The following is a 254,162-nucleotide window of genomic DNA, read 5'->3' on the forward strand; positions in this document are numbered from 1 at the left end:
TCGTATCGTGCTATTTTAAACTTGACTCCGTCACACACTGGTTTGAAGTAAACTTTTTTTACTTTTTGGGCAGTTGTTAGAACCCGGGTGCTAGAATATCCTGGAGCTTTTTAAAAATTTGCTAAGCTCAGTTGCAGTAGCGCACTAAAAAAAAGTATTCTTCGTCGCGGTGCCGTGTTTGGGGGCCGAGTCGATGGTCTTTTGCTTTATCATTCGGGTCTGTAAAATACTACAATGTAAAGAAAACAACATTCGAAATTGAAAATGGAAACACTTTTATTTATGCGATGTTTGCACTGCACCGCCTTTGCTCCTCAACAGACAGAAAACAAAACTTGGGACGTTTTATGAAAAGATATTAAATTATGACACTGTGTACACAAAAATAATGGAGTGTCTCTATTGTATGTTACTTTTATTTTAAAAATCACAGAGGGGGCTTCTTTCTCTGCAACTAGAATCTGATCTTTAGACATGCTCTCACTTTTTTCTGATCTCTAAAGTTTTGTTTACAAACATTTTTTAATTATAATATTGTCTTTACAAAAAATGTTATGTACAACAGCTCAGTTCAATCAGTATGTCCTATCTTGTTTTGTGTTTGTTTACAGACAATCTCTTTCCACTCTTTTAGAGGTTTTAAAGTATATATAAAATGGCAAAAGTAAGAAATAAGAACTTCCTGACAGAAGAAGAAAAAGATTTATTTGATGGATTGACTGCAGATGAAATTGCTGAGTTCAACCAAGATCTTGATGAAAAAGATGTAAGTTAATGACTTTCTTAAATCTTTATTTTATGTTTAGTTTTGTGTACAGTACCGTGAGTGGTCTAAACATATCAGTTCAGGAAATTGCTGAAAATGACAGTGCAGCAAGAATTCTGCAACTTTAGCGTTGTCATATTCTGCAATGTTGTCGAATATCGCAGCTTTTCTGCTGTGAAATTTGACAACGATTGTCCTTTGAAAACCAAGAGAACAGGGTTGCAGGAGGACCTTGTCGACGCACCAGACTGTCCGGTATATTTGTCCAGTGGCAAAAAGTATCCTTTCACTACACCGGACGCAATAAGTCCGGTGTCAGTCCGGTGTTGCATACAGGGAATTTTGGATGCCGGACATTTATGAAACAAAAAATTAAGAAACACCGGACGCACCGGACTGGTCATGTCCGGTGTTCTGATTGTCCGGTGGGAAAAAATATCCTTCTCTGACACCGGACATCCGACTTCCTTAAGTCCAGTGTAGAAATTGTCCGGTGGTAAAAAAGATTCTCATTTTACACCGGACTTTCGCGTGTCCGGTGTTCGTTAAGTCCGGTGCGTCCGTAGGGTCCTGTTGCAGAGTGACGAAAGGGGTCCCAAAATCATGTGCATTTTGTAGAACAATCTGAAAGTAAACTTTTCACTGCTCTAACTTGGGACGGCAATTCGGCCACCATTTCACCGAACCTCCAAAGTCATTTGATTTGAGTTAATGCAGGTTAATGAACTGCATATTTAAAAAAACACGATTTCTCTTTCGCACCGAGTAGACTTTTAAAATCGAAATATGAAAAAAAGATCTGTAGTGGCAGGTAGTGGAAAACACGCAAATGTCTGGAACAAAGAAGACCAAATTAGTGGCAAAACGATGGAGCATTTGACGTCACTCGCGCAGCAAGTTACACACTCGTTATTTGTTAATTCCATCGGGTGATAGACAGTTAGGCGGCAGTTGTTCTCTAATTCTCCAATCGGTGTCTGGTCATTTGGAATAAAAACAAAAAAGTTAAAAAGGGCGCACTATCAATGAAAGTTATTGTGGCATGTTATGACAGAAAGAATGATTGATAAACTTGGTGGAGTTATCAAAACAAACTTGTTGCCAAAGAGATTTAACAGTGAAAATACAGGCCAGATATCAACAGTCCCATGTTTCGACCAATCGTCCCAAGTTAGAGCAGTTGACGGTAAAGATTATTAAAATCATTAAGAGAGTTATTTATTATTGTTATTATTATTATTATTATTATTTTTATTTATTATTAGTTTATTTAGTAATGCAGGTTAAAAAAAGGCAGTACAAGACTGATGTGGACCTACTATCTTACTACTTGCTATTACCTACTGCTTAAAATTTTACTATACAAGAGAATACTAGGAGAACCCACTAAAATGCAAATCTTAAGATTAGTAGAGCTTAGTTAGGGCCTCAATCATCCTTCTGTTATGCTTTAAATCAATCAATTCAATTTTCCAATGATCATATTTTAGTAAAGTACATTTTAAAGAGTTCACTGCAAGAGACAAGACTGATTCCCCTACCCTACACACGTTTTTTAGCAAATGAGGCTCAACATTTTGTGAGAATTGAAAATGGTTGACCGAGGAATGTAAAATTTAGAACTTGTTGGAACACTCATTTTGTTTTGTTCACATTACTGCTTTGGATGGTCTGGGGCTAGATGATTGATACCATGCTTATGAAAGTAACCCCATTTAATGAAAATGGAAAAATAAATTCTTAAAAATAAGATGATTTAACTTGAAAATTTTTAGGAAGATTTATTGCCTGCAGGACTTCGTGGAGAGGACCAAACAACCAAAGATCCTACTGGACCGTTTGATCGTGAAAAATTGATGACATATTTGAAGGATGAGGCAGTATCGCAGCCTGATCTGCAAGATCCACATTATGTACCTTTTGAAAAGAAAACGAGAGGAAGAGTTTTCAAAAAGAAAGAAAAATCAAAGACTACAACCCCTTTATTGCCAGACGATCTAAGTGATGTTTTGGACGCAGCATCTGAGGATGATTTATTAGAATTAGCAGGTATGCTTTTAGTATTATTTAAATGCAACAGAAATTTTCTTCATACACAGCACCGATTCTAGGGTCAGATCTGGAAGTTATATTTTAAAACTCCACCTTGTTTGGTCAGGTTATGATTTATGCTTTCATGAATATGCTTGTCTTATCGAGTACGCAACAATAAATAATGCTCAGTATTGGAAATATTGTTACAATGGACAGAGAATCTTGAAAGAAGCCTTACTTCATTGACACAGATCATATAAGACTTATTTTTTGAGTTTTTTTTATGTAACAAAATATCAAGATTTATGTGGATATTTTTTTGGTTTTTGCAGATGACAATCTGTGGAAAGTTTTGTGGTTTCCCAACTGTTGATAAGAAGAGAAATTTTTCTCTTTCTTTAAGATGTTTTTATTGAATTTTTTATAAAGCTTTTTCCTTTTAAATCTATTCCAAAATGATTCATAATTTAAATCCTTTCTCATTTTCGTGTAGTTTCATAGGAACATTATAATCACACTTTTTTTCAATAATATGCACACTTAGTACATTATCCTCACACCTCAGCATTTTACACTAACTAGCAAACTAAGTTTGTAATAATAAAACTTTGATTCAATATAAATTCCTTTTTAACCAGTCCAGTTAGAACTTAAAAAATTCAGATATTAGTTTGGTAAATACAACTTTACTAATTATTTTTATTCCCCATGAAGTTTCTTTTTGTTAAAAGAATTTATTTTGTCTTTACTCACAAAATGGTACAATTAATTTTCAAGTTCAATGGAGTATATTTAAAAATCTTTGAAAGCAAAACTTCAAATTATACGATGACTCTCGTCCCTGATCTTTCAAATCAGTCACTTTGAATTACAATATCCATACATGTCTGAAGCCTTTTTTACAACGTTTTTGTTTTTGCTATCGATTTTGACCCCACAGGACTTTTATCGGGGGTATTTTGCATTAAAAAGCAACAATTTTCTACCTGCTTTATTCCAAATACAGATACTTAAATCCCCCTGTTGAAAATCATTAACACGTCACAAAATTAATTGCAAAATAGGGAAAAACAGCACTACTCCAAACAAATTTTCATCAGTCATTATGTAAATTCTACAATAAAATATAATCATGGTACGGTTTCACTTAGATTTTTAATATTTATCTCCATCATATTTTTAGCTGTTTTGGGTATTCATGGTATGCTGACACAAAAACAAAGTGAAACAGCTGATGAAGATAAAACATGGGACTCCTTAAAAGGATCTGGACTTAGGAAATACAAAGGCGGTAAGAACTTGGAACTTCTTCTCCATATTGTTATGTGTATTTACATATATTTTCGGCTATTCTAAGCACTATGTAATACAATAGACCTGGTCCTATTTTTAAGTTTGATTATAGTAAAAAAATTGCAAGCTGCATATTTCTGACCTTATTTTATTACTTACTACACTTATCACCCCACTGTAATTCATATCCCATTTGATTTATTCTACTTTTATACTAAAAGTCTATCCTAAAAATCTATCCTCAAGGTATCACCAAAGCCACCAAGGTCAAAGAATACACAGACAACGAGGCAGTCAATGAGTTGGACATGGAAGAAGCATTGGCTAAGCTGAAAGCCGGTGATGAAACACTGGAAGAGTTGAATCTGAACAATCACCAAGAGGTCACCGAAGATATTCTAATGGATATTGTAGAGCATCTGAAAAATAACACTTCTCTGAAGAAATTACATTTAGCAAACACACAAATGAAAGATCATATAGGCGAGGTAAGGAAAACATGACTATTTGATAATAATATCCAGGCATAGTCATACCCATACATCGTCACTTAGGCGAGGATCTAGATGCATTGAGAGCTGAAATTGAGTTAAACTGAGGAAAATTTTTTTTCAGGGTTGCTGCACTTGTTAATTAACCTTTTGCATTCACTATGTCTTTAAAACTCAAGTATTTTCCTAGAAAGTCTGCTGAATATTGACCTCTTTTAACTTTAAGCAAAAGTAGTTAAATAACTGTTTGTTGCATTATTTGCAAATTTTTTATAATGAATGAATGCTAAAAAATGCATAAAATGAGTTTTGAAAGCGACAATCAGTCTACTTTTGTCACTTGTTCGGTGGGTCACAAACTACCTTTTGATAACATTATTTGCCTGCGAAAGTTTCTCTCACACTCTATATGAAGCTTTTCTTATGAAGATATCAATCTAATGAGATCATTTCAAAATAAGGAAAAAAGATTAATTACATTCTAATGGGTGAGCAATTGAACTATCATTTAACATAGTTGCATAATTAATTACCACGCGTATTAAAAGTTTAATTGTGTTATCATACAATAGAATCTATTAATGACATCTTACACTGAAGAGTCATTTTACTGACCAGATTCCTGGCTCTTAATCTTTCTTTCTGTCTGACTCCAGAATTCGAGACGTCAATATTGAACGCTCTTCATAGGTATATCTGGTAGTTACAACCAAGGGCGAGAATTCAAGTAATTATTTAGATTCATAATAATGTTAACTGTATCTATTCATCTTTTGTGTTTTTTAGGAACTTGCAGAAGCTCTGAAATCAAACACCACTCTGGAGATTTTGAATTTAGAATCCAACTTTTTGAAAGCCGAATCCGTGATGGTGAGTCATGCTTGCAAGTTTTTGATAAATACATATTTTTTACAAGAACATCCAAAAAAATTCAGGTCTTCGGATGCTCCTTTTGAGTTTTGAGCCTAGAAATGTTCCTAAAATGAATTTAGTGAGTGTTTTTGTGCGAACTCCTAAGATATTTGAGTCTGTAAAAGTAAAAAAAAAATAGTTCTTAACTTTTACTTAATACTTTGACCCTCGAAGCCTTATGTTCTTATATATAGCTTGGTCTTATAAAAGACGTGTATTTCATTATGTTTTAAACATTTCCTTTATATCAAAACTTTCTTTTGTACGATCAAGTACTTCTATTATTCGAATCTTTCTGTAATTCGAACTAAAATATTGGTCCTCTCAGCTGAAAAGTGTTATAAAGTACTCTATAATTCGAAGAACATTTTTGGTCCCTTGAAGATCGAATTAGTGAGAGTCAACTGTATTTCAGTGTTGACAGAGTTTTACTTTAAATCTTTAAAACGTTAAGATGTAAAACATTTGATTAACAATGAGGATTCCGATTACGAAATATTTAAACCTTAAATTGGAAATGAAAACATGGTTAAACATAGCTGCTTGGACTTCAGTGGTTGTCACTGTCATGATTATTACTTCTCTCATTTGACCGAAATTAATCCGACAATCATTTTCGTATTAATTCAAAAGTCGTGAAAGTTAGTACTTTTTCTTTGTAATTGAGTGTAATTTGCGTGCAAGCATAATTAATGCAAAGGGTAATGGGATAGAATTTCGGTCAAGCAAAAAAATAATGTCAATTTTTAGATTCTTCATGGTATTCTATTTGGAAAAATCAATACAATATCTTTGACCTAAATACCACTTTTTAAAGGATGCACATTCTATCTATGCAAGGTAGATCCATCTAAGAAAATTCTTTTTGTTTGCAGGCTCTTCTTAAAGTGATAGAAGTAAACGAATCATTGAAAGAATTGAAACTAGCCAACCAGGTAAATTTACACTTTCTTTATTGTTACAGGGTTGCTACGCCTGCAAGAAATGTCCGGAATTAGTAAAAGTCTGGAAATGACTGGAAAAAGTCTGAAATTGGGATACCTGTCTAGAAAAGTCAGGAATTGGTATACCTGTCTGATAATAATAATCTGGACTTTGATGGAAAACTTTCTTAATGGATAAAATGTCTGGAAAATATCGGGTATTTTGCGAAAATGTCTGGAACATTTTTGGGACTTTCAGTTAAAAATCTTGAGAAAAGGTGGTTTGAGACTAAAAGTCTGGAATTCTCAATTTGGCAAACCTGTAGCAACCCTCTGTTAAGAACTTTAGTTAGTTCGTGCCCCTCTCACTACGTTCATGGCGATTGTCTTTTAGTAAATCCCTTTCTATTGCCCAAAGACCATCTAAAAAATGAGTTTGGTTAAAAGACTCAAATCCCTTTTTTAAAACGTTATATTTATGAAATTCAATGAAGAAGGTTACATAAATGATAAGTTCTCAATTTTAATTTTCATTTTTCAGTACAATAAAATTGGACACAAAGCAGAACAAGCAATGGCAAAATCGTTGGCTAAAAACACGACGATTCTGAGGTTCGGTTACAATTTCGATTCGAGGGGACCAAGACACACATGTAACAAATACGTCATGAGAAATAATGATATAGGTAAAAATTCTTCACTTTTGTTTCCACTTAGCATTTGTATATTGGGCTTTTCTAGGGAAAAAACCGCCGTATACCCCCTGTTAAGGAGGTCCATTTCTCTGTGGCTGGAAATGCTGTAACCCCCTGAAATTCCAGACCATTTCAGGTTTAAACCTCTCTGGAATTCTGAATTTTAGTAGGATTTAAAAAGCTTCCCCCATGGAATTCTAGTTATTTTAGACAGATTTTTATATCTCCCTATGGAATTCCGCCACATATCAAACCTTACCCCCTTGGAACGGAAATGGACCTCCTCAACAGGAGTATACGGTTTTTCTGGAAAAGCGCAATAATCTTTATTCCCCTGTCTTCCCCTGTCTTAGTTTGTAAGCTCTATCCTTCGGTCGATACAAATGCTAATTTTCTTGGTTTTGGTAAACGCAATCTTTAACTAAAATAGGGGTTTAATTTGAGCTGGTTATTGGTGGTAAGAAACAGTTCGGTAGATTTGTCATTTAGTATAAAACTTTTTCCATTCAGCAAAATAAATCTACGTATTCGCTATAAGTCGACTTTAGTTTATGTGAAAATTTGACATAGAAGTTTGGTCGTTCTGCGGTACTTCGCTTTTTTCATCATAAGTAAGGGATAACTCTCTGCTAAAGAGTAGATCCAAACAACTTAAGTTTTATTAAGATCCTTTGATGAGAGAGGTATTTCGACAAATCTCTTCAAGTGTGATTTTGGATTACTTCTAATAAAAATGTGTTTGTTTGGTAGCAGGGGGGTTGTTTGCTTTTTTACCGATGAGTCTCAAAAAGTTCTTTTTATAACTAATATGATAATTTTCTTGATTTTGCCTCTTATTCGAGCCCCCTTCTGAAGCTATTTTGCATATTTCAATGATATTATGTTTTTTTATAGGGATCTTTTCTTTCACCTCCAAATGAATGTGATGATTTTTTTTACACCTCCAATAGCTTATAAGAATGTTCCGATTTTCTCCTCTTTCTTTTCCTCAAAAAACACAGACCCGAAATATAATTTTTCTCACTTTTCGTTTATTTTACAGACCGACAGAAGAGGCAAGAGGCGAAAAGACAGAATGGAAACTGAGACGATTGAACTGGTATAAAGCTTTCAAGTTTTTGTTTTTGTTTGAAATGGAGATTTTTATTTCCCCTCAAAACATCGGTGGAAAAAAAGAAAAATAACTTTCAAGAACTGCTTTAAATTATTGAATGGATTATGTCCTACAGTGAAAAAAAGAAAAATATATCTAGCTAAGAGGTCTATAATTATGGAATTGAGAATTGGCGATCCCAGAGTATCTGCTCTTTCCTTTAAAAATCTGAAACACGACTTAATCAGGTTATACGAAACATCCCTTACCCATCGAAAACTGTAAAAATGAATTTATTTTTAAAACCGAGCGATTCAATTAATTGTTTTGGAATTGTTTATAGAAATTATTATTATTATTATTGTTGGAATTTAAAACACTTTGCTTGATTTTGATTGGATGAAAATTTGGACTGTGGTACGGAGCTATTTTACCCGGCTTGAAGTTTTAAAATTTCATTGAAAGTTAAAATCCTGATTTCTTTGTATATTTTTTAAGCTTTTAAAGCTGTGAAAATCAGTTCCTTCGAGTTTATTGTTTTCATCTTATCAGAATAAGCCCAAATTCTTATTTTTCATTTCTTAATGCGAATATTTAACAAGGAGATAAACGCTGAATGTCACATTTGATCTTCAAGAAAATTCGAAGTTTTTTTAAATGTTAAGCAATTCTCTTTGTTTTTGTACTGGAATTGATAAAGTAGAAATGGAATTTAGAATGATTTTAGGTTATTTTAGTTATTTTAGACAAATTGAAATTAAAATGCAATTGAACGTAGATTTTTTCTTTAATTTTCAGAGATAAAATATCAGTGTTACATTTATTTTGAGCAATTTTGATTTTTCCTCTTTATTATAAATTCATTTTAAAGCATCGTGATTTATTTCACTTGTATATTTCTTAGTTGTAGTGTAGAGGGTGCTTTAATTTTTTCAATTGTTTAGGCCTAGATTATATTGACCGATATTGATTTGCTATTACACCTTAGAATTTTTTAATTTTAGTATCTAATGACTTTGAAGGGATAAGTTGAAACAGGTTGAAAAAGTTCAAGTAGAATAATTCTATTTCGAAACAAATGGAATATTTCCTTATATTTCTTGTTTTTACCAACTAAATCTCAACTCTTCTATTCCTCTTAATTTCAAGAACCTAAATTATTGTTATAAACATATAATATACATTTGAAATTAAAACCATTTTTTAATTCATTTTCGGTTGTGAAACGAAAAATTCGTAACTTAATTTTAGATTGCGTCACAAGTTGTTTAGCGGTAAAAAATGAATTTTATTAGGAGAGATTTATTATTTATCAAAGAAAGTAAAAAATATAATTTTAATTTTTTTATCGTTTTTTTGTGTTTTTGTATGTACAAAACAAAATATAAAATATACCCACTTTATTTTTCGTTAAAAATTTCCATTGGATTTTGTGCGTGTTTGAGTAACCTCCGAAACTTATGACCCCCATTAATTAAATTGTTAAAAACATTTCAGCTGTCAAAAGAAGTTCCTTATTTTTATAGTATTGTATTCAGAGATTTCCATCCCCGGCAATTACCTTATTGGAACTAATTTTCGCGGGAACTAATTTTTGCGGTCGAAAAGAAATATCCAAAAAATTGCATTTCGCGGGTTTTAATTTTCGCGGTTTTTTTCATTCTTGAATTTTCACGGTTTTGCCCTTTTTTGGACAAATTTCTTTCATTTTCTTAGGGATTGTTCAAATTTTTCGATAAAATTGGATAAAATTGTATTTCGCGGGAATTAATTTTCGCGGTTTTTAACTCTCGAAATTTTTCGCGGGGTCAAATTTTCGCGATTTTGACAAAAAACCGCGAAAAACGCTAAAATTAATTCCCGCGAAAATTAGTTCATGTTTGTTCAAGTCTGAACAGGAATGTAGAGAGATGGAAAAACAGCTTTTCTGATTACTCAAATCAAATGATCACTTCTATTGAAAATTCTATTCTATTGTAAAACGTTGATTAGGTCATTAAATGAAAGTCCAGAAAAGACAGCTTGCGATATAACACGACGGTTTCGACATGATTTGACGATAAAAATAAAAATTTGTTTTTCCTTTTTCGACGATTACTAGTTTAATTTTTAAGAATAAGGAGCAATTTCTTTATCAATTATAGCAAAAGAAATTCTTAACGCAATGATAGTAAATTGATTCTTGTAAAACTGTCAGAAATCGAGTAAAATCAAGATGAATAAGTTATAATTTTCTCGAGTTCTAGCTTTCCATATAATGGTGCGGTTATATCAGTAGAATTACTAGGAGATTTTGAGCAAGAATAATTCGACATAAAACTCCCTCGAGGGCAAGAGACCTGGTATATGGCGAGCCGTCTTTCCATTGTTTTCCATTTCTCTACATTCCTCCAACGGATTAGAATAGGTGGATTAACTTCTCTCGTTGCTCCCAAGAGAGATCCATTGTCTTCTCATTGTTACAAGAAAAATCTGTAAATGACTCTGCGCACTCCTCGTTTAGTTTTTTCATTGTTTTTATAAGAACAATTTTCCAATTTATACAGTTTCGAAAACGAATTTGTCCTATGATTCGATCAATTTTGATGATTTTGCAAATATTTTAAATCCTGCACTTAAGTTTTAGCATCAACAAACGCTAGACCAGTTTTAATGTAAATTTTTAATCTTTTGTCAATGGCAATCTTCAGATAAGTGAAATTAACGTATGGTCTATAACTAAGAAACTTCGATGGGTCGAAGGGTTGCATACTGGTGAAAAGACTGTATTAGAATTAGGACAAATAAATTTTATTTGGCTAATTTCTGCATTGATAGAAAGGGCTAAAAAAATGCTATTTCTTATTTAAAATGTACCACGTGATACGTAATGACCAATGAAAATGTTGAAAGTAATGATTTTTTACAACTTTTTTACAACTTATCAAGTTTTAATTGCTAGCAAACTCGTAAAAAAGTTTGATAACCTAACGAGGAGTGTTTTCTATGAGTTCTTAATCCACCTATTCTAATCCGTTGATTCCTCTGATCTGAAATCCTTCAAAACCTATCGATCTATTTTTAAGCACCTAAACGTAATTGTAGACTGGATCCCTGCACTTCTTAAAAAGACAACACCGTACCATTGAAAAAGTAGCCCTTGAACTATTTTCGAACAATTTCCTAACGTGAGGGAATTAGACCCCAAAAAGTAACCTGAGATCAGATTGTGAATATTTTCTGAAAACATAACAATCTGACGAATATGCAATCTCGAAATCGCAAGGACCGCGTTCGTCTAAAAGGACTAAGAACGACAACGAAGTTGCGTGATTGTGTTTATGAATAGGGCGCCGTATCAGTTTTTAACTTTCCAGCGCACAACAAGATTCTTGTTGTAGAATTTTCCCCGGGAGGACTATTTTCCTCAGATGTATAATTTTCAAGCGCCTTCAGAGGTTTACCGTGCGCGTAAGAAAATTGGGACAAGCTGGAGTTTTTACAAGCTCTTATTTGATTTGGTTGGTCGTTAAGATGTAATAAAAGAATCTTATTACTTTTTCTAAAGAACGCGTCATCTCTATCACTTCAAATGACCAATTAGTGAAGTATTTTGTAAAAACTCCAGCTCATCCCGGGAAGAAAATTACGAACATCTGTTATCAGGTTACCAAAAAGTGAATAAAAACCCTCAGTAAGAAACGCGAGAGACGCACACTTAAAATTTTTGTTCTTTTTGAAGCCCTTACATAGACTTTAGAATTTGTTTAATTTTTTTTTCAAAAACCTGCTCTTGAGGTCCGCACATATTCATTTCTGCCTTTCTTTACCGTATTACGCACATTTACAATTCTTACTAATAAATGTTCATATTGTGAAGATTTTGATTATTGCGGCGTTTCACGTCATAGGATGCACTCTCGAATATGAACATCTTACAAAACCCAAAATAATTTTAATTTTCCTCTTAGCTTTCGAGTTATAAGTGAAGAAAATAATTACGTCTGAAATTCCGTTCAAAGTTATCACAAACGTGATTAACAGTCGCCAGAAGAATAATTCTTCGTCGTCTTTGATTTGCGTTTTGCTTTTTAAAGTTACTCCATATACATATAAAATCATTGTTCCTGGGAAAAACGTTGTAATATATGAGCCAGCAATCAACAGACACATTTTCAATGATTTCAACGATCGTTTTCTAGTATCGTTACGTTGTCGTATTTGTTGTTGTATATCTTCGGTTACGACGATAGTCGTTGCTATTCGTTCACATTGTCGTTTCACCGACCGGTAAAGATAAATATTTCCGATGACGGTTAGTACACCCCCGGTATTTGTGAGAATAACTGCCACAATATATACTATCTGCGAGAAATATTGTACCACTGGATAAATAAACGATGCCAATAGAGATATTACTAATCCAACTATCTTGTACCATTTCTTGATTGAGCTATTTAAGAAAGGCCACTTTACAGTTATAAACTTATCGACTGAAAACAAGATACTAAAATTTATCACCAATGCCGTAAAAATGGGTGATAGATTATCGAAGATTTTTTGATCAAGTCCGTGATACATCGACAGCGAACGTCCAATCTTGCAGATACTTGCAGAAACATGAGATATAAAAAGTAGCGCCAATACACAATAATTGAAGACCTTCCGAAGTGATTTTGAAGTTAAAATAATCAGGAAGGCGAACAATGATCCAATGATGATCAAAATTTGTTGGAAGCAAACCAAAATTAACATAATATTACTTGGATGACCCATCTTGCCAAAAACAAGAGAAACTTTTTCTCTTTTCTCAAGCGGTGACCTTCAAATAAAAGTTACTGCAACCTTGGGTGGCAGATAAAATGACTTTTGCAGAAATTCACTATCTAATAGGATTCAAAGCATTATCGATTTATTACGTTCGTGAGAATATCTCTTTAATTAATTAATAACTCTTTAAATACGAAGGTCATTGAACTAGGTCAAACCCGTGTTAAAAACAATGAATTTCATTTGAAATAAGAAATGATAATAATCAATAATAGGCCGATAAATCAAGAGAAATCAGGATGATCAAAAATCTGCCATTCACGTTAAACCACCCACGAATTCTAGTCTAGAATATTATAGTTGGCTTTCGACGCCAATCGGTGTTTTTTAGTTAAAAAGTTTCAGGCTCATCATGGATTTGATATTCCCATTTTACAAAGCCGAACAATACTGGTAGAGAGGTCAAATCCAAGTATTCCAGATGAGATGGAGTTTTTATAAGATATTTTAATAATTGGTCATTTGAAGTAATAAAAATGATGTGGTCTTTAGAAAAAGTAACAAAATTGTTTTATTACTGGTTAACGACCAGCCAAATCAAATAAGAGCTTGTAAAAACTCCATCTCGTCCCATAATATGACAGCTGATGCTGAAATCACAAATTTGATTTGTAACATTTAATTTGTGTTATTGTTGTTGGACACAGAACGCGTATTTTTGGGTTCTTTTTCTAATTTTTGGGGTAATTTATGGGTTATCATGAACATGTTTAAACAACCTTTTCATGATAAATTTTGTCATGGTACTTCACAAGTTTTCAAAGAGAGTGACTCTTCAATTGGCTTCGTCAAATTTTATCAATTTCTTTCAAGCCATTTTTATATATTATTTTACATTGTCTATATTAAAAAAAAAAAATTAGAAATTATTCATTAGTGAAATTAAGGATAATTTGAAATAGGATGATATATAAATTAATCTGGCCATAAAACTCTCAAAAACTTTCAATGAATTTTATTGTGAATTCAACTCGTTTTCTCACTTATTCAAAAATCAAAGAATCCATGATACACGTTTACTGTATAAACTGGTAAAGTTTCCCCATTCCTAGTGCAAACCCAACATTCCGATCGCCGGAATCTGAATTTGCCCCGGTTTAAAATCGAAAAGTAGATTTCTGAAGGCCTTTAGAAGCAATTTCCTTCTATTTCAATTAAGGGGAATGAAAGACTCGTGTAACTTAATGACATATCCTAAGATGCCATCGAAATTGGGAGCCTTATACATGATCCATTTTAGGATCAATATCTTGAAATCCACTGTTAATAAAATCAATTTTTTGACATTTTTTAAGGAATTAGGAAAATTATGGTTTGTGACGTCACGATTCGTGCTGTCATAGAATTTAAAATTTGTATATCTCAAAAGTAATGATCAAAACATACTGAAATGTTTCCAAAAAATATAATCCCATAAAAAGAAAGCAATTCTAAAAAATACCTTTTTTCAAAAATTCTGGCAGAGATATACAAGTCTAAATTTTATAGCGTCATCGATTATGTCATCAAAAAAAACCAATTTTATTAAAAATCTATGTGCTAGTATGCATCTTTCGACGAAAAAGTTATCATGCTTTAACCCTCAAGTTTCTTTGCATCACACACAAATATTTTCTACTTGTACAAAGTCATGTTTTGAAACAGAACCTTTCCCCTGTATAAGAAGTGTGATGCAAGTATGTACTTCTGGAAGTCCAAATCTTCATCAGCTTTACAGTACACGTTTTTTATAAGAACAAACTATATAAGAACATAAAGCTTCGATGGTCAAAATGTTAAGAACAAGGCTTTGTGGTCCCAAAAACTCCCTTTTTCTTAAGAAAATGGACAAAAAAACTCTCAAAATGGTCAAAATAAGAACATGCTACGAACATTTTAGGCTTGAAACTCAAAAAGTTAAGAACATCCGAAGGCTTCAAAAATTTTGGATGTTCTTATAAAAAAAACGTGTAGCTTGTGAATAATAATATTCGATATTTTATTATACAAATTTAAAATCCATATTAAAAAAATACTCAGATGAATTGAAGTGAAGTTTTCACGCATCCAAAAGAAGTGCCACTGCTTGATTTGAGCGAAATTTGAGCTCCAACTGACAATGGAAACTAAAAAAGAGACAGACATATAATTTACACCTTATATCACAAAAATGACCAACTGAAATATTGGTAATCAGAGGAGTCCCCCCCCAAAAAAAAAACAAAAAAACTCAGCCGCGTGTCGGGTGATAAAGAAAAACAGATTCTCTGGATTAGCAGTTAATGTTTCCAAAAATAGAACAAAGCCGATGGGTAGAAAGAAATATCAGAATTTGCAATTTTATTTTATTCAATTTAGTACATAATCACAAACGCCGGTTATGATTAATGATCTTGGCAAAAATACTTGTATTTGTAGTATACTTCCGACTGAAATTTTTTTCGAAAATCATATAAAAACGCCAAAAAATGTATTTTAACCCTATTCAACCTAGGCTTTTAGGGGCGGTTCAGAACTAGGGGGGGGGGCTTTTCCTGTACCACCCCTTAACTTTTGATCTAGTGGGTCTTTTTGGATGAAATTTGGCACACAAGATCCTTGTGACGTAAGTACTTTTGACCAAAAAATTTTTTGATGACGTCACTCATCATGCCCAAAGTGAGCAAAAACCGAAAATTTCCTTTGTTCTTATAAATAGCTATTGTATTCTAACAAAGGCTTTAGAAAAAAATTGCCTGAGTTTAAAATGCTTATTTTATCCTAAATATTCAATAAATTACGGTTTAAACGATATATTTGACAATGAAAATAAATTTGTATTGGAAAAGTGTCAATTTTGTGACACCTTACTGTCAGAAATGTCATCATGCTCAAGGTGTGAAAATATTTAGGTGTCAATTTTTTTTATTTGAGCTAATAAAAGTTGGAATTTACAGAAAATTTCAGGCAAAGCTCTATTCTTCAGGAGCTATTAGCAATAGTTTGACCTCCGAACAGAAAGAGCCCCCCCCCCCGGCCGAATAGGGTTAAGATCCCATCAAAATTTATGAAACTACAAAAACAGCATAAATTTACCTCCAAAATTTGAAAAAAAAAGGTTAATTGATCATGGTTTTCTGTTTGTTTTTCTGCAAAAAGAGACTGGATCTAGTGGTATGGATTAATCTGAATCGCACACCTCTACAAAATAGTCGAACGTGCGCAACGCACTGGGCTCAACTTCAGTGGCTTCAAATCATTCAAAGGCTCAATTGTAGACCCCCAGATATTCACCCAATGAACAAGTGTGCCAAATTTCAACCCAAATCGATCATTTTGGAGGCCCTGTGACTGCTCCAAAGTTGCCCGTTTTTGGCAAAAATCGTTCCCAGGCCCCAAAAATCAAAATTTTTGAAAAAAGCAAAAGCACCCCCAGATATTCCCCAAGGAACAAGTGTGAAAAATTCAGCCAAATCGAACAATTTTTGAAAGTCCAGGCTGTCCCAAAGTTTTAGCCTCGTTTTGGCGAAAAACTCGTGCTAGGCCCCAAAAATCAAAATTTTCAAAAAAAGAAAAAAGCACCCCAGATATTCACCCAAGGAACAAGTGTGCAAAATTTCAGCCAAATCCAAGCATTTTTGAAGTCTCCAGGCTGCCCTAAAGTTTTAGCCTCGTTTTGGCGAAAAACTCATCCCCAGGCCCCAAAAATCAAAACTTTCAAAAAAAAAAAAACACCCCAGATATTCCAGAGGAACAATGTGCAAAATTTTAGCCAAATCCAAGCATTTTGAAGCTCCAGGCACCCTAAGTTTTTAGCCTGTTTTGGCGAAAAAATCGTCCCTAGGCCCTAAAAATCAAAATTTTCAAAAAAAAAAAATACCCCCAGATATTCACCCAAGGAACAAGGTGCAATTTCAGCCAATCAAGCTTTTTGAGTCTCCAGGCTGCCCTAAAGTTTTAGCCTCGTTTTGGCGAAAAACTCGTCCCCAGGCCCCAAAAATCAAAATTTTCAAAAAAAGAAAAAAAATCCCCAGATATTCACCCAAGGAACAAGTGTGCAAAATTTCAGCCAAATCCAAGCATTTTTGAAGTCTACAGGCTGCCCTAAAGTTTTTGTGACAGACAGACAGACACACACACACACACACACACACACACAGACAGACATTCTCAACTGAAGTTGAGAACCACAGACAATATAAGGAGCACGAATCCGTTAGTGTATGCCAGCAGCCTAGGTATGGACTTGCTAGGTCTGGTTCAACTAAAATTCGTCTGCAGGGATATTTGTCCCTGTATATTCGAGTGCATCTGTTTGTTCGATTCCCGCCGAGTCACTGGGCAGAAATTTCACGGGGTTTTCGATATTTTTCTACGCGCGCGCATAATTCATGAAAAAAGTTTAACTTGCGAAAAAAGATAAATGAAAATGAAAACACAGGTTCATTTCTAAAACAAAATGGCCGCTGTAAAGGAGGTTTTATCGTAAGTTAATTATGTGTGTTTGCCTGAGTTTCCAAAGTTTTGCTATTCTATCAACAAGGGTTCACTCACAGGCAGTATCAAAAAAACCGTACCAGACTTTTTAGTTGCACCAGACAATTTTACAAACTTTGTATGTTGAGGTAAGGATATTTTTTCGAAATTTTGAGTCTAGATACCCAGGCTACACCACCTCTAGCAAAGCCAAAGAATGGAGCCTGTCAAATTACACCGTGCCACTTATCAGCGCTATCCAGTCCATCAAAAAGCTATAAGTGGCCCCGGGCTGAGAAGAGTGTATTGTCAGAGAAAGAAAAATACATACCCCAGGGATATCTTTATCGACGGATACAACGTATTCTTTGCCAGGTTTCAAAGGACATTCGATTTGTTTATCGCAAAGATTAGGTGTGGTTGAGCCGTCCTCCAAACATATGTTAAAAAACATGATACCACAAAAATGATAAGTGATATCCTTCACTCCACCTGACAAAAGATCAATGCAAAAAAATTGATACCCTTTTTTACACTAAATGTGATTTTAAACTAAGCTTGTATGTTAAGGGACCAAGTTTTGAATTTAAAAAGTAATTGAACTGAAATTGAAATTTGAATTAAATCTAAAATCTAAAATAATACGAAGTTTCTCGTGGGTCAACCTGAAGTGTGCTTGGATAAGTCATTTATCGAGGGGGGGGGGGGGGGGTATTGGCTTTGGTGGAGGCCGCAACTTGCCGTTGGAATTTGAAAAATGTTCCGCCAGCAACTATTTCTCACAAGAATTAACCCTGTTTGACGGAAGTTTGTCGATACATTGACATTAACTGACAAAAGTTGAGCCCTGTCGGACGAAATTTAGACATCTTCCGTCTCACGTCTCACGCAGTCATCTTAGGAGTATTCCGATAGAGACTGTCGAACATGAAATTTCTCCAGAAACTACACTGAAATAGTCCCGAAAAGTGGAAATGTTGTAGCATGAGAAACTAAAGTAAAATACATTCAAGGCGTTCAAATATTTTTCACATTCTTTCTAAACCTTACTCATTTCATCTGAAGCACGGAATTTGAAAGTGAGAGTGTGTCTTTTCCCTTTCTGCAGACGGCATGTTGATCTATCATATCCAGGGGCGCATGTCACTTGAATTTCATTTGTCGCTGATCCACTTGGCTTCTCAATAACACCTTTGGAAAAAATAAAAGTAACAAGTTACTTTTTTATAAGAATATTTGGGATGAGGGATAAGTATTCTTAAGAAATTGCCAAAATTGAGAGTGAAACATTGTTGGCGTATTCTTACTTTTTTAGACTTGCGAAAAATGATCAATTTGAGAGTTTGAGACTTTTGAGCGCACATTGGGAGCTAAAATCATATACAAATATGGCAGTTTTAGGCCCAAATTTGCCCAAAAAATGTTTTTCTCGAAAACCAGCCTCCGTCACATTTTGGGTATTGCCATTTTACATTTTACAAGGTAGGTTAAAAATTGCGCAATAGAGCAAGCAGTAAGATAGCCTTAGAAACTGGTCATAAACGCCTGTTTGCACAATTTTCAACCAATTCGACGCACCACTTTAATCTTCAAAACACATCCTATCGACGAAGACATCATCAGTAGTAACAAGGGCTTCATTTCTCTGGCGCAAACCGCAATATAACAGATAAGAATCATGCTAGAATTCGGATTGCGTCCAAAATTTATACAATAGCCTCTCACTCATACTTACTTGAAGAACTTAATTGAAAATGTAAAAATTGAGTGAGAAATTGAGTTTGAATAAACTTATAACCGAAATAATATAAATTTTTCAATGTTGATACGATTAAAGACAATAAAATGTTATTGTCCGAACAAGTCCCACCAATGCTACTTGTAGTCATTGAGTTTAAAGCCGGCTAAGCAAATTTTCCTTCACCCTTGTCTACGCTACTGTCTGATGTGAAGATGACGATACCACATCCCCTGGCTTAATTATAAGAAATATGACATAAGCCTTTCGGGATTACGTAACCTATTGAAGAGAGGAGACTAGGTCCAAGACTCATTGCATGCATAACATCCAAATAAGAACTCCAAAGAAGTTAGTCTTGGGATTGAGGATGAGAGGCTGTGACCTTTATACAAGAATTCCGAGTTTAAAATGTTTACCGTAAGAATTTCCCTTCGCCTTCGTCCTACTACCAGCAGTGCATTCCATTGCCCAAAATTTGTTGGTTGCTTTGTTGTATTGATCCACTCGCTTTTGCATTTCATCTTCTTTTGGTTTCTTTTCATCTTTCTTTGTTTTATCATCCTTCACTGTTTTGATTTTTTGAAAAACAAATTATGAAATATTGAATGAGAACCTGCAGATGTTTCGGTATCTCTAGATATTAGAATTGATGTTCCCTGAAATCTAGAAAACCCCTCCAAATCCGAGTTTGATTGCCCCCCCAGGCTTCAAAGTGGAAGTTTCTGAAATTGAAGAATATTACATATGCTGTACCTGTTTTCTTGGCATCACCATCATTTCCACCAGTACCGCCACCAGTAACTTTTGTTAAACCTGCAACAAGAAGAAACCGTTCATTATTGGAAAGAGTTGATACTGTTTTCAGGATGTACGTGAAAATCGATTTTTTTGAAAATATCATTGAAAAAACAAGGTACAATCATTTTCAAAAATTCATCAATAGTGCCAAGAAAAGCCTTTCTGACCCTTGGGAAATTCCCCAAATGAACCACAAGTGGTTATTTGGCAGAAGACATCTAAGCAGTCCTTGTGAATTTTAGACTTCCAAAGACTGAAAGTGACTGAAAATGGGTGAACTTCAGCCACACCAGGTGGTGGGTTCATCTCTGCTTTGAAAAGTTGTTTAGAATTGATTAAACAATCTCAAATATGTTCTAATAGATGTATTCTCGAAAAAGTTGAAGAGCAAAACTCATTAAATCTTCGATCTTCAATCTCAGACAAAATAGCCTGAAGACTTGGCAAAAATTCATTTCCTTTAAAATGTCTAGTGGCTTTGGTATCTGGAATTGTCACCTAAACTCTCCGAATCCAATAAAAACAACATTGTCCCTGGTAAAATTGGGTTTTCGGAGCTTATTTTGAAATTTTTCATGTATTTTTGAAAAGTGTACAACCTTTTCTCCGAGATTGTAAGTGCAAAATTTGAAAGTAATAATGGCCTCAAACGTTTATGAATTATTTATGCCATTTTAAGGTCGGTTTCAAATGAATTCAAACGTCTGAACTCATTTAGTCACTGGGCTCAGATACAAATACTGCTTGTGTCAACAAAAACAAGGTCATTTTTGGCATTTTGACAATAAAAATTACGATTTCTTCGAATCTATAAGTAGCTATAATTATGAAATGTTTACAATATTAGTATTTTTACTTAAATAGGTTTGCACGTTTTTTCAAAGCTTTGAAGGATATCGCAAGCTTGAACATAAATTTCCATTTTAGGCATATTTTTAATTGATACTACCGGTACCCATAGTAGCATAAACTTAATCTCCTTACTCTTGGGCACCTAATAGCCGGGGAATTTGGAATAAGGGGGGGGTTGGAATAAAAATGGCCTGGGTGGAAAACTTTCGAAAAGGAAGCTAATACAGCAGAATTAAGGCAAATGAGGGAACTTTCAAAAAAATGTTCCCAAAAGTCAATAAGCGGGGGGGGGGGGTTTGGAATAAGAGTGACCTGGGTGGAAAATTTTCGAAAAATTAATTAGCGCCCCCCGGCTATTAGGTACCCGAGAGTAAAGATTTGGATGGAATTGACAAATATCTTTAATGTGAATAAATAACACTCACCAGCTTTTTTGCCATCATCGTCTTTGCCACCATCGTTATCAGTGCCATCACCATCACCAGTCGTTAAACCTATAAAGAAGATTGCCCGTTGAAAGTACATCAAGTCAAATAGTTTTTTACCGTTGCTTGCTGTTTTAACATTTTTACGTGTTGTGACTATACGTACATCTTCACATGTAAACCACTTACCTTACGAGCAGATCCTGATTACTACACAACATTCACAAAAGGATCTAGCAAGATTGGTGGCCCGTTTTAAGTTTTTTCACAAAGATTTTGGATGTATATATACCTATGCATATATATGTATGCATTCACTTTCGCTGTCTGGAAAAAAGAACGTGGTTTGAGCAAATAGGTGTACAAGCATAACAAGGTGCTGATAGAAGGAATGATCTGTTTATGAGATTATTTTCTCTCAGTCTTATTCTAGACGTTAGGGTGATTATGAGTTTTGAGGATTATATTTTACATCTGCTCCATTTTTTTTCTGGATACACGCTGTAAAGAAAAAGTACAACGTACCGTCAATGGTTTTAGAAGTTACGTAAAACACCAACAATGAGACGACAAAAATTTTCAAAAGATACATTTTCAGATTCTTAATGTTGAAAGGCCAACAACACAACCCTGAACTAAGCATCAAAAATAATTTTTTTTGTTTTTGCTTGATATTTTAGCTAAAACATTGTTTCACATAAATCCCTTAAAATGTCAATGTCTCTGTATCCTTTGTTTGAAGCATAAATAATACGTCACTCAAAAGATAACATACTCCACCGCAGAGCTGTTTTGGCATATCAACTGTCAGAATACTCGGAGCCTAAAATCATAAAATCTTGGTCAAATCTTTTTCAAACGAAATGAGTCATTTCAATATTCTATTTTTCACTGATGTAAAACCATTCTAGATGTAAGTTTTATTCTTTGTCAATTTCCGTAAATCTTTTTTGAGGTTTTATGAGGTCTTATGAGGTATGCATCAGGGTGAGAACACGAAACAGTAACACGAGACTTTACAGTCTAACATAAAGGTTAAAGGCCGGTTTGATTGAAGTATTACAAATATCCCCTGTGGTCGAGGGATGCCTCAAGCTCTCGATATTGTAGAAATGGCAAGAAAACACTCCACCCTTGACGCTTAAAGCCTATAAAACTGGACACACACATACACACTTTTGCTTTAAGAACATCAAAGAATGTAAAAGGTCATTTAGTCATTTCCACTTGAGCCAAATAAAGAAAATCTTGATAGTTTTAAAAGTCAGTTGATATTTTGCGCCCTTCCAGATTGAAACAGTCGTCACGATTTTTTTCACTTTCTGGTAGATTGTATTTTGTTTCGTTGGCTTGATGGAGCCAATCATAAATTATACTTCTAACATACTTAAATTCTTAGAAAAAAACCATCAAACCTAAATTTTGCACAGGAAAGTAAATATAATTTCAAGGTTGCAATGCGGTGTAAGATTTCACGAAAATATTGACACCTGACAAAGAGAGGAATTGCACGTCATATGCTTATTGTGTCGATCTCTTGTTCGGAGAGATAATATGTCACACTGTAGATTCGCTATACATGATTTTTAGCCTTCGGATATTCTTAACTTTTTGAGTTTTAAGCCTAAAATGTTCTTAGCATGTTCTTATTTTCACCATTTGGTGAGCATTTTTGTCCATCTTCCTAAGAAAGTGGGTGTTTTAGAGTCCGAAAGACTCATAATGTTCTCAACTTGTTCTTAATATTTCGGCCAACGCAGCTTTATGTTCTCATATAGTTTGTTCTTATGAAAAACATGTACTTTCTCGAGTCAAATCAACCAAACAGGGCAGCTCTGTAAATAAATTACTAATTACACACATTAACCCAAAATGGAAGATATTCAAGTTAACTAGGGTCAATGGGGACAATATTTTGTATCTATTATGAAATCGTCAGTGTAATGACTTTAGGTTCGACCCTGAAAGAATCTAGCCCCATCTATTTTCAAGCAGCTGTTAGTACAAGGCTGGTGTAAAATTATTAAATCTACACGTTTTTAGGAACATCAAAAATTCTTGAAGCCTTTGGATGATCTTAACTTTTTGAGTTTTAAGCGTAAAAGTGTACTTAACATGTTCTTATTTTAGCCATTTTTTTTTCTTAGCATTTTTGTCTATTTTCTTAAAAAATTGGGTCTTTTTGAGTCCACGAAGCCTTTAAAATGTTCTGAGCTTGTTCTAAAGATTTTTGCCATCGATGCCTTATGTCATATATAGTTTGTTCTTATAAAAAAAACGTGTATGGCTTAAAAAAATTCTGAAAATAAAGGTCACAGAAAACTTCAGGTTGGCATGCGGTTTATTTACGAACGTAAAATAAGTAATGGGAATTCTAAATCAAACTTTACTGACTTCAAATCAACATACACGTTTTTTTATAAGAACATAAGGCTCCGATGGCCAAAATGTTAAGAAAAAGTTAAGAACATTTTAAGGCTTAGAGGAATCAAAAACATCGAAATTCTTGAGAAAATTGACAAAAATACTCATAAAATGAGGAAAATAAGAACATGTTAAGAACATTTTTAGGCTTAAAACTCAAAAAGTTAAGAAGGTGCGAAGGCTTCAAAAATTTTGGATGTTCTTTAAAAAAAAAACGTGTATGACCTTTAGTTATTGTCAGGCTGTCGATTCATCATTTTTGTCCTTCAAATGTCGAAATTCTAATTCCATAACAGTAACAGTTTATTTGGATATTTGATCGCTTGCATAACATAAATTCAAAATGTGATTTTTTTGTCATTCTTGGTCACGCATTATATGCTTTTTTGTAGAACATGAAATTAAACAAAAAAGAAAATAAGAATAAGGTAAGAATATCACCATAATAAAATTTGGCAACTGTCCAATTATCCCCTAGTCCCCTAAAATTTCTAAAAATACTTTTTTTTAAATAGATCATTCGGTGGTAAAACATTCTAAAAGGAATTAATTCTAACAAATTTGGCGAGTTTTGTAAAAATCCGCAAAAATCATTTCTAAAGGAATTGTTTTTTCAACAGAATTGATTTGAGGCTGAAAAAATAGGTCCGACCATCACTTTTACCGTATCTCTCTAGATAACAGAATAATCATTTTGTGCGAGTTGAATTTTTTTGTTTTGATGTTCAAGTTTATTTCGGCTTTGGTTACTGATAATCATTAGGTGTGGTTTGTAAGATCTAAAAACAATAACAGCTCCAAAAATAAGTTGTTATTACGTCATTTTAGCGCTTTTACTTAAAAAATGAAAATAAAAAGTTACATCATAGTCAAGTCTCTTTAATTCGAATTCTTGTAAATTTTTCCGTCTTTATTTATAATACGCTTGAATCGGAACTCTCCCATTCTCGAATGAAGCTTTTTCGCTAGCGAATTTTTAAATAAATAAATAATAATATTGTTTTACAAATTCGCAGGCCACCGTGCGGACACATGGGCCTCTATGAATCGCTCATACATTTTGGGTTAATTATTTACATTGTTAATATAGACAGGTTTGCAACAATAGTGACACTTTCAATCATATTCAAACTTTTTAGCTTTCCAGGCCACACTAAGGGTCTCTTTAAATTCTTCCACTGAGGATGAGTTGACTACTTTAGAAGGCAAACTATTCCACTGCTTAATACCCCGATAGTATAGGGAATTACTCTGCGGACCGCGAACACCATCGTTCCCAAAGATTACTACTAATTCAGAGTCGTGCGTTCTCATAGGTCTCCCTCGCTGGTTACATTTCTTAGGGATGCAAGATTTGTCATAGTAGTTTAGATGTTTAAAGATCTCAACCATGTCACTTACCTCGCGTCTGTATTTTAGACTAGTTATTCCGATTCTTTGCATTCGATTTTCATAGCTTAGCTGTCCACATGTCTCAACTGTTTTAGATGCGCGTCGCTGAACACCTTCTATCAATCTCGCGTGTTTTTTCAGTTTTGGTGACCAGATAACATGGGCGTATTCTAAGTGTGGTCTGACAAATGTTACGTACAGTTTTCGAAACAGTTCTGGAGTGAGGTACGTGAAGGTCCGCCTGATAAGACCAGCCATTGAATTAGCTTTTTTCACCTGATTTGATATGTGTTGGTCAAAGGAGAGATTCTTATCGATGATAACACCAAGATCTTTTTCGAATGACACACGTTCAAGAATTTTATCCCCTAGTGTGTATTCGTGTACATGTTTGATATTATTTGGCTTTCCTAGGGTTAGCACATGACATTTGTTAGGATGAAAAGTTAATAGCCATGTTTCGGACCACTTTTGTAGTTGGTTAATATCGTTTTGTATTACTAGTGCATCCTCAACTGATTCCACTTTATTGACGAGTTTGGTGTCGTCAGCAAAAAGGAATAGTTTTGACTTAACGGATTCTGGTAGATCGTTGATATAGAGAACGAAAAGGGTAGGCCCTAGGACACTACCTTGAGGTACTCCACTGAGCACTGCTTTTTGCACCGATTCAACTCCGTTTACTTTGACAACCTGGGATCGATCCTTCAGGAAGTCTTTGATCCATTCAAGCAACTTGTTTTTTATCCCATATGCTTCCAGTTTGATTAGGAGACGTTGATGAGGAACTGAGTCGAATGCTTTTGCAAAGTCAAAGTATATTGCGTCTACGGCTTTACCGTTTCCAATATCTTCGGTGCAAGCATCTAGGTAGTTTAGTAATTGTGTTACAGTTGACCGGCGGTTGATGAAGCCATGTTGTTTACTAGATAGTAATTTCTCTTGATCAAGATATGTCATAATATGGGTTTTGAGAATCTTTTCCATTATTCGGCAAACTATAGATGTTAAACTGATTGGACGATAATTTTCTGCTATGTTTTTGTTTCCTTTTTTATAGACAGGTGATACGTTTGCAAGTTTCCAGTCCTTCGGAAGACAACTCTCATTGAAAGATTTTGTCATTATCAGGAAAATCGGTTCTGCGATGTATTCGGCAAGCTCCTTGAGCATCCTTGGGTGAAGCTCATCTGGGCCGAGAGATTTATTTGGATTTAACTTTTTTAGTTCTTTCCTTATAGTTTCAGTGAGTATGTTGATCTCAACTTCTTTATCCGTCCTAGAATCAAATTCAGGGAGCTCCTCGAGTGGCTCACGTGTAAAAACACTACAGAATTGGTTCTGGAGGATGTCAGCTTTACTTTTATCGTCATACTTAATGGAGTTTTCGTCATTTGGATTCTCAAGCAGAGGGTGGATTCCAGATCTTGCCTTAAGGTTACTACGTATGTATTTCCAGAATCTTTTTGGGTTTGTTTTGGACTGTTCGCTGATCTTTTTCTCGAATTCTCTTTTGGATCGAGTCAGGGCTCTTTTGGCGATATTACGGCTTGTTACATACTCTCTTCTATATCTTTCAGTGTCTTCATCATGTAGAGAGTTGATCCATTTTCTATGTGCTTTTCGTTTCTCATTAATTAGGTAACAAGTGTTTGAATTTAATGGGCATTTGCCTTTTTTGATCTTATTTGGACAGGTCTTTGTTTTTATTGTTGGAAGTTGGCACATAAAGGTTTCGGAGCTCGATCATTTGCTTTAGGAACAGGTCCCAGCTCTCATTTACATTTAATTCTACTGACCGCTGGATGAAGTTGGTGGACCAGTTTATTTGGCTCAGATGGGTTCGCATTAGGTGGTAGTTAGCTTTGTGTATATTGATATCTATTTAGTTCATCCTTGAGAGTGAAGTAGCCATAGAATTTAAAAAAGAGGACACTATGATCACTGAGATGGAGTGGGGCAAGATATTTTATCTCAGAGACTTGGTTTTCTTCCCCTGTAAGGATGAGATCGAGTGTCGATGGCCTATCGGTTCCACGTCGGCGTGTTGGTTCGAGGACATGTTGGTATAAGAAAGAGTCTCTTAGAGCATCGAGAAATCTTTCCTCGTTGCTATCTTCTTCGCATGGGGAAGACCAATGTTTCCAATCGATCTTTCCGTAGTTAAAGTCTCCTACAAGACATAGGTGAGTGTATTTTGGGTTTAAGCAGAGATCTTTTATGAGCTTATTCATGTTCTTGTTATTTTCATCGTAGTCGTTTGTATAGGTTTTGGTCGGGCTTTTAAGCAGACGGCAATTCTTTTTCGCACCTTTTCTGTATAATAAATTGTATTAGTTGATTTTCCTTTAAAAATACAAGGATTTGCTTTAGTTCCTTGCCACCAAATACAAGAAATGTCTTTTATCTAATTTTCCTTGGAAAATACAACAAATCAAAATAGAAGACATTCTCTACAGAATTTTCCTTGGAAAATACAGGGAAATGTTTTAATCATGTTCCATTCCATATACAAGAAAATATTGTTGTTCATTTTCTTTTGAAATCATTTTCATATTGTTCATAAGTAAGATAAGAAATTCATTTGATTTCTCGATAATGCCAGCGAGCCCCACTTATCATGTTAAAGAGTTGTCTCGGACGACGCCGGGACGGCTAGTTTACTTTATTACACTTATATAACCAATCATGTATTTGAGGCAGAGGGAAAGGAGTGAAACAAAGGAAGGGTTTTCAGAATTTAGGCAGTAGAGCATCGAAATTTAAGGTTTTTCAAAGGAGCAATCTACGTTTGTAAAATATCTTTTGAAACTGCCTGAACGGAAAGTTGGAATCCAATCGGGAAGTCATACCGCACACTAAAATCAAGCTGCAACGAAATCTTATCGGGAAGATCTTACCATTCGGGAACCATAGACTGCCTGTTCGGGAAGTTCTTCCCAATTCGGAGGATTTATCTTGTTCGGGATCGTTTCGGGGAACGGACACCGAAATGTCTTTTTTAAGGAGGCTAATTAAAGCCAAAAAAGCAGTAAAAATAGGGGGTTATCGACTCTAACGAGCCTCAGATGCTAGGCAAGCAAAAAAAAAATAGTGGACGCATATTAACTTAAATTCTTTACACACGGCGATTTCGGCATTCCAGACAGAAATATTAGATTATTTGGGAGATCGCCCCGTTAACGCGAGTCTTTGCTCCAGTGCACTTGGCGATTTTCAAAATATATAGCTGCAAACAAGGTTGTCTGAATCATTACACTCAACTAAACTGCAGCACAAAACCTGTAGTAGATGCAATCAGCCTAACAATAAGACCATACTAAAGATTATCCGCAAAATCCGAATGTTTTTCTGATCAACCATGGATTTTTCCTTTGAAGACCGAATTAAAGGGTGTAAGTGATACTTTAAAAGCAACAACGGCATATGTATACTCGGCGTAACAAATGCAAACTTTAAACGCAAACATTAAATCCGTTAAGTGAAAGTTAAGTCAAATTTGTTGATGTGACATATACAGTAAGAAGTTAAGGAGAGCCAAAAGACCCACCACAGAGCTGCCAAAGGATTAATATTACACATTGATGTATTTTTTTTGAAATCAAATTTCTCTGGAACATTATCATTCAAGACTTTGAAACGATCTTGTCAAGGGGAAATGCACGAATAATAACTCGAAAGTTTTATTAACTTCTCTAGTCTATTTAGCAAGCAGACACTTGTGAACGTAGAATAGCCCAGCATGCTTGCTGATTAAATTAGTAAGATAAGTATACAATGAAAAAAAATCCAAAAAGAGTACATTAAGTAACGAATACTGTCCCATAGTAACAATTTTCATTGCGCTACCGACCGTCTTTTATTAGCCGTAATTATAAAAGTATGTTGGATAAAATATTAAAAATCATTACAAAAATACTGGTTATGATTTACAGCTATGAAAATATAAAAAAAGAAAAAATCAAACTGTAACAGACTCCTCCAAAGCCGAAACATTTTCCTCAAATAATGAAATTAATTCATCACCATCGTCAAGGGCGTTCGAATCAGCTAAAACGCCCATTCTTATACATTCATCATAGCTACAAAATGAAACACCCATAGCCTCGTTTCCAGTCGGGGGCGGCCAGAAATTGACACATTCGATTGGTAGATTACACAACGTGATTGAATACTGTGGACCAATCAGATTAGAGATACACAAAGTTGTTTTATTGACCATGTGGTGTACAAAGAATTTGAGCAGAGCGACCGGCAAAAGAAATGACATAAATCGCCAACCAAAATATAAACTAATCGGCGCTCCAACCTGTTTAATTTGGTCAAAACAGCGCTTCGATTTCGAAATGTAATCGTGGGTGCTTGCTCCTGAGTTTGGCAATGGAGCAATGACACCTGCTACGTGATTCCGAAATATCTTCGCCTGCTCGACGTTTGATCGTGTATCGACTGCAAATACGGCCGAAACAGTGTCTGTTTTCAGGTCATTTTGATCTCTATTCAGGTGATCGTTTAAAGCTTTAGCAAAACAACCGACAAGGATGTCATTTATAGTAGACTTTAAATCAGTTTTAACCGTTTTAAGAAGCTGTAAAGGTAATGGTTTGGTCCAATATACTTTTTTTTCGGTCGATAATTTAGATCGGTGAATCTGATTATTGTCGTTCGAATGAACAAATATTTTGATATATACCATAGGAAGGTACCACAGACCTTTCATGTAGAATAAAACCTTTTGCGTTTGTGTGAAAGTTTTCTTCACAATCACACCTTGGTTTGGTGGGCTGTCAGCCAGTACGTTTATCAAGAAATACGCTAATGACGAACCATCTGATATGGCGTGCGATAGTCGGAATAATAAAACCGTTTTCTGGTTTCCGAATTCATTGACATGCGGAATTAACATAAATTCCCAAGGCGATTTCTTTTTATTCGCGAAAGGTTTCGATACGTGTAAACCGATTATCTGACGTAAGTGATCGGAATTAGAAATCGGGTTACCTTCATATCGGGAAACATGTTCAGAAATATTGAATTCCAAATCGGGTTGCCAATAATAATCAAATAAACCCGGCTCGATATGCATTGAAACTTCAGGATAAATTTTATTTCTGCCTTTGGCATCTGTTTTATTAACAAGTCTCTCAAGTACCGTTTTACGGAAATCATCTAAAGGAAGGTATCCGTCAACTTCTAAAACACCGGAAATAATTTGTTGATTTTCAGTTGTCGGCATAAGCCATAAAACATCTTCCCGTCGAATAGGTAGTGCGCTCGATGTACGTGAGCGTGCAATCGCTTCTATCTTTCGGAGCAAATATAAAGCTATGATGACAGGTAATGAAGCGACAAGGATAGGGACGAGAATGGTCCATAAGATGAGTAAAAATACGAATTCCAACAAGACAAACATTTCAGAATTGAGCCGAAATCGATAGCGGCGTGGTGACGTGTTTTTTTCAAAGTTATATATTTAGAGTAATGCTGAATTATAATACACTAAAAACGAGAATCAAATTATCGTCGTTTCCGTTAAAAAGCAGAAAGTTTATATACAGGCTTTTCAAAACGTGACATATTACGGTTATCTAAACGTAACATTTAAAAAATGAACACCAAACTATAGAGCTTCACACCAACGTGATAGAAGATAAGAGTAGAAACTACAAGTAAATATTTTTGACTGCGTGGTACTATCAAATAAAACTTAACTAACGAAATAAAAATGGTATAAAAAGCAAAAGAATTTGGTAATATCAATCTATTGCTTTTGCCTCTAAATCAGGAAAACCGCTTAAAATATACTTTTATAACAAAATCTTTTAATACTATTGATGGCGTCAATAGTAATCCAACTAAAGCTGCCATTTTGATTGCTCTACTATTAGAAATACCATTCTAACCAAGGGATTTTCAAATAAAAAATTTCAGATAAATTTCTTGATCTTACCCTTCCCTTACTGAGGAAAAGATAGCCTACTGCAGCTGTTGTCGAGAACAGATACTTTGAATTCAGTTCGATTTGGAAGTTTAGGCTCACGTCTGACTTCAATACCCGTCAGGCTTTGAATAGACGAAACATAACCCAAAACTGAATAACAACACCAAAGCTAAAAGTATGCAGCAAAAATCAAGACAATTTATGAATCACAAGACAAATAGTTTGCATAAATCACAAGTTATATTTCAATCCAAATACACAGTGAGACTGAAACTTCTAACTCAAAGAAATGGCAAAAGAAAGTTTTACTTTGACTTTTCCACAAACAAGTTGTTAACAAATTCAGATAAAAGACAGTAGGCTATCAATGAAAATAACGAAAAAAATCCATTCACACGCAATTTAACTCTGTCTATTATAGTTTTAGAGCCCAATAAAAATTTCTCTAGCCACAACAGCAAAGCATCTTTTTCTAATAGAAAATTTTGCCTTGGTTTTCAGGGTTAACCACTGATTTCAAAAAGGAGTCCTTCTGTTCTGAGATCATAACTTAGAGGTCTAAAATTTAAAAAATTCTGAGACCATTTTTAAATCTTTGGCGAATTCCAAAACATGCAATTTCTTAGAAAAGAACAGTAAAATACTATGAATAGAACACTTTAAGAACAGTTTTAGGCTGAAAACCCCAACAAATTAAGAACATCTACATGGTTGGAAAAATTCGATGCTCTTATAAAAAAGTACATGTAGATGACCTAGATGCTAATAAAAGTCCACATTTTGATACAATACAAGTATTCTTTGAATCAGGTTTATAAGCTACTAGGTAACTAGAGGTAACATCAATTGAAAAAGAAAAACATACCTTTTCAAACCATTGCTTTCAAATTAAATGCATACCAATACCATTCATAAATTCCATTTTGTATTTTTGAACCAGTTTCAAAATTCGTCCATTCTTCGGCCACTCTTTATTCACTACTTTGTATTTAATGAACGGTTATTTTACTCAACTGCCATCTCAATATTCTTTTAAAGTATTTTGTTTAGTTTTCTATGGAAGAAATAAATGGGATAGTTTTTGTAAAATTTTGAAACATTTGTAAAGAGTACATGCTTTTTTATAAGAATCATTTTGTTTGAAAACGAGGCTAGGTTTTGACCAAAAAAAACCTGAGGTCAAATTAAGAATTATCTCCAATTCAATTCAATTCAATGTATATAAGATAAGAATATTTTAAGAACCTATGAAAATCAAGAAAATAAGAACATTCAATCAAGTGTCAGTCAAAATTTACTCTATAAAAAACATAAATAAATTTTAGATAATTCTTTTTATAAACAAACCGGGAACACTCCATAACTTTAAACGACATGTGCTGAGTAAAATTTGGCTTTTTCATAGAAATTGATTTTTTGGGAGATAAATAAATGCTGTATAGTATTTCAATTTAAGAAGCAAAATAATTGTGTCTAAATGAAATATTGGCAGAATCTAGGACTTTGATGAAAGCTTTCAACTTGATAAAAAGATAACGAAGTTGAAATATACTCCGTATAAAAAACCCCAGTACAGAAGCCTTTTGTTTCTTTCCATTGTTGAGAAATTAGTTTGCTCTTCTCACTTTTTGATCATGTAATTAAATCTTAAACCAATCCCTAGGGGAGTACTTGGTAACGTGATCAAAAACTGAGCAAATAGATTTCCATCTTTTGATAATAACGATCGAAAAAGCTAAAAAAAGTTAAAATAATAAGCTTGCAGACTATGGTCGAAACTAGAATACAATTTTAACCAGGGGGGCACGCAGTTACTACAAGACAGTATGACACTTACTACCGTGGTGGTACTGTATTCAGAAGTTATGAAAACAGTTACTACACAGTGTAGTAACTGCTGTTTTGGGGTGGTGCCAAAAACTAAAACTTGCACTTTTGGTGTAGTAAGTGCTTATATTTTAATTCTTTTTAAAGAACTTTCAAAATTTTTCACAAAAAATGAATTTTTTTGTGAAAAAATTCTTTGTTAAAAATAATATTTTTGTTATAAAAAATGGACGAAAAAAAATTTTTCTCAGACCAAACTTTGAAATTATGCTTTCCCTTATTATCATTAAAATGTTCTCAACAGCTGTTAACCAAACAAATTAAAAGAAAATCTAGCACAAAAATGGCTTTAGGTTGAAAAATAATCGCAATTCAGGGTAATTTCGAGCATGTTTTTGATGAAATCACTCAAAAACAAAACAGGGGTGGTACCTGGAAATCTTTTCTAAAAACAGTTACTACCAAGGTGTAGTAACTGTAAAGGGTGGTGGTCCTGAAAAAAAGTGTTGAAAAAGCACTTACTACACATCATGTCTTGTAGTAACTGCGTGCCCCCCCCCTGTTTTAACCAAGGGATTTTCAAATAAAAACTTTCATGTAAATTTCGTGATTTAACGTGAGCCAACGCGTGAAGTGTTGCCCTCTCTTCCCTTATTGAGGAAAAGACAGCCTTTTGGTTGCCCTCTTAGTTATAGTTAAATGAAGTAGACAAAGAACGATTTGGATAGCTACAATTTTAAATTTAATCTTTAAATATATTCCGGCAGGCATAAAATGTGACATCTAAGAAAACTATAAATAAAATCTCATTTGTTGTGATTAAAATAATAGAAATGCTAAAAATTGCTGCAACTATTCCTGAAAAATATCAAATACAGAAAAATCTAAATCTTTTGGAACTAAGTAGGAGAGAAAGCCTGCAAGCGTATGAAAATCTCTCATAAAAACCTATTTCTGAGATATTTGATAAAGCATTTACAGTTCCATAAACTACCTTTTTTAAATCAGGTGCTTTAAATTTGGGCTGTCGGAATTATTTATTGCTCTACGTCAGTATTTCCAGTGCTTAATTTTATACAGACTAGTCATCCTAAATTCAATGTAGAAATCTTAAAAAGTATATTACCAAATACACTAGAAAGAATTTCAATCTAAATATGTACAGCTAAATATGATCCCTTTTTAAATCCCCTTTTAAATCCCTAAAAAATGGAGAAAAAAAACTATTATTCAAACAGGAGTTCATCCAAAAATATTATCACTTTTTAAAAAATCAATTGGTTTAATTTCAGTACTTTTTGTCATCATTCTGACTTGTCGTTTAGCTGGTTTGGGTCCTTCCAAGTCCTGAAGAGGCCTGCAATGATTCATTATAGGTGGCTTCTCATCTGTGGGAACACTATTTTCTTTTTGTTCAATATTGTTGTTTGTTATGGAAATGTCTAGATAATCATTTGTTGTCGATTCTTGACTGGCTTGTTGTGAGTTTGATGGCTTCTCGTCATCAAAATTGATGAAAGGCGAGCAAGAAGGAACCACTTGTTCTTGAAATAAGAAAAGGAAAATTTCCATTAAAAACATGGGATGTTAGCCCCATATTATATTGTAGTTATCAAGGGTACAATACCTTACTTGTAGTTGTTTAGCCTTTTTGATTACTTTAATAGTACTTTGGCATGGCTGGAAAAAAAAAGAGATTTGAGGAATTAGAACTCCTCGAAGGGAACAGCAGCAACAGCAGTTCTTTTATTAAAAAAAGGGAAATTAAGCAAAATAGTTATAATTGCTGAAATAAAAAAAATCATTCATTCACATGTTACTAACCTAAGGAAATTTTCTTTTGTACTGATTTTTGTTTTTGATCAATGCAAGGTGTAGCTGGTATCTGCTGTGCATCATTTTGTGAGCTTTGTGAATATGGTTGAGAAAATCTCATCGGTGAAATTGTTCCACCTTGCGAATCTGAAATATAATCATTTGAGGTTCCAAGAGAAAAGTAAACACAAAAGCAAACATCGATAAATCTGTAAAACCACTGCAAATGAATCCAGTCTAATGTCCGAAACCATAGTCATTATAAAAAAACCCAGTCTGGAAGACTTTTTTTCTCTTTATTGTTAACAGTTAGAGCTTTCGTACGTAAATAGATTTGTTTTGCATAGTTTTTGATAGAGTGACTGGAAAATAAACCAATCCCAAGGAGTCGAAAATATGGTAACTTGGTCAAAAAGTTTGCAAATCGCAACTTGCCTATTATTTAAACAAAAATATTTATTTATTTAGAAAATTTGATAATAAAGCTAAAAAAATACATCACCAGACCATGGTTTTTTATAATGACTATAATGAAACTGTCTTATTAGAAGAGGAAATTTCGTAAACCTTGAGTTGTGGTATAAAGTCTTCGTGTAGCATTTCGATCAACATCAGGAACACAAGGTGCTGGTGAGGCTTCATAAGTTCTTAAGAAAGGAGAACATGGAACCATATGTGTTGATGGCGATAGTGCAACATATTCATCCCCATTCATTATTCTATATCATTCATTTTACTAGAAAGGAATTTACAAGTTAATAAGTTAATTGCATGATCAAGATTAAGCTTAACAAGCTAGATGCTGAATGGACCTACCTGATGATGAAAGTTAGATAGCAATGCGAGGAGAAAAAAATCAGTCAGAAAATATAGCGTTTAGGGAAAATGCATAACGCAATAAATTCATCATTGATTGTTGATGGGGGGAGAGGGAAGGGTTGTAGGGAAAAAATAAATATAAAGTTCTGGTTGCAAAAATCAGTTTTATTGACAATTGAATCATGCTTGATGGTGAGCATTGTTATCAATAATGTTTTTGTGTAAAAAACATAGAAATGAATATAAGGAAAAAATCCAATGAAAATCTGCAAACACGGCGATTTCCGGCATTTTCAACTGGAAAAATTTTTTTCTCAAAACTCGAACTCGGCCATGTTTTGGGCATTGTTAATACCCATCTTTAAGCAAAAAATCAGAAAAAACCAATGATAAAATCTTGAGAAAATGCCAAAAAACTAGTTTTTCCGGCATATTTCCGGCATTTTCGACCGGAAAAAAATGTTTTTTGAAAATCGGGCTTCGTCACATTTTAGGTATTGTCACTTTGCATCATTGTGCAAAAAATCAGAAAAAAATAATGAGTCAACATTGAGAAAAGCTATATTTTCTTATTTGGTTAAAGGGAAGTTCCCCAAAATACAAAAATCCGTTTTTTAAGGCGAATAAGAATTTTCCGGGAAAAACCACTTCAGCCATTCTTTAGAGAATCTTGCCCTCCATCTTTATACCAAAAATCAGAAAAAAGTAATGATAGGATTTTGCACAAAGTCCAAAAAACCCTATTTTTAGGCAGTTTTTGGCCCAAATTTGCCCAAATATATTTTTTTCGAAAATCGGGCTCCGTCACATTTTGGCCATTGCCATTTTGCATCTTTGTGTCAAAAATCAGGAAAAACTAATGAGCCAATCTCGAGAAAAGTTGGTAACGAACTAACGGACGAACTAACAGACGAACAAACGGACGAACAGGAGTTAATTTATAGGACCTCCACCGGGGTAGGTCCAAAAAGCAAAACATAAATTTTCCAATAAAAGGAGCGAGATAACATAGTTTAATATAGTAGTAATCTCAAAACTCATTTAAAAAAAAATTCTTGCCAAAAGTTGCAAACATAGCCCTGAATTTGACTAAAATCCCAAAGTGCTACCCTACCTGAAGAAGATACCCCTCTCCAGCAGCATTTCCTACCCACCTATGAAGAATGAGATGGGTAATTCACTATTATAATATATTTTGAATAGAAAAAGTAAGTAACGATAGAAAAAAAACATAAAGCTCCCAACAAAATCAATGTCTTGGAAATAAAATTCCTCAATTTAGAAGAAAATATACATAAAAAAGGTACAAAATCAATCCATTTAAGAAAAACAGCAATTGCAAGGTAATCACATAGAACTAGTAACTAGTAACTAATGATTTATACAGTTGTTATAGTACCATCTTGATTACCAAATATAGCACAGTGATGCATATTAATGAAAAGTCCAGTCTCAACAACCCCTGGAATATTTATGATTTTCTCATTCAATTCTTTCCAATTGCTTACCTCATCAAACCCAAAATCAATAATAAAGTTCCCATTATCAGTTACTAATGGTCCAGCTTTAGATTTTGCCATTCTTAAAACAGGCTTTAGGCCCATCTGCTCAAATTTCAACATGACAACTTTGTATGCCATTGGAATTACTTCTACGGGGACACCTTTTGTCCACTTCTCACCTAATTTTAAGGAATTCTTTGTTGAATCTGCAATGATGACAAATGTTTTTGCACAAGATGCCACGATTTTTTCTTGAGTCAAGCAACCACCTCCACCTTTGATGCAATTACCATTCACATCAACTTCATCTGCTCCATCAATAGCAATATCTAATTTTGGAGATTGTTCAAGATCACTCAAAAACAAATTGTTTTCGGTGATCAATTGTTTAGCTTGAAATGATGTTGGTATACATTTAACTTTCAGGTTTTCAGCTGCAACTCTCTCGGCCAATCTCTTGACAGCAAACACAATGGTAGATCCACTTCCTATCCCAATATTTTGATTGGTTGTCACAAATCTATTGACAGCCTCGATTGCTGCTGCATTCTTACCAGCATCCATTGACATTTTCACAGAATGACAAAATTTGAAGAAAAAGTCTTGAGAAGTAATTTTTTTGCAAATATTCCTCATCAAGCCATTAAATAGCTCTAAAATAAGGACAGCTTAATACTTGAAGTTCCCTGCTTCGATTTCTAATCAACTGATGAATGTGTAAACACGAAACTTCAAGTATTGAAAATAACTAAATAGTTTCTTTAATCTAATTTTGTGTAACAAGCTTTTTTACACCTAATTGGCCTTTAGCTTTAGGCAAACATGACGGTCTATTGAATAACAAATTACTTTAGCATACATTACTTGCCCTTAGCCAGTACAAATGTGATAAATTATTTTCTTTTTTAAGCAACATCTGTCTGTTGCTTATTTATTCATTTATTTATTTATCAATCATAAAAGGTGAAATCAAATCTACGGTTTTGAAAAAAATTAGCCCAAAATTAAAACCTAAGGGTCTAATCAAGGCATTTTGAGCATATTTCTAGTTACATCAGTGAAAATTTCAACCACTTCAGCCAAGATACTCAATTTTAAATTCATTTTTAATACTCAATATTTAAAAAAATTTATATTTGTTATCAAAATGCCAAGAGTATAATGTAAGAAATTGGGAAAAATCAAAATTTTCCTTACGTTATGATAAGCATTCCTTAAAAATAAACTTTCTATAGAATATCCTAGGGCTATTGTGATAAATTTCAATGCCTTCCATCGGTATTGATTGCTTTAATGTCAAATACCACCTGTTCAATAATAAAATCAACTTTTCTTTCCAGAACGGCGAAAACTTACTTTTCTGCTGATTCAACATTTCATCGTTAAAGAAATTGCCGTTTTTGGCAATAATTGCCTTTTTTATCTTAAACACCCAAATGAATGTGAAAAATGGCCAGTCACAAAGTCCTTGGAATTTTCCCTACTACATTTGACAGAACAGGTGTCTATATTCTAACCAAAAAAAAACAAAACAGTCCGATTGGTTTGATTAATTGTCTGGCTCCAAGCCACCTAGTTAAAATTTATAGTTCTATACCGCGTCGTCTTGTATAAGTTTCCCATTTTCGCACAAGACTAAGAAGATTCCTTTGCCACTTTTCTACCGAAAAAGGACTTCCGGGTGGTTGAAAAATAAGTCAGGCAGTTGCATCAGTAAACACAAGATTTTCCGTACCTTTAGAAACAAACCCTTTCCAATCTCCTGCCGGTTATCCCTGAAAATTAATGGAAAGATTTTGGGGAAAAGTGACAAGAATCTTATAAGTCAGTATTATAGACTTAAACTTGTATATCAAGATTACGGGATTTCATTTTCAATTGCAAGCCAACATCTTAGCAACGGGGTGCTCGCCCATAGTTACAGGGGCTTGTGCAAAAAACTAAACATAGAAAATTTTCCAAATCCCCCATTTTGATTAATGCAATGAAAAATGAAACTTTTCTAAGTTTCACTTTTTTGCACCTATTCTTCAAAATAAAAATATTTAAGATTTTAAGTTCTTCTTTTATTCAATGAATTTTTACGGCACTTTGTTGACAATCTAACCCGCTTTCTTCAGTAAATTGAAGATGCATTGTATTGTTGTAAAGGGAAAGATAAAAGAGGTAAGACTAGCCTAGTTTCTTATCCTGATATAGGAGTTTAAGTTTCTAGACTGTAAGTGCGGAAATAAAATGGGGAATCTTATACAAAACATGACGGTACCAGAAGAGTCCCTTGTTTGCAGGCTATGAAAGTAACCCCAATTGACCATGTCTATTGTGTGGCATAATATACTATACCCATTCTTTTCAACAACCCTCACTTTCGACTAATGCTTCAGATGCATCCGGCCGCGCGGGACGCGCATAGCGCGTAGCATAGGGTTAGGGATTTGCAACAGGGTGGCGAAGCCACCCTGGTGCACATTCCTAACCCCTCACCCGGCCGGCGGTGCACCCACCCGGCAGTGCACACGTGTGGTGGCTTCTTCGGAGTAATGGCGATCGTAACAGTTAGCCTAACTCGTCAGTCACACTTATTTATATATAGTACTAAGACCCTCATATAAGTAACCCTAAATATCGAACTTTCGGCAGCCGGTTTGGCCTAGTGGATAGGGCATTGGTTCCGGAACCTATATAGGTTCCCGGTTCGAGACCCCCTTTGGTCACTATTCAACTTGAAAAAAATTCTAATCTAAGTCCAGCCGGATGCATCTGAAGCTTTAGCCGAATGTCAGCCCTCTGCTTTGCGCCATCTTTTCCTTTTAAACCATTTTTGCCTTCTTCTTGCCCAATCTTTTTAGTAGTTAAACTTTCTCCTTTTTTGCAAGTACGTTTTGCTTGCACACACACAAACAAAACAACTTAAAGACTATACCTTTGATCGGTTATTATAAAGAAATTAAGTTGATAATTAACCCCCAATTAACCATTTGATAGCTGCATGTTGCTCAAGTTTGATTTTCCTGAATCTGGAATGAAGGGTGAACCCAGGGTCATGTTGACAAACTTTTCCCGCTAAAGTTCTTCCCGGTCAAAATATCCATCGAAAACGAGGCTTGAATAGCGTTATCCAATCAAATCGCAGCAAAGTAACAACAAATATGGTAGCCGAAAAGCACATTTTAATAACGTGCTTTTTTCCTGACCTGGTCAGGACAGTGTGTTGTTGTATCTTATCGTTGGAGCTTTCTGCCTGGTTGGAATCTGGTGACCTAATGATGGCTGAGCGAAAGGTATCTTGTAGCAGAAAAACATAACACTAAATCTTGTCGTGGGGGAAGTGGGGCTATGGAGTACTAAGATTTAGCTGTTTAGCCACCCAAAACTCGAAACTTTCAATGAAAATCCTATCCTCCTAATCCAATTTTTTGCTGTTATCAGGCCAGTTTGCACGTGAGTGGCACGTTTGCTCGAGATCATAAGAGAGTGCACAACTCAGAAAAGTCAAGTGCAGGTGCGAAATTCGAGGTTTTCAGGTGCAAGTTCAGACGGTTTTTTAGCTTCAAGTGCGGAGTTCAGCTATCTCTTCCTCAAGTGCAGCTAATTTTAGCAATTTTTTGCCTTTTAAGTGAATTTCAGAGGTATAGGTGCACCTTTTCTGGACCAAAATCTATCAGGTGCATTCTTCTAGTGCGGAACTAGTCAGTGTAGACCTTAAACCTCTAAAACAACATCTAATAACATGAAAACCAGAATATGATTCTTCAATGGGAATCAAAACTATAAAGTGCACTTACTAACATCAATTTGACAGATCTAACAAAATTAATAACCACACTGTCATATCATTGACAATAAAACAAACGATTTGCTGTCAAGAGCCTTGTAAACATTCCAACAACTTCCATCGAAATGATCTATCACAGCTCAGTCTACCATTTTTAGCGCGGTCCAAGGATTGAGCCGAGAACGCTCCGCGAACTCCTGCGCGGGTGAAAAACTTCAATCTGTCAATCATTTTCTCAAGCGAAGAGTACGCGAAGCGATTCTAGCTTTACGATAGTGCCGCAGGTTATCAATGGATAGTATTCAATTATCATCATCCCTTTATTTTCATTCCTAAGAACTTTTGCAAAAAAAAGGAAAAATAGAAAAGTTGTATTTTTTACTGCTCTATTCACATACTGAATTTGAAAGATCTTCTATGTGGCGTTTTTTTGCAAAATTCAAAAAACTGATTTTTGTCCCGCCTTTGCAGGACTTTGGCTTAAGTGCTTGAGTGCAGCATAGGGTACAAAGTCCAAACATGCGTTTCCCGTAATTTTTGTGTGAAGAGTTAGGTCTACACTGCTAGTGGTATTTCCAAGTTTTTCCTCTAGTGCAGCCTTGCCATATGCTCTGCAAACTGGTTGTCAGGAGTTGCTTTGCAATTTAAATTCAAAAAAATGGCTTTGTTTTAAATAGGGCTTTGCTGAAAAAACTTTCCCATTTTTTATCCAGAATCAGCTGAGTAGTGAGTCATCTTTTAAGCTCAATATCTTTGTTAAATAAAGATTTGCATCAAAAGAAAAGTCAAAAGTGAAAGATAAAAAAGAAATTACTGTCAGTTACACACTAGCCCCTGTCAAAATGTGTATCAAAGATTGATGCTGCGAAAGCGCTACCGTAGAGTCGTTTAATATCGACATACGTCTTGCAATCTCGACATAGCTGTAGGCTGGTCTTGGAAATAAAAAATCAAACATAAACAAATACATACCAAAGTTATCAATCAATCACTAAATTGTTCTCTCTCTCTATCCACGTCACAGATTGTTAATATAATATGAGAAATGTGAACTGTTATTACTTATATTTGAAAAGATCACTTTAACGATTTTTAGTAACCACTAAAAAACTAATACACCTTTCCCATAATTCGTAAAACTAATGCGCGCGCATTATTTTGATGCTCTCCACCGTTTGGTTTCTGGAGGTAAACAAACCCGTTTTTGCCTGCGTTCCCTTTGGGAAAGTTGGTTTTTTTAGCTTTTCTTAAGTTCTGTCGAACAAAATCCCCTCAAATTTTAGTATGTTCAACCTATTCATGATATTATACCACCCTGAAAATATTTTGCCAAAAGAAGGTCGCTGTCAAAAGTTAGAGGCTCAAATCCCAATTTCCCTAACCTCTCGCAGGCAAAAACGCGTTTTTTACCTCCCAAACAATTTTATACACAACGGTGGAGCGCACATTTTCCCGGGCCATTTCTGAGAAATTTGAATTACGGGAAAGGTTTCCTTATGAATTTGAAAAGGGACCGGGTGTTTAACGCAGCCTCCTAGCGCCTAGAGCGTGTGCTTGCAATAAATAATAAGGAAATGGAAACCAGGTCGACTAAGCGTGCAAATTATTTTTATCACGTGACTTGAAGCGTAATAAATTTGTAAAATTTTAATGATGGACACGAGAAAGTTACGAGGAAGTTTGCATGCGTTTCGTGTGTTGTCTAAAACTGCTTATAATTTGGCTGTTTTTTTAATTGAAAGGATTGCAATGTTTACTGAACTTCTAGTTTGATGGATGAACTTGTTCGATAAGAATGATACCAAGAATTTCATTCAAGGTTTGTTTTTATTATTTTACAGATCCGGTGTCGAGATTGCAAGACCTATGTCGAGATTAGACGATCCTACGGTATATGACTCTATACTGCACGCAAGCAAAAAAATGCGCCGCAAAACTTCTAAAGGGATTCATGAAAAAACAACCCAGCGCTTTTTAATGAAATTAACATTTTCAAAAATTATGAGAAATATCGCCTAAAATTTTTAAGCCATAGATGAAAAAATAATTGAGCCAAGCCAACCAGTATAGACCTAACTGTTCATACAAAAATTAGGGGAAACACATATTTTGACTTTGTACAGTTAGATGGATCCCTCAATTGCTGGATACTGCAATTGCGGTAGTTTTTATTCGTGGCTAACCTACAATGTACAAAGGCTTGTAACAGCTACATATAGTGCTGGTCAATAAGAAGGTACAAAAAATGGCTGTTTTTGCACCATCTTTACACCCCTGACTAGATTTGAAAATTACAGACTCATAAATGTCTACTAGGCCCTACATTGATACCCATGGTTAAGTTAAAAGGTCCGTCTTCAGGTCCATGCTGGTCCTGTAACTGTAAAAGGTATACTTATAGAGATATAAGCTTTTGAACTGCGGTCCTAAAAAGGACAATGAATTGTCCTAACTGAAAAGATAATGAGTTATCCAAGATCAATAAGTCTTGATAGGGTGCTCTGATCAAGTCAAAATTTGGTACACATGAAGAACATCATCCTACAACAAGATTCCAAATCTAAAATCTTGTAAAAAGTCCAGAAATGGACAATAAATTGTCCTAAATGTTGTAAAGTATGGGCAATTAATTGTCATGAAAATCAACTTTAAACAAAAATTCATTCAAGATCCTTACAGATCAGGCTTGAAATACCTCAAACATAAGATAATTCAAATTCAAATCGTTGAACAATCTTGTGGACAATCTGTTGTCCTAAATAGTAGGGGACCAATCCTTAGGATCCGTGACATCTTTTATGCGACCCAACCGCATGTCGTTAGTTTGAAAGTAGGAAGGTTTTTAAGACTTTTTTGAGAGGGGGCCCGCGGATTAGGCCCGGCAAAAGTTTTTATGACTAAAAGACTGACATTTACAGACAAAACTGTAAGGGTAAAAAATTGATTTTCAAAAGTCAAATCCGAAGGAAATGAATGGAACCATCGGAAAGAGCATGAAATTCTGAGCAAAAAAGTATACTACAACAAATCTCTTACTCGAACGCACGAAGAAATACGGCCATCTAAAGTTTGAAATTCTGTCAGATAGAGTACGATTGACGTCAAATTTTGTCTAAACCGTACGGAACTTTGAGTGGCCGTATTTCTTTGTGTGTTTGAGTAAGAGACTTGTTGTAGTATACTTTTTTGCTCAGAATCTCATGCTCTTTCCAATGGTCCCATTCATTTCTTTCGGATTTGACTTTTGAAAAACGTCAATTTTTTACTCATTTTTTCCCTTACAGTTTTGCCTGTAAACGTCAGTTTTTTAGTCATAAAAACTTTTGCCGGGCCTAATTCGCGGGCCCCCTCTCAAAAAAGTCTTAAAAACCTTCATACTTTCGAACTAACTACATGCGGTTGCGTTGCATAAAAGATGTCACAGATACTAAGGATTGGCCCCCTACTAAAAGGCAAATGTATTTTAATTAAACCACTTTTTGTGCTTTAACACTAGGGATTCAACCATTTTTATCTTTTCCAAAATAGTGCCAAAACTATTAGCTTATTTAAGCTAAAATTTTGGACAAAACTGTATGAATGGTTCACAATTAATTTTCAGGTAGCAAATTTTGGTTATTCGGTCTCTAAAAGGACAATAAATTGTCCTTTTTGTAAAACATCATGGTTAAAATTAAGGACAACTTTATTGTCCTATTTTGGGACCCAAGAACGTAAAAAGTGGGCCATTTTGCTATTAGGAGTTAAAACAACCATTCAGCTTTAGTTTAAACTAGGTTTGGTATAGACTAAGCTTAAATGGCCCTTTTTAGGACAATTTTTTTGTCTGGACAACAAATTAGCCATATTTGGGCCATTTCACCCCCTGGAGTGATTTTAACCATCACTTTCCCTTTCTAATGTTAATATTGAGGTTTTCTGAGAGTATCTCTAATTTTTTATTTAATTTGGGCAAGTTATTACTAAAACCTTATTTTAAGCCATTTTTGGCATGGTGCATGATTTGTACCTTCTTGTTGACAGTGTCGACTGTTGTAAGTTGGTCTAACTTCAACATCCCTCGTCTATTTCCAACACCCCTCTTTAGAGACAGGAATAATATGAAAACTTGAATCGCTGATTGAAAAAGGATTATTCCTCTCTGACCACTGAGCAAAGAAAATAGTTTTGACCTTTTCTATCAATTTCAGCTGATAAAGAGGGTGTCTGAATTAGATGAGGGATGTCGACATTAGACCAAGTTACGGTACCCTATACTGCACGCAAGCACTTAAGCTAAAGTCCCGCAGGACAAAAATCAGTTTTTTGAAGTTTGCAAAGCAACGCCACATAGAAGATCTTTCAAATTCAGTATATATGTGAATAGAGCAGTTAAGAATACTTTTCTATTTTTTTTTTTTTTTTTGAAAAAGTTATAGGAATGAAAATAATGGGATAATGATAATTGAATACTATCCACTGATGATCCGCGGCACTATCATAAAGCTAGAATCGCTTCGCTTACTCTTCGCTTGAGAAAATGATTGATAGATTAAAGTTTTTCACCCGCACGGGAGCTCATAGGCGTTCTACAAGCGTTCTCAGCTCAATCCTCAGACCGCGCTAAAAATGGTAGACTTAGCTGTGACAGATTATTTTGATGGAAGTTGTTGGAGTGTTAACAAGACTCTTGACAGAAAATCCTTTGTTTTATTGTCAATGATGACAGTGTTGTTATTAATTTTGTTAGATCTGACATATTGATGTTTGTAAGTACATTTTATAGTTTTGATTCCCATTGAAGAATCTTATTCTAGTTTTCATGTTATCAGATGCTATTTTAGAGCTTTAAAGCTAGCCTGCCAACCTTGAAAACTAATTTGAAGTTCAACTTAAGAAAAAGATCTACGGGGAAGATGGAACCCACCTAGATGCGCGCACTAGGTAGGCTAGGCTGCACACTTTTGTTGCAATCGGTCATTTTGTTTCATTTTAAGTTTTGATTATTGTCTTGGGAAATTGAACTTGATTCAGGTAACTCTCATCCTTGTTGTTGCAAATACATCCTGTAAATGAATGATGTTGTTTTTTCTGAAAGCTTGATCTCCTAGTAAGACTAGCTGACTGTACAAACTAAAAAACTTAAATTATTATATTATGCCTTTTCAGATATTTTTGATGAAAGAATTTATGATTTCAAAAACTACTAATTTAACTTTAAGCTTGTCGTGGCTTAAATGGAAGGGGCATTCAAAAATAAATGGAACTAATAGGTTGAATTTTAAAAAGTACATCATATACTTTTTAAGTATCATAACTTCAAGCATTTTATGGCATTTGCACAGAATAATCATGAAAACTTTTTCTAAATTTTGATGAAATTGATCCCAAAACTGCCACCAGAGGCACAGATATTAAAACTGCTTAAACTTTCAAAGGTCAAAACTGCAAATTTTGAACTTTATTATTATTTTTGTTCCATAGAGCTTTTACAGTTAGGCACACACTGGGCCTCTAACCCGCTCTTCTTATAATCATGTTGTTTCCGTCGTAAATTTCTTTAAATAGAGCTTAGTCCTAGGACTACTTCTCACTTTCCATATATGACTCTTGTCATTTTCTTTCAATGTTTTTTTTTTGCTTTATGATGCCATTGTTTTATTATCTCACGTTCTTTCCTTGAAAAATCGTCTGATACTCTGAAATCATCTTTATCTAGTTTATGGGCTGATGCAAGGATTCTAATCCTTTCCTCTTCACTCTGGAGAGTAACTTTTAATGGTCTCCATCGTTCATTTGTATACATTTCATCTTTACGAGCATCTATGCGTTCTACCTTGATTATCATCACATCCAGGCGGTGTCAATCGAACTTATCGAACTTAATCGAACCCTATCGAACGATAGCTGTTCGATTACCGAACCCAATCGAACACCTATCGAACCGGGATTTTTTCGTAAAGTTCGATGACTGTTCGATTATACTATTATAGTTCGATAAAGTTTGATTGATGTTCAATAGGGTTCGATTGATGTTCGATGAGTTCGATTAGTTCGATTTTGGTAGGACGGGGTGAATCGGATAATTTGTTTAATCGCTTCTCATACTTCACTGACGATGTCTTTTTCCATTCTGTTTTCAGTTCCCGTTCACTGATCGATCAAGCTATCGGAAAAATACGGTTTCGAAGATTTGGAACATGTTCTTCGGAAATTGAAGAAGAAAACCTTCTGATTTTCGGACCCTTTTTTGAGATGCCGAATAAGAAATAATGAAGCAACCGTGATTGGAGATTCCTTTGGCATTGTGTTCTACGAAAGCCAGTTGTACATAATCTTTGGTTCACTAAACGAAAAACAATGTCTATTCTTCGTGTTTTCATTCTAAAGTTAGGGCGGAAAATTGTTCGCGTTAAAACGCGAATCGCCTATTTGCGCCCCAAGTTGAAGTCGCTGTTAAGTGATACGGAACCGAGAAATGGAAAGGAGTTAATTATTGAATAATTAAAAAATATCAAATGCCGTCATCATGTCATTTTTAATTGCTGCCACACTATCCCAAGAGGCTTGTTAGTGTTCAGAGTAGCTAGGAATAAATGTTCAAATGTTATTAGTCACTCATTGTTCATCGTTGTTCATGTGAATACAATGTCTTTGTATATTTTGTATAGTGTTTAATTTAGAATTTAGGAGTTTATATGTTATGTATTATTTTCCAGAAGAAGATAGTGGGAAGGGTAAGGTTACAAACACTTTACAACAGGATAAGAACGTTTATTAAAGAAATGGAAGCCTCGATCTCTCGTCCTTCCTAGGAAATGTCTTTGACGAAAGGGATTATTTCTAAAGGCTTGATAATGAGACATGGTACAGTATGAAGCAAGACATAATTTCCCGTTCATTCATATGCTGTTCATTCTCTCGGAGGTCTCGCATCCCCTGGCTTAAATCATCTCTGACTCTGAGACAGGGGTGCAAATATTTCTGCAAGCGGAAATTGGAAAAAGGGGCAAAAAAGTATGACACGGTGGATCCCCTTCTAGTGGAACAATTGGCAATAAATAATCGGCCCGGGGAGAAAAAATATGCCCCAGACATTTAAGAACCCGAGAAATTTTTATTTTCTATATTCCTTACCGTTTTTTTATCCTTCATTTTCCCAAAGGGTTTAAAAGTTCTCACCGGGCACTGAGAGAGACGATGTTATAAAGTATTTTCTTTCGCTAAGAAAAGAATAAAAAGTACATATTTTCCAAATAAGATCTTAAAAAGTTTGCTGCCAACTACGAGTATACTATGCATCTGAGCATTGAATACCAAATAGAATTAATACTGTCTCCTGTTTTTGTGTTCATGGCGATTCCACGGCTGGTTCTGAATTCTTTAAGTGCCACCGTAATACCCCTGTCTCAGTAACTCAGTGAAAATTTGAAATCGACCATCGGAGAAGTTATTTTCTCTACTCTTTTTATCGGCTCAGCTATAATACACCCAGTATCGCTGCGAAACTGGAAAAAGTTAGCTTTTCATGGGACATTAGTAGAAGTCCAGTGGATACTTGAGACAAGGGTATTCTATGGACACTAAACGTCAAAACAATGTTCTTTTATAACGTCCGTAAAACAACGGGATATGTACACTGTTTTTTTTCGGGCGAATTTTCTATTAACCTAACCTAGCCTGTGAATGTGAAACAGAGTTGTGGGTATGCTAGACTCTTCTGGGATTAAAAGAAATACGCACCTGCTGGGTATGATATATTTCTGTAACCGCGGAATATAACGACCATATAACTAACGACCATGTGTTTGTTGACTCTATCGGTCGATGCTTCGATGAAAATTTGATATTTTCGTAAGTTTAGAATCGTGAAAATCTTCTTTATCTCTCTCGAACATTATTATTCTTACACCCACCCGACAGATAAAATGTCCTAGGATCCCGCTAGATAATTCAAGACGATCGTCTTCAAAATTTTCGACATTTTCGCGATTTCCACTTCTTTCTTGAATTATCGTCCACCACACGAGGATTTCCGTTTATATTGAGCGGATAGGATAGGATGTGCCGTATCTCCAAAATAACCAGAATAGGTTTTGAATTTGTACCACAATCACTGACAGCTTCTTGACTTTGACTTTGTGTCTACTCAATTCCTCCAGTCATATGGAGTTGGCCAGTGCAAAGATACATATATTTGCCATGCGAATTACATCACTGTCTGACTGGGAATCCTCATATTGAACGGCAAGATTTCCACTGCACAATTACGGCGCCGGCGTTTTGATTAAACAACCTCGTAATTTTCTGAAAGGTAAAAAAAAGTAGAATTAACCCGACACAATCATCGAACCACATCGAACTTAAGTCGAACTCATCGAACATCAATCGAACTCATCGAACATCAATCGAACCCTATCGAACATCAATCGAACTTCATCGAACAAAGAACAGTCATCGAACTAAATCGAACTTATCAAGAAATTTTCGTAAAGTTCGATAGCTGTTCGATCGGGTTCGGTAATCGAACAGCTATCGTTCGATTTTTTTCGATAAAGTTCGATGGTTCGATTACGAAAATCGGTTCGATAGGGTTCGGTTGACACCGCCTGGTCACATTGAAACCCATTTGTTTTTTCAGCATTCTTTCTATAAAATCTTTGTCACCAACACGTTGCTCTTCTTCGTCTTTGTGCTTGTTTTCACCTAAATCATGCACCATGATATTGCACTTGGTTGATTTGAGCCAACGCTCTTCTTCGTTCACTGATTTGATGAAACTTTTTATGGTCACTTCTTGTTTTTGTAGATCTTCTTTGGTGACTTCTGCATATGATTGTTTTTTTGTTTCTGTGTTTCAGATCGTTTGTTGTTCCGTTCTTTGTCGACGTCTTTTTTATTCATTAGCTTTTCGACTTTCCTTTCTAGAGAGGTTATTCTCTCGTTGAAACCTAATTTCAATCCCTGATGTTCATCTTTATCTGCTTCTATCGTTGTGCTGTTACTGTGAGCTTTTTGTCTGCTTGTTTTAATCCTCTCAAGTAAGAGCGGCGTTATTGTAACACAATTTCCACATTCAAAGCGCCAGCTTTTATATTGCAGACAAAGCTGAATCTGATAGGCCTGGAGCTCAGAGCAAGCATAATGGACAAGTCTATCACATCTTCTACATTGTAAGGTGTCGTTATCTGCTATGATGGTGTTTGTTAAACAGTTATTGGGTGTGCAATATCCATAATTTTGTTGAAACTTAACTTAACTCATCTTTAGTAAATACAATGGAATGACACTAATATTCACAATCCTGATAGTGACAAACTAAAATCTTTAGCTATAAAATTATATTTAGATAAATACAAGTCTTGAGGACAAATGATGATTGTGTGTGTGTTTTTTTGTTTAAAAATGTGTGCTTAATGCGCCTTCCCGAGGAGGGTGGGTCACTGAAAAAAATTTAAATTTTATACCTTTATCATTTATATAATTATCATTATTTATTTTTTTTGAACCATTTTTATTTTCCTTAAGTTTTTTAATGATTTTTCAATTTTTTTAAATGTTTTGTTTTTGAATAAGAGTTTGCTTACTCATCAATTTTAATTTACAAGCTTTTTGATATTGAATTGACACGGATGTGAAGCAAGATTGGTCAAAAGAGAAAAAGAAAAACATTTTTGTGCTTATATCAGCACAATATAACAATAGGCAGACAATGTCCTGATATGAAACATTATTATAGAGAATTACAGTTCAGGCACAAGGGCCTCTAAACTGTTCTTGTACAAAAAACATGTGTCTAATATGAATAACGGGAACACTTATGTAAAAATAAAACCTTTAAGCTTCCCCATTATATTAGAGTAATCTATTTTTTCAGGGCTTATCCTGCTGTCTTGTAATTCAATTGACCACCTGGTGGATTGAAGAGCCGGCCTAAGAATTTTTTACAATATTTTTGCTGATGCTATTCTCGACGTTTTTTGTACTATTTACAGTATTGACATTTTGGGATTAATACTCAAATCATACTCAAATCTATTTCATTTTTAGAATGCTCTAAATGAGACCTAAATTGTTAACAACCTATTCAAAAAGTAGTCGATACCAACGCAAAAAGAATGACACATTTGAAGAGACAATCCTGGAGACAAGCAGTGAAGATGTTTATCAGAAAAATAAAACATCCCCTGCATTGACAGGTAGCAAAGATAATACAACAATAGCAGGTATTGTTTGATAAAGATAATACAACAATAGCAGGTATTGTTTGATAAAGATAATACAACAATAGCAGGTATTGTTTGATAAAGATAATACAACAATAGCAGGTATTGTTTGATAAGATAATACAACAATATCAGGTATTGTTTGATAAAGATAATACAAACAATAGCAGGTATTGTTTGAAAGATAATACAACAATAGCAGGTATGTTTGATAAAGATAATACAACAATAGCAGGTATGTTTGATAAAGATAATACAACAATAGCAGGTATTGTTTGATAAAGATAATACAACAATAGCAGGTATTGTTTGATAAAGATAATACAACAATAGCAGGTATTGTTTGATAAAGATAATACAACAATAGCAGGTATTGTTTGATAAAGATAATACAACAATATCAGGTATTGTTTGATAAAGATAATACAACAATAGCAGGTATTGTTTGAAAGATAATACAACAATAGCAGGTATTGTTTGATAAAGATAATACAACAATAGCAGGTATTGTTTGATAAAGATAATACAACAATAGCCAGGTATTGTTTGATAAGATAATACAACAATAGCAGGTATTGTTTGATAAAGATAATACACAATAGCAGGTATTGTTTGATAAAGATAATACAACAATAGCAGGTATTGTTTGATAAAGATAATACAACAATAGCAGGTATTGTTTGATAAAGATAATACAACAATATCAGGTATTGTTTGATAAAGATAATACAACAATAATACAATAATGACCGGTTAGTGAGGGCTGTACTGAGAAATATTGCCCGAGGTCAAGTAACGACCGAGCTTGCGAGGTTGTTGCGTTGACCGAGGGCAATATTTTCAGTACAGACCGAAAAAAACCGGTCATTATTGTATTTGTTAACCGCTTCCTTCAGCTTCGATTGATTTTCAGCACTTTATCCAGAAAAAATAGCGAAATAAAGCGAAAAAAACAAGCGAAAAGAGATAAAAAAATTTTCTAATTTCTGACGTCAGAAATAAAAAATGAGAGAAATGATGTCAACGCATTGTTCATTTTCCTTTGAAAAAGTGACGTCACAATGAATTTTCCTAACGACGGGCAACTCTGGACAATGTAGGCCCGTCGTCATGCGAAAAGAACCAATTGCATTGCGCAAAAAGTCATGTAGCCCGCTTCGAAAAAGTAACCGGTTAACAATAGCAGGTATTGTTTGAAAGATAATACAACAATAGCAGGTATTGTTTGATAAAGATAATACAACAATAGCAGGTATTGTTTGATAAAGATAATACAACAATAGCAGGTATTGTTTGATAAAGATAATACAACAATAGCAGGTATTGTTGATAAAGATAATACAACAATAGCAGGTATTGTTTGATAAAGATAATACAACAATAGCAGGTATTGTTTGATAAAGATAATACAACAATATCAGGTATTGTTTGATAAAGATAATACAACAATAGCAGGTATTGTTTGAAAGATAATACAACAATAGCAGGTATTGTTTGATAAAGATAATACAACAATAGCAGGTATGTTTGATAAAGATAACACAATAGCAGGTATTGTTTGATAAAGATAATACAACAATAGCAGGTATTGTTTGATAAAGATAATACAACAATAGCAGGTATTGTTGTTTTTTTTTACTTTTTGATATTGCATTTTTTTATTTTTTGCACCGGTCTGTAAACTTTTTTCAATATCCTAAGTTATAAGGGTGGTGTTTACTAGAGTTCATTAGACTTTTAAATGTTTCTTTCCAAAGATCTCTTGGTTCAAGTTAAAAAAAAAAAGATTTCCTGTAGTTGATTTTTCTTTTCACGCCTTTCCATATTCAAAGATGGTTTCTATTTTATAGTTTTAACTTCTTTTGTTGTCACAAATCTGAAAACATAGATACAAAACAAAAGAAGAAGGTACAAATAGAAAATAGACAACCAACAAAGATACCAACAATCAAAAAAGAACAGCAAGATGAAGATAGAGCCTAGAGTCAGTAGGTGTGGCCTTGAATAAGCACTCTCTGCAATACTATAAACCTTTATCAAAATTTTAGCTTGTTTTCTTTTAATTACAGCATCCTATATTGATACAATTGAGCAATGCAAACGATCTTTTAACATGGGAAACAAAAATGACAGGTGAATTTTTATGGATCCTTTTGTTTTAAAATAGTTGTAACTCGTAACTGTTACTACCAAGTTTTAAAGATATTTAAAAAATGTAAATCTGTCTAATTTTCCTCTTTTTCATGCGGGTATCAGTAAAAGTCTTTGATATATTGGATATCACAAAAAGACGGGTACATTCTATTATCAATTTCAAAATTATTCGGACATATAAGGAATTCTCAAAATAGCACTTTTGACTTTAATGTTTTATGCAATTGATATGTTGGATTTTCTTGGGTATATTATGAACTATAAACTATTGGTTGTTAGCCTTAGAATTTTAATTTCATTGACTATTTCAGACTTCTTTTACCTTACTCTTAGTACAGTCACTTTGATTTTTCGCGCAAATATTTCTGGGGTATTTCGAGGTAAAAACATTCTCAAGTGACCAAACTCGATTTATTAAGTGACGCATATTTAGACTAAATAAAGAATTCTTTTATTAAATAAATCTAAAATAGTCACCAAATAGTATTTTAATCAACTACATTGTGTTCCTTGCACTTATAAGTCGTAATCAATTGAAAAGCCTCGTCAACCAAGAGTTTTTCATATCAAGTCACTGAAGAAGAGAGTCACTGAAAATGTATTCAATTAGTCTAAATATTACTTTTTTCTTGCACACTGTGATAAATTCATATAGGGATATTTTTATATCAATCAAAAGCTATGACTTTTGTAAACCAGCACCAGCGTAAGCCTAAAACTTTAAGTAAATCTATTGTTGTCAATAGATTTCTATACCGATCTTAATTTTTGTTTACAGAGAAAAGCTCATGTCTGTCAACGATGATAATTGGGAAACAGTTGATATCCTCACAAAATCACACATGTCAAGTAGTGAGCTACAATCAATCAATACACCTGGTTTAAAGAAATATCCACAAAGAAAACCTTTGGCTTTGCTTCGATCGGACAGGAATAGCAATAATATCAATGGTCTTGGTGGATTGGGAGGGAAACGGTTTTCTGAAAATCGGAAAAGTTCGAATCAAGCAGCTTCTACGAATAATGTCAAAAGAAAAGGGAAGAGCAAGCTTTCAACGTATACACGATCAGTCATAAAGATTTATAGCGATAGTAAGTTCTTTGAATATTTCCTCCCTTTTGCAGTCCTGAAAACCCCGCCAATTTAATCAGTCCCTGACCAACTCACCAATTTTACAACAGCAACAGTTGTCAGTTTCAAATAGATCAGTTTCGTTTGATAGATAGATTAGATAGATATGCCCTCCGATGTATCGGATTGTCCTTGCAGGTGTAGAACCTCCTAAGTGTGTCAGCACACCACAATGTCTGGAATGTCTACCCATACTCTTGTATCAGAGTTATGGTACCTAATTCCCCTCACATGGCATGGGTTGACCCGGGCGAAGGAGCATTCACTTGCGAAGTAATCGTAGCGCTACGGTGAGTATCGAACTCGGGCCTCCTGGACAGAAGTCAAGCACAATAACCACTATACCACTACGCCTCGTGAGGTTTAACAGTATTTGAATTTCTCTTTTCGACATTTTTCAGATGAACAACAAGAACCACAAGTTACCAAGGACGGAAAATGGAATTCCACTATTTGTAAAGGAGGAAATACTTTATTCAAAGATGTGCTTGATGTTTCTCCCATCAAGAAAACAGATCGAACGACACGTGCTAATAATCGAAAAAGTTTTACACCAATTCTTGAAGCCAACGCCAAAAGAAGGTCACCCTTTAGAAAACAAAGTGAGTAATATACTGTAGTATATATTTTATTGGACACAAAATATAAAGGTCGGTTACTGATTCTTTTGATTAACCCCATTAAGTGACACTGGAATCGTATGGGTTTATTCGACTTTCTCGGTCCTACCGGTAGGTCTGGACCTAGACCATGCTCACACGATACGGTTCCGTTTCGCTCCGAAACGAAATGAAGCCATTCTATTGGTTAAATTTAAGTTTTACGTCACTTCTAACCAATAGAATGGCTTCATTTCGTTTGGAGCGAACATGATCCTAGAAGTGCCGCCCTGTTTTTTAACCCTGTCCGAATGAAAAACTTAAGTTAAGGTTAGCATTTTCTTCAATTATATTATGTGAAAATATGCCTGAATAAATGCTCAAAATATATTATGAATCACGACCGAATCGAACATCTAAGAATAAAGACTTTTACGTTGGTAATCACGACCATTGAGTTTGAAAGTCGAAAGCTAGAGGCAAACCTTTTCCATGCAAGTAAAAGTGATGCTTTAAAATCTACGTCGCATTTTCTTTGACAAATTGAATGTAGCAATTTCATTATTTTCGCACTTCTCATTTTCCGAATTCTAGTGGTAAATGTTACACGATTTTTTTAATAAGAATATCAGGGTGAAAATTGGCCAAATCGTAAGAATACCCTAGGAATACCCTCTAGGATGAATTTTACAGAATTTGAAAAGAATACAGTCATTTTGTATTTGGTTAACAGAAAAAACTGCTTCCTTTGTTAGAGATAAATTGAAGCTTTGAGCAAGAAATGTATAACCCAAATGTTCACTCAAAAGTCCAAAACGCATAAATTGATCATTTCTCATGTTTGTAAAAAAGTCATATCTAAAAAAGTAAGAATACGTTAAGAATATTTCACTCTCAATTTTGGCACTTTCTTAAGAATACTTGACCCTCATCCAAAGTACACTATTCTTTTTAAAAAAAGCGTTTACATCCAATCCAGTGTTTGTATGTTAAGCACGTGTGCCAGGCAAGTTATGTAGAAAATGAGTGGCTTCAAATCCCGCAAAAGAGATTCGACTCTAGACTTCGACTTTACCTTATCTTTATAGACTTTGGCTTACTTTATTGATTATAACTTAAGCGAAAAGAAATAATGTAACAAAAAACAATAATAATATTATAAGAATTTATTCCCATTTAAACTACAGACACACTGTAACATTTCTTTTTTCAAATTTGTATTCTTGACAATTTATCTTCCAGATCAACGAATAATGACAAGAGCTGGTACACCGACTATACCAATGTCTCTGGTAAGTTTCGTCACCAAGTTGTTCGTCGTACTCAAAATTGACGATCATGAATTTTTTATTTTTCTGCTAATGACATACAAAAACTTTATTATTACTTGGGGCTCATGGCCAGTGCACAAGTATCTTTTGAAATGGAAGAGAATACTGATGCATTCTTGGAGTTGTAACAACAATTGATGGCATTGTTGTCTACGTTTGAGGGTAATCTGGATGTAAAAGAAAAAAATAGGTCTTGCTTTACAATAAGTTTGACAGCTTTAAAAAGGATGAAGCAGAAAATGAGTACTTTAAGTATAAGTGACTTGTTATCTGTCATTTTTTGAAAAATATTTAACATCGTAATATTCCACTTTACAATTATCTTATGAACGAATCTGATTTTCAAAAATCTTTTAAAAGCTGCTCGCATTTTTGATTTACCTAACACCGTATTTAAAAAGGATGGCAATGGCATTTCAAATCAATCTTTGAACGTAATCAAAATATTTTTATTTTTATTTTTGAATAGATGAAGTTAAAGAGACAATCCAGTGCTCAAGATAAGGTCAAAGACTGGTTGATGAAGTCTCCAGTGAATGTCTACGAACCTAAAAATATGGTACGTCGACTTCTTGTCTTTTTTAGTGAAACTTTTGGTAATCATTATCTCGGCTTGATTGAAAGGAAGTGAAAGATACTCAACCATTACTTTGTGAATTTCATTCAATTATCTGGGATTATTTATGTACCTTATGATATTCCTTAAAGATGGATAGAGTCGATATTTTACGTGGATAGCCAGTAATCTAGGACTTTTAGACAGTCTTTCGATTGTCCATGAACTGAACGGAACATTGGAAAAGGCGGGGATTCGAACCGCGAGCCCTAGGTTTGAGACGCTGAAGCCTTTGATCACTTGGCTATCGCTCCTTAGTTTTTCAGTGGTGTTTTCATCGTACTGTTTATAGGATTTTGATAAAAAACAGCATATTACTCTCGTTTCAGCCGTCTATTGTTCCAGAAGTTTCAAGCCATTTTATCAAAGAAAGCGAAAGTGAAAGTCAGACTCCAGATTCTGAGAAGGTAGAGAAGAACGACGGCTCATGTTCCGATATCTCGCCTATCCCAACTGAAGTCAGTAATCCGGAAATCGAAAATGATACGGTACTTACGGAAATCATAACGGAAATGCAGAACGAACGGAAATCACAAAAGGCGAAACAGAATGCTAAGTCGGCAAAACCCGAGTCCAGTCCCTCACACAAAAACAACCGCCGGCCGCGCAAGAAAAGAAAACGCATTTGTATGCCATCTAATTGGAAAACCAAACAATCACCTAGTGAAAAATTACGGAAGCCGAAACCGAAAGCTAACTTACTAGGTAAAGAATTGGATGTCCGGATCAAAGCTCCAGAACCTGTTAATTTGAAAATCAAAGAAAACGGAGATGTTTCGTTTCAAAAAGCCTATAATTTACGTAAAAGAGGTGTACACATTCCTATCCAAGATGCTAGATTTGGAAATTTTACGCAGCAAACCAACTTAAAGAAAACTATTGTTGACAGAATTACCATTGATACTGATTCTGTGACGTCAGAGTCGCAAGTTGGCATAAAACCAACCATGCGGACAGGCCCTGTCTGTGAAAGACAGCCATCGGGAAAAATATTTGAGGAAATTATTCAGCGAGATGTTAAAGTTGTTTTAAAGAAACTCGATGTTAAAGATCTAGGGTTATCATTGAAAGACGTTCAAAACGTGGATTCCATCAAAGATCTGGAGACGAGACAAGATGATGATGGAGATCGGGTTACTATTCATACTGATAACGTCGATGATGTACTTTTGGCACAGGTTACTGGTGGTGAAGACGTTTCCCTTGGTGACGGAGGGGAAGATGAAGTTGGAGGTTCGGGGAATGGTGAACAAACCAATAACATTGAAGTTGATTTTGTGATCGAAGAACCAGTTGGAAAGGTAAGTCTGAGTTGTTGTTTTCTTCATTTGTATTTTACATGTTTTCTTTATGCGTGCATGTGTCGCCAATTTAAATTTGTTATTTTACGCGCCAAGCTGTCCAAAAAAAGAAGAGTTGGTTCGGTCGGCGAGATTATAAAAATAAAAGTAGAATTTCTCCTATAAAATCTCCTAAAAAGGCAGCAAAACTACTACATCTTGACAAAAATCCGAAATAGAATAAAAAATAAAAAGACACAAAAAGCTCGATTTCATAGATAAAATTAAAAATTGAAATAAAGCATAAAATTCTCAAAACCTTGGAAAAACTACCAAAACTTTGCAACTTTGGCAGTCTGTAAAGCAATGAAAACAAAAATGTACATAGTACCAAAATCAATTTTATTTTTATTTCGACATTTGAGATTTTAGGGTCTTTCGGGCCCGTAAAACAACTAATCAAATTGGTCTCGCCTAATTCACAGGAAAATTTTTTCGATTTCCAAGGTTAGAAATTCGATATTTTTGGGTTGGAAATCTTGGTTTTATAATTGAAGGTTGGAAATTTGAGCGATTACCTTAAGCTGATTTGGAAAACGTAAATTACCCATCATAGGTTTTGTAGAATAAACCAATGCCCTTGAAAAATCAAGTGAAAAAAACCCATGTAGAAATGATAATTTTCCAAGGCTGGTTGGAAAACATGACTTTTTGGGTGGGAAATTTTTGTTTTCCAAACAGTAAAAAAAAGGTCAAAAATCGATGTGAAAATACATATTTTGGTAAATTCGATACCTCGGGTTGAAAAACTAGACTTTTTCGGTCGGAAATTTGTGTTTCTCCTAAACAGTTTGGAAAAAGTTAAAAATTCATGTGGAAATCACATTTTTCTAAGATTGAGACCCTTTCTTGGAAAACTAGACTTTTTGGATTGGAAATTTGTGTTTCTCCAAACAGTTTGGAAAACGTTAAAAATCCATGTGGTAATTACGTTCTTCTAACCATTTTCTGCGCATGTCCTTTGAGAAAACCACAAGCGATTTTTCGCTCAAAACTGTTTTGATAGAGGATATATTGTCCGATTGGGCTAGCATAAAAATGTCATAAATTAATCATGCGTTTTGGAGTAATTTGCTATTTAAAACATTGAAATTTGAGAATATATGAATGTTTTTTTTCTATTCAGTATCAATCACTCTGACTCAAATGATAACTTAAAAAAACTCAAAAATTATATATTATTGAGCAAAATGTACCATCAATACAAGATTCATAAATCCAATTGAATGGTCGTCTTGGGTGACGGCCAGTTACTATAATCACGTAACCAAAGCTTGAAAATGGACAAACTTATGTGACTCTTTCCAAGGGAATCTGCTGTAGGAGTAATTTAGAATCTCAGTTTATGAATAAACTATACGGGGTATCCAAAAATATAAATTGAGTAAACGTCTATTTGTCAATTTCGTTGGGTATCGTTATTTTCTTAGTGACATAATTTATACTTTAAACTATGTATATATTTTAAATAACAATCGATTAACTATTGGTCTATTCCAGTGAGCCCGGGGGGGGGGGGGTAGTTAGGCAAATTGACGGACGGGTATGTGAGGCGGTTAAGTGTACCTTTTCAAGATAGAAAATGTAAGAATGGATTATTGATAAATGCACTGTAAGGGTGGAAATTTCAGCAAATCCAGAAAGAAATTCAAACTTTCGCTTTGCACGAAAATTCTTATTTTTTGCTCTAAACGGTTAAAGTTGAGACAAATACAACTGTAAGGGTATAAATTTCACCAATTTTTTGCTGCACTATAAGTGTGCGATTCTAAAAGCCAATTTTTCGCCACACATACCGTCAGTTGGTAAACCCACTGCCCACCCCCCTTGGGTAGACGTATGTTGTGGCATTACCGTTAAGAAAGTATTTCTTTTATTCCAAATCATCCCTGACAACTGGTACCAGGATCCATCCGTTATAAATTGAATATTGCTGTTGACATTGAATTATATAACTGGACCGAGTCATATTTGGTTTTTCTTATAAGCATATTTTTCTTTGTTATAAAAACCAGTAAGTTTTAATTCAGACTCTGTTGTTTTTTGTCACTTTGAGTCACTTTATCCGTTCTGTATTCAAGGGCCAAACTGGGATATACTAAGCTTTTTCCAGATATTTACTTTGACCAATAAAGTGCTTAAAATTCAATAATGTCACACTCAGCATTTTTATAAGAATGTTCTTATTTTCGACGATCTTGAGGTTCGTTCTTTTAAAATTGTGCAAAAGTTCATATCATAACATATAAAACAAAATCTTTACACATCACACACAGTACACAGTGTCCTGATAAAATCATTTTCGTTAATACATCTTTAGACCGTAGCTGCCGATTGCCGCGTGGGCATTTTTTTCCTGGAATTGCGTTCTTAATTTTTCAGACTACTCTAAATCGACAATAACATGCAAAATAAGGAGCACTTAAAATTGGTAAAATTTGGACAATATTTGACTCTCGATTTTAGAAAATCCATCCCTAAGTTCCGTTAAAACTGCTTGAAAATAAGAAAAAGTTGTAGTTTCTTGTCATTTTTTTCCAAGCTGAGGCTGGGCATGTTCTTACTATGTTCTTAATTTTTCGACGAATTTCAGCCTCAATGTTCTTATAAACTCGGTTCTAATAAAAAATAAAACGTGTACCCTGTATATAAAAAAACTAAAAAGTGCGCTTTTTAATCACAAAGGATATCTGCACCTAGCATCATAGCCAGTACCTTCCCACAAACCAAATTTTTTCTTTGTTTTATGGTCAGTTACACTTTGAAGCGTTTGTCGAAAGTTATCGCACTGTGGTGGAGGGTGACGTCGATCCCGTGCGGAGTGCATAAGGGCGGGAAAACACGGAACTCGAAAATAAAAACTGGAACGGACAATCGAATAGGTAGGAGAGGATGTGCGTTGATGTTCAATCTAGTCTCAATTTTTGAGTTCCGTGCATTAAAATCAAAACAAAAGAGTTTGGTGAGCTGAAGATGTTTTTTTTTGAAATTATTTTGATACACCCCTATTATAACGAAAGAACTATAGAAGCAAAAAAGTTTCCAAAAGTCTTCAAGCAGCTCCAATTAATGGTATTGTCAACAGGCTCTTAATTTAGAAAGGTAATGAGATAATCCCACTTCTTCAAAAGGTTTTCTTCCTTGTAGAGAAAAGCAACCAAAATCAAATCAAAGAAAACTCTCAACACTAGCCATAGCCAGTTTTTGAAACAAGGATGTAAAATAAAAAATAATGAGGATTCCAAGACTATCATTTGATGGAAATGAGTCGATCTCGTGCAATTTCAGGATTAAGAGGTACAAATAATAGAAATATAACATTAATGTATTTACCAAAAAATTTAGCAAAGTTCTAAAGTTGTAATGAAACTATGTCAATGACTATAACATCTTAAAAATATAAATTTATAGGAAAGTTAGATAAAATTAATAAAATTTAGGTAGATTCCTCTCACAATTCGAAGCAAAACCTCCACATTTTACTGGCTTACTATCTAGTTTCCAAAGTTGAGAAATTCAAATCTAAAATCTGCTCGAGATCTCAAAATTAATTAGTAGTTTTAACTCTGATTATACAGGACCAAACTCTTCACATTAAAATGTAAAAATTCTAGAATAATATCATAAAAATAGTGTCAAGTTTTGGCAATTGTCCAGAATTGTCAAGACTTGTCTCTATGTCACTGGTGGTGAAGACAGCTGTGAAGAATGTTTTTCATTTCCATTCCCAGCAAACTTTCGAATCGAATACAATCAAATTTCACTTTGCTTTCAATCATATGTCAATTTACTTTCCACCATTTTATTAATGGAATATTTTCAAACTAGCGACCAGATAGAGACCACATCGAACAGCCAATAAAAACGATAACAAACAAACAGTTCTTCTTTCCACTGGAATAGGCCAGGAATAAACAAAATAAATTCTTCCAGGTTTCATGCCATATCCAAAAGATATTCGTTGCCATCCCAAAGCATAGAAAAAGTACAAAAGTTCGTCTTCAATCATCATTGGATTGCAGCACTTATGGTTCTAGGTAGGATAGGATCTAATCTGATTTGATAATTTTCATTCTCAATGTTTACAGTCTCTGGGATTCTTCAATCCTGTTATGGAAATAACCCAACAACTCTGCTGCTGTTGATACAAAAAAAGGATTTCCATCTTCTTTTCTCCTCCATCCACTGATACTGTTTCTTTTTCGTTCGGTTTCAACTTTTCAAAACAAATGATTTTGGTTCTCTCTCAAAAAAATTTCAAAATTCGAATCACAAAATTCGAATTACAAAATTCGAAAGTTCGAAAATCTATTTGAACTTTACCGATCGAAGCAATGCAGCGACTTCTTAAAAAACGAAAAAAGCACACGCGATGGAGTGCAGCTTGTCCAAAGTCACGGCAAAATGAGCTGCGCCGAAGAGAAAATCTTGGACGGACTTTTCCGTCCAAGAACATTCGATTCCACGGCAAAAAGTAACAGACGTTAAATCGCGATAAAAAAGCGGTTTTCGTCTAACAGGCTACTAGCATCACAGCGCTGTCGATCACGGGCTTAGTTCTTTTGTCTTCGCATAGCCATTCTGGTTTTTTTCAGGCTTTCGGTATGTGCACTGAAATATCTCCAGTGCAACGAGAAGGCTGCTTCTCTCACTGACCCATCATTCGAGTAGACACCATTAAAATTCAACTTGTAGCATAAATCATACCACCAACCCCCTCCAAACCTTAATCCACACGATATTTCCTGGCCGTAGTCATATGTACCAAATCTAAAAAAGGATAAAAGGTTCAAACATAGAAAATGGCCAAGTTCTAATTTACGATAACTTAGACGGCATGGAGAAAGCTCAAATACCTCTCGACATCGACGATTTATAACCAAATGTGATATTCTTACTAAGAAAAAGTTATTTTTGTGTGATGTAACTTTTCACATAAAAATTGCGTCTCTTTCCGCAATTTTATTCCTTAAGTAATATATTTTTAAAGGAAACTTGTTTTTTACCTTTTCCCGTTGTGTGCGAGCCAGTCTTGAGAAGAATGAGTATTTCCAGCTTTGAAAGTGCCAGAGTTTAATAGATAACCCGTATTCTCATTTCCAATAGAAAACGCATTGTAGAATTCATAATTTCTGATTCCATTGAATCTCCTACCGTAAAGAACCAATTCGGTGTTTTCTGATCTTTCGGTAAATTTGTGAATTCGCTTATTGCCAAGCCAATAATCTCCTTTCAGATTTCCAAAACCATTTTTGTAAGCATTCCAGCTCTGGTTGAAATTAGTGGAACCATCAATTCGCTTTTGGAATACCGTCCAACCACCACCTTCCAAATCCATATCACAAAAGACTTGAAAAATTGGTATCCCCTCAACCCCAATCCAATAAACGCCGGACTTTTTGTGGCCTTCTTCAAACCAATCCAAACATTCGTCTTTCACCTCCCCCGAATCAATCTGGTAAACTTCTGAATTCCCACCAAGTGAGGTGTCATAAGGCACAAGTTTAGAGGACAACTTTTCAATGTAGTAGAATAATGAGCAAAGCCAATTCGACCCAGTGTTGATGATTGATGAGATAAAACAATGTTTTTGTTGACAAAGCAGCAAGCATTCTGATTTACTGTGGACACTTGTTTGATGGATTGATTCCACATTTTGCAGTGTCACGTTCTCTCCTATTCGAATATATTTCGAATCAAGATTGCCCTCAGCATTTGTGATTTCTCCATAGATAACAATTAAAAAGAAAAATCGGAAAAATAACGAGACAGACTCCATCCTTCTCTCCTCGCGTGTTCCGACTAAGTAATATGCAATCATCAATATGCAATGGGCTTTTCCAGATGAACTCCGTATCCCCCATGTTGAGGATATCGGACATCCAGAGGGTTCTAAATTTCAAATGAATCCGGACATCCAGGGGGTTTCTTGATTTCATGGGTCCGCGGACATCCAGGGGGTTTCTAGATTTCATGGGTCCGCGGACATCCAGGGGGTTTCTAGATTTCATGGGTCCGGACATCCAAGGGGGGGGGACCCGTTGAGGATCTCGGACATCCAGGGGGTTCTAAATTTCAAATGAGTCCGGACATCCAGGGGGTTTCTAGATTTCATGGGTCCGGACATCCAGCTGGACACCCGGGACTCTCAACTTCCATATTGAGGATATCGGACAACCAGCATCCAAGGGGTTTGTAGATCTCATGGAGACCCGGACATCCAAGGGGGGACCCCGTTGAGGATCTCGGACATCCAGGGGGTTCAGGGCCAAACATTTGAATGGAGTAGACGTACTCTGTATTCCATACTTTGCTTTTTGGTAAGGTAAGGATTGCGTCGGTACGGTAAGAGTGTGAGAGGTGGAGAATATTGGTCTATTGGATATCCAAACCCCTAAAAGAGTTCCGTTTTTTTTTTTAATTTGGCAGTTGTCAAGAGTTGCCACTTTATTTTCCATAAAATATTGTGGTTTTAGCTTATATTTGATCTATTTTATAATGTCTTCAGAAGCATAACTTGCAACCGCATATCCTGACAAATACTTTAGGCGTACAAACTTTTGCGAGTAGAAATTTCGCGTTTTTCGCGAATTCTGGCCTTTTTCGCGAAAGTTGAGGTGTTCGCATATTCTTTTTTAAAGTCGAAGAGCGACCGTTTTTATCGGATTTAAGGAAAATTTTTATAATATATTCTCACTTTTACCCTCTGATTGAGAAGTACTTTCAGCGCTTGAGTTAAAATAGGTAATTGCGTGAGAATAGGTGTTGAAGTGAAAATGGGTTTCAATAGAGAGAGGGAAAAAGTAGTAAACAATAGATTAACAGATGTGCTATTTACTGTCTCTCCTGCGTTGTGACTTTTCTAATACGGGGGTAGAGTTTTCTTGCTAAGGATTTCACAAATGAGTAAATCTATTGTTTAGGTGAATTTTATTATAAGAACGTTTTTAATCTTAAGACACCTTTAATTCTTATAAGGCGTGGAAAGCTACACTGTATTAAAAATATCTTTATAAAGATTTTATAAACGAAACGAAAGTGTTTTTAAATTATCAGAATAAGGTAGTAAAAATAGAGTTTCATCTCCAGCAAAGACCTTTAATACACGCTTTCTTTTTTAAAAGAATACACTTTATAAGAATGTTCTTGATGAAAGTTAAGAATATGCTAATAATATCACCATCATGAAATTTTGCTACTCAAGCTAAGAATGCCACTTTTAGAGCATTTTTAATTATAAATTGTCAATTACCCCCAAGTAAGGCTCACTTCTTTCATAAAATGCCATTTTATGCTTGAGACGTAAGTACTAAATGTTAAATCAAGTCTGAAATATGATCGTAACCTAAGAATGCTGTAAGAATATTTTATAAGTATTATATTTTATAATGGATTTACACCATTCTTATAAAACAGCGTGTGTCTTGGCTCCAGCTAAATGTTGTGGAAATTACGGCATAGGTTTTAACTTTAAACGAGCCTAAGTTCCCGGCTAAATGTTGTCGAAATTACGGCAGAGTGAAAATAGGTTTTATCTTTAAACGAGCCTTAGTTCCCTGTTAAACGTTGTCAAAAATACGGCGCAGTGAAAATAGGTTTTCATTTCAATGAGCCAAAGCTGCTGCTTAATAACATCCTAATTCAGTCATCTTATACTCCAAATAATGCTTATAAAAACGAAAACCTATATTCACTTTTCCTAATTCAGTCATCTTATACTCCAAATAATGCTTATAAAAACGAAAACCTATATTCACTTTTCCTAATTCAGTCATCTTATACTCCAAATAATGCTTATAAAAAAGAAAACCTATATCCACTTTTCCTAATTCAGTCATCTTATACTCCAAATAATGCTTATAAAAACGAAAACCTATATTCACTTTTCCTAATTCAGTCATCTTATACTCCAAATAATGCTTATAAAAAAGAAAACCTATATTCACTTTTCCTAATTCAGTCATCTTTTATTTTCCATTGCACCATTACTTGATGCATAATAACGAAGAATACCCTTTTAATAATTGCTCAAATAAAGAAAAATCAAACAAAAACAGTTAGTTACATAAACACGCTCGTGAAATTATGTTTGACCCCCGTAAAGAGAATTTTTGAAATAAAAGATGATCTCCTCCGCTGCAGCTTCGAAAACTCATACTCAAGCAGAATACCTCAGAATACCTCCCCTCGCGCAGACCTATTTTCACATCAGCGCTATAAGTACTGGTGTATGGTGGCCGAGAGCTGTCATGTGATTTTTTACGAATAATTTAATTCAAAAAAAAAAAACAAAATCAAAAAAATATTAAAAGTAAATTAAATTTATTTTCATTTGGTTTCAAATTTAAATCAATTTCAAAATGAAAATAAAATCATTTTACTTTTTTTTTAAATCAAATCAATTTGCTTTGATTTGATTTTCAAATCAATTTATTTTCTAAGTCATAACTTGAAACTACTGTGAAAATGTGTTTTTTCGTGAATTCAAATGAAATCGTTTTTTAGGATATAACTCAAAACAACTATACCCCAAAACCACGTTTTTCCGAAAATGAGTTGCTTTGTGCATTGTATAGGAGGTGTATACGTGTATAGGAAGGGAAGTCAAAAAGGAGGAGCTTGTATAATAGTTATTTGAACTACGGCGTTCTTAGAACTTCGACGAAAGAAAAAATGTACAGAACATAATGGACTATTCAAAACCTTGTTCTTTTGTTTTTTTACGTGAAAATGTTCAATTAAGGGGAAAACATAACAATTCGTGAATACACCACGAGGGTCATTTTTGATTGTTGTTATTTGTTGGTTGTTCATATCGATGTCAGATTGATTGAAGAAGTCAGAGAAGAAGACCTAAGCAAAGGAGTAAAAAATGTCTCAAGATCGAAAGAAAGCATGGGCAAAACATGCTGCTGCAGTTCGTGCCAAGAGGAAAGGCGAAGATAAACGAGTAGGAGTCGCCGGTGCAAATCTAGTTACTGATGGTGAAATGATCGTCCAGAGATTGAGTAGCGTAGCGACAGGAAAAGCGATGAAATATGAACGCTTGGGACCACAAGAGTTTGTTCCTTTTCTAGACTAGTAAACTAGTCGTTGAAAACAGACCCATATACAAAAAATCAAGCTCCAAATTAAAAGAATCGAAGGGGTGAAGATGCGTCTCTTTTCTGAATTTCAACGACTAGAAGCTACTTCCCTCAAAAAACGTTGTTTAATTTTACAACTTTTTTTAGGTTTTCGAGAATCCATCCAACTTTTTTGACTGAATGATATTTCATAGTAACATAGAACATGGGAACATATAAACTAGTCATAGCTTTCACTAAATGCCCCCACAGAAAGGTCATGTCATGCACTTTTCAAAGCTTTTAATGCTTTAAAAATTAAAGCATAAGAAATAATCAGGAATAATTGATTGATTTAATTATTTATTGATTGGTTGAAAAAAAAATCATATTCCATTAACAAAATACTTGAAAAATTCATGCAGCTTGACAATTTAATAAAATTCAAGGAAAAGCTGGAAAAGCTTCTCAAAAACATATTTCGAAAATCATGGTGTCATTATCTTACCGACTTTCACATCTCCTTGTTTGTTTGTTTTGTCTTACAACAATATATGTCATGATCATTCACTAAATAGACCTTTTCCGATAATGCTGCAGACATCTTAGATTGTAGGCAAAATATATAGCAGTGAATAAATCAACAAGTTAACCAATCAGAAATAGCTTGTTTATTTTTCATTGGCTGCTATATATTTCAACAATTCTCTTTGCTACTTTGCCTAATAAACAATAGTAAGATGATAAGATGATAAAATTTATCAAAAAGTTCTGCACCATCTGAAATAGACCAATCCTAGTTAAGGCCCGGGCTCCACTTGCGTACGCTGTGATTGCAGTCAAAAGAAAAATAAAGGAATGTCATTGTGGTCCATTCAGACGTACAGTCGAAAAGTTGAAATGTGCCTAATTTTTTTTCAAGTGCATAGTACTTTTTCATGATGCAGTCTTTTCTCCAAACTGAAAGGATTGAAGCCATTAAGATATGATTGCAGCGCAGACCAATGAAGAGACGGGCCTTCAGGAAACGAAACTTTTTGAGTTTTTAGCTATATACTCTCACTTTATGGTGTTCCTGTATGACTGTCTGTGTGCCTAGTCTAACCACCGTTAAATGCCTTAACTTGGAAAGCTAGAATTGGAGCTATTTCACCAAACCCCTGGAGCGTAAGTTATTTAGGCTATCACAACTGCATGAAAAAGTTGAACGTGCGCATGCAAAGTTAAGCGAATGTAAACAAACTTTTTTCAGGTTTTTAAAATAGATTTACCACACTGAACAAACAGTGAAAACACTCTAAGTGAGGTAAATCTATTTTGAAGACCAAAAAAAAAACATTGATTGACATTCAACACATTCAACCACTTTTGGATTCAACTTTACTTATGTGTACATTCAACTTTTTTGTACTTTGCCGGTATCTTGTTTTACCAAGTTAAGAAGGACTTTCTCGAGTTACAACTGTGGTCTTTAAAGCTCAAGAAGCTCTATAAACAATAAAGCTAGTTATTAAAATATAATAACAACAGACAAAGATAAATTACAGTTTGAACAAAAATATCAAATGTACATTTGAAAACTTGAGCAACTCGGGTGAGTTAGGGAATGTCTATATTTTTAAAATCACAAATCCCGAATCCGCGACCAATAGCACCCATTCTCAGGTATTCAATTATTAATTTCTAGATGACCTATACCTAAAGGTTTCATGACCCGGCTGTTACGTAATTAAATATTAACCTAAAAATTCATTATTAAAGAAAGTGTGAATTATGACGTCATCAAATTATGACGTCATAAATCGTAAATTAGCTCTAACTCCATAAGTACATGTCAAATCTTTGTCAAATTTGGACCAAAGATGCATCTTAATGGTCCCAAACTTTTCAATGAAAAATTTTTAAAAGGTTTTGATGACGTCAGCAAAAAATGCAAAAAATCGAAAAACACAATTTTTTGCTGACGTCATCAAATTTTTCCAAAATGTCTTTTTAAAAAAGTTACATTTCAGTTAGATGCATCTTTGGTTAAAATTTGGGAAAGATTGGACATGTATTTTTAATATTATAGCGATTATACGATTCATGACGTCACCAAATTCGATCAAATTATGACGTCACCATTACAATTTCTTTAATAATTAATTTTTGGGTTAATATTTAATTACGTAACACCGGGTCCTGCAACATTAAGGTATAGAGGTACTTTAGAGCCCTAAGTGGATCTCTGAATCTGACTACTATTGGTAGCGAAAACTTAGGGTAAACTGTTAGGTTTTTGAGACTTGCCCTAAGTCACTCGAGAAACTTCTTTAAAGATTCCAAAAAAAGAATTGAAATCATTGCTGAAATGAACTTCTGACTAAATTATAGTATTTAGTATTCAGTTTCAAAGACAAGAAACAAAATTTGAAATTTGACATACAAAACACTTTTTCCAGTCAATGAATCAGCTCATCATCATAACCAGTCTGCCATTTTGTTTGTTTTGATTTGCACAAGTAATATTGTAATTCGTGTTATGATGTAATCACTATACTTTTTCTGTAATTTGCATTTATAACACTCGCTTCAGCTTTTCAATGCTAAATCAAAACTAATAAAATGTAATGCGCAATAATGGTAATAGCATATAACGTAATATCAAAATATGTATAACATTTACCGCTGTATAATTTACCGCCATATTTTTGCGGAACACTTAATTGGCCGGAAAGCCGATTACGACAAACAAAAACAATTCGCAAAAAATCGAGATTCCATTCCAATATATTGCGTGAAGCTATGAATGCCTCCTCAGTCGCTGCGCTCCTTGCGGGGGCAATAAATGAGCATTTCCAAAAATGCGTTGTTACTAAAAGAGGTAACGAGTGGTAACGAGTGGTAACGAGTGGTAACGATGTGGTAACGAGTGGTAACGAGGTGGTAACGAGTGGTAACGAGTGGTAACGAGGTGGTAACGAGTGTAACGATGGGGTAACGAGGTAACGAGTGGTAACCAGTTGAAAACGGTGGCCCTAAGTCTCCAAATTTGAATTTCTCGATTCTGGTGGTTTTGCAACAGATGCTGATGGCTCTTGAGGTTCTGCAGCAGGACCTGGCATATCTGGTGAATGTGCAGTAGGAATTGGAGATTTAGGCGTACGTTATAGTGGAGTTGATGGATCTGGTGAATGTGATGGTAAAGTTGGTTGTTTGGGTGAATGAAATGGTGGAATTGATGGTTCTGGTGAATGTGAATCAAAGATTGATGGTTCTGGAGGTTCTGCATCAGGAGTTGGCGATTCCAGGGAATGTGCATCAGGAGTTGGTGATTCTGGTGAATGTGCAGCAGGAGTTGGTGGTTCTGGTGAATGTGCAGCAGGAGTTGGTGGTTCTGATGAATGCATTGGTGGAGTTGGTGGTTCTGGTGAATGTACAGCAGGAGTTGGTGGTTCTGGTGAATGTACAGCAGGAGTTGGTGGTTCTGGTGAATGTACAGCAGGAGTTGGTGCTTCTGGTGAATGTACAGCAGGAGTTGGTGCTTCTGGTGAATGTACAGCAGGAGTTGGTGGTTCTGGTGAATGTGCAGCAGGAGTTGGTGGTTTTGATGAATCCAATGGTGGAGTTGGTGATTTTGGTGAATGTGCATCAGGAGTCGATGCTTCTGGTGAATGTACAGCAGGAGTTGGTGGTTCTGGTGAATGTACAGCAGGAGTTGGTGGTTCTGGTGAAGACAATGGTGGAGTTGGTGGTTCTGGTGAATGTACAGCAGGAGTTGGTGGTTCTGGTGAATGTACAGCAGGAGTTGGTGCTTCTGGTGAATGTACAGCAGAAGTTGGTGGTTCTGGTGAATGTAAAGCAGGAGTTGGCGATTCTGGTGAATGTTCAGCAGGAGTTGGTGGTTCTGGTGAATGCAATGGTGGAGTTGGTGGTTTTGGTGAATGTGCAGCAGGAGTTGGTGGTTCTGGTGAATGCAATGGTGGAGTTGGTGGTTCTGGTGAATGTACAGCAGGAGTTGGTGGTTCTGGTGAATGTGCAGCAGGAGTTGGTGGTTTTGATGAATCCAATGGTGGAGTTGGTGATTTTGGTGAATGTGCATCAGGAGTCGATGCTTCTGGTGAATGTACAGCAGGAGTTGGTGGTTCTGGTGAATGTACAGCAGGAGTTGGTGGTTCTGGTGAAGACAATGGTGGAGTTGGTGGTTCTGGTGAATGTACAGCAGGAGTTGGTGGTTCTGGTGAATGTACAGCAGGAGTTGGTGCTTCTGGTGAATGTACAGCAGAAGTTGGTGGTTCTGGTGAATGTAAAGCAGGAGTTGGCGATTCTGGTGAATGTTCAGCAGGAGTTGGTGGTTCTGGTGAATGCAATGGTGGAGTTGGTGGTTTTGGTGAATGTGCAGCAGGAGTTGGTGGTTCTGGTGAATGCAATGGTGGAGTTGGTGGTTCTGGTGAATGTGCAGCAGGAGTTGGTGGTTCTGATGAATCCAATGGTGGAGTTGGTGATTTTGGTGAATGTGCATCAGGAGTCGATGCTTCTGGTGAATGTACAGCAGGAGTTGGTGGTTCTGGTGAATGGGATAGTGGAGTTGATGATGCTGGTGAATATAATGCTGATGTTGATGGATCTGGTGAATGCAATGGTGGGGATGGTCATTCTCGTGAATGCAATGGTGGGGATGGTGGGGACGGTGAATGTGATGGTGGAGTTGATTATTCTGGTGAATGTGCATTAGGAGTTGATGGATCTGGTGAATGCAATGGTGGAGTTAATGGTTCTGGAGAATGTGATGGTGAAGTTAATGGTTCTGGTAAATGTACATTATTAATTGAAGACTTTGAGCTTACTCTTAGGTTCCAAATAAACGCCCCCTTGTTAATTTTCCGAAAATTGTCTGACGCTGCATGACCTCTTTGTTATCTTATACGCTTTTGTCCATTTGACCGAGAATCTTTCCCATCGCCCACTCTAGTGGAAATATTCCTAAAACAAAGTCCCATTTGATTGACGTCATTTGGCAAAATGGTCAAACCATTGAAAAATTGGATGCTGTTTCAATCCCAATCCCAGTGGTAAAACAAATAAATTCTCAAATAATGACGAAAAAGCAAAAAAAGTTTCTGACCTATCTAGAAAAAAAAAAAAATTTAACCCAACACAGTGGCTTCTAAAGTTTTGAATTTGAATGCACTGTGTTTATTTCTTCCACTGGAGCATAAATTAAGGGGTGTTCTGAGGTGTATAATTGTAAATGTAATGTGCAAATCATCGAAGCATCCTTTTTTTTTTAACTTGAAGAAAAAATCATTAATTATTTAAAAGAATAGAACGACTTCTTTGAATAACTATATTTGTTTTCTTCGTATTGGCGTATTTTATGTATAAAATGGATGAATGAATGAAGGAAGGAAAAAACAATAACTCCTGCTGCGCATTCACCATAAATAACCAACTCCTGCTGTACATTCACCAGAACCACCAACTCCTGCTGTACATTCACCAAAACCACCGACTCCTGCTGTACATTCACCAGAAGCATCGACTCCTGATGCACATTCACCAAAATCACCAACTCCACCATTGGATTCATCAGAACCACCAACTCCTGCCGCACATTCACCAGAACCACCAACTCCACCATTGCATTCACCAGAACCACCAACTCCTGCTGCACATTCACCAGAACCACCAACTCCTGCTGCACATTCACCAGAACCACCAACTCCTGCTGCACATTCACCAAAACCACCAACTCCACCATTGCATTCACCAGAACCACCAACTCCTGCTGAACATTCACCAGAATCGCCAACTCCTGCTTTACATTCACCAGAACCACCAACTTCTGCTGTACATTCACCAGAAGCACCAACTCTTGCTGTACATTCACCAAAACCACCAACTCCTGCTGTACATTCATCAGAACTACCAACTCCTGCTGCACATTCACCAGAACCACCAACTCCACCATTGGATTCATCAGAACCACCAACTCCTGCTGCACATTCACCAGAACCACCAACTCCTGCTGCACATTCACCAAAACCACCAACTCCACCATTGGATTCATCAGAACCACCAACTCCTGCTGCACATTCACCAGAACCACCAACTCCACCATTGCATTCACCAGAACCACCAACTCCTGCTGTACATTCACCAGAAGCACCAACTCCTGCTGTACATTCACCAGAACCACCAACTCCTGCTTTACATTCACCAGAAGCACCAACTCCTGCTGTACATTCACCAGAACCACTAACTCCTGCTTTACATTCACCAGAACCACCAACTCCTGCTGTACATTCACCAGAATCACCAACTCCTGCTGTACATTCACCAGAAGCACCAACTCCTGCTGTACATTCACCAGAACCACCAACTCCTGCTGTACATTCACCAGAACCACCAACTCCTGCTGTACATTCACCAGAACCACTAACTCCACCAGTGCATTCATCAGAACCACCAACTCCTGCTGCACATTCACCAGAACCACCAACTCCTGCTGTACATTCACCAGAACCACTAACTCCACCAGTGCATTCATCAGAACCACCAACTCCTGCTGCACATTCACCAGAACCACCAACTCCTGCTGCACATTCACCAGAATCACCATCTCCTGATGCACATTCCCCAGAATCGCCAACTCCTGATGCAGAACCTCCAGAACCATCAATCTTTGATTCACATTCACCAGAACCATCAATTCCACCATTTCATTCACCCAAACAACCAACTTTACCATTACATTCACCAGATCCATCAACTCCACTAGAACGTACGCCTAAATCTCCAATTCCTACTGCACATTCACCAGATCTGCCAGGTCTTGCTGCAGAACCTCAAGAGCCATCAGCATCTGTTGCAAAACCACCAGAATCGAGAAATTCAAATTTGGAGACTTAGGGCCACCGTTTTCAACTGGTTACCACTCGTTACCTCGTTACCACATCGTTACCACTCGTTACCACCTCGTTACCACTCGTTACCACTCGTTACCACATCGTTACCACTCGTTACCACTCGTTACCACTCGTTACCTCTTTTAGTAACAACGCCAAAAATGCAATAAACAGAAAGAAAAATAAATGCAATCCCGCACGGGTCAGACATACAGAAATCTGTACGTCTCTCCTTACGATTTTAGGTGAAGAAAAAAAGGCGCTGGAAGTAGCTTCTAGTCGGTTATTTCCCTCTTCTCTCACGCGCGCTGAATATTTAATTAGTGTTTACATTATTTGATTGACAGTTTTATTATAAGGTTATAAGTAATAACCGACTAGTTTACTAGTCTATTCCTTTTCATTTTGACGAAGTAAGCATAGAAAACATTAAATTTGCGTGTGTGGATTACTACAAAAATCGAATTTTAGACATAAACTCCAAGAAATGTGATGTTTTGGCGTCTCAAAACGGGCCCTCCTGTACGAAATTAGCACACGTGAAAAATTTCAAACTTATTTATATCAGATTTGTTTCGGTAGTTGGCAAGCCATTGCCAGATTCATCAGTTGTATCGCCCTCAGGATCAAATGACAGAGATGAATCAGATTCAAAGCGTGTCATACTGCCTTCATTTAGCACCAGCGCTCCCAATAGACGGAGCGTCCCGAAGCCAGGTGAACCCGTTGATTACGCCCAAAGTATATCACTCTCAGCAATGATGAAGGCTGGTTCCGGATTGTCGTACGAGGTAAAGGAGCCGGTGTCAATTAAGCTTTCTTCATTCGACGTAGATATTAGTAAATGGTTGTATGACGCCACAAGGCTTTTCGATATCGAAGATGTTGCATTTGCCAAAGGAGCTTTTAGAAATGTTTTCAAGGCAACGTGCTTCAAAACAAAGAAAAAGTTTGTCGTGAAGAAATTTAAGGAGGAGTTCTTTGGGCACTTGAAGGACATAAATGAACTTCTAACAAACAAAGAGTCTGAGAAAAGTCTTGCACTTAAGGCTGTTCAAGTACACATGCTAGCTAAAAACTTAGCATCGCAAATGCAAAGACGTGTTGAAGCAAAATGCCCTGGTGAAGAATTTGGGGAGATCTTCCGATATAACAAAGCGTTTTTTGGCGTAGTGGAAGGAACCAACGAAATTGTAATGGTTGAGGAATTTGTAGAAGGCGAGTTCAAAAAGTACATCAACAATACTGGCATTGTACAACATCGATCATCAAACCCAACATTGGTGGCAAAGGCCGAATGTCTGGCGCACTTCACGTATGAGAAATCAGAGGGAATATTTATCCTTTTTGATATTCAGGGGTCAGACTATGTTTTATATGACCCAGAAATTGCTACTTCTGATACGGCAGTTTCAGATGGTGCTCTTAAGTTCACAATGGGTAATCTAACTGATGGAGCAATCAAGAACTTTTTGTCATCTCACAAATGCAATAAATATTGTAAACTTATTGAACTTCAAGAAATAAAATAAAAACATTTAAAATTTACAGTAGTTTTTGAAAATATTTTACATTTATGTCTAATATATACACACACTATTCTATTCATTGTTGGAATCATAAGTGTTGTCCTCCATCTGTTCGAAATTGATTGAATATCTCAGGTTAAGATAACTTTGAACGAAATCTTCTGGTGTTACTTTCTCAGGATCGCTTAAAATTGTTTCACATAATCGCCGATCATTTTGTGAAAGAAAATCGTTTGGTACATCTAAAACGCCAGACAATCTTGCAGCCTCTTGTAGGTCTTCTAATTGTACGTCGAAACCTAAGACAAAAGGTTTATTTGCTTTATTTTTTTGTAAATCTTTTGTTTATGATCTTATTAGCGGGCCTAAGAGTATCACTTTTGAACATCCCCCTTTCCCCTGCTTCCCCAGAGTGTTTTTTACCCAAAACTTACCGCATCTTTCGAGGTCATAGTTTTCAGGAAAGTCGTAAATATGATTTGGTATGCCATCTGCCATTAGAGTGTCTTTTTGAAATCGTATACGGTGTGGGTTCCATATTACGTCTTTAAATTCATCCAACTGATTTTGTATTAGAGGTATCATGATAAAAGCCAAAATGTTTCTAAAATGTTAAGGTTTAAGTTTATAATTTTCCGCAGACTCATTTACCCTGGTTTTAAAGCTTTTATTTTTTACATATAGGTAGTTTTTATTCATTTTTTACTTAGTTCTTAGTAGGTTTTATATAGTCACGAAGCCTTTCTTTTATTTTCACTTTCTTATTTTTACCTCGGCTAATAGAAGTGTGTTTCTATGCACGAAGAGTACAAAATACAAAACAGAGTTTCGTCATGTTTTTTTTTGCTCCTTTTGTTGGGTAGGCTAGAAACAATCATGATGTGTTATCGTTATAACCTTTTATTTTTAGCTCTGGGCCTTCATGCCCTTGGGCCTCTTGATATAAGATATAATGAAACGCCTTATAATAAGACTGAGAATAATAATTAAAACTGAGAAATTCAAGATAACCTGTGTTTAGAATTAGATGGATCGTAATGATTTTCTTCCTTTAACCATACAAGACCATCTTTGAAATATTTTTCCAATCTTTCATGGTGTTCCCTCCACCATCTTTCGATCTAAAGGAGGAAACATTTTTTTAGTCAAATTATAAACAAAGGCTCAATTTACAGTTACAATTCGCTCAATTTTTTTTGCAAATTTGAGGCTCAATAAAATGCTAAAATTGACTTTCTATAATCATGCTTATAAAAAATGAAAAATTACCCGATGCTTATAAAAAACGCGTAAATGTGCCTCATGGCTATTCTTACTTGATTGCTGGTTGATGGACCATATATTATCGAATCTCCTGGCTCTTCCAAGTCATTTTGCTTTTCACGTAAGAACGAATGAATTGTTGCCATTGTTCCTGTCTCGGTTCCTTTGTCTGCTCGTAGATAGCATGGTAAAATTCGATATTCGAAGAGGTAATCTAGATACCATCGGCCAATAAGCTCTGGTTTAGAATTCGTAACCCATACATTCAGCCATAGTATTTTTCGGCTAGCTGTGTCAATACAGCCGTAAATGGCAACAGGAAAAGTCCAATTTTGATAACCCATGAGTTTATCATGACCATCTACTGATAGTACCCAGTTAGGGCCTTTCGTTGCAAATGGGATTTTCTTTTTCTTCTTTTTGAATGCTGGACGTCTATCTCTCAACAATTGTGGATTGGCTTCGTACATTACATCGTGCACCTGGTCTCTAGATACTTTCATATCATAGTTTTGCCTAATTTTAAGCTGCATGGCTCTGTAACCTAACTGTCTTCCAGGGCCAGCAAGCTCCAAGCCAACAACTTCACGAACATCGTCTATTGAAACATCTGAGTCAATATATCGTATGCCAAAGGCCCTTAACCGTCGATCCAGAGTTCTTAAGCTCCATGGATATTGTGGAAAATCTCTTTTAACAAAGTCTAAAATTTCTGTTCTTTTGAGCTTTTGATTAACATATGTGTTAAGATCGCTTTCAAGTTTATTGTCATAAAGCCAATCGTTCGTATTCGTAGCCATTGCTGCGCCAGAGTAATAATCTTTTATAGCAGTTATTTATTCTTTTATTAGTTGCGCGCGTAAACGGGAAATTCCAGTACACATGGGAAAGTACCTTTCATGTGGTTTAGAGCTATGGCCAGAAAAACGATTTCATTTTAAAAGTAAATTGATTTCATTTTAAAAGTAAAATTGATTTCATTTTAAAAGTAAATTGATTTCATTTTTAAAGTAAGTTGATTTCATTTTAAATTGATTTCATTTTAAAAGTTAATTCGTTTTATTTCACATTTCGAATTAATTTGATTTTGGTTAAGTTTTTTAGTGAAATGAAAGAAAAACTAGTCAAAAATTTAATTTGATATCAGAAAAATTTCATTTTAGAATTCATTTTAAGAAAAAAATGGTGGCAGCTCTCGGCCACCATACTGGTGCTCTGATTCGGAAAAGTTTATGCTCGCGAAAATCTTTTTCTCAAATTCGAGAAAGTAAATTTCGCAATTTTGCAACCTCATGAAAGTTTGTACTTGTATGTAGTAGGTCTTCCAATGTCAAATAGAAGAATATAATTTTTTGCAATATGTTTTTTTTTCTTTACATAAAATCTATGATGGAATGGACTACCGAAACAGTAACTTTAACAGTAACGTGAGGCGATCAAGTTTGGGTAATTTGTAAATAGTATTATGTACAAAACTAAAAACTGAAAGCAAAAATGCTCCAAAATCCATTTAAAGCTTTTATCCATAACGCTCAACGTTCTCCCCGGGAGCGTACATAGAGAGTGCATGTGTAAAGTTTGATTACTATTTTTAAGGTCTCGTTTTCCATCGAGGGGCTATTTTTGCGGGCCCCGCAAGGGATCCATTTTAACCTCGTTCCCAACGTATCATCGGCTTTTCAAGGTCGTTTTTTGGCTGAAATTCGTCCAATATCTTTTTCTCAAAAATCAGGCTCCGTCACATTCGAAGGTTTACAGTTATGCATCTTGGAGCATCTCGAAAAAAGCTAATAAATGATAGGTAATTGGATAAGTGATTATAGAAAAGATTAAAGTAGGCCAATTTTCTTATAAAAACATGTCTAGCAACCAGTATTTCGTGTCTAAACACAAACATTCTTCCAAATTATGACTTAATGTAATGAGCAAATAATGATTTATCTCGTCTAGAATTTGAGTAATTCGGTTAAGAACATCGACCTATGCTTATAATAATAGTGATTCTTATAGCTAAAGATGCGTTTTTTTGAGCCGAAAAAAATTTTCTTTGAAAATCTGCTTCAGCCATCTTTTACCTACGATGATACTCTACATACTTTCATGCAAAAAATTAGACAAAATTAAGGCTTAAAAACAAGAACTAAGAAAAGATTTGACATTCTTATAAAAAGAATACTTCAAATCTTTTTGTCCAAACAGGGAACATCACGCGATCAGAAAAAAAACTTTTGCTTTCGATCACGCAAACAAATGTGCTTTTGTGGTCAAATCAACATCTTATCTTTTCTTCCCTGGTTCTCCGAATCTCAGACACTCTCTTTCGAAGATGTTTTTTCTTTTTTTCGTTTTGTGTACTTTTTGCAAAAAAACAAAAACAGCCGAAGCTCAAAAACTTGAAAAAGAAAATATCGATTGCACAATACTACACGGGAAATTAGTTAGTTTTACTTTTGCATTTCAATGGAAAAAAGCGAAGTACCGCCCGGCAAGATTCTTGGCCCGGGGGGGGGTGCACTTGTACAAGACAGGTGACGGGTATGTGCGAGCCATGGGTAGCCCTTTTTCATAGCTCAAAAGTCTCTCAAAGGGGTACAAATTCATAAGTTAGTCTCTGAAAGGGTCCCAAAATCACTAAAAAATTTCATTCTCGCCAAGGGTCACATTTTTAGAAAATTTGAACAAAATTTGGTGAAAATTTGCCAAAATTTGGAAGAAATTTATTGGTAAAATCTACCAAAACTTAGGGAAAAGTCTCTCTAAGGTTCCCAAAAATATCAAAATTTTGTCTCTCAAAGGGTCGATTTTCGATTTTTCGGCTCGGGCATACCCGTCACCTCGCAAACCTAGTACACCCCCCCCCATTGGGATTTGTATATAAAAATTCTATTTTCACAGTGCAGGATCCCGGGAAAGGTACGTTTACCTTATCGGAGAAAAACGGGGTTATAAGAGACTAATTATTCAGCTAATGTTTGTTTCATTTGCTACTTGTGTTAAAAAAGTGACCAAATTGGAAATTTAAGTCGGGAAATACGACAAATTTCGAAATATTGACCGAGGACAAGTAATAATTAAAAAGAAATTTGGTCGGTCAGGTAAAAGTGACGGAACAAAGTGACAATATTTTCCCCAGACTAAAGCTAAGGCTACACTCCCGGGGGGGTACTTAGGCAAAAATGGGTGCTGGGTATGTGCGTGCCTTAAGGGTAGGGTTTTTCACCCTCCCAAAGTCTCTCTAAGGGTTACCAAAACAACAAAAGTCAAAATCAGTCTCTCTAAGGGTCGGTTTCTTCACAAACTCGGGTCAAAGAAAAGTGAAAAGTCAAAAAAGTGAGAACCTTTTTAAAAAAAGTGAAATTTTTCAAAAATTAGAGAAATTTTTCGAAAATTGGAGAAATTCTTTTAAAAATCGAATTTCTTTGGCCCATTATAGAAATTTTTTGTGAAAAAGTCTCTCTAAGGGTTGGGTTTTTCTACACTGAGTCTCTCTAAGGGTCACCTTTTCACCAAAATTCAGTCTCTCTAAGGGTAAGGGTCCAGAGGTCTGGCACGCACATACCCGACACCCATCAATCCTAGTACCCCCCCCCCCGGGGCTACACTAGAGCAATTTTCTGCAATCCTTGCATTGCAGCTGCCAGGAGTGTAAAATAGTTTAGCCACATAAAACAGAAATTTTATTACTTTATTTTGCAAATATTGCCAAAAGAAGAAAATTCGTTAACAAATTCGATTGCTCTCGTTCATTTTTTTCTTTCCGGAAGTAATTTCGAACAAACTATCAAGACATTGGAAAATATATATTTTTAACAATGGAACAAAAAAAAAAAACAAATTCGAAGAAAAAATCCTTTTTTTATTTTATTTCAATCTCTTTTATCACCAAGAACTGGTATATATAAAAAATTGTTGTTCTATCTCTGTCGTATTTGATGACTATTTGTTGATCAAGAAATCAGTAATGTAGCATCTTTAATGGTAAACTTTATTGCTTTGTCGTTAATAATTACTTGTCAGTGCGTTTTAAACATTAAACGATATGCCCTTGTTTTTGATATTACACTTGCATTATAAAATCATTGTAAAGGAGAGATCAACAATAAGAATTTTAAACAAGCACAAAACGGCTGGGCTGAAAGAACTCAAAAATTAATAAAGTGCCTCGAATGCCTTCACAATATTTCAGTGAAATATTCTTAGAAATCAATAAAAAAGTACATCAAGTACCTTCAAAATTTATCATTCAAACTGACAGGAAAGTTGTCATCTTGAATATGGTAATTATAATTTCAATTTTGGCAAAAAACCATTGCTTCCACAAAATACCCCTAAAATATGTCCAAAATTAGTTCAAGTGTTCTATTGGGTACAGATTCAAAGATATAATTAGCAATAAAAAAGCTTTTTGTAAAGGAGAATAAGGGAAAAATTTCAAAAACTATCTACCAATAATAAACTGAGCATCTTGATGTTCTTATAAAGCTCGGAGACAGAGATGGAACAGCAATTAACTCAAAAGACAATGCGGTACATATTCCAGCCGCGGCTTTCTTATACTATGCTGCAACAAAATAGATCAGATCAAAATTGGGCATCAAAAGTTAGAACACGAAAACTGACTTTTCTTAAGCAATCTCAAGCAAAACGGAATTTTTACCTCCCAAAATTTTTAAACACAACGGTGGAGCACACACCTTCCCGGGTGATATTTGAATTGGGCAGGTCTAAAACGCCTAATACCTACTACTTAATACTTACTACCTAATACTTAATATTTACTGTATATACCTCAAAATTGCTCGAAAATACCTTTAAAATAATCAGCATGCCAAATTCGACCTAATCTGAAAATTTGGTGTTAAAAAAATTTCAACTTTTTGTCTTATAACGTTTTGAAGACATGAAAGTATTTTCTCTCTTTTTTGCTCTTCACTTTATTTTCCCGCGCTTTTTCTATAAAGTTTACAGACTACACACATTTTGTCGAGACACACTTTTTCGTAGGAGAAAAATATTTCGTTAGCTCATACTAGCTTTATTTATAAGAATCAGTCGATCTGAAATTTTAAAATAAGTAAGTATGCCCCTGTTTCAGTGGAGCAGACGTAACTGAAGTAGATGTCACGCAGAGAATATTTAGACATGACCTGATTTTATTACAAACCTGATTTACAAATGGCCCTTTCGAGCAAGAATAATGACAAGGTCATTTAATATTGCCTTTTTAAACTTCATTATAGTAAGAATTATTAATGTGCTGAATAAGATGCTTTAAATATCACTAGATAGAAATTTCTAGTAGAAAATGCTAAAAGAGATAATTTTTGGAGGTGCTCATTGAACTTTTGCCTATTATTGACAAAGTGACATTATTTGACAAAAATACTATTATAGTTATTGAATATAATGCCCTACGAGCCAATCTCAAGAAGTACTATGACACTGCTCCATATGATGCAGATAATACAAAAGGATACAATTAATGACCTATATTTGATTTCGAAGAGCGTTTAAATAACGTTTTAGCCGATTGGATCTTTATAAAGGAGACAGGGGTGTATAAGAATAATTGATTTGAATATTTACATATGTTTTCTTATAATTAGATCAAAGTCATAAGAGAGCAGGAAAAAGAAAAAAACTAAGATAATTACCTTTTGCTTTGTACTTATATGGGGCGAAGAAAATATTTACTTTAATGCAAATATTTAAATATTCTTTTAGATAACACATTGGGTAAATATAAAGCAAAGACTTATGTGTTGACATTCAAATTTCACAAAACTTAGAGATTTCGAACATGCGAAGGAGAGTCAGGGCCTGGAAGTTCTGGTCTGTAAAGTATCCAAACGGATTAGGTAGTCAGTATTAAGTATTAAGTAGTAAGTATTAAGTAGTAGGTATTAGGCGTTTTAGACCTGCCCTATTTGAATTACGGGAAAGGTGTATTTTTTGTGAAATTGACAAAATATAAATCATAAAAAAACTATGAAATAAAAATTACTTCTCGAGAGTCCAGTTTAATGCAGATAGGAAAACCAATTTTGTTTCTAAATATTTTTTTCATGATCAAAATAGTCAAAAATAAGAACGGAAGATTGAAAAGAAAATAATACAACCGGTACAACTATACCAGACTATACTCCTTTCTGTAAAAACAATTTTACAAGAAGTTCAAACTGGCCAAAAAATAAGAATAATTCAAGAACAAGCCCAAGGCGGGGCTGTATAGGTCCAAATCACAAATCTGTAAAAGCTCGAGGGGGCTAGATTTGAAACCTTGGAAGGATTTTCAACAAAGGTCAATGGTGACTACGATATAATTTCTCCCTTTTGAGAGATGAGAGATAACTTTTCACGGTTCTTACAAAAACAGGGTGTATAAGGCTCAGTCTTTTGGAAAAAATACAGTTTTCGCCTTTTTTCCGTCATTTTAAATTTTTTTAACTAAATATGTACAGTCTAGTCGGATTTCAGAAATGGAAGTTTTTTTTGCTTTCAAAAAGGTTGCCGATAATTTTCAAAAAACCGTACCTCTTGAGATTTTCTGATACATAGGGTGATGGAAGAAAGATGAAATTTTACGATAGCATTTGTAAAAAAAATATCTATCGGGCAAAATTTTCATATTTTTCAATTGAAATCACCCATAATTGGCGACAATATTGGGACAATCTCAAATCAATGTCGCCTAAGAAAAAGTTAATTTTTTTGAGGAAAAAGTGGAAAATTTACTTAATTGGCCATATAATCTTCATTTTTTATCTAAAAAGGTTGAAATTTTGAGGGTTGGTCATAATTGATGGCTTATACCCAAAAATGAAAAAAAAACTTGAAAAAGGTTTGTTATGTGAGGTTAATATGACAATTTATAGACTTTTGTTAACCTCAAAATATAGAGACGCTTATTGAATTATTGGGGAAAAAATTATTAGGGAGTCATCAAAAAGGCTTCAAATATCAAGCTTGTTTAAAAAAGGTTAGAGATTTCCCACAAGGAAGGTGCAATTCATGAGGTTAAAAAAATGGTAACAAGTAACCTCACATTCTTAACCATATCTTCTGCTAGCATGTGTATTAAGTTATGGGACAAAAGTAAAATGATACTAGAAGCTTAGATCAATAGGGGATTTATGAAATTGACAATCTTTGCTCTAACGTAGGGTTAAAAATTGAGGTTAAAATTAGAACTCTATGTTAAGAAATGTGAGAAATTTGCTTCTCTAATTGACCTAAATAGTTGTATTCTATTAAAGCTACAGGAACAAAATTATTTTTTAAAAGTTTTCATAAAGTAACTAAGCTAAAAAAATATGAAATAGACCAAAAAAGTTCTTAAAATGAGGTTAAACAACCTGAAAAAGTAGGATGTTTTAGCTTATACCTTCAAACTTAAACAGCTGAACGAAAAACGTTTAAGGTATACTATGATAAAAAGTTAACCTCAAAGATTTTTAATTCAGACTTAATTAACACTTAAGCTTTACTTTTAAGCTCAGTATTGATATCAAAAACAGATTTATAAGTCATTAAAGTATACAACAAAGAATTAAAAAACCCTATAAGCCCAATTCACAAATAACCTCACTTTTGGTACCCAAACTAAGATATTAACCTCATTTTTTCTACTTTACCTTGTTCCTCAACCATTGAATAATGGATCCCACTATTTTTATCACACAATTTTCTCTTTTTATGAGGTTATCTGAAAGCTTAAAATCAACCCCTTTCTCAGGTACTTGTGTCTCTCAAGTTAATATACGAGTTAACCTCACTTTTTATACCAAAATATAATTTTTCATGTTTAGTTGTTTTTGATAATAGGGTACTGTTTGTCTGATATCCAAAATTAGACTGAAATATCATTGTTAACCTCACAATTATGGTGTTTTTGTGAAATAACCTCAAATTTTACACCCTACTTGAAATGTTAACCTCATTTTTTCTAGCCTACCTTGTTGCCCAATCATTAAATAGTAAAACCCAATCATTTATTTTTACTTTAACCTCACATTTCATACCAATTTTGGTCTATCTTTAAGGACCATTAGGTTAACCTCAGTGCAAGTTAACCTCATATTCTTAACCCTACTTTGACCAAGAATATCTCTTTAAATTCAACACTTAACCTCTATAATGTATATATCATTGTGAACCTGAATAAATTTTGAGTTAGCATGTAAAGTAGCAAATAAAAATAAGTTAACCTCATTTATTTATCCTTTGTTAAAGTCAAAAAAGTTCTTTTGAAAAAGTTAGGCGATTTTTGGGGGTTTTGACTTGAGATGGTCCATTGACGTCAAAACTTAAATTTTTGGATTCAAAAAAACTTCCATTTTCGGAAGCCGACTAGACTGACGTATACAAACACTAAAAAATATCGTTTTTAAAAACACTATTACTATTTTAAACGCACTATTACAATATTGTTGTTAAGTAGTGGAATAATCGCAAAGCGTGTTCCAAGCTATCATAATCACCATGGACAAGATGTGAAAAAATTATTTCAGGGGCAGGAGTATTTGCCACAAAAATCCTATGACGAGACTGATAAAGGTCTGCTGTAGCACAAAACGGGTCGATGCCAAACTGTGGATCACGAGTAAGCTGACCTCCCCTTTCTTCGGGTACATTCGAACAAGCTCAGGGGTCGAGGGAACCAAAAATTCTACAACTTGTGCCATGTGCATAGATTGCTGCATGTTCTCTGCGGGAATGCAACCATTAAAACCTGGTACTCGATGATGGTTCCATGAATTGAGCAAATGTTCCACTGCGTCTTTTGAAATATACAACGCAAGCCAGGATAAACAAAACTTGAATACGGGATCACTTTCATCAAGAGTGTCCGTGATGTCATTAGCTATGATAGTGTTCAATGCACGTTTAAGAGGGTAGTTCACGCGCGTATTCATCTCGGGCCAAAAGCGTTCAATAACGTTGTTTTTCGTCGAAGTTGTCATGCGAAAAGGTTCAGAAGTACCAACAAGCCTATGGTGTGACATAATAGTTTGAGCGAAACTGACAAGACAGAATTCTTGAACATGGTCTATACGCACTTGTTCCCATACACCATAAGTTAACATAGCTGGTCGAAAAATAAATTCGTAAATTATTGGGTTTTTTAACGGCATTGAAGCGTACTGAGCGTAGCCTGTTATAAAACGAGAACATCATCATCACCATCAATCATTGCAATCGTGCATCCGTATCTTTGACCAATTTTCTCGTTTTGGTCGAAATGACATTTGAAGCCAAAGTAAGGCGCAAAGTACCGATACAGTTACTGAAGTTTAAGGTATATTGTATTTGTCATCTAAAAAATCAGAAATTTTTACATTTCAGGTTATTTCAAGTTTTGCTTCTCTCAAACAGTCTCAAATTCTTTGTGTTTTTTTCAAACCACATCTCGGCTACACTTTTTTTTATAAGAACAATTTTACAAGAAATGGCCAAAAATTAAGAACAATTCAAGAATATAAGCCCAAGGCTGAGTTGTCTGTTTTTTGTCGAAAATGGGACCAAATTAGGTAAAATACGGAAAAAATAGGAAAATTAACCTAAAATACCTAAAAAAAATAAGAACAGTTAGAGGCTGAAAGTGCTAAAAATTAAGAACAGTTTGAGCCTCATGTAGGGCTAGCCCTATGTAGTAACTGGAGAAATACAAAAATATCATCAGTATACTCCGGTAAAAAAATAATGAAACCCCTCAACCACCAACACACCAAAAGATCTTTAAAACTATTTTAATATTTTTTGATTTTTTTTCTCTCATATTGAAATCGTGAAATGACCTCAAACGAAAAATATGTAAATAATAGAAATATGTGCCTCATGCAAATAGTAGACTTATTGTTACTTTCGGAAAGTTATAAATAGACTTAACCATCTCTTTGACTCTATGGAGGAGAGTGTCTATGAGTTTCATATTTCCTTTTCAAATCACGAAGATTGACATGTTCATGGACATACAAAAGATATTGTAAAATAATAATAAAACCATATTTGGCAAAACCGAGTTTTCCAACTTTGATCTTTCGAAACGTAGTGTAAGATAGCAAAACGCAGTGCAATGTAGCAAAACGTAGTGTAATGTACCAAAACGCAGTGCAATTAAGTATAAAGCATAATGTCTAGAACACAAAAACTTAATTGGCCGCAAAGGTACACTCCTGGATACCCTGCCTCGAAGTATAAAGAGGCAAAAAAAGGGTTTTCGAAAATAGAGTTGAAGTTCTTTTATTATTGCAGAGGTAGACAAGATTAAAAGGTTTTACAACTCACACAAAACTACTGTTTACACAATTTCTCACTTGATTTTATGTTAAAAACAGAAAAGACGTATTTAAAAATTATTCTTTTGTGAAAAGTATTGATATAAAAAAAGTCACTTTCTATAACAAAAGAATAGAAACAAATCAAAAAGAGCTCTGGTTGGTCAGTTATCAAAGAAATATTCCGATTGGCTAAATTTTCTCAAAAAGAATTTTTAAACAGATGACTCTGATTGGCTTAGACAGGGCAAAACTTGATTAGATTTTATTGAAGACATTGTTACCATTGTTATGAAACGAGACAGAGGGACCTTTGTAATAGATGAAAAGCCACAACTATAAACAAAAGAAACCGGCTTGGATTGTCTAGAGTTATAACCCCTCCCCTTATCGAAATGTACCCTCGAATAAACATTAACATAGTAAAAAATGAATTCAAAACATCCCTTCTAAAAGTCATTCGAGAAAATAAAGACCCCTTAGAAAAGGGCTAAACTTCGTTTCAAGCGGTCCACCCCACCTTAGAAAATCTTTTTCTCTGATAACAATTTTTGTCGTTCTTTTTATCAAATGGATCAGAGGCTCGTCATTTTTTCTGACGAATTATTTACCGTTGACCCATATTTTGCAGAAATATCGTGACTTGACAGAAAAATACCGTGACAATGGAAGCGGTACAAAAAAGAAGTCTAAAATGTTCGAAATGGATTACTTGGTTATTGCATTGCCGACAGACAGAAAAATCGTGACATGAACGAAAAAATATCGAGACAATAGACTTTTTGGAAGACACGACATCTAAGCAGCGTGTTTTTAAAAACGTTTTGCAGTCAAAAAGTTTTTGGACGGAGACTAATTTTCTAATTTGAAGTTTTTTACAAATTTGAGCTGAAAGTTCCCTTAAAAACACTCCCATAAACACAAAATATGAGAAGCAAACAAAAGTCAAAATACTATCTTACTCAAACAGGTTTATTTAGGATTCTTCAATAGCTTGACAGTTTGACAGAAGCAGCCAACGAGCCCATTTCCCCGAAATATCTGTTTCCCTTTTCCAGGAGAGAGCTTTTTTTGAAAAATGGGGAAACAGATCCGATTTTCTAGAAGAGACCTTTTCCTTAAAACTATCTGTTTCCCCGCTCCAGCTGATGACGTCATCAGAGAGAAACAGATCAATATTTCTAGGAGATGACATAATAAATTGGGAAACAGATATCTGTTTCCAAAAAAGATGATATTGCATTGGAAACAGATTGAACTTTATGGGGGAAACAGATATCAATAACAAAAAGAAAGGGAAACAGATGAAAATTTCCAGGAGAGGGGAACAGATATCCTATTTGGGAAAACAGATCAAAATTTTAATTCTGAAAATTGTGGAAACAGATCAAATTTTCTAGGAAAGATACTTTGAGATTAAAAATTAGGTTTTGCGGAGAAACAGATCTTCATTTCTAGGAATAAGATTTTTGAAATATTCGGCCAACAGATCAAATTTTCCAGGAAGGCTATGTCTGGGAAACAGATATTTAAAAAAAAAGGTCCTCGTTGGATGCTTTCGGTTTGATACTCGTGACCTAAAAACTCTCCTTTCCATTATTCCGATGGCGTATTGGCGGCCGCCCACGCTTTGCTCTACTAAAGGAGCGGGCCAATATCCCATCGGAGAGGGATAGTAGTCATCCATTGATGTGCCGACAAGCTGTGATTGGTTATTTGTATTAGTTATGGACGAAAAATGCATGATATTCCGTTTTAGGCCTAAAAATGTTCGTTAAATGTTTCTTATTTTCAGCATTTGTGAGTATTTATTTGGTGCAATTTCTTAAGAGTTTTAGACCTCGAAGCCTTCTGTTCTTATGCGTGTTCATTTATGCCTTATGCGTTTTTGCATTATGGACGTTTTACCAGTTGTATTGCGTTATGTACTATACATTATATGCATTATGGGTTATGTATTATACATGCATAATGTGTTTTTGATATTGTCCGATGAGGTTAGTAGAAACCCCCACCCCAAAAACAAAGTTTCGGTGCCGGCATTTCCCGACTCATTCAAGAATCCGACTCTCGACTCAAGATTTCCGCGACTCGTGACTTAAGTTTTCTGACTCGTGACTCGTGAGTCATACTGGTCATACCTAGACTTGGCCGGAATGGAGTTTTGAAAACCCGAGAGTAAAGTAGACCCGAGGGTGGTACTAAGGTTGGCGGATAAGGGGTATGTGCGGACAGGACCTTCGAAAATCGACCCTTAGAGAGCATTGACTTAATAATAAACACTGGGTAGCTTTTTAGAGAGAGACCAAATTTTACAAGATTTTTGAAAATCGTAAATTTTCCGACCCTAGAGAGACTTACCGTGAAAATCACAGCTCAAAATCATATTTAGCCTTACGGGCTAGCCGTTACGGCTTTTTTTTACGCAGTTTTTGGTGAGGTACTCGCTGAATCATATTCTGACCTGTGATGACAAATCGCAATTCTATTCATTGCGCATCAACACAAACAATAAGTATGTTCTGAAAAATGTCATTTTATAGAAATATGTCATCAACGCTTTTAAAAAAGAGTCAGCGAGAATCATAACATAAAGAGCTTTCTATTATTAAATTTCGATTCCATTGAAGTAACATTACCATTATTGATAGTTTAGTAAGTACTATTATACACTTGGGAATCATGTAGAAGATTTCTTTTGAACGAAACTCATTTCAATTACACTTGGAGGTTTCTGGGGGAATTCATCATGTGTACTGATACAATCTGCTAAACATTAATAAGGTAATATTTGCTCTTCATCTTTGATTCTTTCTATAGTGATTAGATTGACACATGTGCCATAAAATTTCTACACTCGGTGGTCAGAGGTCAGATATTTTCTTTGAAAACACGGCATCTGATACTCAGGGTAAGAGAGACTAATTTGAACATTTCTGTTTTTTGTAACAAATACTTAAAAAACCTTCATAGAAGTTTGTTTACTTTGCGGGTATTCGATTGTTCCAACCAAATTCCCGTACGCGGCTTTTTTCTTCTTTTCCACTTTAAGGCAAAATTGCTCCTATGTTTCGCGTTAAAAGAATAGTGGTTCGGAAATCGAGACTACTTTATGATACTTTAATCGGATTTGATTTTTGCGAGATTAAATTTCGCGATCTCGTGAATTTTTCATTTTGCCATTATCGCGAAATTAAAACTCGCGAAGTTAAAACTCGCGAAAACGCGTGAGATTGCTGAGTCGCGAAATTAAATCCATCACGAAATTTTTAAAAACTAATTTTCGGCAGAGAATCCATACAAAACTCTCTATTTGTGGTAAAAATGGCCATTTTCAGCTGCTCTGCGGCTCCTTTTTGCGAAGTTAAATCCACGTAAAATTTTTCAAAACTCTGATTCACGAAATTAAATCCCAAAAATTTTGCGCGATATTTAATCCGATTAAAGTAAATGATTTTCCGGCAACACACTTACCCGACGTTTGCGACGAAGGAGACGTCTAGTATCTTCTATTTTCGGATGTAAACTTGGAAATTCGTAATTAAATCTTGATAAATCTTTGCACTACGAATTGATGTAAAATTCTATAGCGTTTCTAATAGCATTTCAATTGACCGTCCTAACTTAGTAGTCGAACCATTCAATTCATAACTACGTAACTATGATTGACGAAAATGGATCCGACTTGCGACTCATTATTTGGAGAATCTTGCCAAAATTTTCTAATTTGGTATTTTCTCAACCCTACCGGGACCCGTGGCGGTGAATGAAAAGAAACCTGTCCAGCGGAACATCCGCGTATAACTTTTTACCCAAATCTCCCAGGAATAAGACACTTTCCCGTTAACAACACGAACTTATGTCATCAAAAGATCCGCATGGGCTGGAAAAAAACGAAAAATTAATAACGGGCATTTATTAGGAACCTCAGACTGAATAAGTTGATTCAGGTATCCTCTCTTAGAATCACTCACTGTTTCCAGTACCTAAATCAAATAAATATGCGTTAAAACATGTGCGTTTACAACCGGCACGTGGGCACGTCAAATTTTGGAGGGCACGCGGGCACGTGGGCACGTCGAGGCACTTGGGCACGTCAAGGCACGTGGGCACGTCGAAAAAGTAGGGCACGTGGGCACGCAGGGCACGTCATTTATCAGACTCCCGGTGTAAACAGTGGAAACATAAAAATAAGGATGAGTGTCCACGGGAAATCAAAGTTACGAAAATTGCACATGTCCGCAAGGGTCACAGAAGACAGAAGTGTGTCCGTTGTCCAGGGGGTCAAAAGCAGACACGAGAAAAAAAAAACGTACACCCACAAAAAAATTTTCAGCCATAATCCAAGGGGTAATATGGTAAATATAATGTATAGCCTATAGCTAAAACTATGTTGAGGACATACACAAGGAAGGGGTTCAGATTCCTTCCGGCAAAAATCATTGGCGTTATTTAAGAGAGGTAAGGCGCTATCCATGTTGAGGATATAGGACATCCAGGGGGTAATGTTATTTCTTTTCACAAGAGACGTCCTAGAGGATGGGGAAAAATTTAACCTGGAAATCCAAGGGGTTGGAGAAAAATATGGCTTGGACATCCCGGGGTTTAACAATTTTGAAAATGGATATCCTCAACGTGGGGGGTACGGATTTTAACTGGAAAAGCCCAATATGCTTTCATAAAACAAAAATGGTTGAAGCCCTGTTTAATTTTAATTTGATGGGAATTTTATTTCCAATTTTATCAAATTATTACAGTAGTATTAAATAATTAATTAATAAGACTATAGAAATATTGAGTTACGTTTCGCCACATTAAAATATTGTCAAAGGCAAAAGAAATTGAATCAAATCAAATTAAGTTCAATACATAATATACATAAACTTTATTCGGCAACTTTTCACCACATGACAGGATTCGTAAGAACAATATTTTGCTTTTTTATCGACACAACCCCTGACAACCTATTTGCCCCACTGAACATTTAGATTTTTTGTGACAAAAATTTTTAAACAAATGTCATTGCCAGGGCGATTTAACTCCATATGCGTCACTTCAACTACCTTATTACACGAATATTATTAGTCATTTTATTAAAATTATATTAAACCCCCTTAATTAAAACCAGGCGTGGTGTTCTTGAAAAAGCAAATAAAATGTGTGTTAATTTTATGCGTGTTAATTTCAAGGCTGTTGAATACTTGCCTAGTAATATTCGTGTAATAAGTTAGTCTAGGCAACAAGGCATTCAGACCATGTTCAGACATGTAGAAACGTAGGAAGGGACAGGTTATAGGGACAAGTTTATACAAATTTATATTCCGTTGCCAATATTGTATTATTACACAATATCAATATTACTGTATTACACAAGACCAATATTACTGTATTACAGTGATGGGTTATAATCGACAACTCCAGTCTTCACTTCAACGTAACATTACATCACGAATTAGGTGTTGGGTCTATGATTTATTCAACCAATCAGCTGTTGGGACTATGATTTACCCAAAGGTCCCGAATAAACGTCTCTATTAATTAAGCTATCACAAGCTGAATTGCTCTAAAAAGCCTGGTTTAGGTCTCTAATTACCTTTTTATGGAGTTTTTAAAGGTAAATTATATTTTCAAAAAGTGTTGGACTACCCCCCCACCCCCATTCACTTTAGTAAGTTAGGACAGCGCTAAGTTCGAATTTCCCACTGTAAATTTTTAAGGTAGAAATCTGTCTCACAGCTCGTACCCGTCCTTTATCTATTATAAAAATACAGGACGGGTCTCCTGGCTATCCAAGTGAAGAAAGAGAAAACTCAATTTTGGTATTTTAACCCTTTCCGGACGCATGATTTCACGGCTATATGACGCAAACAAAAATTTGATTTTTGACTGGCTTCACTAAAATTGCAATAGAAAGTGATTGATAAAAGATATCACGATAAGTAATACCTCGTTTTTTTCACATGTAATAGGGGTTTTGAAATACCCCAAAAAAATTTTTAAATATGGCTGACACCTGGTCACGTGACCGAAAAATCGGCAGATTTTTTTTCGGAAAGGCAAAATTTTTGACTTTGAATAAAGAAATAGAGTAAAAGGCCTTTGCTTTACGCCTTGAACTTTGAATATGATTTAGAGAATTGAATTACTGACCGGGTAAAAAAAATTTCATGTCAAAAGCTTTCCAAGAATCTGAGTAAAGTGATTTTTTGTCCAAATTTTTGAGCAATTTTTCCCTTACAGATTTAGCCTGAGTAAATTTACAACAAACATTGAAAATTTATAATTCTAGTTGTAAACAAGATATCAAAAAGCGGTTGTTTGCAGGTTACCGGGAATTTATCTCAAAATCATTATTCAAAACCATGTTATTGTATTTTGGCGCGAAAACTGTTAAAATCTTTTCCAAAGCTATGGGCCACCCGGTGGCCCGTGCGTCATATAGGAACACGATTCATGGGCCACCCAGTGGCCCGTGCGTCCGGAAAGGGTATTTTAAACATTGCAAAAAAAATTGAAATTTACAAACTACCAGTCACAGTAGGTTTTGAGACAAAACACCACCAAATGCTGACTTTAGCCATTGCCCAGTATACTTTAATCGGATTAATCTTTGCAAGATTTAATTTTGCAAGCCAAAAAATTCGCGATTTATTTTCGCAAATAAGCTTTTCGAAAAATTTTGAAAATGGCCCTGTAAAGCTGAAAATTCGCTGATTTTTAAATCAATTTCGTGAGTCAGCGATCTCACGTAATCTCGTGAGTTTTATAGCCTTTAGGCTGGATTGGATCCTAACCTAAGAATTTACCACAAGAATATTTTAGGATGATTTTCCCCAAAAAGTTATCAATATCCATTATGAAATAAAAGACACCATTCTTATAATTCTCCAAATTAAATCCACGCAAAAATTATTAATCCACTTAAGGTACTTTGCCATATGGAAAATGCACGGAACTAGTTTTCGTGGTATTCCTGCGATGTTCAGTTCTCTTTACTAGGAAAAAGTGGAAAAATAAAGAATGTCTCTTTTTACCTTCAGGATGTGATCGAAGTGTTGGTGATTGAGGATGACGAGCAGGACAAATGTGATGGTGATGTTGATGATAATGAATCGTATTCGAAAAACGAGTCACCTCCTCTACCCAATGATGTGAGTGTTCATCATTTTCTTTCCACTTAAAACATGATTACAAACATTTTCCGTTTTCAAAAATGGAATTCAACGAAAATAAATGTTATCATCGGATAGATCCTTATTGGAACTAATTTTTGCGGAAACTTATATTCGCGGTCGAAAAAAAAATCGGAAAATTGTATTTCGCGGTTTTGCCCTGTTTTGGACAATTTTTTTCATTTTCCTAGGGATTTTTCAAATTTTTTTGATAAAATTGGAAAAAATTGTATTTCGCGGGTTCAAATTTTTGCGGTTTAAAAAAATCATAATTTTTTTGCAGTGTTTAAGATTTTTATATCAAAGTTGGTGACGGACATTTTGGATTTTTGTAATATCAATTCACTAGCCATGAACTAAATGTGTTCCTACAGACGTCCATTTTTCCATCTTTCTAGTTCTAAAAGGGTATTTATATGTGTGAAGACATGACCCCATGTCTCTAGGTTCTCCTAGGTTATGGAAAAAATGCACAATATACAAGAACTGTAAGGATTTGGAAAAATCTAGTCTTATCTTGGGATCTTTGAAATTAATTCTCGATAGATTGCAATATCTGCTCAGACACATGTAAACATCGTATTTTATGGCTTGTAGGGGAAGTAAAGGTCAAAAGCGTCAATATTTAAAAATAAAGACACTATTGAAAGGTTAAAAGATGATGACTTAATTTAATTTTCTCTCTATTTTTAAAGCTCAACAATCTGGTTCAAAGTAAACGTAAATTAAATTTCACACCGAAACGATTAATTGACAATATAACGGCAACCGAAAATCCCACGAAAGATAACGTCGTCAAACAAGACATCAACAAAGTCAACAATGATGTTCAACCAACCATAATCACGTGTTGCGATAATCAAGATGGTACCCAAGCAGCGACAAAGAATCAAACAACTTTTGAAAGCTCGGATATCTCGGACTTTAACGAAAGCCTTGGCAGTTTCCAATTTAATACTGCCAAAAATGCTGACGTCAACAAAAATTCTTCAAGTGAAGCCTCAACGTGTTTCTTACAACGTACTTGCGAAACGGACTCTGGTTTTATTGTAGCCTGCGATGATAGTAAATCTTACGTTACTGATTGTCTTCAGGCTAGTTCAGTTGGAAATAACTCAAATGTATCCTCTAAATGAAGTTGACGTTGCTGAAATGCTTCGTGTGTGTAAAGTTGAATTGATTTTGAATTAACTTGAATTTAGATTTTATTGTTTATTGTTGGTGGTTGGGTTGTTTTAGCTTTGTTGTTACGGTTGTATTATTTTAAATGTTTTACATGTCTAAACAGGTGTTGTGTACTAATGTTTAAAAATGCGCAGCAAAATGAGAGTTTTGATCACTATGACAATCTCCCCAGGGGGGGCGCTTGATTCAAAAAACGACCATACGTGCGGCTCAAAATTGATTATTTTGAGTAAATTATGGAGAAAAATCTACCCCGACGGTGTATTTTCTTGAAAGTTTTTTACCATTTTCAGGCACAATATGGTCAGATTTTCCAAATCTTACTCCCTTAGAGTGCAATCTTTCTCAATAAGTACGTACGGCAGGGGATTTACCTTGAGTGCCCCTCCTTTTCCCCCGCTGACAATCGTTTAAAGCCAAGTCAAGTGATGTTGGTGACATAATTACCAAAAAAAGCCCTTTATAAAGGGTAATCTTTTAAGTTTTCCAAGCTCTTTTGGGCCAGAGGCAAGTTTTATTTACTTTTAGCAGCTTTCAGACTTTTGAATGGTTGGAAAAAAATGAGCTCAGTGGAGCTCGCCTGCTCGACTCTTTGCTGTCCACGAGGACTTAGTTCAACGTGTTTAAATTGAAGGAAATATTTATTTTTTTATGAAATCATATTTATAAAACATTTTCACATAATTTATCAAATCTAAGTTATCAAAACTAAAGAAAAAAGAAAAGAATTTTAATTTGAAAAAAAAAACAAATCGGTGGCAATTTATATAGGTTTGCTTTTCCTCGGAATTAGAGATAATATTTAAAATGCTAGAGTTGCTACATGTACTGGGTGAATTGCCAGCTTAAAGCTCCCTCGAAAAATGATAGAAAGATTAGAATTTCACAAAACGCTTCCACTTTTCGTTTCGATAAACATCCCCTTCTCACAGACCCGGTGGGATATTTTTAGGCAGTGGGGATGAAAACAACGGACCAAATCTCGATGGGGATAGATATTCCCGTGTTTCTTTATGGCGGGATATTTGAATTTGCACAATATTTTACAGTGTGGATTTTTCTTATCTGATTATTGTCAGCGGGGACAAAAATTGGAGTATAATTTTCCACTGGGGACAATATTTTGGCCAATTTTTTACAGTGGGTCTGTGAGAACGTGGTGTACCTAAAGCGATGATTCACTTAACCGAAAATCTATGAATTGATCAACAAGGAAATCATCCAAAAATCAGTTCAGCCAATGAACTGGCGTTTGATAAAAATAAGGAACTGCATTTAGCTTGTTCGTGTTATCCCCGTGGTCAACAAAACGGTTTCGGCTATTTTTGGTCATTTTTGGCCGTTTAAAGCCCTACTTCACAATAACCTTGTACTAAAGTTCCTTCGGCTATACCTTTACTGATCGTATCTAGCGCCCTTCTAACGCCCAACTACGCCTTCCACGCTCCACTGGGCAGCAACTTAGCAATTGCTGTCCAGCCCTCCTAAACTTTAGTGTTGTTTCGGCGGCGATCGGCGGCGGACCTGCTCAGGACATAGGTTTGTAAGTATCCTTTTCTTATTTATAGCACGATTGTAGAGCGTTGTCATTATTAAATATTAGTTTATTGTAACTGCATAGTCTCCCGTTCCTGTCTGCAAATAGGATTAGGTTCTACTCCCCTAGGTTCCTTTAGCCCGTCCCTTTCGTAGTCTAGACTGTCCTGTCCAACTCACACATATCACTATCCGTCAAAAGTTCTGTTTACGAAGGGCTTATCTTACCAATCCTCTTATACGGATCTGAATCGTGGTGTCTAACTGAAAAATTGTTTAACCTTCTACGCGTATTCCACCGACGATGTGTTCGATCGATGTGTGGTGTTACAATGAAACATGTTTTCGAGCTTCGTTTAACTATTGATGAGTTATTGAATAAGTTAAATCTTTTATCGATTGATAGTTATGTTTACAAACGGCAGCTCCGATGGCTTGGCCACGTTACACGTATGAAATTTGATCGTTTACCTCGTAAAATGTTATCGTCTTGGGTCTGTTCCAAAAGGCCAAAAGGAGCCCCTGAGTTCACTTATGGTCGGGGTATTTTCAAATGTTTGAAAAAGTGTGAAATTGAGAAAAGTAATTGGTTTTATTATGCCTTGGATCGAATGAAATGGAATGGATTGATTGCTAATGTATAGAGTTTATTTCTCTAGTTTTTTACTTGAATTTCTTTTTCATGTCTAGCGCTATGATTTTCCTAGGACATAATTTTTATTATTTCTTAGGCCAATTCCCCTTGCAGGGATGGTACATCTCTCTCTCTCTCATTAGGTTGTACTAAAGTTCCTTCGGCTATACCTTTACTGATCGTATCTAGCGCCCTTCTAACGCCCAACTACGCCTTCCACGCTCCACTGGGCAGCAACTTAGCAATTGCTGTCCAGCCCTCCTAAACTTTAGTGTTGTTTCGGCAGCGATCGGCGGCGGACCTGCTCAGGACATAGGTTTGTAAGTATCCTTTTCTTATTTATAGCACGATTGTAGAGCGTTGTCATTATTAAATATTAGTTTATTGTAACTGCATAGTCTCCCGTTCCTGTCTGCAAATAGGATTAGGTTCTACTCCCCTAGGTTCCTCTAGCCCGTCCCTTTCGTAGTCTAGACTCACTCACCCACTGCGTCTTATTCGTCTGCTAGGCCAGCACTCGGATAAGGCTCCAGTACATTGGCGCCCAACGTGGGGCAAATCATAGCGCTAGACATGAAAAAGAAATTCAAGTAAAAAACTAGAGAAATAAACTCTATACATTAGCAATCAATCCATTCCATTTCATTCGATCCAAGGCATAATAAAACCAATTACTTTTCTCAATTTCACACTTTTTCAAACATTTGAAAATACCCCGACCATAAGTGAACTCAGGGGCTCCTTTTGGCCTTTTGGAACAGACCCAAGACGATAACATTTTACGAGGTAAACGATCATATTTCATACGTGTAACGTGGCCAAGCCATCGGAGCTGCCGTTTGTAAACATAACTATCAATCGATAAAAGATTTAACTTATTCAATAACTCATCAATAGTTAAACGAAACTCGAAAACATGTTTCATTGTAACACCACACATCGATCGAACACATCGTCGGTGGAATACGCGTAGAAGGTTAAACAATTTTTCAGTTAGACACCACGATTCAGATCCGTATAAGAGGATTGGTAAGATAAGCCCTTCGTAAACAGAACTTTTGACGGATAGTGATATGTGTGAGTTGGACAGGACACTCTTACGTAAAGCTCCGAATGCGTTACTAGCCTACTATTCTATTATTTACATCCGCTTCATCAGTACAGTTCCTCGAGAGTATTGTGCCAAGGTAGCAAAACTGATCGACGATCGGTAAGAAACAGTTGTCATCTAGGCGGATGGGCTCAATAAGATTTGTGTTATCAAAAGATTCAGGGGTTGTGTAGAGCGTCCTTGGTGCTCCAACAAAAAGAATTTCAGTTTTCGAAGGCTTGTTTGGGTTTCGTACATCGCTGATGTGCACTTCACAATAACCTAATACCTTTTATTTAAGAAAGATCCAAAAAGTCTGAACACAGATTCGAAATCAACGAGGTTATTACCATTTATTTCTGCCAGTAAAAAAATTCTTCATTTTTTTCATCTTTGATTTACGATTAAAAAGAACTGCCAGTTTCTTTTTGAAACTCTACAGCCGATTTTTTCCGTCTACCGCCATAACGACGGCTGTAAACTCCGCGCTTATAATATTCTTCCGCCTTTACTAAAACTATGACGGACGATAACATCATCGTCTACAACATATACAGTAATAACCTTACGCGATTCACTTATTACCAAAGAAATCTGTGAAAAGATTAAAAAAGTTAATCTATTTTCTTTCATACAACTGTATGAGATGTGAGAAATTCTGTAAATGAAATCTATATTGCAACATGGGTGGCGAACGAGAACAATTTGATTTGATATTAATGACTGTACTGGCCATAAACTGAAAAGATGTTTTGGGTCATTTTATATTCGTTCGTTGGTAAGTTCTAGCTTAAATATTTTAAATTGATCCTGTGTAGGCCCCCAGTTTTTTGTGCTCAATTTACACGCTTATATATTGGCTAAAAAAATAAGAATGTTACCATTTTTAGAGCATTTTAAGTCCATTCGCGTCAAGTGTGCGCACTAATCTTTGTTTTGCTTCCCCTCCAACTGCTGATTGGTTGAAAGTGACGTATTGAATGATTTCACGTCACTTACAACCAATCAGCTGTTGGGTCCGTGATGTAATCTATGGTGCATATCATAAATATTAGGTATTCTCAACTTTTTGGGGGAAATTATTCCGAAATAATTTTAAGGATTTCTTAGATTAGGATGGAGATATTTTTAAGACAAGCTGAAGTATCTTGTAAAAACTCCAAGGCGTCTCATATTTTTAGACATTCTTAGCCCGGAGGTTGGATGGCACGATTAAGGGGCTCGGTACAGTATATGGCAGTTCTCAATTTGTTGAGCTTTTGTTTAGAATTTAGTTGTTCTAAAACTGAAAGGTGAAAATAGAATGCAGCAATGGGTCAAAGGGGGAGTGTTGCTGTTTTGTCAAATTGACGACCTTACCAAGTAAGGTCTAGTCTAATTCACCGCACTCAGCATTATCAAAAAGCAAAGTTCAGTCAGAAGTAGACGCAAATATATCCTTAACGTTTTGGTCAATTTCATGAATTCTTATAAAAAGCGTGTCGTATTGTAGAAGGGTTTTCATCTTCTCCTCGTAGAGTGCTTGATAAGTTAATAGAGCGTTACTATAACAAAGAGTTGATACAATATCTATATATATTGCGTCAACTCTTTATTATATTTATACCGGTGAAGATAATTTATAATTTTCAACCTTTTTCAGGTATTGGTTTCAAATTGGCATCTTTCTACATTTTGGCGTACATTTTGAAACTATTTTATGGTCTCTACGAACTGAGAGAATACCAATGACGTAATCACAACAGTGAAGTTATGTGAGTGACAACCAGTGCACAGAACCAGTGAGCTGGTTGCTCTCAACAGTTCTTTCAGAAATCTCTTTTTATTCGAAGCCAAAACATGGTGGAGTGGATATCTCAATATCCAATGATTGAGTGAATATCGCAATATCCAATGGACCAATGAGGCGAGACAAATTTGATTAGTTGTTTTACGGGCCCGACCGACCCTGAAATTCCAAAAATCGAAATAAAAATAATTGATTTTGGTAGTAAGTTTTTATTTTCATTGCTTTACAGACTGCCAAATTTTCAAAATTTTGGTAGTTTTTTCAAAGGTTTTGAGAATTTCATGTTCAATTTTTCATTTTATCCATGTATTCGACCTTTTTGTGTCTATTGTGTCTTTTTATTTTCTATTTTGCATTTTTGTCAAGATGTAGTAGTTTTGCTACCTTTTTAGGAAATTTTATAGGTGAAATTCTACTTTTATTCCTATTTTTTCACCGACCAACCGACTGACCCTCTTTTTTGGGTAGCTTGGCCCGTAAAACAAGAAATTAGATTGACCTCGTCTGAAGGACAATGTAATATCTGCTTTAAGATTTCATCATTTATTTATTCGGTCTTGGGAATAAAAGAGTCTTCGACAATAACAAAGGAAAAGTTTGGCCTTTATTGAAGATTTCATAGTATACCAAAATCGAGTAAGTTATTCAACATCTCTGCCATGTTAAGATATAATATAATGAAATTTGATAGAATACTATGTCAATATTAATATTGCAATATTTCAAATTCGTATACACTGTACATATTACTTCAAATAGAAAATAAATGTAAAACTGATAGATCTGAGTATTTAACGTCGTTGAAAATCGAAAAAAGTACTTCTTCTCAATTTCAGGACACCGTAGAACATTGTCAGTACCTGTCTACACGTTTACTACGCTTTCCCAATTTGTAACTTTCCCAAATTTGATCGAAACAAACTTTTGGTCAAAATAACGAACATGAGATCTGAATCAAAACAATCTTTGATAGCCCTTCTCCCAGGCTTCTTCTTTTCGTGTGACGTCAATTACAATCAAACAAAAGATGGTAGCAAAGAAGTGAATAGGCGGAATTATAACAACAAGCGGGTACCACCATAACGCCACTGCTGCCGCCGCAAAAGTTACCGGTTGGGCTACCAAAGATAATAGAAACCTCTTAGGCCAGTTTCTTCCAACAACTTTATGTTCAAGTTCGACTCCGATCCAATCAAAGATGTGAGGTGAAAACAAAGCACCCCAGATGCTAGCTACTGCGCCCAGAGCGTAAACAACGCAAAGAGTAATCTCGAAATCTTTTTCAAATACGAACATGCTTTTAATGAAATTGTTCGTTTAAAACTCGATTATCTCGATAATATTATATCGATCAATCTGGTAGTACTTCACACTTTTTCGAGAATATCTTTACACAAGGCTGTAGTTTGTAAAATTCTCTGTATTTTCGTTTTTGATTTTCTTTTTTCTTCACAATCCAAGCTACCAAAACATCTTTGCTTTCAAACTGAGAAAAATATTCTTCATCCAGTTAACGTTCTCTGAAAAAATGAATCGAGAAAAAATTATAATATTTTATAAAGTATTAGTGAATAAAAAGCATTGAATAACACAGTAGTGTGAATATTTAATTCTCTCTATTCGTTCTTAAGAGAGCGATTCTACGATTTTGGAGTGTCGAAAAATCTATTTGAATTATTCATTAAAACACTGTTTATCGTTTTCAATGAAGATTGAGGTTCTTCCAGAACAGTTTTTTCATTCCAGTAACCTAAACTCTTTTTGTATGCAATGGGTTAAACTGTCGTGCAAATTCTGTTTCTCAGAATTCAATACACCCCTACTCAGGCAAACTTGGACCCCTTCCCCCTGTAAAATTGGTGAAAATATCGTCCTCAGTGGAAAATTATACTCAAATTTTTGTCTCCCGTCGCAAATAATTAGTTAAGCAAATCCACACTGCAAAATATTGTGCTATTTTTCTATCCCTGTTGAATTTTCTAACTCGAAAGCAATGGAATTCGAATCCCTTGTTATAAAAAACATGAGAATATCAATCCCTATCCAGTTTTGGTCTGTTCTTTTTACCCCCACTGGCTGAAAAATCCTACTGGGTCTATGAGAAGGGGGTGTTTCAATATCTAGGGCCCAAGGTATAACGAAATGGTTACCTAACGAACGACTTCTCATTGGATACATTCAATCACGTGGTACATCTACCATAGTGTAGTGTGCATACAGCTGACGACTGATCGGCAAACCAATTTTCCTGACATAAAATAGAGAAATATGAGTGAAAGTGCATTGTGTTTGAAGCCCGAAAGTCTAAAGCGGAATCTTCAATCTTCTCACACAAGGAAAAAGTGAAGTCTTAAGATTTGCACTTCTTTTAGAATGGCGGATTGGGTCTAGCCCTTTTTTGTTTTCACGCACACATTTTTCAGTCTTTCAATTTCACTTTCAATTGAATATCTGGAGCGCTCTCATTATTAAAAAATTGAATTTCTGCAGCGCTCTCATCATCTAATCCATTTTCTGGGGCAATTTCTTTATTTAATTGAACCTCTGGAGCGATCGCATTATTTAGCTCATCATTTGAAGCTTCATCCCCATTTGAAACTACTTCAGGCCTTAAAGTAGCATCTATTCCTTGAATATTCAGCAGATCAAGAAACACGTGTGGACTTACTCTTCGAATCAAGTGGTTAAACCACTAGCTAAGCCGGATTTTCGTGAAGCAGGTCAAATAGATGATGGGGTTGCACAGCAAATAAAGGAGAACCAACAGACCATTCATTCTGAAGCTCACCTCTCTGAATTGCGTGCATTATTCCAAATTTACAGGGGAATTTTTTGGAAGGTCAAACCCCCCTGACTTTTGGTTTGCCGAAATTTCAGAGACCTCACCTTGACTTTTCCCCATAATTCACTGACTCACTCAATTTTTCAGGTTTTTGAGACATCTCTGAAAATATTTCTCGTATTTAATTTTCAGGGGAATTGGAGTCGAATAATAAGGAAGCGTATTGAAAAGTAGAACGTCGAATAAGAGAGCGTCAACTTCAGTAAAAGTGGAAAATAATATGTAAAAGTACTTGACTTACTTCCTTGCTTTACCGAAAGGGAGATCGGTAACAATATTCATCTTCTGTTCGTTTGTCGGTAGTTGGTCAAGTGCGTCCATCAAACTAAAAGCAGAAAGGATGCTTCCTCGAAATGATAAAGAGTAAATATAACAGAAATACAAAAATAAAATCTATAAGGCTACATACACTACACAATATATTGTCAGGCAATATATTGATGATAAATTGCCGAGGGCCGGCAATATATTGAAAAGGTGTCCGCAATATATTGTCAGCTCGATTTGCAATTTTTCAACAATATAGTGGGATTGTTTATAGAAAGATAATTTCTTTTTATAATAGAGTACCTGTTATTTACTTCGTACATTACGGTCCGAAAACGATATTGTCAAATATATTGTGTAATCTAAGTAACCGTTATGAGCTCCAAACAAACGAACGGATTATTCTTCATTTTAACTAGAAGAGAACGCTACACGTGTCTCAAAATGGTACCTCGGTCTGTAAAAACATTAGAGAAGTTTTAACATAACGCTTTTAACCAAATTCATGTTAGAATTGGAAAAAGTACAAGTTGATCCTGAGTGAGCCTCGTTTTTATTTCATGAGCATACTATAAGCATTTTTTCGAGGATCATAAAGTCCATTCGCTTTAAAGTATGCAGTCTCTTTTGCTACAATGCTGAAACCAGTCTTCCTCAAGTGAATTATATTTTTATTACTCTGGCGTGTTTTCCACAAGGTAGCGAAAAGAATGCGCACTCAATGCGAATGGACTTTCCACAGGCTTACCACGAAGGAGTAGGGTATAAATTAACGATAGCCACCGCCCGCTCGGCCGAAACGCCCTTCATTTGCATTAACTGTTTGACAAACATCTCGCGACAAGTCAACACCTGAAATTTAATAATTGGTAGGTTTAATGAAAGTGTGATGGCCCAAGGGACGAGTGATCATCCCAACAAACTTTCAAAAGGATGAAATTCGACTTCCAGAAGAAACAGCTTTGAAACATTTAAGAGAACAGCTAATAAATGTAGTTCTTTACTCTCAGTTCATTTATTGAACTAACAGATTCATTGCCACTTTAAGAGACAGGCTTGTCAGGGGTTGGTAATTTTTTCGTTGTCGACAAGGACTGGAATCCAGTTTTTCGATCATTCATTTATGATGTTACTAAGTGCATTATGACAGTGTTGATAATAAATACAATTTAGAACATAAAATAGTCTGTATGGACAAAACTAGGCTGCACGCCTTCCTAAAATAGTTTTCGTTATAAGATATGCGAGTCAAAAAACACTTCCGCTTAAAAAGTGTTTGCTGGTGTGACCTCTCTACCTTAACTGACCAGAATTGAATAAAAAAGCAAATCATGGACTTGAGTACCGTAATCTTTTTCGTCACACTGAAATTTCTCTGACATTATACGATCTCCATCTCAAAAACCTTTTTCAGCGAAGAATTGCTAAGCACACGTGATATTTGAGGTCGACTCACACCCCTCATCATAAAAAAAATTGGAGAGATGCTGGTAGCCTAGAACTCTAGAACTCGGTGTCCTTATGCAGCAAGGCGTTATCAAGTCTATGAAAAAGTCGTAAGTGGCATCCAGGGGTGTCCGGACAATTCCCCCCTGGTGAATTCCCCCCGGTGAATCCCCCCCCAGTAAATCCCCCCCTGGTGAATTCCCCCCCGGAAAATTCCCACTCGGTGAATTCCCCCCTGGTGAATTCCCACCCATATATTTTTATATGTGTTTTTAAGTTTCGAAATCATGGAATGTAACCCGGGGGGGGGTACTAGGGTTGGCGAATGAGAGGTATGTGCGGACGGGACCTCCGAAAACCGACCCTTAGAGAGATTGATTTTTGCTGAAAAGGTGACTCTTAGAGAGACTTTTTGAATATTTTTTCGATTTTTGAAAAAAGTCCTACCCTTAGACTTTAGAGAGACTTTATTACAATTTTTTCTCTGGAAATCAAAAAATTTCCTAAAAATCCTGAATTTTCCGACCCTTAGAGAGACTAATTTAAAACTTTCAATCGAAACAAACCTCCAATTTTAGGGTCAAGGATTTTTACATGATAGTCTACAAAGTTTTAAGAATCACAACGCCCATTTTTTTTGATTCTGAGAAAAGTACTGAAAGATTTTTACATGATAGTCTTCTACACAGATTTTTATATAATAAATAGTAAAATGGCTTATTTCAAATTACATGATTTTTTAGTTCACCAGGGGGGGAATTCACCGGGTGGGACATTTCCGGGGGGAATTCACCAGGGGGAATTGTCCGGGAATCCATCCAGGATAATGTAGACAAAACCATAGATTTATAAAGCCCGAAGGGCTAGATGTCAAACTTTTGCTGAAAAGTGTGCTATGGTTAGGTAGGAAATCCTATCTAGGAAATGTGACGACATTACAACAGAATTTCAGCGCTTGACCAATCAGAAGCTTCGCGGGTTTTCGAAAACAATAGCAATAATATTTTTTCCGATATTCAATTTTTTTTGCCAGAGATGGCTTATAGCACGGCATCTAGCCCTTCGGGATTTATAAATGGACAAAAATGGACAAAACTAATGAATATTTCTTTCCCAATGTACCTTATTTTTATCGGTTTGTGATGAGAATTCATTGAATTGTATCAGGTGTTGTTCTTCTAGTGCAATGACGTCACTGAAGGGATGATTTGATTTGATCGTTTTCACATCTTCCATACTCACACCATGTATGATTTTGTCCTAAAGATGTGTGTAATAATTACTCATCAATCTATGTGCTCTGTTAAGACGTACATGGCTGAAAATTGGCTATTCCAGAAATAGTCTGCACCCTCTATGTTAAGGAGGTGTGGCGTCAAGAATGGTTTGGAAAATAAAAAATTCAAGGGTGATCAGTAAAATGAGGTTGAAAATCCAGGGTGGTCAAAAATGAGAAAAAAATCCAAGGAGGTTCTTTCCAACAGAGAGTACAATTTTTTTCTGGAACAGCCCAATCACACAGAAATGTGAGAAAAAATTGTCATGTCGTACTGAGTAAATCAAAAAGCCGCAATGCAGCCTACTTATCAGAGTAGATCTTTTCACCTCAAACGAACCAATCCAAAATTGATCAGTTCTTTTATCACTACCAGTGCAAGAGTAAAAAGTTTGGGGTCACCCCTTTTAGAAGCACTAGGACAACGCTCTTGGTTCGTTTTTATTGAAGAAGTCTTATATTTATACCTTATACATTCTGGTCAATTGATTGGTCATCAGGCGAAGATATTGTACAGAGTCTTGTATACTCGTTGTCTCTTTGATGAAAAGCCCATCCACTACCTATAATCGAAACAGATATTAATTAACGCATTTTCTTTCAGTTGCTTACGAACAAAAATTTGACATATCATTTTGCGTCGAAAGTTACAGCCTCTACAATCAGCACCGAAATACATTGGCAATTTTGGGTATTTTAACGTTTTTCAGAATTTGAAGGTCGAAGCAAGAATTGTAGTTTCAGTATTTCCATTTTGCTTCATCGAATTTTTCGATTTGAGAGGGGTTAAGTGGCTTCCAGGCTATATTCTCAGCCTTATTGGAACATTTTTGAGCTTTTGAATCCTGAGATCTCACGTTAAAACTCTACTTCCGAACTCTACTTCCGAACCGTACTTCAAAGCACTTAGAAATCACTTGTGGTTTTGCAGTATTGAGAGAATTTCCCTTTTTTGCCAAATATTTCGGCGCCGATTGTAGAAGGTGTTCCGCTAAAGTGAAAAAGCAGCAAAAAGCAAATTTTTCGACTCCAACGACTTAAACTTCTAGAACTCTAACTACTAGAAGCTATAACTTTCGATGTGATCCCTTTTTATAAAAAATAGTTGTATAACTATCACCAGGAGGCTTAGAAGTACCTCCGGATACCAAAAATGAAGTTTCTAGCATCAAAGATAAAAAGCTTTTTTCTCGTTCTTCGTTTTTCATCTTCATTTAAAGAATTTTTGTAATTATCTTTCTCAAATATCATAGTGCTCTGAATTATCTTTTCAACAGTATATGAATTGTTAGAATGGAAGAATTGGTTGAAAAAAGAAAGCAAAACAAGCAACATGCTGAATGGACCTACCTAATGATTAACATCAGAAGAAAATAAGAAAAAAGTGACAATAATTGTACAAAAATTCAGAATGGAAAAATAAAGCTTGTGTGTTGAATAATGTAAAATGGTAAAAAGGAATTTCCCCAAATACGAAAATCACTTAAACCATTCAGGCCCAGAAAACGTTTTAAGCTATTTTTGGCCCAAATTTGCCCAAAAAAATTTTTCTTAAAAATCTGGCTCCTTCGCATTGCCATTTTGCATCATTGCGCAAAAAATCACAAAAAAATAATGAGTCAACTTTGAGAAAAGCTATATTTTCTTATTTGGTTAAAGGGAATTTCCCCAAAATACGAAAATCCGTTTTTTAAGGCGAATAAGAATTTTCCGGGGAATAACCACTTCAGCCATTCTTTAGAGAATCTTACCCTCTATCTTTGTACAAAAAATCAGAAAAAAGTAATGACAGGATTTTGCACAAAAAAGTCCAAAAACCCTATTTTAGGCAGAGTTTGGCCCCAAATTTGGCCCAAATATATTTTTTTTCGAAAATCGGGCTCCGACACATTAGCATTGCCATTTGGATCGTTGTGCAAAAAATCAGAAAAAAATAATGAGTCAACATTGAGAAAAAAGCTTTATATTCTTATTTGGTTAAAGGGAATTCCCCAAAAAAATACGAAAATCCGTTTTTTAAGGCGAATAGAATTTTCGGGGAAAAAACTCACTTTAGCCATTCTTTAGAGAATCTTGCCCTCCATCTTTGTACAAAAAATCAGAAAAAAGTAATGACAAGATTTTGCACAAAGTCCAAAAAACCCTATTTTTAGGTAGTTTTTGGCCCAAATTTGCCCAAATAAATTTTTTCTCAAAAATCGGGCTCCGTCACGTTCTGGGCATTGCCATTTTGCATCATTGTGCAAAAAATCAGAAAAAACTAATGAGCCAATCCTGAGAAAAGCTGGTAACAGACGGACGGACGAACGAACGGACATGGGTTAATTTATAGAACCTCCACCGGGGTACCCGGAGGTAGGTCCAAAAAGAATTAATTAATGTCCATTTAGAGCGAATGGACAAAACCCCATTTAAAGCGAATGGACTTTAAATGAATTAATTCATTGCCGACAATAATCATCCATTCTCTCGGCAGCCAACAATAAGTGGCCTACAAGTTCAGCAAAACCGAATATGAGGAAAGAGAAAAAGCAACTAACAATAGCTTTAATAAATTTGCCGACCTCAAATTAACTTTAAATCGGCTAGTAGGAAGAAATTTGTAAAATCGCTCGATTTTTTTAGTCAAAGCACTTGTTATACATTTTTGGAAAGCTAAGGGATAAGGGAATCAAAATAACTTGGGTGCCAATTTTTTTTCGGACACTTAAATGGTGTGATTTTCGGACAAATACGACGGTCTCAGGCAAAAATCATTGGGTGAAAAATTAATGAAAATTTTAGCTTGAGAAAACGGAGACCTGTTGTATATCTTTCGAAAGCCCTCAAAAAATTAAGATTAGTGATATATCGCGAGTATAGGTGATTTCAGTAACTAACTCGAGATATTGAGCTTCCAAAAGCGCAAAAACTGGACAAAACAGCTGTTTCTGGCTGAAAAACACTGTTTTTAAGGGTTAAAAAAGTGGACGGTGATTTTGGAGACATGTCAACTTTGCTTTATACCGTCCCCCCTCGATTGATCTCGAATACATAAACTCGGTACTAAAGAAATGAGCAGAAAAAGTTTTATATTCTGTTTACCTGTGTGTTCATGACAGCTTGTTTGAGAGTAGTTTCAGGGACCACAAAATGTTCAGAGGAGCCGTATTTCTCCACCAAGTAAATCAATTTCTTCAATCCGCATGATTTCAAACGAAACTAAAATGAAAAAAGTACAGTGTTTGATCAATAACTGTACTATAACAATGATGACTAGTAGAGTTAAACAAACTATTGAAAATTGTGTTGGACTAAATGCTTGAAAAAAGAGAAATTTGGTTGAGTTTCGTAGGGTTGAATGAGATGTCCATTGGTGCACTCAGAGATGCAGAAATCTTACGTCATTCGCTCTTAGCAAGCCCAAACCCAATCATTAGTGGTGTTGGCCGATGTTAGGTTCATGTAGGATTATTCTAACTACAGTGCCGTAGGAAGCATTTTCATATTGAGGGGGCTGAAGTTTAGTGACACCGCGAGGGCCAACCATGGTTTGGCCCGAGGGGGGAAATTTTGAAAATTCGAGCTCTAGATTGCTTGGAAATGCACTCAATTGTGACAATTATGAAAAATTAAAAAAGAAAAACTTTGCATTTAGCAAAATAACCATTTTTGAAAAAATTATTGGGGGGGCATAGCCCCCCCTTGCCCCCCCCAGTTGCTACGGCACTGTAACTAACATTGTTAAAATTGACGGGACCAAAAAAACTTGTTCGAGTTAAGGAGACATTCGAGTTATAGAGGTTTGAGTTAAAGAGACTCAACTGTACCTTTTGTTCTTTAAACCGTCCATCGACGATAGAGGAGGCTAAATCGTCCATTCGCTTCCGTTCCAAAATGAAATCCAAAACCAGTTCCCTTTGTTTGCCTGAACAAAAGAGAAGTAAAGCAAATTATAGTGGAGCATCTACAGCTCCAATACGCATGGGCAACTGAAATTTATAAGGCATTGTTAAGTGAACGGACAAGAAGAAAACTTGTTCGAGTTCAGGAGACATTTGAGTAATAGAAGTACAAGTTTCTGAGACTCAAGTTTTTAACGGTAACAACCCTTCTTGGATACTTTCAAAGCTCTCCTCCTATCAAGAAACTTATAAACAAAATTCTAATTACAGAGTGCTACTAGGTCATTGTACGGTTATGCAAATTGGTTTGTTTCAAAGGCGGCTTTTATTCAGTTCAACTCGACTCGATTTGAAAGTTTTTTGAAGAAAATCAAAATTGCTAGATTGAACCAATCCTAACCGAATTCTATTTAAGTTTCGAATAAAGAAGCTTATTAAAGAATTCTGTTAATGATAACAACTTGATAACACAACTTACCACACTTTTCTTTAGCGATCCATAGAAAATCACCAAGCTGTAGTTTTCGTACCTCCATCTTTACACCTGCGAAAAAAAAAAGAGAGAGATTATCTACGAGAAAAAACCTTTGGTAGAGTTAGATCTTTGTTAAAATATCCAGAAAATAAATTCTTCATTGTTTAGCACAACACCTGCTTTCTGGAGACACTATTTCTAAGTGACCCCGAATCCAAGGAATCAGAAAGACATTCTCAGCTCAACGTTCATAGAATCTTGGTTAAAGTGCTTTTAAAGAATTATTTGTTTACCTATTTTCAAAAGATTTTCCGCCATCTCCTTTTTTCTTCTTCCACTAAAGAAAAAGTGAAAGTAAGTTAAAAACGAAATATTTTCATCTGGTGGCTTCGGAGGGTGCCTAACCCCGTTTTGATTAGTGCTACACCTGGGAGATCGAATGCTGAGGTTGAACACCACAACTACTTTCAGCTCTTAGTTATTTACCACTTTAGATCAGATCACCTAATCTAAGCTATTCATTCGCTAAGTTGGCGGCGCCCAGGGATAGCACCCACAACCCTTCAGATTGCTAAGCGAATACTCACTCTATCGACTGAGGAACCGGACACTAATTTAAAAGAAGTCAAGAAAATATCGATGTTGAATTTCTGAATTGTTTGGACGAATCATCATTTTCTTACTCGAGTTGAAACTGAATTTCAAGAAAATACAAAAAAACATTGTACCCTCCAACAGTTTCAGCGTTGTCTACCAGTAATACCACATCGAACATTCCTGTGGAAGAGTAGGAAAGCATACATGGATTTGAAAAAGGATCATCCTCCAAAAATCGAAGAAGATCTTAAATTCTTAAATCTCAGACAAATAAGAAAAGGAACAGTAATAAGGTGTGTACAGATGTATGTAAGCTTTTTTTTGCTACAACAAAAGAAAAACTTCAATAGTTTTTAACTTGATCCGTTGGTTCATAAAAATGAGAGGAAGAGAATAATATTAAAAATAGGATCTCACCTGGATACAACGTAAACAAAGGGCGTATATCCTTTTTCCTGTGAAAAAAAAACAAAGAAAATGTTAAAACAAAGTTTCTTTCCAGGAAAGAAGCATCCGAAAAAAATCATTTGATGCTTTTTAGTAGCTTTATGAATTGAATATAAGTACATTTGACTTGATCCGATCTGTGAAGTTGTTGTCAGGGGTGTTGTAGTTCTTTTAACTACCTTTACCCATTGAGGATTTTAATTAGTTTACTTAAGTTTCTGAATATAAGTACATTTGACTTGATATTTCGATGTATAAGCAAGGAGATTCGAATAACTATTGGATAGATCCTATGGGAACAAGATACGTTAAACCTACCGTATGACAGTTGCATATGCGTCATTTATACCGCTACTAGTACTAGAAATAGTAGAGGTACCCGGCTTCTCACTACCAAAAGCTGGCAAATTTGTACTTGAAGCTGATGGTCTTGTATTATCATCCACAATATGTGTTGCTGGTTTTAATGGTGGCTTACTCGTTGTTGAGGATGTTTTAACATTTTGATTTGGTGGAGGTCTTGTAACGGTTGATGTTGATTTAGTTGGTGGGATGGATGGATTGTTGCTGGCAGCTTTCAGTTTGCTGTTAATGGATCCTGTAGCTAATAAAAAGTAGTTGGATTAACCCAAGAAACATAAACATACGGAGGGAGCTAATTATTTTTATTATGTCATCCTAAAATATATGATGTCACAGGACATCAACAAAAAGCCCAAATATATGGTTTACTATAAGAGTCCAACCTTTTGTGACGTCAATTTTACAAAAAGTACACCTTTTCTTGCTACCATGGGACAATCACTCTCAGAGAAACAAGTCAACGGGGTAACAAAGAAGTACAAGCTGAATAAAGCGAATTTTTCAAAGTACTGTTCTCAAAGAGTTTCAAAAGCTGAAGTTTTGAAATTGTAAAAAAGTCTGGATCCAAAAATACTTTTCCTTAGTTAAATTGAATCTTAAATCAAAATAGACTTAGGGGGAATCGCTAAATTTACAAAAAATGTAACAATAGCAACCTACTAAAAAAATTAGCAAGTAATTGGTAACCTTTTGGAGCATAACTTTCGTCAGACGGAGTATCTGCAATTTCTTTAGCATCTAAGTCACCGATGTAGACAAAGATATACCCTCGCGATTGCGTTCTAAAATAAAGAGGGTAGAATCGTTTTCTACAGGAACAAGGGAGATTCAAGGAAAAGTATGAAAATAATAATGGAATGGAGCTTCCCGAAATAATAAACTTTGTTTGATAAACTTATTCAGAAGTATTTGAATTGAAGTAACTAAAGTCTGTCCAGATATAATTGGCAGTGGAAACAAGAATGCCTGTAACTTTTGATAGTCAAATATGATTATGGAAATTTTTTTTGCTTGTTTTAGAGAATCAAAAGCGCTATATTTGAATGTATTTTTGGTTGAAAAATTCGCGATTTTTAGCGGTTAAATTTGCAATTGTAAAAATTGAGCTTTTTTTCTACTTATGCTATAACGTTCATTTTTACACCAGTGGTAGTTCAACCTTAGGTTAAGAAGGTTGTCAAATTTCAAGGCGAACAGAAAAGTCCTTCGGAAGATATGGGACCCGAAATCCCCCTTGGTAGCACTTTTCTGTGAAATATCAAATCTCCAACTTATTACTAAAAACGGGGGTAGTGATATGATAAAACAGTTTTTCGATCATAACACATTTTACGATCTCTTTAATGACCTCATAGCCAAACTGTGTTTAGTGTTTTGGGAATTAGCAAAGTTCTTTAATGACTTAAAAATAACAAAGGCAATATAAGTTCTTGCTTATCTTTTCAATAAAAACAATTAAAAATACTGTGATTTCACTTCGTTTCGAAATAATCAATGATCCCAATAATACCAATGCACCAACACTTAACACTTTCCAACTTTTAATTGCACTGTTCAAAAAAGATAACATAACCCCCGTTTTTAGTAATAAGTTGGAGATTTGATATTTCACAGAAAAGTGCTACCAAGGGGGATTTCGGGTCCCATATCTTCCGAAGGACTTTTCTGTTCGCCTTGAAATTTGACAACCTTCTTAACCTAAGGTTGAACTACCACTGGTGTAAAAATGAACGTTATAGCATAAGTAGAAAAAAAGCTCAATTTTTACAATTTCAAATTTAACCGCTAAAAATCGCGAATTTTTCAACCAAAAATACATTCAAATATAGCGCTTTTGATTCTCTAAAACAAGCAAAAAAAATTTCCATAATCATATTTGACTATCAAAAGTTTACAGGCATTCTTGTTTCCACTGCCAATTATATCTGGACAGACTTTAGTGAACTCGTTTCAAACTAAACTGACACAATGGAAATTATCCACACTAAAATATTGTTACCTTGTAGAATCGATTTTATATGTGACATTAGCCTTGTCTAAATCCAACTTTTTACATTTGATTAGGAAGCCAATGCCTTGTAGTGTTTCTAAAGAAAATCAAATTGCTCATTACAATCCTTCATCGTAGTTCGACAACCTCCCCATTCCTTGAGGCACCCTCAAAGAAAGGGGGTTCTTAGGGATGGGTGGTGTGGAGTTCCCGCTTTTTCTGGTTTGAATCAACATGAATCATTGTACTTTACACTTAAAGGCAAATTTTAAGCACATTTGCTTTACTTATCTTGTTTTGGTTGCTATTTTCAAACAATAATAATAATGCTATACAAGTTCGCAGGCTACTGTGCGAGCACATGGGCCTCTATGAACCGCTCTTTGTTTGGTTTACAATTTTCTTAAGATAGAGTTTTTTCCTAGGGCTCCCCCTGACTTAGAATTTAAAGTTTGCGTCCTTTAGTGAAGTATTCATTTCTTGGGCTTTCATACACCACTCTTTGATTGCCTTCCTTTCATTGTTCGTAAGATCTTCTGTCACCCGGAAGGGCAATCTTACTCCTTTATTGATTGCTCTTAACACTGTATTTTTGTCTTCTTCGTTTGCAAATCGGACTTTTATTGGTCGATAGCGTTTTTCATCTTCCTTTTCCTTCGAAAATTTCCCGATTCTTTGAGTTTCTTTATTATTTATATTCCTTAAGCCTAGTTTCAAAGGTAAGACTTTTTCATTTAGATATTCTTCGTCGTAGATTTTGGTTGACTCTTCTGAATCTTCAGTGGACGTCAACACCATGAAGAATGAAGAAGAAACAATGCTTAAACTTTAACAAATTAAAACATCGTTGAAAAGATAATTCTGAGCACTAAAATCTTTTGAGAAAATGATTTCAAGAATTTTTGAAAACGGAAAAAGAAAAAATAGAACTTCCTATGCTTTGATACTACGGTAGAAACTTCATTTTTGGTATAGACAGGGATAGAAGAACTTTGAAGCTTCCCACTTTCAGACATGATTATTTTCCACATTGTATTAAAAAGCGTTGAATTCGAAAAACCCTATTTTTGCTGTTTTTCTCTCTAACGTTTGTTGTAATTTTCGATACAAGTGATTAATAAAATCAAAGTCAGAAAGCTCCAAGATAATTCTTTTTAATATAATACGTTAGAATCGAAACATAAGTTGGAAAATTGCAAACAGAACAAGAATTTGTGCTCAATTGAAGCGAATGGACTTAGAAATTGCATAGGTATTCAAAGGATTAAAGTTTTTTGAGGTAAAATGCACGCAAACCAAAATTGGCAGAAGATCTGAAACAAACATACCATCGATTGTGACCAATGCTTCTGATTTCAATGAACTGGTGTTTCCTTTGTCAGTCACATACCAATACTGAAATCTACACAAATAATATCAGTTAGTTTTCATCTATTGACATTTTGTTCCAGTTGGAAGGAATCTTGCCAATCTTACCGTGGTAGGGAGAAATTCTTACGTCAGAGCTTTAAAACAGAAAATCTCAAATGTAGGGCAAGTGAGTTTTAATAAGATCAAAATGTGATAAGATGAGGGGCCTAAAAGTGGGATGGGCCTACTTGTGAATAAAAGATGTTCAAGTAAAGAACCTTTTTTCTGCAACTGATGGTGTATATGCTGAAGTATAAGAAGAAGAATTGCTTTGAAAATTTGATGAAAAACCGGTTGCTGTTGTTGTATCATCCTGGTGTTTTTGTTTGCTTCGCTGATCAAGAGATTCTTGGAGTCTTACAAAATGGTTTCCACTAGCTCGTATCGTTGCTGAAGGAGACTTTGATGCTGCAGATGTGGACTGAGAAGAATTGTTGCTTTTGTGTGGTTTGGTATTGGTACTGCTTGATGTGGTCGCTGATGAAGACAACAAGTAATACTTTTATGATCTTACCTAGATAATAGAACAGCTTTTTTGACAGAAGAGCTCTACTTGCTCCGAATTTTGCATCTGGTTTTAGAATCACACAAGTTTCAACCGAGATTCTAAGAAAACTAAATGTTATCAATCTAAACTTTTCAGCAATGGAAAGAGTTGAGTCTTATTTAAATATTGAGCTATCATAAATTGAATTTGCATCACTTTTTATTGACCCAGTAGCCAATTAGAACGTTTTTTAAGAATATAGCGTGTAATAAATTTTAAACACCCGGTAGAAACTTTTCCTAAATTTTGAGATGGGAAAAAGTAAAGCCTCTTTCGATACTTCGCAAAGACAAAAATCCGTCTGCATATCAGCTTGGAACATTGACAAAGATGTTAGTCGATCAGCAAAAAAAAATACAACTTTGAACAGAGAATAATGCTCAGAATTTCAATTCTCCGGATAAACAACTTTCCCTAGAGCACTAGTTATAAACAAACCTGATTTCTTGCTTCCCTTAAGATCATTCAAAATATTGTGTAGATTCTCCAATAAAGCTTCGCCAGGCTCTGGCAACCGTTCTCTTGGTTGATTCTTCGCTTTCGTGGTTTTCTTTCTACCACTACCAGTGGGCGGTGGCGGAGGTGGTGAAAACATTGAAGTGTTACCAAGTCCTTCATGGGAGCCTTCTGGTTGAAACATTTCGTCAGTTCCTGTCAAAAGTCTTTCAGCTAGTTCAGCACCAGTGGATGTTATATTGAATCTGAGAAAGGATAGGAATAAAATTTGTAATTGACACGTAAATTCAGTTGAGTTGATAGGTTTAAAAAGGGTGATTTGGGTTAATTATTTTTGCTCTGAACAGGTTAAGGCCTTTACTTTATTACATAATATATAATGATTTGAAATATGATTTTATCTACTTGTCATTAGTGCTAATGATTTGATAATTCTTATCAATTTCAAACTTTGCAGGGATATTGTCACTGCTTCTGCTTTGATAATCTCTTATCTACAAAAAAAAGACGTGCTTTCCTCCAAGGTAAAAATATTCTCTCTAAAAGAGCGATGTTCAGTTAGTAGGCTTTTATTCATAGCTTGTAAACCCGGAAAAAGTTACATTCTATTCTTTCAAAGCATGACAAAAGGAAGTATACCATTTTCTACGTATGAAGTGACAAAACACTCAAAGTGACAAAAAATGGCAGATTGAAATTTAATTTTTTTCTTGAACACAGAGGTGGTTTTAGAAATAAATATTTTGAAAAAATATGTTTATGCCGCCTGTTTTGACAGTCACTGTATCTAATTAAACTGAATAACTGAATTAATAAGAACTGATAAGAACAATAATTTTAGATAAAGCAGTAAAACCATCTAAAACAACTCATTCGAGAAAGAAAGAAAGAAAAGTCACGGAAAAACTTTGAAGAAAAAAAAGATTTACAAGATAATTAGATAATTTCAGTAATGATATAATGAAATCAGAAATTCTATGAGCGGAAGAATAAAAGGACCTTACTTGGCAGGGTTGCTCCATTTCAAAACCAATCCTTTTTTGAGAAGGTTACCCATGGACGACCAGGCAGTATATTGAGATCCAGGATCAGGCTAGTGCAAATCGTGAATTAAAAAATATATATATGGTGAAGATCAGAGATCTGACCTCAAGGAGAGAAAGTGTTGAAAATACGAAATAAAATAAAGATGAAACATAAAAAGGCACTAATATTTTTATAATTATACGTTTTTTTTTTCCATTTTTTTGAATTTTTCTAAATATATAAATCAAACCAATCAAACATCCTGTCAAGAAATGAGAATTTTATGCGAAAAAGAACCAACAAACCAATAGACATAAAGTTTAAAAAGCCAAGCAGAAAAACACAAACACCAAAACCCACTCAAAAACCCAACCAATGCAATCTGGAGTCCCTGACTTGCGACAGGTGCAGCGGCTTTAAACATGTTTTATGGACGTCCAACACTCAGCCTCCCCCAGATTGCATAACCCTGAACCGACCCGCAGTCCAAACAAACTAACAAACATAGAAAAATAAACAAAAACTCCCACACAAATACAAAGAAACAAAAAAGGTAAACAACAGAGAAGAACAAGAACAAGACAAACGACAAAAAACACAAATTTTTTAAAAAGTAGGCCCAGAACCCGGTTCGACACCTAAAGTCCGTGCAGCCGTCTGTACGGGAAAGAACGAAAAAGAAATGACTGAGAAAACTAACATACAATACATAATAAAAAAAAAAAAAAAAAAAAAAAAAAAATGTTTCAATTTTTCAAAAATGCAGTTGCGCTAAAAAACCATTTAAAGATTCTCCGAATTTCATAAAAGTCTCTGGAAATCTATCAAAACACTTTACTATTTGTTTTCGCAAGAAAGATCTTTCAGCTCCCTGATTGAGCATGCGCTTGAACAGTTCTGAAATTCTGGGCAGAACATCTTCAAAAAGAAGAGTGCATCTAGCAATGCGTAGGACCTCAGAATATATAGAGCTGTAAAAGATGATTGATGGTAAATTACTATCTTTATGTGGCATTCTCACAATGAAAAAGGGAAAGGCGTCTCTCTTGTCAAACAATTTGTAGCGAAAGATGTTATTTTCAATGCTTATATCTAAATCCAAAAACGTTGCATGTGTTCCATGATGTTCAACTTTCAACTGTAGCTCTTCCGGATATATATCATTATAACATGAGAAAAAATCATCTCTATCATTAATAGCGCAAAGGTCATCAATAAATCTACCAACTGAATGAAAATTGTATGCTCTAGGAGAACTAGTAGATATCAAATTTTGTACATATTTAGATTCGTAATAATAAAGAAAAAGGTTAGCCCAAAATGGAGCTGGATCTATTCCCATCGGGATACCGATGTTTTGTCTGAGTATATGATTACCAACTTTGAAATAGCAATTCTTGATTAAAAATTCAACACACTCTGATAAGGAAATGTTGGTAAAAAATCTGTTATCTTTTCCTTTTGCTGTCCAATAGACTGAATTTGCAGAAAATCCAAGTTTATTGCGACATGCCCCATCAAAAACGAAATTAATGATATCTGTCAAAGTTTTTACAAGTAATTCATGAGGAAGAGTGGTATAAAGTGTAGCAAAATCGAAGGTAGAAATTCTTTGTGCTTTTTTCTTAGCATTTATCCGATTTAGATGTTCAATAACCGGTGAAGAATTTTGAACCACCCAAAATTTGCTAAACCCAGAAAAGAATCTTGATTTTCTGTGAAAACTTTCAACATGTTTGTAGAGAACTTTAAAAACATTTGAAACAACTGCGGTCAACGGTTTGGTGCTACAAGTTTTAGAGGCTACAATAAATCTGAAACCAATAGGATTTTTATGCATTTTTGGCATCCAATACATGATGGGAAGAGTTTTCATTTTTTCTATCAATCCTAAACCAAAGCGCTTACACATTTCCTCATTTGTATTGATGATGGTATTGAAGTCACTATATATATTGATGTTGAAGCAAAAACAAGCGATGAAAATTTAGAAAAGGACAAAAACATAGGGCCTGGTGGAAAAACGACTCATTGTTGGTTTTGAAAATCCAAAAAACCCATTACTACATTCATATTACGTCAAGTAGCACACCTTTTCTGAACATGTAGTTGAGGCTTTTACAAATAATGGCCGCAGAAGTTTGTCACATGAAGTAACCTCAACAGAGTCTTTTTCAACTCCATAGAGACAAAATCAATGATCAGGATCAATGTGTAATTTGATAGAGGCTATTTTATAAACTATATCTATAAATATTGTTGACGTTTTCAAATAATTTTGTATACCACAGTAAAGGAAGCATCACATAGTGGCTGTGCCAGGTTTTGTAGTTCAATCTTTGTTAAGAATCCAACATAAGTCGGTTTCTAAAACAAAAACAAAAGCATTGTTATTCAATCAATCATTGAATTAAGATTTAACAAGCAACATGCTGAATGGACCTACCTGAGATAGATAGTCAGAAACATGCTGAATAAAATGAAAATTTTCTAACGAAAAAGAAAAAATAACAGCATAGCATAGAGATAGGTAAGCTTGAAAAACATGATGAAGCTTGTTTCGCACTGGCTTTTCGATGTTTTAGAGGTAAGTTTTAGAGGTAAGTTTTGGGCACCAACAAAAACAATCCTTTCTTTCATGTAAGATAACTCTAGCTCTTTAAAGATAAAATCTAAATCTGGAGAAATGTGATTTTAGCATTAAATTGAAATTATGGCTGTTCTAATTGTATACATTATTATGGGAAAAGATTTGCCTAAAATTCACTTTATAAACTAAAGAACGTTATAGAATCACGTACTTTTTTTTTAAACGTACTTTTGCGAATATCAGATGTATTTTATCTCTCCATAACAAAATTTAAAGAATTCAAAGCAAATTTCGTTGAAATACCTTGAAACCACTATCTTAAAAGAAAAACAAGATTTAACTTACCTTTGATTCTTGGTAAAGTGTTATAAGTAAAGCATAAGGTCCTGAACGAAATCTTGGTATGTAAGCTCTGCCTGGACTTTTCATCTAAAGCAAAAGCGACACACAAACTAAAGTTTATTTCAGATTAGCTGGCAGTGTTTTTTCAAACATCAATAACTTTTGATAGAATCTGAATTAATTAGCAGTTTTGTGCTCGTTAAAAAGATAATCAGGAGTAGAATATTATCAAAAAAGAAAAAAATGGAAAAACAAAGATGAAAAATAAAGAAGAAGAAAATCAATTTCTTGTAGAATAATGCTTGATAAACATGATAGAATGCTAGAATGTAAGATAAAGAAAATTTAAAGTACAGTAGAGCTACTGTATTGTCTTTTTTTCTCTAACCTAAACCATTAAAAATTATAAAATAGACATTTACATTAGGCGAATTGGGAACTTGAGCAAATTCATCTTCTGGATCTTTGGCTTTTTTCCTTCTTCTCTTTGGGGCTGGCTCAACTTCTATTTCCACTCGGTGTAAATCCTCTCTACCTACAATGATACAAAACATATTGTGATTATTTTTAAGCAGGTAATCTTATACAAGACTTGTATAAGAAAGGATGAATGCTCAGCCTTGATTCACTTGACAGCTTTTGGCATACTTTTTTTGGAAAATATAGCGAAGCAAGGGTGGGCAGAAACACAAAAAATGTCTTGACTTTATATTTTAGTCATAATGACCCAAGGAAGCATACCACCAATCCCTCAATCTTCAAATCATTTGAGTAGAATTAAAACTTTTTAAGAATTATAAGAGATTAAGACTCTCTGGATAAATTTGGATCACTTAACATTTTAATAACATTTAATATCATTTTGAAATTTAGAAAAAGAACAACAAAATCAACCATACTGCCACCATCTCTTAAATGCTCTTCTATACGTTTGTCTAGTTTCTTTGCAATGGTCTCTCCTGTGCAGAAATAAAATAATTGATATGGATATAAATCACATAATGTCATCAAACTAATTTGAATAAATTTTTATTTTTCCTTAGTTTAAAAACTAGCTTGATCGAGATCATTATACTAAATCTATAATATAGATTAACCACAATCTCACAACAACAGCCTGTGATTTAAAAGCAAAATGGGTATAAAGAAACGCGGAAAACAAAAGTAGGCTTTTCAGGCCTTCAAACCTAACCTCCCTCTAGGCATTGCTTTAACGTAGCAAAAAGTCAGATAGTCCCTTTGATTGCCTAAACTTTTAAACTTCAGAAGTCTTTCCTATACGTAAAAAAAATCATGAAAGTAAAAAATGTCTCTCTAAGAGTAAGATACCTACAAAAATTGCCTCTTATTTTTCAACCCTAATTATTCCCATGATATAGCCAATATTATATACCAATATTTTCCAGGATTCTTGCTTCTTGACCAGAATGTAAAGGAAGTGGATACTTCTTTAATGAGTTCATTGCCTATAAAAGGAAAAAGTTGAAATCAAAATCGTTTTGAGATGTAAATTTGAAATCATAAATTGTGAACTAAGCCAAAAAATACAAAGATGCACTCTAGATTAAAGAAACAGTTTAGTTCTTTTCAATACAGAAAAACAAAAAAAAGAATATAAAGATTGCTCCATATTTATATTGTTTGATGAATCATTCTCGTGTCACCACAAGAAATATTCCACCAGCTTTTTAGCACAATCAAATCAATGGTCGATCCATAAATATTCAAAAAGTCCAATTCATACCTTGATATACGTCCATTTGGAATTATTTCCTCTTTCCTCTGCTTCTGTTTTCCACTCTTCAAGCCATTCCAAAAACAATGGATTTGGACAAGGGAATTTCTTTGCTTTACCAGGCATTTAAAATTATTTTGTAAATAAGTGCTTTTGATATCTTTTTTGTTTTATTTATACCATTCCTTACACTAATTTTAATCAAAGTTATCAATATTGAAGCGATAAGCATGAGGAGAAGATAAAAAAACAAAAACATGTTTATATACCATAAACGTACACTTAGGTATATTTAGTATATTTAAGTATGATTCACAAATTAATGTTCATCTGTTTAAAAAAAACCAAAAGGCTTTACACAAGGAAAGCTCAACATCAAAAGAATAAAAAGTATCTCAAAAGTCTCAACAAATTTAATGACTTAGAATAAATGTCAGAATTCTATTTAATTTTGTTTTATTATTTCAGTAATCAAAATTTGTAACTAAGGTTATTTTGAAAATGAATCAGTAATATCTATAATACAAGGAATAAAAATGCTGTCTAACTCTAAAGAAAAACAATGAAAATGAAAAATGCTAAATCTATTACACAAAAATGTCCTGGTTTCAATGTTATTTTCAAATATTATTTCATAACTCTAGTTCTTTTTTCTATACGCCAACAAAAAATGCTTTATAAAGCTCAAAGCTGTTTTCGTCGGAGCATTAAGAATAAGTGTAATTATTTGGTACTGTTTGAAGTTTCATTTCGTTCATTTGAATGACATCCGCCAAAATATCCTATTTCTAAAGTATTTCTAAATATCCAATTATAAGGGAAATCAAATAAAGCAAAAAAAATTAAGAGCTGTTAAAATAAACAATACAAAATATAAACACCAAATTTATTTGAATTGTCATCTAATTCTCACCAAGTTCTGGTAACTCCCCTAACTGCTCGTCAAGATCCATAATTTTTTGTTCATAAAGAGAAATTTCATCATCTTTGCGCTTTAGAATTTGCTGAACTTTTTCCTTTTGAGAATCATATTTTTTCGTCTCATCATCTAGTTGTTTTGAAAGAGTTTCTTTTCTTTTCAATCTTGATTTTATTTTTCTGTATAAATTCTTTCTTCATCAAATATATTTGTTGTGATACATATTCAGCAGGTTTATTGGCAAATGAATTTTGAAAAGATTCTAAATCAGCTTGATCTAAATCATCTAATATGGCAGCAATATTTTGCTCTTCAATAACTTCAGCAATTTTTCCACGAAAGTTTTCATTGCAATTCTCAATATGATGCTTCAATGTGTCCATAAACTTTTTCTTATCTTTCGAATAGAGTTTTATAAAGCAATGTGCTGCAAAGTTAGAACAATTTCTAACACCAAATAGGATTTCTACATAGTTTTGCATGGCATTATCGAAGTTCTCAATTCTTTGAGATTGCTCTTCCTCCTCAACATTTTCTCCATTACTTTGCTGAGGTGTTTGTTTGTTTTCAGACATAATTTTCTATAAGGGAAGAAATTTTTGTGAGAAGAAATTTTCGCGGAAATTAATTTTGCGAATTTGGGCGTAATTCGCGAAATTAAATTCTGCATAACACACCAAAATGGCTAAACCGCGAAATCAAATTCAGCGAAACACGAATTTAACAAGCTAGATGCTGAATGGACCTACCTGGTGATGAAAGTTGGATCGCAATGCGAGGAGAAAAAAATAGTCAAAAAATGTAGCGTTTAGCGAAAATGCATAACACAATAAATTCATCATTGATTGTTGATGGGGGGAGAGGGAAGGGTTTTAGGGGAAAAATAAATAGAAAGTTCTTGTCGCAAAAATCAGTTTTATTGACAATTGAATCATGCTTGATGGTGAGCATTGTTATCAATAATGTTTTGTGTGAAAAAACACAGAAATACAAGGAAAAAATCGAATGAAAATCTGCAAAAACGGCGATTTCCGGCATTTTCAACCGAAAAAAAAAATTCTCAAAAATTGAACTCAGCCATTTTTTGAGCATTGCGAATACGCATCTTTCTGCAAAAAATCAGAAAAAACTAATGATGAAATCTTGAGAAAATGCCAAAAAAACGGTTTTTCCGGCATATTTCCGGCATTTTCGGCCGGAAATGAATTTTTTTCGAAAATCGGGCTCCGTCACATTTTGGGCATTACCATTTTGCATCTTTGTGCCAAAAATTAGGAAAAACTAATGAGCCAATCCCAAGAAAAGCTAGTAACGAACGAACGAACGAACGAACGAACGAACGAACGAACGAACGACGAACGAACGAACCGAACGAACGAACGAACGAACGAACGAACGACTACGAACGAACGAACGAACGAACGAACGAACGAACGAACGAACGAACGACGAACGAACGAACGAACGAACGAACGAACGAACGAACGAACGAACGAACGAACGAACGAACGAACGAACGAACGAACGAACGAACGAACGAACGAACGAACGAACGAACGAACGAACGAACGAACACTGGTTAATTTATAGGACCTCCAAAGGTAGGTCCAAAAAATCACCCCTAAAATTGGTCTTTTTAGGGCAAAATAGGGCTTTTCGTAGACAAATAATTCCCTCAACCGCGAAATTAAATTTCGTGAAACTTTTGAAATCGGCTCATTCGCGAAATTGAATACCGCAAAAATTTCTTTTCACTAAAATTTCTAATTTCACTTTCCCTAACCCCTTGCAGGCAAAAACGCGTTTGTTTACCTCCCAAATAATAACGGTGTAGAGTTCAGGGTTCAGTAGGTAGAGTAACAGAGTTCCCAAGCCTCGTAGTGTATAACAAGTGACGAAAGTAATAAGAGATCAACAATGTGACTGCTTACTAGAAGTGAGTATCTTAAAAAAGCATGGCCTCACGGCCACAACAGGTTGGCAGAATTGGAATTTGTCCTTGTTAAAAATAATACCGTTTTTACAGGGCTCGAAATAACGGTCGGACATCGGACATTGTCCGACCCAATTGCTGAAATGTCCGACCCAAATTGATTCTAGTCGGACATCATGTCCGACCCAATTACTTTCGGTGCCTTCGAAAAATTTGTCAGATGCGTTGTGAAATTTCCAAAAGAAATTGTAATTTACATAGAATTAGTAACTTCTTTATTTACACACAAAAACTCTCAAAGTTGCGATCATTAGTGTTAGATATTCATTTTGTGTGATGCTTTTTCTCAACAAATGAAAGCATGCTTCAAGTAAAAATCATGGGCTTCTGACTACTTCTGACCATTAATTGACATTTGTTTAGCTTCTTCGTGATCAATGTAAAATTCTATCAGAAGCTTGTATTAGACTTGAAGTATACCCCACATAAAAATCAATCGGACATGTCCGACCGATTTTACTTTAAAAGCCTTAGGACATGTCCGACCCAAATCAATTTTTGATCGGACTATGTGTCCGACCACCTAAATATCGTTATTTCGAGCCCTGTTTTTAGCACAGAGGATCAGGTAGTCTATCGTGTGCCAGAAGGATTCTTGGATGCTGTGGTCCCAGAGTAGTGCGTCGTCGACAATCCTAGCAGATCTCGGGAACTCTTGGGTGATGTCATCAAACCCCCGAGTGTACGCATCTCCGGAGACGTGGTACCCCATTGGGGCGCAGCAGTACCAATACCGACCCCATTCAGTAATGAAAGTCATACTGTTCTTGGTCGTTTCATGAAGTGGGAGGCTATGATATCCATTCAACGCGTCAATTACAGTTCTGTAAGTTTTTATGGGGAAAGTAGATGCCACATTGAAGGGGCTTGGTGTGTGATGTGGTTCTCGGAGTGTAGCGCCGTTAAGTTTCTGTAGATCAACAGTTCGGCGGGGTCCCCGTTTTTCTTTGAGGTGACAATCATACGCGCACACCACTCGGCTGTGGTTCCTTGGGGGATTTGTTTGATGATCTTGAGACGGACGCTGCGGTCGATGTCTTCTTTGACTTTTTGTTTCCAGTGGTGTGAGACGGGATAGGCGTGTGAGCTGCGTAAGGGACTGTGTCTTCTTTAAGATGGAGTCGGATGGGTTCTCCTGTCATTGTTGGTAGCAGCTCCTGGTGAGGGCATTGGTTAAAGGCGGAAGAGCCGAACGCGTCCAGGATCCATGATTTAAGCTTTGGAATGTTCTCTTGCATTGGCTCGAAGGGGATGTCTTCTGGGCGATTTGGCGGTGGCGTTCTCTCTTGGCAGTGGCATTCGTCTGATTGTGACTCTGTCCTGTGGAGGCGGAGATGCTTTTTGGGAAGAATTCGTTGACGATTCCCAAATCTTTCATAGCGGTTTGAGATAGGTAAAAACCTTTACAGTTTTTCGAAATGTAAACCATTTGACTCGATGAGCGCGCTCCGTAAGTGATGTGGAGGAAGAGCGTACCCAATATATCGAGAGGGGCGTGAGTGATGCCTACAATTTTATGTTTGGTTTTTACGAGGTAGGCGTATGGACATTTCAGTTTATTTAACAGTTCGGTGCCTTTTACGGCGACACTCTTAATAAAGTTTAATAACTCATTTTCGTTGGCGGTATTGAGGGCTTCCGCCCGATGTATTCGAATAAAAGGCGGTTGACGTCTTGCGAGCAAGCCGCTCTCAGTTCTAGTCGAAGCATGTTGACATCAGTTACGGCTGTCATAGTTTTGTATCTATTCCAGGAGTCCTTGAAAAGCTCCCATTCTTGTTCATCAGTCAGCCTAGACTAATGTTAAATTTCGTTTCCCCGCAAATTCGTCACATTTTGTCTCGATAACCTCATAACTACGGAACTTATCATTAGAGGCAATCGAGCAAGAACAATAGAAAAAATCTTTATTTGGCTCTGTAGAAAAATTGCATAATAGAAACTTGCTTAAATTCACAATACTGATTCTTTAACCCAAAACGAAACTTTTCTATTTTGTAAATCTTTCTTACACTTCCCCACACGTAAAATATAGAGTACTTTCGTTTTTCCCCCAAACTTGCGAGGGAAAAATGTTAAGACCGCATGTTGTCCTCGCGGACTTTCCCAGCGTAATTTATTTGTGTGATGTCATAATGTTATTGTTCTCTTCTCAGATTATTACTGACAGCACTTCAATCGCTTACGGGATTGGACAATGGTTGACAATAGATTGTGACGTATACAACTATTCGATGACGCGGACGAATGAAATGAAAGTTCATTTTGGGTGGCTTGATAACACTCGTAAATTCTTTATTTTTCTAGTGTATTTTGTTTTTTCGTTTTAGAAGAAATACTATACGATAGAAAATAAGGTTTTATACTATTATTTTTAAATTTGATATTTTAAATGCCCATTATAAAGAAAAATTCGTAAGTGGGCAGAAAGATAAAAATGCCTTTGTTTTGAACGCCCGACTGCAAAAATCACGGGATTCTGGGACTTCTTTTTAGGGGCCATCGACTTTCGATTTTCGAATTTTTTAACGGCATTTGGCCGTTAAGGGAGGGAGGGGGTCGACCATGTGCCGTTAAGGGAAGGTCGAAAGTCTCTTTAGGGGTCAACTCACCACATATCAATTCTTTTCACCAGAAAATATCGATTTTTGAGACGTTTATTCCATACAAATGTTACTTTCCATACTTCTTTTCCTCCTTTTATCAACTAAGATCTGCTAAAGTCGCATACCTAAAGTATTCGCTTCGCTATTTTTTAGAATAATTTTAACCAATACAAACGACCCGATGTTTATTTTTATGTCTCGTGTTCCTTTTGTTTGGACGGTCCGCACGGCCCCCTTGAATTTCGCAGACGGTCTGTCTTTTTTCTTTCAAAAGCCGCTATTCTTTTGATTATGATTACGGAGATAATTAATTCGCGCAACTTTCGGAAAAAAGTTTAGAAATTATCTCTGTTATTTTTAAAATGTAAACTGAGCGAAGCCGTAGCGAAATTAAAGATGGCTGACGAAACAACGATGAAAGTGAAAGAGAAAATTTAGAGTGTCATCGCTGTTGACAATCTTTTAACTTTAGAGAATTTGATGGCCGTTAAGGTCGAGGGGTCAATTTTTTCGAAAATCGAAAGTCGATGGCCCCTAAGACGAGGGTTAGACATGAAAACAAAGAGCTAAGTAGAATAGTAGAATCGACTTTTTCAAACTTTAAATACAGTGTAAAGTATTTTTGTAATCAAACATCATATTTAGCAAATATATTGAAAAGTAATACCGTGAGAGGTCCTAAAGCCGACAGCCCAGCCTAAAGCCGATGGGGTCTTTCAAAGATACAAACTAAAATAAAAACAAACCTTTCGCTGTGACGCAACGAAGATACCAAAGTGTCAACTAAACTGAGAGATTTGATACATTGAACCAATTGAACCAAATAACAATAATTGCTTCTTATAACAAAACATATATTTTTATTGCAATATGCACAACGTCATAAATGACAACAGTAGTAACAGCATCATAAAAAGTAACGAGATGTTTTGATTTTCCAAAGCACACGAAAATATAAAAGAGGTCTGTGTACGAGCGTGCTCATTTTGAAACGTTACGTAATCAAGCCTGGTTTCTATTACTTTACACTGGCACTTGGCTTGATTGCGGGGCAAGGACTTTGTGTAAGGATACATATAGACAACGTATATTACATTATATTATTATTACAGGATAAGAATACAAATAGACGACGTCGTATATTACAATTATTATGTATTACATGACACCTTGCTAGTAAAGATAATATATGTCGTCAAAGAGTACACTTAAATGAAGAGCTGTCCGATTGCGGGCCTTTCGTAAATAAACATCCGGACTTATAGGTGGTAAAGAGGGCGTTGATAGTTGATGTTTGTTATTCAAATTAGTGCTACCGCACCCGCCCTTTTTTCAACTTCGCGCCATTTTTACAATTTAGTCTGTTTGTTTCTTGATGGAAACCAGTCCAAGTTGTTTCGTATTTTTCCCGCACAATAAGTCACTTTTATTACAAAACTGTTATCGTTTGAAACATGAGCAACTGATCCAGAATAAAAGGTAATTATTTTTACAACTTGCACTTTTTAATTACATTAATTGACATCTTGACATTACAGCTATCTTGTTAGATGTTTTGTTTCGAGAGTTCTAGCAATAGTTTATCGTTCAACTTGGAGAGGGAATGTTTGTAAACATGGAATTTTTTTTCGTAACAGTTATTTGGGGGGTCGGAATTAGGCTGGGCTGTCGGCTTTAGGACCTCTCACGGTATTTCGTTATAAGTAAAGATAACTTGTTCGGAAATAAAAAGTCTTCATTCTTCGACCCCCGGATTTTTCATCGCATAATTTCTACGGGAAATCGAAAGTAATTTCATTTGGCTTGTGATGTTTGAGAGCTTGGATGTTAGGAAGCAACAATGTGACTGCTTACTAGAAGTGAGTATCTTAAAAAAGCATGGCCTCACGGCCTATTATGATAAACTATATACATTCTACAAACGGTGGAGCACACATTTCCCCGAGCCATTTCTGAGACTTTCTGAGAAGTTTGAATTACTGGAAAGGTGTATTACAGTAAACCGCAATAGAGGGATTTCCCTCACCCTGACCTGACTGTCTCTGTGACAACAAGCACAAGTCAAGGCCCGCCTAAAAATGACCAAGCAACAAGGCTGTATCATAATAAACCGTTTTATTATTTTATTTGGAGCTAAACCTTAGCTCAGGTTAATTCCAAGTCGAATGAAGTACATCCCGCCACCGCACCGAGGCGGCTATGAAATAGTATATTTCGGCTGCCGGTTATTCTTTCCTTCGCCTATATATATCCTACCGTCAAGCCCCTTTCAGCGCAGTTCAGCTCAGTCTCAATTGATCACAACTACAATCTTTCATCATCTGAATAACCGAATAACGAACAACACGACGAACAACGACCCCACCATTTCAGCCACTTTGCCGCTATATCTGCTACACGTGTCAACAACCAGCGTTGAATCCAACGGCTCGCCCAAACTTTACAATTCCATCAACAGTGCCAGTTTCTTCAGTAGGCGATGAAACCAATATCCTGGACCTGGTAACAGTATTCGAAAGCATCCAGCGAGCTGGCTTCGTCCATCCAAATAACGAACGAACTACAACCTCTTCACCCGCTACCGCCTCAAACGCCCTCACAGGAGCGATCAACAACAATAATGGTAGCCTCGCTACGAGTAAAAACGTCCATCAACTCTCACTGCCACCCCTCCTTTAATTTTCGGTATGAATCTTTGTATTGTTTTCTCTTTTCGTCTGGATTTAGATAGTCTTAAAAGGCTGGTAAAGTTATTGAGGCAAGTTTATCAGTATTCACCTGAATATGTGGCATTTTAAATTCAATCTTTGACTTGATTGTTTGCTTCTTCTGGCTTTTGTTGTTCCTTTGCTTTGTTTTGAGGAGTCGTGTCTGTCTTGAACCAAGATAATTTCTGGCACTAGAATTTTGTTCAAGGCTTAAAAGATTTTCCTGCATTCTGAGTGATTTGTGGCTGGAGTGACACTTGTCATCGTTTCTGGAGTTGTAATTGTCGGTCGTTGTGCTGCTTCATTTAGCCTTTTGAGAGTTGGGGATAGGGTAGGGGCCTGTTATCCAGTGTTATGGTTATGTATTTTTTATTCATAATTGTTATAAATTAACCGGTCAATGAGCTATGAAACGATTGTCAAGTTGTTTTGGGATTTGATATGATGGGACAAGTTCTTTGAGAAAGATGTCAGATTTAATGATTGTTTTGATTTTGACACGTACGTGGTATACAAGCCTGGTACGATTGAATATTCGTATCTGCTTTCTCAAAGTTGAAATGACAAATTGGTGTTGTTACTTGTGACTTGAAGAATAAGGGTAGTGATCCAGTTTTTGCTTTTCGTCTTTATAGCCTTTTCGTCTTTTGCTTTAATAAGATCAAATTAAATGCTTGTTATAGTGGATTTTTGACTGGATTGATGTGTCATTTTGCATGTGTTTTGATTTTTGAGATGTTGTCATAAACTTTTTGCAGTTCCAAAATCACCCAAACATTTTCTGCAACTCTCCTTGTTTTATTATTGATTTAAACGACAGCAAGTCAAAAAGGAGGCTGTTCTCTAACTATCATTTCTTCAATTGTTCTGGGGACTGGTCGGTTTTTATTTAAAAAATTTTCAATGGCCTGAATTTATTATTCTTAACGTTTAACTAATATCCTACATTTGAGGTTACAACATTTGACCTTTTTAAGCAAGGGTAGTACCAGCAATGCCAGACATTCAGGATAAATTTATCAATTCTTTGCTAATGTTTTGAAACTAATCATTTTATAGTGTTGTGTCAAATTTGATTGATCGATATTCGTTGACTACTATCCGAAGTGTCTATCCTTTTGGGACAATGGGTTGAAACTTTATAATAAGGGATAAGAAGACAAGTTTGACTAGCAGGTTCACTGCTCCAATTTGCAGCCAAATGTTTTGTGACTAATTGCTAAACAGGTTTTTTGGAAATACTTGATAAGTCAAATTATTTTCGCTATAGGAGTTGACGGAGAAAAGGGCTTCACAAAATGACTTAGTCATCCAGTATCTTAAATGGAATCACAACCTAACTGTAATGGTATGGAGTACTTTGAAATTTTCAGTTGTGTTGAAGTTTTTATAAGATGCTCATATAATTGGTTATTCAAAACAATAGAGATGACGCGTTCTTTAGAAAAATATAATAAAAGTTTTTGTTTGAATAGTTAACGACCAATCCAATGACAAAAATTCTTGTAAAATGTTCAACTTGACCCGAAATTTTAGTGCTGTCCTTTCGAGACAAATACTTGCAGAATTTGTATTAAATGCTTGTGGCTCCTGAGTAGCTCAACAATGATTGTTGTTTCAACTTGATAGAGTCAGTGGCTAGACAAGGACAGTAATGAATTTCAATAGATTTCTCGAGCATGGATACTTTTGAATAATCAAAGGACCAAGTTCAAGTCATTTATGAAAATATTATAAGTTAATGGCTAACAGATGATATGTTTTGAACCGTTTGTAATCTCCAAGTTTAGTTTGCAGCGTACATTCACTACAAACCAAATCTTAATTAGGATGTCTTATTTCCGTTTCATGTCACATCTCTGCAAGAGACTTGAATCACATTGTACAGATCTCGAATCAACAGCTTAAATTCAGATCTTTTAAAGCTCTCTTAAAACTCAAATTTAGTTCTTCAATTTTCCACATGATTGTATTTAGTTTCCTAGCTGATTTTCTCAATGCTGATGCTTTTTGAATATTTTCTCTCTTTCTATTTTGTTGCCGTCATATTTTCCGAATTTTTTTTTTTTATATCTTTGTTTATAACTCTTCCTACTCCTTTTTTTTTAAATTTACAGACTACAATTTCTAAGACACATTTCTTCGTAGAGATTCCTTTTCACAATACTATATGGAAATTCATGGATGGCAAACTTATATCTTGAAGGAAAGTCCATACCCTGCTCAAGCTCCTTCCTCTTGAACACTGTTTAAATACCCTAAGTTTTTGCATGGGTGGAGCCTCCGCTGCCCTCTCCGCATGTGTGTCTGACTCAATGATACACATTATGGGTAGACGGTCTAGGGATTGCTATCTTAGGTATCTCAAATCTCTGACCAAGATATTTCTAAGTTTAATTCTAACTTGGCCAAGGTAAAATTTTTACATCACTATTTGCAACCTACCTAATGTCATTATGTGTCTAGAATTTCCTCAGATTAATTTCTTTACCCTCCTTTTAATGTTATTCTTTGGATTTGGGTGACGTTGGGGTGTAGGGTTACTCCGTAACCGTTGCATGTCAGTAGTCAGTTACTTAGATTCATCCCCTAAGGTCAAGGATCCAGTTAGATCTGGATTAGGTTCGCACACTGTAGTCCCAACGGTGTTAAGGTTCGCCAGGGCAACCTCCCTGTTTATTTTTTAGCCTCCGTCTTATACGGGGCGTATAAGTCTCCGTCATCAAAACGGGGCTTATCAACCTCCGTCATCAAAACGGGGCTAGGCGACACCTGTCATCAAAACAGGCTAAGTAAGACCCCCGTCATATATAAATACGGGTTACACAGGACACCCGTCGTCAAAACGGGTTAGGCTCTCAGTTATATATATATATATCTTGATGCATCCCCAATGTCATCCCAAGTTCTATTATACATTTTCGGCATTCTTGTTTACGTTTCGAAATATACTGTTTCCATTAACTGCACACTTATGTCTCTATTCTATTTCCTCTGTTGCTCATATCCTTTGGTACCTAGATCAGTGTATTTCGACCACTTTCAAAAACTTCTCATCTTGCCTCCTTAGTCTGCCTTTTTTGTGTTTTTATTCCTAGGGCCTTATACTTTAATTGCATCTGAGACGTGGGAATTAATTGGAGCTAAACCTTAGCTCAGGTTAATTCCAAGTCGAATGAAGTACATCCCGCCACCGCACCGAGGCGGCTATGAAATAGTATATTTCGGCTGCCGGTTATTCTTTCCTTCGCCTATATATATCCTACCGTCAAGCCCCTTTCAGCGCAGTTCAGCTCAGTCTCAATTGATCACAACTACAATCTTTCCCTCCCACCCTCTCCTTAACCCCTGTATTCTTGGTTCTGCTTTCTGCTTCTTCCTTTTCTTTTTTTTTAGTTACCAACTGCGTTCTCATCCAAGCGTGGTGATTGCTGCTGCGACGGATCCTGATCTCATGGTTCCTCCTGGGCAAGGCTGTTAACCAGAGATTAGGTCATTTGGGATGCATCATGATATGTTTAGTTCTAGTGTAGGGTTACTCCGTAACCGTTGCATGTCAGTAGTCAGTTACTTAGATTCATCCCCTAAGGTCAAGGATCCAGTTAGATCTGGATTAGGTTCGCACACTGTAGTCCCAACGGTGTTAAGGTTCGCCAGGGCAACCTCCCTGTTTATTTTTTAGCCTCCGTCTTATACGGGGCGTATAAGTCTCCGTCATCAAAACGGGGCTTATCAACCTCCGTCATCAAAACGGGGCTAGGCGACACCTGTCATCAAAACAGGCTAAGTAAAACCCCCGTCATATATAAATACGGGTTACACAGGACACCCGTCGTCAAAACGGGTTAGGCTCTCAGTTATATATATATATATCTTGATGCATCCCCAATGTCATCCCAAGTTCTATTATACATTTTCGGCATTCTTGTTTACGTTTCGAAATATACTGTTTCCATTAACTGCACACTTATGTCTCTATTCTATTTCCTCTGTTGCTCATATCCTTTGGTACCTAGATCAGTGTATTTCGACCACTTTCAAAAACTTCTCATCTTGCCTCTTAGTCTGCCTTTTTTGTGTTTTTATTCCTAGGGCCTTATACTTTAATTGCATCTGAGACGTGGGAATTAATATACTTTTAACAGTTTTCTGTCTAGTAATCATAAATATATACATATGAACAAACTATGAGCAGTAATTACAAAACATACTTATGCCAGAGGCCAAGAATCCAGAAAAATGTATCAGTGAGTATGCAGAAGCAGGACCATGCTGACCATGCATGTTCGTTCAAATTTCTTCCCGCTCAGGGTACGCTCTTGATTTGAGAGCCGTTAGCTAACTCTTTTAAAAGGCGTCCCTTGATTGGTCTTGTCCGGAGAGACGTCCTCCATCACACGACGTTCTACACGCGCTGCTTAGGCTGCCATGTTTAACTTTCAAAAATATTTAACACCCCATTACGCCCTTACGCCCTGGTGCTTTCTTTGTCAGTCGGGCCATACGCAATTTTTGGATAAGGAATTTCCATAGTAGTTGAACCCGACTAGTTTATGATGGCAATTTTAGAAATGGTAGCCAAAGCTCCTGCGTTTGAAAATTTTAGAAAAGCACATGCACACATCACCAGACACCAGATTGGGGGCCAAACTCCAAACGATGGAGCATATACATGCTTATTTATATCTGCAGATTCAGGAAAGTTAAACAGCTGAGATGGTATTCATTTTTTCTGAACGCAATCAAATCTCAATGGAATATTCCAGACTCCCGGTCCCCGCTGTAGCGACTCCAGAAGTCATGCAACTTTCGTTGACGTCAAACCAAATGTTTCATTTTTCCGTGAACTTTGAACCCTTGGAACTTCTTTTCTATGTATGCTAAAGCGTTCCGGTTTTTACTAAATGAAAGCCCGTGATCTTACGACCCTGCCGGTGCACCCGACAGTCGGGTGCTGTTGTCGGGTGTTTGAAGTTAGAAATTTAAACACCCAACAGTCGGGTGCACTTTTGTCGGGTGCTACTTAAACATACTACTAAACCATATACTTTTCTGCTGAAAGCCTATGATCAGGGCTACATGATGAGCTCGTCGACGTTTTAATTTTTTACTGTCATTAATAATGCTGACATCATCAAAATTGCCATTTTTCGGACTTTTTTTTATCTTGGGCGCTTTTAACAGCACCCGACATGTAACAAAGTTAGGAATTTTAGCACCCGACTGTTGGGTGCGCTATTGTCGGGTGTTTTTGCAAATTTAGAAATTTCAGCACTCGACAAAACACCCGACAGCACCCGACTGTCGGGTGCACCGGCAGGGTCGTGTGATCTTAGCTTTCCAGCGGTATATAACACTGTGGACACGGGCTAGACGGCAAATTTGTAAAATGCCGAACGTTTTGCAACATTTTGAAAATTGTTTGCCGACGGGAGAAAAAAAATTTGCAGCTTTCAAAGAACAAATGTGTCTGGAAACGGAGGAAAATGTATTTGGAGGCTGAAACTTTGTATGTTTATCAGAAAAAGGGTGAGGAATTCAAAACTCACAATCGCTAATTCTAGTTCTTTCATTTTCATGTAGTTTTTTTAACTTTTTTGCTTCTTTAGCATGGGAATGTCCCAAAAAAAATTTTTTATTTCTGCCGAAATGGATTTTCTTTTCATTTGGGGTTTCTCCTTTCAGAAAAACTTATTCTTTACTCATAAGTTTTTGTTCCTCCATTTCCAGAGGCCCCTTGAAAATGGGTCCTACCACCTTTTTTGACTCATTTCAACCTTTTCCAAGCTATTTTCTTCAAAAACAAAAATAAAACAATGCAATGTCTTCTTTTAAAAAAAAAAGATATATCTTTCGTTATTTTGATAAATATACTAAATATATTACAAATATTTTTATATAATAATATTATAACACCATCAAACAGTGTAGCTCTAAAGCTCTAAAACAGCATCTAATAACATGAAAACCAGAATATGATTCTTCAATGGGAATCAAAACTATAAAGTGCACTTACAAACATCAATTTGTCAGATCTAACAAAATTTATAACGGCACTGTCATCATTGACAATAAAACAAACAATATTCTGTCAAGAGCCTTGTAAAAAATTCCAACAACTTCCATCGAAATGATCTATCACAGCTCAGTCTACCATTTTAGCGCGGTCCGAGGATTGAGCTGAAAACTCTCGCAGAGCGCCCGAGCTCCCGCGCGGCGCGCACTGCGGGGATGAAAAACTTCAATCTGTCAATCATTTTCTCAAGCGAAGAGTACGCGAAGCGATTCTAGCTTTACGATAGTGCCGCGGATCATCAATGGATAGTATTCAATTATCATTATCCCTTTATTTTCATTACTAGAACTTTTGCAAAAAAAAGGAAAAATAGAAAAGTTGTATTTTTTACTGCTCTATTCACATACTGAATTTGGAAGATCTTCTATGTGGCGTTTTTTTGCAAACTTCAAAAAACTGATTTTTGTCCCGCCTTTGCGGGATTTTGGCCCAAGTGCTTGAGTGCAGCATAGGGTACAAAGTCCAAATATGCGTTTCCCGTAATTTTTGTATGAAGAGTTAGGTCTACACTGTCAAAGAATTCTTCCTCCAAATTTGAGGTCTCTAGCTACACTAGAAAAAGAGATATGCAAAATTTAAGAAGCATGACTGGAAAATTTCTTTTTTTTCTTTTTTGACACATTTTTCGAATTTTTCCAAGCTATTTTCCTAACTTTTTTTGACATTTTTAGTCAAATTTTTGACCCTAAAATTTGAATATCTTTACAACCACTAATCCTCTGGAGGCCTATGACCCCTCATTTTCTTTCTTTTTCAAAGCTCTACAAGATAGGATAGATTTTGAAAAAAAAATTAAAACTTGAAAAATCTTCTGGAGTTGCTACCCGCTGCTCGATGATGATCAGTCCATCACAATGTGCCATATAAACAAAACTCAACATCTTTACAAAAGTTGTCTTTTTGATTTCCCAAACAATCGTCTTAAGCGTTCACTTCCACAATAATTTATGTCATTGCAGTTTCGGTCAGTCAGTTACATCAAAATGCCTCGAAAATGTCAATATGAAAATTGCGTAATCAGAGAACGTATGTCTCGCTCATTATAAAAAGGCCGAGACAAACTTTCAATAATTTGATTGTGACATCGAGTTAAGTCTCTTTTGGTAAGTCACCAGGGGGTAAATAAAACAGACCTTGATACATTTATCGTTCGTTTCAACTTGACGATTCGTCTAAAACTCAGCCTCCTAAATATTTGGGGTAGGTAAAATATGTACAAAGAAATTCATACTTTTCCAACCCGGCGAATCTTTAAAAAAGAAACGAACAATAAAATATAATTACCCTTTCCAAATAAACCTCTTCGGTGGCAAGCGTAGTCTACTCTGACATAATTGTAAAATTTATGTGATGGGAGTTTGACATAGACCTTTTCGCCTTTCCATCCGCCATATTGAATTGTATGCAAAAATTATGGTGGCTGAAATGCCATGGTGAAATTCCCTTAGAAAGTATGCAAAACATATGCAAAAAGAAAGTATAAATATAAAACTTACATGCATAATTGGAATTATATTAAAGTGTAATCTTGTAGAAGAAAGATTAAATTTTGCTTCTCTCGAAAACTAAAAACAATTATATCCACTCATCTCTTAGAACAAGCACTTCAAAAGACCATAACATTAGACATTAACTCAAACTGAAAAATCACCCGCGAAGGTAAAAAATAATCCTTATTCGGCTGACGGTAAATTATTCTCCAGGGAATAGAGCCGCCAAATTATCAAATCATTGATGATGTGTGACGTCATAATTACTGCTTTCAGTTTGCGTGTTTTGAAAGTTTGATGTGTATACTCCATCTTTGTGGAGTTTTTTAATGGCATGAAAACAAAATATGCTATGTCTTTAAGAACAAATTTCTAAAAGGCTTTTGTTATTCTGTAAATATTTCTTTTTTTGGATTAAAAAATTCCATCTTTCATTGTTCTAATGATTATAATATTTATTTATAAGATGCTTTGTTGTCTTTTTTAAAAATCTTTGTGTAAACTTGCATATGTTTTGCATACTTTCCAACTAAATCCAACCACGGGATTTTCGTTCCTGTATTTTTGCATACAATTCAAGATGGCGGATGGAAAGGCGAAAAGGTCTATAGTAATGTAATGTTGTTTGGGGAATTATGAAGTTCTCTGGAATTTCGATTGCATTTATTCAGGTTGATTTTTTATGACTTCTAATGGTACTTTTTCTAACGAGTTTGATTAACTCTGTTCTCACACTTATGTCTTTTTTTTTCGCATCCTTTTCCGTGATTACTTTTATTTATATTCTTAAAGACAGGTAAGAAGGCTAATCGCACGATGGGTTATTTTTTCTTATTTGACACGCCTTCAAAGAGAGCAATTAATCGTTAATTGCATCCTGTAGAGAGCAATTAATCGATAATCACACTCTCCAATGCCGCGCCGATGTTTACAAAATTGATTTTAATGTTTTTCTTACATTTTTTTGCATCGAACGTTTTAATTGCATTCGAAATTTATTTTGTGAGAAGGGAAATCAATAAACAACAATAAAAGAAAGACATAAAGAGAAGAGAAAAATATAAAACTCTCAGTGTAATTTCTGTAATTTACTTTCCTAACTGGGATAAAGTAGTGAAAGCCATTGTGCGATTAGCTCGTAATCACATGATAACTCGTACAATTCGAAAATTGCACTCGTGATTTTTTTGTTTTGAATTTTATAAAATTAATAACAAAAAAATCACTCGTGCAATTATATTCGAATTGCACTCGTTATCATGTGATTACATATACAAGTTATTCGACTTTTATTCGAGTGAAGTTAAGTTTGCAACTCTCTGTTTTTCCCCCTACGTGCGATTGTCTTTTCTACAACAATGACAGATGGCTTCTAATTTTTCTAGATCTTAACTAACTAAAGGCAGTCTAAACTTAAACTCCTACCGTGAGATTGGGTAACTTGCATCAGTGGAGGCTAACACATGCATTCCACCACCAATAATGAGATTGTTGCATTTCAAACGGCTCTTCTTTTTGGCACCCATGGCCTCTCAGTGCTTTGCACAACGGGTGGCTGTAAAATCCCACCCTTCATATCATATATTTGTTTCAATTTGAGATAGCTTTCAGAACTTGTTAAAGAGTCTTTATAGTAAAATAATTTTGCTTGTCTTTCTGAGTTTCTAAAATTAATAAAGTCTGTCAACAAGGGTTCACTAAAAGACTGTAACAAACAAAGTATGTTGGACTAATAATTAACATTTTATTAGTTGTATCTTTCAGATGCTTAGAAATAAATCAGTTGCCAAAATCATTTTCAGATTTGATTATTTGTCATGTAGAAATCTTCACATTCAGCCTTTCAATGCAAAAGTCATTGTTTCTAAATCAAATTGTCCTTTTAAAAATTTGGCGTACGAAAATTTTATCTATGAAAATGAAGCATTTCTTGATAACCAAAAGACCTTGTTTATATGGCGCAACAGAAGCTCAGTTATAATTGGCAGGCATCAAAATCCATGGAAGGAGGTCAATTTGAAACAATTGAAGGAGAAGAAAATTCATCTTTGTCGACGGATGTCTGGCGGTGGAAGTGTGTATCATGACCTTGGAAATGTAAACTTTACTTTTTTCACAAGTAAAGCCAATTATGACCGTAAAAAAAACCTTGAATTCATTATTAATACACTGAAACAAGATTTTGGAATATGTTTGGAACGAAATAATAAAGATGATATCCTTTTAGAAAATCAATACAAAGTCTCGGGAACTGCAGCAAAACTTGGATTGAAAACGTGCTATCATCATTGCACATTGCTTTGTGACTCCAACTTGGCCAACTTGAGGGGTTTGCTCAAAAATCCCTTTGGACTAAACATTTCAACCAATGCAACTGAAAGTGTAAAATCAAACACAAGAAACCTTTTCATAAGGAATGATTTTGATTTTGATAAAATTGTTGACTCGTTTTCATCAAGTTTTTTCAAACAGTATTCAAAGACAATTGTAATGCCAAGTTTACATATACTGGATCCAACGTTTATTGATCAAGTTTCCGATCAAGCAAAGGAACTACAAAGTTGGCAATGGACTTTCGGAAAATCTCCTAAGTTCTCAATTCAACGAGAGTTGATTTATGATAATGTCCAAAAAGTCAGTGTCAAATTAATAATACATAAAGGAAATATTTGCGACTTTGAGCTCATTAAGCAAAATGATAATAAAAGTATTTCGCATGTTATGACGAAGTTATGTGGAAGTGAATTCCGTGAGAGCAGCATCCTTCCTATTTTGCTAGAGCTGTCTGCAAATTCAAAATATCTGCCTATTTGTTTACAACTGTCGAACTGGTTTGAAGATGCTAACATGATGGATTGATATCTTATTTTTTTAAATGCTTTATTTTTGTATATACTTACTTTAGAAAAAAAATTATGCCAAACGGTTAAGTTTTACTATTTGTTCTTTTTGGTTTTGTTTTTGGTTGAATTTCTTTGTGAAGATTTGACTTTTTAACAATGTTTTTCCAGGTAAAAAGAAAATGTTTTCAAAAATTTTAACATGTAGCAGAATCATACATCAGTTGACATCGAGAAATACGTTTTTGTTGAGGAGCTCTGTGCTGTCATGCTCAAACTGCTATACACAATCAGGTACCAAACTTGTTAAGGGATGTAAGGATATATATTTTCAAGTTAATTTTAAATTCAAACAATGGGTTTTGACAGCTTTCTAACTGTTGATTCTATATTTTTATATTTGATTAGTGTTTTCTTTTCTTTTTAGCTCAATCGCAGAAAAATTTCCAGAACAAAAATTTCATTAGGAACTACAGTATTGGTATGATCATCGATGATATAATAACGTTTATAACCCAAATTCTGAAAAATTGAACAATAGTATATTTGTAAAACTTTCAAAATGTGTGTGTATTTGAAGTCACTGGCTAAGCTCAGTTCATTCTTGCTACATGCATAAATTATCGCTTTAATGTGAAGCTCAAAATGTTCACCCTGTCTTGACGATCAATCTCTTTCTGTAGGTGAATATGACAAGCTCTGGCAAGCAGTGAGCAGCGGTCGTGGAAAAGGAAGAACAGGGAAAAAGAAAGTTGCTCCCAAAGATGTGGAAGGCGATTTCTTAGGATTTGGTAAGCAAATATTTTCCTCTATTAGAATAGTAGACATTTGGATTGAAAAAAAACAGATAGTTCAGGATCTAACCTAGAAAATAAAATTCCTTGACATGTTGCTATTCAACATTCATCTTTACATCTGATCTTTTCATTTTTTTCAGGAAAAGCCAACATTGAATGGCCTGGCTTAACGAAACCCATCGACTTGCAGCGTAAACCAAAGCAAAAGAGACGAGACTATGAAGAATATAATGCTCAATTTGAACGACGCAAACGACAATTTGATGCCACGCAAAGAGGATGGTCAGGAACAACATGGCCTGGCCGTCATGCTGGTGCTCCTGAACTACCCAGTGGTGGTAAGCGCCTCTCCTGAGAATCTTTCATGATTAACGCATCCTAAGTAAGGGACCTTAAAAACCTTGAACATTCAACCGACCTTGAAAACTTTTTCTTCTAAAAATAATATAAATAAATTCCTTGGAAGCCTTAACACAGTATGGTTATCATTAGGATTTGAAAATCTGCTGGCTTTGAAACTCAAAAAATTATAATCTCCAGTTATAATGCTGAACTCTTGTATTCATTTTAGACGCAGTCAAAGACTTTGACTCTATTGTTATTGAGGTAAGGATGATCATTGAAGAACACAGATAGCTCATTAATAATAATAGACTACAGCCGTAATGACGTTCAGGTTTTAAAAATTGACCATATTCCCATTAGGTGAAGAAAGTGGCGGTGACTCGAGCGAATGGTAAAAGAAAAAGAACAAGCGCTTTGGTGGTCGTTGGCAATGGCAAAGGCTCCATAGGTGAGTAGAAAGATGTGTCCTTCTTTTTCATATGTTACCACTCACTATAAACTTTTCAAATGTTTTAGATACCGAGATATTTGAGCATACGAATTGGAAGACGCTTACTCAAATAATTTTTATGAAACCATTTCAAACAAGACAATCGTGCGAAGTGTTTCAAACTTATATCATAACTGCCAACCTTTTTGATCGTTATGAAAGATTTTGTCGAGTCTGGTATTAGAGCTATTTCTGTCAAACTCCAATTAATGTTTGCATGTCTGAAAGGTTTATCATTGTGATATTCGAAAATTTGTTGACCTGTTTTAATGTCAATCATATGAATACTACATCCCACTTTGTGATCATGTGATCTCTGTCTCGCAAACAAAAAACATTCGTTGAAACTCCTGAGAAGTTGAAAAGCTTCTTTAAACAAAGAATTGAACGAAGATGGAAGGTTGAAGGTCGTTAATGTTCGTCTCTCAGTTTCTGTGATTTCAAAGATTTCCACTGATTTGTTATTCCAAACAACAATAAAAACACTGTCTCGTATCTGCTTCAGAAAGACGCAATCGTAATTGACAGGGAAAGAATATTCGGAAAGTTCCTTCCCATCAAAGTCTAACACGGCTACATGCTGACTGTTACACCGGTGAGTCGAGAGTGGGACAGCAATTTCGTATATCTTCTCAAGTACAACATGAAGGAACAAGTTTGTGAAAGTGCAATGATAGCTAGGCCGACCCCCTCTGTCAAATGGTATTCTCCTGAACGATACTAACCTTTTTTCGTCATATCGTATCAATTCAATAAAACAAATTTTTCGGGAGATATGCCCAATTATTAAAATGTTTCCATATTCCTTGGTGTATCTGACTTCGCACTGCCATAACCTAGTCTCGTATTTCATTTCAACTCTCAACATTTCTTGCGAGCTCGTTTCATCGCGGACCTTGAATCTCCTCGATCTTCCCAAAGAACGTTTTAAGTGTCCACTGTATATAGTGATGTGTCTGCTTTGTTTATCTTTGCACGTCATGAACCATCGCATCGAGAAAGCATCGTAAACATTCCTGCAAAACACGAGCCTTTCATCTCGATTCGCCAAATCAAGAACAATAGACGTCGCCTTCAAACTGTTAGTGATATCTTCGAACTCGTAAACTGTGATCTTTATTTCTTTGCAATCTATTTCATAGCGATCGAAAACGGAATAATATTTTCCGCTAGCATCAAATCCGCCATCTGCTTTCTTCAATGAAGAAAATTTGAAAACTCCTTCACATCCTTTTACACCAGATGGTAAAAAACTTTGCCGATATCTCAACATGTCCGACATTTTCAAACCTTTATTACACAAACTGTAAAAACTCAAAGATTCAGGAAAGCAAATTGAATTCTCGCTAATACAATTGAATCTTCATTTCGCGGTGACCATGGGAACAGTGTGAGGACACAGTGTGTTTCCATGCCAACAATGAATTCAATACAATGCTCTGGTTCATAAAAATTACATACAGGGAGAGTTCTTTCATCTAGAAAAATTCTACGAGCAAAAGATTTACTTCTCAAACTTATTTGTACCCTTTAAAGGACTTCCCTTTGCATTGCAATTACTTTGAACACGTACGGGGGATAAAAAAATACCCAACCTCTCTCATTGATCGCGTGTCGCCCAAATAAAATTGATTATCTTGCGCAATTCGACTTCCTGTCATCCTTTCTTATCAGTGTTTCCACAAGGTCTTGCTTTGTCTTTGTGTCGGAAAGTGTCTTTAAAATACTGACTGACTGAGTATAATCATTCTTACGGCCCATGTCGATATACCTGCTTCAGTTGGCCAATGGACGAAACAATTTTTTGTCTTTTGTGTGATAGAGGTGGTAGATTTCGTTCTACCTTGCGTGTATTTATGCTTGAACTGGCTCATCAGAACAGAACATTTGATGAAAAATCTTCAACGAATATCTCGGTGTTAGGTTTGTTGTGGATGATTTGATTTAGCGGGTCAAGTTTTTTTTTCAAATGTAAGCTCTGTCATTGGATGAAAATGTGTTTTTCCTAACTACGAGTCATAAACTTGTCAAAGAACTCGTTTATAGTATCCTATAATTCTTTTAAACACTATATAATCTCATTTTTACCCTCCCAAGATATGTCACGCCTCCTAATTTTCGATATTGATACATGGTGTTGACCAGTGCTAGACCATACAGTTTTTTCCGTTCTTCCGAGAATTTACTCATTTAATCATTTATCTGAATGCTTCCACAGGTTGGGCAATCGGTAAAGCCACCTTTGCATCCGCCGCCATCCGAAAGGTAACAAAGCTTAGATTATAAATTTTTGTGAAACTCCTGAATTCAATTCTTTTGAGGAGAGATGTGGGAATTTTCCCAGTTTTAATCAAAGTCAAAGTTCTGTAAGAGGATCAAACTTTCAATCTCTTTCCGAATAAAATGGGGAGGGAAGTCGAATAAGAATAGAGTGACTAACAAAATTTCGGTCAAAATCCCTAGATATCATATTAAAAAACTGAAATATAAAGGGGTTCAACGTCTCAGCGCACTATGACTAACACCCAAACACTATTTTAAAGGGTCTCTTCTATTTTATTCCAGGCGCGCAACAAAGCAGTGAACTATCTCCATTACGTCCCTGTGACTGAAGAAAAATCAAGTAATTTGCTTTATTATTTATCTTGTGTGAATGGGTCGAAATTTCTTCACATGAAATGAAAGATTTCATTAGTTTTTTTCACCGATCAACTACTTCAAGAATCTATGAAACTTTAAATTAAAATCTGGCTTAGCTTTTCGTTACCTCCGTCACATTTCTTTTCATCTCACTCCCTTTCATTTTCTAGTTTATCACAATTTGCAGACGAAAGTGAACAGCACTCAAATCAACTTCGAAAAGAAAGTACCTGGTAGGTCAATGTTCTTTACAACCTTCATAGTTCATTGTTCATTTTTTGTCATCTTCCCTGATGACTATATATAAGGAATAATACGGTGTGTCAAAAATCTAAGGGGCTCACTTTTCCATGTTTACCTTCTCAATGAGTCGTCATAAGGGCAAAAACATTACACTTATCAGATCTTATTACTTCAGTTCAAGAAAAATTCTGAAAAAGAAAAACATTTTTTGAATTAGAAATCTGGGTTTTCAAAGGAATCAAAGCAAAACTACCAACATTTCATAGAGCATTTCAGCTGCCAACCTTTTTGTTGAGTTGATCTTTTTTCATGCAAATTACATGCAATCAAAAAATTAATTTGAAACCTGTATATTTGATTTCCCATAGGCCATGGAAGAAGATGTCAACGAATCGTTCGCGCTATTTGCGAACTAGCCGGTATCGAAAACATACGATGTAAGATCGTCGGTCGGACAACTCCTTTGACGGTTGTCAGGGCAACGTTCCAAGGCCTTCAAATGCAGGTGAGTGAGTGATTGTACATTTCAAATTAGTCGTTCTTTCCAAAGAAATAGCAAAGCAAGTTTTCTTTTTAATTTTTGTTCGACAGATAATTTGCGAAAAGAGGCCAAAATAACAAAAAAGTTCACATTGTATCATATGCGATTGATAAATTTTCAGTACCGGCCAGTACCGGTGAGATTGACATTTTTTTCTTAGTTGGAGGTGTACGCACATTTCAAAAGATATTTGAAAAGTTACGGAGTAATGTCATTAGCCAGCCCCTGACCATCGCGGTGCGTTTGTTATCTCCTTGTGGCTAACAGGTCATCTTGACGACCAGGACTTTTTTCACGGCACCCTACCCTAAAAAGAGAAATCTGGGAGATAAAACGATCTCCGATTCAAAAAACTTTGGAAATTGGTTTGGTTTGGAAATTGATATCTTTGGACAATTTGGAACGTCAGAATACACCTTTCCCGAATTGTTATTTAGGCTTTTTGACTTTTCTATATATTAATAGTATAACGCGTATGTCATTTTGTTTTCTGTTTTCTGTCTGTGTGTCACTTTCGATTTCGCAAGCAATGTTTTGTTCTTGCTCCACAAATGCGTTTCATCAGATTCCCGCTTTTTTATAAATACGGGGGTAAGATTTCTTAAAAAATTAAACCTTTTTCATATTCACACGCATTTGTTGAGCACCCGTGACTTTTGAACTAATTTTGATTGGTTCTTAGAAAAACCAAAAGAATTTGATTGGTTCTTAGAAAAACCAAAAAACATGATAGGGGGTCATTTTAGATTTTATTCCAGCGCGTTTCGCTGGACGTATCCACCAAGATACTGAACAACACAACACCCGTCACAAATGATTGTACAATTTTTTTGATGAATCTGAAATCTTCATTTTCGTCTGGATTTTGCTGGAGATGGTGCTGCTGTATGAAAAGTCAACCTTTTTGGTTTGATAAAAGAGAATTGAAAATGGTTTTGGAGCAGAGAATCACTCGCATACCAGAATAGAATTAAGTGTTTCTTCGAGCTGTTTTTAAAGTATGTTATTGTTTGTTTTTATATCCTTGGTAGCTCATGACAGCAGGCAAGATATGTCACCAAATTTAGAATTTTCCTCTTGTGCACAGTAAAAATCTCTCACCAAAATGAGCCAAGATAATCAAAATGTCCTGATTGAAGGTGATGATGAGGGGCCTGCTGAGAGGCGTAGGAGAACTGTTGCTGAAAATGCGCGTAGGAGAACTGTTGCTGAAAATGCGCGTAGGAGAAGGGCAAGAGAAACTCCTCGTGAAGCTCAACAGAGAAGGGCAAGGAACGCTGAAAGAACGAGAGCTAGGCGTGCTAATGAAAATGAGCAACTGAGTCAGCAGCGCAGACAACTCGATCAAGAGAGAGCTAGGGAAAGACGTGCAAATGAAAATGAGCAACAGACTCAACAACGCAGACAACTTGATTTAGAGCGGGTTAGGAATAGGCATGCTAACGAAAATGAGCAGCAAACGCAGGAGCGCAGGCAAGTTGAATTAGAGCAAGCTAGGGAAAGGCGTGCTAATGAAAATGAGCAGCAGACTCAACAGCGTAGGGAACTTGATTTAGAGCGGGTTAGGAATAGGCATGCTAATGAAAATGAGCAGCAAACGCAGGAGCGCAGGCAAGTTGAATTAGAGCAAGCTAGGGAAAGGCGTGCTAATGAAAATGAGCAGCAGACTCAGCAGCGTAGACAAATTGAATTAGAGCGAGCTAGGGAAAGGCGTGCAGACGAAAATGAAGCACAAAGTCAAGGGCGAAGGAATGCCAATGCTCAGAATCAAAGGAATAGGCGTGCGAATGAAAATATTGAGCGAGGACGTCAAAGAAGGCAAGCTAATGTAGAGCGAAACAGAAATATTCGAGAAAACGAAAATGACGCACAGTTTGGACATAGGCGTAGAGATAATAATGCCCGGTACCGCAGACCTAGACGCTTGAATTTTGCTCAAATAGGTAACCCCCTTCCTGATGAACACTATCTAGGAGCTTTTAACCATGTTTGTGAGTTTTGTGGGGCCATAAAATTTGAAAAAGAAGACGAATTCAAGTGTTGCGCGAAAGGAAAAGTTTCCCTGGCTCAATTAGAGCCTTTTCCACCTCAACTTCGACATCTTTTCACCGATGATTCAAACGAGGCCAGGGAATTTCGCAAAAAAATTCGTATTTACAATAACTCTTTTGCTTTTGGCTCTTTTTCTGCCAACTTAAGACCTCCTCCAGGTATTGGTCCTCCAACATTTAGAATTTGTGGACAAATTTGTCATCGCTACGGTACTCTTTTTCCTAACGAAGAACAACCACAATATGCTCAATTGTACATCATTGAAGCTGCACAAGCTTTAGATTTGAGAATGCAGAATCCATCTGCAGTTGATTGTAATAGGGCCACTATGGCTTTAATCCAGGATGTTCTTGGAACGGTAAATCCTTATGCTGCTTCTTTTAAGCACATGAAACAGGTTGAACAAGAGGAACAAAATCGTGCTATAGCTGAAAACCGTCCAGTTTCTAGGATAACCATGGTAATGAGAGAGGGGCACGATCAAAGGCGTGGCAATGCGCCTTTGCATGAAGAAGTGGCTGCCATCTTCACAGGAGAAGATGGTGCTCCACCAGCTGGTAGGAATATTGTTGTCTATCCACGAAACCATCATTTGCAAAGTATACCATCAACATCTAGCGTAGTTGATCCATATATCTATCCATTACTTTTTCCAAGGGGTGATCTGGGCTGGGATATGAATATGCCTCACGTAGCTGAGAGGGCAACAAGGACCAGGAATCATGTGACACAACTTGAGCATTATGTTTATCGGTTAGCTATCCGAAGGGGGTTCTCTGCACTCCATTTGTCAGGTAGGCTATTTCAGCAATTTTTGGTGGATGCTTACACAAAAGTTGAAGGTTCAAGGTTGGACTTTCTTCGTCACAATCAGCAACAATTAAGAGCCGAATGTTATCAAGGTTTAGTTGACCATCTTGAAAATGCTGCAGAACAAAGAAACTTGAATGCGGGTCATGTTATTGTTTTGCCTTCAACCTTTTCAGGGTCTCCCAGAGCCATGCACCAGCTTTACTTGGATGCAATGGCTGTAGTTTCTAAGCATGGAAAGCCAGATGCCTTCTTGACTTTCACGTGTAATCCTAGATGGCGTGAGGTAACTGAGAACTTACTTCCCAATCAGAAAGCGCACGACAGGCCTGATCTACTTACTCGTGTGTTTCGCATGAAGTTATTTGCCATGAAAAAGGAAATAATGGAGGATGGTATTCTTGGAATGGTTGTTGCCCGTGTTGATGTGATTGAGTTCCAAAAACGTGGTCTTCCCCATGCACATATTTTGATTCATTTTGCAGCTGAATTTAAGTTGAGAAATGCAGATGATATTGACCGCTTGATTTGTGCACAGCTCCCTGATCCAGAAACTGAACCTGAGCTTTACGAGATCATCAAGTCCAACATGATTCATGGACCATGCGGTGTTTTGAATGACCGTTGCCCGTGTATGATTGATGGTAGTTGCTCAAAAGGTTTTCCAAAATCTTTTAACGATGAAACGGTTATGAATGTGGATGGCTATCCTTCTTATCATAGACCTGACAATGGCCGTACTGTTAGGGTAAGGAATCTTGATCTTGATAATAGATGGGTCGTGCCATATTGTCCTTATTTGTGCAAAAAATATAATGCTCACATTAACTTGGAAGCCTGTGTTTCCATTAAAGCTGTCAAATATCTTTACAAATACATCTACAAAGGCCATGACACAGCCCATATTGAGATTGCAGAGAGAATAGATCATGATGAGATTAGAACTTTTCTTGATGCACGGTATGTTTCTGCTCCAGAAGCATGTTGGCGTTTATTCGCTTTTCCTATGCACACTCAGAGTCATACTGTTATCAGGTTGGCGGTACATTTACCAAACTTTCAGCGTGTTTATTTTAGGGAAGGTGAAGAAGAAAATGCAGCTGATAGATTTGGCAATAATGAGACTATGTTGACTGCTTGGTTTTTGCTGAACCAAAATGATCCTACTGCCAGGCAAATTCTATATCCTGACATTCCCTATGACTACGTCTTTATCAAATCTAGAAATGGTAACAAGTGGAAAGTAAGAGAGCGAGGCCATGGAACAGTAATCAGTCGGATGTATAATGCAAGTATACGTGAAGGTGAAAGATATTTTCTAAGAGTTTTGTTATTACACGTTCCAGGTGCTACATCCTTTGAATACTTGAGAACTTTTGACGGGGAAATCTATCCAACTTTCAGAGAGGCATGTTTAGCAAGGGGTCTTTTAGCTGATGATAATATCTGGGTTGAGACTTTGAATGAAGTAGTTCATGTTGCCACACCAGTCAAAATTCGAAGAACGTTTTGCACCATCCTCATTCATGGTGAGCCAAATAACCCAGCAGAGCTATGGGAGAGTTTTAAGGAGCACATGATACAAGACTTCTTACGTCACCATAGTGAATTGCAAGCTGAGCAAATGACTTTATCTAACATTGCAAACATGCTCCATCAATTTGGAAAGTCTTTACAAGATTTCAATCTGCCTGATTTGGATGTAGAGATTGTTCAGGAACAACCAAATGCTGCTGCTAATCGAGTGGAAGCCGACCGTGTTAGGCCATCCTTGAATGAGGCTCAAACCACTATAGCTGATGCTGTCATTAACGCTCTTTCAAATAATGATTTCAACTCGGCTAAGCTATTTTTTATTGATGGTCCTGGTGGTTGCGGTAAAACGTACACCTACAACTACATTATAAAGGAGGCCAGAGCTCAATCTTTCACTGTTTCCACCTCCTCCTGGACAGGTATTGCTGCAACACTTCTTGATGGGGGGAAGACGTGCCACAGTCTTTTCAAGTTGCCGGTACCTGTTAATGATGGTTCTACATGTAGTGTGAAACCCAATAGTACCCATGCAGAATTTTTGAGGAATCAAGATATTTTTATCTTCGACGAAGCATCAATGATCCCCAAACATGCTCTTGAAGCTGTAGATAGAATGTTGAGGGATATTTGTAACAGTGGCGTACCATTTGCTGGAAAAGTTGTTTTGTTAGGTGGCGACTTTCGACAAACCCTTCCGGTTGTAAAAAGAGGAAGTCCAGCCCAGGTTGTTGAAAGTTGCTTGAAAAGAAGTCCTCTTTGGCCTCTAGCACAAGTATTTCATTTGAATCAAAACATGCGGACAGGTATCGGGGAGCAAGAATTTTCCAACTTTCTTTTGCGATTGGGTGAGGGTGCTTTGCCAATGAAAGCTCATGAACCATATCTAGGGTGCATCGAAATTCCAGAACAATGTGTGCTCCCGAAAGACTCTGATCTGATTCAACAAATCTTCGGAAATTTTGCAGATGGTGAGGACCTAACAAAACGGGTGATTTTAACTCCAACAAATGAAGAAGCCTTGGAAATCAATGAAAAAATTTTGCAACGTCAGACGGGGGATGTCTGTACTTATTTCAGTTTTGATTCGGTGGTTGCTGATACACAGGAGGAAGTTGATCTTTATCCTCAAGAGTTTCTAAACTCAATTACCCCAAGTGGAATGCCTAGACACAAGTTAAATCTTAAAGTGGGGTCTGTGGTAATGTTACTAACGTTACTTACTTCGTAATTTGTCCCTGAAAGATGGTCTTTGTAATGGAACGCGTCTCAAGGTCTGTAATTTACAAGACAATCTCATTGATGCAGAAATTCTTACTGGTTTTTTTGCTGGTCAAAGAACTTTGATTCCCAGGATCACATTTTGTCCCAACGACACAAATTTACCATTTCAACTGAAAAGGGTCCAGTTTCCACTACGGCTATCTTATGCTGTTACAATCAATAAAAGCCAGGGGCAAACTTATGAAAAAGTTGGTATATTTTTGCGTCGACCATGTTTCTCACACGGACAACTGTATGTTGCTTTTTCTCGCACACGTGCATTCAACTGTGTTAAAGTTCAAATTTGTAATTCATTCCAACAAGGGTATGCTCGACGCAAATGCTATACAAAAAATGTTGTATACCCTCAGATTCTTTGATTTTATTTTAACTCCTACTTTATTTTTCATGAGCTACTTAGGATGTAAACGGAATAATAACTACTTGAACAAAAAAAATTTGATTGGCTAATGATTTTTTCAGTTCAATCGTTTGTTGAGTTTTTCTATAATGAGATTGTGTTTCTGTATATAATTTAGTATCTATAGTAGCTTTTCTTAATCGTGTTGTCTTTCACATTATTTTTGATTGGGTTGGGCAGGGTATTGATAAGAAATTGTCATTGTTTGTGCAAATACAATTTTGATGACATTAACGGTTAAACAATTCTTATGAAGAGATGAAACTTGCTTTGTTACTACCTTACATTCAATCACTTGCCACTGTCATCGAGATGTCAATGTTTGGAAAGAAGACAGCTTTGCACCAACCTAACTTGAGATCCCCATTCTATATGGGAGACAAACCATTTAATATGGTTTGTTTATGGCAATTGCATTTACCAACCTGCTCAAGAGTCATGTCAACAAGTTCCATCACTACCCAAGTTTGATTGGAGAACCTTCAATGAGATCCCCATTCCATATGGGAGACAAACCACTTCAAATAGTTTGTTTTTGGAATTCACCTGCAACTGAACCACAATGTTATATGACACAGTATCAAAGAATTTCGTTTTGCACGTTTCATCTTCCCACTTTTAAAAACTGAATTCATGTCTATCCCTTTGTAATTTACACATCCATTGAAAATTTCTTATCCCAGGGCTTGATTAATGATGATTTGCAATAAAACTGAAATTAAGCCCTGGTAATTTCCAAACCTTCACTCAATTTGCTTTTAGTTTGTTTACTTATTATTGATTCGTCTGGAAGTTTTGTTATACCCATCTTCTTTTTTTCAGTTATAAATAATAAAAGATCACAAAATGGGAAATACTTTTGCTAATGTACCAAATCCCCGATACATGAAAGACGAGGAAACCCAAACAGCACGTATCGCACCGCAGATGGTTTGTTCGTCCACACAGACGGATGGTGGTCCCGTAATGAATGAAATAGATGACCACAGTAAGTAAGACAGTTACATTTTGCTTTAACTTTAAATTTGATCATTGTCACCCTATCTAATGGGATATAAACTTCTCATATCTCTATTGTGCGTGATTGTAAGTTGTTCACTTTTCAATTCTTGGGAACTTTCATTACATTCAAAAATCCAGCCAATGGTAAGGGCTTCCGTAGGCAACACTTGTTTTCATTTGAGATTATTTTTGTTTTCCTATTTCAGCACGACTAATTCTGGGTATCCTGGCCCAATCAAGGGAGGAGCTGAAACAGTTGCTCCGATCTCAGAAAAGGATGGAAAGTGGTACGGAAAATTTCACGAGTTCGTTTTCCTTTCGGATTGATGAAATACACGTTTTTTATAAGCATGGGGTAAATTTTTGTGAGCCTCATTATGCTTAGCAAAATTAGTTTTTTGAGCCTCGAATATGCCTATCTATGCTATGCGTAAGTGATGGTGCAATTTGTTTGGTGTTGTTTGTAAATTAGGGGATAAATGCTTTGAAATTTTGTAAATTTGAGGCTCAGCATATACTTAGGCGATGCCTAAGTTTTTGCAAGATTTGAGCCTGGATATGCTTATAAGCGTTATGCTTATAAAAAAACGTGTAGAGAGCTTCATTAGCTTTTAAAGTGTGATCACAAAAACTAAAATTGCTTTAAATCTTTCCTTTAGTGAGCGGTTACTTTTCACGTTCGCGGTCGTCATCGTCATCTTCTTCACGACATTCGCCTTATACCAAACTCAAAGATCGTAAAGAACATTAAGACGTTATTGTTGGTTTGTTGCTCGGTTTGTTCAAGGAACTTGAAGCTCCTTGGTTTATTGCGTTTGGTTGTTTGCGATCCTAGAGTGCATGCTGAGATTGAGATATTTTTATTTGATTAAAACTTTTGCTGTTGCGTTACTGCGTCTTATTTTTCGAAAACTGTGGTGGCGTCTACTCATCTAAGTATCGCACTTACCCAGTATTATTACCTCAAATTAATTCGTGCCCTTTTTCAGTTATAAAATCAGGTAGTTCACCCTTTTTTCTAACCTCTTAGGAGACTTCGCGTCAACTATTAGTCATAGATAGTAAAGACCTTGGTAGAATGATTGTTAAGCCGTTAATACACCCGTTTGAATGTTATTTTAGAACTGCTATTTTTATTTCATCAAGATTTTATTCTTATAAAACAGAAAATTATTTAAAAAAGAAAATTTTAACTTTGTAAATTTTATAAATTTTTAATTTTTTATTTTGTAACATTTTTAACACTATGCAATTGATTTAGATACTAAAACATAACTTAATTGATTTCCTTTTCTTTTTTTGACACAAAACCCGTCAAATCATATTGACAAAACTTCATAGATTGTACATTAAAATAACTTTGGCGAATTTTATATGAACTTACCTTATCGGTAGCAGATTTCTAGGTGGAAAACTTTCGGCCAAAAATATCATCACTTTTGACTGACGAAATTTGTACCAATTAGATATTGACTACAATCAGGTTTTCAGAGAAATTGAGGCTAGAAACATTGCAAAACACCAGGAAACTGAGAGAGCTTATTTTCGCGGTGAGATACGAAACTAATTTTCGATATTAGTTGACACCTACTTTTTCCCTAAATTCTTTCCATTTGCTGGGTAACCCATGCGGTAAAGAGGGAATCGCAAAAGTAAAATCAAAAAGGGAAAAACCTCAGCTCTCGGCGATTCCCAAATCCCAGTAAATATGAAAAGAGCGAATAAAAAGCCGAAGGCAGATTTGTAGTGAAATTTGCATTTCGCGGAAGACACCCTAAAATGTTACCGCGAAAATTAGTTCCCTTTACCAGCCTTTTTCTTTTTGTTTCTGTTGGGCTTTTAGCATCCAGTTTGAGAAATTGAAAGTAATCTAAACTATTGTATTTGGCAAAAAGTGGGAATGTAGAAAACCTCTCTAGGTCCATCTGTCTTTATCCTGGCTTGGGACAGGCTGACTGTCATTTAATTAAGACAGTCAGGCGACATTACCCCAAGGTGACAAGAAACTCCAGGCAGACTTAACTTTTGGAGGCTGTCCATGTCATATATAAAACAAAAAATTATTTTTCTTTTAAATTTTTTATATCGTGTTTTCAAGCCATCTTCACCATCCAAAGGGCTCTAGACGCGTTTAGCAACACCGGCGTGCGACGCCGGGTACCGGCTAGTTTGTTTTAATGTTTGAATGTTTCTATTTAGTTTCATAAAATTGTATGTCGCAAAACTAAACAAATAAAAAAAGAATTATGAAAAAAGCACTTCCGGTTCTTGAGTTATTTTGATTTGAAATTTCTTTATAAACAATAGAATTACATGGAAACGAGGCCGGGCTGTATGTTTTAGTTTTTATAAGGGATTTCACCTTGAACAAAAACAGTCATAAAAATTGATAGAAAAAAGCTTTTGAGCTCAAATTTTCAGCATGCACTTGTCTTTATAGGAGGAATACAAATATATAGTTTTCAATATGGTTTGAAGACCTTCGAAAAAAACCAAACAATTCGGGAAAGGTGTATTGTAAAAAGATTAGTCTTATTGTTTCATTTTGATTTTATAAAGTACTTTCAACATGAACTAAATTTTTATGGGTAATCTTCGTTGTTGGACCTACCCCGGTGGGGTGGAGGTCCTATAAATTAACCTTTGTCCGTTCGTCCGTTCGTTCGTTCGTTATTAGCTTTCCTCGTGTTTGGCTCATTAGTTTTTTCAGATTTTTTGCACAAATATGCATAACTATAAACCCTCGAATGTGACGGAGCCCGATTTTCGAAAAAAAACGGCTAAAAAACGGGATAGATGTTTTATTTGCTCATGAGGGCTTTCTTTTGAAGAATGTGTGTGTTTAGACATGAAATTTTTGTTGCTTGGCGTGTTTTTATAGAAAAACTGGCCAAATTCGATATTTATTTATAAGCACATTATCAATTACTTAGGTATTAGCTTTTCTCGAGATTGGCTCTTTGATTCTTTATGATTTTTTGCACAAAGATGCATAACTATAGACCCTCGAATGTGACGGAGCCCGATTTTCGAAAAAAAAAATTTTGGGGCAAATTTGGCGGGTTTTTTGGACTTTGTGAAAAATTGGATTATTAACTTTCTCTGATTTTTTGCATGAAAGTAGATAGGAATAAAGCGTGAGGTGCAATCCATAAGATATCAACTTTCTTTGATAAAGGTTGGATTATGTTCCGTATGATCTGCTGGTTGATACTGCACTCATCAAGAAGAAGGGCTTTAATGTTCTTCGCCGCGATTGTTTTGGCAATATCCTGTGAATTATAGAATAATAACATCAAGCAATGGCTGGCTCCTCCTTTTGACATTTTGACCATCGCGTGTTGCTTGTTCGAAAGTACGAAGGATTTCGGACGGTTTTGTTTTTGCCCGTGATTTTGATTCGTGATTGACTATCCCCCATAGCTTTCGAACGAGCCACAAGTGACAGTGTGTCATAAAAACATTCTAAATATTGATCACCTGCAATCAGGTAAGTCATTCCAAGTTCGACACGTCGACTATGAAAGGAATTTATGCAACTGTTGTTTTTTTTCCATCCAATACATCACTTGCAACCAATGAGCTATTGTACAAGTGACGTAATGGCAGAAGAAATTGTAGTGGTACATATCCTGAATATAACGATTCGAACGTTAGGAATGTTTTCCACCCTAAAATCACTCTTCATCCTTTGGACTCGAGATAAAAATGTGTAATGGGAAAGATTTGATTCTATGAGGTGCTTACTGTGATGTTCGATTCTTCGATATAAACATTCATCGATTGTAATTGGTGCATGGTTAACCAATACAGCAAGTTCATCTGGAAGACAGCAAACATACAGGATACGCTCTTCGTAGTTCGGATCACTGCTCAGCAGAATAGCTTTCTGTTGGAGCAAATAGCTTTTACCTGTACCGAAACCATCTTTTAGAATGACTCTCTTGCACGTTGGATCGTCTTTAATTAATATCGGTAATTTTTCTTTGGAGTGAAAAGTGATGTTATGACTTTTGCTGACTGAGTCGATGGCATTTCTAATGTACTGTATTTCACCCAACTGGTAGTTGTGATGGGTGCTATTTGATCTTTCTTTGAAATGTGAATCGTAAACAAAATCCAGGCTCGGATACAGAGGGAGGCTATAACTAATGGAGGAGAGTGCACTTTATTATCGTATTACCTTATATGGAAACTAATTACTCTCCATGAATAAGATAGCCTACCTCCTGTATCCGACCCTGCAATCATTCTCAAAATGTTTCTCAGTTGGTTGTTCGGATGTAAGAAAGGTCTTTGAAAGCTTTTTTCCGGGAACCTGTTAAATATTGCGGACAGCCAAAGTTTCATATTGGTTTCCATACTAATGTAATGCAAGCTTTCGAACATCTCCGTATCTTTGCCAACACAAATGACTGGGAAAAACGTCCAGCCAGCACCAAGTTGATCGCCAAGTCCTTCTTCAAATAGTTCGTGATATTTCTCGATTTGACCAAAGGCGGTATCAGTGAGTTGTCGTTTCATTTCAATCCCGATGACTAGTTTCCTGGACCAAGAGAAAATGACAAGATCAAATTCTTGGTGCATCTTCTGTTTGACGTTGGTTAGAAAACAAACTGATTGGAGGATAACCGTATCGTTCAGGATGCTGTCTTCTTGCATGGATACAAGTCGGTTGAAGAAATTGTGTTCGATTTCTTCGCCACGTTCCGAAAGATGTAACTGGAAGAACCATTGCAAGCTGCATGAATCAGTAGGTTTTTGCTTGATCAATCTCTCTACTTGGCGTTTGAGATTATTTTTGCCATCTCTGCTTGGTAATCTCCCAAGACAACGCTGGAGAGTTATCTGTAGTTCTGATCCTATAAAAGATTGGAATCAATTTCGGTTCAGATATCCTTTTCTCATCGCAAATTAAAGTTTTTTTCAGACATGTCATGATAAGGAAAATAATGTTTTACCTGGTGACTTGGATTTCAGCTCAGTAATACAGCCATTAACAAAAACATCATTTTCTGAAGTTGATGGAGGTAGGTTTGAATCGTTTCCGATGAGTGATTCATTAGCAACGAGATAGGTGATTTTCACATTTAGGATCCATTAGGTAAAGTCAGCCGCATTTATTTGATGGACACTATTATTTGTAAGACCTTGGTTTTGTATGAACGTTTGTAACTGCCCGGTGAACCAAGAATTTGGTGATTCTCTATTCAAGTTATCAAAGGTTTTTAGAAATTGCTTTTCGATATCATAGTCCAGCAGTGCAGTATGGGATTTCTTGGTGTGTTGAGTTGAGAAAAATACGGGAGGTATGAAAACTGTTTCTCCATACTCTCGCTCAAGCAAATGGTCTGCAGCTTGAATAGGATCGGTGAATTGATTGATTTGTCGATTCAGTGTCGCAAATGAGTTCCTCAGTACCTGTTGGTGAAGTGATTTTACCGGAGTGCATTTGGTTGAATCGATTTCTTTCGATTTCTTTTTCTATAGCCAGTCATCTTGAACTAACCGTCACGCAGTCTACTTCTCTTCTCTTCCTAAAGTCAATACTTCTATAGGTTATCTGCTTTTGTAAAAATTTTTATGTAAGTACATGATTTTGTATTGTATGAGTTAAATACTATGAAAAATCGGTAATTCTCTACTCTTTATAAACAAACAGTCTCTCATTTTTATGTAAGATCTGTAATGATTAGATTCAATTAGTCTTTTAATACGAGACATAATTGATGAGTTTATCCGGTCGACAGGGGTTTCCTTTTTGCTCGGTTTTTTAATGGTATTTAAAGATGTGCTTTTAAAGTACTGGGAACCACACTACCACCCTATGCATACATGACATATACTGGGCATATACTCCAAAGTAAACGTGAGTAATTCAGCTTTGCGCGCGTAAACATAAATTAGAACGAACGAATTAAAGAAATACCGAATCATTGATTAGATTCTTTACGTTTGAAATTTTACAATTTTAGATTTTTTTTGAAGATAACAAAGAAAAGATTTCGTATTAGTAGGGGGAATTTTGTTCGATTTTTTGGAATCGCTTGACTGTTTTGTTAGAAGCACTTGTTATACATTTTTGGAAAGCTAAGGGGTAGGGGAGTCGAAATTACTATGTTTCCAATTTTTTTTCGGACACTTTGGTGTGATTTTCGGACAAATATGACGGTCTCAGGCAAAAATCATAGGGTTAAAAATTAATGAAAATTTTAGCTCGAGAAAACGGAGACCTGTTGTATATTTTTGGAAAGCTCTCAAAAAATTAGGATTAGAGATATATTGCAAGTATAGGTGATTTCAGTACCTAACTCGAGATATTGAGCTTCAAAAAGCGCAAAAACTGGACAAAATAGCTGTTTCTGGCTGAAAAACACGGTTTTCAAGGGTTAATATCTCGAGTTAGGTACAGAAATCACCTATACTTGCAATATATCTCTAATCTTAATTTCTTGAGAGCTTTCCAAAAATATACAACAGGCCTCCGTTTTCTCGAGCTAAAATTTTCATTAATTTTTAACCCTATGATTTTTGCCTGAGACCGTCATATTTGTCCGAAAATCACACCAAAGTGTCCGAAAAAAAATTGGAAACATAGTAATTTCGACTCCCCTACCCCTTAGCTTTCCAAAAATGTATAACAAGTGCTTCTAACAAAACAGTCGAGCGATTTTACAAAATGCCCTCTACTATATGCTTGATCTGTATATTTTCACCGATAAATTGAATTTTAAAACTTCTTTTTCTCTACAGGAAACTCACCAGGAACTTGCGGAACGCACCGGGAAATATGTCGTGGAATTCCGCAATGAAGAAGGGAATTTCCCTCGCATCGTTGCCATACCAACGGAAGGAGCCATTCAACGCCGGATAGAGGAGGAAACGGAACACAAACAATCGGAAGACATCACGCTACATTTCGATCCTTACCGAGGTGCTCACAAACCAAAAAGTTTGAACCAAATCCAAGGAACACATCCCAATGTTTTGGCCGATGCTTCTTCTACTTGAGTCTCCAATAAAAAGAGAACTCGAACGGGTGTTTTATTATTTGTTAACTCAAACTCAACAAACATTTCTCTTTTTCTCTCCGCCAAAGTGAAGATTCATCAAGAATGTAAATACGAAATTTTTATACATAACCAAAAGAAATGGATGAAAATCACAAAAAAACTAAGTGTCTTACTGTTATAGTGGTTCATATTTTTAATATCTCCAAAAACCCTCACTAACACCAAGGCTTATTGACGTGTCTAAATTGAACCGAAAGCGGCATGTTACATTAGCCCGGTAAGCCCATCGTTCACACATGATTCCTTCCGGAACGCAAGTCCAACAAGATATTAAAAACAATTCAAAGTGAAGGTATGTTCTGTTCTTTAGCTGCTCTTCAAGAAAATATCTCAAATATTGTGTAAAAAGGTTTATATAAAAAACTCTATGGAAGTAAAATGTTAATCAATCTACAAATATCAGAAATATCAACTGCTTTATATGTGAGGAATGTTTGTGTCAAATTTTGTCTTTGGATCAACACTGATTTTAAAGATATTAAAAATTCAATAAAGCGCATGCGTCGTATTTTAACCATACCGGAAAAGTTAGTTATGTGATATTTTTATTGTATTATATTGTTTTAGGTCATCGAGACTAATCGAGGCCTATTTAGTGCTTTTGTTAATTTTGTTTACCACAGTCCTCTAAAGAAAGTCATTGAGACAACACGTAAAATATTTCATGGTCCACACGTGCCGCATATTAAAAAGAGAAGAAAAAAGTTAAAGTGTGTGAGTGTTGAAAATAAAAAAAAAAATTGTAAGAAAGAAGAGAAACATAAAAATTAAAAAGTCGAAACAAGAAAATACATAATAAAAGTTGAAAAATGGTTGATGTTGAGAAACTTGGCAAGAAGCGCAACGCTCTCACATCATATGTTAACAAGTTGGTTTTGGAGTGCGAAGAATGGAACAAGGATGCTAAAAGTAACAAAAACGCTCTTGAAACCACTTGCAAAGTTTTAAATAAAAAGTTACAAATTATCATTGAGATTACGGATAACATCGTGGATGAATTAGACGATGAAGAGCAAATGGGAATACAATATGAGAAGTGTTCCAAAGTTGAGCGTCGAGTTGAGTCGTTAATTTTAGCCGTCAAAAGTGAATTGTCAAAGGAGAACCCAAAAATTGCTGTTAGTGATAGTAGTGTCACGAGTACCCGAGAGAAACAGCGGAAAGCTGATATTCGTCTACCCAAATTGAGTTTGAAACCCTACGATGGAGATCCGTTGAAATGGAAAACATTTTTCGATACATTTGATTGTGCCGTTCATCAGAGAGATGATATGACCAACGTCGAAAAAATGACATACCTCACCAGTTTACTTGAAGGAGAAGCGGAATCTTGCATCCAAGGTATAACATTATCTAACGAAAATTACGATATTGCGCTCAAAATGTTAAAAGAAAGGTTCGGTGACGAACAGATAATTATTAGTGCGCATATGAATAAATTGTTAAACTTAGAAACAACATCAAACTTTATCGATATCAAAGAACTGAGAATGCTTTACAACAACATCGAAATTCAAATTAGAAATCTTCGTGGAATCGGACTGGAGGAGAAACGTTACGGCCCTATGCTCGCACCAGTTTATTATGTCGAAATTGCCACAAGAAATAAAATTGTTGTTGACTAGAAAGTTCGGAAAGGATGTATGGGCAATCGATAAGTTACTCGAAGCCTTACAACAAGAAGTCGAAGCTCGAGAAAAGGTCCTTCTTACAGAGAATGAAGGTGTCGAAAATTACGAAAACCTAATGAGTACCGGTCGTCCTACAGACAGCAAAAGAAGACAACCGTCCCGTACCTTTCCATGCGTTTACTGTGGAAACGCTTCACACAAAGCCTATCAATGTTCCAAGATATCGAAACCAGAAAGTCGAAAGGATTTTCTCATCAAACAGAAACGATGTTTCAAGTGCTTGAAAATAGGACATGATAGTAAAAGTTGTAGATCGATGCGCAGTTGTTATCATTGTCGAAAAAATCATCATAGCAGTATTTGTAAAACCTTCAAGAAAGAGGAAGATACGCCAGAAGATACTCAGTCGAATTTAGCAAGCAGTTCGTGTACCGTTTTGCTACAAACAGCCAAAGCCAAAATCGAAAATGTCGAGAAAAAATCGTTCGTCCGAAAGTAGAATTTTCTTTGACCCTGGTAGTCAGTTGAGTTATGTTACAACACCCACATTGAGTCGAAAGCTGAATCTAAAACAAATTGGAAAAAAGGAACTTTGTATCCAATCGTTCGGAAACAACAAAACCGTCAAAACCTTACCCTTGGTCGAATTTAACGTGAAAACTTCGAAAGGACAGGTTCCTGTGCAAGCCTACGTATCCGAAATCAGTCAACCCGTTTCGAGACAGAACACAGTCGAATGTCAAAAACGTTTTGAACATTTGAAAGGTTTTAAAACTGGCAGATCCAAATCATGAAAAAGCCATCGATATTGATATTTTGATTGGCTCAAACTTTTATTGGGATTTTATACACACTGAAGGTGCTGTTACTGGCAAGTCTGGCCAGCCCATTGCTTTGAGTTCGTCGTTGGGATACGTTTTGAGTGGTCCTGCTGATTTAAAAGAAAAGATTTTCGTCCGGAATTTTTTTTCTCACATGTTTTGAAAGCCGTCATTAGTGAAAATGATCGATTATCTGAAACCGTTGATAAGTTCTGGGACTTGGAGAGTCTTGGAATAAAATGTGAAAACTTTGATACCGAAAAACGTGAATTTGTGAAGGAGTTTGAGAACTCATTAAAATTTAACGAGAAAGAGAAAATGTATGAAGCAACATATCCAGTCAAAGAGGAGAATTGGTCGCTTGGAGATAATTATGAACTGTGTAGAAAAAGACTTCAATGTTTATCAAAAAGCTTCGAAAACAATCAACAATTATTGAAAGATTATCAAAAGATTTTCAATGAACAGTTAACAAAAGGTGTTATTGAAAAAGCGCCAAATGATCAAGAGGTTGGAAAAACACATTACATTCCGCACCACGCTGTTATCAAACCAGAAAAATCAACAACAAAGGTACGCATTGTTTATGACGCGAGTGCAAAGGCAAATAACAATGAGCTATTTTCTTTGAATGAATGTTTAGAGGCGGGTCCTCCATTGAATACAGATCTCTTTGAAATTTTGTTACGTTTTCGAACAGACAAAGTCGCCATTGTCGGTGATATTGAAAAGGCTTTTCTACACATTAAACTAAACAACGAACAGAGAGACCTTACTAGATTTTTTATGGTTCAAAAATTCAGACAAAATTGATTTTAAAAACTTTGAAGCAAACGAAATTGTTGAGTACCGGATGTGCAGAGTTTTGTTTGGGATAAACGCATCGCCCTTCGTTTTGAATGCCACCCTACAACATCATATCAGAACAGCAAACGACGCAGAGTTCGAGAACAACCTTATCAAATCGCTACATGTGGATGATTTGACAACAAGCAAACGAACTGTTGCTGAAGCTGAAGAGTTTGTCGAGAAAACGAAAGAGCATTTATCGAAAGCATCGTTTAACCTGAGAAAATTCCAATCCAACTCGAAGGAACTTGAATCCAAACTCCAATCGAAATACGGAGAAACCGAAAACCCTACTGTGATGGGTAAGACGAAAGTCCTTGGTGTTACATGGGACAAAGAATCTGACGAACTTTGTTTTCCAACTCAAAAGCTTAGCGAGTTTGAAAACCGACGAAACGCAATGTGTTGAGAGCATTGGCGTCCATTTATGATCCGTTAGGACTGATAAACCCTATCGTGTTAACGTTGAAATTGTATTTTCAGAAATTGTGTCTAAGTAAAATTGATTGGGACACGCCCATCGACGGTGATTTGCTTTGTGAATGGCAAAATTTGGTGAAAGATTTTGAGTATACACAAGAGATCAGAGTCGAAAGAGCTTATTCGAGTGTTAAACAAAATGTCAAGGAAATTCAGTTACATGGCTTCTCAGATGCTTCTGACGACGCACATGGTTGCTGTATCTACACACGAATCGTATCAAAGGATGGTGATATCAAGACAAGCCTCGTCACATCAAAGTCACACGTGAATCCAATCAAGACGAAATCAAAAACCAAACCTGATGACCAGAAGTTGACGACACCCAGAATGGAGTTGGTAGCTATACTTATTGTATCACGTCTCATGAATGTTGTTAAGAGACACTTAGAAATGAACTTTGAATTTGAAAAATTTACTGTATGGACTGACAGTAGTGTTGCTTACTGTTGGGTCAAGAACATTGAAACTTCGAGAAAACAAGACAGATATATTAAGAATATTTCTGATGAGATTAGACGAAATTTTGAATCTCTCTCGATTGAACTGAAATTAGTTGCTACAAAGCAAAATCCTTCGGACATTGCGTCCCGGGGGTCTAAGCCAGCACGTCTAGCTGGTTGTAAATTATGGTTTTATGGTCCTGAGTTTCTAATTATGCCTGAATCTCAGTGGCCTCGTTTGAAAGTCGGTGACAAATTTTCTGAGGTCCCTGATCCTCTAACTATACCTGAGAAGACGGGAACAAACCTCAAACCTTTTAGTGATGGTGTCAACAAGGGTCCTAATCTTCTAAATATACCTGAGGAGAAGGATACCCTTTCATTCAATATTAGTGATGGGACTGAGTGGATAACTATACCTGAAGCTCAGTCCAACCTTGGTGAAATTATTGACGTTCAAAGATTTCGGTCTTTTGAACAATTGTTACGTGTTACTGGGTATGTCTTCAAATTTGTGGAGAACATACGTTGTTGGAAAAATAAAAACAACAAACAAATAAATAAGAAACAAATAAACAAACAGAATATTTTGAATGCTGATGATTTGCTATCAGCCAAGAAGAAATGGTTATTGGATGCCCAAAGAGGTATTCCAGACGAAATGAAGAAAAATCTTTTCCTTGGAGGGGAAGTGTACAGATGGAAGGGAAGATTGAACAATGCTCCAATTCCCTTTGACGCAAAGCATCCAATATGGTTACCTACGAACAGTCCACTTGTTGATTTGTTGATCAAGCAAGCAAGCCCACGACAAGGTAATGCATAATGGCCAACGTGAAACTTTGAACGAACTACGATCCCAATTTCAAATTCCAAGATTGCGTCAACGCGTCCGTCATTTTATCTACAAATGTACGATTTGCAAGAAACATGGTGGTAAAGCTTATCGTTATCCAGAATCTTACGATTTACCAAAGTCTAGACTACAAGTCGGTGCCGCTTTCCAGAACATTGGAATCGATTATTGCGGTCCATATTTGGTGTATAATGTATTCGACAAAACGAAAGAAAAGTTCAAGGTATGGATTTCATTGATCACATGTCAAGCCAGTCGGGCTGTATATTTAGACATTGCTACAGACTACAGTGGAGAGTCGTGCATTGAAGTATTAAGGAGATTTATGAATCGCAGAGGAATCCCAGAGGAAATCTTTTCAGACAAAGGTTCAACGTTCACTGCAGAAAACGTACAAAACTTTGTTACAAATTGTCAAATTCGATGGAAGTTTAGCCTCGAGAAAGCACCTTGGTTTAATGGGTTTACAGAGAGACTTGTGAAATCCGTGAAAACGTGTTTGAATAAAGCTTTGAACAACAAAACGCTGAAGTACGATGAATTCCTTTCGTTATTGATTGAAATTGAACGAACAATCAACAACCGTCCTTTAACCTTCATCTATGACGAATTGACAGAAGAACCTCTCACCCCGAATCATTTATTATACGGTAAACGTCTCGGACGTAACACAAATACGACAAAGGACAACAGTGACAGTTTTGAGTTGTCAGAAAACACGAAGCAAGCAATTGAACACTTTTGGAAACGTTGGAAAACAGAATACTTACTCGAGTTGAGAGAAACACACAAGAAACTTGCACGAAAGAACTCAAGCGAAATGATCAACGAGAATGATATCGTTTTAATCAATGAGGAAAATGTTAAACGTAATGATTGGAGGAAAGGTAGAGTGAGTAAATTGTTACGAGGAAGAGATGGTAAAGTTCGCGGAGCCGAACTTGTCGTTGTAAACAAATACGGTAACGGAATTCTCCGAAGACCTATCAATAAACTATTTCCGTTTGAGTATCATCACTCACGAGTAAGTGATGACAAGAACAATCAAGAAGTGAAAATCAAATTCATCGACGAACGTGACCTCCCCTCGTGCGTGGGAGTGTGATATTTTTATTGTATTATATTGTTTTAGGTCATCGAGACTAATCGAGGCCTATTTAGTGCTTTTGTTAATTTTGTTTACCACAGTCCTCTAAAGAAAGTCATTGAGACAACACGTAAAATATTTCAAGTTATAGGCCTCTCGGGTAAGTTATGGCACGTCTCAAAAATACTGAAAATTACCATAATTTTTAGATTGCATTAGTCGATAGTCTACTTCTGGCTGAACTTTGCTTTTTGATAATTTTTGATGACGCTGAGTCCATCATTTATCCCTTTAAAGAAGCGTATTATGATGTAGAACTCAGAAATCACTGTTAATAAAATTAATTTTTTCACCCAAAAAAATTATTAGGCAAAAACCAAAAAATGCTGACGTCAGCAAAACTTATTCTTTGAATGACTCCAGTTTGGTTGATTCAACGATGTAAAAATAATAGATAACCAACTACCTAGATAAAGGTACCAATCTTTAGACAATTTGACTACGGATCGGCCTGATACCACTTAATCTTCATCTGGATAAATAAACGCTCATAAAATTTATGAAAATAAAATTTGGACCAAAGTTGCATATCATTAATAGAAACATTTGCATGAAATTCAAAATGATCCTTTGATGTAGTTTCTAACCTGATGTGTAACCTAATTGTTTTTTCGCTGATTTTCGCGAAAATCCGCAAAAACTGATTATGACGTCATAATCGACGACGTCATAAAAACTAAAATTTCATCGGGCGAGCGAGCTTAGAATTTATTTTGATCAGTTTATAAAATAAATCAAAAGACATTAACGACCAATTGCCGACACATTCAACTCTTATTTTTTTATTATACCTCCATGGGTTAATTAACCGATAAGCTCTCGTCTAAACAACCGACAATCGGCCAAATTGAATTTGAGACATATCCGTCCCTCTGATCTCTGATAGTCTGAATCGCAGACCTCTACAAAACCACAGGTAGTATAGGAGCACGAATCCGTTAGTGGATGCCAGCAGCCTATCTCTCTGACTGATAGGCCCGCCCCACACCGCCCCCACCCTACGCAAGCATTTTACAAGATGCGAAATTTTCCCGAAAATTAAATCCGATCCAATCCGTCTGCTGACTTTTAAAATGGCGGCCAAAGCAGTAAGTCGAAAAATCTGTAAAATTGGACTTTGACATGTCAAAATTCACAAGTGATGTGGTCACTTTTTATCTTTTTTGTCTAGATCTATCTGCCTGACCTACCTTCCTTGGTTAAGTTTCAGCTATTTCTTCTCTCACTCAACCTCCACCCCAGTCAGTTACATCAAAATGCCTCAAAAATGTCAATATGAAAATTGCGTAATCAGAGAACGTATGTCTCGCTCATTATAAAAAGGCCGAGACAAACTTTCAATAATTGGATTGTAACATCGAGTTAAGTCTCTTTTGTTAAGTCACCAGGGGGTAAATAAAACAGACCTTGATACATTTATCTTTTGTTTCAACTTGACCATTTGTTTAAAACTCAGCCTCCTAAATATTTGGGGTAGGTAAAATATGTACAAAGAAATTCATACTTTTCCAACCCGGCGAATCTTTAAAAAAGAAGTGAACAATAAAATATAATTACCCTTTCCAAATAAACCTCTTCGGTGGCGAGCGTAGTCTACTCTGACGTAATTGTAAAATTTATGTAATGGGAGTTTGACATAGTAATGTAATGTTGTTTGGGGAATTATGGAGTTCTCTGGGATTTCGATTGCATTTATTCAGGTTGATTTTTTATGACTTCTAATGGTACTTTTTCTAACGAGTTTGATAACTCTGTTCTCACACTTATGTCTTTTTTTTCGCATCCTTTTCCGTGATTACTTTTTTTTATATTTTTAAAGACAGGTAAGAAGGCATATTGATGTAACTGCCAGTGTTGGCTCATTTGTTTTGTTGCTGAGTTTATAGGGACAACCACAAAAATACGACACTGTGTGCCTGCCTTGCTTTTATAGCTACTCTTACTGACTGAATGAACGCCATTTTGCAGAGTATGGCAGAAATCATTGAGATCTCCAGGTCAGACAGTGCTCCTTTTTGAGGGGCAGGGCAGCAGATTTCGATCAAATTTCAATCTCAGGGCCAGACGATCTCAATCGAACGGAATCGGCGATCGAACCAAATTGAACGCAATCAACCGATTGAAATTCGATTGTCGAACGCAATCGAATCTCAATCGAATATTACCGCAATTTTCAGATTTGATTGATATTCGATTGCGTTCGATTGATGTTCGATTGCGTTCGATTGTGTTCAATCGTTGATTCATTGACCCCGGGATTGCTCATCGCATAATTTCTACGGGAAATCGAAAGTAATTTGATTCGGCTTGTGATGTTTGAGAGCTTGGATGTTGGGAAGCTAGACAAGAATAAAGCCAGACGATCTCAATCGAATGGAATCGACGATCGAACCAGTCGCACAACAATCGAACCAATCGAATAATATTACCCAGAATTTTGATTGAGATTCGATTGCGTTCGACAATCGAATTTCAATCGGTCAATTGCGTTCGATTTGGTTCGACTGGTTCGATCGTCGATTCCGTTCGATTTAGATCGTCTGGGGGGTAGAACAAAAGCTCAAAATTTTCTACTTACAGTAAAAGAAGGGGACGCACTAGTCAGAAAGTCTGTCGTATACTATCTTCGCTTTCTGATTTGAATGATGGCGCCACACTAGCGTCCCGCCAAACAAAATGCGTATCAAAGATTAATGCTGCGAAAGCGCTATATCGTTTTACTTGACTCTCAAGCAAAAAAATACACCGCAAAACTTCTAAAGGGATTCATGAAAAAATAAACATTTTCAAAAACTTTGAGAAATTGCCTAAAATTTGAGCCATAGATGAAAAAATTTGAACCAAGCCAACCTTGAAAACTAATTTGAAGATCAACTTCCCAAGAAAAAGATCTATGGGGGAGGCGGAACCCACCTAGATCCGCGCACTGCCGGATAGGCTATCTCCCGGAAATTTTGCCGGACCTCAAACAATGACCCATTTACATGTGCGTAATTGTTTTTACTTAAGCGTATAAACAAGGCCTTAAAAATCGAAGCGCTGTCTCGGGAATTGAATGACAAAGTTTGGTTGGTTGATTTTGGCTGCTGCACGTTTTATTTTGATTCAGGTAACTCTCATCCTTGTTGTTGAAATGTATCCTGTAGATGACTGATGTTGTTTTTTCGGAAAGCTAGATTTCCTAGTGTGATTAACTGGTTATAGGGGACCCGTCCATATTCATTTGACAACACATAACGTCAAATTGACGTTATCCTCTGAACCCCACCCCCCCCCCCACATATAACGTCAAGCGATGTATACCAAAAGTTGTAGCCATTTTTCATCAAAGTTTTTACGTTCCGTCGCAAAGTCTGTACTTGGTTGTACCCGTGCGTGTATGTGTTCTTTTAACTAATGACCTTTATTTAAAAAGAAATTAAAAGCTCCACTTGGTGCTAGGTCCGTGTCATGGTGCCTTTAGGCGTACCACCTTCTTTGCCCGGTGAAGGCTTCTTCATAAAGGCAAAAGGCATGTATCTATTTTTCGGATCCGGCATGCGGGAAAAGTGTCAGGACCTGCAGGCGACCTGGCAGGGTTGGGTATGGGTGTGGTTTGGGTGTGTTTACGTGTCAGATTGGCTAGGAATTGGGTTCTTATCAGTTAAGGTTAGGGTTGGAGCTCGAAACAAGCACTCTTTTGTGATTTTCTCTTAATACAGTCTGGTCTGTAGTTTGTACAATATAAATAGCTGTCAGAAGCACTTACCTGGCTAGCCTAGAATTCTAAGCCAGTTTTCAGTCACTTGCTATAAAATATTAAAGTTAAGTTGTGACTGAAATACTGGCTTAGGAGCAGTAGAACACGGTGCTTATCAACTGACAACAACGACAGTTCAAAATTCGCGTGAACAGTGACGTAATTACACTTTGTATAATTTATTCGGCCGAAAATTTGAAAATTCCTTTATGAACAACAAGCCTAGAAATATTTCATCACACACAAGAATAAAAACATAACATATTGTTTTGAAGAAAAAAAACACAATTTGATCAGACACATTAAAAAAAGTGCTGCTCTTTGATTGGTTATTTTCAACTCCAAACAATAAAACCAAAATTCTTTTATTTGATTACGAAAAAAACAAACACTTCATCGGTTTGTTTTTTCTCTCTTCGCTATTGATTAAGTAATACATTTGTTTTATTTGTGACCTGAGAAGAAGAGTGTGTGTGTAGAATGGAAAATTGTGTTTCTTATGTTTCTGAAAAAAGACTTCTGAGAGAAAAAATGCTCTTTTGGAGAGAAATATGTTGTGATTTGTTTTGAATGTAAATTCTACAGTCATCAAAAACATTTAAAAATATTACAAAACAAACCAAAATATACCCAAATAGTCAAAGCACCAAAAGTTAAATTCAGCTTCAGCAAAACAAAAACTTTTTTCACAAACCAGTTTTCCCTTCTCTTGTTTCTTGCGAAAATAATTAAAAAATCAATAACTTACGAAAAGTTTCGGCTTTTATACCACGTGACCGCTTCTGACCAATTAGAAGTCACAAAAAAATGGCTCTCAAGCCAGTTATTCAGCGCTAACTTAAATTTCACGGATATAAAAAAATCATTAAAGCACCGAGAACGCTATATCACCTTTATACAGAATCGCGCGCTGTAATATCTGGCTTGATTAATCAGGCTATTACCTGGCATGAATCCGTGGCACAGTGGATAAGGCATTGTGTAAGTCATTCAGTAAGCTAGAAAAATTCATATCTGACAGGGTAGACTTTTCAAAGTCCAGCGACTTGTCCCCGTGCGTCGATCGTCAAGGCCAGTGCTCCCAGATTCTGAGCAAATCTCAGGGGCAGGGTTTTCAATCTTCCAAAATTCCTCGGGGCAGCCATGACATGTTCTGAAAACTGGCAATGAAGTACTTTAGGCATACAAACATTTGGGAGCAGAAACTTAATCACAATTTTTGCGAAAGTAAATGTCTTTGAAAATCCTTAACAGGTTAATTCGTTTATGTTCGCAAATAAATTGGAAATCGTAATAAATATCAAGTTTTTGGCATATTATTATTCTTTAATGCTAAAGAGAAACAGTCTTCAGCGGATGTAAGGAATATTTTCACTTTTAAGCCAGTTTTTATTCGAAAATTCTCATTTTTATCAAACGATTCGCGAAAGTTTATGCTAGCGAAAAACATATTTTTCTCAAATTCGCGAAATTAAACGTCGCAATTTTGCGATTTTTTAACCTCGCAAGAGTTTGTACGCTTAAAGTAGTGTGGAGTTATTAGTTATGCATGGACCGTTGCGTTGTGTTCGCAACTAACTAAGGAGTATATCAGCTAAATAGTTAAATACTGAAAAACATACCTAACTTCATTCAACAAGGACCTATCCTTTCTAAAATTTAGCTTGGACATCCAGGCAATTGGATAAACTATTTTAGTCTACTTTTTTATATTTTATGTTCTGGTTTACTTTACAGCCTGGTCTTCCTAGAGCAATTTGTACTCTCAAATCAGAATACAGTCAGGTTACTTGAAGGTAGATGTTATGGTAGATTAAAGAAAAGTTCATTCTGTACAGTTCTGTGGTGGCCTATATTGGAGTGAAGATGAGTCAGGAAATTTATTTAGTATTTTGATTGAACTGTAATTTTTTGTTGTTAAAAACTTCCTAGCTGGTTGTTGCTTTATTCTGCTCTTCTGGATGTTTAAGTTTTAGATTTCCATTTTATTCATCAGTTCAGATTTTATATCTTTTCTTAACTTGTACTACTAGTGCATAATCAAAATAAAGCTTGACAATTCTGGAAATCTAGAAATTACGAACTTCAGAACTTCAAAAGTAAGAAATGTCCAATGAAGGTAAAAAACTATTTTTTATTTTGCATTTTATTTACGATCTTAAAACTGTTGTTGTGAGCTGATTAATGATTTATTCCCGAAGCTAAGGTGAAAGTTTACCAAATAAAAATTATTACCAATATTGCATTTTGACTATATACTTAATTTACTTTCTCATTTTAGCCACAAAATGCAATATTGTTTATATGCTCTATCACTGTTGAGTGTTGATAAAATCATTATCACCAATCACATCATAAATCCATGAAACCTATATATGAAGTGCCAATTTCAGAACTAGCAAAGGCCTTTTGAAAGGGAAATACATCTTGCCTCATAATGTAACAAGCTAAAGTATAATTAAGTTATGATTATAAGATGCAATCCTATCTTTTTGTTTATTTTTAAGAAAGTCGCAATACCACCGATGGAGTTGAGGAAGTCAGGGAAGGACCTTTGTGTATTTTGGAAGCCTTAGACGATCACACATTTGAACTCAATGCTAAAGCTTTGGAAAGCATTTTATTGAGACCTAGTATCAGTGACAAGAAAGTGGTTGTTGTCTCTGTTGCAGGGGCTTTTCGTAAAGGAAAATCTTTCTTACTGGATTTCTTCCTCAGATACCTTGAGAAAGACGTAAGCTAAAAAGTTTTTTGCTTCAAGACAAAATCTCAACCTTTTGAACTTATCTTAGCTTATTATACTAATCTTAGATTCTTTGTTTGAGAGGTTGTTTTTGACTGTTTTTTCTTAAACACAGGGTTCATTTGAGCTGATGCTGGGCATAATGCTTAAATTTCTTGTGTTCTATAACAATAGATCTGTTATTTTCAAATCCAGATATCAGCCTGGCTAAGCTTGTAAACATTAAGCTTGTAAATAAAAATGTGTAGCATGTAAACTCTCCCTTGTTTTGTCATTATTTTGTCATCAATATTTTACTTGAAGTCATTTTCAATTGTTTGTTATTTTGAGGGTGAGGATGATTGGATGGGCGAGCAAGATGAAGATCTGAAGGGATTTCCATGGCGTGGAGGTGCAGATCGAGAAACAACTGGCATTATGATGTGGAGTAAACCTTTTGTTGTTACGCTGCCTAGCAACGAACAAGTATTAATTTTTTGTCGAAAATTGATCTTTTGGTTACAAAAACTTTAATTCAATTTTATTAACTTTTAGGTTCGTCCAGGTTCGTCAACAGTCTCTTAAACTTACAGTACCATTTTTCTACAACTTTTTTTTGCGTTTCTCCACACACAGGTTGTTGTTCTTTTGATGGACACACAAGGAGCTTTCGATAGTTCCTCCACCGTCAAAGATTGTGCAACTGTTTTTGCTATCAGCACTTTGATCAGCTCTGTGCAGGTCAGTATACTATTTGAAATGACCATGTCAGTCCTGTCAATTCAGCCAACTTGAAGCCAACATTAAATCAACTTGAATGCTTTATCTCTGGATTTTCATAACCGGTGTTTTCAAACCATAAAAAACTGTTTCTTTATCTTCGTCCAACTTGTAGGTTTATAACATTTCAGCGAATTTGCAAGAAGATAATCTACAACATTTGCAGCTGTTTACCGATTATGGATGTCTAGCCATGGATGGAATGGAGGGAGAAAAACCTTTCCAGGTGAGTGACATCAATCCCCGCTTTTCTGCACTGTCAGCGATTTGAAAGGCGTATTGTTTACCAGAAAACCATTCAGAAGGATTTCTTTTTCAGCAAAAATGTTTCACCTAATTTAAATATCTTCAAAAAAGTATTTCGCCCTTGAAAGATCAACCCTGCGAGCATCTTTAGGGGTGGCGAACGAATTTTTTGATAACTTATAACTTTAAATACCTTTAGGATACTTTTTTTGGTGAGAACTAATTTTGACGAACGGTCAATTCAAAATTTCAAATACGAATTGGCATCTTTGGTGAAAATTTTGACATCATTGATGTTGCCACCTGTTGGTCAAAATTTCTAGGTCATAGCCCTTGTCAATCTTGAGATTTTACGGGGGGCTCGAGCCCCTCCCCCCTCAAGAAGCTTCCGATAGTAAAAAATAGGAAGATGCTTGAAAGGCATTTTCAGTTACAATCAGTTACAATCATGTATTAAATTTTCTATAAACAGAGATTGGAATTCTTGATTCGAGATTGGTCTTATCCTTACGAATTCGGTTATGGGGATGGACAAGCTTTCTTGGATAAGCGACTACAGGTAATAAAATGTCATCTCCATTCTCTGCTTATTGTCAAAACTTCTTTGATAAATTGTCACTTTTGGTTTGGATTTATACAAAAAAAACATAAAAAATGTAAAAATGAATTTTGTTTCAACAAATGCCGTCGTTTCTAATAAGCCTAGGTAACTAAGCCCGTATTCACAAGTCTAGGACATACGGCTCATGGCAATATAGCGTTTTCAGCGCTTCATAGATTTTTTTTTAATTTACGGATTTTATGTATGTTTTATGTATTCAGTCACATCTTACAATCAAAATTTATCTTAGTGACTGAAGCAAACTAGCTTAAATTTCTTGGCTAATTTCTCTCTTCAGTTGGATCAATCGAGCCATGAAGAACTACGTCGAACGCGACAACAAATTTATAACTGTTTCGAAAAATTGGGATGTTTTTTGATGCCCCACCCTGGAAAACATGTGGCCACAAATCCCAATTTCAAAGGTCGTTTGAGAGGTAGGTTTCTTTTGTTACCATGACACATTTCTTCTCATTCCCGATGGAACTATCCGTTTAGTGGAGAGTATCAGGAAGTGCCAACGGTAAAGAAAGAAGATATTCTTTTTGTTCGTGTGTTGCCGAAATATTACAATCATTTTGAGGACACGAAAAAAATCTCTTCTTTTCGTTAGATATTGACGGTGAGTTCAAGGAATATTTGGATCAATTGGTTCCTCGTTTGTTGGCGCCTTCCAACCTTTTGGTGAAGTCCATCAATGGAAGTGACCTTACCTGTCGCGAGCTACTCGAATATTTCATCGCTTACATGAAAATGTTCGCCGCGGGTGAGCTCCCAGAACCCAAAACCATGCTTCAGGTAACTTTTTATGAAGCAGTGTTTAGCTCAAACTTTCATTATACATCTTGTTTGCTGTCATTTCTTTCTTCTGTCCAATTTATTTTGACACAGTAATGCTCCTTTGTAATGAAATAAGATTTTTACGCTTTCATTATTCACGTGAATGCATGCATCAATAATCAAAGAGATCCTAAGTGAGAAAGTGAGTGATAAACCAGCAACTTTTTCCTCGTTCACTAGGCAACAGCAGAAGCAAACAACCGCGCGGCCGTCGCTAAATCGCTCGAAGAATATCGCAGGGATATGGAAGAGGTATGTTTTATTCGATTTGAGCATGAAATTGCTGAAATTGGATTGGCTGTTCTTTTGTAATGTCAGAGTAACCCACTCACCGCCAAAAAACTTTTGATAAAAATCTTTTCTTTTGCATTAACTTTTGAAATGCGTCGACTGGCGTCGATTGGTATACTGTTTGTACTAAAGCAAAACTCAGGCTTCACGGGAGCCTCGGAAAACCAATTTTTACAATCAATCACCATCGAGTTCAATTTATCCTATTCGGAAATTTCCCCTCCTAAACTTGAGCCTTCGTATCTTAGCTTTAAAGCCTCAGCGTCATACCTCCTTTCTCTGAATTCGTAAGTTTCAACTTTATTCATAAATTACTAAAAATCTAGCTTGTAACTCCAAACTAATTTCTTTCTTTGCAGCTTTGTGGTGGTGATGCTCCTTATTTGAACCCGCGTGAATTGGAAAATCGAAGCGAAATTTATCGCAACAAAGCCTTGACGCTGTTCAACGCCACCCGCAAAATGGGTGGACCCGAAATCAGTCGCGAGTTCGAAGAACTATTGAATAAAGATATCGATGAAGCATATGTGAACTTTATAAAAATTAACGATTCTAAGAATATTTTCAATGCGGCCCGCACACCGGCCGTCTTTTTGGTCATTATTGTTATCTCGTACATGGTATCTGGTTTCTGTTTGATGATTGGTCTGGGTTCATTGGCTTCCCTCTTCAACTTGGTGTTGGGACTAGCCTTGCTCGCCGTGGTAACATGGGCGTACGTTCGATTCAGCGGAGAATTGAGGGAGATCGGAAGTCAACTGGATACCGTCGCAGAATGGATTTGGGATGAGGTAACTCTTCTTTGTGACGTTTTTACGAGCTTGAATTATTTTCACCACCATTTAAGAAAGGGAAGGTCCGAACTATGTTACAGTGCTGTTTCAACCTCTCCTTTTCTGATCAGAATAGCTTAGATGGGTGGGTGTTTGTAATTTTTTTTCGAAATCCGATTTCAGAAAGCAGTTTGCAGTAATTTCTTTCTTGTCTTTCCTTTTCCAGGTATTTATGGCCGCTTACAGTGCAATGTTGGAAAAGGGAGCTCAGTCGATGGTGGAGCGTCAAAAAACAGGTCGAAAGAAAAAAGACTGAGGGAAATGAACTTTACACCGAATGAAAAATGACAAGTTTCTGTAGTTTTGAAATTGTAGAAATTTTGTTAAGAAGCGATAATTATTTATGATTTCAATTTTTTTGAATTGGTTGGCGAGATTTATAAAAATTTGAAAAATAATCTATTTTTAAGCTTACTCGAAAAGTTTTATAAAGCCATCCAACAGTCTTGAATGATCTTCCAAGGACAGAGAGGTTTCGCATGGAGGAGAGGGAGAGCGTTTAACGTTTTTCAGTTTTTTGTTATGGTTTATATTCTGTTGAAAAATTTTGTACAAATGAAGAATTGTAGGAAAAATAAAAAAATTTTAACAAAGTTCCTTGTCTTTCTGTTGATAATTGATCAAAATGTCATACAATTTTTTGAGGGAAAATTAGTACTGAGGTTAAGCAACGACGACGGACGAAAAATGTAATAGGCTAATGAAAATACGAAATTTGATTGGTTGAAACTCGCTAGCCTGTTAAATTTTCGTTCGTCGTCGTGATTTTACCGATTTACTTAACTTCACTAGAGACTACAATCATGGACAAAATATTTAAAACAAAAGGGGGTGTCCATGCAAAATTTTAAACACCACAAATGATTTTAAAGCGTGTTAAACTATAATAAACCAGCCGAGGCTGGAAGGTCAGCCAATAGAGCTTAATTAGATAGCTTTAATAAGTGGGTTAACAGATGTAAGAGATGTATTGAAGACTAAAAATGTTGAATAATGTACAAAATGTGAAACATTTGATAACTTGATTTAAAATTATTTAAAACAAGCCTGAGAGCTCCTCCAACCCCCCCCCCCCCCACAAGAAGATCAAAGTATACTTCTCTTTAGCATTGTAGCACTGTTTCTACGACATCAAACAATTAAGCTATAGTTCATTACTATAAAATAAAAGAGAAACATAGTGTAATTAAACTTTTTGTTAATTTCATTCCAGTCAATTATGATACAATTTTTCTGTTGGATGTAGACAATATCCATATCTGACCAAAGTGTTATCTAGAAATAAATTAGAAAATTGCCAAAACGTCAGAACCAAAATAAAGATATCCATCAACTATATAGAATGTTTTACTTGATAAAACTCCAATAACACTTTAAACTAACAAGCTACAAACTTTAAGTCACAAAGCGCAAACTCCAGAAAAACACAATTTGCATCAAAATCTTTGCAAAACGTAGTTCATATTTATAACATTTCAACAGGAACTGTATTTTGGTAGACTTGGTCAAATTACAGAAACCATTTGTCAGTTGTCTGGAAGGCCAACGAGGTACGTAAAAACTGTCTGCAATTCAATCAAAGCCAAAATTTGGCAAGGTCAGAAAAACATAATTTACATCCAGTCTTCGTAAATAAATTTTGTAGTTTAGTACCGTCAAGTTACACAGCATTCACACTACCATCTTGAAGACTTTGCTGGTCGCAAATGATAATCGAAAGCAAAACTTAAAATTCCTAACTATGCAGGGAAGCTCATTTTTCCCCCATTTTGCTTTAAACTCCCTTTTGATTGGTCTATGAATTTGGGCGATCGCTTTACCGCCTTGGCGGAATAAACACACGACCATAATAAATAAATTCAACAGTGCAGCGGAGTAGCAATTAATTTCAACTGGGAGTCCTCTCTTCTGTGCCAAGCACTGGCAGTGTTTTTTAAACTTTAAAACAATGTTAAATGAAGACCAGATGGATCTGTTTGTTATGACTGTGCAAGTTGTGACGAGAGTGTGCATGTTGTGTAACTTAACGGAATGATTCATTAAATTCTAGAAACCATTTTTCATAACTTTCTGCAGTCCGCTTTCTGCAAGTCTGATAAGAGATATTATGACATGTATAAACTGTTATCGCCATTCATTCCATTCCATCATTCAGTCAAAACGTGCGCCAAGGTTAGAAAAGGTTAGAAAAGCACAATCTGCGTCCGGAACTGCGTGAAAAATAGTTTGATCAATTTCAACAAGAACTGTATATATTAATATTAATATAATTGATCAAATTCCAAAGACCATTTGTCATAATTTTGCAAGTCCAATAATTAGGAGATGTGATGTCATCATTTCATTTGGTTCCCGTCATCTGACCGACCCTGATTTACCGTCAGCAGGTAGAGTTGGAGAGTAGTCGGAAAGCTTTTCCGCTGCTTTGCTGGATTTCCACTGTCGACCTCTGCACGCTCTGTGTTTACAAGTTTTCAAATCGAAGTAGAGAGCCGCATGCTAATGGAGAGTAAACCGAAAACACCAGTTTATCCACGGTTTCTCAATTTTAAAATTCGGATCAGTCCACACGGATTCCCTTTCAACAAGATGTAGCTGCTTCTTAACAGAAAAATATTTTCGACCGACCGAAATATTTTTGCGATTCGCCTTATCACAAACACGTCCAAGTCCAAAAAAGCACGATTGCATCCGGTCTTTATCAAATTTATACAGTAGCTGTACTTTTGTAAACTTTATCAAATTCCAATAACATTATAACACCATCAATCCCCCTAGAGGCAAACAAGAAAAATATGTTTTTATTGCAAAAACTATTAAAAAGCAGAAAATTCAACATAAACAAAAACTTGAGCAAACGGCTTTAACATTTAAACCTTCAAAAGATGTAGAAAAAGAATCCCCTTGATGAAAATCCTGTGTTTGATTTGCCGAGTTAAAAAAATAAATGACAGAAATTGAAGCTTGCAACAGATTTACACTGGAAATACTTTGGTATAACACTGTACTGACTTATCACATCTACTTTTTGATAAATAACGAGATTGCTCACGAGAATTTTTTGACCCGCATTCCGCGTGATCGTGTTTAATCGCCCGCGCGTGTACGCTCTATGGATTCTTATCTGATATTCCGATGGCGTATTGGCGGCCGCCCACGCTAAAGCTCTAAAGGAGCGGGCCAATATACCATCGGAGAGAAATAGTAGTCATCCATTGATGTGCCGACATAAGTTTAGCCCTCATTTTCGGGGCCGTGCTGAACGCTCAAAAATTGTTTTTTTGAGATCTGGCGCCTCAAAAAGACCGTCAAATCACTGTCGTTAGTTACCACGTCATGAGATGTCGGCAAAAATTCCCGCTCCTTTCCACAAACAACATGGCTGATGTAATTTTCAAAAAATATGTGCTGTTATGGTTGTTTTTGGTTTCTTTTGATGGATTTTTTGTAGTTTAACTGTACTTATCACTCCCTGAATATTAGTTTTAGTATCCAGTGTAATTTCTGTATGTGCACCAACCCCAAAAATGTGTTTCTACCACAAAAAAGTTGATAATCATAACTTTTGTTATTTGTTTGTTTTGATGGCTGATTTTTTCTGCACTTTCTCAAATTTTATACTATTCAAAGACCAAAGAAACTGAAGCAGGTACGTTCCTATGGGCTTGGGCTTTTATCAGTAACTTTCATGTTGTTATCTATCTCAGACCGTCCTCCAAATATAACTGTTGTCCACCGGCCGCCGACAACCTTCCGACAACCGACAAACCGACTTCAGTGTTCCAGAACTGAAGTTTTTTGGATAAAATCTTTATTAAACTTCACAAAAGTGTTCATTGAGGGTTAGTATTCATTTTCTATAGTTTTTCTTTTAGTGTTATTATAGATGCTGGTTATGACTTTTCTCTTCTTTCAGACTTTTTTGTGTACAATGTTATTTCTATTTTGTTTTTGCTTCTGTGATCAGTTTAAAGAAGGAAAAATACTTATTTGAGTATTTCTACATGCCCTCCTTGTGAAAAGAATGATAATATTTTGCATGATTCCTTCTCCAAAAAGTTTTGTATTTGAATTTATTTCGTGAAACCTTTTGAAGTTTTTTCTGACCCAAATTTTGTCGGCCATGACACCTTCCCTGTCCAAATTGCACTCGGGCCCATTTTTCTAAAAAATTACGCGGTCAGGCGAAATTCCGTAATGTATTTCTTCCAGATGTTGAAAATTTTCCCGACCTTCAGAGCTTTAGCGTGTCGGAAGAAAATTTCTACATCGGGTGCCAGATAATATGGATTCTGTCTGCTGTATATGGGTACTATATGCAAAAAAAGCTCCTCTTCTCAGTCTTTTGAGACTCTAATGAGATTGGAGAGTGTCCTAACTCCCCCCGGATAGGGTAAATAAAACTATACAGGTCATGGCAAATAAACTTATTATACCTTTTATTATTGTCTAAAATTCCTTAGAATGTCAGTGGCCGAGAGGATAAGGTGATGGTCTAGAAGACTTGTGAAAGTCATTTTCGAGAGTTCGAATCCTATACGGTGCGTTGGAGTTTGCGTTATTTTGTCAGCATTGACTAAACTTTTTCTGGTTTTATGGGCTCTTATTGATATTTTTGAAAATCCCCGTTATATCTTTAAGAAAAAAAAAATTTCTAAGTGGTGTCACCTCATTGCAGTTTGACTCAAGTCGTCAAGTACAGTATTTCAAAATATATCAGGTTGTGGTTAGCGGGTGGAGAGTCAAGAGTCTGACTTTCCCTTCTCTTGAAAATGCAGTATTCCAAAACTTTCGACTAAAATAAATACATAAAAATTAACTTTTGTCTTTTTTTATTGTTATCACTTTTTTCAGAACCACAAGTGAAAAAAAAGCAGCTAAAAAATGATTGACAAGTCTAAAAATTGATTGACAGGTGCAGGTGCGGGTTTACTCGCCCGGGTTAAAAATTCTCGTGAGCAATCTCGTTATTTATCAGAATGTGCATGAATTGAGCCGCCATCTTGAAACACTACATTATGATCTGTAAAAACAACGCACGCTAAAAGTACACACAAAGTTAACCCGATCGGAAGAAAGTTTAGAAATCAAAGTGAGATCGGAAAATCGGATTTTTTTTTGCCGTCTTATGGTGGAAAATTTTACCTATTTGAATGCTCAGCTTCGGCTGACCAATAATAATAATAATAAATAATAACGATATACAGTATTTCACAGTATCTCCAAAGTTTTACAATTGGCTCTTCACCTGGAAATTGAGTATGATAAATATATATGTAGCGTATAAAAAATATGATGTTCATTAAAAATACTGAGACCGGTTGTAACTAGAGACTAGAAGGCTAAAAGTTGGTAAAGCCAAGTACGATCAAATACCGTTGTAGAGTAATATGAGCTTGGCAAAAGTAGACTGAGTGAACGTAGTGCTAGTGGCTTGTGCAAGACCGGTGTAAAACCAAAGTTTGAATTTAGATTAAGATATAAGATATTACAAAATTGATACAACTATTGATAACAACTAATAGAACTAATTCCTCTATGGACAGTAAAATAAAGTACGACCAGACCAGGACGCTAGTAAGGCTGTTAGATCTAGGAAATTAGTAGAGTAAATACGATTGACGAGGGATGTAAGAGTGACACAAGAGTATGACTTGGAATTGCAGGATGTCCAGGAGTAGTAAATATATAAAATATCATTAGAATAAATCAAAACTAATTAAAATCAAATAATTAAACAAATAGGGGATAGTTGCTCTAAAGAATAATAACCGGAGTGTAACTACTGCTACTGGCTACGGAATAGGGATAAGTTGATCAATACGATGGAAAATGACTAAGAGATACAAGGCGTTAAAGTATTTGGAGTTAGATGTGGCAACGTCCCAGCTAAAAACGATAAGCAATATAAAAAAAATACTAAATAATGAAATATTTATTAAAAGTGAGAAAGTATGTTGTTATATAGTTGACGATCGTAAAGAATAGCAGAGTTGGTTATTACAAGGTTAGAACTCTCGCAAGTCTATTATTAAGTTATCAAAAGGATAGTTATTGTTAAATTGGAATCAAGTCATGAGTAGAGTAAAATCCCAAGGAAATAGCTGGACTTTGAGATTCAAGACATGAAAATACTTTAAATTCATACAAGGCTCCTAGCGAGGCCTTGATCCAAAAAATGCCTTTTAGTTTCACTACAAAATATGTTAAAATTTAATTCATCCCGACATTTTTGGGGAAGTCCATTGAATATACGCGAAGAGTCGTATTCAAAACTACCCATAATAATATTCGGACAAGCCAACATTGTGCCAACGTGAACAGGGTTTCTCAAACCTTCTCGAGGTGTCATTTTTTCCGTCGGAAGGAAAGTTGGCCAGTTATTAGAGTTAATGGATTTCCATGCAAGTTTAGCTCTAATAACTGGCCAACTTTCATACTAGTTCCATACATAGTTTCCTACTAGTTGGAAAGTAGAGTTTTAACATTAAACTTAAGAATTTGGAGTTTCTAAACGTCAACCAGAAATGGCAACCACGACCGGCGACTACGACCAGCCACCAGATAAATTTGGGTTATCGAGTTTTTTTTCCCTTTCTCCAACGTAGAGTGTCTCTCCTAATCATTTAAATATATATTGAAGAGTAAGCTCACACCTGTCTCATTTATTTAAAGCCACGTGCCAAATACGTAAAATAACCCTTTTCGACGCTCTTGGAGCTTGATTATGGTGTAAATTTCTATCCTTTTGTATTATCAGCATCAAAATAATTAGTGGCACAAAATTTTTTGAAAATGGTTTGATAAGCTTTGTATTTCATCATCAGATTGTTATTTTTGTCGAAATTAGTCATTTTGTCAGCATAAAGACAATTCTCAAGTTTTTCTCCAAAACGAAGCTAAAACTTTGGGGCAGCCATGAGACTTCAATAATTGTTCGATTTGGCTGAAATTTTGCACACTTGTTCCTTGGGTGAATATCTGAGGGCGTTTCTTTCATTTTTCAAAAAAATTTGGATTTTTGGGGCCTGGGGACGAGTTTTTCGCCAATACGAGGCTAAAACTTTAGAGCCGAGCCTACAGGCCTCAAAAATGGTTGGATTTAGCTGAAATTTGGCACACTTGTTCCTTGGGTGAATATCTGGGGGGTCTACAATTATTGCCCCCGCAAGGAGCGCAGCGACTGAGGAGGCATTCATAGCTTCACGCAATATATTGGACTGGAATCTCGATTTTTTGCGAATTGTTTTTGTTTTTGCGTCGTAATCGGCTTTCCGGCCAAATAAGTGTTCCGCAAAAATATGGCGGTAAATTATACAGCGGTAAATGTTATACATATTTTCATATTACGTTATATGCTATTACCATTATTGCGTATTACATTTTATTAGTTTTGATTTAGGATTGAAAAGCTGAAGCGAGTGTTATAAATGCAAATTATAGAAAAAGTATAGTGATTACACCATAACACGAATTACAATATTACTTGTTCAAATCAAAACAAACAAAATGGCAGACTGGTTATGATGATGAGCTGATTCATTGACTGGAAAAAGTGTTTTGTATGTTAAATTTTGTTTCTTGTCTTTCAAACTGAATACTAAATATTGTAATTTAGTTAGAAGTTCATTTCAGCAATGATTTCAATTCTTTTTCTGGAATCTTTAAAGAAGTTTGCTCAAGTTTTCAAATGTACATTTGATATTTTTGTTCAAACTGTAATTTATCTTTGTCTGTTATTATACTAATAACTAGCTTTATTGTTTATAGAGCTTCTTGAGCTTTAAAGACCATCATATGGTCGTAACTCGAGAAAGTCCTTCTTAACTTGGTAAAACAAGATACCGGCAAAGTACAAAAAAGTTGAATGCACACATAAGTAAAGTTGAATCCAAAAGTGGTTGAATGTGTTGAATGTCAATCGATGTTTTTTTTTTGGTCTTCAAAATAGATTTACCTCACTTAGAGTGTTTTCACTGTTTGTTCAGTGTGGTAAATCTATTTTTAAAAACCTGAAAAAAGTTTGTTTACATTCGTTTAACTTTGCATGCGCACGTTCCACTTTTTCATGCAGTTGTGATAGGGGCTGTCCATATAGTACGTACGCAAAGATTCTCCAAAAATTTGATACCCCCTCCCCCCATGTACGCAGAGAACAATAGAAATGATGTCATTTATACAATAGATGTACGCTTTTGCTAAACCCCCTCTCCCCCTTCACTGCGTACGTACTATATGGATGGCCCCATAGCCTAAATAACATACGCTCTAGGGGTTTGGTGAAATAGCTCCAATTCTAGCTTTCCAAGTTAAGGCATTTAACGGTGGTTAGACTAGGCACACAGACAGTCATACAGGAACACCATAAAGTGAGAGTATATAGCTAAAAACTCAAAAATTCTAGTTTCCTGAAGGCCCGTCTCTTCATTGTCTGCACTGCAATCATATCTTCAATCCTTTCAGCTTGGAGAAAAGATTGCATCCATGAAAAAGTACTATGCACTTGAAAAAAAATTAGGCACATTTCAACTTTTCGACTGTACGTCTAAATGGACCACAATGACATTCCTTTATTTTTCTTTTGACTGCAATCACAGCGTACGCAAGTGGAGCCTGGGCCTTAACTAGGATTGGTCTATTTCAGATGGCGCAGAAATTTTTGATAAATTTTATACCTTAAAGGAAGAAATTCTGGCGGGAATTTAATTTGGCGGATGGCCAAAAAAGTTTTTTCAGAGGGAATTTAATTTGGCGGATGGCGGAAAATTTCTTTTTTCCGCCATCCGCCAAATTAAAGATGGCCAAAATTTCTTCCTTTAAGGGGGCTATTGTTTACTAGGTAAAGTAGCAATAGAGAATTGTTGAAATATATACCAGCCAATGAAAAATAAACAAGCTATTTCTGATTGGTTACCTTGTTGAATTATTCAGCGCTATATATTTTGCCTACAATCTAAGATGTCTGCAGCATTATCGGAAAAGGTCTATTTAGTGAATGATCATGACATATATTGTTGTAAGAAAAAACAAACAAACAAGGAGATGTGAATGTCAGTAAGATAATGATACTATGATTTTCGAAATATGTTTTTGAGAAGCTTTTCAATATTTTCCTTGAATTTCATTAAATTGTCAAGCTGCATGAATTCTTCAAGTATTTTGTTAAAATGACATTAGAGGAGTTCATCTGAATTGCAGCTCAACTAATGTTGTCTATCTTCTTACTTGCAAAACTTGTGGGATTCAGTATGTCGGTAGCTGTACAACTCAATTTAGGGCTAGATTTGCAAACTATAAGTCCTGCAATAAACGGCATAAGACTGACATTGTTTCTCAGCAACATCTTCATAATCATTTTGATCTCCCCGGCCATTCTGGGTTTTCTGATTTTGAATTTACCCTTATCGACCAGGGTAGAAGTTTTGAAGATACCCGTGAACGGGAGAGGTTTTGGCAATACAAACTTAAAACACTTCTCCCAAATGGTCTTAATGAATGTGAAGTTGTGACCCAATAAACTCCATTTTATTTTATTTTATGATTACATTTGTATTCAGTATCGAGCGCCTTTCGCTACACTTAACTGTGTCGACCTCCTTAGGGGGCTACCCTTTGGGGGTTGTATTTTAAGACATATTTGCTTATTGTATACACTTTAGGTGATCTACTGTTTTATCCGATGTAATTAGATTTCTGTTTTATTTATTTTAGACTATTTCTCTGAAAAACCCAGAAGGGAGTTCTAGTCGATTTTTTCGTTTTTTACACTTCAATCTACGTCTGCGTGCATATTCCCTTGCGAATTTTCTTTTAATATCTAATTTTTCAATTTTAGCCATTTCTTTTGTATTATTACTGCGGGATTATTAAGCAGTCTCATAGGAATATATTTTTTTATTATTGTATCTAGGGAATTTCGATCGAATAGAATTTTTATGATATTTTATTGTACATAGTTATAGCTTTTAAATTGTTTTTATTATTTACGTTTTTGTGAAATTTCTAGCTTCCATATAAAAAGGATATCATTTTTTGTTGAGCTATATGCTGATGAAGTCACGAAAGATGACGAAAATTTCTACCTAAGCAGTCGCTTCATTTTTTATGTTTTACAAATTTGCTGCTTCTACATTTTACGTTTTCTTTTTTTGTTAAAATGGAATATGATTTTTTTTTCAACCAATCGATCAATAATTAAATCAATCAATTATTCCTGATTATTTTTTATGCTTTAATTTTTAAAGCATTAAAAGCTTTATAAGTGCATGAGATGACCTTTCTGTGGGGGCATTTAGTGAAAGCTATGACTAGTGAATAATTTGAAGCCACTGAAGTTGAGCCCAGTGCGTTGCACACGTTCGACTATAGAATAATTGATTAGATTCATATCTCTAAAACTGGCCTTCCCAATTTTTTCCTACTGACAAGTTCTATCTACTCATACTAAAGGCATCTCATTCAGCATAATTAAAATATTTGGTGTAACAAAGCTTACAAACATCATACTTAATGACTCTGTCAATATTTTTGTCAAATAGTGTCACTTTGTCAAGAAAATGACTGGTTACTTCAAAGGTCACTTTTTAGTATTCTGAGGACTTGATTTAAACATTCTCTACGGTGGAGAGAGCAGATGAGCTCGATAATCCAAATTTATCTGGTCGCCATTTCTGGTCGATGTTTAGAAACTCCCTTAAGAATTTGCCCTTGGGAACTCAGGATCCAAAAGTTCCAACAAGGCTTGAAATATAGCCTAGAAGCCTCCCAACCGTAAATCGAAATATTCAATGAAATAAATTGTACGTTTGTATGAAACCCGATAAGAGCCAGTTCAGACAGATTGAAGATCTTCGGCATAACGATATCAAGCGGGAAAGGTGAGTGTAGGAATATCTATAGCGCAAAGAGAAAACTAGATTTCAGGAGGGGGTTCTTTTAAAATGCTATCGACAACTTTTTCTCGTTCTCAAATTTTGATCCCCACATATAAATCTGTGTGGTAAAAAGTTTAACCCTATACAATAGGTCCATTTCGAGCATTTCTAGTAATTTATCACCAATTTGCCCCTATCTAGGAAAGTTGTAATTTTTTATCGAAAAGAGATATCAAGATATTCTGGATACATATTTCAAATCAACGGCGTTCAAAGTATACCATAAAAAACTTTTAATAGAGAAAATCTTCATTTTAAATAGCTTTAACTCTCTCCCCCTCAAGACGAATGTTTGAATACAGACTGCCATTTTTTTGGAACAGACTAAGGTTTGCTAGACCAGATTTCTCCAAACGAAGTCCAGGAAATTAGAATTTGTTTCAATAAAGTGGTGAGAAACTCGGGAAATCCTTTGAAATCTAAATCTGACAGGACATTAATTTTTTCTTCGGGAATCGGTGAGCACAACGATTTGCCGTTTGATTCTCTCCAGAGAAAACAGACATACAATTAGTTATAAAGTGTTGCGATTCAATTATTCATGGTTAAATAACAAAAAAAAGGTAATAAAATAAATAAAAAAATTGCATATTATAATCCCCACTTGCAAATTGCCAAAAAATAAGTACAAACTAAATACAAAATGAAGAAAAATTTTTACTCTTCAATATATGAAAATATTTCGAGAATAAAATCCAAAATTCTTTTTCAAGGTTTTAAAAATAACTTTAACAATTATTCAAGGGTGAAAGTAGAACTCTTTTGAATGAAGGACTGCTTTTCTCCTCAAAAAAAATTAAATCTTTAAGAGGCGTATACTGTAGTCAGTAAAAAAAATAATTTAATTTAATTAAACAAAATATCATTACATCATATAAAAATAAAATTTTTAGATGGAAAAATATTAACCCCTAAGTTTGAAAAAGTATAACAGAGTTATAAAGAAAGTAAAAAAAAGACCAAGACAAAATCATGAGTTTTTTCCCGTTAACGGTAACTTTAAGATATCTCGGGTTTAGACTGGACTACTTGCAAAGAGTCATTCGCACACACCGAAATATAGACGCTAAGGTTAAAAACACGATCTGTGTGTCTGTGTGTGATTTATCACACGAAAACCCCTTTAAGAACGCGACCTGCGCTTAGTAATTTCATTTTTTAAGCAAATGCGATATCGAGTGATCATTACATAATCATGCTACGTCTGCTTTGCTTTTGAACTTGCTTCTTCAACCAGCTCTCCACTTTCTTTCCATTCTTTTTTAACCAAGCGATATGATTCTTCACGGCAGCGATGGCTTGTTTGGAAGCAAGTTTACCGGATCCCATCTTGTGGCTTCCCAAAAACTTCTTCACCTGAGAAGACACGAAAAATAAACAGAATAGAAACAGCCGGAAGGATTTAACTGACTCCTGAGCTGGTTTTGAGTGTCTTCAAATGATCAGCTTCAATAGTTTGGCCAATTATTCCGAAAAGGATCATGCCATGACATGATACTAAAGTTGATATGTCTGTCTACTCAGCATCTGTTCTGATCTTTCTGGCCACCATTTGAGTTTAAGTCATTGATTTAGATTTATCAGAAGTTATTAAAACAAGTCCATAAGTTTTAAGATTTACTTAAAATATTTAATTGGGTCTATTTAATTAATTTAAGAGATATTACATCACAAGTTTTCCATACTTAGGTTGGATAAATTAAAACTAAATTTAAGGTTTAATTTAATTTCATCATTACATATAATTACATTATTCATGTTTAAGTGTTACCTTCTTTAGCATTTTGTTACTTTTATATTGTCCGAAGACAGTTTTAATGAGGCTGCTCATGTCAAAGGATCCCTCGCCATACCTGTTTGTGAGAAAAGAAATAGAAAAATCAATCATGTGATTGAAAAATAAAGAAAGAAATATCCGACGAAACATAGAATGTCCTTCAAACAGTAAAGACACTCGAAGTTTTCGCCAAATATTTCCTCTCTTCGTCGTGTATGTCTACCTTTTCTAATTTGGCTTTGGTTTTGTAACGTCCGAAAACTGCTTTCACCAATCTCGACATGTCGAAGGAACCTGTTCCGTAACTTTTGTGAAAAAAAAGAAAAATGTTGACAGCAGTGAAGTTAAAAAGGAATCTGACGCTGAATGCGGATTAAACACAAGTCTTTATTAATTTAGTAAACTTTTTTGGTTTTGAAATCAAGACGAGTTTCTCAAAAGCTAGATGGGAAAAGATCCAATTAAACCAATAGAAACAAACCGTTCAAAAAGGGTATCCCAATTCTTTTCGACGAAGTTGTACGCTAATTCTCTTCCTTTGGGGTTTCCTGCGATGTGTTCGATGACGGAACAAGTGTCCTGGGAACGAATGATCTTGTTGTCCATCGACATCTTCAAATACCTGAAGAAGAAAAATAATCGTCTTGAGTCAAAAGGCCGAGTCTTTAAGCATTCTTAAATAATAATCCGAGTGAAAATGAGGAAAAGAGATTTATTTACGGAAAAACAACTTTTAGATAATGAAAATATTTCACGGTTTACTTTTCGAGTTGCTTTTGATCTTGAGTATCAGCGAGTGCGAACATCAATTTTCTTTCTTCTGAAGGGAAGGAGGTGGTTCGGAACTCATTGTACATGTAGTTCCATTCTTCTTGTCCACCATATTTGATGGCTGCCAAATAAACCGCTGACCGCAGATTGGGTGGAATGCTATGGAGATGAAAGAGTAACGAACAATTTCTTGTTTTCGAGTCAATAGTTAACTTAATAAGCACAAAAGAGGTTTAAAATGGAAGCACTTTCCCAGGGACCACAACAGCAACCCTTAAAAGCTAGACTTTTTAATAAAATGAAATGTTTTGCATTAATTCCTGACCTGTCTTTTCCCTTGCTATCTTTCCACTTGTTGAAAAGTTCTTTCCCTTTCTTGATGGCTTCTTTGTCACCGTGACTGACGGCCAAACGCAACGCTGATCCTCGCAAGTACCTGAAACACAAACGTGGACGAAAATAAAATTTACGTACAGTTTTGAAGTGAGTCATTAGTATAACGAAGGGAATTTGTTCGAAAGTCGAGTTTAAAATAGCATCATGTATCACATTAAGATTTAGTTTTTCGTTTTAAAAAGTATTTGATGTGTTTGTATCTTCAAAATTCTAAATTATGCAAGGAAACAAAAAGAAAAACATAAAAAGACGAAATTAAACTTAATAGGCTCTAAAAATAAATAAGAAGAGGAAAGTTGACTCACTTGTCTAGATGGCTTCCCTTGTCTTCCCACTTCAAACGTTTCACGATGGGATGAACTTGCGCCACTATGTATTGCTGAAGAAGAAGAAGAGTTCAAATGTGTCCGATTAAGTGATGAAGGAAAAAGTATAAAAACTAAAAACAAAAGTCGAATTTTCTATAATGATCGGATATGAGATAGAATATCAACTACACTTAGTTAATCCTGTCCATTGTCACGCACTCACCCTGAGTAGAAAATGTGAAATATTACACACCTAGAAAGCAAAAAAATCTTTCATACCTCATAAAGTTTATACGCATCTGGAAATTGATCACTTCCTTCCAACATGGCACCGATGTATCCGAGAGAAGACATTGCAGTAACCCAAGGAACGTACTCTTTCTCATTGGACAAGTAAGCTGTCATGTCCAGGGCCTTTACTTGGTCCAAAAGATTCGCCCTGGAAGAGAACAAAATTGTTATTGAGTTTCGAAAGGCATAAGCTTTCATGTAAGCTTTTAGAATAACGGAAAGGTAAAAAATACGGAAAGAAAAACGTAGTATAGACTTCACTCACTTTGCTAGTTCGAAAGCGTCATCGATCAAATTCGATCTGTCTGAAGTGGAAAGAACCTGAAATGGGAAATCAGAGGCCGATTAGCAAGTAAAGAAATGTGAACCTACGGATATAACATGGTAATTGGTGCTTCACAGAGAGTTTTTTAACGTATTTCAATGGCAACCCTGGGTTTACAAAGTTACCTTGTGGTCTTTGACAAGTTGGTTTGAGAGAGCTTTCCAATTTTCTTCTTCATAATTGACACGATAAAAACCTTTCTGATCGACATTCATTTTGATCCAACCTTCAGCTTTTGCTGCATCGAATGCTACGATCTCTATGCCAAAGAAAGGAAACAAGTTGTTAAAAATGAATTCATTTATACCTTCTTCATATCTCACTATCTATTCGCCATTAGATTAAAGACATTTTGCCACGGTGAGTGGATGTCCTAAAAGCACTTCAGAGTTTGGAAAGATAAAGAGTTGCTCTATAATGAGGTGAGATTTGGGAGGAGAAACAAATCATTCTCACCATCTTCCGTATCCATCCAAACAAGTTTCGGAGTTTTCACTTTCTCTGTGTAATACGTCAACGGAACTTTCCATTTCGAACTGCGGAAAAAATTTGAAGAAAAACATTGTGATCATTTAAGTTCGTAACTTGAGATTGAGGTTGTCTCCAATGAATTCATGTTCCTACATCAGTTGCATCTTGGTAGATGTTAGTGATTCAGCTCAATGCCCTTTGAGCTTTTTCATTGATTTGTCGAGTTCAAAAGAAAGAAACAGCTGAATAAGGGAATAGAGGAAAACTTACTCCTTCAATTTGGATTCATCGTAGTCTTGATCAACAATAAAATGTTGTTGAGTGACTTGGAAAGTTTCATTTTCGCGTTTTGCTGTGATGACAGGATATCCCATCTGAGTGGTCCACGTGTCCATGATGGCTTTGACATCGATCGCTCGTCCTGATTGGTTCGATGCCTGTAGTCATGGAAACGAAATGATTTGTCAAATGTGAGAAGTATGCGGTGCATTATGGATCGATAAAATAGGTGACCAGAAGCTTGGTGTTTATGTTTTGTTGAACATTAAGTAACGTAAAGTTAACATTTGCCAAGAGTGGATGATAAGCAAATCCTCACCATAGCTTCTTTGCAACAAACTTTAATGTTATTCATAAGGTTCTTACCTTGCTCAAGCATTGCCAAAGATCATCACTGACTGCGTTGCTGAATTGAAATTTCTTCAAATAATTCTAAAAACATGAAGGGAAATAATGAGGATTAAAAAGGAACGGTGCTTCAATTTTAATTGGTGATAATATGAGAGTGAAGTCACTTGCACCAGAAGCAGATCTTATTATTAAAGCATTAAAACTTTGTCCCTACACTTCTTGTGCTAGCGAGGCAAGGTTGAGAAATGTTTACCTGAAGGCCGGTGTGGAAAACATTCGATCCCAGGAAATGTTTCATCATACGGATGATGGAAGCACCCTGAAAGAATGAATAAAAATGTTTATTTACGGCGGAGTGACTGGGTGAAGTGAGTTGTTGATGTTTTTAGAATAGTCAAATCAACGAACGACATCTGGTATTAATCACATTCTCTATTTCCTGCTTTCCAAAGAAGTAGGGTCTATCCTATGCCAGAAGGCACTCTAAAATTCGGAGAAATCAATTATTAACTTTCTTTTGACGTCATACATAAGGAAGAGATTACCTTATCATAAGAGATGGTGTCGAAGATTTCGTTGATCTGAGATGGATCTTTCACTTCAACGGAGATGGGGTGAGAATTGAGATGCGAGTCCAACACCATGGAGCTTTGAACATCATCCACGATGAATTGATCCATCATCTGCCACGAAGGATCAGTGTGATTGGCTCCGATGAATTCCGTGAACGCAGCAAACCCTTCGTTCAACCACAAATCGTTCCACCATTTCATCGTCACTAAATTACCGAACCACTGCAAGAGAGAAGAAAGAACGGTAGAATTATAAAATGAAGAGAAAATGAAGAGAAAATCTCAGTGAGCAATCCGGTCATTTAACCATAAAATTTGAGTTAATAAGATGATATTCTCTAAATCATGTAACAGAGTTTTCGAAAGTTGTCATTGGAAAGCAAAGTCCCAGGAAAAGACAATTGGCGGGCCTACTCTGAAAACAGTCTCTAAAGTTATTTTCAAACTAACTAGGTGCTAACTAACTACGTGCGCTTACGTCCCACGAAAGATGTCACGGATCCTAAGGGTTGATACATAACACAAATGCTCTAATTAAACAAAATACATCCTCTCTGCGATATTTCATTTGCGATGGTTATTAGAAAGTCTTTAGGAGTAATGCTCAAAAACTGTAAGATTTCATACTTAGAGGGCTGTTACCCTGGAGGGAGTAGGGTGTCGCTGAAGCAGGGAGTATTATTATCTCAAAGGACAAAACTAAATAAAGTTACGAAATATCTTTTTATATCTTGTGCATAGGAAATGATGAAAGAAGAGGAAAGGTCTCAAATGTCTGATATCGGATCACGGTAATAATCCGATCGACACAATAGTTTCAGGGGACACGGGTAGTTAAAACTTTTGGTTGTAATCTAGATGAAGTTATTGCAACTTCCTGGCTTCCGATCAAAAGATAGAAAAGATCTGTTTCGAGTTTCGAACCTGTTAATAACTTTTATCTCATCACAAAAATATAATCTTTTCCTGGGACTTTGCTTTCCAATGATAACTTTCGAAAACTCTGTTACATGATTTAGAGAATATCATCTTATTAACTCAAGCAAAACAGCTGTGTGAATAACCAAATACCTGATGAGCCAATTCATGGGCGATGACGACAGCCACCCATTGTTTGTTGGACGAACTCGATTCTTTCTCGTCGTAAAGAATGGACGTCAATCGGTACGTGATCAAACCCCAATTCTCCATCGCACCTGAAATTGAGCACATGTTGTTATCGTCAAAAAAGCCTCTTGACATTTTGATATCAAAGGCTGCGTAAACAAGCTAGGAGTGGGTTGTCACCAAAAAATGTTTTTATCGACCCTCTTTAATTGGCAAAGCAGTGTCATTTGTAACAATACGTTTTTAGTTTTTTGCGGGTTTTGATTGGCTTAGAATGTTCTTCTTTAGTGAAAAACTTCTCATCTTCATGAGAAATAAAATCTGTTTCCATTCCTAATTGAATCATGGTTCTTCTGTGGTCTATTTGAAGCGTAAAGACACAATGAACTTTTTGTTATACTGAATTTGACATGTTTGAGTTTTTTCTTTCCTTTTTTAAAAACATGAATTGGACTATTCAGAGCGGCAGGATATTGTCAAGGTGGAACTAAAATTCAAATCCCAGTTGGTTCAAAGAGCTTTCCCTGGATTTCACAAGACTCCTTTTCGCAAGGTTTTCTGTTTACAATAAAAGTTCAGGGAGTTAAGGGTTTTTCGCACAACCTCCTCCACTTATTGGTAAGTTCTTTCAATAAACGTCTCTCGTGAGAAAAAATCAAACAATAAAAGAGGGCAAGGAAGAGAATTCATAGTTAGTGACGAAATTTCCGTTACTTACCGGCCGCAAAATCCGGGATTGCAATCAAATCTGAAAATGAAAATGGAAAGTTATACTCAGCAGTGTAGTAGGCACCTTTGGAGGACGTCTAAGAATTTTGAATTCAATGTTTATAGTTAGGACGGAAAATTTTGGTTCAAAATCTGAACTTCACGGAGGGGAGCTCAAAACTATACTGTACTCAACAAAGACCTACCTTGTTTTGGGAGAGGAAAGTTGACTTTGAAGTATTCTTCATAATAAGAAAGCACTTTGGGAGCCACCTCAATTGCAAAGTTTGCTTGTTCAATTTGATCCTTGGGTGCCCATACTTTGACCTGTAAGTCGAAACAAAGTTTTGGAAATTGAGGTCGAACAGAAGTTTTATTTGAACAGGGGTTTCATTCATAAAAATATTAAGTTTTGTGAATTTTTCCTAGACAGAAAGAAGGGGTGAAAGAAATGTCATTCTCTCTACATTGTATAGTATAAGAGAAACCAAAGGGTTTAATGAGTAGATAATACGTGGTTAAAGGTCGAATTATTTCCTCCTTGGAAAACAGATAGAAGAGACGAGATAAAAGTAAGTAAGAAAGTAAGGGGATGTTGTAGGGAGCAGGTGCAACAAACATGTCAAAAACATCAAGCAACTGTGAAACAACTCTTCCTTTTACAAGAGAAACACAAATCAAGACATTTTACGAGAAAAAGAAAGAAAATTGAAATGTTAGAAGGTATTGCTAAAACAAACGTTAGAAAAATGTCGGTTAAAGAAAATATTTATTGACTGAAATTATTTCGAAGGGATGAAATGAGGTATTTTTTCATTAAACGACGCCTCCATCTAAGTGAAAAGGGAAGCAAGATGACGTCATATAATTACGTGGAAAACTATATAGAACAGTATACAGATATTTATTATGTGAGAGCTTTTGCCAGATAGCCCTCCATGTTACATTTTATAACCTTGTTCCTTGTTTCATATTACCGATGCCTTCTGTGCCAAAAATTTAGTTTACTACTCCCAATTTGCTTTTTACTACCAAAAGTTTCATTTCCAGACCACTGAGAAGACACAGTTCGTCTATGAACCACTGGTACTTTTTTCAATGAGTTTCTCCTCAAGCCTCTCTCAGACCTTCGATTTCCAGCGCAGGAAATATGGGTTCAAATTTAAATTGTTGCTTGGTACCTTCGCCTGGACCAAGAAACCGGAACTATCATGTGAGGTAGTTTGTAACAAAGCTTTGATATCAAAACACATAAGCAAAATGTCATAACACATCATTAGCTGAATACAAAAACATTACCCCTGACAAAGAAAGCATGAAAATAATCCTACTCAGCAGGGTATTTCCAAGAAGATTAATTTTGTTGTGTTTTCGGAAAAGAAGATTAATTTTGTTGTGTTTTCGGAAAAGAAGATTAATTTTGTTGTGTTTTCGGAAAAGAAGATCAATTTTGTTGCGTTTTCGGAAAAGAAGATTATCTCCACGTGAAAAGAAGTTCTCAAAATATTTCGATAGTGATGATTTTTTAGATACGTTGCATGCGATCTCCAATCCTTCTGAAACAGACAATTGCGACCAAAAGTTTTCCTACTTTCGTTTTGGGGTCACATCAAATGTTGTTTTTGTCTTGTAGACTAAGTGAAAAAAGACGGAAGTTTTGTTGGAGATTGTCAATCAACAATCAGTTTTCGATTCCCGAGGAAAGAGCTGTCAATGATTGAAAAGGGAGACATCGTAGATATGAAAAGCAAAATATTTTGATGTTTTTTTCTGATAAGTGACATCTTAGATATCTCTCTGTCACTGGCGTCATAAGCGCACGATACATCTCTGGAGCAAAGCATTCTGGGTGAGTTGCAATGCATTATTAATTATCGACAAGAAAACAAAACAGCAAAAGATATGCGAAAGAAGGAAAAAAAACTTGATATTGAGAAATGAAAAAGAAATATTTAAAATCCATTGTAGCAGTTAGTCAACAAAGGGTTTTTTCACCTTTTTAGTTTTCTTTTGTGTCAACTTTTTCTCGAAAGGTAGAAAAGGGATTTGGAGGCTTCACAAGGAATCAGTAATAAGCGAACGATCGAAAAGAGCAGACACAAAATGATGAAACAGGTGATTTTGCTGGCCCTGGCCCTGGTGCTTGCGACGGAAGCCAGAAGGATAGTGATGGATGATTTGAATGAACTTTATGATGAAATTAACGATGATGGGCAAGCGAAAAGAGCGTTGGAATGCAATGAGAAATGTCAAGAAAGGAGGTTGTTAAGGTTACGTATGTTGAAAAAGTGGAGAGGAAATTCTCGGTTCCGTGAAATTGACTCCTCCTCCACCAATGACGATGAAGCGAACGATGATGGGGATGTTTACGCCTTCAAAAGAAGTCTCTCTGACGCAAACAATAAGGAGGAACTTTTTGGGTATTTGGTATCTGATGAGGGAGAAAGTCAAGAGGAAATGAGGAGGGCCATGGCGTGCAATGACAGATGTCAACAAATGAGAAAGCTCAGAGAAAAATTGAGGAGAATGGAAGGTAAACGAAGACATTGATTTAAAGCAAAATATTTGTAGGTAAAAGTTACTCTGTGAGAGAGGTCTGTGGATTTGAAACCTAGCTGTACGGTTTTTTTTGAAATACTTAGTCAATTTTTATAATTTCAAATTGTATATCATATTTCTTTTATTTTTCATTAAAATATGACTTTTGAATCATTGTTAAAGATAATTCTTTCATTGAAATAAGCAAGGCCTCTTGGTTTGAGAGTGGTTGGTATTTTGAAGGAGTTTCGAAATTTACTAATGATGCTTATCTCCTCAAAAGGAAAGAAGGACATGAGACGATTATGGCGGATTAAAAAACTCGAAATAAAGATAAATGTTTTGTATTTCGCTCGTTGAAGTCTCATAGTATCAAAAATATGACTTTCAAGTGACTTAATAAAAGAATGAAGCTTTCCCCGATGGTTTTTTCCTCACCCTGTTCAATATAAAAGAAAAAACGTTTCAAATTGGAAAAAAATGAACAACCCCTACATTTCCTTATATCGACAATTCACCTTCTCATTCTTTAGTAAGTACAGGAAGTAAGAAAAAGAGTGACAGTTTAGAAGCCTGGTGGGTACCCCCTCCCCCAATCCACCTTACACATTAAGAATGTCGCTTTCTTTCTGCTCAAGTAATTGACGTACTTGGTGAACTTTGGGAATATTATAAAGGGAGTTGGGAGTCCTAACAAACCTCTCCAAAGTCATCCATCTGGAGAAATAAATAAATTTTTCATTCTACCATATTCTGAGCTCAATGTTGCGGAGTATAATCGTTTTCAGAATCAAAAATAAATAACAATTCCCTGCAGCGAATATACAAATAAAGAAATATCTTTTTGAAACATCACTATACCTATTTTGCAATTTCTTCCCCTAAAAAAAATTCTCTGAAATCAACCTTTTGTCAAATTAAGATGGTACAATGTTTTCAAGTATTTCCACAAAGACGATAAAGTCATAATCAATCAAAATATACAAAAATCTTCAGATCAAGTGGAGACCAGCATTTGGGTAGATGAGAAGTCAGCAAAAGAAAACTCTTACCGTAGTTCCACGTGGAGTCTTTGCTTCTTTGAAAGAGTAATCACAAACCACAAAAGCGACCAAATATGTACTCATTTTCACGCTTTCTTTAAAATAAACAACTTCTAATCCATCAATTCTATCCTCCTGTAAAAACAGAAAGGTGCAACAGTTGATTTAAAGTAATAGAAATCACATTTTTTTGTTTTAAAGTTTTTAATTTTAAGGTGGAGCAGCTCTCTTTAGAGCACAACGCCAAATTTGAGCCTGAATTTGTTCCCTGTCGAATGGAACTTGAAAAGAGTCATCATCATCTAGAGTTATTTGGGCTACAATGACAATTGTTTTCTGAAATGTCTGATACGATCTGTCAAACCCGATTTTGGGGGGCAACACAAAAAATAGTGATTGAATATTTATCATTCGCTAAAAAGAGAGCTTGTCCGTCAAAATAAATTTTGTTCCTAAGGCGAGACCATATTAATTTATTGTTCTACGGGCCCAACCGACCCTTTTTTTCAAAATCAAAAAAATAATCACATGGAATTTAAAAAAGCTGGAGGATGGACTATATGTATGTTTTTGGCATATGAAAAAGTATATATTCACCCCAGAACTCAGATGAATTTAAAATGTCACAATGGAAACTGAATGAAAGTCGCTGTCTACTGCTTCAAAATGTCACAATCTTGATCTTCCAGCCTATAAACTCATTTTTATTATACCAAACGGAACCATAATTTTCTAAAGGTCTACCCGTAGAACAATACATTCAATACAAGAATGATGTTTTCAGGTCAGTAGTCACTAACCCAAATCACGTCGGCGAAACAAGTTGAATAGCACATTGCATGATATTGGCAAAGAAGAGAAGGGATCAGTGATGAGTGAGACTTACGGTATGGTCAATGGGCATATTGGAGAGGGCTTTATGTTGTTTCTCTTTGACCATGATGATGGAGAAATTGGCTTTCATTGCAGGTTCGTCGAAACATGGGAAAGCTTTTCGTGCTGCTGTTGCTTCAAAATGTGTTGTGGCCAGGTAACTATAAAGAAAGAATTATTTTTTAGTTTTGAATTAGTTTTTCCAATCATCTTTAAAAGCTAATGCTATTTTCTTCCGAAATTTCTTTGTTTGAAAGAAAGATTCCAAAATAATATGAGGTGTTACATTTTGCCATTATTTTTACACTTGCGATGGAAATGCATGTTAATACTTATCGACATAACTTTGGTTTAATGCTCGAGTCAGATTGATATTTTCTTACTTTTTCAGGTTGGAACAGTATTCAGAAATAAAAGCCTTACTTATAAGGGATTCTCTCTTTCCTACACATTATAAAATCAAATTTTTCAAAAAATAAAAAAAAAACACCCCCAGATATTCAAGCAAGGAACAAGTGTATAAAACTTCCCGAAGCCTCAAGCCTGACCAAAAGTCTTGATGTAACATACAGACATTCTCAGAAGAATGTTAACCAAGCAAAGTACCTTGGCATAACCAACGAAAAATCTAAATTAGAAAAAACACATCAGCAACATCATATCTAAAGCAACTCATGTACCTCTTTACCTGCAACAAAATCTTCTGTTCTTTGACAAAGAATCTAAACTCAATAGTATTTATAAAACTGTTGCTACCTCTGTTTGGAGTCCAAATAGTACAAAGCTGCTTATCAACAATTTAGAAGTGGTACAAAGAAAGGGTGCTCGTTGGATAGAAAATAGATCCAGATCACAAAAATTACAGTCATTGGAAACTAGAAGATAAATAACATGTCTGAATTCACTATTTGTTTATTAACCTTAAATCCTGTAATTCAATTTTCTTCTTTTGCTTATGGTTTTTGGGGTCTTGATAATTACCGACTTTTTTCAAATTATTTTTTGCTATTTTACTATGTATTATTTTAAAATATTCTACTTCCCTTTAAAAATTCTATAAACAAATTTTTGTTAAATATTTGCAATATTAGATTTTTCAGGCTTATGCAAATAAATGTAGAAATAGAATGGCTGTTGCCAAGATCCTTTCTTTCCATATTCCATCTAAAATTGCTTAGCATCTGAGTTAATTCAATATTAAAAAGCTTGATATCAAAATAAACTTATTTAAAATCATTGATCAAACTTATTGATTGTTGAGCACATATGAACTGCATATTAAAATAGCTTTTTATGGATTTGATTTAAAATTCCATAAAAAAGACGAAGATCAAATATATTTTCATGTTACTAAATGTAATCGAACAGCCTTACACTGTGATAAAGTGCGACAGATATCATACAGATTTTTTAAAGATCACTGTGTCGATTTCGCACAGTGATACTTTGGCAAAAAAATCGAAAAAAAGCCCTGATAATATTATAGCTGTCTTGGTTACCCTGATTTTTCCTGACAACAATCAATGGGTTATCACCATTGTAATTTCTAGAAGAATGGTGATTTTGTAGGTATAACACTGTTTATGCGGAAAAGCAGTCTTTGGAAAACTAAGATACCTTGTTATTTCAAATTTATCAGTATGGCTCTAAACCTTCAGACAAAATATACAAAAAATACTTCCACAGAACACTCAGAATCTGTCAATCATTCTCTCAAGTGAAGAGTACGCAGAGCGATTGTAACTTCATAATAGTGTCACAGATCACCTGTGATTGGTATTCAATTATCAAGATCCCTTTATTTGACCTGCTTTTACAGGTGATTTTTTACTTCGCATTGGGTGAAACTGAAAGTGCAGCATTGGATAACTATACCCAGTCCTCAAATGGAAGTGTTATTTTCAAGGTCATTTCAAGGTTACTTGAATGTTTACAAAATACGTGACAGGAAATTAAATCTTTGATTGTCAAATAACAAAAGTGCCATTATCAATTTTGTTCTATTTAACAAATCAGGGTTTTTTGTGAGTGCGCTCCTGTTGTTACTAAAAAGGGTAATGGGGGTAACACTAGGTAACAGGGGGTAAAAGGTTGAAAATGGTGACGCTGGGGGGTAAAAAAAGTGACTTGTGGCGTTACCTGCCATTTTCTTGACAAAGTGACACTTTTCGACAAAAATATTGACAGGCTACTTAAGTGTGATGCCTGTAAGTGTTATTACACCAAATATTTTAAATGTACCGAATGAGATGCTTTTAATATAGATAAAAATTGTCAGAAGGCAAACGCTGAGAAGGGCAGTTTTAGAGATACAATTCTCATCAATTATTCCATCGTCTTTATGCTGATAATACAAAAGGATAGAAATTGACACTCTATTCAAGCCTCAATAACTTTCAAATGGCTGTTCTACATGGTTGGTTCCTAACGCAGAACACAGGTCATTCAAACTACAGACTGGAAAATTGTAATGCAGTCGTAACATATAGTTCATAACATGTTTCTATAAGTATTATACGTAATACAAAATATACTATTTAGAAGATTTTTAAATGACAAACCATCAATCCCAAATATTGACAAAATGACATTTAAATTATGTAAATAATGACTTCATCACAAAACATGAGGTGTGTACACCGTCAATTTACAACAAAATTTCTTTTTCATGCTCAACAGGATGCTGATAGTGCACAGTGCAAGTGGATATAGATAGATATAGATTGATATGTTTTGAAAATGCTCCAAAAGAGCTGTTTTAGAGATATGAAAATAGTGACGTCATATTCATCAAAAATACAAAACAGGGTATAAAAATATTGAAACATTTATAAAATACTTTTGACGCTATTTTCATTGATTTTCGTTATCATACCCAAGGTGATGCATGAGATATAATGAGATATGAAGAAGCGATTGTGAAATAGATATATTCATGTCAGGAGGCTGTTTAAAGTTGAGATAAATATTTTTGATTGCTGCACACAAGTTATTAAATTAATGTTCTGCAAAAGCGGGATAAATATAATTGGGATAATAATTGCCACATAGAAGATCTTACAAATTCAGTATGCGAAAAGAGAAGCAAAAAATACAATTTTTCTATTTTTCCATTTTTTCTGCGAGTGTTCAAGAAGTGAAAATAAAGGGATATGGTAATTGAACACTATCCACTGATGATCCACGGCAATATACTCCTTTAGGCGAAAAAAGGGAAGCATACCAAAACACCAGCTTTTTTAGGTTTGTCTCGTTTACCCAAATGCTGCAATCTCGCGTAGGCTTAGGGCTAACCCCCAATACGAGACATTTGACTGACCAAAAATATTTATCATCATCAATTTCAATCTTAATTTTTTTTTGCATAATTAGTGATATTTTCTGATAAGATTTTTTTAATCATTCAATCTAGGGGGCTTGTAGCCATTTTTGTTAACATGGAAATTGAGTAAGTATTTAGGAAATTTTAATCCATGAAATTAAATGTTCTGAATACAAACAACAATACAAACTGAATTAAACATAAAATTGCAATATAATCAATGAGTTACGGGTAAATCATTTAGAACAAACTTAAAACTTTTGCGTCATAAATTCAATTTTGCAAGAGTTTTTCAGAAATTTTCTATATGTAATGCTTCCTGATTTTTACCATAATTCGACAAAAAACCTTCTGACTGACATATTTCTCTACTAACACAAAAATAACAAATTCATGGAAGAAAATTTCTTATCAATCAAAATTTGCAACACATCCTCACACTTATCTTACTATACTAAATGAGTTTATGAAAAATGTCTGTAACGCTAGCCCAGTAACATATGTTAAGGTTTCTAAAATTTGAACGCCGCGGCTGGAAAACCTATCCACCTTTGATACAAAAAGTCTCGCGCTAAGTTTGACAAGCGTAGAAAACTCGGATTAGAGAAGACTCTACACTGCTATTTGTAAACGAAAAAAGTTCTGACGTCAATTTCATGAAAAAGTACTGCGACGTCACAAAGTTTCAAATAAAAAGGTGTGGCATTTTTGTTGCACGATTTCGAATTATTTTATATCAACACACGCAACAAAATCCAACATTGTTGTTTGATGATTAAACTTCGTCTAACATTATTTAAAAAGGTTTCAATGTTGGTTGCATTGCATATGCGCCGGTCTTAAGCTGTCCGCATGCAAAGCCAACAAACGGGAAAACCTTCAGTGCTCAAAAGCTCGCAAAGCGCGAGCCTCTCCTTCACAACTAAGGCTTTTTCTTTCCTAGAAGCAACCCTCTCACCACCCCAGACACCTTTGGGCGTCTGCAACGACGGGTACCCTCGATAATTTTGACAGGGTCACTATGGCATTTCATTGAACACAAACTTCCGTTATCTTAAAAAGACATATCATCGAGGCTTACAGACACAAAATTTTGACTAATGTAGAAAGTTTAGAAGTATATTTTTTATTATGTATTTGGCATTTTAAGCCAAAACGATATCAGGAATTAACCCACATTATAGTATTTTAAAGGCTTTTGATGCGCAAGCAAAACCGTTAACCGGCGTTTACGACGACGGGAACCGTCTAGTTTCTACTATATGTGTAGATATGTAAACATCCGCAAATCTACTATATTGGTTATATATGGTTGTATATTGGTTACGGTAAATACAATATCTACCATTACAGTATGAAATTGAAATGCTTCAACGGTATTGGTAGAATTTCCAGCTCACCCAAATAGAGACTTATGCGCATGTGTCATTTATCTTTCTTTTAAACCACAGGTAGTTAATTCCCATGATAAACAAAGAGGAATGAATCCATAGGGGTGGTATAGTCACTTCGGTAGGGGTTGTGGACGACGAAATAAGTAATTTGTCATTCTTTTTTGTTGTTCTTTATGAAATTTGTTGTTCTTTTTGTCTATTTTTAGTAATGCAAGATTTTTTAGATAGACCCCCTCGTAGTCACTGACCAAGGTCGGGGTTAGGGACGACGAAATATGTCGTTTCGTTCTTTGATAGTTAGGGTTAGGGTTAGGGTTTGAATTATGTCTTTCTTTGGTAGTTAGGGTTTGTTGTTCTTTTATTGTCGTTTTTTTTTTAGATTGTCTGGAAATGTTAGATGAACAGTCTCTGATTCTACATATTCAGTAGAAGTGTTATTCATACTGTAATGGTAAATATAGAATTTACCGTAACTACCAATATAGTAGATTTACGGATGTTTACATATCTACACATAGTAGAAATAAGTGCGAGATTGGCCTGAAATTTCAATAAAAGGGAAAGAAATTTTTTTTGAATGTACTACCAGTTCAACATGTACGGTTTTATAACAAAAAAAAATCTCCATTATCAGTCTTTACAACTGTTCATATGTCTATGGACTGGGCTAATAGAATATCTACCAAATTAAAATATATGCATAAAACCGATGAATTCTTTTCTTTTTAATTTTTAGGTGACGTCACCATCAATCCTGACTTGACAGTAAGAACAATGGAAACCAAATTTGGCAATACATAATAATTACAACCGACAGAGTCTAAATACATGTGGCTGATGTGTTGATGTGGTTGTTAGTTATAGTTTTTAGTTATGGTTTTTAGTTTTAGCCTTTAGAGCTAGTGAAAGAGTTTTTATGGTAAGTTGATTATGTGTGTTTGCCTGGGTTTCCAAAGTTTAGAAAGTCTGTCAACAAGGCAGGGTCAACACAAATACTGTTTATAACATTCTGTGTCAGACTAATCTACCTGCACCAAACTCTATAATCTTAGAACTTTGTGAGTTGAGGTATTTTTTGTTTTTTCTAAGATTATGGGCTTGTAAAGGCTTGGATTCCCAGGCTAAGAGTTTCCTTAAATGTAAGAAAGTCGAATTTAAAAGAAAACTTGATTGCATACTGTCCCAGATGGACCTCTTGTTTCAGGCTACATAACTTTCAGTGTTTTTTTTCCAAGCACCCAAATACCCCCGTTAGACGGTGGCATTAAACTCAATTCAAATTGAGTTCATTGATAAATTCTACAAATTCATTCAATTTTAACCGTTTTAAAGTGCTAGTTAAGACAAAAATATGCTCAGCTTTCTGAACCCCTTCACCAGGGCTAGCCCTGGACCCACAGGGGGACTCAAGGCGCCCCCAGCTTTTGATATCGCGGCTTACGCCTTTGTTAAAAACTCAATTTGAAAGCAAAAACGGAGGCATTGCTTGGTGCTTGGAAAAATCCCTGAACTTTAGGAGAGCTGAGACAAGCAGTATTGCACTCATGGCACTGGTCTTGACTAGATGAGTGGATACCACAGAGCCTCAAACTACATCCAAGTAAGTATTCCAAGTAAGTATTGAGAAGATTCTACCGATGCAGAAATTTTTTACAGGCACAGTCTGCTTATACTTACTATGTTTGCTATATCTTCTAGGCAAAAAGCGGTAAAAAAAGACACAAACAAAAATTTTTATGAGTGCTGTTACAATTTTTTTTGATTGCCGCCACATACTGTCAACAGATTTCGCTGATTAGTCAGAGCGCGGCGAGCATTTTTTTTCCCCGATAATTTTTCCTATCCGTCATTCCGTGATTCAGGGGTGTAGGGAGGTAGGGTCAGGGTTGCTAGTAACGGCTTGTCACTGTGCCGGGTGCATACTCGGCGCCTTGGGCCCGCAGGGTTGCTAGTAACCGCTCGAATTTCAGTCAGGTTTAAAAAAGGGGTACTTTTACCCACATTATAATAACATTACCCCCGTCTTTTGCCAGTTTGGTATAATATGTTATGAATTGCGAGTTTTGATGTGCGGCGATGGCTCAACGGATAGAGTGCTGGGTTCCGAATCTGAAGGTCTTTCTTTGGTGGTGGTTCGAATCCCACTCGGTGCGAAAATTAGACTAGTCGAAATTGATGGACAAATGATTGACAGGTATGAAAACTCAGTTAGAAATGAGATACTAAGTCTCAGAAAGAAGAATAAACAGGTAAGGTGAAAGATAGGAAAGGGAAAATGGGCCGTCGCGCTCTGAGCATTTAGCGAAATGTCTGTCAACTGCTCTCACTTAAGACGATTAGTCAAATCTTGGGACGGTTGATTTCTGGACTGTATTTTCACTTACTGTTTAAATATCTCTGACAACAAGCTTGTTTTGATACTTCAACCAAGTTTATCAATCAAACTTCCACCATCTCAAAATCACAACCAAATGTATTTTTAAAGCATTTTAAAAGTACAAAATTTGAAGAAGTAATTAACCATTTAATCACACTCACGCTGCTCACATATCTTGACGCTTTTTTTAGTGTTGTTTTTCTCTAGAAACTTTTTTCCAGCGTGCGCGATTGATTGACATGTCAAAGTTACCGAGTGTTGATGACAGATCTCACAATTTTCTGCAGAAGAACGGACTTTTTTATACCTGCGTTTGTACGCTTGTGCAAATGAGCGTGGTCGCATTTACATGCTTCTCGTTGCTTTTCGTTTACTGTGTGAAAGTAGCATATTCACATTATTTGTTATCTATGATTCGCGATATGTTAATTAAAAGACTTTGGAGGTTTTGTGAAATAGTAGCCAAATGGCCGTCCCATATTTTGTCAGATAGTCCCAAGTTAGAGCAGTAGACAGTACAGGAACTTGCCAAATGTTCCTAACTGTCAGTGGACTTTATACCGTCAACTACTCTAACTTGGAACTATCTGACAAAACATGGGATGGCAATTCGGCCACCATTTTACCGAACCTCTAAAGTCATTTGATTTGAGTTAATGAAGGGTGTATTAAAAAATACATGATTTCTCTTTCGCACCAAGTAGGCTTTTAAATCAAAATATGAAAAAAAAATTTGTAGTGGAACACACGCGAATGTCTGGAAAGAAGAAGACCAAATTAGTGGCAAAACGATAGAGCGTTTGACGTCACTCGTGCGACAAGTTACACACTTGTTATTTGTTAATCCCATCGGGCATTAGGCAGCGGGCGTTCTCTAATTTTCCAATCGACGTCCAGTCATTTTGAATGAAAACAAAAAAGTTAAAAAGGACGCGCTATCAGTGAAGGTTATGGTGACATGTTATAAAGTATATAGTTATAGAAAGTATGATTGATAAACTTGGTGGAGTTATCAAAACAGATTTGTTGTCAAAGAGATTTAACAGTAAGTGAAAATACAGGTCAGATATCAACAGTCCCATGTTTCGGCCAATCGTCCCAAGTTAGAGCAGTTGACAATGACAGTAAAGTTTGATTCCAATCGAAAAATCATATTCTGGCTTTCATGTTACAAGAAACTCTTTTAGAGCTTTAATTCTGCTAGAAGCTCTTCTAGAGCTTTTAGAGCTAAACTGACCAGGGAAGTTAATATTATAGACTTTAACTTACTTTAATATTTGGTCTGAAGAAGACAAATTTTCCCTGTAAAGCTGACTCTATATGGCTTTTCCCCACAGGAAGGTTTTTAAACTCACGTTGGTTCTTTTTGGCCTTTCTTCTTGTAAGAACTAAGGTAAAATCCTTCCAGTCCAGTAGAAAGCTTTCCTTTGAATTTGATGTGAACAACATAAACCAATTTACTATCCAATGTATCTCCGTCTTGCAATCTAATCATTAACATTTCATTCTTCTTGTTATCAGCAAGGTAATCTTTGTAAGTAACCTCTTTCCCGAGCGTGTCAGCCTTTGATATAATGTCCCCTACAGTCCCTTTTGGTATCTCATAAAGGTTTACCTTCTCAATCTTCAAATCTTTTGAATGGAGAAGAATATCAGATACAGAGTCATTATCAGCTCTGACTAAAATGTTCACAAACCCTGTGAAACTGAAGTCTTTTTTATTTGTAATATTTGGGTGCAAATATACTTGATAGCGCAGAGGCTTGACATTTCCAGGTAAACGTATATCTTTGTATGGGAATTCATTACTCCTAGCTCCTCTGCCCAACTCTCCAACATCATTACGATTGAAAACTGCCCCAATAATAACACCTAAAGTTATGAGAAGGAAAACACCAGTGCCTGCAAAAATTACTTTCCAGTGTCTTACACAAAACCTTTCTTCATCATCGTAACCTTTGCTCTTTTGAGTGTTACTTCCATTCATCAGCCCCTCATCTTCATCTATGAATGGGGTTTTATCACCCATTATGTCGTTGTAGAAGTGGAGGTATAAACCTTCTCACTTTCTGAACTTCTCGTTTTGGCTCTTCCTTTTGGCCAGCTGCAAGAGTCAGGAAATGTTTTTTCGAAAATATTTCCAATGTTGTGATAAATGTACAGACCTAATAATTGCGGGTTTTTATTTTTATTTTCAAAGATATAAAGAAGTACCGTGTCCCGCAAACAAGTAGGTCTGCAAAATAGACAATATCATGTTTTGAGCAGCGAAGCGTAAAGAAGTAACAGGTCTTCGTATTCAATTTTCTTCTTTCTTTCGACACTTCTCCTCTATTCTTAAATTTCACAAGTTTGTTTGTGTGAAGGGAGCTTCACCAAAAGAAATGTTTATTTTTCCCCTACTGAGAGAAATTTTCCTCACTACTCTAATTTTTTTTGTTTAACCCTCTAATAAATTAGTAATAACTGGGATATAAGAGCGGAAGAATTCTTCTAAGCAAAACGGAGCAAAATCACTTTTCTTTTCCTATTTAATACTTTTTATTTCGATCGACCTGCCCGATTCACTTATTTTCCCCAAGTCCATTATGTGATGCTGAAGTACTCATTAACTGTCAAACTTCTCATGTATATGAATGGAGCCGGGATCAGCTTGTGGGTATACTATGTTACGCACGAATAAAAAGATTCATAGGCTATTGGCATCATTAATTAACGGTTTTGTAGAGGTTTGCGATTCACGTTTCACACACTAAAAGATCCATCAACGACTTAGGCCCGTGTACAATTAGGCCGTGGTATAAGGGGTGTATACCCTACACAAAGTTCATCATCAAAGTCGTAATGACCATGATGTCTATTCGTTTAAAAACACGTTGACAATCAAGAAAGAGAATGCGGTTCAACAAGGAAGTGCTTCCAAAATGCTTTCGACCAAAGAGAGAAGGAAGTCATAATTTATGGGAGCGCGCATTTAACTTGATAATGGAAGTTGTTAATTACAATCATTCAAACTTGTCTAATTACAATCGATTTATCTAGCGACACGACACGATATTGAATTTTTTTCGACTAAAGCGAGAAAATCAATTGCGTATCGCGCTGAATGTAAAAATATGTTTTACCATTACTCCTCGATGTGTTTATACGTTTATACGAGTTCCAATCCCATGAACCTTTGCGTCAATCTCTTTTGCACGTTTGACAAAAGAAGATATATAACAACTTGGATGTATCTTTAATTGAGCCACATTGAATGGTTGATTGCAACTCGTACAAATGTCAAAAAATGTGAAAAGTAATAATTATATTGTACATTTACCATTTACCGAATTCCGGCTAATCCAAACGTTAGGCGTCCCCGCTCAAATGCCAAAATTTGCCCGAACTTCAGAGCAAAGCGTGTGTTATAGGGGGGCTTATAGGGGTCTAATAGCATGAAATCTAAGCGAGTACTACACCAAAAAACCCGGGATATTTCATTCAGTTTCTTAGTGAGTTCCACGATTTTGGAAAAATAGAAGCTTTTCAAGTACTTTGAACGTCAAGAACGTTGCAAAGTGGAATGCGTAGTAAAAAACGCCTGTGACTTTACCATAGAGTAGAGAGAAAATTTATCAATAAATAAATAAAATTCTTGTTGTTTCTTGCCTGTGACCCATCCAAAATATTCAAGTCTTAATAATGGAAAGGCAATCACTGAAGAGTTTTATGAAGAGAATTGCTCTTCATCATGATGTGTGAATAATGGTGACGACGAGAGTCATTGATTATGCGTTTTATGTAAAAGACAAAAGTCCATTTCGAATGCTCTGATCTGCCTGCCTATGAAATACATCGCTTAACATCTAGTTCAGTAAATTCATTCAAATGCATCAACTTGGTGCGGGTTCCAAAGTCTCTGACCAAGAGACATGCATGAACGTATCGCGAAGAAAAGCAGTGACAAGAACCGACCATTGAAAGTTATTTTCTTTGATAAAAAACATAAGGACACAGGACAAAGATTAATGCACCGAGCTACAAAATCAGTGTGACGGAAGATTTCACAAGGACGGAACGAACGAAGATCAGAGAAAAGTATGAAGTCGTAAGAAAACGAAATGAAGAGATGAGCGAAGAAAACAACGATTTCATCTGGCGAGTGAAGGAAGTCCCAGGACAGTCCTTCGACTCGTAATGATACAGCGACCGGAAGAAGAACGACATTATCAGCTCGCCTTAGCAAGTTTGTGAATCTAGTTGATCTCGTATCAACTTTATAGATAGGATTGTGATTAAAAGTTGACATTGATTAGATTAGCCTCGAGCTAATTACAATTTGTGCTATACTTTACATCAACTTTAAAGAAAAGAAACATAAACATAAACATTGCAATCACCATCGTATTCTTTCATTTAACTGATACACACCCAGATGAAAGTATATAAAGGTTTTCGTCAACCGTAGCGAATAGGTGAAAGCTTCTATTCATTCAAAAGAAAGATTTAGCTGTTGTCTATATAGTCGAACGTGCGCAACGCACTGGGCTCAACTTCAGTGGCTTCAAATCATTCATAGGCCCAATTGTAGACCCCCAGATATTCACCCAATGAACAAGTGTGCCAAATTTCAACCGAATCCGATCATTTTGGAGGCCTGTAGACTGCTCCAAAGCTTTAGCCTCGTTTTAGCAAAAAACTCGTTCCCAGGCCCCAAAAATCAAAATTTTTGAAAAATGCAAAAAGCACCCCCTAATATTCACCCAAGAAACAAGTGTGTAAAATTTCAGCTAAATCGAACAATTTTTGAAGTCTTCAGGCTGCCCCAAAGTTTTGGGACATACACACACACAGACACACATTCTCAGATTCTATCTAACTCAACTGAAGTTGAGAACTTTTATCGTCGATTCTCGCCTCAATGTATTGGTGGCTTATTTAGTATGTGTTTCCCAAAAATATCTTCTCCAATATCTTCTCCCGATTTTGTTCCAAATTTAAGCTTTATACTAATTATTTTTCCGGTTCCAAATTCAAAAAACACAGATTTTAGAATGTTCCATAATAATATCGACCATTAACTGCCTTAAATTCTGAATTTAGAGCCTTGGAAAGTCTTATGCTCAAATTTTGACAATGAAATCTCAATTAACTCACATTTTCAATGACCGTCAAAGTCGTACCTACTTTTTTATACTTTGGCCTTAAGGGCTCTGATCATAGTCGGAAAATTGATTTTAGTATTTGAAGATATAAGTTATGTTTTAGGTTCTTTAACACTTTTAACAAAGAATTGCCTTTATAAATTGCTTTTTAAACAAATCCCTTCAGAGTAATTAAGAATTTAATTGCAGAAATGACGTTATGAACTTTAAAAAGACGTTAATAATATGTTGCATCACCTTCTTTTATAAAAAGCGCTAAGTTTTAATGGGTAATTAACCTTTTTGTTTCAAAGTTTTTTTACATTGTCCGCAAAGAATTGAACAATTTAAAATTTTGCGGAAATTTTTTCTAATAATATGTGTCAAAAGTTGTGACTGTTTATTTAAGCAAAATCCAGATGAAAAATTAATGAAAAACCACTATTTTGAAGATTTCGAGACAAAGAAGCATTTACAAAAATTTTCCACAAAAATGTTTATTGTTTGGTAAAAGATACACCATCTACTGCGAAAAATTTTTCAAAATGTTTTTTCTTCGCCGAAACTAAGCTCTTCAAAGTTGAAATACTTTTCCTCGCAAAAGTCTTCATTTTCTTCTTCATCAATTTTTTTCATTGCAATTTTGGAATTTTCAGATTCAGGAATAGTTTTTCTAACAGAAAATGTATAACATGTCATAGTTTTGTTGGTTACATCAGTCAGAAAACACATTTTAAACACGGCAATTATGAAAAATTCACTATGGTCAGAGCCCTTAATTGATAATTGTTGGAAAAGTGGAAAAGCACCGGGTTTAGAAGTCTCGCTTATGAATTCTGAAAAATGAAGAATATTAATTCGCCATATCTTTCCTAACTTATTTTGGTAGTCAAATCATGATTTGACTCCATTCCTCTCGCAAAATTTGGAAATCAAACATTTTCCAGAAAAGTGTTCAAAGCTTTCTGTTGAATCTATTTTGTTATATGGCTCCGACCCTCCAGACCCTAAAGATCTCCCGAACAAAACGCCTAACGGTACCTACACAAGAACACTGTGGTCAGCCTTAAATGTCTCTTGGTAGACCGCCCAAGTACCTAATAGCCGAGAAGGGGTTGGAATAAAAATGTCCTGGGTAGAAAATTTTTTAAAAAGAGGCTAATACAGCAGAATTAGAGCAAAAGAGGGAGCTTTCAGAAATATTTTTTCAAAAATTAATAAGCAAGGGGGCGTTGGAATAAGAATGTCCTGGATGGAAAATTTTCGAAAAATTAACAAGCGGGGGGGGGGGGGGGGCTTGTTGGTTACCCGAGAGTATTGCTGAAATTTACGGTAAATCACACCGCATTTCAAATGTGGTCTGTTATCTTCGTTTAGCTTTAGCTGGGTCATGTTTAAAGACATGATGAACCTGCCGGAAAACTATTGCTCTGGATCCTCAAAGAAGAAAGACGAGTTGGATGCCAAATCATAGAAGATGATATTCAGTGGCAAAGTTACAACAGTGAACAGTGCCTATTTCTGATCGTGACGTGGAGTGAGGACTTTGTATGTTTTAACTAACGGATACATCAAGTACAAGTAAGTACGCGAACTAACATTTTCACATACCAATTATTGACTTATCATATAACAGTTATCGGCTATACTTGTCTTTTTTTATCTGAAAAAGCTAATTAAAATTCAGAAAGACAAATGTTAAGCTTAAAGTCAGAAAGATACAAATCAAAAAGGAAATCATTTCACCAACTCAACGACAAAAGTAGCGGCAAACCAACAAATCAACACAGAAGACGCAAAACTAAAAATTAAGAAACCAAAAAAAAACCAAAACCAACATTTAGACAATCCCACAATTGACAACTGACAAAAATCAAATTTAGCATAAAGAAAACCGGTAACTGAATAAAAGAACAGATAAATGTTTGAACTGCAATGGTTCATAAGGTAAAATCACAAAATATATTTCGAGCATTCACGTCCATCATCAGTTAAAAAGTAAGCTACAAGCAAAATGTTCAGTTATTTCTAAAAAATTGAAAAAAATCATAAAATCACATGGGAGTATAAAACAAGTATTAAAAGAGAAAAGGAAACAATGTAATCATCAAAAATAGATACATATACCCAAGGCTATCATTAATAGCGACAATAGAATAAAAGAAAGTTCAGAAATAAATGGAGTGCAGATAGATGAAGACCAAACTGGCATCAGGTGTGGCCATGAATAAGCATGCCCTGCTACCCAAGTCACCCGTCATTTAACCAAAAGAGAAGAAAGTGTTGATCAAGTACAATCTAGAATCCATAACCAGCCGATAATTTTAAAATTGCACGAACAAATTAATGGTGTTAGTATGTGTAGTTCAATGGGACAAGTGCTCGCTAACATAATAATGACTGAATTAGAACAGAAAGTCATCACTAAACTCATTAATGATGGCACAATTAAATTTTATGGCCGATATGTTTATGACATCAAATCCTCTGATTTAACTAAAATTCATGAACTTATGAATGCCTTTGATAAAAACATACCGTTTGTAGATAACTTCGATCAAGAAATACCTCATTTTTTCGAGATTGCTCCAGATGGGTTATCAATCTTTCGAAAAGACACAAACACAGGACAATATTCCAATTTCAATAGCTATGAAGATTGGAAATTCAGAACCGCTTGGATTCGAAGTTTGGTTAACAGAGCTAAACGTATTTGCTCAGATTGTAAACTCAAACAAGAACTGTCCAAAATTCGCAAATTCGCTTCTTGGAATTCATTCCCATGCAAAATTAGCAACTCAATCATTAAGACAACGCTTGACAAAGTTAACTGCCCACGATTAGAAACGAAAGAAACCAATGAAAATGAGACAGTTATTTGGTTAAAATTACCATACAGGGTGTCCCTAATTAAAGTATCGAGTCGAAACACAACTATGAGTAGAAAGTTTTATGTGCGTGTTCACAAAATTGTATTTTAAGCTCTCCCTCTTTTTTCTTTGTCATTACGATTAATTTATACGTTGTAACTACCTTTTGTAATAAGCCTGTGTGATGGAGAACGTTCTTATATTTTAGCGATAACACACACAAACTTTTCTACTCAATCGCATGTTCAAACTCGATACTTTAATTAGGGACACCCTGTACTTTGGTGATAAAAGTAAACAGATGACACAGTCCCTCGAAAATAAATTGAAAAGATGCATTCGCCCTGACAAAAGATTACGCTTTAAAACGTCGACCAAAGTTAATTTCTTTACAAACAACAAAGACAAAACCCCTGATGATTACAAAGCTAATGTGGTATATCGCTTTTGTTGTCCTGGTTGCTCCGCTGCGTATATTGGAAAAACTGAAAGGAATTTACAGGAACGCTGTGTTGAACATGCAACAAGAAAGGATAGTGCCATTTTCGATCACTTAAGTGAATGCAACCAATTAAATTATCTAAGAACAATGTTACTATTTGATATTGACAACGTTACTCGTGGGGATAAAAGATTGTATTACATCAATTTGGTCAAAGACAATACAAAAAATATCGACTCCGCAAACAATTGGAGTATTTTGCTCATCAAAGAGGCTTTAAATATTAAAAGACATACACCAATTTTGAATAGTGGCCTGAAAGCCTCGAGAGAGTTATATTTGTTTTCATAGCCCTCTTTTCTTTGTTTAGTTTCTCTCGAGATTAGTTTCTTTTCATCATTAGTCACTTGGGATCATTTATACTTAGCCAATTTTACATTTTAATTGCCTTTTTATTGATAACATTTTTACGATTTTTTACCATGACTTTTATAAATAGTAGCTTTTATTCTTTGTACTTACTTTTGGCCAGAATGATGTATTAGATAGAATACGAAATATAGCATATTTTACTTGAGATCACTTCGTCTGTTACTTCAAGATTTTTGATGTCAGAATGAATTTTTTCGGACTTTCTTTGGTTTTGAAGTACAATCTAGAAGAGAAGTAATTTTCCATTGCTTCGAAAAGGTTTGGTAGTGGTCAAGTAAAATGTGCTGCTAACCACATTTGACTGTTTCCATAATTCGAACGCTGTTTGAATTTAGACTATGTTATCGTCCGTCAAGATTAGTGCGCGGGAATTATGCGTGGAAGTGATGAGTTATACATTGAGCCCCCTTCGATTTTTTTACCCGTCCACGCGGACAAAATTCCTGACCGAAATTTTACTTTCCACGCGCCTTCTTTTCCTTTCTTTTATACGAACTCGTCTTTTAGACTATATCAGTGAACTGATATCAGATAGAATAATATCTCACTTTGGCTACTTCGTCATCTATTCAGATTCCCTTTGTTAAAAGTGATTATTGGTCGTAAAAACAGTTTCTCAAAATCTGATGCGTGGATAGAAATCTCTTTATAAGGGTATGTTTGCACGGTATTTTTTCTCAGTTACGAAATTTTTAGTTTTGGAAAACGATTGATATTTACAAATCTATTTTAGCTTACAATCTGGAATTTTAGGAAGCTGAAATTTAGTGATTCCATCGATTTTAGCTCCTAAAATTAAAAAATCAATTTTAGTCTGTACGGAAAGAATGACTAATTTAGGTGAAAATTTGACACCCAAATTTCTTTTCTTAGAAGTGCGTTTTCAAATAGCTTTCAACACTGGTGAATCTATAAAATGAGCTGATTTCAAATATGTAATTCTTATTTGCATTGAGGGGACCGAAGTGCCTGAAATTTCCAGTTGAAAATAATCAAATATATGCATCCAAGGCATCATAAGAATATATGTTTGTAGAATTTCACAGAATCCTTCTCGAGGTATCCAAACGAATCAAATGGAGTTTCTTTCCTGAAGACGTTTTCATGGGTCCTAGCCAAAAGCACCTCGTTCAAATACTCATAACAGGGTGTCCCATTTCATGGCAGGGTGTCTCTTTATTATGGTAGGTGGTCCTTTATTCGTTTCATTGCTGATAAAAAGCATTTTTGAACAGATGGTGCATTTTATTCTTTCGCTTGACAATAACGTTTGTCGGATAGCAATGATAATAATTCCTTAATGCTAATCCTATATGTTTCCAGTGGAGATTCATTGAAAGTAGGAATTCAGGAGTAAGCTGTTTTCTACGAAGGAGAAAAGAGACGAAAATGGTGTGCTCTATTGGACAACAGAATGAACATTGAAGTATAATGGTGGTGGCTCTGATAACATATCTATCAAGTTTGTTAAACCAATATCAGAGTTTGTCACATCACCACTCGTTCACATTATTAATAACTGTATCGACAAAAAAATCTTTCCTCGCCAATGGAAAGTGGCTCGAGTATGTCCAATTCCAAAGATTGATTCACCTATAAAGATCAAAGATTACCGTCCTATATCCGTACTTCCTGTACTTTCTAAAGTATTCGAGAGAGCTTTCTTAGTCCAACTTTGCAAATTCATCGAAGACAAAGCACTTTACCACCAAACACAGTCTGGATTTCGTAAAGGTCACTCCACCACAACCTTACTCGTAAAACTGAGGGATGATATCAAGAAAGCGATGGCAAAAAGTGAAGTTACCATATCCATCCTAATAGACTACTCAAAAGCCTTCGATACTATTGATCACACCAATTTGCTTCTGAAATTACGAGACATGAATTTTTCCATTGATTCTCTGCAGTTATTATCGAGCTATTTAAAAGACAGAAAGCAATATGTCCAAGTCGAAGATAAAACTTCATCAATTAAATCTATGTTTTTCGGAGTTCCACAGGGTAGTATACTAGGCCCTGTGTTATTCAATCTATATGTCGTTGAACTTTCCGACCAAATATTATCCAGTAGCATTCAGTATGCCGACGACACCACCCTCTATCGGCACTGCAAAGTTAGAGACTTATTGCAGACTATCAAGGAAATGGAGAAAGATGTCGAAAATCTTCGATCCTGGTCGAAGGATAGTAATCTACTTTTTAACAGTGATAAACTGCAACTTATCATCTTCCATTCAAATCGTATAAGGAATTACCCAAAGAATCAAAGTCTACTCTTTCGATGCTCTGGGAAATCCATCGAACACAAAGTCAATGTCAAACTACTTGGAGTTCAACTCGACGCAAATCTTACTTGGTCGACACACATAAACGGTATCATTAAATCATCTCAAGGCACCCTACGCTCTCTTCGAAAATTCAGTCGTTTCACACCCTTTAGTGTACGTAAAACACTTGCTGAAACATTGATACTATCAAAACTGAATTACAGTAATGTTGTCTTTGCACAGATTCCGAAATACCAACTTGATCGGCTACAAAAAATTCAGAACATAGCAGCTGGTTACGTTCTATCGCGATATGCTACCCTACACGATGTGATTGAATTAAAATGGTTACCTGTGAAAGAGTATTTTGAGCTCAACACATCAAAAATTGTTCACAAATCCCGTCGTGATGCTAACCACCCCCATTATCTGAAAGTTGAGTTTTGTGATCAAAGTAAGGGTCTTCGATCCACAGATAAAGAATCTTTGGTCAAAGTTGTAAATGATGGCACTTTCCAATGTCAGGCACGATGTTATGATGATTTGCCGGAAAATATTAAATCTTTAGAAACTCTAGATGAATTTAATTCAGAGGCAAAGAAATTTTATTTTGACAAATCATTAGCTCGCTCTTTGTCTCTATGAGCATATTTTTTTCTGTCCTTTTTCTAGGTTCAATTTTTTCTACCAATTTCTGTCACTATTACAACACTTCGACCTTTGATCCCCAATTCCATTTTTACATTACTATCCTATTCTAGCAATCTTATGCCTATTTCAGTGATTTGAGTTTTGTGTTCTCTTTTGCTATTTTAAGTTAATAATTTATCTTAATTTATCATTATTTTATTTTTCTTAGATCTTAGATTAACTAAATATTTTTTTTTTTTTTTTTTTTTTTTTTTATCACAAAAATTTTTGCTGCTTTAGGCAGATATACACATTTAGACCTTTTCAACCACTTTAGACTCTTTGCCATTTACTCAATATACTCATTACTCAACTCCGGTAGTTTCACTACTCTCAAGTCTTCATTCTAGCCTCGTTTAGCCTCTTATATATTTAATAAAAATTTATAACTATTTATTCTATTTATTCTTTTGTATTTTCATTTTCATTTTTAAGTTTAGGCGGAAGAGCAATTTGTACAAATTGAAGCCAAATAAATGTGAAATAAAAATAAAAAAAAATAAAATAAATGGATTATTTGCGTCAAGGAATTGCTGATCTAATTGATCTAATTATGAACTATAATTCAACTAATTGTAAATGATTTTACAAAATCAATGTGGAAAGCATGTTTCTGGGTCCTGGGAACGAGATCTTATTTTGATAGCTTCTTGAAGAGATTTTCAAAAGAGAAAGACTTCAAATAAAAACAGAGAAAACCTCTGTAGAGGGAACAAAGAGTTTCTACAATATGTGTTTTCGAGTATTTGTCATTTAATTTGAATGAATTGATGTTGAATTTCAAATTAAACCGGTGAAACCAGAAAAAAGAACCAAAGTCTGCAGAAGGTTTGTTTTAGCAAATAAAGGAGCAGAACAACCTGTTGTAAATCGAAAAGTGAATATAAGATAAAGACGAGTTTGAAAGGAGTTGATGGCCGACCCATCATTTATCTTTGCCCGTCAAAGAAGGAGGTTTTTTCATACTTCATTTATTAGCATTTGTTGTTTTGTTTGACAGGAAGAATTCTTGAAAGAATATTTTAGTCCAGACAGAAAATCGGTGTTTACCTCAAATTTCCAGAGAAATTTGAATCTTCGGGAGAGAAGCATTTAAAAGTAGTGAGATTTGTATGAGGATCAATTTGCTGACAAACACAAACACAGATTGAAACAAGATACATAGAATCTCTTTGTTATTTATCTCGAGTAAATGTTTGTAATCAAAGCCTGGGTTCTAAAAAGAGGGATTGGACGTGAATTTGTGAAAATATTAACAAAAGAAATTATTATTACCAGTTTAGTTAGATGTTTACTCACACAGTATTCATTGCAAGTCACAACAAAAGCTGACCTGTTTACTCAAAAAACATTGAAGTAACTTTTTGAGGCGATTTCTTTTCTCTATATTTTCTATCATTGTATAGTTTTCGTGAAACTTGAACGAAGTGAGGAGAAATCTAAGGTGAATTTTTTGAAAGTAGAGTAAATTGTAAAATTAAAGAAGCAAAAAGAATTGAAAATGGCAGGAACGCTTTCGAAAGGGCATGTGATGGGAGCCTTGGTGTTGGGAGCCATTGAGTTATTGTGTGGACTGCTGGTGATCATCCTGTCAGTGGTGCTTGCAAAGAAAGCTCAACTTCCCGCCGCTTTTTCACCTTGGTGGGCTGGTGTGGTGGTAAGTCACTTATCGTTATCAATTTCTCGAAACCGAACTGCGTTCCAACTATAAGTCAACCTTTCTCAAAATATTGTTACAATACTACGTGACATTTTCCATGCACAAAATCTAAGGTTTAACGACCTTTAATAAGGCAGCCAAATTTTACCTCTTCTCTTCCAAAGAGGCTTTCGAATAAATAGAATGGTTTCAAGTCGGTCTGAAAACGTAGGTATATACATCCAAAAGAGTGACTGAGGAATTTTTTTGACTCTCATACACGTTTTTTTATAAAACAAACTGTATATAAGAACATAAAGCTTCGATGGCCAAAACGTTAAGAACAAATTAGGGATATTTTAAGGCTTTGTGGACTCTAAAACACCCGATTTCTTAGGAAAATTGGCAAAAATACTTACAAAATGGTGAAAATAAGAACATGTTAAGAACATTTCTAGGTTTGAAACTCAAAAGAACATCCGAAGGCTTAAAAGATTTTGGGTGTTCTTATAAAAAAACGAGTAAATCTTTTTCTAACCTTTACTACTCAAAGCTCGACGTAATTCAAAATTCAAAATCGAGATTGAGATTAAAGCTGTAAGTCGCAACAAGAAAGTTTTGGTCGCAAGAAACAAAGCCACACCTACTTTTACAATGAATGCTATTCTCCTCTTTTACACTCACCACTCAATCGATTAGAGAGGTAGAAAGAAGAGATTTTTTGAAATACGACTCCAAAAATCCTAAAGTGCGACGTGCAAAAAGTCTCCTCTTGTTTATTTGACACTTGAATCAAGCACGCAGTTATTAGTAGCCCCTTAGGTAGGTTTTTGCGTGTCTTTCAAGATGACTTTCACACGCAAAACCCTACCTTCTATCTAGATGATACCATAGCCTCTGTTTAGAAATTTCTTTAGCCCCCGATGACTTCCAAAAAAGATCTTCAAAAATATACTAGCAAGTAGCTTATGCAAGCATTTTTGCGAAGCAAAACTCTTCCTATTATAAATCAAAAGTTCAGGGATTCAGGGAGGGATTCAGTAAGTGACAAAGTGGGGAGATCTACTACAATTTGTAAGAAACTTCCATCTTATCAAACCATTATCAAAGATGTGTAAAAGTTGTTCGATTCTCTGTTATATCCCTGGAGAAGGAAATGTTTGTAAACTTTCTTTTTTAACGTGTATACCCCCTACATTTTCTCCTGTATGCTTCAAAAACAAAATAGATTCGAATATTGTCGTTCAAAATTTAGCTTTACTTTGTTGCTGCTGAAGATACCTGCTTACTGTCGTATGCCCTTCATTGCCCATTTTACTTTATGAAACATTTGAATGGGGTTGTTTCTGTTATGGAAAACCGTCGAGCATTTTCGGAAGATGAACGACATCATCGCATTGCAGCGACAGAGTAGGTTAATCTCAATTTATTCTCAATATCTTTTTTTAATTTATAGTTTGCCATCCCAGGAATCATTGGTGTTTTGGTTGGAGTGACCAAGAATTATTGCGCTGTAAGTTCCATCCCTTCGCCGTTGTATATGTTTTTTATAAGCATACAATAATTCGAAAACAGGCTCGGAGATGCTCAGGTCAAGGGATTAACAAGGCTCAAAAATGCTTATAAGATTTATAAGGATGCTTATATCCCAAGCAAAGTTCTAAGGAAATTCCGAAAATCCGTAAAATCCCAGCCAAAAACCGCCAGATCTCTTCCCACCACTTTCTTGAAATGTTTTACCTTGTTCGCACAACTTTTAGCCTTTGAAATTCATCCCTTGCTTGAATCAAAAGAGAAATAATTGATAAGATCCATGGGAAACTTACATACTGGTATTTTTCATATCACCGACCATAATGATTGATCGATTGATTGATTGAGTGATTGATTGATTGATTTCAGATGATCGCTTTCATGGTGGTCAACATCATCGCTTTCATCATCCAAGGTGTTGGAGCCGTCTTATTGGGTATCGCCATGGCAATCTACCTTACTATGCTTTCCGTGGTCAATGACATCACCAAGTGTCAATACAATCCAGTCCTCCACGCCTGTCAATGCCGTGATGGAAGTAAGAATCGTTACATTGCGTTCACAACTTTACGCCACATTAAACAGTAATACTGGACTGGGTCTCGTTGGTTGCGGTCATTTGATCAAAAACTTTTCTTGTAAAAAGAATTCAAAGATTTTGAGCAAACGAATTATTTTCACGAGTGACCAAAGAACTGTCCAAGGTCACGTGACAACAAACCACCAACCTAAACCCTTTGATTTGTATAAAGCCATACTAAGATTTTGTAAAGCCCTCAATCCGTGTAAACCAATTTAGAAGTCTGAGAAGAGATTTTAACAAAGCCATGAAACCTTAAAGTATTCTTGTTATGATAAACTTTGACCATCTATTTTGCTTCCCTTTAAACCTTAACCTTGAATTAATAATGTAGGGTCTTTGACAACAGCTGAATTTTCTCTAACTGTCAATTAATCTTCCATTGCTCAGTGCCAGACCTCTGTGACAGATCTATAAACTTCCCACCCTCAGCTTCTTAGCAAAGAAAAGGGACTTACAATTTCTCATTCTTTAACAGCTGAAACGTTGACAGTCAACGGAGTGGACAGTTGTGGAGATCTTTCTGGTGTTATCGCCATGGCAATCGCTCTCATCGCCTTCCTTGCCATCGCTGGGTGTGTTTCGCTTGCAGCTTCCATTGTTGGTTGTTGTGGAACCTGCTGTAATAATGTAAGAACAATTTGATTTCTTTTTATCGTTCACCTTATCAGGGCTCAAAATTATAAGTTGTGACCATCGTAGCTTTTGATGTTATACATTTTTTATAAGCAACTCAAATTTTCAGGTCAGGGCTGGGGTTGCTAGCATTCTTAGCATTTTCTATAAAATTTACTTTGACCACCACTGATATCATACCATATTCATGCTTATTGGGTCAAGGGCTATCGTTTGTCATGCTTAGATATATCTAAATGGCTTTTACTTTACAAGATAGTGAAAAAAATGGCTAATTGGCTAATTTCAGGGCTCGAGTCTTAGCAACCAAGTTGCTTATTTAAAGTGTATGGTCTGTTATGGATATGACCAGAAGGCCTAATACGACTGATGATCAAATTTCAAATAGCCACACCCATTGTTGTGTTAAAAGGACGGAAAACTCCGCTATTTATACGAGTATTAACATGATTTGGAGGGTGATTCGGCGTTATTTATCCCTAAACCTACCGAAAAAAGACCTAAGAAATGTTCGCGATATATACCCAATCATGGCTGTGTTTTTCAATGTTGCTATTATTATGAAAGTTAAAACATTTCAGTCTGAACTTTTCAAAAATATTGAATGACGTTTAGTCTAGACTACAAAAAACAGATTCCAAATAAACGCCCTCCCCCACCCGCTTGTAAATTTTTTAAAGATTTTCTCCCCGGACCTTACTAGGACCCCCTGTTCATTAACTTTTAAGAATACTTTCAGCTTTCAAAGAGAAGTCTGCATGCTCTAAATAGCCTGATTTTAGCCTATATTTATCTTATTTTTGGGTTTTTCAGACGTACAATTTCCAACCGCCTCGGAAATTCGGTTACCCCCTTTATCAAGTTTTCAAAAGTCTATTTGGAACCTAAGAGAACGGATTTATCGAGTCACAATCCCCAATACGGTTGTTGAAAGTAAACGGGAGAGATGCGTTTGACCGAACCAGTATCTCAGATATCCTCAATAGATGAAATAGCTTGAATGAAAAGTTTGATCTTCAGTGATGGGAACTCCCCTTCCCACATGAAATAAAGATGTGTATTTCAATAATTTACAATTTCCGTCTGGTAAAATTGATTTCTCGTTACGTATTTTATGCCTATGAAAGGCACCCTGGACAAGTGGCATCAAGAAATCAAAAAACAAAATTGACGGGTTGAATATTGAAAACATTCATTGATTTGTTTTTTCTTTCGTTGAATAGAACTCAAGCGGAGGAGCAGTGGTGTACAACAAATAGTAAACAATCATAGCGTTGCCAAGAAACATCGGATCTTTCACAAGGAATGATTACATTGAAGTTATTCAAAGTATTGTAAAAAATGATGAATTTATTGATATAGCGGCAGTAAAGTTGTTAACCATCGCTTGTCTTTGTTGCCGTAATATTAATAATGTGATTGTCTGATAATGTATGTGTGTATGTGTTTATTTTCCTAGTAGTAATAAGGTTTTATTCAAAATTTATTATGCACCATATTAAGATGCACCATTTGTGATATATTTATCTTTTAAACTTTCTCCAAAGACGGATACTTTACAAAATATTTTTAATTTTCTTGAATCATTCAGTTCTCGATTGTGAAAAAAATGCGTCATATTTAGATTGTTGAAAGCGTGGGGCAAGGGTTATCAAAATACTTCAATTGACCAATTGACGAAGCTCGTGAAAACCCAAATGAAAAGTATCCTCTTTTTTAATTATTCTTTTTTTAACAAATTGAAACACTATCGATTATTTATGAATCAGTCATTGAAATGAATATTTTTCGTTATACCAGTGTGAAAAATCTGAATCGAATTCAATTAAAAATGAAAATCAAATTCTTAAAAGGAAACACATTCACGTTTTTCTCTTGAAGTGGTTTAAGAAAAATGTCTCATACCAGACCGACCTTCAGATAGAATGTCGAAGCAAGGTAGATAAGACCAAGAAGACAGGTTCCCTCGGGTGATTCTTTAACATTATAAAGAAACGAGGTGCAACATGTTCGCATTTCTTATCGAAATTTGGAGCTTTTTGATCGCGTTATTGAGCACAGAGACTTTGGCTCAAATGCAGCTTGTCAATCTGAAGCCACAAACTACGGGCACACGATTTCTGAAGGGAATCAAAAACTTCAAGTTGGCTGATAAAGACCTGTTTACATTGCACGGTTTGAAGCGAATCGAAGAATGTATGTTCGAATCGATTAACACGAAAGGTAGTGGATCGATCAACTACCACAGAGAGCAAAATATCTGCATGGTCAACAAATACACAACTGTCAACGAAACCGAAGCTTCATTGGAAAGAGCCAATGGGTGGGTCTTCTATGAAAAGGTAGATATTACAAAAAGTCCAGCACCTTCGGAAGGTGTTTTTGAGGTGAAAATCAGACTAGAATTATTGAAATTTTTTTTAAGTTTCTTATCATATCAAGATCTTTAATAGCTTATGCCGAAATAATCGATTAGTTGTATAAAGTCGTCAAAAATGTCAAGAGATCACTGAAATTTAAGCAGATGAAAAAACTTTTTTTTCAGGAAAGACCAAATGAAAAAGGGGAACTCAAAAACTTCTTCTACATAAGAAAAGGTAAATTCTTTGATATCTACAACGACGATAGATTATAAATTTGTTATTTTGAGAACGGTAAACATTGAAATGTAAATTTTGTTATTTTGACGAGAATGGTGAATATTCAAACCCAAAAGGTACTTGGGCAAAGATAAGTGCTGGGTATGTACGATCGGTAAGGTTCGGTTTTTACCTTCTCGTTGCCTTCTAAGGGTACAAAAACTCAAAAATTCTGAAAAAAAAACCACCAATTTTTAGCGGGAACTCATTTTCGCAGTGCGATGGTACTAAATTGGTGTATTGGTTTTTGAGGACAATTCTCCTAAGGTAAAATATTATAAATCTAAATGGATTCGCAAAAGTTTTGTATTTCTAAGGGTCGGCTTTCGGAGGTCGGATCCGCACATACCTGACATTCTCCAATTCTAGTGCCCCCTTGTCTGTACACAACCCAGTCTCTACGGCTAATTTCGAAATTCATTGCCGTAGAGGGTCGTTGTCATTGTCTTTTCTCATTTGAGATTTTTCAAACCGATCGCTGCGATGGAGTGTTGGTGAGAGAGGGGAGGCGATGAGAGAAGTGTTGCTATTTACAAATCATACTTAATCGCAGAGGTCTCCGAACGGGAATTTTTTATGAAACAGACAGTGCGCACAGAGTGTACTACGAAGCGATAAACGTGAGTACAGAGTAGGGGTACAGAGTAGAGGTACCGGATTTAAATATTACTCCTAAAAATTAGACTTTTTTTTTCTTTTTGACCGACCGTCAAAAGGCTCCTCTTTCCCAAAGATGAGGACGCTACTCCTTCGGCGCTTCCCCTTGATCCTTCTCTTGAATTGTTGAAAGACATCAATTATTATTTTTGTACAAAGTCTTTGGTATGATCTGGCCGATGTAGTCCACGACCTCTCGCACCTTAGGCGAACGCTCTATCTCTGCGGTTCGCAGCTGAACAATTTTAACCTTTATTACAGGTCAAGGAATAGGAAATATTCTGGATCACAGTAACGATTGGTGTTTTTCATTCGAACTTTTCATGAGAAAAGCTCCTCAAGAAGTAGAAGAAGAAAAACAAATTCTCCATTTGATGACAAAACAGGGGAAGAGTAATCCCGAAATTTCATTCAGAAACAACAACATCCAAGTTTTCTTCACCGATAGTGGCCAACAATTCGTCCATCCAACCAAAATCCAAACAAAGCGTCCAACCAACATCTCAATCTGCCGAATTCATTCGGAAAGGCGAACCGACGATCGAGCCTTCTTGACCATTGATGAAGAAACAGTGCAAAGCGCAATCCCATTCACCAAAGCTGTCTTGGAGGACGTCAAGATACTGACAAGCGATCCGTGGAAGAAACCTTTGAGTGATGCAATCGTTAAAGACCTCTACTACCAGCAAAAAGGTTTGAAAAAATTTTCACAAAAAAAAGATGCTTTTTTAGGCATATTTTATTTTTTACGAAGGAGATTCTAGCTGTCTCTCGTGTTGACACTAATCACATATCAATTAAATGGAGGAAAAGGTAACTTAAAAATATGAACTGGAAGAAAGTAAAACAAATCTGAATGTAAACATGCTGAAATGTATTTTTCATTTTTTCAGTCATTAGAGCGAACGGAGCAACATGGCCAAACATTCCTTATCAGTCAGTGGATTGGCAAGTGGATCTTGAATTTGTCGTTTTTGAGATGCCATCATCAGGTTTTGACGCTGTTTTCGAAATTGTTAATGATGAGATTCGAGGATTTACACCTCGACCTCTCGTAGGCAACCCAGGAATATGGCTGAACCGTCATGGTTATTTCACGCTCTTTGCGTATAACATCCACCCGGGAGGTCACCAGATACATGCAACCAATGGGAACAGTAGAAAACTTTGCAGCACTTACACTGAAAAGGTAGAAGAAGGGAAACTCCTTAAGCTGAAATTCATTCGACGAGGCAACAAGTCCTTCTTCCATGTTAATGATCACTTTTGCGAGTTCACAGGAGGTGCTAGCAAAGAGTTTCACGACCTCAGAGTGATAACTGCGTACATAGACCAAGCCACGCAATATCCAGGAGACGTCTGGATTAAAAAATTTGAATTCAAGAATCTTTGATTCATATAATTCGAATTAGCATAGCGTCAGCCTGGGCTAGGTCCCAGGCTTCTTAAAAAACTCATTCACACTCTAAAGTTCAGAGTAGTGCAGCTGACATAATAGACTTGAAAACTGAAATCGTTGTGAAATTTGCTCTAGAAGCTTTGATATTGAAATGTATGCACATTTTTATAAGAACATCCAAAACTTGAAGCATTTGGATGTTTTTAACTTTTTGAGTTGTAGTCTGAAAATGTTCCTAATGTTTATCTGTTGAAGCCTTATGTTTTAATATGGGTTGTTTCTATAAAAACGTGTAGATTTATTGGTATATTATAATTTTCTCTTCTTTTGGATTTTGTATCGTTTTATAACGGATCTAATGTGTTTTTGCGCAATTAAAATCTGGTCACAGAATATATATGATATTCCTCATGATGAAGGCTTGGAAGCTGTTAGAAAAAAACTTGACCAAAGGCAAGACAAAAAAATCTCAACTGACTCTTTGGTTGAACTTGCTGAATGTGTTCTAGAAAACAATCATTTTGAACACAATGGTCAATTTTTTAAGCAGAAGAGGGGTACTGCCATCGGCACAAAAATGGCCCCTCAATATGCTATTATTTTCATGACTGACTTGGAGGAGAAGCTTTTGGGTGCTTGCGAGTTAAAACCTAAGACCTGGTGGAGATATATCGATGATATTTTTATGATCTGGGAGCATGGGGAAGAGCACCTCCAAGACTTCATGAAATTCATTAACAATTTCCATTCCTCTATAAAATTTACCTTTGAATATTCTCCAACTTCTGTCAATTTTTTAGATGTCCAAATTATTAGGGTTAATGATAAGTTAGTGACGGACTTGTATGTCAAACCCACTGATACCCATCAGTATTTAGACGCATCCTCGTGCCACGCATTTCATTCAAAAAAGGCCATTCCTTAATCTACGCTTAAATCGCATCTGTTCAGAACAATCTTTTTTTTTGACCTCAGATGCGACCAGCTAGCATTGTGGCTAAAAAAGCGAGGATACAGTGACAAACTGGTTCGTCGAGAAATTCTGAAGGCCAGAGAACCGAAGCGAGATGATTTGCTCTTCAGAGAGCAGAACAATAAAAAAGATCGTGGACGTAAACTGGTTTTCAATCTAACTTATCATCCTGCCTTTGCCAACATTAAGAATGTCTTGCGAGACATTCATGTACTCCTCACAGCGGCGAATGAAGAACATCGCAAGGTGTTTTCTGTTGGCTTTAAGAGAGGCAAAAGCCTCAAAGACCTTCTTGTTCGATCCAAACTCTCTAAACCTAAGAAGACAGGAGGTCAATCTGAAGCATGTCAGCAAACACGCTGCTTGATATGTCCTTCTATCACTAAAACAAAATCTTTTAGGAGCTCAATAACATCGGAGGAATACGAAATCAGGTGTCATTTGAACTGTGATTCTGAACATGTTGTCTACCTAGTGACATGCAAACATGTCAAAAACAATATGTAGGCAGCACCGTAAAATTTAGAAACAGGTTTAACAACTATAAATCTTGTTTCCGGAAATGCAGTTCAGGTGAAACAGCGCCTCAAATGTCATTTCACTCTCATTTTTGTCAGGAGGGTCATAATGGTATAGAGGACTGGGATTTTACACTAATCGATCAATCCCAGAATGAACAGAGTCTTCGGGTACGCGAAGATTTCTGGATTAACAAACTCCAGACCTTTGAGCCTCAGGGCTTGAATGAGAGGGTTAAGTGATGATCGATTATGGCTAGGTTTTTACCCTTTCTTTGTTTAGTTCTTTTTGTCTTCTTGTCAGGCGGGAACTTAACTTTTGAGAAAAAACTTCTTTACTTTAATAAAGACGGAGAAAATTGGTTTTACTGTGACAAGATATATATGATAATATAGCCTACAATCTCCCTCTTTTTGTGCGATGACTTTGAAACAGGTGTCCTTTACGGACCAGTGGTGGCGCTCAACTTTCTACATGAAAGATTTCAAGGCTATATAAAATTTCCCGAAAACAGTGGAGTAAATGGAGTAAGATGAGATATCCATTATATGGAGTACAAAACGACAAATGAAGATAAGAACAAAAAAGTTTTTTTCATAAATATCATCAATCAAATATTGAAAGATAACACCACTTTTTTAAATCAGCTGATTTACTGGTACGTATCAAAAAGGATAGCTAGTGGAAAGTTCTGATGAAGTTCTAGAAAATGCAGAATTTAAGCCACATATATCTTGTCAAACCCACCATATCTAACATTAATCACTACAAGCTAACTCGAGTACTCAAAACTGTTTTCAAACCAAACAAAGTTTGGAGGACATTAGTTAGTATATCCATTCGTTAGTTCTAAAAATCATCAGGACGATCCCCCGCATATTCCTACGACCAACAAGATTGCAAAAATGAAATGCAAATGAATTGAATCTTTAAAAACAAGAGCTCAAAAATCAGTGAAAGCTATATGTCTAAATCACTATTGCGCTTACCTTGGAATATCATATCATATCAATAATATCATCTGGAATTGACAACTGCGACGGGGTTCCGTAAAGAAAGGTTCCAAGAATTAGTTCTTATTAGGGTTATTAGAATGCGCATTGAATGAATATCGGGGAAGATCATTGGATTGTTACTCCTAGCCTTTTGTTTCCCTTTGACAGCGTTTGTCATCAAATTACTGTAGCAACTAGATATACCTACAAATGATTGGTTTAATCGATTTCTCATGCTTAAGCCTTTTCCGTAGTAATGACAATATTGTTCAACCTTCATTCATCATTTAAAATGATTTTCTGTGGCAATCCATTTGCAATTTCATCGAAAGTCACTCATCTTTATTCCCAAAGAGACTTAAATTTTTAAACTTCAACCTCAAAAAAAACCATCTTGCTATTACGTGCCTCAAAAAGATTCTCATAATACAACAGTGGAACCAAGACGCTTTGATGTTTATTGATGGTCTATAATAATTCCTTGACTAGACCTTATCGAAGAAGTTGCAATTAAAGTCTGTCCAGATATAATTGGCAGTGGAAACAAGAATGCCTGTAACTTTTGATAGTCAAATATAATTATGGAAATTTTTTTTGCTTGTTTTAGAGAATCAAAAGCGCTATATTTGAATGTATTTTTGGTTGAAAAATTCGCGATTTTTTAGTTGTTAAATTTGCGATTGCAAAAATTGAGTTTTTTTTCTACTTATGCTATAACGTTCATTTTTACACCAGTGGTAATTCAACCTTAGGTTAAGAAGTTTGTCAAATTTCAAGGCAAACATAAGTCCTTCGGAAGATATGGGACCCGAAATACCCCTTGGTAGCACTTTTCTGTGAAGTATCAAATATCCAACTTATTACTAAAAACGGGTTATATCTATGAATAGTGGGAATGCTGTCTCACAAATATTCAAAAATCTATGTATTAGAGAGCATCAATCTGACAGTAAACCAGTTGATCAAGGAGTTCCCCAAAGGTCACTTCTTGGTGCAAGATGAAAACGAAGCTGAAAGGCTCACAAATTACACTGTTGAATGAAGTGTGACCAAAACAGTCGAGGATCTTATTCTCGGAAATTCAGTTTCGAGATTGGACTACACTTAACATGCCCATTCACCATGGTTCTATTAGAAAGTATTCAAACATTATAGAACCAAAATGAAAATGTTGTATAATGGGTATAAAATAGGTATAATTAAATTGGGTACTAAAAGTCATCGTAATGTTTCATTATACAAGAATTATTCCCTCAGTCAGAATTGGCACTTTTGTTGCTCCCAAAAGATTCATTTTCTGAGTCACGGTGTTCACTCCATAACTTTCAGTAAGAACAAACTGTGGAAAGATTTTAGTTTTCTTTTCCAATCTCCTGTCATTAGCAAACTTCAGATAAGGAAATATTGATGGGTTACTAAGGCAGACTGTATTTAAGGCTCCTTCTGGTAGAGCACTTTAATTCTGTTAAACAAACAACTCTCACTTTATTTGATAGTGGTGACAATAATATGAATAATCTTTGCAGGAGATATTATATGGGCTAAAATACAGTATTTTCAAATTCAAAATGTACCAGGTTACACAAGTTGACAAAGGAAAGTTGATAACCTAACTATGTTGCTTTAACACTTTGACAAAAATTAATCTCAGTAGCAGTGGGCTTTAGAGACTTTTTTTTCAAAATTGAGTTTGCATAATTTTTTTGGTCCGTTGGGACCCAAATAACACAAATCTGAAATATTTTTCAATTTTTTCAATTTTTGACGGTTCTCCGGCCTTTTTTATGCCCGAAATGGGCCAATTTCGGGCAATTTTGCCTGGATAAAAAACCTAGAACCTGTTCTGTTGGTGTTACCACTCTCAAATTAGGCTTAAAATATTCCTTGGAAAAAACTAGGATTAGAATGTAACAATTATATACCTCTACCATATACATAGACTTCAAATAACTAGGTATTTAGGCCAAAATTGACCAAAACCACAAAAAAACAGGGTTTTGCATTGGGAAAAAAAATCTGTTCTGTTGCTGCTAAAAGCCTCAAATTGGGCTTAAAATATTCCTTGGAAAAAACTAGGATTAGAATGTAACAATTATATACCTCTACCATATACATAGACTTCAAATAATAGGCCAAAATTGACCAAAAACAGGGAAAAACAGGGCTTTGCCTGGGAATAAAATCTGTTCTGATAAATAATGCTACAAACCTCAACTTAGGCTTAAAATGCTCTTTGGAATAAAGTAGGATGAGAATGTAACAATTATATACCTCTACCATGTATATAAAATTCAAAGAATTAGGTATTTAAAGCCAAAATTTACCAAAACCGTGGAAAAACGGGGTTTTGCCTGGAAATAAAACCTAAAATCTGTTGTTGGTGCTAAAAACCTCAAATTAGGCTTAAAATGTTCTTTGGAAGAAAGTAGGATTGGAAAGTTACAATTATATCACTTGATCACCTGAAAAAAATTGTGAAAAAGGGGAATTTGTATCATAGGGCAAAAATTGCTAGTCACAGGGGTAGCTTCTTCTTAGTCTAATTGAAAGATAGCTTTAACAGGCAAAATTGCAAGGCCTGGAAATTCAGATTTTTGGGGGGTCTTCAAATTAAAAAAATATATATCACATGATAGAGCTCTTCAAACTGAGCAAAAAAGTGTATTACATCAAAGTCCCAACTTCTCTAGATCAAAATTTATTGGCCTATTTGTGGTGAAAAACTGATGGAAAACAGGGAATTTCCCCACAATCTGCATTAATTTATGCAAAATTAAACACCTTTTTGACCACAAATAATCATGAATTTCCAGGCCTTGCAATTTTGCCTGGAAATGCAAAAAATCGCCAATTACTCGTTACTTGCACGATAATATTGTGGAAACTTTTTGATTTTGGAATCTACATATTACAATGGCCCTGAGATGCCACTGTTTTGTCACAAAATTTCAGTGTTTTATCACAAAAGTTTTAGTTTCATCACAATGTTTTTAGTTTCGTCACATAAAATTTTTAGTTTCATCACAGAAGTTCTTAGTTTCGTCACAAAGTTTTTAGTTTTGTCACATGAAATTTTTAGTTTCATCACAGAATTTCAGTGTTTCGTCACAACTTTCCAGGTTTTTTAAGTGTTTCATCACGAAACTTTCAGTGTTTCATTATTAATATATTTCTTTATGAAACTAAAAATAAAATTTTCTTTCTTGCTTTTAAATACAGGCATGAAGGATCCACATTTCAAAAGACGATATTTTTGCCACCAGTGATTAAGGGCAGAAGGGTGTTGATGAAAACGTGATTAGTATTTTCCCACTGCGATACTCTTCGATACTCATTTCTTGAGATATTGAAAAATATTTCAGGCTTCCTTTTCAAAACGCAGTTACCAAGATAAGTCAAAATCCCGTGGTACATGGTTTTGAGCTTTTCGACTCGGTTTTCAAATTTATAATTCTCTTAATCTGATGCAAACGAATTTATTCGTTCTCTTAGGTGTAGTAGTGAATTATTTTTTATAGAGTGTTCACAATAAAAAAATTTACTTAAGATTTCATGCAGCTAATTTAGAAAGCCTCCTTGCTATAGCCTAATATTCCCTACTTCAATGTCAGAAAATTCTGCGTCTAGAAAATTTTGCGAATGACCCCTTAATTCGCGAAATTAAATGGCGAGAAAAAATCTTTTGGCTGAAAAGAGAGATGTGCTGATTCCTGAAAACTAATTCCTATGAAAAACGAGCTTCTCAGTTTTCTTTGTATTTCTTTTTTGCAAAATAATATGAAAACAGGATCTTGCGCCTTATCCAGTTTTCGCCTGATCCTACCGCCACAAGAAAAAAAGTTTTTTTTAGTTTCAAAAAAATATATATTAATAATGAAACACTGAAAAGTCCTGTAAATTTGTGACGAAACACTGAAAATCTGTGATGAAACACTGAAAAATTGTGATGAAACTAAAAGTTTTTGTGATGAAACTAAAAATTTTTCTGATGAAACTAAAAATTTTTGTGACGAAACTAAAAATTTTGTGATTAAACCAAGAATTTTTGTGATGAAACCAAAAAGTTTTGTGATGAAACTAAGAATTTTTGTGACAAAACAGTACGGTGGCCCACAACTGTCACTCTAAATTTTTTATTCTCACGCTATTTTGAATTTCGTCACTCCATTTTGAATTTCGTCACTCCATTTTGAATTTCGTCACTCCATTTTGAATTTCGTCGCTCCATTTTGAATTTCGTCACTCCATTTTAAAATTTTTATCCCGCCAATTTCAAAATCGTAAACAAAATGAAACCATGGAGATTGTAAGGTAGGTAAAGCATGGTATGGGGAATATGGTTGTGTTGTATGCAGATTGAATATTGAAAGGTGAAAAGTCACCAAAGTCGTTGATGTTGTACTGTGTTGCTGTTTTCTAGAAAGGTTCGATACTAAGCTGCTAATCAGAGCGATATGCATGAGGGGTAGGTATTTTTTTGCCAATCACTGACAACCGACAACTGTAACTGACTCTGTCTGCTTTTCAAATTTCCAGTCAGTCAGTCTCGCAGTCTTTCAGCTTCTCAAATCAGCTATTCAGATTTATATTTATTCCAGATAGCCTTAACCTCAGACCAGAGGTAATTAGAAATTAGGGTTGTGTCATCCTTAGCTTATCAATAGCCAAACGCACTTAGTAAACTTTTGAGGGGTTGGTGTAATTTAAGATGCACGATCTAACGATTTACGATGCACGATTCGCGATCCGTGCATAAAATATGTTAATTCATGCGTAATTATACTAATCATGATAAAATATTTAGGCAATTTACAAACTTTCATTCGCTGAAACTCAATTATTTTTAAAAACATAATTTATGTAAGATTATACAAATTATATTTAAAAAAGCTTTCAATGCGTTTTTATAGATTAAAAAAGAAAGTGAAAGCCACGGGCATTCACCTTCTGTACTCTCTCTCTCTTTTTCATAACTTGAATCAATATCCCATCAATATAGGGAAATTGTTTACAGAAAGAAAATTCTTTCTCATAATAGAGGATCCGTTTTTTGCTTCGTACATTACGGTCCGCAAAACATATTGTTCTCCTACATATTCTTTTATTTGCTTTAAGAAGGAAATTCCTATATTCGATTATTGATTGTTAAAACTGAGAGCAAAAATGTTTCTTGTGCATTGTTTATTACTTTCACTTTCTTTCTATTGTAAGATTATGCAAGTTATTTTTTTCATAATTTTACGGTCGTAATTATTCGTAGTTCCATTGCTTATTTATTTCTTTTTTTTTGGATAAATTTACTGTGGTGAACAAAAGCGAGAAAAGATTATGCCATTGTTTTAGAATTATGTTATATAATTTATGTTTTATGATAATTATTAGGAATAATCAGCATACTTTATGCATGGATCGCGCATCGTGAATCGTAAATCGTTAGATCGTGCATCTTAAATTACACCAACCCACTTTTGAGCCATATATTATATGCAGTAGAGGGGTGGCGGGTGTGCTGCTATTTTGCGGTCTGTCATCATCATCATGATGTCTGATATGATACCAACTGCATGTTTTCTCCAACTTTTGACAAAGGAAGAACACTATAAACCATTTTTCACTTGTTTTTGGTTTGCTTTTTGGTGAGCTCACTTTAGTCTCACTTTTGAAAGATTTTCAGCTTGAAATCAAAGGTAAAAGCCAGACGATCTCAATCGAACGGAATCAACGATCGAACCAGTCGAACCAAATCGAACGCAATCGACCGATTGAAATTCGATTGTCGAACACAATCGAATCTCAATCGAATATCACCGCAATTTTCAGATTCGATTGATATTCAATTGCGTTCGATTGACGTTCGATTGCGTTCAATTGCGTTCAATCGTTGATTAATTAACCCCCAGATTGTTCATCTCATAATTTCTACGGGAAATCGAAAGTAATTTCATTTGGCTTGTGATGTTTCAGAGCTTGGATGTTGGGAAGCTGCAAGAATAAAGCCAGACGACCTCAATCGAACGGAATCGACGATCGAACCAGTCGAACAACAATCGAACCAATCGAATATTACCCAGAATTTTAACGTTCGATTGAGATTCGATTGCGTTTGACAATCGAATTTCAATTGGTCGATTGCGTTCGATTTGGTTCGACTGGTTCGATTGTCGATTCCGTTCGATTGAGATCGTCTGGTAAAAGACACAAAAATTAAGGGGCATTTGTCTCCGTATTTATTAAAATGCAGTTTGCTAGATTCAACACCTGAACATAGTCATGCCCTGGCAATTCAAATTCCCATTTGCTGTTTGTGCCTTAGAAGAATCATCCCCGCACCAATAAATGACTCTTACACAGCAATACAGCAGTATATACGTCTAAAGTAATTCTTGCAGTGATTGAATTTCGCAGTTGAGAAAATCTGCTCAATTTTAAGGTCACTCATGGGACTTACCGTAAGTTGTTCTAATATCGACATCGGTTTCCTAATTTCGACACCCTTCTACACACAGACAGATAGGGATAATAAAAAGGTCGGAATCGTTGATAGACTAAGATTCTTTCCTCTCTGGTGGATTAGTTTTAATCAGCGATTCCAAACTTGACTTGCTGTTACAAGTTCATTTCTCTAAAGAAGGGTGTTGAAATTAGAAAAGGGATGTCGACATGAGACCAACTTACGGTAATTTTCTGGATGATTTTTTTTGTGAGAGATTTTTTTACCAAGTCATTTTGCTGTTTTACTGCCGACAGCATGTTAGTTGTGAGATATGCATTATTACTACTACAGTAGCACTTCTGGGTGATTTGCATGAAATTGTTCCAAAAGACTGAAAAAAAAATTTTTTTTCAAAAATTTTAAACTTCTTTTGGCATTTTTGACCTCTAGGAGTCAGGTTTCAAGAAAAGAATAGTTTCATCACACTTTACTAGCTATTTTCCTGTTTTTAATTTTTTCCACAGGTTTTACAGCTAAAAATTTGTCCTATATGCGACAAAATTGTAGCAATGTTTAACAGCCAATGTGAAGGGAAAATTTTAATTCAGAACCAAACAACTTTTGGGAAATCTTCACTAACCTTTTGACTTTCAAGCAGTTTAAAAAAATAATAATACAATGGTGTTTTGCTTCAACTGTGGCATTGATTGTGGCAAGAAGGCAAATTTTTGTGGTGAATGTGGAACAAGTAAGTAGTTTGATTTGTAGAGTCCCCACCAGGTCTGTCTTTTTGACAACAGATTGAATCTAGCAATTCCTTTGTTTGCGATTGATATTTTTTTCAAAATTTAGCGGTAAATTTTAGTTTCAATCTGTCATTTGTGTAAAAAACAGTCGAGCCGCTCAAGGCCGTGCAACTTTGGTAGGATTTGTTGGCTTCAAATCCTACAAAAGAGATTGACTTCTAGCCCTTCGGGCTTATACTTCATTGGTCAGGAGTCCCTGCATTGAATTTCTAAAAGCAACTCGTCAGTCCTGAAAACCAAATTTGTATTACAATCTGGTTTTCCAAAATCATTTTCAAATGCTTTTTGTTCGAAAAGTTTTAAAATTTAAAAAGACAAAAGAATACAGAAGACCTTTGTAGACTTCTGCCTTAACTCGATCCCAAAAGAAATAGTCCAGTGAGTTTGAATCAGGAGACTTGGGTGGCCATTCGTTCTTATTTACAAAGCACCTGGGGATGGTTTCTTTTAAGAATCCTTGGATTAGATTGATAGTTTGGGAGGATGCGCCATCCTGAATGAAGATCCAATTTTGCCGTGGATACACTATTAATTGCTGGAATGGTCTCGATAATTATTTGCATTCACCTTCAACCCTTTCTTATTGACATAGTTTGAAAGGGGGTCACTACCCCTACCCTAGGTTCTCCCCTATTTTAAAACTTGATGCTACCCCTTTCAAATTTTTCAAATCCTACCATGATTATACCGGTGAAAAAGCAAGAACAAATAAAACTTTAAAATAAAAAATCATTTTGAATCGAATGTTTCGAACATACTAAACAATAAAGAAAGAAGACATTGCATTTTAAATCAAAACTTCTATTTTTGGGAAAACACAAAAAATCATAATTGACATCCCAACCCCCCCTTTCTAGATGAACCTTCCCCTTTCTGAAAATTTCCCCCTTTCTACAAAAAAATCTCTTACCCCCCCCCCTTTCAGAGATTTGAAGAACATTGTTACCCCCCTTATAAAGGGGGGTGCGAACTATGATCAGTATGATTGACAAAAATCGGTTTCGTAACCATGTCATTGCAGCCGAAATCATGACTGATGTTTTATGAACCCTAACTTTCGATTTTACAATCATATTAAATAATTCAAAAAATAGGGAATGCCTTAAAATCATACACACAAAGACCAAAAAATATGGACTGAAGTTTTTACTTCACTGATTGGTTATCTGAGGTAATAGAGATGGCGCATTCTTTAGAAAAAGTAACAAAATTGTTTTTACTGCATCTTTATGACCCACCGAATCAAATAAGAGCTTGTAAAAACTGCAGCTTACCCAAAATATACAACCCACAAAACTGGCATAGTGACTTTCCATTTGTTTTCACATGTTTTACTAAATAAATTTTGAGAATTCTTTGCATACCACCAACCCATTTCAGAAAAGTGCTCAGTAGTGGTATTTTCAGGTCATTTTTACACCCTACCATATTTTGATCTTCTTAGATCCATTTTTTTCAAAAGTACTTATCTTTGCAACATAAAATCCATCTTCAAGGGACCCTTGATTGTGTATGTTGAACTATTATTAGTCTTCAGGTGTCCTTGTCCTGCATAGCTTATGCTGATTTTTTCTTTTCGTAGGTCTAAAGTTGGAAGATGACAGTTCAGAAGTTCAAGACAGAAGAAGTTCAGAAGTTCAAAACAAAAAAGGTGAACTTAAAAAATGCCAGAAATATACTGGTTTTTTTAGTTCATTTTGGAAAACTTATGTCCATAGCAAAATAATTTTTCAAATTTTTTTTCATTTAAGATCTTTGAGCTAATTTTTTTGTTATTAAATGTTTCTGAGTGAAATCGGTATCGAATGGGGGTTTTTTACCCGTGCGTGAGTTACATAAATATTTTTTGGATTTAAATACTATTGTTTATTTTGTTATCACTCTATTAAATTGTTGTCTGATTTTTTTATTTCCATAGGACCTACAACATATCCAAGGGTGCAGGAGAAAGAGCATGCCAAAGTTCATGATAAAAAAGGTATCAAGTTTTTAAAAGTGTAGTTTACTAAACATAATCTTAAAATTCAAGATAACATAGGATAACATGTTCCTGCCAGCCGACTGACCTTGATTACTACTAAAAGCTGGAAAGCATTTTCCTAATTTGATAATTTTGTGCTTTGACAAAAAATGCTTCTGTCATTAAGAATAGAAATTTAAAATAAGCTTAACCCTCTCCCCCGCCTAAAACCCAAAATTAGATTCTCATTGATGTTTTCCTGAAATATTAGTCTGGCTGAAATTAGACAGGAACCCGTCTGCTTATTTCTTTTAAATCTGATGAATACTTGACGGGTCAGAGCTGTGAGTCCGATTTTGGCCTAAAAAAAATTACAGTGGGAAATTCGAATTTAACGCTGTCCTCACTTACTAAAATAAAAACCAAATTTCGGAAGTTGCGCTTTCTTTAAAAAGTGTGACCAGTGAAACAATAACAGGATTTGATTGGCTGTGTTTTCAACCGTTATTAGGATATGGGAAATTCAAACTGTCAGCCCGTACCATGCTATTATTTCGCCATCAGTATATAGAATAAGAAATCATAGCATGGATCTCCAGGCTAGGCTGAAATGTGATAAAACATGGGTGAACCTTGAAAAAATTCCGCACTATCTTTCTTGGTACCGTTAGAAGCAGAATTTTATGCATATTAAACATACTCAGAGCCTCACAGTGAGGCCCTTGGGAAAAGCTTTTGGTAAAATCAAGCCTTAAGTGTACTTTTTTGCCCTAAAATTGATAACTTTCTGAGCACTCTACTGGTTATCAGCAACGCTACAAACCTATCAAAGCTATTCAAAGTATTTCAAAGTCAGCGCAATCTCCACGTGCTTTCGCCCAAGGGCTTTCGATGGCACTGTTTAATCATTGTGGTTTTTAGAAATAAAATTGGGAAATCCCCTCCCCACATTTTAGAGACAGGGGCGTTTATTGATTGTTTTAAAAAAAGGCAACTACCATTGCTAGCGAAGCGCTTTTAAAGGGTTTTATAGCAAAAATGGGCCTTAAAAAAGTTGTTTTTCACCAAATATTTTCCCCATGGGCCTCACTGTGAGGCTCTAAGTATGTTAAAGTTAGTGCGGAAATTTTTTCAAGGTCGAATCTTAATTCTGCCAGACTATATAGTAAGTTTTAAGTAACTTAAATCTTATTTATTCGTACAATAGGTTATTTAGTGCAAAAAGCTAGGCAAAACAAGGGAAGGCAGAAACACATAAAAATTAAAATTTGCTTAAAACACTACGCCTGACCCTGACAATTTTTTTGCTGTAAAGGGGACTCCTTCCAATATTTTACTAAAAATAAAGGCAGGCCAGGTTGTGCATACAAAATCATATACACACCATATTCAATTCTGTATACAGTCATGGACAAAAGGTTTGTAGACTTCTGCAATATTTGCAAAATACTTCAATATCGATCAAAAACATGTTCCTAAGAGGTTCTGTGTGCTTTCCAAACCCATCCAAAGCTGTTCAAAGTCTTTGAAAGTCACCCACTGCAGTCTAACCACAAGGGCTTGATTAACTGGCTTACACCAGTATCGAAACGCTGATTTTTGCTCAAAAGTAATTCAAAAGCAATGCAACGACTTCGAAAGTGTTTTTCTTAACTTCCCTCCTTTTTCTTAACTTCCCTCCTTTTTCAGACACATTGAAGAGTCATTCTGGTCTATTTCTCATCATTTTCACTGAAATTTCATTTGTCCACAACCTTTTGTCCATGATTGTAATATTGGTAGTGAAAACTGATGTAAACCCTTGGAGAGGGTAAACCCTTGGAGAGGGTCTATGTTTCAGAAACTATTTCTTACTCTTTATTTAATTTTTGCCATTTTCGACTTTCTAATGTTAAAAAACCCTCCCCTTTGGAGACTGTTTTTGATTTTGACTTTTTGTTGTCTTGATAATTTCTAGAGACTTCTAGGCTAAGAAAAATCACAAAAGTAAAAGCAACCAAGAGACAAACCATGAGCACGAAGCCTAGGAAGGAACCACCCCGTGTGGTTCAACAGGAATGTGCCGTTGAGATTAGAAAAACGGGTCCTAAGGATGACTCAGTTTTGATTGATTTTTTGCTAAAATTTGAAAAAAGTTCCAAATTAAGACATTTACTATGGTATTTGAGTGAAATTGTGTGTGAAGGGCTTTACGGACGCAGTTCGACTCACAATCCTGTCCAGATGTGACGTGAAGATAAAAAAAAGTGATGCAGATTTTTCATAATGGGGATTCTGTATTTTATTTAAATTGTCGCACTCTTGCGCTGGAGAAAATATCTTTCGGCGGCAAACCTATTCTTTAAGGAAGATAGAGTGAATCAACTTTTGTCCTGGAGGGAAGTGAATATTTTCACCTTGAAAAAATGGGGGATTTCAGAAAACTTTATGGAAAGTGGGGGTAGAAAGAGCAAAAATTAGGTATAATAAATAGATGATTAAAAATGTGTCTATTTTTCTAGCATTCGTGTGGTCATTGCAGGAAATTGTTATTTCTGTTAGGTTATTATGGTCCTAATGGGGAACCCCGGGAAATGGGTAGGTGGGGGAGAAGACCAAATAGGTAGTTTTAGTCCTCAGATGGGGGAACCTGAAAACCTGAGGGACACCATGATCCAAAATACTCTGCGTTGAAGGTTTTATCAAATGCAGATGAATGACTGTGTTTTTTTATTTTACTTTATTGTTTTCTTTTTCTTTTAGGAAACGTGCTCACTTATAAGGAATTCGCCAAATCGAAATCTTCAGCTTGGTTTCAGCGAGTTACAAAATCAGGGAAAGGAAAGAAAAAAACGGATGATGTTGGAATCTTTGTTGGTGTCTTAGCATGGCATAAAGGTGGTATTTTGAAAAAAATACACAAAAAAAGAATTAGTCTTAAGCTATCTCCAGAATCGACTTATGATCAAACATTGAAACTTGCGAAAAAGAGAATAGAGGATTATTTTCCTGGAACCTTGGACTCCGAGGAACTGTATCACCTAGCTTACGAAACCGGAGTCATTGCCTATTTTATACCAGGAACGACTACAGATTTTATATTGTCAAAGTACAGGGAGGACAGTGGAATAGAATACAAAGATATGAATCTTTGCCTTTTATCTGATACAGATAAATTAACACTAGAACACATTGAAAAAAGTTTGATGTCAAAGAACCATGAAAAAGACGAAACGAATGATGAAGACAAAAATGACCAGTGTCCGCCAAGTAAGAGAACAAAATCTGACTTTCCTTACTATGATGAAGAGCCAGATTTTTCAAATCTAGATGGTTATCTGTTTACACCCATACAGACTGTCCATCCGTTTTCTAATGATGCCGTCGACCAACAAGCTGGGTCATCCTCATTTCAATCCTCTTTGCACTCAACAGACTCACAACATACCTCTTTGCCATCGACAGATTCACACCCAGACAGTACTTCTGTACAACAAGCGAGAACACCCTCAGACCATACCGCTTTGCCATTGCCAGATTCACACCCAGACAGTACTTCTGCACAACAATCCAGATCAACCTCAGGCCATACTTCGTTGCAATCGGCAAGTTCACACCCAGACAGTACCCCTGTGCCGCAAGGAGAACCAATCTTAAATGTCCCCCCTGTTCAAGTAGAAGAGGACAATCAAGCCAATATTTTGAATAATTTATCCAAAAATGTTAATTATGATGAGCAATTTTTTTTGACCTTGCAGAGAAATTTTTCTCTGAATCGCGCGATTTCAGTGTGGTCACGACAAAAAACAGAGCAGAGCCCTACAAACCGTTTGATGGTGACATATATTGGGGAAAATGGTATTGATGCAGGGGCTGTCACAAGAGAATTCTTAACTACGTTGATGGCCAAAATTGGTACAGATTTCTTTCCTGATGGAGCACCGAAAGAAAGTATGTTGGACGTTCAAAATTGTAATTTTCTTTTTATTGGTCAAATGATTGCTGTTTCTTTGTTGGAAGGTGGCCCCCCTCCTACATTTTTTCATGAGAGTGTTTATGATTTGCTTGTTGATGATACGATAAACATAAACAAATTGAATTCAAATCACTTCACTGAAGGTGACAAATTAATTTTTCAAACAATCAGAAAATGATCCTACAGTTGCTTCCGACATAATTATAGAAAATGGATACACAGGATTGATTAATATGGAGAACATTGATGCTATTTTACAAACGATCATGATAAGTATAATTTCACGCCGAAAAACCTACTTGTCAGAAATCTCAAAAGGTCTTGAATTATTTGGCCTTATGAATGAACTCAAACTTCATAAATCCTGTATGAAATCACTATTCGTGCCGTCAGAACACCAAGAAATGGACTTCAACTATTTATTGTCAATTATTCGTCCCCAATTTGATTCTATTGGTACCAACAGAAGGAAGTTTCAACAGGATGTCTTAGATTTCTTTCAAGATTTCTTTTGTGAAATAGAAGACCAAAAAATTTCTTTACCAGATAATCTTGAGGTAGCAGCTTCAGCTGAGCTCGACGACGAAAACACCAATGAATCATCAAACCATAATGTTATTGTACCTGATCTATCAATCAAAGGAATCTTAGGGTGGTTAACGGGCCAAAAACATAGGCCACTCTTCGGTGAACCGTTATCAATACCCTTAAAATTCGACTATGACTGCTACTCAAGATATCAAGAACATACAATTTGCTACCCCTACGTACACGCATGTTCAAGAGAATTTTCATTGCCAGTTAGTCACATTGAAACATATGCAGATTTTAAGAACATCTTTTTGACCGCCCTCTGTAAGGGACAGTCCTTTGGAAGGCCTTAAAGCTTGATTTTATATTTTTCATTTTATGATTAAACGTTTTTTATTTTTTTTATTTTTTTGTTTTACTAATTAGTAATGTGACTAATTAGTATAATAACAAGAGTCTTTTTTTTTGTATTGGCTGTAAATTTTTACCCCATTCGTACGAAGTTGAAACTTAAAGTATTTAAATAAATGACTGTTTCGGCCGCCCCCGATAATCTTTTCTGAAAAATTTAAATGCTATGATTTGTGCCAATGTTATCTAAGGTTTTTATTTTCAAGATACAGCCAGAATTTGAACATCATAATTGGTCAGCCTAAGCTGAGCATTCAAATACGTAAAATTCGGTTCTTCCATAAGACGGCAAAAAAAAAATCCGATTTCCCGATATTTGCACGGATTTCTTTTTGAGTAAACACCGGGATACAAAACGCGCGCGATTGCATCAGCCATTGGGATTATTGCATCAGCTTCTTTTATCTCCCGAATAATGCGCTATCTCTGTATTCATGATAGCATGATTTTTCTGGTAAATGTATTAGCTTCCCAATAAGTTGCCACTACAGTTGTGAAAATTAAAAACGAGATTTGGCTGGCTTTGCTGGAATGAGAATTTGTACACTTTTTCAATCATCAAGGTGAGATTTCTTTCCTGCCTTTTTTAACAGTGTACTGGCTTTTTATTAGTGTTTAAAAAAAGATAGCAGCAATTGTAATTTTACCTCAGTTGCATAAGCTACAAAGAAAAGATAGCATAAGCTTGTCTGTGTTCAATATCAGACAAGCAGCTACAAAACCCAGAGGTTGCATGCGAGCTCCTTGCATCCTCTTACAAAGCTTACTTAACCTACTTAACTTGCTTAACCTGCTTAACCTTGAACCTATTATATCTACTGAACTTACTGTATATATACAAACTATTATTGATTCAAATTAAATTGACTATTATAATATTGAATTGTGCGAAGGGAAATCCGCACCTAGAAACTTGTGCGAAGGGAAATCCGCACCTAGAAACTTGTGCGAAGGGAAATCCGCACCTAGAAACTTGTGCGAAGGAAAATCCGTACCTATACAAATATTCATATACTTTTTGAAAACGTTCCACGTTACTTTTGCTAAAGCTTACAGAACTGCAATATGATATCTATAGAGGCATATCGTGTGTGTATAGGAAGTTTTGCTCTAACAGCTCAGAAAAATGTGAAAGGTATTTCTAAATCTATTAAAATTGGTTCTAACCTTTCAGACAATGCTTTTACTAAACTATTGAAACCAATCAGATTTTTAGCCCTTTTTGCACTTCTTTTCTTTGCAATTCCAAAGTTGTATGAGACAACCTTTTTTCAGACACACCTAGATTTTGTCCATCTTTCAAAAAATGGTATTTTTTTTCAATATCCAAATGCAGCGTTTAATTCAGGAGATCCAAACCTTATTTTTCTCAAAGTTAATTATACCCTTCTATTATCAGGTGATATTGAACTAACCCAGGTCCAAGAACAACTAAAGAAAACAAAAGTGATCAAGGGTCTGCTACGTACATTGATTTTACAGACACGACCAATTATCAAGTATCTAAAGCTGTTTTAGGTTCCTTTAACCAGGCTAACATAGATTTATTTGGGCAAACCGCAGGAACACAATGTAGTGCAAATTCTTTGTATGCGATATTCTGGTCTCATTTTCGACGTGTTTCTATCTGGAAAACTACAGACCTAGATAGAATTTTAATTGAAGGTGATAGGTTGTATAAGTTGTTGAATACAAATGATTATTTATCTGTCGATGAAATGCCACGATTTATCGAAACTAACGGTATTATCACCGAACTTAACTTTTTAAATTTAGAGACTGGCGAAGCTAAACTAATTGATGACTACCCCACGCTTCAAATTCCACTGAGTACTACTCAAAGTCCTGAATTTAATACCTTAATGATTATTGGCGGTTTTACTATAGCTATTATGAAAAGGTCCCAATGTTTCTTTGTCTTTGATTCACACAGCCGGGACAGCCGTGGATTACTAGTTGAAAATGGAGATGGAGCTTCGTGCCTTTTAAAGTTTGATAATATTTTTGAACTTGAAAAATATGTTAAGTTTTTTTATTTAGAGTTTCGGGAAAAAGAATTTCAACATTTTCAAATCCAATTTATTCAAATTAATGAACCAAGTGAAGAGCTAAAAAGGATTCTTCAACTAAGTTATTCTCGATTTGTAAAGAAAAATTCCAGCACGACACCTAAAAAACGTAAAAATAATTGTGCGGATGGAAATACTAGAAAGAGACAAAAAACACGTCAGCAAAGCAATCAAGCCTATTATGAACAAAACAAAGAAAAAATAAATGAAAACAATAAAGCCTATCATGAACAAAACAAAGAAAAGATAAGTGAAAACAAAAAAGCTTATACAGTAATGAACAAAACAAAGAAAAGGTAAGCGAAAACAAAAAAGCTTATATTGAAAAAAACAAAGAAAAGATAATTGAAAATAAAAGAGTTTACTACAATAGAAATAAGGACACTCTCAAAGAGAAGCAAAAAATTAATGCTCAAAAAAAAAAATCTGCTAAGCAGTCTGATGACCCAGTGAAAAGATTTAAAAAAATTATATATGAAGGTCCTTTTTACATATGCATTTCTTGCCACAGATGTCTATATCGACGTTCAGTTGCTAAATTTTCTCCTGAAAAATACAACATGCCAGAGGACGATTATTGTTTAGAAGTAATTTCTTTCGATGGGAAACTGTATATTTGCAGAACGTGCCACAATAAGCTCAAAAAAGATAATTTACCATGTCAGTCAGTTAAAAACAAACTAAGCCTTGATGAACTACCAACTGAATTCAGTACTCTTCGCAGACTTGAAAAGGTTTTAATTTCTCGTTAGAATTTTATTTAAGAAAATTGCAATAATGCCAAAAGGTCAGTTTCCCAAGTTAAAAGGGTCAATTTGTAATGTTCCAATTGACATAGAAGATATTGCTAATACCCTGCCAAGAAAAACTAGTGATAATGGTCTTGTCATAGTTAAACTTAAAAGAAAATTAGAATATAAGGGACATGTAATTTTTGAGGCAATTAGGCCTGATTTTGTTCAGCAAATGTTAAATTATTTAAAAGATAATAATCCTCTTTATCAAGACATAGTGATTGATGTCAGTAACATTTCTGATGATGAAACTATGGTGGGAAATAATACAGATGTTACTAACATTAATTCAGCCAGCAATGATAACGAAGAAATTTCTGATGAGGGTAGCAGAACACAAAATGACACTTCAGTTTTAGAACTTGAGACAGCAGCAAACCCACTTGACGTGTTTCGCTCAAGTGCAAATGAAACAACTCTTATGTCCCATACTCCCACTGAAACAGAAATAGATAATGAAATTTTAACATTAGCACCTGGTCAAGGGAAAAAACCAATTTCTATTTTGAATGATGAAAATTGTGAAATGCTTGCCCATCCTCATTTGTTTCCAAAAGGTAAATTTGGATTCAACGTTCAACGCAATGTTAAATTGAGTCCCTCAAAGTACTTTAACCAACGATTATTGAACTATACTCAAAAATTTGCCTCTGATCCAGACTACATATTTTTGCTAACTCTGTGATTCAACAAGTCTCTTTGACCAGTCAAATAAATGTTGCCATGAGAAAAGTTGCAGCCTCTAATTTAAATGCGGGAATGTTAAGTCAAAATTTCAAAGAAACAGTGAAACAATTTATTGCAAATGACAAAGCCTTTGCTTTTATGAGTACAGTTAAAGGAACTCCAGCATATTGGAAAAAATTTCAGCAAGAAGTTTTGGCAATGGTTAAACAATTAGGGCCACCAACTTTCTTTTTGACTTTAAGCTGTGCTGATCTAAGATGGAATGAATTGATCTCCATAATTTACAAACTCAAGGGTCAAAATGTTACTAACGAATTTATTGAGAATCTTTCATATCATGAAAGGTGTGATTATTAAATAGCAATCCTGTTCTAGTAGCAAGGCATTTTCAATATAGAGTTAAGTATTTTTTAAAGAAATTGTTTTAGATGGTCCACTTGGCAAAACAACTTATTATGCTATTCGGGTTGAATTTCAAGTACGTGGAAGCCCTCATATTCATTCTTTTCTTTGGATTTTGAATGCGCCAACATTAACTCCGGAAACAAAATCTGAATACGTAGAATTTGTTGATAAAATAATTAAAGTTTGTTACCATCACAACAAGAAGATCCAGAATTGTTTAACCTTGTAAAAACCTATCAATTACATCGTCATTCGAAAACTTGTCGTAAATATAAAAAATACGCCTTGTAGATTCATTTCGGCAAATTTTTTTCTGAGAGAACTATTGTTTCAGAGCCTTTGCCACAAGAATTGCCACAAGAGCAAAAACGAACAATACTGTCACTGAGAAAAGAAGTATTAAGTAAAGTAAGGACATATATAAATGAAAATCTTAATCCAAGTAAAAGAAATTTTTTTAACCCAGATGCTGAAAATTTCAGTCCTGTTCCAACCATAGATGAAATACTTAATGAATTAGATATTCCCAAGAATGATTATGAATATGCTCTGTCAGTATCTGAAGATGATGATTTTCACCTATATTTGAAGCGTGATTCAAATGCGTGTTTTGTAAACAATTATTTTACTGAGGGTCTGAAAGCTTGGCAAGCAAATCTGGATATCCAACCCGTATTTAATTATTACAAGGCTGTTACTTACATGTGTGCATATCTGTCGAAAACTGAAGATGAAGTGTCTCATGCTATGAACCAAGCTGTTCAAGAAGCATTCGAAAACGATTTAGATAAATATCAGCAAATGAAATCTATTGCGCATGCTTATGTTTCAAAACGGGAAGTATCGGTGCAAGAAGCTGTATATCTTAGCATGCCTGAATTATGGCTAAGAAAAGTATTTCCAGGTGTAACCTTTGCAAACACCAATATACCAGAGAAAAGATTTAGGATGTGTCTTAGTGAAAATGAAATAAGTGAGCTTCCTGAAGATAGTACCTCGATATTCAAAAAGAATATGCTAGACCGATATTGTGATAGACCAACCAACAACTATGCTAATGGAATTTATGTGTCTGTTTCAAACATGTGTTATGCTGAATTTTTGAGGTTTTATAGTGTCATGTATGTAGAGAATAAAGAAAATGATTGCCAGCCCAATGAACTTGTAGATGATCTAATTGAATCAAATCATCCAACAAATGGGTACCCAAATATTGTTCCACTCTTGTCCAGCTCGAGATAAACTAAATGTCGTAAAGTTCCATTAGTACTCCGCCTTCATGAGCCAAATAGAAACAAGCACCCCGAATATTGCTCATCATCTGTTAATGTTTATATTATCCTTTTCGTAATGAAAATGAGTTACTCTCTAAGGAACACAATTCTTACACACAGAAACTATTTGAACCAGGTGTTGTAGAAATGATTGAAAGTAACAGAGCTTTGATCCAACCATATTCTGGTTTAGTAGATGATGCATTAGAAAGGTTTAGAACTGACATCACGCTCAAATGAATGACTTTGAACAGCAGGAAAATGATGAAACAATGCTGCTAGCTTGAAAGTAATACTGCAAATAATAATGATGAATCAATGATGAAGCTAATGAAGACACAGTACCATTTAGGGCAGCAATACCAATGGAATCTTTTTGCTTCCTGATAATGAAATAAATACTCGTATAAGATCTCTTAATCCTCAACAGAGAGAAATGTTTGATGGTAATACACAAATGGGGAAGAAATTTGTAAAAAACCTGTCTTCTAAAGATCCTAAAATTGTAGAGCCATTCCATATTTTCTTAACCGGGTGGCGGAGGCGTGGGAAAAAAGCCATTTACTTACAACAATTTATCACTCATTGTCTAAACTTTTAATGTACAGAGGAGGAGAACCTACTAAACAAAGGATTCTTGTGCTTGCCCCAACAGGTGTAGCAGCGATCAATGTCAATGGAACCACAATTCACACTGGTTTGATTATTCCTACAAAAAAGCTATTTCCCTTGAATGCTATGTCAAAACAAAATTTGCAAAAAAACTTGCTTGCGTTGAGATTATAATGATAGATGAAATTTCCATGGTACCTAGTCGCTTATTTCGAAATATTGATTCAAGGTTACGTGAAATATTCAGTTCTGATAAACCTTTTGGTGGAAAATCGGTCTTACTTTGTGGTGATTTGTATCAACTCCCACCAATTTATAGAGATCCAATTTACAAAGCTGATTGTTCATCTATGCAAAGTATTGTCGGATTTGAATTATGGAGAAGTTTCCAAATGGCAGAATTGACTGAGGTCATGAGACAGAGAGATGATATAGATTTTGTAGATCTATTAAATCAAGTACGTTTAGGTGAACTTGATGAAGAAAAAGAAGAACTTTTAAAATCTAGATTCATTACAAAAGACAGTCCAGACTACCCTGCTAATATAACTCATATTTATGCAGAAAATAAGCCAGTAGATTTATACAATTTGCAAATGCTTGAAAAATTACCGACTGAAAAGCATCTAATTTCTGCACAAGATGAGGTACCAAAAAATCTGACAAGAAGTGATTTGAATTTTATTGAAAATGCTAAAGCAAGAGATACAGGTGGTCTAGCTCGTATTATTGAAATGAAAGTAGGTGCTCGTGTTTTGATATCAAAAAATATTGACATTGCTGATAGATTAGTCAATGGACAAGTTGGAACAGTTATGAGATTCAAATTTGATTGCAATAATAAAATATCTGGTTTCTATGTAAAACTTGATGATGTCACTGCAGGTAAAAAAGGATCCAATTTGGATAGTGTATGTAGAGAAAACAATTGGACTTTGATCGAAAGAGCAGAATCTACCTTTGCGACTAGAAAAAATAAGCAAAAGTCACCTATGGTTAGAAGAACTCAATTTCCACTGATACTATCGTATGCATGTACTAGTCACAAAGTCCAAGGGCTAACACTTCAATCAGCAGTCGTAAGCTTTGAATTATTTGGTCAAAGATATTTCAATGAAGGTCAAATGTATGTTAATTTGTCAAGGGTAACTGACATAAACGGACTATTCTTAATTGGTGAATATAGTAGAAATGCTATCAGAGTCAACACTGAAGCAGGGCTTGAATATGAACGTTTGAGAAGAAATTGTTGTTTGCAAAAGGTTCAAACTTTTTCATCTGTTTCTACCTCTCCCAAGCATTTAAATATCTCCCTTCTTAATATTCGCTCGATGAATAAACATGCTGTTGACCTAAAAAAATCTGAAAATTTAATGAACAGTGACTTGTTATGCCTTACTGAAACTCAGCTATCACCTACAAGTGATACTAGTGGAATTGATCAAACATTAAATGGTTTTAATATTGAGTATAACAACAATTCAATTAATCGCTTTCAAAACACTGCATGTTGCACAAATTCTTCAATTCAAATTTTAGAGTGTAATAAAGCAGCAGGTTACACATTGATAAAATTCAAAAAAGAGACGTTTAGTAGTCAACCTATTAGCCTTTTAATCTTGTACAGACCACCTAATTCTTCAAGAAACACTTTTCGTGAAGAACTATTGCAACTGACAAGTTATGATGATGTAGACATTATTGTGGGAGATTTCAATATTGATGCACTAGATCCAACAAATCAAGACCTAAACGAAATACTTTCTTCATTCAAAATGATAGTGAATGAACCAACTCATCTTGCTGGTGGCCTTCTGGACCATGTTTATATAAAAACAAGTTTTATTAGCCAGAGAGAAGTGAATTGCTTTATAAAGGATATTTATTTCTCCGACCATGATGGAGTTTGTTTCACTATTGTGAGTGATTCTTAAATTGTTTTAACTGCTTGGACTGCTTGAACTGCTTGATATGGGGGGGGTGTACAGTTTGGAGGGTGGGATACATAAGGGATACAAAATTCTTCAAGAGCAAAGTTTCTAATATTCATTATAAAGTCGATTCAGTACATTTATAAATAAATAAATCACAGCTTATTCTGGTGAATTTTGAATCCCTTACGTATCTATCTTAGAAGAAAAAAATCAAAACTGACAATAAGGAATTTGTCTTAAAAAGGTTTTTAGTGCCTTTAAAAGGAAAGAAACTTTCTTGTAAATTTTAATCTTTTGGATGGTTATGAATTTCTTTAAAACGTCACTTGTCACTTTTGAGTGGACACGATACTAGTTGCAAAAGACATTTTCCTCAGTCACATAATTTTTTATAATTTTATGTACAGTATTTTAAAAATGTGGATTTTAAGAATTTTTTTTATCAAATTGGAATATTAATTTTGTACATTCTTTATATTTTTAGTGCATTTTTTTAGTTAAAAATTGAATTATGATATGCATTAACTTTTTAATTTTTTTTTTGAAAATTCTTTTTACACTTTTTATAGTATTTTTTAATCAACTCATCAATTTATACAAAATTTACAGTTACAAAATTAACAAAATGAACAATACAAATAAAAACCCTGGACTAAAACTATGTTGGACTGGACTGGAATATTATTTGCGTGTTAATCGTTCTGCTGTAACTAAAATTATATGCTTGGCTGGAGAAAATATATGGGCATTTGTATGATATGATGCTGGTAATTTGTTAATGGTTTTGTTGTAGTATTAATTCCTGTTACGTAATAGCGTTGGTAGAATGAGGCAACCTAAAAGTAAAGAAACAAATTTTTGATTCATTGGCAACTTGGAATAAACATTGATTTCACACCACCAAATTCAGCAACTCTAGATGCTACAAAAGTCACAAAAACAAAAGGTTAGTAAAACTTTTGAGAGAATACTACTCGAGTACTATACTTCAAAGTCACAATTTATGATTCTCTGCTTAAAAAAATTGACAAATAGGTATATTCTTAACAATGGTTGGTATTTTTACAGACAATTGGTATAAAATCTATTGAAGTGGTTATCAATTTCCGAAAAGAAGTAATTTATCACACGTTTTCTCTGAAAAGAAAATACAAATAAATACATCGGGGTGTTTAGTGCCTTTTAATTTTATATTTTACTCTGTTATTTTAGATATCAATCAACGATCAATTGTCATTTGGCTGTCATGACTCGTAAACAATTGTCACTGTGTTACTCCGAACTCAAAGTCGATGCTACAAAGCACATTCAGGTATTTTAATTAAACCTTACAAAACATTTAACCTGAAGGCTTTTCTATTTTCTTACATAAGAAACTGTCACATTTGCCTAAGTACATTTGCTGAATGTCTCCATTCACCAAATAACTTAGAAAGTTTATATCATCAGCTTTTATTTTTATTTTTTGTTTTCTCTACTAGATTATATACGATCAACAGTAGTTTCATATTGTATTCGTTTCAATCAATCGGTATGCTGTTCATTGTCAAATTGTCGTCAAAGAAAAAGCAACGACTGACGACCATTTAAATTTTGTTCATAATAGAGTTATTTGTTGCTGATTTTGAAATTCATAACGTTTCTTCGCTCAGTGAATGAAAGTGATCAAAATGATATCATAAGTGTTATCTATACTTGTCCATTAACCATTTCGTATTGCATTGTTTTGTTTTGCTTGATTATTGCATAAAGATGCTGCTGGGATAAATATAATGAACTATTATTTGAAAAAAAACTATTTCTATTTGTAAAAGTAAATGGTCAGTCTATGTGACCTGTCAATTGAATTTTTGATAGAATCTTTGTATAAGTTTATAACAGGACATATCTAAAATTTTGTGATTTGTCCCTAAATTTTTACTTTATCTTCAAAATGTTAAAAGTTGAATTTAAATGCTTTAGATACGGAATGTTAATTTTCTATTCAATCTTACTACTAGGAGTTTTGAGTAACCTGGAGAAACATTTAGGCAAAGTGATTTTCTAGCTCTATTAAGTTTTCCAATTTTGCTTGATTCTTTATGCATCTAGTCCTTCCTTCCATCGCAGCTATTTAACTTCTTTACAAACTATCCAACTAATAATCTAACTATATTGGCTGACCTTCCAGCCTCGGCTGGTTTATTCAACATTAACTCAGTCTTCAACATTTTTTCAAATCTTCAGACATCGTCTTTTATTATGGTCGTGACCATTAAGTTTAAAATCCGAAGGGCTAGAGTAAAATCTCTAACCTTTCTCAGGCAAGAAAAAGTGAAGCCATTTCCCATTCAGAACGCGCCTAGAACGTGCCCTAATCATGACGGCGGATTGTATCTAGCGGTTCCTTTGTTTTTAAGGATTGCACATTTTGAAATCTAGCGATAGATTTTACTTTCAACCCGGCGTTTGTGTAAAAACCACGTACATGCGTTCTAGATGGGAAATTAAGTGGCTTCCTTTCCCATTCAGGAGTCTCGAGTCTAGCCCTTCGGGCAAGAAGTCAATGGTTGTGACACCAACTCCTTATAACTAACAAATTAAAAAGAATTATATAACGTTTATTTAAAAATTCTAGATCACATCGGAGCACCTGTCGAAATTGTTGGTGAAAATACTGTCGAGAACAATTGTAT

At 35.5% G+C, this 254,162-nt stretch overlaps 19 protein-coding genes and 2 long non-coding RNA genes across 25 annotated transcripts; 13 read left to right on the top strand and 8 right to left on the bottom strand.

Moving 5' to 3' along the window:
• The first annotated feature begins 306 nt into the window (after nucleotides 1-306).
• On the top strand, nucleotides 307-8,345 carry LOC136799576 (tropomodulin-2-like). The gene is made up of 8 exons (XM_067056295.1): nucleotides 307-766; nucleotides 2,542-2,815; nucleotides 3,984-4,091; nucleotides 4,340-4,581; nucleotides 5,371-5,454; nucleotides 6,372-6,431; nucleotides 6,961-7,105; nucleotides 8,157-8,345. Exons 1-8 carry the CDS (start codon nucleotides 656-658, stop codon nucleotides 8,198-8,200), a joined length of 1,068 nt encoding a protein of 355 aa, XP_066912396.1. The 5' UTR covers nucleotides 307-655; the 3' UTR covers nucleotides 8,201-8,345.
• Nucleotides 8,346-13,800: 5,455 nt separating this feature from the next.
• On the bottom strand, nucleotides 13,801-21,959 carry LOC136799578 (uncharacterized). The gene is made up of 7 exons (XM_067056298.1): nucleotides 21,792-21,959; nucleotides 21,267-21,335; nucleotides 19,945-20,004; nucleotides 19,608-19,757; nucleotides 18,501-18,641; nucleotides 17,782-17,942; nucleotides 13,801-15,121 (listed from the first exon to the last, which is right to left on the bottom strand). The coding sequence occupies exons 1-7, from the start codon at nucleotides 21,907-21,909 to the stop codon at nucleotides 15,032-15,034; spliced, it is 789 nt and encodes a 262-aa protein (XP_066912399.1). The 5' UTR covers nucleotides 21,910-21,959; the 3' UTR covers nucleotides 13,801-15,031.
• A 6,851-nt stretch (nucleotides 21,960-28,810) lies between these two features.
• On the bottom strand, nucleotides 28,811-30,803 carry LOC136799577 (uncharacterized). Its single transcript, XM_067056297.1, has one exon. It carries the CDS (start codon nucleotides 30,493-30,495, stop codon nucleotides 29,044-29,046), a length of 1,452 nt encoding a protein of 483 aa, XP_066912398.1. The 5' UTR covers nucleotides 30,496-30,803; the 3' UTR covers nucleotides 28,811-29,043.
• Nucleotides 30,804-33,569: 2,766 nt separating this feature from the next.
• On the bottom strand, nucleotides 33,570-35,400 carry LOC136799579 (uncharacterized). 2 transcript variants are annotated; one of them, XM_067056300.1, is made up of 4 exons: nucleotides 35,233-35,400; nucleotides 34,675-34,812; nucleotides 34,483-34,530; nucleotides 33,570-34,394 (listed from the first exon to the last, which is right to left on the bottom strand). In XM_067056300.1, exons 1-3 carry the CDS (start codon nucleotides 35,378-35,380, stop codon nucleotides 34,511-34,513), a joined length of 306 nt encoding a protein of 101 aa, XP_066912401.1. In that variant the 5' UTR covers nucleotides 35,381-35,400; the 3' UTR covers nucleotides 33,570-34,394; nucleotides 34,483-34,510. The 2 variants fall into 2 exon arrangements, with proteins under 2 accessions (XP_066912401.1, XP_066912400.1); XM_067056299.1 differs by lacking the exon at nucleotides 34,483-34,530.
• A 1,340-nt stretch (nucleotides 35,401-36,740) lies between these two features.
• On the bottom strand, nucleotides 36,741-37,700 carry LOC136799429 (ribose-5-phosphate isomerase-like). The gene has a single exon (XM_067056138.1). The coding sequence runs from the start codon at nucleotides 37,620-37,622 to the stop codon at nucleotides 36,864-36,866; it is 759 nt and encodes a 252-aa protein (XP_066912239.1). The 5' UTR covers nucleotides 37,623-37,700; the 3' UTR covers nucleotides 36,741-36,863.
• A 2,546-nt stretch (nucleotides 37,701-40,246) lies between these two features.
• On the top strand, nucleotides 40,247-96,258 carry LOC136799581 (uncharacterized). Its single transcript, XM_067056302.1, has 10 exons — nucleotides 40,247-40,267; nucleotides 50,791-50,966; nucleotides 53,036-53,099; nucleotides 53,899-54,212; nucleotides 54,654-54,854; nucleotides 56,094-56,143; nucleotides 56,652-56,741; nucleotides 57,128-58,099; nucleotides 94,200-94,310; nucleotides 95,027-96,258. Exons 2-10 carry the CDS (start codon nucleotides 50,801-50,803, stop codon nucleotides 95,465-95,467), a joined length of 2,409 nt encoding a protein of 802 aa, XP_066912403.1. The 5' UTR covers nucleotides 40,247-40,267; nucleotides 50,791-50,800; the 3' UTR covers nucleotides 95,468-96,258.
• On the bottom strand, nucleotides 62,664-63,957 carry LOC136799580 (ficolin-3-like). The gene is made up of 2 exons (XM_067056301.1): nucleotides 63,145-63,957; nucleotides 62,664-62,908 (listed from the first exon to the last, which is right to left on the bottom strand). The coding sequence occupies exons 1-2, from the start codon at nucleotides 63,915-63,917 to the stop codon at nucleotides 62,692-62,694; spliced, it is 990 nt and encodes a 329-aa protein (XP_066912402.1). The 5' UTR covers nucleotides 63,918-63,957; the 3' UTR covers nucleotides 62,664-62,691.
• Nucleotides 75,692-77,803, bottom strand: LOC136799597 (uncharacterized). The gene is made up of 4 exons (XM_067056320.1): nucleotides 76,936-77,803; nucleotides 76,631-76,740; nucleotides 76,054-76,223; nucleotides 75,692-75,918 (listed from the first exon to the last, which is right to left on the bottom strand). The coding sequence occupies exons 1-4, from the start codon at nucleotides 77,680-77,682 to the stop codon at nucleotides 75,692-75,694; spliced, it is 1,254 nt and encodes a 417-aa protein (XP_066912421.1). The 5' UTR covers nucleotides 77,683-77,803.
• A 5,762-nt stretch (nucleotides 96,259-102,020) lies between the features above and the next one.
• LOC136799582 (crossover junction endonuclease MUS81-like) lies at nucleotides 102,021-122,450 on the bottom strand. Of its 2 annotated transcripts, none has more exons than XM_067056304.1 (25): nucleotides 122,268-122,450; nucleotides 121,917-121,989; nucleotides 121,423-121,482; nucleotides 120,946-121,058; nucleotides 120,527-120,610; nucleotides 119,878-119,958; nucleotides 117,570-117,658; nucleotides 116,548-116,810; nucleotides 115,781-116,039; nucleotides 115,481-115,554; nucleotides 114,162-114,249; nucleotides 112,850-112,944; nucleotides 112,118-112,397; nucleotides 111,770-111,807; nucleotides 111,484-111,532; nucleotides 111,049-111,092; nucleotides 110,759-110,824; nucleotides 110,206-110,303; nucleotides 109,481-109,597; nucleotides 106,864-106,959; nucleotides 106,243-106,380; nucleotides 104,423-104,526; nucleotides 103,649-103,732; nucleotides 102,716-102,813; nucleotides 102,021-102,085 (listed from the first exon to the last, which is right to left on the bottom strand). In XM_067056304.1, exons 1-24 carry the CDS (start codon nucleotides 122,382-122,384, stop codon nucleotides 102,744-102,746), a joined length of 2,580 nt encoding a protein of 859 aa, XP_066912405.1. In that variant the 5' UTR covers nucleotides 122,385-122,450; the 3' UTR covers nucleotides 102,021-102,085; nucleotides 102,716-102,743. The 2 variants fall into 2 exon arrangements, with proteins under 2 accessions (XP_066912405.1, XP_066912404.1); XM_067056303.1 differs by having other exon boundaries at nucleotides 112,118-112,403.
• Nucleotides 122,451-139,452: 17,002 nt separating this feature from the next.
• Nucleotides 139,453-140,986, top strand: LOC136799584 (lipoyl amidotransferase LIPT1, mitochondrial-like). Its single transcript, XM_067056305.1, has one exon. The coding sequence runs from the start codon at nucleotides 139,815-139,817 to the stop codon at nucleotides 140,907-140,909; it is 1,095 nt and encodes a 364-aa protein (XP_066912406.1). The 5' UTR covers nucleotides 139,453-139,814; the 3' UTR covers nucleotides 140,910-140,986.
• Nucleotides 140,987-141,058: 72 nt separating this feature from the next.
• LOC136799585 (small ribosomal subunit protein uS5m-like) lies at nucleotides 141,059-160,162 on the top strand. The gene is made up of 11 exons (XM_067056306.1): nucleotides 141,059-141,184; nucleotides 141,318-141,371; nucleotides 141,574-141,681; nucleotides 141,828-142,025; nucleotides 142,259-142,293; nucleotides 142,393-142,480; nucleotides 144,741-144,787; nucleotides 145,088-145,145; nucleotides 145,333-145,395; nucleotides 145,774-145,910; nucleotides 159,781-160,162. The coding sequence occupies exons 1-11, from the start codon at nucleotides 141,073-141,075 to the stop codon at nucleotides 160,036-160,038; spliced, it is 1,158 nt and encodes a 385-aa protein (XP_066912407.1). The 5' UTR covers nucleotides 141,059-141,072; the 3' UTR covers nucleotides 160,039-160,162.
• On the top strand, nucleotides 146,794-151,572 carry LOC136799598 (uncharacterized). The gene has a single exon (XM_067056321.1). The coding sequence runs from the start codon at nucleotides 147,052-147,054 to the stop codon at nucleotides 151,570-151,572; it is 4,521 nt and encodes a 1,506-aa protein (XP_066912422.1). The 5' UTR covers nucleotides 146,794-147,051.
• LOC136799586 (uncharacterized) lies at nucleotides 152,813-154,074 on the top strand. 2 transcript variants are annotated; one of them, XM_067056309.1, is made up of 3 exons: nucleotides 152,813-153,017; nucleotides 153,234-153,314; nucleotides 153,687-154,074. In XM_067056309.1, exons 1-3 carry the CDS (start codon nucleotides 152,872-152,874, stop codon nucleotides 153,766-153,768), a joined length of 309 nt encoding a protein of 102 aa, XP_066912410.1. In that variant the 5' UTR covers nucleotides 152,813-152,871; the 3' UTR covers nucleotides 153,769-154,074. The 2 variants fall into 2 exon arrangements, with proteins under 2 accessions (XP_066912410.1, XP_066912408.1); XM_067056307.1 differs by having other exon boundaries at nucleotides 152,813-153,013; nucleotides 153,687-154,070.
• A 747-nt stretch (nucleotides 160,163-160,909) lies between the features above and the next one.
• On the top strand, nucleotides 160,910-161,725 carry LOC136799635 (uncharacterized). Its single transcript, XM_067056357.1, has one exon. It carries the CDS (start codon nucleotides 160,910-160,912, stop codon nucleotides 161,723-161,725), a length of 816 nt encoding a protein of 271 aa, XP_066912458.1.
• Nucleotides 161,726-162,504: 779 nt separating this feature from the next.
• On the top strand, nucleotides 162,505-166,285 carry LOC136799636 (uncharacterized). Its single transcript, XM_067056358.1, has 4 exons — nucleotides 162,505-163,338; nucleotides 163,376-163,798; nucleotides 163,885-165,139; nucleotides 165,282-166,285. Exons 1-4 carry the CDS (start codon nucleotides 162,871-162,873, stop codon nucleotides 166,283-166,285), a joined length of 3,150 nt encoding a protein of 1,049 aa, XP_066912459.1. The 5' UTR covers nucleotides 162,505-162,870.
• Nucleotides 166,286-172,084: 5,799 nt separating this feature from the next.
• Nucleotides 172,085-177,004, top strand: LOC136799587 (atlastin-2-like). The gene is made up of 11 exons (XM_067056310.1): nucleotides 172,085-172,185; nucleotides 172,574-172,800; nucleotides 173,140-173,274; nucleotides 173,425-173,529; nucleotides 173,684-173,794; nucleotides 174,287-174,373; nucleotides 174,714-174,852; nucleotides 175,029-175,213; nucleotides 175,436-175,507; nucleotides 175,906-176,337; nucleotides 176,546-177,004. The coding sequence occupies exons 1-11, from the start codon at nucleotides 172,173-172,175 to the stop codon at nucleotides 176,633-176,635; spliced, it is 1,596 nt and encodes a 531-aa protein (XP_066912411.1). The 5' UTR covers nucleotides 172,085-172,172; the 3' UTR covers nucleotides 176,636-177,004.
• Nucleotides 177,005-187,827: 10,823 nt separating this feature from the next.
• Nucleotides 187,828-208,349, bottom strand: LOC136799588 (glutamyl aminopeptidase-like). Of its 2 annotated transcripts, none has more exons than XM_067056311.1 (20): nucleotides 207,572-208,349; nucleotides 199,137-199,284; nucleotides 198,260-198,385; nucleotides 194,876-194,996; nucleotides 194,680-194,709; nucleotides 193,926-194,050; nucleotides 192,828-193,076; nucleotides 192,536-192,601; nucleotides 192,298-192,363; nucleotides 191,923-192,089; nucleotides 191,638-191,717; nucleotides 191,307-191,440; nucleotides 191,122-191,177; nucleotides 190,845-191,004; nucleotides 190,563-190,636; nucleotides 190,187-190,297; nucleotides 189,853-190,020; nucleotides 189,572-189,712; nucleotides 189,314-189,395; nucleotides 187,828-188,669 (listed from the first exon to the last, which is right to left on the bottom strand). In XM_067056311.1, exons 1-20 carry the CDS (start codon nucleotides 208,243-208,245, stop codon nucleotides 188,499-188,501), a joined length of 2,949 nt encoding a protein of 982 aa, XP_066912412.1. In that variant the 5' UTR covers nucleotides 208,246-208,349; the 3' UTR covers nucleotides 187,828-188,498. The 2 variants fall into 2 exon arrangements, with proteins under 2 accessions (XP_066912412.1, XP_066912413.1); XM_067056312.1 differs by lacking the exon at nucleotides 189,314-189,395 and adding an exon at nucleotides 189,085-189,166 and having other exon boundaries at nucleotides 207,572-208,341.
• An 11,018-nt stretch (nucleotides 208,350-219,367) lies between these two features.
• LOC136799590 (uncharacterized) lies at nucleotides 219,368-224,000 on the top strand. Its single transcript, XM_067056314.1, has 5 exons — nucleotides 219,368-219,703; nucleotides 221,142-221,198; nucleotides 221,588-221,756; nucleotides 222,277-222,428; nucleotides 223,658-224,000. Exons 1-5 carry the CDS (start codon nucleotides 219,548-219,550, stop codon nucleotides 223,691-223,693), a joined length of 570 nt encoding a protein of 189 aa, XP_066912415.1. The 5' UTR covers nucleotides 219,368-219,547; the 3' UTR covers nucleotides 223,694-224,000.
• A 314-nt stretch (nucleotides 224,001-224,314) lies between these two features.
• LOC136799589 (uncharacterized) lies at nucleotides 224,315-227,432 on the top strand. Its single transcript, XM_067056313.1, has 4 exons — nucleotides 224,315-224,776; nucleotides 224,980-225,031; nucleotides 225,992-226,423; nucleotides 226,624-227,432. The coding sequence occupies exons 1-4, from the start codon at nucleotides 224,441-224,443 to the stop codon at nucleotides 227,121-227,123; spliced, it is 1,320 nt and encodes a 439-aa protein (XP_066912414.1). The 5' UTR covers nucleotides 224,315-224,440; the 3' UTR covers nucleotides 227,124-227,432.
• An 11,005-nt stretch (nucleotides 227,433-238,437) lies between these two features.
• Nucleotides 238,438-241,668, top strand: LOC136799430 (uncharacterized). The gene is made up of 3 exons (XR_010845521.1): nucleotides 238,438-238,506; nucleotides 238,774-238,833; nucleotides 241,558-241,668. It is a non-coding gene; the product is annotated as an uncharacterized lncRNA (long non-coding RNA).
• A 10,317-nt stretch (nucleotides 241,669-251,985) lies between these two features.
• LOC136799591 (uncharacterized) lies at nucleotides 251,986-253,669 on the top strand. Its single transcript, XR_010845537.1, has 3 exons — nucleotides 251,986-252,433; nucleotides 252,700-252,799; nucleotides 252,969-253,669. It is a non-coding gene; the product is annotated as an uncharacterized lncRNA (long non-coding RNA).
• Nucleotides 253,670-254,162: the final 493 nt, after the last annotated feature.

This window comes from Clytia hemisphaerica, unplaced genomic scaffold, assembly GCF_902728285.1.
Source record: "Clytia hemisphaerica strain Z4C2 unplaced genomic scaffold, Clytia hemisphaerica genome assembly, whole genome shotgun sequence".
Lineage (NCBI taxonomy): Eukaryota > Metazoa > Cnidaria > Hydrozoa > Leptothecata > Clytiidae > Clytia > Clytia hemisphaerica.

What these genes read in the sequence shown, in the direction of transcription:
- LOC136799576 (XM_067056295.1), top strand. Translation starts at nt 656, where the DNA reads ATGGCAAAAGTAAGAAATAAGAACTTCCTGACAGAAGAAGAAAAAGAT. An exon ending in TGAAAGATCATATAGGCGAG is followed by an intron (nt 4,582 to 5,370) that starts GTAAGGAAAACA and finishes TGTGTTTTTTAG; the next exon opens with GAACTTGCAGAAGCTCTGAA. An exon ending in CATGAGAAATAATGATATAG is followed by an intron (nt 7,106 to 8,156) that starts GTAAAAATTCTT and finishes TTTATTTTACAG; the next exon opens with ACCGACAGAAGAGGCAAGAG.
- LOC136799578 (XM_067056298.1), bottom strand. Translation starts at nt 21,909, where the DNA reads ATGCTTAGTTCAGGGTTGTGTTGTTGGCCTTTCAACATTAAGAATCTG. An exon ending in GGCGAAGGGAAATTCTTACG is followed by an intron (nt 18,642 to 19,607) that starts GTAAACATTTTA and finishes TTTTTTCCAAAG; the next exon opens with GTGTTATTGAGAAGCCAAGT. An exon ending in CCGTGCTTCAGATGAAATGA is followed by an intron (nt 17,943 to 18,500) that starts GTAAGGTTTAGA and finishes ATCTTTTGTCAG; the next exon opens with GTGGAGTGAAGGATATCACT.
- LOC136799577 (XM_067056297.1), bottom strand. Translation starts at nt 30,495, where the DNA reads ATGTTTGTCTTGTTGGAATTCGTATTTTTACTCATCTTATGGACCATT.
- LOC136799579 (XM_067056299.1), bottom strand. Translation starts at nt 35,380, where the DNA reads ATGAATGGGGATGAATATGTTGCACTATCGCCATCAACACATATGGTT. An exon ending in ACTTTATACCACAACTCAAG is followed by an intron (nt 34,813 to 35,232) that starts GTTTACGAAATT and finishes ATTATATTTCAG; the next exon opens with ATTCGCAAGGTGGAACAATT. An exon ending in ACAAAAGAAAATTTCCTTAG is followed by an intron (nt 34,395 to 34,674) that starts GTTAGTAACATG and finishes TCTTATTTCAAG; the next exon opens with AACAAGTGGTTCCTTCTTGC.
- LOC136799429 (XM_067056138.1), bottom strand. Translation starts at nt 37,622, where the DNA reads ATGAGGAATATTTGCAAAAAAATTACTTCTCAAGACTTTTTCTTCAAA.
- LOC136799581 (XM_067056302.1), top strand. Translation starts at nt 50,801, where the DNA reads ATGAGACCTAAATTGTTAACAACCTATTCAAAAAGTAGTCGATACCAA. An exon ending in CGACTATACCAATGTCTCTG is followed by an intron (nt 56,144 to 56,651) that starts GTAAGTTTCGTC and finishes ATTTTTGAATAG; the next exon opens with ATGAAGTTAAAGAGACAATC. An exon ending in TCGAAGAACCAGTTGGAAAG is followed by an intron (nt 58,100 to 94,199) that starts GTAAGTCTGAGT and finishes TTTTACCTTCAG; the next exon opens with GATGTGATCGAAGTGTTGGT.
- LOC136799580 (XM_067056301.1), bottom strand. Translation starts at nt 63,917, where the DNA reads ATGGAGTCTGTCTCGTTATTTTTCCGATTTTTCTTTTTAATTGTTATC. An exon ending in CTCGCACACAACGGGAAAAG is followed by an intron (nt 62,909 to 63,144) that starts GTAAAAAACAAG and finishes ATCCTTTTTTAG; the next exon opens with ATTTGGTACATATGACTACG.
- LOC136799597 (XM_067056320.1), bottom strand. Translation starts at nt 77,682, where the DNA reads ATGGCTACGAATACGAACGATTGGCTTTATGACAATAAACTTGAAAGC. An exon ending in CCATCTAATTCTAAACACAG is followed by an intron (nt 76,224 to 76,630) that starts GTTATCTTGAAT and finishes TTAACATTTTAG; the next exon opens with AAACATTTTGGCTTTTATCA. An exon ending in CTATGACCTCGAAAGATGCG is followed by an intron (nt 75,919 to 76,053) that starts GTAAGTTTTGGG and finishes CTTTTGTCTTAG; the next exon opens with GTTTCGACGTACAATTAGAA.
- LOC136799582 (XM_067056303.1), bottom strand. Translation starts at nt 122,384, where the DNA reads ATGCCTGGTAAAGCAAAGAAATTCCCTTGTCCAAATCCATTGTTTTTG. An exon ending in TATAAAATCGATTCTACAAG is followed by an intron (nt 112,945 to 114,161) that starts GTAACAATATTT and finishes TCTTTATTTTAG; the next exon opens with AACGCAATCGCGAGGGTATA. An exon ending in GGAAAATCTTTTGAAAATAG is followed by an intron (nt 110,825 to 111,048) that starts GTAAACAAATAA and finishes TTTTTTTCGCAG; the next exon opens with GTGTAAAGATGGAGGTACGA.
- LOC136799584 (XM_067056305.1), top strand. Translation starts at nt 139,815, where the DNA reads ATGCTTAGAAATAAATCAGTTGCCAAAATCATTTTCAGATTTGATTAT.
- LOC136799585 (XM_067056306.1), top strand. Translation starts at nt 141,073, where the DNA reads ATGTTTTCAAAAATTTTAACATGTAGCAGAATCATACATCAGTTGACA. An exon ending in CATTAGGAACTACAGTATTG is followed by an intron (nt 141,372 to 141,573) that starts GTATGATCATCG and finishes CTCTTTCTGTAG; the next exon opens with GTGAATATGACAAGCTCTGG. An exon ending in TGTGACTGAAGAAAAATCAA is followed by an intron (nt 145,146 to 145,332) that starts GTAATTTGCTTT and finishes TTCATTTTCTAG; the next exon opens with TTTATCACAATTTGCAGACG.
- LOC136799598 (XM_067056321.1), top strand. Translation starts at nt 147,052, where the DNA reads ATGAGCCAAGATAATCAAAATGTCCTGATTGAAGGTGATGATGAGGGG.
- LOC136799586 (XM_067056307.1), top strand. Translation starts at nt 152,872, where the DNA reads ATGGGAAATACTTTTGCTAATGTACCAAATCCCCGATACATGAAAGAC. An exon ending in GAATGAAATAGATGACCACA is followed by an intron (nt 153,014 to 153,233) that starts GTAAGTAAGACA and finishes TTCCTATTTCAG; the next exon opens with CACGACTAATTCTGGGTATC. An exon ending in TCAGAAAAGGATGGAAAGTG is followed by an intron (nt 153,315 to 153,686) that starts GTACGGAAAATT and finishes TCTTTCCTTTAG; the next exon opens with TGAGCGGTTACTTTTCACGT.
- LOC136799635 (XM_067056357.1), top strand. Translation starts at nt 160,910, where the DNA reads ATGGTTGATGTTGAGAAACTTGGCAAGAAGCGCAACGCTCTCACATCA.
- LOC136799636 (XM_067056358.1), top strand. Translation starts at nt 162,871, where the DNA reads ATGTATGAAGCAACATATCCAGTCAAAGAGGAGAATTGGTCGCTTGGA. An exon ending in GAGACCTTACTAGATTTTTT is followed by an intron (nt 163,339 to 163,375) that starts ATGGTTCAAAAA and finishes GATTTTAAAAAC; the next exon opens with TTTGAAGCAAACGAAATTGT. An exon ending in GCAAGCAAGCCCACGACAAG is followed by an intron (nt 165,140 to 165,281) that starts GTAATGCATAAT and finishes ATCGTTATCCAG; the next exon opens with AATCTTACGATTTACCAAAG.
- LOC136799587 (XM_067056310.1), top strand. An exon ending in TCTTGGATAAGCGACTACAG is followed by an intron (nt 174,374 to 174,713) that starts GTAATAAAATGT and finishes TTCTCTCTTCAG; the next exon opens with TTGGATCAATCGAGCCATGA. An exon ending in ATCGCAGGGATATGGAAGAG is followed by an intron (nt 175,508 to 175,905) that starts GTATGTTTTATT and finishes CTTTCTTTGCAG; the next exon opens with CTTTGTGGTGGTGATGCTCC.
- LOC136799588 (XM_067056311.1), bottom strand. Translation starts at nt 208,245, where the DNA reads ATGGGTGATAAAACCCCATTCATAGATGAAGATGAGGGGCTGATGAAT. An exon ending in GACGCTTTCGAACTAGCAAA is followed by an intron (nt 191,005 to 191,121) that starts GTGAGTGAAGTC and finishes GTTCTCTTCCAG; the next exon opens with GGCGAATCTTTTGGACCAAG. An exon ending in GATAGCAAGGGAAAAGACAG is followed by an intron (nt 190,021 to 190,186) that starts GTCAGGAATTAA and finishes TCATCTCCATAG; the next exon opens with CATTCCACCCAATCTGCGGT.
- LOC136799590 (XM_067056314.1), top strand. Translation starts at nt 219,548, where the DNA reads ATGGCAGGAACGCTTTCGAAAGGGCATGTGATGGGAGCCTTGGTGTTG. An exon ending in CTTGGTGGGCTGGTGTGGTG is followed by an intron (nt 219,704 to 221,141) that starts GTAAGTCACTTA and finishes TTTAATTTATAG; the next exon opens with TTTGCCATCCCAGGAATCAT. An exon ending in CTGTCAATGCCGTGATGGAA is followed by an intron (nt 221,757 to 222,276) that starts GTAAGAATCGTT and finishes ATTCTTTAACAG; the next exon opens with CTGAAACGTTGACAGTCAAC.
- LOC136799589 (XM_067056313.1), top strand. Translation starts at nt 224,441, where the DNA reads ATGTTCGCATTTCTTATCGAAATTTGGAGCTTTTTGATCGCGTTATTG. An exon ending in GGTGGGTCTTCTATGAAAAG is followed by an intron (nt 224,777 to 224,979) that starts GTAGATATTACA and finishes CTTTTTTTTCAG; the next exon opens with GAAAGACCAAATGAAAAAGG. An exon ending in CTTCTTCTACATAAGAAAAG is followed by an intron (nt 225,032 to 225,991) that starts GTAAATTCTTTG and finishes CCTTTATTACAG; the next exon opens with GTCAAGGAATAGGAAATATT.